Source organism: Gouania willdenowi, chromosome 5 (assembly GCF_900634775.1).
Source record: "Gouania willdenowi chromosome 5, fGouWil2.1, whole genome shotgun sequence".
Classification (NCBI taxonomy): domain Eukaryota; kingdom Metazoa; phylum Chordata; class Actinopteri; order Blenniiformes; family Gobiesocidae; genus Gouania; species Gouania willdenowi.
In genome coordinates this window covers 14,653,038-14,855,307 of record NC_041048.1, presented here as the reverse complement: position 1 = coordinate 14,855,307, position 202,270 = coordinate 14,653,038, and the positions used below count along the sequence as shown (strand labels likewise).

Sequence of the window (202,270 nt, the reverse complement as noted above, 5' to 3'; positions counted from 1 at the left end):
GAGAAGGTGGATAGGATAGAAACTAAGATGGGGACTGAATTTAAAAATACATCATGTTAGAACTACATTAAAAGAAATGTGCCTGTCAATCTAGAGGTAAAATTATGGAATTGTCTTAGAAATTAACAAAACTATTGGCAAGTTAACAACATACAAATATTAGATAAATATAAATATATAGATTAAGAGCAACAGTTTACCTCAGGAAGATAATATAATGGTTAGAAAAATATGAATGTTTTTGTAATGCCCTTTATCTGTTTGAGTTGGAGGTGTATGTATAGAAATTAAATATCATAAATGATAAATGTATTGTATGCATATAACTATCGCTTTTCTTTTCTGTTTGAAATACTAAAATTCAATTCCAAATAAAAAGCGAGTGACTATATTGTAGTTTCTTTCTCAGCAGGTCAATTTACAGCTCTGTCTGCATCAAGGTGTTAAAAATGATGTTATACCCTTTGCGATTGGCCACATCGTCTACACCAAGGAATCCTTTACCTCCAAAAGCTCAGAGAAATCCAAGTTATTTCCACAGTTGCATACCTGGATTCTCCAAGTGTCCACCATGTGCAATCAATCAGCAAAATATTTGAATTTGTTCCAGAAATTTTATTCCATTGTAAATCCATAGAGTTAAATCCAGGCTGATAAAGTGCTGTTTATTTGTCTCAAATACTTTTTACTCAATACATAATCATTCACATCTTATTACCTACCTGTCTCTGTCTCTTCTTGGGCATTTCCATTGACTGCCATACATAACATGATGTGGTGTTACTGTCACAGACAAAAGCAGGTCTGATCACAAAATGAAAAACTTTTTTATTGTGTCAATTACAGCAATGTTGTATTCGAGGTCATTTGGGATTTTTGTTCATCTTTGCAAACATATTCCTGATGCTGAAGAATCATTTAGTGGAAATATATATTACCTTTGAAGCATATCATGTCATTGACATTCCCCATCGCATGCAATGAGTTTAAAAGCATTGCCTGCCATGTATAAAGTTTTCAAAAAAACAGTACAGTTTTATTAGGTGAAAATTATCAGGAAAATGATTGAAATTTGATTTCCAGTAACAGAGCTAGGATGCATTTTTTCTTTTTGTGTTTAACATGTAATGTTTGTCACAGGCTTTGTAATGAAAAACAACTCTCCAAACACCTGTCTTTAAACAGATAATTCTGCTTTAAAATCCCATTAAAGACATGCATACTCATTGTACAATTCAGCACATTGTACAAGTTGTCTAGTGTCATTTTCAGGGTATAAAGTATTAGATTCAAGATGCATCGAGGGATTTACTCCCTCTCAGGGAAAATGATACAAGAATCTCCATGGTGCAAAAGACCAGACTACATTCCAACATCTAGCCTTAAAATAACCCAATCGAACCAATCCAGTTTCATAATTTGGCAGCTTATTTTAAAGTGCTGTACAAACACAGAACTGGATGAGTGGCGGTAAAACCTTTTGGAAGAGACCACATGATAATTCATAATTTTTACAAGTGGAATTACCTGCAACACCAGATAGACAAAGAAGATGAGACATGATTGGAATTCAAACCTAAAAACGGAGTAGCTGTCGGGCTGCACGTCCAACGACAACCACACACATACCACACAGACGTACAGTGTTCCTGAGGACCAATTGATGCATTGTTTCCGAAACAAAAATGTTGCCCATATGATATATTCTACAAAATGACTACAACAACAACAAAAATTAACTCAAAGATACATATTTTGTAAATCAGTTGGGAATCAATGGGAGGCAGATGGGAACTGGCTTCATCTAGTTTTCAACTATTCAGCACATGCATTAAGAGATGCTAGAGAATTAAAAAAAAATAAACAACCAAAGAAAGAAAATTGGGAACAAATGAATAATCCAAGAGTCCCCAACTTTGATACATGATTGCCATGTGCAAGATATTAGCTGTCCAGAATAACGGAGCCCTAACCTTACTGTCTTGGGTCAAGTCATGACATTTATTGTATATATTAATAACTCACTGGTCCTTTAGTTTCTTTTTTTGCAAAGCTGGCCAAAAAAAAAAAAATTAGGCTCAGTTCAGTTTTTAAGATCGATTGAAGATAAAAAGCATCCCTCCTTAAATCCAGCACAAAGCAGCCAAGACGAGCAGACTACACTTGCCGAGTGGATCGAGTCCCATCGAAGGTCATCCTCATTTTAATGAGTCTTGGGTGTAGCCAGTTTGGAGAATATCATATTCACAGAAAAGCTCCATGACCTCGACACAGCTCACTTCACAGGGACTTCCTGAAGGACAACAAGATCCAGTCAGTGCTAACAGAGATGCAATGACTGAAATGAACTGCTGAGAGAATTATTAGATCAAGTTGTACAAAGTATCTACATATACTGTTATCAGAATTCCCTGATCAAATATGTATGCGGTTTGTCTTTGGTCTGCTAGTTTGACTGGTGTTGATCTGTTCTAGCCTTGACATGCTTCTTACATTAAAAAAAACTGACATTTTGCATGCCAATGCTTCAGTTTGTGTGCATTTTTTGTCAATTCCTACAATCCATTTTATCTGTGTACATTTGAACATCCCTTACACTTGTTTTACAAATTTAAGTTCACTCTAGTATTTCTGTTTTATAAACTGCAGCACACTGAGGCTTTCTTGAACTAAAAATTCTTCTAATATGCCATTTGATAATTGTGAAACAGGAAAAATATCAGAACTCTTTCAACACAGCTCAAATTCTTCTCAATCTTTCATCACTTCTTGTGACAAACATAATAAACACAAGTTCATCTAACCTGAGTGTCCTTGGGCTCCTGAACAGTAGAATCCTCGGGCTTCACCTCGGTAGATGGTGCTGTGCTGGACTGCAAGCTCCTGGTGACTGGACCACCCACCCTCTCTCTTGTCCGCAGGGAAACCCGTTCCTCTTTTTTCGGTTGAAGGGAGGATTTCGCCTCTGCCTCTTTCTTTCGTGCTCCTTCTTTAACCATTCGCTGCATCCTCATGGCGGGTCGTGATGGTGTGTCACTGGGAGTGTCCACAACTGAAGGAGTGGGAGGTAGAGACTGGGCTTTGCTCTTTTTTACTCTTTTACCAGGGGTGGCAGCAGCAGTAGTATCTTGTAAGGGGAAGGAAGCAGGCCTCTTAAGTCGTGCTACTGTGGCAGTAGGTTTCCCTTTGCTTGGCAGGGTGGCTTCAGACTCTGCTGCGCCAGATGTGCGAGCTCTGGTTTTTCCCAGAGATTTAGGCTCTGACTCGGTCTGCACTTCACAGGTTTCTGCAAGTTTCTTCCTCAGACTCACGTTTTTCTCTGGCACAAGTGGTGCCTCTTTTTTAATATCTGCTTTAACCTTCTTGCCCTTTTTGGCCATTGGCTTCTTGGGACAGCTGACAGTCATATGTTTGGTGAGACTTGCAGTGTAAGTAAACTCCCGGTTGCAGTGGGGGCAGATATTAGAAACAGGCTCATCTTCAACTTTGACAGTTGTCTTTTTCACTGGCGTGGCAGCTTTAATTTTCTGTGAAATTGCCTTTTGGACCAGCTGATTCTTCTTCTTGCTGAGGGCACTCATTTTAGATTTACCAGGTTCTTGGTTGAAGTTTAGTCTCTTGGGCTGCCCCATCCGGCGGAAAGCATTGTGGCTTGCAGCGGCGGCTGTGGGAGACACTATTCTATTTGGACTTTTCACTATTTGCTTGAGGGGAATGGGGTTCTTCTTGGGAGTGTAGCGCTTCTTATCACTGGCACTAGCACAGGCCAATATGTGTTTGTGCAGCTCAGGCATGTTGTCAAAGCTGTTGCCGCATTTTGTGCAGCGAATGGCAGTAGCAAATGTCTGTGGGATGTTGTGTGTGGTAAAGTTTGTAGCGGAGGCCACAGAACCAGCATGGGAGCGGCTGTGATAGGGAAAGGGAGGTGGTTTGTAACTGGGGTAATGCTGATTAATGCCAATGCGGACATCTGGGCCTTGAGGCTTTCCTCCCTCCGAGGCCATAATTTTTATCATAGTGTAAAGTTCCTCATTGGGGTCCTCCCCTTTATCCTCTGCATGGTTACCATTAACATCAGGCTCCTCTTTTGGTAAAGGATCATTACTGGATGACAGACTTTCATCCATCGTTTCTAGTGCTGGTGTTGAAGGGACACTCTCTTCTTTGGCTCTGGATGGATCTGTGTAGTTCTGGGGTCTCAGTTTGCCACTCTCCACAGTGGTGTGTGAACACATCTCATTAGGGTGCAAATCCTTTTGGTGCTGCTGAAGGTTACAGAGAAAGGCAAATTCTTTGGAGCAAATGGAGCACACGAAGATCTGACCCACTTCGTGTAGCATTGTTCGGTGGTCCAGCAGTGCTTGTGCATCGCTGAACAGCTGTACACAAAACTCACATTTGAAAGGCCAGTCTGTAGCATGTTCTGTGATGTGTCCACTGAGCTCTTTAATAGAGCTGAAGGGATCCTTGCAAACGTTACACACAAAAGATTTGCAGAACGTCAAGTCTCCTTCCTCTGCATCTGAAGTTTTGTTGCAAGAAGGTTCATCAAGAGCTGTAAACTGAGAAGAATCTGCACATACTTGGGGAACATGATTTAATATGGGTAACTCGTCACAGGATGGAGGTTCTTCTTTTAATTTCAACTGCTTTGAAGATAGCAATGGAGGTGAATTATAGGATGGAGGAGCAGGTGATGGTGATTCAGCCTGAGATGAACAACCTCCAGTGTTAAAATTAGCTAATTTATCCATTACTGGGATAGCATCTTGATCTTGGTTGATGGTACCATTTAGTGAACTGTTGCAATTCAATAAATGGCTAGTGTCTGTAGTGGGCGGATCTAGCAGCGTAGGCTGAGGGGGACTTTGTGTCACAAAATGATTGGAGGAATTTGTGAGAGGGGTGTTTGGAGAATCTGGTGTCAATGGGATATGATTCTCCTCATCTTTATTATCCTCCAAATCTGATTGAACCTCGTGTTCAACCGACCTTGGAGATATTTTTGGCGAGAGGACAGGAAGAGTTCTAAGTGCAGATGAGTCCGAAGGCTGTGAGAGTGGAGAGCCTGGCATAAGTGGCGGAGTTGGTATGGTAGGGAGTACAGGAGGAGGCGGTGTTGGGGATGTTTCACTGCAGGGACTGGGTGAAGATAGATTCATCGTGACTGGGGTCAAAGATGGAGGAGAGGGATGGACAGAGTCTGATGCAACAGTGTGATGGCTTAGGTTTACTGAGGCTGAGGGACTCTCCTCTCCTGGGACAGTAGGACCGAGATACTCATTCATCAGCACCTTTTCAAGCATACTAGTGTTGGGCTTTCTCTTTTTTCACAGGCGGCTGCATTACTGGATTTCCTTTTATATCTGGTCGAAAGAGTTTTTTCGATGCAAACTCAAGGTCTAGAGCTGAATCTTCAAGGGCTTTGTCCACACTGTCACTCCTTTTACTCAGAGTGTTTGACAAGTCCAAGGGCAGCTGATTGCAGGAGCTTCCACTGCTGCTAGAGGACAGTAGGTCATGTATCTTATTAGTAGAAGCATCAAGAGAATCTCCATCATCTTTGTGCAGTACGCTGTCTCCAGGTAAAATGGTGTTGCTGTCCGAATTTGGCACCTTGTGTTTGTATGAGCTTTGCCCCTCCGTTTTACAGCTCTCTGGTCTACATACAGGACTGAGCTGGGGTGAGGATGGGGGAGAAGCCCGTTCTCCTTTTGAACTTTCCCGAAACCCCTTGCAAGTGTGTGACTGGCAGCTTTGAGGCCAGTCTATGGCTTTCTGTTATCAAGGTGATGGTGGAGTTCTGAAGGTCTTGTGTCTGAAGAAGCTGTTTAAGCTTTGGTGAGAGATATACTGTTTTCTCTCTTTGAAACACAGATGAATCTGCAGCTTGCTGAAAAAGACCTCCCACTAACATACTGGACGAAGAAGATGTAGAAGATAATGAAGACATTGGTGTTGTTTCCATCTCTGTTTTAAGGCTGGGGATCAAAGGGGGTGTGGAGGTTCTTCTTTTTACCGCTGACTGTGTCGTGTCCAAGAGTTTCTTTGCCGCGCTTGTTTGACTCTCTACCTTCACAGCTTGACTGATCTGATTTGGGCTGATGATAACAGTGTCAAAAAGCGCTGCAGACCTCGAGTCCACTTCTATTACATCACAGCTGCTAACCACGCTGTTGGACACAATCTTTCCATCAATGTAAAAACTCAGATTCTCAGAGATGTTTTTGGATATATCGACCACATAGTCATCCTTGTCCGTCTCATCTTCAGTGTCAGCACTGGGAACATAGACGGGTGGGGGGCTTGTACTGGGGGACTCTCCAGGCCGTTGAGCTGCTGCTTGCTCTAGTAGCATGCCTTTCCTGCGCACTCCTTTTGGCAACAGATGCCGTTCATGTATTCTACGTTGATGTCTGCGCATGTTAGTGTGTGTGCCAAAAGCTTTATTACAATACTTGCAGGGATGGAGTTCCTTTGATTCACCTTTATCTTCCAATCCAAAAGGGCGTTCAGAATGGGACCCCAACTCTTTCTTTGAATCTTGGAGTCATGCAAATGACCTCCTGTAAACTGGGAACCTATGGCTATATAGTGACTGGTTGGGTTGTTGCAGTCAGGACTTGAATCTGTCTGCACAACAGGATTGAGTAAGTTAGTAACTCCAGCCAGTGAGACAGGCCTTTTCTTAGATATACTCTCATGCCTCCTTTCATGACGCCGTCGTCCCACCTGTGAGCCAAATGATTTATTGCAGTAACGGCATTTGAACTGTTGTGCTTGCTGGTTGCTGATTGAATGAATGTGTATATGACGCTCCAGGCCTTGTCTCGTAGAGAAGTGGCGCTCACAGTACTGACAAGGATACCACTTGCCTTGTAGATTGGCCTCATAATCACCATCAGGGTCAAAGTCAAGGTCGCCATCAATATCTTGCTCTTGTCCTGCAAGTGAAGAACTGTCTGACTTTACCTGAGATTCCTTAATGCTTTCCGTAAAGGTTGATGAAGGACTGGACTGTATGTTTGGCATGGTGTCAGCCAAAGCTGTAGACTGCATTTCATGAATGTCCTCCAAATCATCTCCGTCTTCATCTTCTTCATCATCATCTTCTTCTCCTTCCTCCTCCTCCTCATTTCTCCTTCTTTTCATTGCTGCTGGCTTGACCTGCTCACCTTTACGATCGGTGCTTGTGAGTAGATTAAACTCAATCAATTTTTGTACGTTTTCCAGGGACGATGGTCTCTCGCCCTCCTCCCTTAGACCTGGAAACATCAGTTTAACTTAAACTTGTATCAAAAACTACAAAATTAAACAAATAGAATTAATTATCTGCTTCATCACTTGTTTCAAAATAATTTGTTTCTAGCAAAACTGATTTAAAAAAAATATTTCCTGAATGAAAAATGGTTGAGCACTACTATTGATATTGAACCCATTACCAATATTTTGGTAAAGCCACTTGAAATAAGAACTTGATCTTGGATGGTTTGTCTGTTTGGGTAAGGTATTTTTTGTTTCCTGGGCAGGCTATGCTTAAGGTAAAAAAAACATTTAAATTAAAATAACGAAAAGCCAATCACAAATACAAAATCACTCCAAATATCGTCACGAAGACACGTCTTCTGCAAATGAAAAAAAAATCTAAGAAACCTGAACACCGCGACCGACACTCAACTCTTGCATTATCTCAAGTAGGTTGTGTCTCTCTGTATCAAATAATGCATATTGTTTTGATGATTAACACTGAAGTCTGAAAATAAAAAATCATACATTCATAAAGATCGAACTAACCTTCTGTCCCGTCCCACATTTCCTCCACAGCTGGTTTGGTTCCACTTGTTCTCTTGAATCCACCCAAACCAGCCTTTCTGGCTTTCCCCCACAGGTTTCTTTTGGCTGCAAGCAGAGACGCACATTATCAGTACTAGGGCCGATGCAGATACCATTTTTTTTTTCCATCGGCCTGAGCCGATGACTGATACAGAGTGCCGATTTTCTTGAGCCGATACTACTTGTGCTCCCTCAATTTACATCATAAAAATTACATTATGATGATAAATGATACAAGTCTCATTTTTTAAAAAAAAAAAAGGAACATTTATTGAAATTAACAAAGGTTGAGGTAGGTAGAATGACCAAGTAAAAAATATTTAACAAATAATAAAACAGGTGATGTAGAACAAGAGCAAGGAAAAAAATAGAGTGAGACAACTCATGAAATATTATGAAAGATAACTGACCTTGTCCTGAAAATAGCTTTGACAAAAGTTGGCCTGACTGAAGATATATTTTATTAACAGGATTAGAGTATAAATAATATAATTATAGTATTAAACAAAAAAAGAAACCATAAATAATAGTCCATTCCAACACAACCCCAGAACATAAAATAGCAGAGGAAAATAACGTGATGTCAGATGCGCAATAAGCAACAAACTGTTAAAGTCCGTTCTAAATTACATCAACATTAACAAGAATAAATATTCAAACAAGTAATAAACTGCTTCTCAAAGTTAAACTTCTCAGCGCAGCGCTGAAGAAGCAGAAGAGAGGGGGAAAGAAACATGCATGCATGCACACGAGCGCGCGGCAAACCTCCGGCCAGCAGCTCATTAACTATAACTGCGCCGCAACACGTAGACTCACAAACCCACGGAACAGATAAGTTAAACAGTTAAAAGATGCTTTGAAACCTGCCTGGGATTTTAGAGCTTGCTTCACGCTCTGCTAGTGGGGGGAGGGGCTCTGCACTCTGCTCTGTGCAGCCTCTGTCTCCAGCAACACAGGCAGCCGCTCTCTTAATAAACTGAATCGGCGAACGCAGAGCAGCCGCACATCGGCCGATGCCGATTACACGTAAAACACACAAAAATCGCCCGATTGAATCGGCCGATCACTAATTAGTACTAGAGCTGTGGTCAACCAAGGAAATGGTTGGTCCACCAAGACTATGGCACACGTAGCAATTAGTCGAAGAAAAAAAAAAAAAAAAAGACACCTACAGGTTCTGACAGACATTAGGTTATTTATATCCGTGCAAGACCTGAAACCGACAATTAAAACCTATTCTTTTCCTCATACAAATAACATATTACGTTTGTTTTAGTGGTAAACCTGCTTTTGTTAATAAACTATTAATGTCAACATCAAATCACCGCAAGGGGAAACAAATGCAAGTCAAACACAGGCGTGCTGCGTGCCTGAGACTGCACTGGATCTATTTACATAATCCACGTATAAAATATAAGGATAATCCATGTTCTTGTGCAAAAGAAATGAATGATTTAACAGTGGATGCTAGTTTCAAGCCAGTTTTAATTTGTTTCCCTTTCTGCTCTCTTGCTCTGAGGACAGCACACTGCGCAGTAACGGCTCAAGTGCAACACTTTTTTTTTTGCAGCGCAGCACGCACTCACACACAGCTGTTGCTGGACATAGAATCATGTTTTAGGCATTAAATACATTATATTTATATTTAGACCTTATCACCTATTTTTTTTTGCGGTATTGAAACTGATACCATTGCTGGTTGACCAATGAAAATCTTGATCGACCACGACGCCATCGACCAATTAGTCGACTAAACAACCAAAGTTGGCAGCCATAATCAGTAAGACACTTAGATGTTATATAGATTCAAAGATGGACAGGTTGTTTATTTTTTAATCTACAACAAGGTCACATTTTTGATTGTTGACGGGCCACAAGGTCTTTGGATTTCCCACCCTAACGATTGTTTCTGGAGTTCTGGACTAGGGCTGGGCGATATATCGAATATACTCGATATATCGCAGCTTGTAGTCTGTGCGGTGTTGAAAATGACCATACCGTTAAACTCGCGGACTTTTTTTTTTTTTTTTTTTTTTTAAATATCTTAATGACAACATGCACTAAAGGGCACTATTTGTTTTAAAATATTGTAGTGGCATTATGTACAAAAAGTGCACTTTAATTTTGTGTTTTGAAATGCCATGTGAGTTGCATCCTGCACTATAGTCTTGTTTTGAAATGTCTCTGTGACAATTTTGCACAGAACGTGCACTTTCTGTTGACAATTTTATGTTTGAGCCACTCACTGTTTAATAAATACAGTTATGTCAACTTTGACTTAGTTGTGATATCCCCTTTTTTGCATGAAAGTTTAAAATTGGCATATATTAATGCAGTATGATCAAGAATGTTTTAATGTAGACATATAGAATCATCATACTGGTGTGATTTTGTGCATCAAAGTGTTAATTCAAGGGTAATGCAAAATATCGAGATATATATCGTGTATCGTGACATGGCCTAAAAATATTGCGGTATTTATAAAAGGCCATATCGCCCAGCCCTATTCTGGACTATTGAAAAAATGTAAAAGTCTCAATCATACCTTGTGCTGTATCTTAACACAAACACCAAAAAACACTTAAGAGTAACTAAACCCCAAACCCACATTTTTTCTGCAAAATACATGTGTATTTGGGTCTTAAGTAGTGCTGTTTATTAATCCTAGTCCCACTCTTCACATTTTAGTAAAAGTATTTAATTTGTGTATTATTTGTAAATGTCAGAGTTACTGGCCTCTAAGGGTGGAATGCCAGCTATTACAATTGAATTTTGCTATTGGCTGAAATTGATTCTTTAAGATTCCCCTGCATCATCAACTTTCACTGTTGGCCCCGCCCCTCCTATAAAAGCTGAGAGGAAGGAGGAGGATTTATAGGATGTCTGTAAGGCTATGTATGCGCTTCATGTCGTGATTGTGTGTGCCTGTGGTTGTAGGTGACAAATTTCAGCTTATGAACTCACGGTGTGTGTGTTCTACCGTCTGTCTCTGTGCACAGTGGTGTGTGCTGACCAGAGTGGGTGTGTCTTACTACTACAGCAGTAATGCCCATAATCAAGGCATTTTTGAATTTCCCTCCTAGTGGCAGGTCAGCAGAAAGCAGGGGTTTAGTTACTATTTAAAGCAGGCATTCAAACAGTGCTCCACTGGCCAAATGGGGCACAGCATTGATGGTCCAGTAAACAGGTGGACAAAATATTTTAACGAGTATTTATACTTTTTTGAGTCAGAACAAAAAAGCCCTGCAAATTTAAAGATTAAAACACGTCTTCCATAGCTATCATATTTCCAATCTACAAAAAGCATTATTACCTTCTACTGTTGGTAATTGAACTGCAATTTTCAATTTCATCCACATAAAGTGTGCCCACACAAGATAAACAAGCTATCCTCCCGTAGCTTTTGGTAAATGAGATTTAGGTATTTTTCTATACATTGTAAGGTTGAAATAACATGTTTATGTTCTTTATACTGCACTGTTTTGTTTAAAAGAATTAGGAGATCAGAAAAAAGTAGTATTTAAGTTAAAATCTTTAATTTGAACTAGGGCAGCAACTAACGACTATTTTAATAGTCAACCAGTCATCGATTATTGAAACAAATAATCGACTAATCGGATGACAAATTGTACAATTAGTTGCTTGATGTTGCTACAATCTTTTAAATTTGGCTTGGGTCAAATTACGAAAAATAAAAACAATAAATAAACAAAACAATCCCCAACTTAAAGTGTGAACAGGTTCCTTAGTTACAAACACAAAAGAAATTGAGTATATCAACACTAGAATCTGCTTCATAGTAACAGAATTTACACATTAAAAGAAGCTACAAAAGCTGCTGACTCAAAGAGCTCATGGGCTGATACTTTATGAAACATGTTTGTGCATATGGGTCACTCCATTAGTATTATTGTATACATTTTATTTATTTCCTCATTTATGATAAAATAATTTTCTAAAAAAAAATAATAAAAAGCACATGAAAAGCCAAAATAACCACAATAGTGCTTAATATAAACCACTGCTGCTGAATCTACTTTATTTTATATCTGATAATAAGTTACATAAAGTTATGGTTGGTAAATATCTGATTTACTACAAACTTCATGATTTAATCATGAATATACTGAGAGCAGTACTAATGGGATATTCTGGTTTAATAATCACAATATTTACAGTACTGTCAAATGGGACTAGATTTGTCTGTGAACACGTAAAATATGATTAAAAATATTGCATTTCACAAGTTGGGACAGATGAATAGCGATGATAGTTTTATGCCAAACTGTATTTCACATGACGTGTGACATGTTCGCTTTTATCCTTTCATAAAAGTGTTAAATCTGACCATTAATAAATATGTGGCCCTTTGTGGTTTAATGACAGTAAGATGTGGATTTTTTACTCGTCTCTTCCATTCAAGTGGTTAGCGTTAGCTCCTAGCCCAGTCTTTTGTGTCGGTGGGTTAGCTTAGCTTAGTTAGCTTAAGTCCTCTATCCAGTTGATAAGTGTTGCTGCAGGTTCTTCTCTGTCACCGTAATTGTGGGAACTTTGGGTTGATCTGACGAAGGAACTTATCCTGGTTTACTTTGTTGGGTGGTTGTCTGGTCTTAACCAAGTAGCGGTGCAGCTTCAGGTAGACTGTGACAAGCAGAGCTATGTGTGTGAGCTCCCAGTAAGTGCGCTGAGCTCCCGGTAACAGTGACATATTCTTACCAGTGGGAACGTTTTTGACGATATATCTCCCTCTAATCATGTCCGTAACATGTATACAGCCACTCCTCATGAAAAAACAATGTCCAGCTTCATCCGCAGCTTGGTCAATTTTTGTCGACAAATCATTGCCCCTTTAATCTAAATGTGTAGTTACTCAGCTTCTCACCATTAGAGCTTTTTAATAGTATTGAAAATCCTTTTTTGGAACTACATGTTGAATAATTTGCCTGTTTTTCAATGTTTTTACAGAACCACGAGGAGCCCATGTTGGGAAGTAGGAGAGAAGGAGGAAGATACCTAGTGAAGATTCTTAAAATTAATCAGATTCAAGTGGACTAACTTCACATCATCAATAGCGTCGGCAAGGTTGCCATATTTGACCTACAAAGCCTCATTCATATCAACTGGAAGACAGTCATCTGACAGGCATGGCCAAAGGCCGTCAGATTTACAGCAACCTCAAAGCTATCAAAAGCTTAGCTGAGCTTTCCAAGAACTCAACAACAGGGTCAAATTATGTAAAACATCCAAACAAAAACACTGGTTAGATATTATGGAATGAGTTGGAGATTAGGAAAAGGATGAAGCACAACAGTTTACTTCAGATGGGTTCAATTGTAAAGCAATCCAGTAAACAGTACTATTTGTTACAGAGTGAAATGTAGACTTTAGAAGACCAAAAGGTTACTTTGTGCCCCTGCAGTAGTCTCGTGAATGACACCAAAAGGTTTGTTTTACTGCAAAATCACCTAATTAAAGGAATGCTTGTGATAATGTGATGAGTTAAGGTTGGCCTTCAGAAACATAAATCACAATCTTATAAATAACAATTGTCTTTCACCCTATTAATTTGATTACCAATATAATAAAAATAAAACATAGTTCAAAGCTTTTCTTCTCCTATTTATAATCACATACACTATAATAAACTGAGCGCAGTAATACAGGGTTTCTCAACCTGGTCACCAGATGCCTTCAAGAAACTAAATATATTTTTTGAACAACTTCTGCCCTTTTTTACTTATTTTCATCACTTTATCTTGTCATATTTCGCTCCTTTTACAATGCATTTTTGCTACATATTTTTCTACTTTCAAGACATTTTCGGCACTTATAAACCGTTCAACCCTTTCCACCACTTTTCCCACCTAATAATGCATATTTTGACCCATTATTGTCACTTTTAACCTCTTCACCATATTTCATGCTTGTTATTGCCAATTTAAGTTAACCAAATTCACGTTATGTCATGCCTGTTATTTGCCAGTTTAAACTAATTGTTCCAATATCGACATTTTAAGGCCTTTCTGTCACTTTTTCTGTCCGTTTTTGGCCACTTTCATGTGCAATGTTTAACTAATACCTGTGGTTTTTAAAATCCCATTTCACCACCTTTTCCACCATTTTGGTTACTTTTAACCTATTTCATTTCTGACTAAACAAGGATTAACATCTTTGCGATGCATGGCATAAATAATAAACTTCCTGGATAACAGTGAATATTTTCAGATAAATAAATAAATGTGGTTATCACAGATTCATAGAACAATAAAACATCATTTTGCTGACTGGCCCCGTCTCCACATGACTGTTCTTCAATGTTAATGTCTGTGTTCAACCACATTCAGGTACAGTGGAGGTCCCTGGGCACTGGCACCTTTATTTTGGGGGCTACAAGCAGAAAAGGATGAGAAACACAGGTGTAATAAGACCTCCAATTAATCAATTCAAGATGGAAAAAATGCCTCACATGCAGGTTTTGGCACAATGTCACGCATTTACACACTATTTTTCAAGATGGTTGCAGAAGAGAAGTTAAAATCATTAACCCATTTCAAACTAGAGGGGGGAATAAAAACGCCATTGCCAGCATTTGTCACTGACACGTCGACCTCGAGGTTGGAAAAATCACAGATTCAAGCTTTCTTGACATTAAGAAACAATTTCAGTGTTGTTGATTTTTTATTTTTTATTTTGCTGAAATAGTCTTGTTAAAATCAGTTTTAGCAGATTATATCAGCCTGTATGTAAATGATTGATTAAAGCACTTCTATACAAGCAGCCCACTTCAGATGTCGCTCCAGCACATCTAATTAGCATCTGACAGAACTAAATAACTGAAGTGAACTTGAATTGGTATTTTTTCACTGAAGTATAATCTGCTTCTACCATTTTTGATGTTACTTCTCAGGGTCTTCTAATTTATTTTCATTTAATCCATTCAACTGTAGTAAAGATAAAATTGCGTTTATTTTGAACTTTAAAAATGTATTTATTGTTATTATTGGATTCATTGAGGGTTTTTTTCAGTCTTCTAATTTATTTATTTATTTATCTTGTTCAATTGTAGAATATTTTTATGTCTATGGTTAAATGCAATGTAACCCATTGGTTAATAACACGTCAGTTTTTCTCTTGCCTACTGTTGTTGACAATTGATCTCTGATCAAGCCTTTAAAAAAAAAAAGGAATAAAAGTATGTATGATCTGAGCTGATATTGAATCAGATTGATATCTGTATCGTCCCATACTCAGTGCTGACATATCAGTATTGTATCGGAAGTGGAAAAAGTTGGATCGGTACATCCCTAATCGAAGTATCTGATAAATATCTAAAAGCATCAAATGCCAGTGACAGTTGAATGCAGCAATAATATATTATATATATTTTGCCTAGATTTGTATCTTTCTGCTGGGCTCCTGAATAAAAGGGTGTGGTTTCTGAATGAGGTTGGCGGATGTGAGTAACTAAATCACAAACTCAGCTATGCTCCATCTACATTTATGTTTATCATCAACACAAAGTCTAATAAAAAGCCAATATATAACTTTAATGTAGATGTAGATGTTGATGTAGAGTGACAGAAAGACCTTAAGGCTAGTATTTAATTCTTCTTATTCAAATCAGATTATGTAAACACACTTGGGAAAACAAGGAAACAACATGTACTCTGAGGGTATCGATCATTTAAAGTGTCAAACATCGGATATCCCGTTGATCTAACCGTGCTAATAAAGATGTTACTAACATTAAACCGATGGTTATGAATACATGCACACCGAAAGCCATCTGCTCACAACAGTCCGTGCAGTTCAGACCTAGCCATGTTAGCTTTTCAGGCTAGCACGCAAAACCGAGTCTGACAACTCGATGAACAGGTTTTTCTGGGCCCAGACAAAGTCCAGGGTGGCTTCAAGCCATCCTGCTAATTCAAATACGCTGAGTTTTATCGGGTTATTCAAGCTTGTGTTACTCTGAGATCGGGAAAGGTCCGATAAACGAGGTCTGGCTAGTTAGCCGAGCTGCTAGGCCCATCATCAGGTCGAGGCTCACCGATGGATGGCATACAAGGAAGGTCACATCCTCGACCACGTCAGGACCCAGATGAGGAAAGACAGCCCGGATACGAGTGTAACAACAACACCCAACTATCAACCCCCGTAAACATCCAGATATACCGTTACTTGGTGCTAACTAAGCCGGAGAGAGTGCATGTTAGTCGAGACATAAAGGTAGAGAAGCGCCCCACACATCCCAGCCATTAGCCTCCACTAGCTTTCATTTGTAGTCGAGCCGACTTTGAACTTTGGCTGAGCAGCAAAAGTAGACAAGCCCAGACTGGGTCCAAAGCACAGAGAGAGAGCCATAGGAGAGGGACAGGACAAAGCTGGGAGCTGAGGTAGCTTTTATTGGGCCTCACTCACCTCGCCTCGCCTCGCCGCTCCGCTCCGCTGCTCTTTCTTCCTCCGGAGGTGCAGCTGTTATCTCAGCCTGTCTTCACCCAGCAGCTCCTCTCAGGGCCCGATAGGCTGGAACACAGCACCCTGGGGCCTCTCGACCAATCACAGGCCTGCTTGCTCAGAGGCTGCTGGGCTCCTGTACATCTCATGTGTTATCAAGCTCTGAGCCACTATAGTTCTGTCTCCCAAGAACAGGACACACTAGCTAACTAACTACACACATACACATGACTATGGCTGTCTTTTTCTCTCTTTTCACAGCAGATCATCTTCTTCCAATTTTCTCTACCAGAGGTGTAAAGTACTGATATATCCTATTTAACTAGAAGTACTGTTACTTGATTGAAATTGGACTCAAGTATAAGTAAGTTATACATCAAATACTCAAGAACAAGTAAAAAGTAGCTCAATTAAATAGTACTTATAGTAAGATTTACTTGTTTATTTTTGGTAATAAATCTTGCCACAGTTCCCTTGTATACAGTAAACATCTCATGTATAAACTTAAAAAAGGAAGAGACCAAATCTTGCACAATTGGAACTTCATTTATTTTCCACAAATGTATCTGTATAAAATAAAATGTTTGTGAAAATGTACAATTTTTTTTTTTTTTAATAAAATAACACCAATTAATTGAATAATAATAAAAAAAAACATTCTCAGGCTCTTAAGTATAGATACATTTATGAAAATAACCAGCATTCAATACTGTTTTGGTGCAGCTGTGCATTACGTTTAATGTGGTTGGTGGGTTATGATGTGATGTGATGCATTTGATTGTTGTCTGGTCATTTCATTTTTATTTATTTTTTTGTAGTTTCACAATGTCTGTTGGTCAATCTAAAAAAAAAAAGAAAAGAAATAAAAGACACTCAGTAACAGTTGGGTGTAGAAATATAAACAATTACTTTACTTCTTTTAAAACATACTTAAGTAGAAGTAAACTTAGTTATTCAGAAATATACTGTACTTATTCCTCTCAGGCACATCTTACTTCCTGATTAGGGCTGGGCGATATGGACTAAAATTCATGTATCAATATTTTTCCGAAAAATGGCAATATATGATATACATCTTTATATGTTTAACTCAATAAAGTCTTATCAGAAATACAATTGTGGTTTTAATTTGCTAATGCAAAATGCCACACAGGCACACTTTTGGCTTTTTCTCCTATAAGGGACAGTATGTGTGAGTGAGTTCTGTAGTGGGGCGTGTTTAGGTAAAAGTCTGGGTTATGACACACTTAGTAAATCCATCGAACTGGGCTTTTCATGCCATTCTGAGAAGCAGCAAAAGCAGCAACTCCTAAAACAAGCATTTTAATACAAAATAAGCTGTAAAAAATATATATATAAATATCAATATAGGTGATTTTCTATAATGCCAAAATAGAAATTTTGATGCATTTTGAATCAAAATTCTTTGCCCAGGACTATTCCTGATGCAATAACCTCATTCACATACAACTTTGTGAACATTGTAGACACCATTGCGTATAGTATCCATCCCTTTATTATAATACTAATAATTAGTTGTAGTCCTAGTAGGAGTAGCACAGTTATTTACCATTTTTTCATTTATTACCTCCTTTGCAGAGGTAATATTTTCCATGATGTTTATTTGTTTGTCTGTAAACAGGATTATGTTAAAAGTACATGTTGGATTTTGACAAAATGTTTACCAAAGATATGCATTAAGCCATGGAAGATTCCATTAAAGTTTGAAGGGGATCCCGAGCAATATACTGATTCTGGGTCAATTCCAGAAATTGAAGAATCCCTATCCCTCGTCATTTGAGAATTTTTTAAATGTATGCCTCATTTTGGCAGTTAGCACAGGTTTTCCTTGGAATCACCATGCTCTAGAAATAGTTGGAGAAAAAGACAACCTATCAATCAGTGAAACAGGGAGCTTGTTGTTTGACCCTCAAGTTTAAATATATACCAATGATACACTTCTCAAAAATGTAGGCCTCTAAGCTCTTTGCTTTGCTGAAAAGAGTACAAACCTTATAATATCGAGACGTTAGATACTTTGATACACTTCACTTTGTACTTTGACTACATCTGCCTACCTACATCTAATTTCCTCCTAATAATTGTGTTAAATTTCCAACTATGAATCTATGAGATAATATTTTCATAGTGCCTCAAAACAAGTGATTAAAAGGAACTTATGATCTTTGTACAATGAATAATACAACTGCATTAAAGGTCAAAGTCGAGGGCACTCAGTGCACCACCACTTTGGGCAAATCTTGATCAATGTGATAACAGATACTTGGAGCAACCATTAAATGGCACACCTTTTAATGTATTTAATCATTGTAATTGTTTAAGAAACTGTTTTTCCCACCACGTTGGAGCCAAACCTTTCATCTCTGAAACAAAAAAGAATGGGTGGACAAGGCATCACCAACCCACCAATATCTGCTGTAAAGGAAAGCAGAGCAAAGACATTACGAGAGAAAATAGTTCAAATGTAAAACAAAATATAAAAGGTTTTCACTATCACTGAGTTGCCCAAATTGAAGGGAAAATATACAAGGATCAAACAGATTGACACACCTCCTCTGTGTCCAATGACATTAACACATGAAGTAGTTCAGGTTGTCAGTGCGTGTGTGCATTAATATCAGAGTTCAATTAGCAGATCAATTTTTGCTGAAATACAAAGCTTTAAAATGATAGTGTTACTCATAATGACGTGTTTGATCAAATACAGAGATCAGTCAAAGCTGTCGCCTTGTAGAAACATGCATCCTGTTATCATAAAATGAAACAAGTACTTTAATATACAGATAAGAATCCCATCAGTTGTTGCTGTTGCTGCTTCACACAGTAATGTGTGTTCGTTCAACCACTTCTGGCTGTGTCTGTGCAGAATTCGGAAGTTCTCATCATGAGTGGGTTTAGTCTAGTTTCTGCACTATTCTCAGTCCTCGAGGGCTGCAGTTCTGCAAGTACCAGTATAAGATGTCTATAAGAGGAACACAGGGATAGACCGATATGGATTTTTTTTCCCCTCAATTTAGATCATAAAAATTACACAATGATGATAACAAATGGTAAGAGTCTCAATTTTCAAAAAGGATCATTTATTGAAATTAACAAAGGTGAGGTAGAACGACAACAAGTAAAACATATTTAACAAATATTAAAAACAGGTGATGTAGAACAAGAACAAGTAAAAAACATTTCTGCTCTCTGTAAATAATGCGTATCGGCAAACGCAGCAGCCCGCATCGGCCGATGCCGATGCTAATAAGAAACGCAAAAATAGGCTAATAATATCGGCCGGCCGATGTATCGGTCTAACGCTACACCTGATTGCACCGATGAGTTGATGAGGATTAACAGTTCAGGCTCAGGTTAGAAAAATCTGTGAAACTGGGCTCCAGCCTTCTATAGTGTTTATGTTTACAACAGCAGATCAACTTCACAGTCATGTTACCACGAACGATTCTCTTCATCTGATGAATCGTTCCTGGTAACATGACTGTGTTTGATTACTTGTATGGATTTTGGACCTATGTGAGTGAAGTTTGCAATGTTCTCCAGCTTCTCAGGGTTTCTAAGACCGTTCACAAACATTTGTGTGTTGACTGGAATGTCCAAACCGTCACTAAGTGCCAAATCTCCTTTTTTATCTCAAGATATTGGCAGTTACCAGGATCAATGATCACACTTTAAAAGGCTTGTAAGAAATGTATGTCCCCATTAATATTGATACAGTCCAAAGACATTATAAAGTCACCCCGTTTTCATCTCATTGACCTGTTGCCCTCCAGCAGGGACGACAGGAGGAGGAGAAACAGACTTAGGGTCAGCTTCTTTTAAAGAGCTGTCAAAGTATTGAATTTGAATTGGCACCACACACACACAAGTCAAATTTCACAAAAATTGGTCAATCGTGAACCAAAATATTATTCAATTTTAATAGAATCGCACGGTGGCTTAGTGGTTAGCACGTCCGCCCCACGGCAAGAAGGTCCTGGGTTCAAGCCCTGGGGTGGACTTGTGTGGAGTTTGCATGTTCTCCCCGTGCTGCGTGGGTTTCCTCCGGGTACTCCGGCTTCCTCCCACAATCCAAAAACATGACTAAGGTTGATTGGAGTCTCTAAATTGCCCATAGGAGTGAATGATTGTTGCCCTGTGATGGACTGGCGCCCTGTCCAGGGTGTACCCCCGCCCAGCGCCCTATGAGAGCCGGAGATTGGCACCGGCAGACCCCCGCGACCCTGTTAAACGGGAATAAGTGGGTATGAAAATGGATGGATGGAAAAAAGAATCTTCCATGGTGCAAGGTCTACCTTTAGTTTAAATATTTTTTACAAATTCTGTTGCGTACTTTTAATGTAATCCTGCAAACAAACAACTATTATTAATACAAGACAAGTGTAATTAACATCTACGTTTTTTAAACTTATAGATAGAAAATAACTGATGAAAACAAGGTTTTCAGAATACAAAGGAAGTCCAATAGTAGTACAACAAAAACAGTTTGCTTTCAGGCGTATTTAACAGTTTCTCACATGTTAAATAAATGGCCACTAGAGGCCGCTGTGCCTCTGGAAACAACCAATGAAAGCTGCTTCACTGCTTGTGTGTGACTGTGGCAGAAGAGACAGGTGAACTCATTTCTCCTGTTAATGGTTAGTTATGATCTGATCTGTCACAAGGCCGCACGAGGACAGTCAGCAACTCACCTGAGGCACCGCTGGCTCCTCCCACTTCCTGTTTCTCCATCATCTGCACATAATGAGTCAGTCACGTCCTCACCTGTGTTTATGACCTCATCTGCTCCTTTAACGTCAGTCACCATCCCACATGTCTTCTTCATGGTATTTCACTGATATATTTATCACTCAGTACATCCATCCATCTCTGTTTGACACCAGCCATCGGGAATAAATCCACCACAAATCACACAAATGTCACTATGATCACGTATGGAATGTAGCCTCTATGTGAGAAGTCCCTGTAAAAGCTCACATGTGTAGCAAAGTGTATAAAACTAATTTATGCGTAACATGACAGTGGTTATTTGATTTGATTGTGATAGTTTCAGGAGTAATGGCACTGGTTTTTAAAGCAGTCCATGTGGGTGTACTATTGCAATGACACAATGGAGCCACAGTATTTTGACTTCATTCCCCTTATGTCAATAGAAAAATGATTGTGACGTCACAGAACATTTTTACAAAGCGATCCTTTGGTATTTTTAAATGCAGTTTTGGACTGTTTTTAGGGATTAACCCCCATGTGCACTAATGGGTCATTACTTTACCTGAGGACAAAACAAGTTTGGTTAGTGGATGATTGCTTCCACAACTTTGGATACAACTAGAAAAGATCAAAATTGAAAACTTTTCATTAATTCATTCTCTTTTATTGCTTTAACCTGTCTTTTATGCCAAAACCTTGCATACAAACAAAATATTTTACACGTTTTACACACACCCAACGATTTACAACTCAGCGTTGTTTTGCAAATACAAAATATCATTCACCAACTAATGGATTTTGTTTAGCAAATAAGAAACATACCTGTTAGACTAATACACCATATTTTAAACTTACAAAAGAAACATGTCTTTATTTACAGAAAATATCCTCAAGTGAAAACTAAAATCATTCAAATACAAAAAAATACGATTTAACTACAAAAACAGGACATTTCTTTGTAAGTTCACTGGCATTTTGTGTGGGAATCTGCAAGGTGGAAAATTTGTTCCAACAGTCATGTAACAACTTTTCGTTGTTGTCGTCAAATTGTTTTTTGTACTTTTTTGCAATTGAGGAAAAAATGCTATATTTGTTTCATTGGTATGTTTCCTAATTGCAAAACAAAATGCATTTGTTGCGTGTTTTGTGAGGTTTTGGCATGATTTTAACTCCGTAGAGGAACCCAGTGGCTCTCTTCCTCTAAAGTAGATCTGCTAACCTCTACGTTAATGTGCTAACTCACTTATTGACCATTGAACAGTTTTGGATTCTTCCATAAAATCCCTTATAGCCACCATTGACTCGCAGGATCAAGCTTGGGGATTTATTTAATGAGGAAATCCTCAATGAGTACAATTTGAGGTGCGTATTCAGCTTAGATGATTTACTTGCAGACACTTGATTGCCTGTATTTAAACAAGACTCTTGTTCTTATCCACTGCTGAGTGTGACTCATGCATGTTCTCCTGCAGTAGATTTTCAAACACGGCCAATAGATGGTAAAGTAATAACACCTCACTGTGAATACGGCTGCAACAAAGTGTGTAAGAGCGTACACACAGTTGGGCATCACAAGGATGTGCGGTGCAGTTTTAATGCACAGCTTTATGTGGAACAGCGTGTTCTTTGCCATCCTAAAAATATTGACAGGAGGCAGTCTGCGTGGTGTACTAGGGACTGGTGCTGCAGCATGCCACAGTGTGATTGATAGGCCATGTGCGGTGGATCTTAAAGCATGTGCTGCATGAAAAATTATCCAAAGCACAAGACATTATGTGCATATAAGAACCAGGTCGCGAGTAAAGATTGGAAGTGTGTGTGTTTAAAGTCTATAAAGGTTATGGATTTTTCTAAAAATAAAAAAAAGAGAGTTCATTTATGTTGGTCTCCTTCAGGTTATATAGAGGAGAGAGAAACTGAGCCACTGACAGATGAAAATGTATATGTAAGCTGATTATAGAAATGAAGTCTGATCTCCGAGCAGCGCCGCAACCACAGTTTGGAGCTCCAATAAACAGACAGGGCAGTAGTTCTCAGATGGTCTGTTTAAGGGCCAGAATCACACTTTATTAACAAACACAAATCAAGAGAAATACTTAAACTCTCACATTACAAGATTTGTGACCTGGATTTAAAAAAAAAAATGCTTTTATCCTAAAATAATTCAGAATATCACAGCAGGGAAACATTACAAAAGGAATTTATTCATGACACCATTAAGAAGACGTGTTTATCTTTAATTTACTAGTCATTAAAAAGTGGAAAAGAGCACTCTTCAAAAAGCTAAGAAGAAAATTGGCAAAAAATAAAAGCAGAAGATTACCGATCATGCCACAACCATTTAATAACAGGTCCACCACCATATTTTGGGATCAAAACCAACCACACAGATTAGAAAAAAATGCAGCAGATCCACAGCAAGACAAGAAGAGGAGACTTTCTTTTTTTTTTTTAATGAGCCATGAAGTTGGTTTAGATCTTTTGCTTCATAATTTCCTGCAAGAACAAAAAACAGTGTTATTCAAGATTGTATTCTTTGGACATGCAGTTAAGTAGTTAGGTTGCATAAGGATGACAAAAGAGGGAAATGGTCAAACAATTAAGGCTGATATCCAGAGTTTCTGAGAAATCTATTTATGTATGATTTTTTGGAAATGCAAAATAAAAGTATTTTATTATAGTCTACTGCCGGTGGTCATTCATATACATTAATGTATATAAGTCCCTCCTCCATCCTATAGACCTCTATACAAATGGAAACGATCGTCGATTGGCTCCTACCTGACCCATAGATCTATATCAATGTGACCTGATGTGACCTTGTAATGTTCTGTGATACGCGTGCAGAAAAGTAGAGGCGTGGCTTCTGGTAGATTGGGAGAGGCAGTGGGAGGAAGTGGAGCTAATTAGGGCGGAACATCGAGACGTTTCTCAGAAACTAGGGATAGCAGCTTTAAGGAAACATCTTTAAATGTGTTACAAAAGGACAAAAAGCAATTCAAACCTGACTTAAAAAGTAACAAATCCCCAAAATATTTTAGTCAAAGTATTTCAATTTGGCATATTTTGTTGTAAAATGTCAGTAACTGCCCTCTATGGGTTGAAACCCGGCTATTACAGCCCCGCCCTTATTAAAAACTAGCACCTGTGGGCTCTACAATCTGTGGTGAGTAGGTTGGATTGAGAGAAGAGTGAATAGAGAGGTATAATGAGTAATGTGTTGTTAGTTAACATAGCAAAGATTGTTTAATGGCGATTTTATAGTTTAGACTGGGCGTGTCCCAATTCCTCCAGGAGCCCCGCCCATAATCAAGGCATGTTTTGAATTTCCCTCCTAGCGGCAGGTCAGGAGAAAGCAGGGGTTTAGTTACTCTTTAAAAAGAAAGAAAATAGAAAAGTTAAAGCTAGACCTGATCAAGAAAAGTTTGGATCAAGTGGTTTTATGAGCTTATGGCAACTCACGTCATGTCTTCACCTCAGTTTTTTGGATACTGTTGTGCCAACAAACCCAGTGACGATGAAACACACGAGGGTGAAGAATACTACTCCGAGAACTGCTCCCCTTCTCACTGGGACTAAAGGACCAGAAGAAGAGTTAATGCAACACAGCTCATGGCTCCATGAAGGTAAATGATACACACTCCATAAGTGACATTTGTGAAGCTTCAAAGCATGCTTAAGTCACTTCATGATTTTTTTTTTTTTTTAATAAATTACTCAAGGGCAAAGTTGCATAATAAATGTTACACCATCTTAATCCTGCCTTTACTCTTTGTATTATTAGAGCACCAACGGTGAGTAGGGCCCTATTGTAATGCATTTTGTTTTTTATTATTTTTCTTATATAGGACACATTTTTGAAGGCTTAAACACGTTCAAAATCTCATGAAAATTTACAAGTATATTAGGACAACGGAAAACTTTGATATTTTAGGGGAATTGCACATGTCAATGGCAAATTGACACAATAGTGCTACCTTGAAAATTGGCATATAGTGGAGTTAATACAATTAGTTACGGAAAGTTACGGAAAACTACGAAATTTGATAAACATATGCATCACGGCAAGAGAAACAAAATTGCCATATCAACTCTTTACCCAAAATGCAACAGGAAGCCGCCATTTTGAATGAACTGTGATGATTTTGCTCATTTTCAAGAGCTATTTTAACATACAGGGTAACTCCAAAACACCTCAAATTTGGCCAGTATATACAACAGGCTACTGTTATTAAAAAATATCAAAATCTTTGACAAAAGTCCTAGAGTGTTGCCCTGGTGACATTCTGAACTTTGATGTTTTGCCATCAAACATCACGTGCTGTTTATCTAACCTTAGCATGTTCTAATCTGAGTCAGACTTTACATGTTTGATCAGAGTCCTGCCCTGATCACATCCATATACTAATATCCATTCAGTCATAACGCCACCTCCTGGCAACAGGAAATGACATGTTTTACACATTGATGTGCTGTTATTAGCTAGTTGACTATGGTCACCTAAAATGTGCTGACATAAGCCTTAAGGCATTGATGATTCATGCAAAACAAAAACAACTGTGTTCTATTGTTAAATGGCTCGTCTGTGGTGGGCCGAAGAATGTCAATCTTTAGTAGCAGTTACAGTTTTGACAATTTTTTGGGGGGGATGTAATTTATCCAGAGAGTGCGTACAAAAAGAAAAAGCAGTGATCTGATGTTTCGTTTCAGCCGCCATTGAGTGATAACACACATTTTAAAGAATCTCCTGTCTCTGGGTTGGAGCGGCGTGGCTGAGCACAGGACAAAACCAAACTAGGCCCTTGTAGAGAGGGGCAGAGTTTGGGATCATGAAAAAAAACTCTTCAGCAAACATTGCACAAAAACCAACATTGCGACAAAAACCAACAAACACAACATTCAATTAAAGACAACAGCACGTCAGCACAGGGAATGGATCTTTAGGATGGGTAGATCACAGGTCAGCCATCATCCAATATAAACAGTGCTTCAACCAGACGTAGCGCACAAGAAGCTTATAACTCGCAACACCATCCAGTTGAAATGTGTTTGGGCTTAAAGAGGGGGGGGTATCATGTTCTCTTCAGGCACATAGTACCATTCTACAACATACTCAAAAAACTATGCTCCCCAATTTTTTTGGGAAAATGCAGCAAATATAAAAAAAACTTAAAAGAAATTTCCCTCTGTAGCACACTGCTCATGACGCTCTTTAAGAAACTCCAAGCTTGTCTGACACACCCATGAACACGCCCCCTTCAGTACTCATACAAACACACAGATTTTGTTTACTTTTGTTTTTCTGTGCGCTGTATTTGGCTACTTTCTACATTTTTGAATGGTTATGAAAGTGAGGAATGCTAACGTACGATCAGAGAAGTGATCTCTCACCTGGCGCACACACACACACACGCACACGCGCACTTGTCATTGCTTGTTTGGAGATGGTCACCGTGTGTGTATGTGTGTGTGTTTGCCCCTCCCCCATAGCCCATCCATGTCCAACCATCACCACCAGGGCTGAGGTGCACGTTTCAGCTGACTTCAGGGTCGTAGAAGAGGTGACCAGGGCTCACCTCCAAGCCCAAAGCCCCCCCTGTTGTCACCAGACCATACTCAATGGTTACCACGGCCACCATGTCGACGATGACAAAGCCAACAGGGGATTGGTCAATAAAGTTGAATCGTTATAGATAGAAATATTCTTCTTAGCAGCCAGTTCACTTGGAAGATGTGTCACGCTTATGGAAGTCATTATGAGTTTGAAGAGCTAAGTAGATGCTAATTAATTACAGCAGCTTTCATTTGTATGCCAAAAAAATTAGTTTTGGTTTAACTCAACCGTCATTGATCATCATAGTGCCACCTATTGGTAAAAGGAAATCATAGCCATTATATTTGCACAGAACATTGCAGGAAAGTTTGTGATATAATCCTTGAAAAAGGTCAGCTATGTCTCAACACTTTAAAATTTCTGCCGCACCCCGACATGCAACACAATTCAACGTGGGCCACGTCCCGACATGCGTGTGGTTGCGAGGGCCCGTTCAACGGTGCTTGGAGCTGTAATTATTATTGTATCTATTATAACTATCTAAAGCTGCTATGACACCAATATTTTGCCTTTTAGTATCAATAAAGCCTACTTACCAACAGGGTTGTCATTCTTTGGTGCAGCAGCAGCAGCAGCAGCAGCTTTTTGCTTCACAGCTACAGGAACCATCTCTTTATAAGTGATGTGTGGAGCAAAATTGTAAACAGATTCCTCTAGAGCTATGGTTCCTATAGATCTGTCAATCTCCTCAAATAATCCATCCTGAGCATTATGGCCTTTTGGTACGTCGTTCTCTGATTCGTCCACAGGATCGAAAGGAGGCAATTCTTTTGGTGCTTCATTTGTTGCTTCCTCAAAAACATCAAAAGCCATTTCATTTGGTGTGTTTAAAGGTTTTTGAGTATCAAGAACAAGAACAGTAGGTTCTTCAAGAGCAGAGTCCTCATTTGTCAGTTCATCAACAGCACCAGGTTCTTCTGGAGCCGGTTCTTCATCAGTAAATTCTGGAATAATAATAGCACCAGGTTCCTCTGGAGCCGGTTCTTCATCAGTAAGTTCCTCAACAACAACTGGTTCTTCATTTGTCCATTCTTCAATAACAACAGCACCAGGTTCCTCTGGAGATGGTTCTTCATTAGCAATAATAACTGGTTCATCATGTGTAAGTTCATTAATACCAATATCACCAGGTTCACCAGGAGTCAGTTCTTCATTAGTAAGTTCCTCAACAACACCTGGTTCTTCATTTGTACGTTCTTCAATAACAGTACCAGGTTCCTCTGAAACCGGTTCTTCATCAGTAAGTTCTGCAATAACAACAACAGGTTCTTCATGTGTAAGTTCTTCTATGACAACAGTACCAGGTTCCCCAGGACCTGGTTTTTCATCAGAAAGTTCTGTAATAACAATTACACCAGGTTTCTCAAGAATCGGTTCTTCAATAATAAGTTCCTCAAAAACAGCACCAGGTTCCTCTGGATCCAGGTCTTCATCAGTAAGTTTCTCAACAATAACTGGTTCTTCATTTGTAAATTCTTCAATAACAACGGCACCAGGTGCCCCAGGAGCCAGTTCTGCATCAACCGGTTCCTCAACCACAATAACTGGTTCTTTTTGTGTAAGTTCTTCAATAACAATATCACCAGGTTCACCAGGAGTCAGTTCTTCATTAGTAAGTTCCTCAACAACACCTGGTTCTTCATTTGTACGTTCTTCAATAACAGTACCAGGTTCCTCTGAAACCGGTTCTTCATCAGTAAGTTCTGCAATAACAACAGGTTCTTCATGTGAAAGTTCTTCAATGACAACAGTACCAGGTTCCCCAGGACCTGGTTCTTCATCAGAAAGTTCTGCAATAACAATTACACCAGGTTTCTCAAGAACCGGTTCTTCAATAGTAAGTTCCTCAAAAACAGCACCAGGTTCCTCTGGAGCCAGGTCTTCATCAGTAAGTTTCTCAACAATAACTGGTTCTTCATTTGTAAATTCTTCAATAACAACAGCACCAGGTTCCCCAGGAGCCAGTTCTGCATCAACCGGTTCCTCAACCACAATAACTGGTTCTTTATGTGTAAGTTCTTCAATAACAATAGCACCAGGTTCCCCAGGAGACGGTTTTTCATCAGTATGTTCCATAGTAACAACAACAAGTTCTTCATGTGTAAGTTCCTCAATAATAACAGTCCCAGGTTCCTCAGGACCCAGTTCTTCATCAGTAAACCCTTCAATGACAACAACAGGTTCTTCATTTGTAAGTTCCTCAACAACAACAGCACCAGGATCTCCAGGAGCCGGTCCTTCATCAGTAAACCCTTCAATAACAGCACCAACTCCTTCAGGAGCCGACTCTTCATCAGTGAGCCCTTCATTTGCAACAGAACCAGGTTTTTCAGGAGCTGACTCTTCATCTGTAAGCCCTTCAATAACAACATTAGGTTCTCCAGGAGCCAGTTCTTCATCAGCCAGTCCTGCTATAACAGCAGCAGTTGCATGTTCCTTTGATGTTGTCGACTCATTAGCAGTTTCTTTAAGAGAAATCTTATCAGCATCTTTGGGGGCTTGTTCATCTGGATCTAGTTCATCAATAGCAATCAGATCAATAGTTGACTCCGTAAGTATGTGTTCTTCTTCCCCTGTCTTTTTATTTTCAGCATGAGGGTCAATAGGTTTGTCCTCCTCAGTCATCTGAAGAGGAGTATCATAATCGTTACCAGGACCCTTCTCTTCACTAGGATTGAAAATAGGTAGCACTGAAATATCTGCATCTAAAGGTTCCATTTCTTCTTCTGATGCCTCTGAAGAAACAATCTTAAGATCTACAGCTTGAGGTTCTGGGTCATCTTCAGCTGAAATCAAAGGAACAATATGAATCAGATCTTCATCCAAATAAAGCTGTGTTGTTCCCTTCGCAGTAAATTTGATCTGACCTTCTTCACTGACAATGAGCTCTTCTGGAAGAACAAGTAATTCATTTCCGTTGACTTCTTTAGAGGAACTGTCCTCTTTATCGTCTTCTACAACAGGGACAAACACTTCATTATCTTCTGTTTGTTTAGGTAAAGGTTTCTTCTCAGTGTTAGATTTCTGTGAGCTTTCTGGTGAAGATTTTTCTGCTTCCTCAAGTCCTGCAGAGATGACAATAGTTGATGTCTCTTCATTTGTGGCACCAGCAGGTTTGGTCGAGTCATTGGGTTCAACTTTGGGTTTAATCTCAGAAGACAACTGTTCTGGAAGATCTGCAGAATCCTCTGAGAGTTTGTCTTCTGAAACACCTGGAGGATTATCTGGTAGTGAAATCTGTTGAGCTGGATTTTCCGGAGATGTCATTTCTACCTCTGTGAACATTTCTGTTCCGGTTTTTCTCTTTAAAACATGGCCTTCGGCAGCCACCGCAAGAACATCAGCAGCTGGTTCTTCTAGAACTTGGATTTCATCCTGGCTCTCTTCAACACCAACGTCATCTCCATTCTCTGAAACCTCAATAATTCCAATTGAACCTTCTGAAAGGGGATCATGAAGATCATCAAGCTCTGGGAGAACCGTTGGTGCGTCTTCATCTATAGTTTCATCATGAGGCCATTCCTTTAGGGCAGCATCTTCACGTGAGCTCGTCCCAACTATTCCATCAGAAACCAGATCAGTGGCAGGATCTGGATTATTAACTATTTCAGCTGGTTCCTCAGAAGATGTGCTTGCTTCTCTAGCATCATCTGGATTGTGTTTCTCTATTAGAGAATCTGCTTCTACAGCAGGGACAGTGGACTGGCCAACATCAGCAGCTGCATTAGAGAAAAACATCAACAATTTGTCCTTATAGAAGCTACAATTTTACTGTCAACTTAATAAAAGAGACAGAGAAAAATAATTTAACATTTTTATCCTGTAAAAAAACCTTTACCAACCCTTTATTCCTGCTGTATACCTTGACACTTATGCCTATAGGACACAGTAATAGTTCCAGCAAGATTCATTTTGTCCTCTTTTTGAACAGCATGTTAAACTGAGCTTTCGTTTATTCAGACAAGGTTTTTCAGGAATTTGTGTTTAATCTCCCGACATGTTTCGACTGTCAACTGCCTGTCTTTGTCAGAGGAGTTCTGCTGATCACCTTTGATGGTTCCTTTGAAGTTTCACTTGACTTCCATGTAATAGTTCCAGCGAGCACTGCCAATCTTTTCTGACGAAGACTGGCAGTTGACAGTCAAAACATGTCGGGAGATTAAAAAATGAAATAAATGAAATCTCAACATATTCCTTTAACAATTTGCTAGGCCTATTACACACTCTGTAAAACACACAACAGCTAATCTGGTAAAATCTTAGATACACAGCAAAACTTCACCACAGTTTTACCCATTAATACCACGCTGTGAGTTTGATCACATGTGACGGTTGGAAGAGGTTGGTGACTTACGTATCGGTGCTGATGAGAACAGGTGAGCCCTGAGGATCAATGCAAGGAGACACCAACAGGGACTCATGAACATTATGTCCAGCTTCTTTTCTTCCCTGACACGAGTGCTGCAGTCTGTGAATGTAAGTGAATATACCACAGAGCTGCAGCACATGTGTAATATCAGCAGGGCATGTGGTGAAGTGTCACAGCACATGCATGTACTGGTGTCATTGAGTGTGGGGGGAAGATGAGACAAACCTAATGAAATATAATCACCTTAGTATAAAACAGTAGTTCGTTCTCATCTCTGGAGTTTGACACCATATGGATCTCTGCCTACGTTATGGTTTTTTCACCTACAAATACTCTGATATGATTAAAAACAATGATTAAGGGTTCCTGTTTGGTGGAAAAGCAGCATTAAAGTTCATACAGTTTGCTTCTGGGGTGTGACAATACACTAGGTTAACGATAGTTTTTTTGTAAAGGAAAAAAGACAAAAATAAAACCTTGCGATACCACTCATACCCTCGACTATACATCCGGTAATGTTTTAATATCACAACATCTTGTTGCGCGAGATATCGTTGCACCTTTATTTACTACATTGTCTTCTTTCAGGTGTTAAAAGCTTCAGGGATTTTATTTTACTTAGTTTTACCAAAAATGCAACACTCCTGAATGACAAAGTAACTGTTCACTCTGGACACCAGTTTGTGTTTTCAAGCTCAGCCATTAGTAGACGTAGAGTTACGGGACGACCTGAAAATATTTAGCAAAAAAGGCACATTTCAGCTCATGAGTTAAATAACCATATTACTGTACTGTGTCTAATGTATACTGTACATTAAAGAATATTCAAGCCTTTGTTATACATCATTCTCATTACCAATGTTTTGATTAGTGCAAACATTATTGGACAATAAATATTGTGCCTTCTTTTTATACACTCATGAAACGACACGTTTGATTTTTGTAGATGTGAAAATATCCCAAGTTGCTTTTCTCAAGTGTTTACGCAACTTTCCAATCCGTAGTTTATGTTCCTTTCTAATGTTGCCCTATTTGGTTGTTTTGTATTTCAACTTCACAAGAAGAATCATAATCCTATTAAATCAATTTAGCAATTTAAACAATTTTCTTGCTTTTAATCATAGCTTGAGATGAACAAAAACTGACATTACAGAGAAGATAATGTCTGTTGTGTTTTGTGTGTATTCACTGGATGTTGCCTGTTAGACGACATTTGAATCATTTTCATTGTTTAAAAATATTTTTAGATTTTTTTTTTTTTTAAACTACATTTCCCTTTCTTTTTTTTTTTTTTTTTAGACATTTTGAAGATTTGCCCCAATCTGAACCAAACTGCTAACCCCTCCAAAAAAACATGAATCACAAAAAATTGACGGTTAATTCTCAGGCTACAAATAAAGCTGTGCATTGATGACGGATGTTTGTGAAAACAAGCTTAAGGCGCACATTTTTCCACAGTGAAGTTACCATATTTATTTCTTTAAGTGCCATTCATGCATATTTGGGGACGGGAGGGGGGAAGGGGGTGGATTCGACAACTCTAATAACACTTGAATTATTTTTTACAGCACTGAACGAATACAAAGAGTAGCTGTGTCACCTCATTGGACAAAAAAAGTAATAAACCGTGCAAAAACAAACAAACAAACAAAAAAAAAGACAAACAGGAGAAAAGAAACGACGAGAAGACAAAATCAGAAAAAAAAAAACAGGAACGTAAAACACAAACCAAATATATATTATCAACACTGAAACACTGAATGTAGAACAATAGTACAAGTAAAAGGTAGTGTCACACGAAAAGCCAACGCATTTTCATCACATATATACAATATAGATATATACATACTGTCCACCCTCTGATTGGGCGATAACAAAATACTCTATTCTTCTCCCCCTCTCTGGTTCAGGAGGAGGATCCGCCCTTGGCCTTGATACCCCAAACCCCGAGAGGAAACGAGGGATGATTGAAAAGACACGTATGTACAAAGCACAACAACACACCAGCACTGGATAAAACAGGCCTTAATCAGCATGTCGGCAGTTCTCTCCCATTTTGTAACAAGGCTTTTTTTTTTTTCACATCTCCTCGTGTCGTTATAATATAATCTCTCTGGCAGGTAAATGTCTAGCTGTGAAACTTGAAACGGGCGTCAGAAATAAAAGACAAGAAAAAAACAAACAGTCTCTCAAACACACACAATAAACTGAACAGGTCATTGTCATCACTTTTTCCCTTTTAGCAACATGCATTTACTCATTGTGTTTTCTGTGTTTTTGTGTGTGCTCAGAAAGTAGCTTTTTGTGTTCATTCTTCACCTGGAAGAGGTTAAACACTTCACCTTCACACATCCAACGTGCTTTAAAGAGTCAACACGAGCGTACGTCAATCCTTTCTGCCGTTATTTGAACTCCTTTGGTCTACGTTACCATCGCTTCTTTAAAAATGTGAGCTGAAATCATGAGATCCTGGCAGTTGAGTCCATAAAGTCCACAACTCCTACAAAACAATCAGGCAGAACCAACAGAACAGAGCTATGATTGTCATCCAAATACAAAATAAAACCATCATCAAAGGAAGTGCTTGAAATTCTTTGCTTGAGAATACATTTCAATTCAGCGCTAAGTTAACAGAGAAGATTTATGGAGCTGTCATGAAAAAGGAGATGCTTCATTGTTTTGCTGCCTTACTTTAAAGGACACATTGACTAAAATGTACTTTTCCATTCATGGGATTTGAAAGCTAAAATAGATTCTGTTTTTGAACTACAAAAGTACCAAAACATGAGGACAGGTTGTGAATAATGGAGGAATTGATGCTAGTAGTTTGAAATTTAGTAATTAAAAAAAAAAGAAAAAACGTTTTTAATGGGCAATGCTTTGAAAGTATTTATGCAGTTATTCGATCAATCTTATGAAGGCAGTCAACACAGCGCGGGTAAAGCAGTCATTTCAGATGTATGAGCATTAGTTTGGACAAAAGGTGAAAAATATAAATTCAATAACTATCAGGTATAAACAGGTACAAATAAACCTTATTTTTAAATATTAATTTTTGTTTAGACTTGGACCAAACAAGTTAAACTGACAAATTTGAACCAAAAAAACCTGACAGTAGAAATGTGACAACACTTTTAAAATAGTTTTGTTCTTAAAACTAAACTCAGAGCTGATAGAAAGTTTTATTTATCTGTGGTTAAGCCTGTGTTCCAATAAAAATTCAACATTCTGAAGCTGTATGTTTTGTTTAAATGTCTGCATTCGTTTACATATTTAATAACTGCACGTTTCCCAACCTTTCCCAGCTCCATGAATCCCACTTTGAACTTTATGTGAATTGAAACATGAACAATACAAGTAGAGGTTCATCATAAAGACATTTACAGTTTCCAGTCATGAATTGACTGGCACCAGTGACAGCTTTTATCTGAACCAGCGTTGCCAGATGTAGCTGAAGAATTCCTGTCGATCCATCATCACAATATAAACACAGCCACTAGTTACTGTACCTGCCTTGATGATGTTCTTGCTGTCAAAATAAATATCACTTATCTTTAATGAATAAACGAATCAAGTTTGGGAGTGCATTTTTTTTCCTCTCAACATTGAAACTACCGTGTGTTGAGGGCTTTGCTTGTTTACATAATTAAACGCTGCGTCGAAAGCCGATGTGTGTTTGGGAAACTTCTCCAGCACTTATTGTGCTTCTGCTTCTGTGCTTGTTGTTAGGGAAGAGATGGTTTCAACAATCAGTCCCAACCGTAAATCACACACACGCACACACGCTAGGTAAAGAACTGACAGTCACATTTTTTTTTTTTTTCCCATTTTGATTGTATAGTAGCAAACGTAGCTTACACCCTAACGCTCAAAACTAAACTGTGGGCAGCTTTCATTGTTCACTTTGATGTTATCAGGACTACAAAGCACAACGGTTTCAAGTACGTTATTGGATGTTTGACCAATTTTAAAAGAAATATGTTAAGTTTGAGGCGCTGTTGATCATTAAACAAAGACAACATGAACGGGACAACAGATCTACTGTATAGGCTGGACATTGTTTATGGTCAAGTTTGTGAAACTCAAGAGTCACTAAGAAGGAATCCAGTTAATCCAAAGTGTAATTGTTTAAAGCAGGGGTGGGCCGCAGATTATTGACGGGGAAAATGAGCAATTGCAACATTATTGTGCCCTAGTTTGCACTTCCATGTATGAATGATAAATACAGGAACGCAAGGCACCAACAATATCCAAGCAATAAGTCATACATTTTGTGGAAAAACTAGAGAAAAAATGCAGCATTTTGAAAAATTCAGTTCTTTCAACAATTTGCAATTGAAAATGACAGCGATCATGTAATATAAGCACAGAAAAAGTGAAACCTTGCAAATATCGTGGCGTTTCATTGTATTTGGAGGGGCTGACATATGAAACACTGAAGTGGTGATTAATTTACACAATAATGAAGTTTTCTCTGTCAATACCTTTTCCTGCGGGCCAAAATGAATGCTCTAAAAGGGCACACAAGTTTGACACACGATTTAATATAATTTACACTTATTGGAAACTCACAGAAACTCTGAAATCAACTGTGGCAGCGTGATAGCTGGGGCAAAGTCAATTAATGGCTTTTCATCAACACATATTTAGTGAAATAATTTAGAATCCTTATGCACAGAAAGGTGTTTAAAGCGTCAACATTGAAATGAACTAAAGAACAAAGTGAAAAGAGTTTAACAAAGTAGGTTTCCAAAGCAAAACAAAGACATTTCCTCAGAGCGTTTTGTGTTCAAACCAGTGGAACATCATTCATTTGTCCTGGTTTAACAGGACCACAGTACGCAGTACTTTCAAAACGCCCTGGCCAGGGGTGGGATTTACACAGCTGATGTCTGATTGGATTGGCCCGGACCGCTCCATCCAATCAAAAACAGTCCTCTACCAAAGCAGAGCGTAGAATAATCCTTTTAATTATTAATTTGTTAGTAATGGTAGGATGAAGCTAATTTGACACTAATAGTGCACATTTTTACCTCATTACTACCCTATTGTATAAGGTAGGAACCATTTGAGGCCAAAGACCCTCAAAAAGTAACACATTTACAGTCCTTTCCTCCAACCTAATAAGGCTTCACTTTACTTTAGGTGATGAATTTGAAAATAGTATAAAAGCAACAGTGTTAATGTTAAACTATTTTTGAAAAACTTACACAATGTGTAAGACAAACAACAAAGTTGGACTTTTTAAAGCCCATCATCTACTGTATGTAGAAGGAAACCATTTATCCAAACGTTTAATTCGCTGTGAAAGTTCTAGTTGCACATTTCCTCATTCTTAAAACTATTTTTCGGGCTCCGACCTATTTCTTGATGGATTCCAGCGGTCCCTGTCCCCCCAGTTTGAGAACCATTGGTGTAAAGCATGCTACCTGACTTTAGAGTCAACCATGCTGGTTTTAGACAGACTTGGCTACAGATTACTTCACTTTGAGTGATGACACCTCGTTTAATGATGAGCAGGCTAATGATGGGAATATGTTGAGTGAGTCTCTGTAAACATGAGCTAACAATAGAAACAACACTCTGGGTTACTTTAGGTCAAACAGCTGATAATAATAATCCTGACCATAATGCTGCCTCCACTCATTCATCTTGAAGTGTTTAGTAGAAGGAAGTGAAAATGAAAGCTGTCCCACTTTGTTTAGAGCCTGATCACATTATTAGAAATAAATGTTTTGACATCACCCTGTTTAATGAATCGTTTTTCTTTTTGTAAACCTTACATTTACCATCAAGGGCCAGCTACCTCCCAGAGTGACCAGTGAGCACCATCAACGTACTCACAGAGACGGCCTGTGCTTCCAAAAACAAAACAACAACTCACAAAGACAGTCACGGAGCAAAAGGGTCAGAGATGGGTGGGGTCTTTGAAAGGTTCCTGGTCGGGGGGCGGGTAGAAGGCCGACCCGAGGAGCGGGAGGTGTTCATCATGAGTCTGTGGGTGATCGCTGCAGTGAACCACGGAGGGCTGAAAGGATTGTCTTCAAAGGAACATGACCTGGTGATGTTTAGTTTGCTTAAACCTGCCAGGACTCTGAAGTTGGACTTAGTCCCAAAGGTTGGAGGGTCAGTGTTCGTCTGCATCCCACCCGCAGGGCTCCTCCACCTGTGGCTGTTTACACCAGCATCATCATCTTCCTCTCCTCAATCCTATTGATTTGCAGAATAAAAGGAAGAAAAGGAGAGAGGTTGTCTAGGACGCTAGACAATGGAGTCCCAGTCAAAGTCATCCTGGATGTCATCAGCTGGCATGCGATGCATCTGGAAGTTTCTGGTGGGTATCATGTGCTGTTGGCTCATTTGTGCATGGTGTCCTGTAGAGACAAGTACGTTGGTTGTTGGAACATGACAAGAACATTAGCCTACCTATTTTACAGACTTTCCCACTGCGCAGAAAGATGTATTTTCAGAAAAAATCCAACTTTTTATGATTACTGGTGCAAGACAGATTGAATGACATTGAATGATGCAGAAGATTGTAGCAATAAAACCAGACATTGAATGGAATAAAAGACATTAAAGTATTCCAATTAACGCAGACAGTCTAGGAGACGTATTGTCTGTCTAAGGCTACTTTCATATTGCAGATAAACGTGACCCAAATCCAATCTTTTTGCCCAGATACGACCTGTATACGATATTTTAAAGACAGTCTGAACAGTACCATTTTTAAATCTGACTCAGGTCGTTTTCATATGTGGTCTGGACGCTGAGTCGCTTTCTATCCAACTCCTACGTCATCACCATGTGAAGACGTCCCTATCCCACCACTGTTGACTCCGACTCCGCAACTAAACAGTCCTCTGTAAAGATGTAGCAGCACACATTTAATATGTAATATGAACGATCACACAAAAAAAACAAACTTTAAAGGTACCAACGGACAGAGAATTGATTCACGTAAAATCTAACGGTATCATGTTTCGGTATCTGACCACTGTAGCTATACTCACGCCACATCTGCCACTACACCTGACTACTTTAATTAGGTAAGTTTAGTGCAAGTTAGACAGGCAGGTACACGTGCGATGGACTGGTGCAAATTTAGAATGCGTGTGTTCCAATATTACTGCATTTGCAAATTTGAAAAGTGCATCTTGGAATCAGTCTTTTCAATAAAACATTATTTCTTGTCTCTACAGTGTATGAATATTTATTATTGGAGGACATATATATATATATATATATATATATATATATATATATACATATATATACACACACCAAGCATGTGTAATATTCTAACTACATTCATCATCGTGGCTCAGGTGGTAGTGGGTCGTCTTCTGATCGAGAGGTTGGGGGTTCGATCCCAGTACCTGACTATGTGTCGAAGTGTCCTTGGGCAAGACACTGAACCCTAAGTTGCTCCCAGTGGTCGACTAGCGCCTTGCATGGCAGTCCTGTCCCACTGGTGTGTGAATGTGAGAGTGATTGGGTGAATGAGCTGATGTGTAAAGTGCTTTGAGACTGCTTCAGTGTGGTGATAAAGCGCTATATAAAATCAAGTCCATTTACCATTTACCATCATCACCTTCACCAATTCAACAAATAATATCTAGCTTTAAAGTAGGGCTGGAACAGAGATAAAAAAAAAAAAAACAACAAAACTAAACCAAACCCAACTTTAGTTTTACTTCACTAAATTTAGCCTTCAGAGAGTTATACATTTTTAAATTTTCCGCATAAAATGGTTTTGTTTGTGGTGCGTTCACTGCTGAAAATAGCAGTATGTTGTCATGGTGGTTCCGGTGATGTGGTTCAGACTTATCACCTGTCATTGTGGGTCCTGCACTGCTCATGGGGGGCATGTGTGGATATCCTGGAGGACCCATCATGGACATGCTCTGTCTGGAGTCCATGTACAGATTTCCTGGTGAGACAAAAAAAAAAAGGAACCTCATTAAAACCTATTGTTGAGTGAGTGCTCACTGCGTTAAATCAATGACAACAGAAATCTAGCAGATGAGTTTGAGGTGAAGGTGCTTTGGTGTAACCTGTGTTGAGGTGCTGGCTGGGTTTGTTGCTGTGCATGGAACCATGGCAAACAGGAGACTGCACTGCCCCCTGTGGCTGGATCACTCCAGTACGGGCAAAGAACTGGTTGATTGATGAGCACAGGTCGGCGATCTGGGTGGGCTCCAGGGACCAGTTATTCAGCTCCGCTTGTCTCATACTCTCTCTTAGTCCTTGAGAACATAAAACACGCATTATATGACACACACACACACACAAACAACACAGAGTGTGTGACCTTCTGTACTACAATGCTTTGGCGATGAATGAAATGCATGACGTTGCACTACCTGACAGTCTGTAGAATATGAACTTAGTAAATGAGAAACTACTTAGACATCAAGCTGAAGCACACACTCGTGATTATTTCGTTTTCATTATGTCTGTAACCTTCACTGGGTGATATTTAGAAACATCCTACGATGCAGTCCGAGGCTGTAAATGGATAAACTGACCTGCTGAGCACAGTGTTTTGGTAATTAAGCTTTGAACGCTGTGTTATTTAATTGAAGAGATCAGTTTAATTAAACCTGTAATCAACTCCACAGTGTCAACACGTCAGCACTCAATCAACCTTACTGTGCTACTGCATTAGCTTTCTCACTGTGTGTGTATGAGCAGACAGGACACTCATCAACAGGGTTGGGGTCAATCCTAATTGTCATCGCGTAATTGATAATTAATTGCAACAATGGTGAAATTATAATTATAACAGGGTTCCCACATATTTTTCACAATGATTTTTCAAAACGATTCCAAAATATTCGACCATATTTCTGAACCACTAAGATCTATTTAAAACCATTAAAGCACAAACATGAGCGGGCGTTTGCAGTGGACTAGTTTACATCCAGCACGGCCAAGGCTCTCTGCTCTCTTCAGCCATTGTTGGTATTTCACATTTGCCAGCCACGTTGCACTGAATGCACATTTTCCATGCATTTCTAAAAGTGTGATATACCATTCTGACCACTGACGCTCCCAGGCTCCTCTCAGCAGAATGTAAACTAACTTATCTGGAGAGTGAATTTGCATCATTTTGTGAGATCTTGTGATTCCTGCTCATTGATGCTGCAGGTACGCAGCACTTTCACTTTCAGATAACGCTTTGGGGTTTAACATATTTTAAACATTAAAAAAAAATGGCCTATAATTCCAAAACTCTTTAATTATTCCATGACTTTTAAAGACTGGAAAATCGTTTTTTCAAATTCCATAACTTTTCCAGGACCGCGGGAACCCTGTTGAAATCATAATTGAACACATACATTGCTGTTGTAATCGGAATTGAATTATAATTGAGTTCAGATAACTGACTTTGTAATTGTTATTTGGCAACTATGTTACAGTTCTATGACATACACATAAAAAGTTATTTATTAAAATGTAATTCAGAACAATTTTTCCCCACTATCTGTCACTTCCCTCCCCCCTCACCTACTGTAGGTGTAACACTGCCCTCTCTTTTTATATCCTCCCTCCAATAAAGTGTTTATTTAGATTGCAATACATACATAGTGTTGACCTTCGACAGCGTGTGCAGACAAGGCAAGAAAAATAAATAAAATTACAATAAATGAAAACGATATAAATCTAGGCGTTTACTGACCAAAAATAGATTCAGACTCCCACACCAAAAATATTAATACCATTATTTTCATTGATTAGCAGGCCTAACAATGTAACCAAGAGATGAGAAACAAACATGATTATAGATAAGGATTTTTTTAAATGTATTTTAAAGCTGATTTAAGACATCATAAAAGAGATGCTAACAGAAAGCTAACACAAGAGGAAGGACATGTTCTATGGGCTTATTTGTTAAATTCTCTGTAATTGAGATTAATTATAATTTAACTTTTGTCATTCAAAATGTAATTACAATTGACTTTCAGGGGAAAATAATAATTTTAATTTTAATTACCGTAAAAAAGAAAAAAATGCTGGTCGCCATACTTGTAATTGAATTGTAATAGAAAGGGGTAAATTGAAGACGTAATTGTAATTGAAAAATGTAATTGATCCCGACCCTGGTATCAGTATAGACTTTCACTTGGAATTTCTGAATTTTTGGAATTTGTTAGGAATAAAAGGCATTAAAACAAGTGATTGTGTATAGTAGCAATTATAGTATTAATTACAATTGGAAAAAAGTGCCGGTCATCGTAATAGAGTTGAAATCAAACATAGATAATTGAAGATGTATTTAAAAAAAAAAGGAATTGACCCCAACCCTGCGAGGCAACAAAGAAATTGTCTTTATACGAGACAAAAGGTAGACGTATACAATCTCATTATTGGTAGTGTCCAAAGCGCACCTTGGAAAGGTGAAAGGTCGACATCAGCCCAGTTATAGCTGCTAGCAATACGACAGCTTTCTTTCAGTGCATCCAGATTTGGGTACCAGTCAGACAGTAAACCTGCAACACACACACACACACACGCGGCACACTGTCCGTAAGAGAGAAAAGTCAGGTAATTTAGGCTCTAAAGCCAAGTTTACTCCAGAGACAGCTTCAGATTTAGTCCTAATTACATATGTTATGAAAAACTGCACAGTTGTAGCTTTTATTCACTGCAGGGGGAAACAATAGGAGCAGAGGATGTGTTTTTAATGTGTTTATAGCTGTGTAGACACTTTTGAAAGGCAATGAAAGAAAAAGGCAGAACCCAAATAAAGATCAGTAATTTGAATTGATCAGTACTGCCGTGTGGCCACTAGGAGGAGCCAGTGGAGTCTGCAAATAAAAAGCTGCTACAGACGACACTCAGCTTGGCTTTGTTCTCAGCAACACACGCACACACACACAATAGGACTGAGGATTTGAACGTTTAGCTGCTAAAACACTTTCTCATACCTCAGTGGATAGAAATACAGGCCAGATCAGAGTCCCAGTAACATGTATCTGTGTTGTTTTACATGCATTTGTGTGATGAAGAGGATGATGAGAAGATTAAATAAAAACACAAGGCGACATTGCATGGCAGCGGAAGGCAGTGACAGACAGAGGGAGAGGGTCTTACCTGTGTTGCAGGCCATTTGTTGCTGGGTAGGATGGGGCTGGTGGGTGAGGCTCTGGTGCTGCTGTCCGTGGGCAGGGTGCTGGCTGTGCTGCGTGTGCTGGGAGGGGTGCGGCGTGTGCTGCTGGGGGTGCTGGCTGTGGGATGAGTGCTGTGGGTGCTGCGGGTGCTGGGGATGCGCAGCGTGCTGGGGGTGCTGGTTGTGGTGCTGGCTGTGCTGGTTGTGGGGGCCACCGTGGGGTGAGAGGTGCTGTGAATGAGGGGAACCGTGACTGGGGTGGACTTGAGCAGGATGGGAAAGAGGCACCTGGCCACTGTTGGCAGAGTGGTTGTTTGGGTGACTGTTGGGTTGGTTGTTGGACAGACTGTTCTGGGTGCTGATGGTGCCACTGGGGGAGTGCTGATAGGAGCAGGAAGTGTGGGTCTGCTGGGAGGAATCGGACGGTATTCCCATTAGACCTGGGAAACAAAACAGAAGTTACTAAACTGTCCATCGACTAATATGATAAAGAAAAAAAAACAATATCTCAAACAAATATGAATATTTCATTGTTAGCTTGCCAAGTGAAGTTACAACCTACAAAATAAAAATTAAGACTAAATCAAACAGTTCTGTCTTTTTGCCAGAAATGTCCAAAGGAAATGACTTCCAGGGGCTGGAAACACACACAGAGCTACTGAGGAGAGGACACACATGGTCACATAAAACTAACATAATTAGAGCGGCAGTTTGAGAGAAATGGAAATATTCAGGTAACAAAATAACCCATATGTAGAAGAAGATTAGGGCCAATGAAAAAAATAAAAATAAAAGAGTATTATTATTATTAATGTTCTGAGAAATAAAAAGTCGGAAATCTGAGAACATTAATATTTGATTTTTATATTATGTTAAGCTTATGTTAAATATATATATATATATTTTTTTCTTTCAGTGGCCCCTAATCCTCTTTTGTAAAATTCTATCATCAATCACAGAATTCTGAATTTATTCTACGAATTCTGATTATGACCACAGAATTATTCTGACTTGATTCTCAGAATTGTCACTTCAATCTCAGAATTCTGACTTTTTCTCTCAAAATTCTGATTTTAATCACAGAATTCTGTCTTTTTTTCTCAGAACATTAATAACGATAAAAAACTATTGAACCAAGTAGCGGCACAAATCCTCTTCCATACACATGGCTCACAGTTAACACATGTGAATGAATAATAAAACCTTAGCAGAGCAAATGATTGGGTTTATTTTGGGGAGGTAGTCATTTTAATGCATTTATTTACTTGGTTTAATATTTTAATGAACTTGAATGAAATGATAAAAAGCATCATAATGAAATTATGCAATTTTCTGTTAATTCAATGGCTTAGTTTTTAAACAAATCACCTAAAAACAAATACTATTTCAAAAGCATTTTGCATGCGCTGTAAAGCAATATTTGTTTTCGCTGCATGACGTTGACACGTTGACATTAATCACAGCCTCTAATAACATTATTACAGAAGCATTACAGGTTATGGTCTGTGAAGAAAAATAAACAAGGCTTTTGCACCAGGGACTGTTTTGACTGTATGTAGTCAAAGATGTTTGACTTCTGTTATGTCACAAAAGTGTTTCTCAAGCTTTATGTATTTATTTTTTACTGCTCACAGACCAGGAAAGGCTAAACATTCTCCTTCCCAAATAATGGCGTACAAAGGAAAAAGACAGCTTTTATGCTACTATTAATTAGGGATGAACCGATACAACTTTTTCCTTTTTTTTATTTCCAATATGATACCGATATTGCGTATCGGCCGACACCGATAATGATCCAATATCAGCATTAGTCATAGTTTTATTGTTTTTTTTTCTTTAATAAAAAAAATAATAATGACTTATTTTGTCGTGTGGAATGTTAGAAAAGGCTTGATGTTACTCAAACAGAACAATAGTCAGCAACAGTAGGAGAAAAACAGGCACATTAATTATTAACCAATTGGTTACACAAATTCTAACCTTCAACACAATATCTACAGTATTTTACAATTGAATAAAATAAATAAAAAAATTATTTGGGGTAAAAAAAAATAAAAAAATCGGAAATTTGAATCCGTTATTCGTTTTCAGGCGGATATCGGATCGAGACACCCCTACTATTAATGTACATTAATAATTTCTGATGATTATTTAAGTCAAACAAAAATAAAAAATACAAGTTCACTGATGTAGCAAAAACCAAAGTGCTTTAATGATCTGATATTTTTTCTTTTTCCTGGTTTTCGTGTTGTTTGCTAAAACTTGCTAAGCCACAGGAAAGAGGCTGAAAGTAAAAGTGAAAAGCCTGACTGAGCCTTCACCTCATTAATAGGCCACACCTTAGGAATGATGTACTCTGAGGAATGCAGACAATGAATTGGGACACAGGTGCTGTTACTAAAAATAATCTTCAAGTTAATCGTTATTATTAAACACCTTAAACGGTTGCTTGATTGCTGGGAAACATTACATCTATGCATGCCATATGCAGCACAGCGTTAACCAAGAGCATCCAAGCTTGAAGATAGAAAAACACCCTGAATCAGCATTAGTTAGTTTTAATCAGAAATAAATCTAATAAACAAAACACTCCATAAACCAGCTTCATTTGTCATAGCTCAAACATTCAATCTGGTTAGAAAAAAAACAACAACAATAAAACAACTGTATGTTTGTAATACTTTGTGTTTCAATCTTAAAAAGTCAATATTTTTACAACACTTTTACTGTAGTGAAAAGGGTAACAGTAACTGTTTGATGGACTTTAATAATATGTGGTGAGTTAGAGCCTCATACTTGTTTTAAAGATAAGTCGGATCAAAGCAAATATTAATTTATTTGTATTTTATTGTAGTTTTTCTGAGTTGTTGTAGGGGATGTATTGAATGTTGTGCATGTCCAGTATTCGTACATATGTTACAATTAAGTGAAATATGTGCGTTTATCTGTTTAAATCTGGCCTACTGTAACTGAAAATGTGATTGAAAAGCCATCGCACAGAGAAGTGTTACTCAACCAGGGGCATATTGTGGGTGGTACTTGGAAACATTTTTCAATCAATTTCAAAACAAAAGCATCAGGTTCTCCATCCCATTTCAAACAAACTCATCTGCACAAATCTTTCCATGAGCAGAAAATACATTTTTGTCCAACTGTTTGAAGATGTAGAAAAGACTGAACCACAATGAAAAACTGGCCGAAAAGTCATGAATACACAAAACAAATGCCTGACATATATAACAGCATGGAGCAAATATTAAGGGGTACTTATGGTAATAACAGAGCTATGCATGATTTCACAGGAAAGCTAAGGGGCTACACAGGACAGAAAGGCTAGAACACTCCTACACATGCACAAGCTCCTCGTAGAATTGGTGCAACAAACAATGGCATCAGAACAGTGGGCAGTCAAAAATAGTTGCTGAAGGTTGTCTATCATAGCAACAGTGGGCCCCCTGTGTTTGGGGGACCCACACCAAGCTGACTTTTTTTGTTTAATCAGGGAATGACTCGGAATCAGTTTTTTTTTTTCCACTGGCTCGAAAAATGCTGTCATCTCCACTCTCTGGCTTCACAGTCCCTGGATTGTCTTTAACAAATTCATTGAGCTCTTCAACAGACACGTCTGGAACGCGAACATCTGCACACCCAACTGCAATCCTCTAAGCGGGTGGGGCTTAAGTCTTAAGAGGCCCCTTCCTTTACATCTCTGGCACAGCAAACAGATTTTTACTGGAGTGCTTTTAGCAGCGACTCCGAGCCTGCAGCTCCACAATCAGCACATAACACTCACTACAGAGGTGACAGAGGTGCATCTCTTATCTGCACAGAAAAGCCTATTGTACGACGAGGGAAATACAAAAAGCAATTAATGCGGCAGCAGAATAATAATGCTAGCTCATTACCTATTATCAAAGCCAGTGAATTAGCTCACCGTCTACAGCGGCCACTGTGAAATCCTCAAGCTTGATTATTTACACTTTTTAATTGCTAGTGCTTGTCTCACTAAGCAAATTCCACTTTAATGTTCACCAAAAAAAAAAAAAAAAAAAAAAGGTAACAAATTCCAGCTGATGAAAAATAGATGAAAGATTAAAGGAGAACACTTGAACAATGTTGCCGGAAATGCTTTAGATTTGTGTAAGTAGGTTATACACGCAATGCTCTATTGATCTACTACTTTGTCAAGTGCAACATGATTATCAGTTGATGAGATTACAAGCAACCTTCAGCAATGTGGCACTGTCATTGCTATGATATACATCAGACATGGGCTATTGGCGGCTAATTTTGTGAGGCCCCACAAGTAAACACACAAAATGACTGAAAAATACACAAAATCTAGGCCGAAAACACATAAGACGACTACAAAAATACAAAAACACTACAAATAGACTCCAAAACCAAGGTACACATAATGAAAACATACAAAAACATAAAATGACTCCAAAAACACAAATGACATAAAAAAAAGACAAATTGACTGCCAAAACACACAAAACACAAATACAGAAAACAAATAACAGAATGAAATACAACAGAAAAAGAATCCAAAAACACAAAAGATAACAACAAAAGATAACAGAAAAACACGCAATACAACAACAAAAATGCACAAAATGACTCCAAGAACACATTATTACAAATAACAAAAACCCTTTGTTGTTCTAGTATCAATGATCAGATTGGTAATTATTCTAAATACTTGAAAACATGGCCCTCAGATCTGACAGTCACATTTTTTGTGGCCCCGCTGTGATAAAACTTGCCAATCTCTGATCTACAATTACTTCATTTTACAGAACTACTTCAACACCAATCTAATGCAACCTTTGTATCCCTCAGAAAAAAATGAAGTTCTTTAATCCAAAGTGAAATAGAATATTGAGCATAAAATCAGTGAAATACAACAGCAAATTCCACCAACATCCTTAATTGAAATGGTCTAAATTCTCCCACAGCGAGTGTGTAAATAAAATGAGATTATTTTAGTGTTTCACAGATTAAAATAACGCTTCTCTACACAGAAAAGCACTCAGCCGGCTGAATGCCTGCTCACTTCGGTGTGTTGCTCATTAGTGCCCAAAGACTCTTTACAGCCCCAGCTGTTAAGAAAAAAAACCCACATTAGTAAAATCATTCTGTGAATCATCCTGAAGCTTGATAAGTGAAGCTTAGGCCCTCCATTAGGTTTCCACTTGATTCTCCCATGAGGCCACTCACCTTGTTGACTGAAGGACTGCTCGAAAACAGACTTGTAAAGGCTGCGGAAAGAGGCACTGAGATCTTCAAACTCTGAGAACAGGAGCTGCTTGTCCCTGTCTGGCATGTTGTACTGGGACTGCGGGGGCTGCTGGAGGCTCATAGACTGGGTCACGGGTTCTGGGTGACTGGTGACCTGGGGCGAACAGAGAACAGATTTACAATCGCACCAAAGAACGAAGACGACAAAGCATCATTGAAAGATGGTGTTATGGAATAACTCACCCCAAAAAACACTTCTTTCTGCTGAAAACTAATGTATTTGGGTACAAAGTAGTGTTGTTGATTGATTATTAAACAACTCTTGACATTTTAGTCAAAGTGCTTAAATTTGGCATATTTAGTTGTAAAAAAAAAAAAAAATGTAAAATGAGTGACTGCCCTCTATGAGTTGAAACCCAGTTATTACAATTGAATTTTGCTATTGGTTGACAATTGTGGTTTGTGACGGTGTAAAGAGCACTGATATATTCTACTCAAGTAGAAGTACTGTTACTTGATTGAAATTGTAGTCAAGTACGAGTAAGTCATACATATAATAGTCCAGTACAAGTAAAAAGTAGCTCAATTAAAAAGTGCTCAAAGTAAAAGTTAAAAGTTACTTTTAATGTCCACATTTATTTTTGGTAATAAATCTTGCCACGGTTCCCTTGCACACAGTAAACATCTCATGTATAAACTCAAAGAGGAAGAGACTTAATTTATTTTCCACAAAGGCATCTGCATAATAAAAAAGGTTTGTTAAAATGTACATTAAAAAAAAAAAAACAAAAAAAACAATGAATTAATTTCAAATTAAAAAATTAAAAAATTAAAATAAATAACAGGTATTCAATGCTGTTTTGGCACCGTGCATTACGTTTAGTCTGCTTGGTCAGCTATGATGTGATGCATTTGATTGTTGTCTGACGATTTCATTTTTTGTACTTTCACAATGTCCGTGGATGATTTAAAAAATAATAATAATAATAATTTACTCCATGACGGTTGGGTGTAGAAATGTAACAAATGACTTTACTTCTTTTAAAATGTACTTAAGTGCAAGTAAAATGACTGACTTATAAATATACTATAGTACAAGTACCCATAGAAGCAACTCGATTACAGTAACGTGAGTACTTGTAATCCGTAACTTTCACCTCTGCGTTTTCGTGGCTTCTTACATCATGAACTACCACTGTTGACCCCGCCCCTTCTATATAAACTAACACCTGTGGTGAATAGGTTGGATTGAAAGAATTGCAAACAGAGAGCTATAGTGAGTATTGAGTAGGTAGTTTCCACTAATCCAATCAAAACTTCAGAAAGCTTTCATGTAGACTGGACATTGAACACAACTCAAACATTTGAATAGTTTCATTTCTTGTGCTCATTTTTCGTGGAAGTTGTTAGCCATGCAGAATAAATGGCAGAATGTAAAGCAATCGAGGTCTGTGCTTACCTCTGCAGCTCAACCTTCATTAAGAGAGCAACTCTAATGGACATAAAGCCAATAGCAAGGTGGCTCAGCACAATGTATTTAAAACAAAATCAATAGCAATACCTTGTACAAATAAGCAGCCATTTTATCCATGTATTTGTGTGGGCAGTCAATGCTTCACACTACCCCTGGGTGTAAGACTGCATAGTTTTTCAGCGTTACAAAAGCGTCCCTCCTTCACAGGGCTGAACCTGAACTGGGTCCGCTGTAGGATCGCAACACCAAAGAGGTCTCGACCAATTTTCTATCACAACATTTTCCTCTTTGCAGCATGTGGGCAGGCTGCTGAAGTGCACAGCTCACAGACCAGCTCGGCTAAGAGTGAAGAGGTGATAATAAAGCGCAAGTGTTTACTGTGAGTTGCTCTAGCTGAGAGAGAAAGAGAGGGAGCACATCCGTCAGGCAGAGCCGATCGATGCCCAGCGCCTGGAGCTGGGAGCACTCGAGGATGCAGGAGGACCACACTAAAGAGGCGGCATCTCTGGTGGGAGGACATCAGAGGAGGCGCTTCTCTTTGTCTCGCTTAAAGGAGCGTGCACATTTTTCTTTGTTTCCCTTAACCCCTATTTCTGATATAGTCTAGCTCTCATCCACCCTGAACCTCGGTCTATTGGCTTTTTCCAGCAAACTCCTCGGAGAGAACCCTGATCAGATAAAACATGGGATACAATGAGCTTTCCGACACTACTACTGTTTCATCATTTAGTGAATGCATAGGCCTCACTTTGAAAAATGTGAATGAAACAAGTATTTATCATATTGTTGAATTGCTATTCTTAGGGCAGGAAAAATTAAAAAATTAAAAAATGTCGTTAATCGTTTTTTTTTTTGTTTTTTTTGCACTCCAAACAGCGCGGAACCATTCTTATTTCAAGAGTTCCCGATATAACCCAAAATACTGATGCACAGATTATAATACAAGCCGAGAGACTGCCGAGCTGCTCAGCTTCGTTTGAGTTAAGTTTGGCTTATTAAAACATCGAATGGAAAACTAAAGCCTAGTTGTTTGCAAATTGTGCAAGAAAGAGTTTGCCTTACCACTGGAGAATGTAGCCCCCGCTACCACCTTAATGCTAAAAATGTAGCAGCTAGCACAGACACTCGGACAGCGCGAACTACTACATGCTGCAAGCACGCCGTGACTGACAAATGAACAAACTCACTGAATGATTTTCATTATCTGAAGGAGAAAAAAAGCAACAAGTTCGGCGTCAGAAAAGTGTTCTTACTGTTTATGATGTGCTAACTTATAGCACTACATATGACATTTTATTTCACTTGTATTTTCTATTATTTGGAGAAAGTACACATCAATATGACAGGTACCCTTGGAACTCGTCTCAAACACTAAATGGCTATGCCTGCATCTGTTCAAGTCTATTAAAAACAAACAATAAATGACTATGTTTATGTTTTGATCTGCCACAATAATGTAATATATTGAAAATCCATTATATTTTTTCCAAATCATGCAGCCGAGGGTATATCCCGCTGTTATACAGCCATTTCTGTTTCAGAAAGTAAATCCTGTAATTTCAAACCTTTTTTTTTTTGGCAATTGCGGAAAATCAAAGGCACTTTAAATAGCAAACATTATTAAAATTGAAAACATTGAACAAATAAACTGCGTTGTATCCAGATGTCTGAGTAAATACTTGGCTCTTCAGTAATTTCTCTGATGTGTGTGGTAATTCACTTACTATGGCACAATTGTTGAAAGTGCACACATTTTTTCCGTTCTGAAATCTTTTATGTTTAAGGAGGCTTTCTGACAATGCTACACATTAGTGAGGCTCCAGCTGCATCAGCCAGCTATGCTGCTGCTAATCCCATCCCAACAATGTAAAAAGCATTAGAGAAGTTAGGCTCAGCCCTGTCCTTGGCTGGAGTTTATCCTTTCCTCAGTTCATCGCCCTTCAGTAGGTAGAGGGGGATTTATAAGGTCGACGACAGACATTTTGTGAGGTCCTTGGATAAATTATTGGAATTTAATTGGGAGCGAATTGCATGAAGGCTCACAATAATGTTAACTGAAATTAGCAGCTTGAGTTTCTATTTGATCAATTATATCACATAGTGCAATTCACATATGGTTATGGGCACAAATTCCTGAGTGGCAGCAGAATGAACACTTGGCAAATAAAAATGTCTGTTCTTTCTAAAATAATATTGTGATCATTCTGGGTTTTTTAGTGCAAGATATTTTAACGTGTTTTGACAGTGAACAACAAGTGGAAATATACGTTGTTCAGACAACTTTTTTCAAGAAATTTACTTAGAAATGTACTTTACCCTCCATGTTATGACTGTCAACTGTCAGTCTTCCTCAGAGGCATCTACTGGGCGTGGCCACAAAGTCAATTTCCTGAAAAAAGTTGTCTGAATAAAATAAACCTTAACATACTATTTAAAAAAAGAAGACAAAATTAACTTGCTGGAATTATTGCGCAGAAACATGTTGACTAAGGCTGTATAGCCAATAACAGGGTTCCTTTTAGTCAAATTAAATTTAAGACTTTTTAAAACTTTCTATTGCCATTAGAATTTAGATTTAAGACCAACTTCACAATAACACGCCACATTAACTACATAGGGTTTACATTTTTCCATGTAGTTTATAAATTTTTTTTTAAAACAAATGGTACCATTTATTTTGAAATGAGAGACTAATAACAATTACAAAATCATACTTATTATGTGTTTAAAATTAAGACTTTTGAAACATTGATTTAAGACATTTTAATGAGAATTAAAGCCTTATCTTTAGATTCATGAATTTAATGTGATCAACTTTTTATTCATGTGTGTTCAGTGATTACAGTCAAATTTGTAGTTTACAAACTACTATACTATGCACACTTCCCTTCGCCACGTCTTTTTTTTTTATCCCACAAGTCCATTCCCCTTGCAATGGGCATTTTGATACATATAGACAAAATATTTTAATACACATAGAAATCAATCCTTTAAATAATAAATACATAACAATAATAATTGAATTAAAAGAAACTTAAAAAAAAGAAAAGAAAATGAATGTAACGCCTTTTAAGACTTTTCTAAGGATCTGTGGGAACCCCGTCATAACTTGGGCTTTTACTTTGACAAGATGGATTCAGAAATTGGTGTCCTGTTTGTGTGCAGCACATACATTTATTTTCAGCAAAAAATAGTTGAGTCATCTGTTCAACTTAAAGTGTATTTCTTCTGCAGGAAGCTACACTTCTATTCTTTATATTAATGTGTTTTTGTTGAAGACTTTTACTGTGGGAGGAAAAAAGTCCACCACACAATCGGACAAGGGCGCCAAAAAGATACAAGAAAAAATATTTGTAAAGACTAATTATAATCTATCTATAGCACATGAATGCTGCCACATTCCATGTTTGTGTGCAAAAACATCCTGAAAAACGGAGTGGAAGCAGGATGGAGAAACTCTTACCGGTGTGTAGCTGTGCACGCTTCCCACACTGTTGAGATTGACGGAGGCCAGACTCTGATCAGACAGACTGTTGTTAAGGCTGCTTCTTGGACTGTCGCTGCCTTCTTGGTCTGTGTTGTACAACGCCACCTGGAACGCACACGCACAAGTATTAACCTTGGAAACACACGCGCGCACACATCAATTTCATCAGCGTGGGCTTAAGACGACAGTCCAAGTTGACTCTGGAGCATTCAATAGCAATGTAATGTTAGACTGTAAGACTGAACATCTGTGTGCGTGTGTGTGTGTGTGTGGGAAAAAAAGCAGGGTGCCGCTCAACACTGTCCACACTCACTAAGGGGCTTCCGTGTGGATTTGCAGAGGGGTCTGGGGAGAGCTGAGACATTCCCATCACTAAAGGTCACGCTAGTGGCAATGTCAGCCACATCTGCTCGCCAGGCACAAATCCGTTTGGGACAACTAACAAAGGATAACAGTGCAGCTGAGAAAGTGACCTTTCAGCGCAGGAGAAAAACTAGTCCAAGCACTTTAACATGGCAATCTTAATTAATGTCTAACTAGCTTTGGTAAAAACCTATCCTTCCTGAATAAAATGTACCATAGGACAATTAAAAGTAAGGTGAAAAAAATGAATGAACAAAACAGGGTTCCTACAGTCTACAGTTTTACTCAAATTAAATTCAAGACTTTAAGACTTTTTTTTATTGCCATTTGAAATCAAATTTGAAGACTACCTTCACAGTAAACATATTTTAGGAGAAAAAAACACCACATCAATTACATAGGGTTAGGGTACATTTTTTTCCAGCAACTAGTGCAGACATGCAACTGGAGGCCTTTAAAGTAAACACACACAAAAAAGCCCAAACTAAAAAAATCTCAATCACTCCAAAAACACAAGATGACTACAAAAATAGCCAGAAATCTATAAAAAGAAAAGTTTTATCGGACATGCAATTTTCGTTAAATGTATATTTTCCCCATGTTTATAATAATTACTTGATTTAAGACATTTTAATGACAATTAAGGCCATATTTTTAGATTCATGATTTTAATGCATTTTAGGTGGGAACCCTGTAAAATGATACAAACTAAAACTATCCCTAATACCAGGAGAAAGGAATGTGTCGGTGATGCACTAATGGTGTTTCTGTGGAGGTTGATTTGGCTTTGTGTGTGTGTGTGTGTGTGTACTAGAGTCCATGACAGTTACTGCTAATCACTGTCAGCAGAACAGAGTGGGCTCTATGCTGAGCACAAAGACGGAGCCGCTGTAGGAGCCTTCAGGCAGGCTGAATGGCTCAGCCCTGATCAGTGGAGGACTAAAGCTTATTGTGTTTCTGTTGAGACGAGACGAGCCACCACAGATGCTACAAGGAGGTGAAGAGGCTGGAGCAGCCTTGAGTGCTTTTTGTGGAAAGGGTTAAAAGTATTCCACACTTAATATTTCCACATTTCCAATGAGCGTTATCAGCTTTTATCCCATTTAGTATCAAATACTGTTCTAAATTTGTATCAGATCCTTCTAATTGTCTGGTTGTCAATAGCTGTGTTTCCATTACCCTTGGAAATGCACAACAATGCAATAAAAACTGGTAATGAAAACACCTGAATTTCGAGAAGAAAAACACTCAACACTCAAATATCACTAAAAAGTTGTTATGCTTTCATGAGGAGGATTTTCAGATGTTTCAATATTGAAATGTGTCGCAAAAGCGCCATGGAAACACTTTTTCCGCAAATACATGTCACAGAATGTGACGAACCTGGTCACATGACCACTTCTCTCCCAGAAAACATGGCGCACTACATGTAAACAGAAGAGGAGACCGGGACATTTCTAAGCATTATACTTAAAAGTTACTACAGCCACATTAGACGTGAAACAACAAAGGAATACGGAGTGTTATAAGGAGGTTCTCATGGGATGTGATTTCATGGGAGTTACAGGGCTTTTTATTTAGAATTTAGAAATATTGCTTTTATTTTGCAAAAATCTGAAAAAAAAAAAAAAAAATGGAAACCCAGCTAGTTACACATAAACAGCTGATGTGATGAACAAATCAATGGAACACACAAAAGAAAGAGAAAAATAAACTGTGAATAACCTATATTTCCAATCCTTAGCTTTCGACTTTAGACACAATCAACAGCCTCATCAATAATTAATGAAAGTAAATCTCACATCTTCAAAGGAAGTAAAATACCTCAAAATCAGCTTTCAAAGCTAATTGTAAAAACAGTAGATATCAACTAATTTCTAGAGTTTTTTTTTTGTTGCTTCTAATAAAGTATTTCAATATTTCACAGTGAAAACCACCATTAAGGGTGCACTCGCACTGGAAATCCAGGCCAATCCTAGTTTTATCACCTTGTGTGGGTGCCAATTTGCAATATTACAAATTGAAAAGAATTGATAGGAAAACTGAATGCACACAATGCGTAAGAAAGAGGGCTGAGCCAAGGGAGAGGAGGACAGGGTGGTCGTATGAGAAATAAGCTCATTAGGCAATGCTTGTCATTCTCCACTCAGTGTGGGCTTGGCTCCGTTGTTCATTAGCATGAGGGGGATCTCATTGAGCAGGACTGAAGGCTTGAGTAAATCTAGAAAAAAAAAAAAGTCATATCTCCAATGCTAATCAAAAACAATGTGCCTCAGACATAATATAACGTGTCATGAATATTTAAAGCAGAATACTGGTTTTAGGTCTCTCCACCATCCATTTCTGAGAGAGTGATGATTTCAGAACTTCACTGCTTGGTGGTATAACTGGACGCTCACTGCTTACCAGTGTAGGCAGAAACATGTACTTACATATGAATCCCCCACCCACACACACACACGCGCACAACTGTAGGATGTGCATGAGTAGACGAGCACATGGAATACACACTAAAGAAGGTGAGCGTGCATGCACAGGCAGGAGCAGCCTCTCTGTGTATTCAGCTAACAGGCAGCAGAGTCAAACGTCTATTTTTAGCAGTGGGTTCATCAAAAAGCCTGAGGTGTCTCTCACATGGGGGCCTAATCTGGGGCATGAGACATGGATTAGGAACTCATGGGCCCAGGTGTTTCATTGATGGTCCTCCACACAATCCCTGTACGCACGTTTGAACACAATCACAAAAGCAAAGAGAGGTGTAAAGGCCTGACTTTACAAAGAATTACTGAAAAAAAATCCTTGTTTCCTTCTTTAGTTGCTCCACCCTAAGGTCAAGTTTGCATCCCGTTTAGTGTTTGAGACTTCCTCATAGTCAGGAAGAGAAAAGAGAGGGAATATAAGAGAGGGGGTGAAATGTGAAAAGAAATGTCTGAAAGAAACAAAAGAAAGCAGATACTGTAACTGGTTCAGTGGCCATCGTGCCAGTGACTCCCATTGGTCTATCTGAGAAGGCGGGAATGGGGGAGAGACTGGAATAGAACGAGAGGGAGAGAAAAACAGCGAGAGGGAATTCCTGTGGCTTGGCACACTGCACTGAAAGGGGCGTGGCCAGTCATGTGTTTACAGTGGGTTACAGTGAGAAACTCTGCAAAAAGAACTTTGTCTTCCATCAGAAAAACTGTACGACTCATTCTCTTAAGAACGTTAACAAATGGAACCGCACACACCAAAATTACATTGCAAATTACAATTTTTTTTATTTCTTGCTTCTCTGTGTAATTTGCATTTAGAAATAAGAGGGTCATGAGGTCAGGTCCAACTATCAGCCATAAGAATAGGCAATGAGAGAGGAAAATACACTGATCCAGATACTGCACCATTCAAAAACAGCCTCTAGCAATTTATCAATGACTAAAACCACCCAACAATATACTCTGCCATACATGTGCACACATGTTCCAGTACAAAATCACATGTGCATTTTCCACACATACACACTGCGAATAAACACCCAGGTTTGCGATAATCCTCTACTTTTTGTAAAGCTTGCAGCGAATGAATAGCGATTCTTGTAGGCTTTTTAGAAGTACTCCAGAGAGCTGCCCCCAATGGGCATAGAGGATGAGAGCTTAAGGTTAAAAAGCCTATTTAAATCTCAGAGTGAGAGCCTCACTCACAGCAGCAGCAGCTGGCAGTCCCTGTAGCTTTGCTCTATGATGTGCAAGTGTTACCAAGCATTTACACATACACGGGTTAAATTTTTTATTTTTATTTTTTTTTTAAACACAAAGCTATTGAACGCAGACGCTGCCCACAGCAGGGGCGTTCACCTGTAGTGTGGTCACAGAAACACAACTCTAGATGACTCTGAACTAAAGGTGTGAATAAACAAACCCCATGCAGCCTGTGGAGGATTGTGTTGCAAAGGGTGCAGGAGAGTGTCAGGTCTATCAGGCTACTAACAGTGAGTACCCGTGTAAGCATTGTATTTCTTCCCTTCAGATAAGAAGAAGCTGCTGCCTGTATGTCAGAGGGGAGAGGAAGCTGTATTTAGGAGAGACACGCAACAAAAACAGGCTTTAGGAACAAAACTATATGCTTGTGCAAGCTCATGTGTGTGTGTGGCTGCATCTCCCCCCAACACCAATGTGAGTGCTCCACTCTGTGGGGAACGGTGCTGTAGGTGGTTAGAGAAGTGGGTGGGGTCAGGGTGCAGCCGTGTAGCCAGGTGTGTGTTAGCGCTGGAGGCTGGATGGCCTGCTGTAGTACCTTGTTAGTCACAGTGTTGATTGCCAGCGTTGGAGAGGCACTTCCAGAAATCATACACTCCATCCCTAAAGACTCTGACTCCAGGCTGTATGGCGTGGAGGCCTGTGCGAGGTGGGAGTAGGGCGGGAAGGGAGAACCAAAAAAACACAAAAACACAAAACCAAAAAAGATTAGTGTAATGTAATCAAACATAGCTCCCACTTAATGACTACAGGTTGGAAATCTATTGAAATCCTTTCTTTCCGGCCTGTAAAACATGCACATACATCTACAAGCTGCATGTCAAAAACAATGCACAGTGTCGTTTTAGTAGCCCATGTTTGGATGATCTGTATAAATCTACAAATGTCTGCCTTTTTTAGAGCTTTTCACTTATGGAACAAATTGCCAAGGGACCTGCAAGACAACTTTACGCATAATAAAAAATGCTTTAAAATCATATTTTTACAAATCTTAATGTATATATCTCCTATCTTTTAATTATTTGTGGGTGTAATGAAAATGTGTCTTGATTGGGCGACCGTGGCTCAGGTGGTGGAGGGTCGTCTTCTGATCGAGAGGTTGGGGGTTCGATCCCAGTACCTGACTATGTGTCGAAGTGTCTTTGGGCAAGACATTGAACCCTAAGTTGCTCCCAGTGGTCGACTAGGGCCTTGCATGGCAGTCCTGTCCTACTGGTGTGTGAATGTGAGAGTGATTGGGTGAATGAGCTGATATGTAAAGCGCTTTGGGACTGCTTCAGTGTGGTTATAAGGCGCTATATAAATCTAGTCCATTTACCATTTGATGGACCTTTTTATGTAACGTTTTTACTGTCTTAATTTTTTTCTGTTGTTACTAGAATCTCGATTTTTTTTTTTTTTTTTAATGGACCCCAGGAAGATTAGCAAAATTGTATAAATTAATATTAATGCTTCAAATGATAAATCAACTAAACATATGAAAACATTTATTTAGCACTGACATTCGAACAATGCACAATATGAAAAATAAAATGTTTAACTTGACCCCACTCAAGCATTAAATAATAATGTACAGGCCTGTAAGTGACTAAGCTGCTGAAAGAGAGTCAAATAAAATATGTTCTCTCATTAAAACACAAAGTGAATTGAAGTTCTTGATGAAAATCAAAAGTGAATTTTCGGTGCCCGGAATTTCACTGCTTCACTATTTGTAACGAATGCTTTGATGAGAAAGTATATCAAGCGTTTGCGAGCTTTAGGAAATGTGTATAACTTGACTGTCTCTGTCAGCAAAGTCAAAAAATAGCAACATTATAATAAGCCAAAAAAAAGAAAGAAAGAAGGGCTTGTTTATATTCATCAAGAGCGTCAAAATCATAACTTCTAATACTGTACGAGTGAAGCTTTGGGGTCAATTAACTTTTCCTTAGAAGGAAGAAAATTCACAGCACAATCAGCATGAGATGAAGACATCTCTTCTTATTGCAAGCTACTGTAAAAGTGCATCAGGGCAGAGGCCTATAATTTGTATTATGGGCGAGTCACCTTTTGTCATTCAGTCATATATTTCCTAACAGCAGATATCTAAATAAAAAAAACGAGTGATCGGTGATATGCATTTCAAAATGACATGTTAAAAAGTCAATCAAAAGTGTGGGGTGTCTTTTTAATTGGGAGAAAAGAAGTTAACACTCATGGGATGAGTGCTCCTGTTTTTTTTTCAAACACTCCACCCCAGAGAGCTCGGAGAAAAAAAAACAAAACATAAAGAGTCATTGAATTATTCACCGATACACTGCAGTATACAGCAGAAGAGCCAAATAAAGTGTATTCATACAGTCCACATTTTAAATATCATCCTTCTCCATAAAAAATTGGTAGTATGATAATCTCACTCTGTTTTCTAAGTAGACGGTACGGTGTTTGTACACTTTATTCATCGATCATTCAAAGAAAAAGGCAAATTTGGTTAGTAATTACCACTAATTTTGTTCCACACTGAAATAGAAACAGCTACATTTTCCTCCTTTAAAAAATAAATAAAAAACACCCCTTACAGTATTTAGGTCACTTTTAATTCTGCTTTTTGAAAAACATCTCATCCCCACCTTCTTCATTCTCACACTTGTACTGGACTCAGTAATACTGACACTGAAGCAGTAGAGGCGCGCTGTGGTGAGAGATAACTCTGGCATGACTGTCTCCCAAAAGTACTTACTGTAAGAGGATTGGCTGCCAACAATACTATTTTTAATTCATGATAAACATAAATGAGATTTCACAAACCCTCAATTTCAATGTCTGAGGACCTTAATGGAAAGCCCTGCAGGCAGAGTGTGTGAGGAGGGGAGGGGTTTCAGCAGGAGGCAAGTGTCCTGCAGAAAGCAGGCACTTCACTTTGTGGGAGTCTTTGTGTCTCACTGTAAAGAACAGGACGGTAGGAGAAGTAATCTGATTACTGATTACTCATTTTAAAAATTAGTTACTTTATAAAAATGGCAACTGGTTTTATTGGGAGTGCATTTTTAACAGTAATGTCAACAATGCATCTCCTGAAAAACTATTACCTAAATAAAAACACAAGTTTTTGTAAAATATTAACTAAAAACAGTATTTCTTGACTTCAGTTAACATAAAACCTTTTTTTATAGAAATAACAAAATAAAAAGTATTTTTGACCCATCATATTTTGTCTGTATGTACCTGTATCAGACGTATTTTATCTAAGTATGTAAGATGTGATCATTCCAGCATGTTCTTTTTGTTTTCTTTGTGAATAATATGTTATGGTTTCATTTATTCAGACAATTGTTCATCAGAAAATTTACTTTGATCTCCTGACACGTTTCGACTGTCAACTGCCAGTCTTCTTCAGAGGCTTCTGCAGAGGTCTTACATATTATGTAAGACGTGAGTTGTCCTCATGCTGAAAACGTGACTTGTCGCATATGCGAGGAAAATTATAAATAGTAACTCAGTGAAGTAACTTTAATATAATTACTGGTTTAGAAATACTAATGCATTAAATTACTTGCTGCTGAAAAAAGAGGTCATATTAGAGTAATGCGTTAATAACTATGTTACTGGCATCTATGAAATTGGGACACTCTGGTCATTCTCTTATATTTGCTTCATGTAAAACCTCAAACAAGTAACAAAGGAGTGTTAAATAAACAGTATTTTAGCTGCAAAACGACTACACAAACTCATTTTTTTAATCTAATATTTATGCTTGCTCATGTGCATAGTTAAGAGAGCAATTTAAGTATTTGAGATTGTAATACCAGCGTACGAGTCCCTGTTCATTGTAGCCACTGGTCAACCACAGATGAAAGATGTGGGGGGGCCCCCAGTGTAGAGACACCCAAGGGCGCAGTCAATCAGAACAGCTCACTAAAAAAAAACCTGTACAGCTTTATGTAATCCCTGGACTAAATTCATGCATAATTGAAGACAAAGGCTTGCACTCTGAATAGCCAGTGAGCACAGTTCTGCATTAATTGATGTTTGTTTAAAAAAAAAAAAAAAAAAAAAAAAAGCGCAAAATGTATGTAATGGGCTAATGGCTGCCTGGGGCGTAGTTTATTATTAAGAAACCCATTTCATGACAGGCTTGAAAAGTTGCACAAAAAGGCAATTTCATACAATCTGGGTTCAAACTAGCACCGAGTCATTTCGCGCAGTGTGTGTGTGTGTGTGTACAGAGGTTTCAGCAATTATGGCTCATGTGTGTTAAAGTGTTAGTGCATGTAAATAAATGTGTTTTTTTTCCTCACCCGTTCTCCAGACCGAGGCCTCTTCTTCGGCCGTGTTGGCAAGGAGTCCTCCTTTGGATTGGTATCGATGGCCCAGTAAGAGCCCTGCATATAAAGAAAGACAAACAAGCTGACAAACGTTTCTTTCTATGATTATATTACTGAGAAGTCTGAGCATATGGTATAAGAATGCTTGTTGTTGGGGGGAAATTGTGAAAATGTACAAAACACAACCGTAAAGTTGATGCTCATCAACTACCAGGGTTGGGTTAATTACATTTTTCAGTTACAATTACGTTTTCAATTACTCATGTTCAATTACAATTAAAGTGACCAGAATTTTTTCCCAATGACAAATAAATGACCATTACTTTTATCCCTAGAAAGTCAATTACAATTACATTCTCAATTACAATAGTTCAATTACAATTAATCACAATTACTATGCATGAAATAAATAACCTAATAGAAGTTAACCTCCCTCTCGTGTTAGCATCCTGTAATCATCTCTTATGATAACGGGTCTTAAATCAGCTTTAAAATACACTAAACAAATATCTATCATCTAATATCTTTCCTATTTTCTATTGGTAACCTTTTTAGGCTTCCTAATCAATAAAAATATTGGTTTTAATATTTTTAGTGTGGGCATCTGAGCCTATTTTGTGTCAGTATACCCCTCAATTTCATTTATTATTTTTTTTAAATATAGGAAAGCTTGATATGAAACATTTGAATAATTGTTAACTACATACGTGTAGAACTGTACATAGAAATGTAACATGGTTTCCCAGTTTTGCGTTAAATTATAATTGATAACTTTTAATCAAATTTTCTTGGCAACTATCAATTACACAATTACAATTATAATTGACCCCAACCCCGTTGACTACAGAGGCATCATTCAGCCTTTCCTATCAGCAAATCAATGGTTCAGCTTCCTGTGTTGTCAAAAACAGGAAAAATAACACTGTGAATAATTATGCATAAAATTGAGTGTTAATTTATGTGAGATGATGTTAACAAGGCTTCCTCTTAGTAGCACCTCCATCAGAAGTTGGCACAGGGAATGAGTGTTGGTGAAACGCTTAAGCCTTCGCTGAAGCCACACTTCCTCAGCCTCAGGTACTGAAGTCAGTGCAACGCTGCCCGACTCCCTTTCAAGGATGAAAGGGAGCCACACTTCCAGGCCAGGAATCCACAGCTCGGCCACAATGCATTCTTTTAATGTCTGACCAAGGCTAATCTCGGAGAAAACAGTTGGGGCTGGCTCTGGGGCTACATTGAGTAATTCTACTGGGCTGCATTATTTATCTCAGCACTTGGCCCCATTCAATTTATTTTTTTCAATGACTTCCCTTCTCCAACCCAAAAGGAACAGAGCTTACAGTTGTTAAAAATTAGATTATCACCCTTAAGGCTGCGCGAGCTCGGAATTTGTTTTTAGTATTTTATACGACTCCTGATAAAAATCACAATTGTCAAGAGAAAGTGAGATCAGGACCTTTAAAATTACTTCCTGAGTCAGGAGAATAGCTGATATTTTTATTTTTGACACATGAGTTCTTCATGCTATAGCTGGTAATCTCAGCTCTCACAAGGTTTCCCAGCAACTGTAACAAAAAAGGGCCTTAAAAATCACAGCTTATAATATGCGTGAAGCTTTGGGGTCAATTAGGTTTTTCCTTAGAGGGAAAAATAATTCACAGCACCATCAGCATGAGATGAAGAAGCATCTCATGTAGATGTAAGCTACTGTACAAGTGCATCAGAGCAGAGGTCTATGTTTGGCACAGATGTGTAGAGTACTGATATATTCTACTCAAGCAGAAGTACTGTAATTTCATTTGAATTGTACTCAAGTACAAGTAAGTCATACATAAAATACTCAAGTATAAGTAAAAAGTAAATAAATTAAATAGTATTTAAAGTAAAATTTACAGTTAGGTTCATCCCCAACATTTATTGTTGATAATAAATCTTGCCACAGTTCCCTTGCATACAGTAAACATCTCATGTATAAACTTAAAAAGGACGAGACTAAATCTTGCACAATTGGAACCTAATTTATTTTCCACAAAAGCATCTGTATGAAATAAAAGGTTTGTCAAAATGTACAATTCTTTTTTTTAAATAAAACAACACCAAGGAATTAATATGTTAAAGGAGACATATCATGCATTTAAATCCTTCCTTTTTTACATATAAATCATACAGTTGTGGTTTTTATAAAGCGTAACTGCACTGCTTGGGTCTGAATTCCTCATTATTATAGCTCCACAGACCCCTTTTCTACACCTTTTCTGATGTGCTTCTCTTTAAATGCAAATGAGACACTTCATACCCCGCCCCCTCTCCAGGTTGCAGAGGTGACACTCGGTTCAACTTCACCCTGTTCGGCCATTTTTGTAGTTTAATAGAAGAGATACGATTATGTAGAGGTGCAGAAACGTTTTATTCACACGTTATTTACAAAATGTCAACAACGGAATACTTGTCCATCCAGCCTTACATGTTCAAGCCAGAGTCGGACCCGGCAGAGCAAGATGAAAATGAAGATGATGAACCTGCAGAACCCTAACAAGTGAGCTAACACAAGCACCGAGCTAACACAAGCACCGAGCTAACACTAGCACCAAGCTAACGTCACGAAATGCATTTTAATACAGAGACAAAAACGGCAAAATAAAATGACTAATGAAAACTTTAGACTTAAATAAATCACATAGGCCATATCATCAAGGATCTAAAACGAGCACACTGCGCTAACATATGAAGACGGTGCAACTGCTAATGCTAACAAAACAATGATAGGGACGTCTTATCATCACACTTTTTAGCGTTATTTACAGCTTACTGAAGTGCTCTGTTCGTCGTCTCCAAAGATAGAAGGAATTGAACCCTCAATCAGACAAAGTCTTTCGGCAAATCCTTCTTTATACTGGCAGAGGTTGCTGAAGCAGTCATCCTTGAAGTGCTTCGCGCACACAAAAATTACCTTACCCACAGATGTGGGTACATTTCCGTAAAAAATAAAACTCAACCAGGCACTTCTAAAAGGTTCTGATGCTGGGAGACGGTGTAATGAAGCGTGTGGGTTACTACATCCAACAACCGAACATTTTGACTTATCCTTGCGTAACTTCGGCATCCTTGAGCTTGGACTACAAAATAAAAGCGAGAAATAAAAATGGCGGATTGCTCGAAGTGTTGGACCTGGAGTCGATGTCCTAATTTGGCAGTTCCGCTGCAAATACTGTGACGTTATTGTTCAAAAAACGTAATAGAGAATCGAAAAATCGAAACAGATTGAAAAATATGAGCAAAACAGAATATAAAGATATCTACGGAGCACCTGAAGAGACTAATTGGATTTTTTCTGTACTTCTAAACACTCTAAATATACAAAAAAAATGCATTGAAGGGCTAAAAAAAAGTGGATTTAACATGATGTGTCCCCTTTAAGGTTTCACTTATTATTAAATTATTATTCAAAAAAGATAACAAAATGAACTTGCTGGAATTAACAACAAATTCGATTCAAAATGAAAAATTCTTTAATTATAGCTAAATTTATAAACTCTAAAACAGTGCCATGCCAAATGTGCCATGTGGGTAACAACATAATAGGTAGAAGCCCCAACCAACCCAAGAAAGTGGCTTTGATCAAAAATGGTACAACTAAGAAGGTTTGAATTCATTATGTTCAATGTGCCATGAAACTCAGTAATGGTTTGGTGTAGAAATGCAACAAATAATTATACTTATTTTAAAACGTACTTAAGTAGAAAAACTGATTTAGAAATATCATCATCATCATCATCATCATCATCATCGCTGTCCGTAGGTGGGTGGACGATGACTGTCCTATGGTTGAGGTCTTGTTACGATACTTTTCCTCTAGGGAGGCCGGTCCTGTGCCAGCGCTATACTATACCCATAAAACCAACTTTAATACAATAAGGTGAGTACTTGTTATCCATTACTTTTACCTCTGGTTTCGTATTAGGGGCTACACTGAGGAGTGAATGGGTGGCCTCTTGTCATTCTGTAATACATTTCATTGATGCAAAAATCAAATTCAATGTGAGTGATCAGGCAAAGCAAAAGTGTAGGGTGTCTTTTTAATTAGGAGGAAAATAAGTTAACCCTCATGGGATGAGTGCTCCTGTTTTTTCCAAACACTCCACTGCAGAGAGTTGGGAGGAAAAAGATAAACATAAAGAGTCATTGAATTATTCACTGATACACTGCAATATACAGCAGAGGAGGAAAATAAAGTGTATTCTTGCAGTCCGGGGCAAGAAAAAAAATAATATATATATATATATATATATATATATATATATATAAGAGCTCAGCCACACTATTTCTTGAAGTCCATAAACAAAGAAAAATTCATTGATTATAAGTCATAATGATAATGGTTACCTGATCAACTCATCTATGATACCCTAAGTACTGACACATGCAAGAAACTACAACAAAAACTGACATTAGCAGAAGCCTTCACAGGCTACATTTCTCCTCCAAGGTAGAGAGTGCAAGTGCACACAACACTCACTGTCATCTTGTACACCATCTCAGAGAGAGCGGGAGGCAGACGGAGAGCAACACGACTCTCCTATCTCATTCAGCCAGCAGTTCTCATATTCCTGCCACATTACAATATTGATGCAACATATCAAGAGCAGCTAGCGCCTCTTTGAAGTTGTCTTCGGGGGGAAGGGAGTGAGGAAAATTCCAAATTAAACATTAAGGATGCAGGCATGTTGTTGGCCATGCATTTGGAATAGGATCCATACAGCAATAGATTATTTTGTATTTAGTGGAGCAGCTCCCAGGAGTGTCAATATCAGAGGATTATAGCAAAACACAAAATTAGCATTCAGTCCCATCCTCAACACAGCAAGGCACAGCTCTTCATGCGTGTGTACGAGCGCGTGTGTAATTATTTGTGTAGTACCATGTGCACAGGTACCATGCGCTCCATCAGTAGCGGGATATTATCTAGGTTAGGGAACATATGGCTAGACGTATGCAAACCGTGACACAAAGCATAGGTACATAGGTTCCTTTCTTTCTGAACAATATAGTCTGTCCAGGGATGCTACATTGGATTGGGTTTGTTTACAAGGCCATACTGGGCAAACTCCCCCTTTTATCTGCGCTGCCTCATGTCTCCGGCAAGGAGTGGATACAACACCCGTTCATTACATCGGCTCCTCCAAGCATTCCCAGAATCCACAAAGGAAAAAGGCTTTTTTTTCCCAACACTGCACCTTGGTCATTAAAGAACCTCCAAATTCCCTATAGCTTCAGAATTTTGAATTCAAAACCATATTGACAAAATGTTCACTAGAACAGTGGCTCTCAACCTTTTTAGCCCACACCCCCCAAGATTAAGGAACCAGTGGTTGAACACAGACATGAACACTGAAGAACAGTCATGTAGAGGCAGGGCCATCTATAAGGGGGAATAAAGGGGAGAGCTTTTTGGGGCCCATCTGTAAAGTCAGCAAAATGATGGTCCATTGTTCTATAAATCTGTGATAATCACATTTAATTATCTGAATACTATCTACTTTTCTCCAGGAAGTGTATTATTATATAATCCATTAGCATACAGTCATTTTAAAGATAAAATGGGTTAAAAGTGACCAAAAATGGTGGAAAAGGTGATGAAATGGGATTTTAAAAACTACAGAAATCGGTTAAACGTTGCAAATTAGAGTGGCCAAAAACAAATAGAAAAAGTGGTAAAAATGGTTTAAAGTGTCAATATTGGCTTAAAAGTGGCAGAAATTGGGGGATGAGTGGGTTGGGGTAATGTAATTTAAAAAGTATGAACAATTAGTTTAAACTGGCAAATAGTGCTGTGGGTTATGAATGTGGTTAAATTGGCAAAAATAAGCATAAATTATGGTGAGAAGAGGTTAAAAGTGATAACATTTGTATCAACATAAGCAACATTAGGTGGGAAAAACGGTGGAATGAAATTGTTTTTTTTTTGCCGAAAATATCTTGAAAGTGGGAAAAATGTTCAGAAAAGACATTTAAATTTGATAGAGAAGTGGCAGAAATTGGAGTAATGTAGCCAAAATGCATTAAAAGAAGAAAAAGTGGTGAAAAAAGGTTAAAATATAGCAAAAATTGGCTCAAATTGTTAAAAAACAAAAAACAAAAAACATTCTCAGTTTCTTGAAGGCATTTGGCGACCGTCCCTTAGAATCTTGCAACCCCAAAGTTGAGACCCCTGAACTAGAACAATTGTTGTGTACATTTTATTCTGTCTGCTCTTTTATTCTGTGCTAATGTGCCTCTTGGCTAGGTTTCCATAGACAAAAAAGGAGATTTATTTCTAGGGACTACTGGGTATTAAAAAAAGAAGAAGAAAGAAGCTGAATAAAGAAAATAATCTGGTTGATGCCATGTGCGATTGGAGGCAAAGTAAGCAAAAGCAGCAAAAGAAGGTGGTCCCACTGAGATTCAAATGTCAAATTACCATGGACAATATGTTCTCTTACAAAGATTTAAAAAAAAAAAAAAAAAAAAGGGGCTGAAGGGCTATACAATGAGGTTAAACACTACCTACCGTACATATCAGACTCAAAGAAGGGACCACAAGAGGCTAGAAGCCAGGTCACTTTCAACCAGTCATTACAATTTTCTTCTACCTTACCACAACCGTATTCCATACTGATCCAAACATTTGTTTTCTTACAGTTAAAATACTCTCTCGCGGGGGTGGGAGCTTTGCAATAGATTACCAGCATTCCATGCATTTCCAGACTGTCAGTGTCCTGGCAGCCACTCAAAGGTAACATTTTTCTACCAGAGAATAGATAGAATGATACACACCAGAACAAGGTAAGAGCAGTGAGTCCTGCCAACAGAGAGCTCTACCCCCAAAAAAACACATTCCACCAGTCTACAATTATGCATTTTCAGATTCTATAAAATTATTATAATAATAAAAAGTAAGGCTCACCTTTCCAGGGTCATCTTTGGAGCGAGGCACTTTGAGAAAACACTTGTTCAATGACAGATTGTGCCGTATTGAATTCTGTGGACAAGAGAACAAAGAAAGGCAGCGAGGTCAGTAAAATCATCAAAAAAAAAATCACCAAGATAATTTCAGAAACTTTTACCTACATCACAATACATTGATAAATTGTAGCATGTGAACTTACTGATATTATATATCATGTACATTCACATCTTGATAAAATAATGGCTTAAATCACCTTTGAGTTTTAAGAAAAATTTTTACAATAAAAAAATATTCCAATAAATAAAATGTCAAAGAATAAATAAATAAAATAATCATCAAATTCAATTTATATTTTTTTTTCACTACAAGGGGATAATACAAAAATGTTATGAAGTCTGGCAACCTTTTTTGACTTATTTGGAAAATGTGAACGCAGATGACATTTGGTGCTGTGATATAATTGTATTTCTATTATTGTATTGTATTCATTATCATTGTTTTTTTCTGGGGTGTGTGTCTTGTGAACTGTAATTCTTGAGTTATCTGGCCTTCTGTTAAAGGAGGGGATGCGCAGGGGAAAAATAAAATGTATCTGTTGAATGATGCCTTCTATGCTATTCTATGCTATTCAAAAATAGACTATTAAATAAAATATCCAACCGAATAAATCAATATTTGACATTGATAATAAAGCTCTGACTTTGTTTTATTTGATCAAAAAAAAAAAAAAAAAAAAAAAAAATCATGTCTAGGCACATCAGGTCTCTGTGCCTTAGTTGTTTTAGCTTTATTTAAACCTACCATTAAGACATTAACAAAATAAATATTGCCATCTGATCAGCTGGCACTAAAGTGTTAAGGGCATTAAACCATATGTACAACATGCAAACAATGATTATAATTAAATGTACTATTATGAATACTGTGTTTGCCAAGGCTGCTTTGCTTAGTAAAAAAAGAGGTGAGAAACACTGCATCTCTCAGACTAATGTAAACCATGGCAAAGGTAAAATCTATTAGTGCGTGATTGAAAATGGCAGTAAAATATAAAATATTACCGTAATTTTTGTAACAGACTTGTTCCAAGGAAAACAACAAGGTTAGAAAACTTGCTGGCATGTCAGGATTGCGTCTCAGCAGTGGTTTTATGACTAGACTCGGCTTTTCCTTAGTGCACAAGTTTGGGATTTCACCCACAAAGCAATATCTTTCATCAATGTCCAACATGCTGTATTCTGGTACGACAACATATCAAATACCAGCAAAGCCAGAAATAGGAGCCAGAAGGAATCCCACACTGGGTTTGCTGCTGACGGTTGGGCCTGATATTAATTAAAGCTTCAGTGGACTCCTGTGGGAGCAGGAAATAAATTATGTAGATCACTCTGAAAGTTAACTCATTATAGAGTTACAAGATACTTCACAGCGATGAAGGAGAGGCAAGGTGGGCTGAAGTAAACACAAGGGCCAATGTTCCCTTCCTGAGTAAAGCTGCAATGGCAAAATAAATACCGCGGACCAGCTGAAACTGAACCAGCCAAAGGCTCAAAAGCACACACACCTCCACTCCACTTTATCAAGTACTACGAACAGATGCTTGCAATAAGGTGGAGGATTTAGATTGAGCAGTAGATATGCGACAACAGACAACAGAAGATCTCTGAGAGCAAATGCTTAGAGCGCTGTCAACATTCAGACTAGTACCACCACAGCAGCGATGATAATCATAGTCTGGAAGTCGCCATTTTAAAGCCACCTGCAGAAATAGAGAAAATCTAAATATTCCAACAACAGGTAACAAACAGGAGGAAACAGATAGGTTTTATCGGCTCAAATCAAACCCGACTAAAGCTTTAGGCAGCAATTTATGTAATTCTTTAGGAAAGGCTGCTTTTTCCTTCCTTTATGAATTGACCAATTGGCTGTTCTTTTAACTCCCAGAATCAATCGTTAATTACTGCCCCAACGGCCTCATTTAATGATCAACATTCATGATGAAAACTAGACACTTCATGTTACTACTTTTATTTTTTTAAAGTATTAAGCTGTTGTAAGAACAGTGACGATGTTGGCGTTGAAAGCATTCTAGTCGACTGCCGAAGAACTAGTTGTTTATTGGTTCGTTTTTAAGTGAAGTAATAATGTATCAGCAGCATGTTTCAGACTATAATTCAATCGGTCGAAGTGTAACTTGATTTAACAGCAGCTGGATGTTAGCACACAGGCTAATCACAATTAGCAGAGACCGAGCAAATAAAAAAAACGTTAAACGCCTTGTTTTTTCAAATTCAAGCTCTTTTGCTTCGGTACTGGAAACAAAAAACGTTTTTTTTTTTTTTTGTTTTTCATGTTTTTGTTACATTATGAAAAACAAATTAACGAATGATACACGGATCATCCTCCAGCCAGTGCATTTGTGCGTGCGAGAATGTACAAGAGACAATAAAAGTTAGTATTTTATTGGTGGTGTTTGTATATCTAACATGATGGTATCTGCTGATGATTACATGACTGCTCCGTTTGTATAAATAATAAGTAAGAGCTTCACTTTGTATTTAGTAACAGGAGGATTTCTCCTCTCCCTGTTGATCATAAATGTGAAGCCTGAAAATGTTATTAAGCACTGAACAGTAATTCTGATGACAGACTTTTGATTTGATTGTTCATTGTGTTCCTTTTTGTATGAGTAGTTACTAAAGATCAATGTGACTGTTGGTCACATTGATCCTAATGTTAAAACTACTGTTTGTTGGACTGCAGGACTGTTACTGTCCAAATGTTTGTTGTTTAGTGCTTTGAGCTATTGGGTATATATTTACAAATATTGATTCTAGTGCACATTGGTTCAGCTGCTCATCTGTCTCACTAGTATTTCTACTAATAACTTGATACGCAGAGGATGTTTTCAGATCATTATTAAATGCTGCATACAATAGTTTGAAAGACAAGGTTTTGTCTTTGTCATAGACTAGTCAACTAGTCGAAGGAAACATCAGTGTAGATGACAATGAAAGTAGTCGGTAAGCAACATCCCCAAAGGACAGCCACTGGGTTTTAATTGGTTTGGTTTGATTACATTATATTTAATTCAATCAAGTTCATACATGCCTAATAAACACAATGGGGGAAAAAAAGCCCCTCCTTAAACTGGCTATTCTGTCAGCAGAGCCTTTGGATGCTTGGAATATTCTCTAAACGCCTTGAAATGACTTTCAGTATTTTTTGAAAATACCAAAAGTGAGCCACAGGATCAAACAAAATGAAAAAGAATATTTTCCTTTTAAAATCAATTACTTATAATACAAATCTCTTAGGTTGACTGACAGGCACAGACACACACAACTTCTGTACAACGACACAGAAATATTTCATGCCAAAAGTTGCTGGGATGTGACACACGTGCTATTTATGCTGAGCACTGGTCTGACCGATTGACCCCTGTGGTCCACACTAAGAGAGTTGCTCTTCTGCCAAGCAAATAGTCGCTCAGCCAGTGACTTCTATACACAAGTGACGGCACAATTACGCAGGCTTCGTCCTTTTCTCTGCATTTTGTTCCACAGACTCGTCACTGGAGCTCGACATTAGATGAATAAAACAATGCACACATGGAGTGTGATCATGCATAGTGGATTGCAACAAATGGATAGGATGCTCTCCGATTTAGCTGGCCGGTGCGACTGTAAAACCTTAAGACAAGTCAGACAATGGAATAATTACTGAGCGAGAAAGACACAGACAGAAAGTAAGAGAGACTACATCTATGTGTGTGTCCTGATGCTAAGCAGACAGAGGTAGTTGAACTTCCACATAGAGGTAGCTGCCTCCATTAAGACTCTTTGCTCGGCCTAAATGATTGATATAGTCAGGCATTCAGGGCCTGCTGCTTTATTTAAAGTTTTTTTTAATGAATTCTCCTGCTTGGTGTTCCTATGTTATGTCTGCAACTACCGGTATGTCAAGATAAACAAGATGCAAAGGGAGAAGACATCACAGCATTTGTTCAAGTTGCCGATGGTGTCCACATTTAAAAAAATAATTATTTAGTGCTTTTGAATTAATACACCAATTAGTAATAGTTTTACTGATAGTTAGTCTAACTACATCCTATTCAAACACACTCTCTACACATAGCTCTAACGGGCTGCAATGGGTGACGTCCAGTCAGACACAGTTGTGCCGGGTTGTAGCAAACCCCCCACTTCTGACCCTCGATGTATACCCATCACACTGCTCACACACCTATTACACTGATTCCAATCATACATAGTCTAGCACCAAGTGTTTCCATGCAGGCAGACATGCTAATACTGTATCCAGAGATTTTCAGAAAAAAAAAAGCAGTAAGCCTAAAAAAAAGTATAAGGCTAAAACTCGCGGCGAGTTGCCGCCGATGGCGCGTGGCACCTAGGGGGTCTGTTTAAGCAATTTAGCAATATGGTGGCTTTTGGAGCATTATATTAGTGTAATTGCGGCTTTTCTTCTGATTATTTTGTAGCACTTTTCTCGCCTAGTTTTTGTTTGCATAATGCATTTACAAGTTAAAATCTGGTATCCATGTTAATGATGACAAAGAATTGAGCTAATAGAAAAACCTGACTTTTACACATATTGATCATGATATTAATCATTTATGAATGTGTTTAAAGCTTTAAATCTTTGAGCATATTGTAATAAAAATGTTCAAAGTGTCCAATAACACAAGATAAAGTCCATACATCTGTCATATTGAGAAAAAATGGCATGCTAAAAGCGTTCAGAAAATATACCGGTAAGGGAGGTTCAGTTTCGGTTTTGGTTTCAAAATGGAGCTGAGAGAGGATTCTACAAACTGCAGCTTTAAGAGTAGAAAGCGGCCAGAAAGAGAGTAGTAGGCGATTCTGCCCGCCGCCTACGGATCTGGCAGTTCCTGATCTGTGGTTCACGGCTCAACTACTCTGGGACACTCTGATGTTCTATCTCTCTATCCAGTTCTGTTCCTCCTTATGTCCACTAACCCCAACCAGTCGAAGCAGATGGCTGCCACCGCTGAACCTGGTTCTGCTGGAGATTTCTTCCTGTTAAAAGGCAGTTGTTTCTTCCCACTGTCACTAAAGCTTGTTCATGTGGATATTATTGGGTTTTTTCCTTCTGATCAAGAATTTTATATTTTGAAAGCGCTCTGAGATGACTTTGGTTGTAATTTGTGCTATATAAATAAAGTAGAATTGAATCGTCTTCAATCTATTCCAAGCATCAACCAATTTTAGAATATATGTATTTCCCAGGACTGAAAGAGTACAAAACAAGAGCTCTCAAAATGTCCTAAACATCGTTTTGCATCAGAAACAAATTGAAACCCTCATGCTGACCCTAACAAACAATCCATTTAAATGATTCTTGCTGTCCAGCTTTCCTTGTTCTTGAAATTCTCCCACCGAACATTGCCAATTTTTTCCTGCAGCCAATAGCCATCACCAAGATGGACAATAAAAGAAATTCAACTTAAAAAAATAATATCAAACCTTGAGTTTCAAATAGTTCCAATTTTAAATAAATTAGTTTTTCCAATGACAATTTGGATGAATCGGCATACAACAATTCAGTTGCTGAAATCAGCAATAGCGAGCAGCAATGCATTAAAGTGTGCTCGAGTCATGGCGCCACTCTCCACATCACTCACAGCACAATGCAACCTATTGACAGTATTTCGGACGTCATCACTGGTGAGATATAGTCAAGCTTTTGTTGAGTTTTTAAAGAGAAAAACTAGCTTTAAGAATGAGATTAATTTCTATTTTAGGATAGACTACGCTGACAGTTTGAAAAGTATAAGACATTAGGGGTCACAACCAGCTTAATAAGAGGAAAAGTTTTGTTTGAAGGTTTGATCTCTCAAAAGTCTTAAATATGTATTTATTATGACAATAACATAATTTTTCTAGGCTGGATAGTTTGGGGAAAAAAATCAGAATGTGCAATAATGTGAAATATTCCTGATGACTAAATCTACCAGTAAGTTGGATTTAAAGCGATTATCAGGAGGATGAAAAGAGAGCGAAAATTCAAAAGCGAACATCTCAATGTGCCTCCCTAAACAGCTCCACTTCCTACCCCTGCCTCTGCCTATCTACCAGAAGCCAGTTTTTAGGGGAAGCTTTAAAGTTTCGGAGCGCTCCTCCATGATGCTACGCTGCTCAGAGTGATGTCTGTTTGCTGTTGTGACGCGCAGCCTTGCATTCACTTTGATTGACAGTCTCCGCTACAGGAAGTCGAAGCCTATTGGCTGGGCGATCGCGGCGCGATTTTCTATTTGTATAGGGGTCTATAGGAAGAAGGCGGGACTTATATACTGTACATTGACGTATATGAATGACCACCGGCAGTAGACCATAGTAAAAGACTAGTTAGGCATTTTTTTCGCATTTCAAAAGAATGATACATAAACATAGATTTCTCAGAAACTCCGGATATCAGCTTTAAGTCAAAAGACTGATTAAAACAATCAAAATTTGCTGTCAAAATTGAGGCGGGTGAGAGCGTCTTTATTTAAAAGTTTCTTGAATAACCCTTTATATTTATTTGTGACTTAGGATGTTTGCATGTTACTTTGCACCTGAAGGCATTTTAATGCAAGACATACAGATTTTGTAGTGGCGTTATGGTTGTAGAACACAACATGAATGAGTTCATGGGTGAATCAGGGTTCTCACCAGGACATTGTCACAGCATAGGGGGTGTGGAGTGAGAGCGAGCACTGCTGCCGCAGAAAATTTAGAAATTTAGAAGTCTTTGGGGGCCAAAATTAGTGAAGTAAAGCTAAAGTTGTTTTTTCAAATCTTTGTTACTGCCTTACTTTTAGGGGTGTGTTATGTAAGGGACCTTACGATTAGATTAATCAACGATTATTACGATATTAATGATTATCACAATTTTTTTGCATCTTTTTCTCACTTTGTGGCTATTTCATACTTTTAAACTATTTAATCTATTCATTAAAGTAACCAAACAAATGTATCACTATTATCTTTATTTATATTAAATCACAAAATCCAACAGTAATCATATTACAAAATAAATAAATATGTATAAAAATAACTACAATATTAGCTTGTTCAGCTAATTCAATCTGATCTAACACAAAAGCTTATTCAGTAAAAATAAAGACTTCCAAACAAAACTTAAATGAGCAGCATAAATCCCACAAGAAACTAAACATTTTGCTGTGCACAATCAAATCAGCTTTAATAAAACCTACAATATCAGCTCTCAGAACACTTTTTTGGGGGGTTTTTAAATAAAATGTGGATGGATAATAGAACACAGTGAATTATTAATGGCAGGGACTGTAAGTGCAGAGGGAAATGTGCAGCTGTAAGAAAAGGAGCTGGTGGTCAACATGCTTCCAATTCAGTGTTCTGCTGTGCAGTTACACAGCGGTCTGTGTTTCTAGACGAGTCGGGTGGGTGGTAGACAACGCCAACGACCCCTGGCACCAACTGTCGTGGTCCGGTCCCCGTGTTGGGGAACTGAGGACAGTCCGTGCCTGGGGTGAGGGGGCTCCGTCCCCGCTAGAGAGCAAAGAGGGCTCAGAAAGGTAACCATGTCCACGGCCTTGGGAAGCGGGAAATTAGGAGCAGGGCGGTGCCATCGCCGCCGGGCCCTTCCAGACCACGGTATGTTTGAACCACCGCGCACACGGACTGTCCCCACTCCTCGGAGCTTAAATACGTGTACGCTTTTATGGTTATGCAAGCAGAGGATGCATTGCACACAGGCAGCACCAGGGGCAGCTAAAAGGTTGCAGGGGTCCTTAGGTTAAGACGGAAGCCTCCGAGCCAATCGCCTGTATTAAATAGGTGCTGCTGATGTATGTGTTTCTGGGTTATTCAGATTAAAAATAAAGTTAAAATAACCGGTGCACACCTGGGAGTCCCTTTGGTGCCCATGTGTGCAATAATTACGACGGTACCAATTAAAAAAAGAAAAAACAACAGAAACTTTGCTGAAAACAGAACGTAGGAAGCGCCATTGCTCCGTAGGGGAGAAAATTTACAATGTCGGGGGCCCCTATGCTCAACATTGCGGACCCTGAGTGAATGATCAAAATTGATTAAATGATTTCAGCACTTTTTGCATTCTTAAAAACATTTGTTGCAATTGCAGTTAGGTAAAATGTATATAGTTGGAATTATTAGATATAATCCATGATAGATGATGCTTTTTAGGGGTACACAGGTACATAAATACACAGGTATGATTAACGGGGGAGACATGTAGTGAGAGAAAGAGGTCTGAGGGTGTAATCACTTGTACACAAAGTGAGTCAGACAGAGATCACTGCAGGGGTCCTACCCAAGTGCTCCTCAACATCCACCTGCAACCCCCACAGAACACTTCATATTCAGTCTTAGCACAGGCCATGTGTGTGTTCTCAGGAGGTTGGATGCCTCCTACACACGTTCAAAAAAACTCACACTCCCGGAATCGTGTCTCCTAACAAATGGTGGTGATTTAACACAGCCGGACAGCAGTAAAGGCATAAGCTGCTCCAACCTTGCTGGCCCCTCCTGCTGAGGAACTCAGCAGCTTGGCAGAAGGGCCACCAGGGGAAAGTAGGTCAGCCTGACCTCTATGTGCAGCATCTCAAATGTTCAGAGTGAGTTAAAGGGACAGGCCATGTCAGTGCACAGCTCCTCGCAGCAGGGAAGAGGTAGCATCCTGTGCACATGGTCGGGGAGTCCAAGGGATTCAACTCAACTTGCTGGGATGAGCACGCGTATACCAATAATGACAAAAAATAAAAAAATAAACACTAAATAGTAATGTAGGAAAAGGACTCACATAATGGTGAATAAAACATCACAAGTGAGGGTTCTTGGCTTTCACATGTTACAAATTTGTTTGATTCCTGTTGACAAATCTTACAAAAAAGTAAAAGTAACCAGCAACTATTTGTTGTATTTCCCACAACCAAGGAAAGCCAACAAAGAACTTTCCATCCAAGTTCAAGGGCCTGAAAGGCATTTTTAAAAGTTTTTAAAACAACCTCCAATGGAAGTTAAATTCAGCACTGCTGGATTTTCTGCCTCCGTGATCAAAGTGTTCACTCTGGCACATCGGTGTGTGAAAAAAAAGCAGGGGGTAAACAGTGTCAGGAACTGATGGTTAAACATTAGTGACCTTTACTACAGGAGCTGTTCATAAAAGGGAAATATTCATTGTTAAAATGTCAAAATCAATTTACATCCAACAAGGGGGAAAAAATGATCAAAGTCAAACCTCCACATTCTAAATGCTATGCTTTTATTAATCAAACCTAATAGCCTCATGTGATTTCTTAATTTAATGGCGTAAATGGCTGTGTACCTTTTCCTATCATCTCTCACATGCACGGACAGAAGAAAAAAAAGTGGGATTAGAAAATTGAATGTAGAAAGTGGGAGTTGGAAAAAACTAAACGGGAATGCGCACAGGTGTGCATACGCACAATAACCTGCATGCACACAAAGTTTGAGATCTGTATTTTTAGGGTCTTTGTTATTTTGTTTGGACCCTTTGACAGTGCGTACTTCTCAGCCTCCAGGATCTGAACAGAGGCCATGGAATGTAGCATCCTCGCTGTCTATTTGTAGTGGATGTGGGAAGGCATGTAGGGTGCCGAAAGATTTGCGAGGCACTGCTTGCGTATAAAAAGCATGCATAGACGCACACACAGGTGGAAAGGAGGTGAGTTTTTTTTTCCAGGTGTGATCAGTAGAAATGTAGGAAAGCTTTGAAAACTATATAGATTGCATAAGAACCTCGAGTACAACGATAATAAAAGGTAGTTAATTTAGTTAATTACTTATTAGGACTTCTACCTTCAGAACATGCAATGAATCCCTTTAGGTTTACATTATTTGTGACTGGGGGGAAGGGCTACTTTGTAATAGAGCTAAAATTACTTCATCATACAACAACTACATTGCAATTTTTACCTGTATGATAAATGCAAAATTGTAAATTGCATTAATACTATTTATAGTTCAAATACTAACTCTTCTTTTCTCAGTCATGCTAGTTTTATTAGATTAACATTAACCATTGAACATTTTATCCTGAAGTAGCCACATTTGCTCATGTACAGTATTTTCTGTGGTAGAGAGCGCACCACTGTTAAGGCCACCTTCCAAGAAATTTACATTATTCCTGGAAAAATCCACAAACAAGTCGCTACGTCTCATAGGCTGCACTTCACTGGCTGATGAGGGCGCCCTTGAATTGACTCAGCCAATCAGAACGGGCTGACTGCTACTTAGGTTTGGATTAACAGAGATTCTCGAGTATTCTGATGAGTTTCAACTGATAAGTTTCCGTCTACATATGAACTCACCTCCTCACTCCCGCACGACAGCATATCAGCCCATTCACAGCTTTTTATGGTCAGTTTTTAGTGTAACCAGGCTGCTGCTGCTCTCTCTGCGTTTGTCAGCTCTAATTATGTGAGCTTCTTTATCAGCCTGAGGGTCCAGTCCTTTATGTCATTTATAATTTCTTACTATTACAAACTGGCTGAGATTTCTTATTTTAAACCTTAATGTATCTTTTATTTACCCCCTTCCTGCTCTAAGCAAACACCTTATTTTAGGCATAGAGAATAAAAACAAATGTATTACTTTTGCAGTCAGTCACTCCTATGATATTATGCCCCACTCGGACACTGACCTGGGCATACGAGGCACGTTGCAAATGTGTGCCTGCAACAGGAATGTGCGATGAATTATACTGAACCAGAAAGCATCTCCTTATACCATGTTAACTGTGGATTGCAGCGTGTTGCTTGTTCTCTGTGTAAAGATTGATACGTGTTATTAAAAAGCTATTGTTACCTTTTATTAATTACCCACCTAAGTGTGACACCCCCTGTGTGCACATAGAAGTCAATAAGTGTAGCTGTAGTGTGCTCTACCATAAAATAAAGATAAAGGAAACGCTACCGTGTTCTGAATAGTCATCATTCATCACACCAAATGATGGAATTGTAATACATAAAGCAGCTATCAAAAGACACCCTAAACTAAATCCTAAAAAGTTAACACCAAAGCTGACAAAAACAGCGAAACCAGCCAAAGTAGGACTGACAACATACAGTGCTTTCTCACATTCAACTCTACCAAGAGATTAATTGCCCACACACGTACCAACGAAGTCAAGAACAACTGTTAAACTTCTTAGTCAGAACTCAACATTAACGCTTGCCACTGGCAAGTGAAAGTTACAGTGTGCTAAGCCAGGGGTTCTCAACTGGTCTCACCCTGGGACCCACATTTTACCACGGTCATTAAATCGTGACCCAGTTTTTTTTTTAGAATTCAACCAAGCAAATTTATTTTTTCTATAATCGCTGTTGAAAACACACAGAATCTTTTTAAAAACATAAATTTATATATTTTCCTGTGTAACATGCATTTCACAGCAAAAGTTTCTTTCAAAATAAAAGACAAGTCCAACATGAGAGATATTAAGGAATAATTTATTTTTGATCAACTGTCCGCGACCCACTTTTGGGTCCCGACCCACCAGTTGAGAATCACTGTGCTAAGCTATCATTGGCCAACAACTTGTCCAAAATGGCAAGTCCAAAAATTTTTTTTTTTTTTACTTTATTCATTAAGTTCAGTGATATTTTGTGTACTATGAATAAAATAGACAACAATTCAACACATTTTTTAGAGTTCATTGTTCATAGATATAAACATTTTCATTTCTTATGAAGAAAACTTAGTATTGATTTTTTATTTTTGAAATTGGTGTCACATTTATCTATTTTTAGAATTAGACATTTGTTGATCATATAACATTGGAATACATCCGTGTCAGCTTTGGGTTACCCTCTCATCGCCAGCCAATACATTTTCTCTACATCATAAGCCAAAATGTCAGGAAAACATTAATTATTAGTTATTTTGATTTCTAATGATCAATATACCTTTCCTAGTCATTTTATAATCTTTTTCACATAGGGTCCTTCTGGACATCAGATTATTCAAAACGCACAAAAACTATTTTCTTTTAGGTCAGAAAAACACTAAAAGGGAATACATTCTTAGCTGTTGCAGGCACAGAGTTTGGCTGAGTGTGCCTAAACATATGAACCGAATAAAACTAAAAAGAACTTTATACTTTGGTAGTTTTTTGGTGGTAAAACAAACTACTTCTTCGAGCGATCAAGGAAAAATGACCAGTAACACATACACATGTTATACACTTGCTGAAAACTGAATGTTTAACCATTTTCATTAGTGATATATAGTTGTTTTTTTTTGTTTTTTTTAAACAAAATCTAGTAAATTAGATTGGATGGCCGACATGACAAGTGACCTTCGAAAGTTAAAGTAGAGCCCTGCTAGTAGTACCATGTTGGCATGCTGGCTTTAAAGCCCCCATAGTCTCTGATCTTTCCTCATTATGCTGTTTTAATAAAACATGAAGTGCTTGCTTGCTCGTAGCAAAAAAGTACACTGTCTAGGTGGTATCTGTCATACATTACCTGTTACTCTGAGTAGGAAATTGCATACATCTGCATTTAAAATTCAGCAAACAGCAATTTAACAAAAATGCTAACTCAAATAACATTAGCTCTCTACACACAGGTCCTTTAATACAGCACACTGAGGTATTAACGTAATTAAAACTCAAACAGCCACTTCTACAGGAGAAGATGACACTATGGGGAAATTGTTTTTTTTCCCCTCCTCTCTCTCCTTCACAACAGTGAGCATTTGGCTAAATTAAACTCATTATTCATCGGCAGACTCAAATAATAAGGGTAATACATGCAAAAAAATTAATTCATCTTATAAGGTATTGTATGTGTAAACTGCAAAAGTAGGCTTGTTATCAGCAGAATGTAGAGCACCAACAGCAGAACAAAAACTTTAAGAATGGTTCAGAGTGAAAGAATTCTGTTACTATCAGTTATTTGTTGTTTTTTATATAAAAATAATATCATGCAATGAGGGTAAAAAAAAGGATATTAAAAGTGATCAAAGTTGTCCAGTCGAAAACAGCCACAGGTTTACGTTCAAAGGAAGAGCTGCAGAAGTAGAACTAACATAATACAGTCCTAGAACTACATTCAGATTTAAATAAATGTGCACATATTTAGTTTATTGGTAATACATAAAGCACTCTATCCTGTTCTGCTCTCATCTCGAGGCAGATGGCTACAGTAACCCTTAAATCTATCAGACTTTTCTAGATTAGGAACCCTCTATAATTCATTAAATCTCGAAAAATATTTTGTTCAAGGTTAACCGTTTCCTGGGTATTAACAAAAGACTGACCCAACACAAAACACTGATAGCTCACTGGTGGTTTATAAGAGCTCAGAAAAGCCGGGTCTTTTCAGCAAAGTGAAGAGGTGAGAGACCAAAGGCTCAAAAATAAAAAATACACACAAAAATCCAAATTCATTTCCTCATATTGCCTTTTGTAAGTGTGCGTTTCCCCCACTTTTCCCGGAGGCCTGCTTCAGACAGGACAAAATAATCTAACACTAGTTTACTTGGTGCACATCAGTTTGCAGACTTGGACTGAATGTCATGTTTAAGATTCAAGGGTTTCTCCTTTCAATTGGAAGGCAGTCGCTGCAAATTTGAAAATACATTAAAAGATTCACTGCAAAACTGGATGGCAGGTCACGCTACAAAAAAAAAATCAGGCTTATTTGATTACAGTCTGAAAGTCATATGCCAGTTTAAATATGTCCAATTCGTAAACTCAGGCAACCTCGCTCAAAACCATGAAGCACAAAGTATACATGCTCTGTGCATGTTGTGTTTCTACTCATCTCTCTTAGGACATCTGAAAGATTGAGTTATAGCAAAGACCATTCAGTAATAGGATAGACGAGATCAAATGGTGTGACATAATTCACAAATGTAAATCAGTAAAGATAAAATATATAACATCCAACGATGCTACGATAAGTATTAGGCAAGACAGCTAGGAGCCAAAACTATACAATTACAAAGCAGAAAAGACCAAAGAAAAAATGTACTCAAAGGATAGGACGATATATTGTGTGGTATCATGACATTGACAATAAAATGCTCCAAGATATATTGTTGATGGAATGAGTGGTATCGCAATATTGCAAGGTCAGTTGAAGCATACCTTTCCATCTCTGCTATATCTCTCTAAAGCAAGCCTGCTAATATGCTAATATTCTTGAAAAAGAACGTGTCCATATCTTAAATCTGAGCTGAGTAGACTGTTTCAGTTTGTTTTAAAAACTAAAAAACTATAAATGTATTCTATTAGTCATCATGGTAAAATCATCCAATCAAACATGGCTCAGTTAGGCTTTAGAAAAAATATTTTGTCAGTATGCGTGCTTTGAAAAAAACATTTAAACATTAGGAATGGATTAATGAATGCCAAAAAGCCATGTAACTGTTCTTATCATAAAGAAATTAGCTGTAATTCTGGTGTATAAAAATAAAAAGCATCTCTGAACTGGTGAATAAATTAGGCTGAGTAACTGATTAACCTATTTTAAGTGAGGCAAACCATTTTTATATTTTGCAAAATTAGACAGTATTGAGGTCGTTTGGGGTCATCAGACCCCTCCTTTGGACATTTGATGACTCTCTGGTAGCCTCTACTATCCACTATGCTGTGGTCTGCTGGGGAGTGGGCAGCACTGACAGGTACAGGAAGAGACTATCCTCAATGCTGTACAACAAAACAGTTTAGGGCATTTTACTGTCTGTAAATATGCAAATATATCACCTTGCCTCCACCTGTTAATATTTATTAATCCGTATACTTTATTCTTTTTAGATTATTTTTTTTTATTTCTATTTATGCATAGCTTCTATTATTGTATTGTTTATTTCTTCATTGCACTCATTTTTGGGTGTCTTTCGTGTTATCTGTGCGTTGCCTTTTTTTATTGCACTTTATTTTGAGCTGTCATGTCGGTAAATTTCCCCACTAATGGATGAATAAAGAATTCTCTACTCTAAGCCAAATTAAAAAAATAGTGAAGGGTTTGGCTTTTCAGTTATGATGGGTTATGTCCACGCCACAGACAAATTAGGGTTTTTTTGTTTTTTGTTTTTTAGCCAAAATGAAACAATTCCACGCGGTCGCTGACCGCATCTATGAAAACTGGTCCAAGGAAGGAAAATCATTGAATCAGTGATTGTGGTTCAACAAAAGCTAACCTGATTTAGATGAAAATGTAATGCCTTCTCACGCCATTGATTAGTGTATGTTTTATTTTAGGAGAGGCAGACCCCCTTCATCTCTAGGGCTACACAGGGTGCCTTCACTCCCGATCTCCTCCTCCGCTGCAGAGACTGTACAAGGCCATGAAAGATTGGAGGCAAAGTGACATCCCCCACTTTATCCTCTCCGAAAGCCTTCGCATGCTCTCAGTTCCACATGAGGGATCTGATGAAAGCCGTTTGTCAGTACGCCACTTAATTATCGGCCAGAGGAAGAGCCTCCGATGCTATCCTTTGACGATGGCTCACAGCAGCCTGCTGACTACAGTGCCCACTTACAATAAAGAAATGGTGAAGGGGCAGTGGCAACTGTCCACTTAAGAGTTAGATAAATGAACTACGAGCTTGCGATGCTTTTTTTTCCACTCACTACTTTTGTTGCCTGCTGTTCTTTATTCAGAAAGAAGCAAACTTTCCACTTGCAAATAAAACTTTTTCTGTAAGAGCCAAATGAAAAATCCAATCAGCCCTAATTAGGAAATATCAAGCACGAGGAGGGAAAAAAGTGTCTTTTGACCTTTAATTCCAGAACTAATGTAATCATGATGATTTAGCTACTTAGTATGCATGTTAATGCACCAAATAAAATGATAAAAACAGCTACATGAATATCTGGGTTTCTGTTCCAGTATAGACACATTGTTAAAATTAATATTCAAAGGTAACCTCAACCATAGGGCACATGATTTACAAATAAGACTACAATACTTATGTTAAGTTATGACGATGTTGGAACATATACCAGAAATGTTGACAAATACTATATGAGCTTTGCTTTTACAGCAGAAGTAGGGAACTTTTATCACAGTGGGGCCACAAAAATGTGTTTGATCGGAGGGTCACATGATCAACATTCATGTCAGCATTTAATATGAGTGATCTGAGCATTAATACAGGAAAAACAAAGAGTTTTTAAGGTAATTGTGTGTTTTTCTGTTATTCTGTGTTGTTCGTTGTGAGGCATATTGTGCATTTCTGTAGTCCTTTTGTGTATTTTTTCCTGTAAAATATATATTTTTTGGAGTCATATTGTGTATTTGTGTTGTCATTTTGTGTTTTTTTGGAGTAATTTTGTTGTCATTTTACTTGTTAGTACTGTGGGTTTGCAGTCATTTTTCATGTTTTTTTATGTGTACTTTTGTAATTTTGTATATTTTTCTGAGTAATTTTGTGCATTACTGTTGTTGTTTTGTTCATTTTTGTAATAGTTTTGTTTGTTTTTGGAGTATTTTGTGTGTTTTTCTCTTGTCATTTATTGTATTTTCCAGCAATGTTTTATTTCTTTGTATTTTTTAATGTATTTGTACTTTTGTTTTGTGTATTTTTCTGTTATGTTGTACGTTTTCTTTGGGGGCTGCATGAAATTAGACCGAGGGCCGCATTTGGCCCCCAAGCTGCCAGTTGCCTATCTCCGTTTTACAGGGTCCTTTCATACTCTATATTATACTCTAAAGTCCCAAACATTTACGCTGTTGTAAAATAGGATGATGATCGAGTTCTTTATTTTCTGCTTTACATTACTCTAGCCACACAGCTGAAGCTTACAGTGAAACAGCCTTTGGGTTATGGGTACACTGGCCTGAAGGCCGCTGCACATGCTGAGAGAATAATAAACGCACATATGAACCTGATTTAATTCAGAGGTTTTTATTAGCACAGATCATCATTGGACATGGCAGGCAAGCACTGATGAATCAAAGTAACCCTGGACTTCCAGCAAAAACCAATCAGCATGGCGCAAATCCACAAAGGGGAAGGAAAAGACATCTCCTCACTTCTAATTGCATACAAGAAACTCCAGGATAACAAAAGTCAAAAGAAAACTTTCCTATAATGTGCATTTGATTCAATTTCTTTCCAAAAGGGAATCACAGACCCACCCTAACGTGCATTAGCCAAGTTAATGCAGAGCTGCCAGACTAACTGACCCATTAATAATGCATTGCAGTGGTCAAAGGAGGCCAGACACCTCCGTGCAGCCCTTCATCCCTCTACACGGCCACGTTAATGGACTAATTCAGATACAATTAACTGGTGGGTAAGAGGCTGTGGCCTTGTGGCTGGTAAAGCAAGGGCTAAGAGCCAGGTTTGGATTATAATCACTGTGAGCACACACAAACACACATATACAAATTGAACAAGAAAAATGCCATCACGCAACATTGGTACCAATAAATCCTAAAAGAAAGAAAGAAAGTATGGTTGTGTAAAAACATTATGACTCTTTTACACATTAGTAATGCTTTTATGATTGTGAGAACCTCTTTCATGTCTAATTTGCATGTGATGAATAAAAGCTAAATGCTTCTTCTGCTCTGTGCAGCACTTTCATTTCTTATTTTAAATGTAAGTCCATTTGCAGTGAGCCTCTCTCCATAATGTGCCTGCGGAAATCTGCTCTTTTGAGATGCGACGTTGACAAATGACCAATTAGAGGAGCTATATTCATGCGTCACATCTGAGACCAACATGACCCGTGATTAGAGCTGCTGATGCTGAGTGTGAGATGTGAGAGCAGCGCCTGTCAAAACAGGCGTCTGGAAAGGCAACGTGGCCCACTCTGGCATTGCCATCCATTACTGGTTCCACTTGGCTGCTACAGGTGTGTCACTGACCAACCCACCCTCCTTCCCTCCTCTGCTCTCCCTCAGAGAGCATTGACCTCACTGAGGACGCAGCAGCAGGATAATCAAATATCGTACTAGGATGAGAGACTGCCATCCTGTTCAGCCATCACGTAGCTGGAGGGAGGGAGAAAATCCGGTGCGAATTTTCCTGCACATACTCTGCCACTGTGACACATTAATCAATAGGCTGTGACTGCTCATGCAAATCAGCAGGGTCGTGTAAAAGCACATGGCTGCTCACCTCTCATGCATAGACGAATGACAAACTGCCGACAGACACAGAGGGTGACAAGGGTTTTAAAAAAAAACCCTCGAAGATGATTTAAAACACTGGGCAGACATTCTAACTATAATAACCTACCATTGAGATTCCACTGATATGCTAATCTATATATTTTAAGTTTCCCATTAGGTAAAATTAATGATGACTGGCTGTTGATCCAGTCAAAGGTTGGTGTGCTGTATCCAAAGTTGCAATAGACTTTTCTAAAGGTAGTTCTTCAACCTCGGTTAATTAGTCTTGCAGCCTCTTTTCACTTTCATTTTCAAAAAAGGAAATGTTGTGTGCTGGCAGATAAATTAGCTGCAAGCTTCACAAGAGGCAACCTCTCCTTGGGGAATGCTGACTGCCTTAATTATGAATATTAATAACATTTTGAAACAAAAAAAGAGGAAGAAGAAAATAATCAAGTGTGCAACATAAAAAAGTTATGTATAGAATAGTGATAGCTGTAATTGTACATACATGTCACATTTTTCTTTTTATTTTAAGTTAGTGTTTTTTATTTCATATTCTTTAACTGGGCATATTTAATTGTAAAGCTTTCTGTCTTTCCACTCCTCCTTGCCAGGGCAAAGATTTGTGTGCATACACGAGGCAATGTTAAAAAGCACCATCTGTGATCCTTGTGTAAACACAAAGTAGCTTTATACTCACAATGAGCAATCGTTATGATGCAGGGCCATTATTCAGCCTGACATTACCTTCACACCAGGAAACATGTTCAGGTAAGGGATAATAAAAGGTGCACAGCGGCTATTATTGTTAAAAAAGACGGTTTTTAAACAGAGGCTTTATTACCTTAGCTGAAGCAGTTTGTTCATCAAAGGACTATCAAAACATTTAAAACATAGATTAAACTGTTAACAAGGATTATGTTTAGATAGCTAAGTTTAGTTAAGGCGTCAATGTCTTACAATACATTCCTGTGCTCTTTCACCAACAAGGGGAGCTTTTCCAGACATCTTACTATTTAAAAAAAAAAGAATGAGAGAAACACCAGCATTTAGCAATTCTAATTAGTATTAATGAGTATAGAAGATGTATAAAACTGGAGTTAGAGAAATGCAAGACTAAGAATCAGGGCTTTACACAAACTTTTCCAGTGGTGGCACTGGTGCGACTAACTTTCTCAGTTGGACACACCAGCACAGAATTTGGTCGCACCTTTTTTGTTTTTGTTTTTTTTTTTGCCGGGGGGCGGTACAGCGTAGCCATGCATGCTGATGAATAGTTGAATTAACTGTTGAAGGAAAGATTGACAAGGACTCGAGATATATTTGCTAAATGTTTTAATGTTTTAGTGTCAATTTTAAGTTTTTCAACAACAAGCAGATATAATGCGGTTCACCTTTCGAGGCCTCTGTGTTTCACAGATTTTTTTTACAGTGCAATTTTGCATGCAATTTTTTTTTTTACAGCGCATGAACGCACATTGTGTTCTGCGTCCTGATTGGCTAATGCTGCGCTCACCCACCAGCGACACATCCAACACGGTGAGTTTAACTGCCTGCTGAAGCAAGGAGCTGCGCTCCTTTTTCTCCTCTCACAAACATAAACCACCAGTGAAAAAGGCCGGTGTGATTAGCGGCTAATGCTATCCTAGCTCAGCGCCGACTTTCAAAGATGAAAACTACAGAGAGAACTTTTACCTGCTACTACCACCTCCTCCTTCCTAGTCCGGTCCCCGTCATAAAGGCCATGTCATACAGCTCCAGGTGGTCACACAGCTTCTACTCCATGGTTGAATGGGTGAACAGACCGGTGTCCATGTTGACGGCCTGATGTCATCGTCAACAAAGACATCAATGTCTGATCACTAGCAGTGTGACTCTGAAGTGCTGTATGTTTGAAAATGGGTATATGTTTTAAAATCTACGAAGGTTTGAACTTTGAGAGTGTTTAAACAAGAGAGAGATGTGAGAAAATGTTAATACCTGTCTGAGAAAAGTGTATAAAGTGTGCGGTGAGGGGTTTTACAGCCTTAACATGTATAATAATTGTAAAAAATAAAGCTGACTAACTTCGCGAATTTCGCTTATTGCTGGTTATTTTTAGAATGTAACCCCCGCGATAAACGAGGGACTACTGCATTTGAATATCTTAACAGTAGCATAACCAACTAAGCATCTGCAATGCTTCACCCCATGGAATTCAATTCAGAGCGGCCAGCTCTTATAGTGGGGTCTCCTAACCCTCTTCCTCTGGTCAGGGGTCTGCAACCTTTACTCTCAAAGGAACCATTTAGCCTCATCTCACCTGGATTAAAGTCCTCTTGGAGCCAAAATACAGTGTATTGCATTCTATACAGTTAAAATTATGTTGAACAATGTTCAATTTAATTTGATTTGATTTATATTGATCATGTAAATGGCAACTTAAAAACAGTTTAAAATAAAATTAAATAAATTTACATCAAGAAATAAAACAGTATCTTGCATCTTCAAATTCTTACACATCTCAGTTTACATGAATACAATGTTATATAAAGAGTTTTTTTTTAGTTAATGTATTTGAAAGGCTACAAAAAGTAACATGAATTTGATAATGCAAGATCATGTGGTCAACACATGCTAATTGCTCATTTCTTGCCACACATAAAGCATACATATTTAACTGGCACATTGGCTGTTAAATGAATCTGTTCCCACACAATAAAAATCTCTATTTTCTTCCAGAATAGTGTTTTAGTTGGTTTAATTATCTTACCAGGGATTTAAAACTTATTGATCAGGTTAGCCACAGGTACAGGGAAAGTTGATGGTCGGTAGATGTTGCAGGAGGTGAAGTAGGAAGGTGGCCAAGTCATTGCACAATGTGATTTTTTTTTTCGGTTAACAAATTGTAAAATCTTGATTTTTATTTGTCATTAATCATTAATAGCTTCTGTTAAAAAAACTGTTTCTTTCAATAGTTTTTTTTTTTTTTTAAAGCTATTGCAAAATAGTCAAAGAGCCACATTAGGCTCCAGAGTCACAGGTTGCAGACCCCTTCCCTGGGACAACCACAGCTGAACATTTGGCCTGGCATCATAGTCCATCAGTTGAGGCCCCTCAATGCTGATTCAGATGAGGTCCTCCTCTTGGTGTGGAATTGTGTATGTGCTGCGCGTGTACACTCTCTCACTCCGCTTGGTGCGCTTTTGGATTTTCACTCGCACAAATGCGACCAGATGAAATTTTCACTCGCACACACTGAAAAAATTGTCGCATATTCGACCAATTTGGTCGCAGTTTCAAAACCTGCAGAATAAATTTTAATTATTTGATGATATTCTGATATTAAACTGTTGTCAGCACATTAGACAGAGGCTGTGGCCAGACAGGATGTACCACAAAAAAAGAAACTTATTAAGAGGAGGCGAAGCACCACCAATCCAGAAACCCTAAAAAAGGATGTTATCAATTATAGGCCTGCATTCAAAAGCATCTCTATGACTTTCCCAATTAGGTTAGCAGCATTGTGCACATGGAGACTTCCTCACAAAAGGGGAAAGTAAAAACTATTGGGAGAGCATAGAGCTGGGCGATACATCAATATTCAAGATATATCGAGTTTTCTATTTTGGTGATATAGAAAATTACAATATGGTCTGTACCGATATTAGAGCTGCACGATTATGGCCAAAATGCTTAATCACAATTATTATTCACAAGTATTCATCATGTTAGGTCAGTGGGTGGCAGGGGCTGTGTTCATGTGGCTGGTGGCAGAGGGAATGAAGATGTTTTTGTGTCTGGAGGGTCGCGTCCTGATGAACCAAAACCTTAAGCCTTAAACATGTGTTCGCCCCCTGGTGGTTGGCTGACTCGTGGGGTTTAGAAAGTGCCTGGTTTAATTTGCAGCATATTCTTTATAGCTTATTTTGTAACAAAATACTTGTTGTAGAGTCAATGTATCAGATCAGCATGAAAAGCACAGTTAGAGGGATTTATGAGTGCCTAACAAGTCACACTACAGATCCCACTCCTATACGCTGTGAGGTATTTTGCGTCAGCAAATCTAACCCAGAATCTTCTTTCCGATCAGACTTAATTAAAATTATCGAGATGTATATCGTATATAACCATTTTGAGAAAAAATGTCGAGATATGAGTTTTGGTTCATATCACCCAGCCCTAGGAGAGCACTCCCTCAGCAATAGTTTTTTGAATTTGCCAAAAATGAGCAAAAGTGGAGGAGAATGAAACCGTTTTCATAACAAAAACCTGAGGCTCTAAATATGAATGTCTCCCAAATTTGCCTTGAGTTACCGTAAGCGCGAGAATGGTTTTTAATAAGACAAAAGGGACAAGGGCAAGATCCTGCTTTTGTTTCATGTATCAAGTCCGACAGATCTCATTATCACAAAGGAAGGAGTTGACTGGATCAATCGATGACAGCGGCAAACAGTTTTTACAAGCTTTACAGAGGGGCTATTGCTGCTCAGGGTTAATGACTGACAACATGGTACATATATAGTTGATGAACTGTGAGAGTGTTAGCTGTGACTGGTAAAAATGAAAATCTAGAGCGTCAAATGAAAGCGAAGTCAACAGCTTTACACGGGCCCGTGGGCCACAAGAGGAAGACAGAGCTGCCTCGGGCCTTTTATGTTCTGCACTGCAGTCAGCACTTCACTCAGCCCAGTGTGGGGACAGCAGCTCCTGCCAACATGTGCAAATGCCAAGTCGTGCCAGCTTGCTCTTCCCACCCACTCTGAAAGGCCAGAGAGTGAGCGGTGGGGTGCCAGTAGGCGAGTGCAAGGTGAGGCTGGTGGGCGGGTGGCTAGGCTGGAGCTTCCTGACTCTGGAACCCGCATCACAGCAAGATCAAACTGGCTGCTGAGTGAATCACTACCCCTCCCACACCATGAAAACGTCAGCGCTGAGCCACTTCTGCTGTCTCCACAATTAACAGGGAGTTGGGGATAAGACAAAAGTGCTAAAAATACCAGTGTATATGCTCATCACTCATTAGACTGAAGCTCATCCAAGGTTAATGTGGGACGAGGCGAATCTGTGAAAAGTGAAGGGTATTTTGAGAATCATGGGGTAAGCAAAAAGTGAATGTCAACTTTAATGTGTTTTGGAGCTGAAATACCAGGGTTCTTAAAATGTTAATGTTTGTTTTGTGGTGTAATGATGATATAGGCTAAGAAAGCAGATGAAAGTATCAGTGAGTCGGGTATCGAAGCAATTTTACACTTCAGGCTTCAGGCCCTGCAATCCTGTGCTTGAGTTCAGAGATAGGAGCCACTGACGCTTCTACCTGACCAATTCTATTTACATTTGCAAAGAGAGCAGGGATTTTCTAAGCTGTGACTATAGTCCAAGTTAGTCAGAAGCAACAACATTATCTCCAGAGTAAATAATGTCCTGGAGGACAAATGGCTACCCAAATTGCTTTTTTTTTTTCACGAAAAAGCAACGTGCTGCAGGCTACTATTATTAAGCTTCTGATCTAATGGAAGGTTGAACCTTTGATCTGTTTAGGGTACTGTGTATTTGCATTTTATAATGAGATCAAAGCTAAGTCCATGGCTCTGGCAGAAGGTAGCTCTGTGCCACATCGATGCAATCACAACTGGTTACAGACCTAAGCTACATTTCCCCATTTACAAGATCATGTAAGAGCTGTAGACGTAAATGCAGATGAGACTTTGTGCTAGGGATGTCCCGATACAACTCTTTAACTTCCGATACAATACCGATATTACAGCCTTGCATATCGGCCGATAAAGATTTTGATCTGGTACGATATCAGCAAGAATCATGCATACTTTTATTACTTATTTTGTAGTGTGGAAAGTTAGAAAAGGCTTGACCAAGTGATGTTGCTCAGAGAACAATAGTAAGCAACAGTAGGTTACTTTGTAGTGTGAACCACAGTCACCTATGGATAGAAGTGCTGGAAAGGAAAATTTTTATCAGAGAGCTTATATTGGTGATTTTAGATGCGGTCCGAAAAAATCTGATATTCGTTTTCTGGCTGATATCGGACCGATATTGAATATCAATATCGAATCGGGACACCTCTACTTTGTGCAATCACCAGCCGTCCGGTTTTCCCCCCATTCAATGTTTGTTTCCTGAACACAGGTGTGCAGAGAAAGGAAAACAAATTCATGCCAGTAAAAACAATATTTTCAACAGTTAAAAGTTCATCAAGACCAAACAATTACAGCATTTTTGAACTGGTTGAGAATTGCTTCTGCATTTTTCACTAGATAAAGTTCCCCAAAGAAAATTCAGAAGGGAATTAACACATTTTGTCTGATGTCAGCACGTAGACAGCCACAGAGGGTTTGACAGGAAAGTCAAGGTTGACATTCTAAAAAAAAAAAAAAAAAAAGTAAAGGACAGTGAAAAAAATCACCAGAGATGGAAACAGGCACACCTGTACTTGTCTTCTTCTAATACGCTTTCAATGGCTAAGGTGTGGGTTACGTGTGACTTCAAAAATTAAACCACTTAGAAAATTGTTTGGGCTAAAATTTAGGACTGCTCAAGATTATTTGTCAATTATTTGTGTTAAAATATATTATTTAAGCCATAATAAAATCCTTCAAATACTAAAGTCAAGCACAGTATGTTCATCATCTAACCCCAAGTGTTCCCATATAAGAAAATCTGACTTGCCTTGTGTGTTAACCAAGTGTTTTTCTTGGGTTTCTCCTGCCATGTTTCCAGATCGCTAGCGACAACTTTCCTCATGTTAGGTTAGCTTTAGCTTTGAGAGGGGCGGGGCGGAGGAGCTTGCATGCGCGTGGATCGTTAAACAACTCAAAGTTAATAATGATAATTGCTTTTCTCGTGTGTTCCAAGCTCTATTCTTTGTAGGTATCGTGGAAGTTCGATTTATTTAGTAAAATAAACATATGTATAATATTTGTTTTTCTTCAATAGTTATTTTTGTAATCACTGAGTGCAATAATCAAAATCTTAATCGAATTTCAATTAATTGCATAGCCTTACTGGAATGTACGTTAATACCAAAAGACTGTTATGGAAGAAAGGGTCGACTAAAGGTATGACAAGAAAAATTCTTAAAGCACATTAATTTGCGATGTAAAGAGTTATCCGGGGTGGGTGGTGATGTCATGACAGTATTCCAAGCCACATCTCTGCAATCCGAAGGGAGACTATTTCACTTTTAATCTCAGAGACAACATTTGGGCAGCTATACATTGCCTGTAATGATCTGGAATTGAAAGAACTGCACAACAGATGTGTTTTGTAAGATTGGGCCTAATGCCTTATAGAAAAAAAAAGAAGCTCTCATCAGAAGTAGTCTGTTCTTCTTGGAAATATAAATTTAGGGATCCTGGTATGTGAAATATCTTTAAGCAATCTGGCAGAGCTTCAAAAACATTTGCTTTACATGCAGGGAACAGAAGGACACAGTAGCTACAACGGCAAGCTGAATCATGCACAAGACTGCTTGAACAAGGCTGTAATCCATGAATCCAAAGCATCTCTGAAAGCTAAATAAGATGTTAAAGAAACACACCGACTAATTGACAACTCATAGATTCCTCCCTGCCATTCTGAACCCTCAAATGCAGCATTCACAAATGTTGACCTCGATGAGTTATTTTTTTTACTGAATGTATTTCTTTTTAAAAGCTTTTGCTTTACTATTAAGCAGCTGCTGGTACGCTAAAACGGCACCAAAAAAAAACCTCAACATTTTGATAAAAAGCCCACGCAGAGCGTTGTACAACGCTTTTTATTAAATGATTATTTTTCAAAACAGGCAAAATTGCTATCTATTATTATTATTATCATTATGTGGCAGTACTTTATGAAAGAACTATCACATAATGTAATTAATCAGCCACACACACAAAATTAACTTTTAAACCACTCGTACATTTACTCACTCAAAATGTTCTCTCCTATTAAAAGGTCGACAAGTGTCTCTATTGTGGTAATAATAAAGTCAACAAAAAAGGAGGAGGGGGCAATATTGTACCAGTTTAAAGACAAAGGTTAGGCATTATATCTAACAATTGATTGTGCACGCCATACAGAACAGAGGTGACATATTTTGGATTAGATTTGATGTAACATAGCTGGATTTCCCATAGACCGACCCTCCTGCTGACATCCAAATCAAGGACAATGAAAGAAAAAGCCCAAACAAAGGCTTCAAAATAAGACACTTCATTTCCTCACTAATGGCCTAACCACAAACACCAGAATCAATTCATTTATAACAACACATGCTCTTTTTATATCCACCTAAACTGCGCACACACACATAAACACACACTTTAGCATGCAGCCCATACACACGGCAGATCTCGTCGCCCTAGGAAATGGGCTTCATATATCTTGTCTGACTGCAATAAAGTACTGTCTAAGATTCTATTTCCAATAAACGCCAACTGATTGGAAAACTCATTCTAATATCAATTTCCATCTGGGCCCTTTAAAAGGCAATCAGCATAGCTTCATCTCAGTATATCATGTGCTCCTTGAGATGATGACACAGCACTGGCTCTCCTGCATAATGGCCTTCTCCTATCAAGGCATCTGCAATGAATAATACCACCCATGAATGGGCTATTTAGTCTGTGTTTGCACAGATAGTGGCCACTTCGCTGAATATTAATCCTGGGTTTTACATTTCATACGGTTCTCTCAGAGCTGCACCATTTCTCACTCGAAGGAGGAAGGCACTTAGTGTGATTTGGCATACTCATAGTTTTCCCTTTAAGCTTGTTCAGAAGTGACAATGGTGATTACCAATGGCATTTCTCTTTGTTTAAGATGCCAAGTGCACAGAAAGCCATGATTCTGAACAGAGCATTTTGTTTTCCATCATGTCTAGTAAAAATCCCCAGCAATCAAATCTCGGTTATCAAATCGTTCAATATTTATACACATCGGTTCAAAAGCAAGAGTTACAGTTGTTTGCAACCACTGCTGTATAATACACAACGGATTGCAGTAGCAACCAGCATCGTTGTGTTCAGCAGATGACAGCTATTACAGTACCAGTAGTACATTTATCAACAAATCATGTTTTAGTTTTTCTTAATTTTACTTTCTATATCATCACTGAAAGCAACAAAAAGCAAGGCGACCAAAATATGATTTGACTGAATAAATCTATGATTAAGAAAAAGAAAGCTTAGCTTTTAAGATTTGATTTAATCAAAACTATTTTTTTCCAGTTAGACTAATTTTAAGGTGGGGTAAGCTAGTGCTAAGGGGCAGGACAGGATGTTAAATAAGCCAATCGGAGGTAATCTGTGTAGAAAGTTAAGACTTAGTTAAACCAGTTCAACAGTATAGTAATTTTATTTGACTAAATCATCTACAGATTTAGCCAGCCAAAATATTTTTGCGTTTAGTCTACTGAAATTGAACTATACCGACCTCTGCATATCTCTACCCTAATATGAACTATAATTTAACCTGGTTTGACTCCTTCCCTGCTTGGTCACCACACCTTTCCTTTAACAGCTGTTTGTCAATATCAAGTAGAAATATTTCTCAACTGAGTTGAATCGGGCTCCAATGAACAAAGTACACGTTTAAAAGCAATTTTTTTATGTCGGAAGTAATCTGCTCTGTTTTGCTCCTTCTAAGCTTGCTGCTCTCGCACTACGTCCCAGAAAGTAAGTTTCAAACGATTTTATTCCATTACATTTTTAATTGAAACACACCTCCAGATGGCTTTTATATTGAAACCAATAATCAATTATTATCTTCTAAGTTATGGATGATGGCTATAATATGGACTTTTTAAATGAAGCTCATAAAATGTTAATGTTAATTAATAGGAAAGTGGATTTGTCCAGTTCAAATTGCTTCTCATGACATTTTTGTTAGTTTAGGAACAGTTTTGGCATGTATTTTACCTAAAAAATGTGTATGAAAGAATAGAATTACAGAAAAGAAATTTGAGTCTCGTATCCAATTCCTGCAATTGTATCTACCTTAGTAATGGGATGATATCCTCCAATATAACAGGCAACAACAACAAGATTAAAAAAAAAATTTGAAAACTGAAAAAAAAATAAAAAAAATGTGAGTTTAAAAGAAGTGGCTTGTCAATATTTGCTTGACAGTCAAAGAGAAAATAACAAATCATAAAAGTTTGGTACAAACATAAATGTCATGTCACTTGTCCAGCTCAGCTCCAACCGGCATCATTTCCATCACAAACGAATGAAGCATAAAGCCTTTCTTGCTCCTTACCTTCCAGCCACTGCCTGCTTCCCTGTAGTAAGGAAAGTTATCACAGATCCACTGGTAGATTTCGCTCAGGGTCATCTTCTTCTTTGGCGAGCTGTTGATAGCAAACGTGATAAGGCTGGCATAGCTGTAGGGCGGCTTGCCGTCCTTGTGCTGCTGCACCTCCTCCTGGTCTAACGTTGTGTTAGGATCCAGCATTGCGCTCTTCTTGCCCATGCTGGGTCCATGAGTGTTCTGGGCATCAGCCTTGCGGATCGCCGCCTGCATGGTCAGCTGGGGAAGCCAGTCCATGGAGGTCAGGCTACTCTCCAGCTCCGACGTCATTGCGACGACAAGCTGGGCAGGAGGGGAAAAGGGGGACGCTGGGGCTCGCTGCTGGCACTTGGTGGCTCACCAGAAGTAGTCCAGGTGTAGAAAAAGAAGCAAAAACCAAGTGTGGTTGACAACGGGCTGCCCTCAGCTCAGGACATCAGCTTAGCATTTTTCGTTGTTCAACCCTAAGAAAGGAGAATAGAGACATGCTTGTGTAAGTCAACTGGGTATAGAATATGCCAAGTAACACCACAAGCGCTACAGAACAGGTGTAGGGATTAGATAAAAACCAAATGCATGGATTTTACTCAACATCAAACACTAGGCACCTCTGTAAACATGCATATGTTTGCAGCGCAGGAAATCCTTAGCCCGCCACTTTCTCTACCACTTGCTGCTCTCAAAGCTGACTCATAGCTGGGACTCCGTCTGTAGAGAGAGTAAATGCCAGGCCAAACAGTAGAAGAGGTAAGAAGGCATTGAGACTCTTGTTGATAACCAACTCTTTCTTTCTTTCCTTCTGTTATACTTTCACCCAAAAGACATCACATATTATTGGTTAACTTAACTTAGTGAGAGAACAACAATGCGTGGGCCTCTGCTGTTATACCTTTCAACAGGAACAATAATAAACTTTGAAATTGAGAAATTAAGCAGACTTTTGTCAAATCAATACAAATTCTTTCAAATGATCACATGCAGTGGTAATGGACAATTGATATTCACTATGACTGTAGGATTCGTGAGTAGATGATGAAAGCATTAAATCAGGTTACCTTGGTTAATGAACACGTTTTTCTTAATCGTGTAAAATGTTTATTTTTGCATCACTTGAAAACAGTTATGAAGTTAGTAACTTTTGAATCACATTTTTCTTCGAGGCCCAGTACCAAATGGTCCATGGACTGATACCAGTCGGAAACGCAGTGGTTGGGGAACACTCTGCTAACCTTTGCCAAATGTGACACTGTTTAGCAGCTGAATAGACATAGCTCGAGTTCATAGATTCCAGTTGTGCTGAGCCGTATGCAATAACCTGCCATACGCTGACAATGACAGGAGCATAATCCTGTTTTAGATAAGACCACTACGTCAAGGACTCATCCCTCACCCACATACGCCCTCTGAGCCTAAACCATCCATTATCAGTTTTACAGGTTGCTCGCTTAACTTTCATGGACCACAAAAAAACAAGAGCAACCAAAAGCTGCTATAATAGATATTGGTATTCAATATCCCATTGACCAAGATACAAACTCATTAGGTAGATAAAGAATGTCACCTCACATTTTTGATATCCTTATGTTATGACATGTTAGTGCATGTGGAATGAAATATAAAAATATGTTAAACAAAAATTTTGCCCAAAAACCTAAATGACCTTATTTAATTAAAATGGAAATTTCAAGTATCTCTAGTACAGCAGAGCAGGTATGGGTTGTTATTAGGTTATTAAAGTCGCTAATATTTACCTACATTTAGTATAAATGACTAGTTAGTACGTGATAACTTCTCATTTGGTAAGCACACAAAACTGTACTTTGAAGCAGACACAAAAAGTCAGTCACAGTGTTCTTCTGTTAAAAAAAAGCACAGAAATTGCACCTCATGTCCTGTTAGAGCTAGAGCATTTAAATTAGCACCGGCATCCTGACGAGACAGCTGCCTCTCATTAATGCTAACTGCAGTAACAAATACCGGTAGTTGTAATACAAATGCCTAATTGAGGAAGCAAAATCTGATTTAGATTTATGAGCATCCAGATAACTTCACTACACTCTACAATTGATGTGCAGAATTTGGCACATTTTTACAACACATTACCATGTGTTTCAGTAGAAGACTTTAAGCTGGGTTTGGAGATTCTAGAACAAGTTGCAGAAGCAAGCAAGCTTTCTCAAATGACTCAGCTTTTAGTGAGTTTTTGCTTACTTGGATTAATAAATGTCTTAGGTCTAGACAGCTCAGCACATATTTGTTTTGTCACCAAGTAAGGAATCTTGACAATTTTCCTTTCGAGGTCATAACACTACAGCTAATGTGTAAATGGAAATCAAACAATGTATGATGTTCTTTTAATAAAGAAGGAAGAGTTTGAAAATTTCCCAAAACGCTCACATATTAACTATGTAATTTGGTAGTAGCTGTCCCACAAAAGGTTGCTTTTGTACACCATTAATACATACTATCAATCAATTTCAGAAACACTGAAAGGAAAAATCAGGTTTAACAAATTTTGGCCAAATGTAAATGAAACCAGCAGCGAAAAAGACGCAACAAGATATCAACCATCCTTGGGGAAAAATATGCAATGGGTACATAATGCAACATATGCATTAGGATTGTTCAAAGGATGGGGGTCTTCATAAAAGCACTGACAGCTTAAATGTCTCTGCAAACCTTTGCAGTCATGAGTAGACTGATAAATTGGTGTGGACTGACTACTGACAGGTGAGTCAGACTAATGGTGAAGAGCTTCTCATTACAGAAAAGAATAGTCACACAGGAGGATTCTCCACCCTGAGAGTAAAAGAGAGGTGACTCAAAGCCTGCTAATGACTAATCTCCATCTGTGCAAGGATGCCTACAAAAACATAATACAAGTTTTGTTTCAAATATTAATCCACATACTGTTACCTACCTGGATTTCTACACTATCAATCAAAAGTTTCATCAGCCTCAGGGGGACTTGCAAGCTATTTCATACTACCATCCATATATATAAAACCACAGCGTGAACTCAATAAATGTAAAGATGAGCTCAGTTGAATGTGGACTACCATTAAACATACAGTATGTCTTCCTCATAACCAGGTAAAGGCTCATCAGACTAAAAAACAATGCAAGTCTTGGGGTATTTTCACTCACACCACACACAGACACAATGCTCTTAACCTAGCCAGTCATGGTCTACGACCTTAAAGTTGGGTGTAGGCCTGGGCCGATAATCGATAAATCAATTAACCGGACAGTAAATAAAAAGGAACTTGGTAAGTTTGCCAGCCTCGATATATCGCCATATGCATGCGTATTTGGCAGCACGGCTGTTGGCTGCAGAGGCTTGTGTTAGCAACGGATATTAAACAGCAGATAACTCAAGTTAGTTCTAATAATTTCTCAGTGAACCTGCAGCGTAATTACTCTAAAATAGTATACCACCGCCAGGCAATCTTAGATTTAGGTCAATCAAATAGTTATAGTGCGGTAGATGCGGCTACTCTGGACCTACTACGTAGCTTTGGACTGCTACACCGGCTACACCCAGCCTGTGAAGGAGCGGAGCCTCATACCAGTGGTGTCCACCAGCGGAGGAGACGTAAGCAGTGTGATCGGAAGCAGAAGCGGGGATGCTGAGTGGGGCTAGCAACCAAGCTAAGTTTAAGTGTTTTGTTGTCTCATCTTTTGCCTCCAAACAGGCTGGATGACAAGGGGGTTCACTCTAAGTACCTGAGCATGTTTGTTACATAGCGGAATGAACGGAGTAAACTAGAAACAAATTCGTCCATTCTGTATGATTTAAAGGGGACATATTATGCTAAATCCACTATTTTAGCCCTTAAATGCATTTTGATGTATATTTAGATTGTTTAGAAGCACAGAAAAGTTCAAATTAATCTCTTCAGGTGCTCCGTTGATATCTTTGTATTCTGTTTTGGTCATTTTTCAATCTTTTTCGATTTTTCGATTCTCTACTAAGTTTTTTGAACAATAACGTCAGTGGAACTGCCAAATTAGGACATCGACTCCAGGTCCAACACTTCGAGCAATCCGCCATTTTTATTTCTCGCTTTTATTTTGTAGTCCAAGCACCAGGATGCAGAAGTTACGAGAGGAGAAATCAAAATGTTTGGTTGTTGGATGTAGTAACCCACACGCTTCATTACGTCTCCCAGCATCAGAACCTTTTCAAAGTGCCTGTTTGAGTTTTATTTTTGACGGAAATATACCCACATCTGTGGGTAAGGTCATTTCTGTGAGCGCGCAGCACTTCAAGGATGACTGCTTCAGCAACCTCCGCCAGTATACAGTAAAGAAGGATTTGCCGAAAGACTTTGTCTGATTGAGGGTTCAATTCCTTCTATCTTTGGAGACGACGAACAGAGCACTTCAGTAAGCTGTAAATAACGCTTAAAAGTGTGATGATAAGACGTCCCTGTCATTGTTTTGTTAGCATTACCAGTTGCACCGTCTTCATATGTTAGCGCTGTGTGCTCGTTTTAGATCCTTGATGATATGGCCTATGTGATTTATTTAAGTCTAAAGTTTTCATTAGTCATTTCATTTTGCTGTTTTTGTCTCCGAAAAGACTGTATTAAAATGCATTTCTAGCTTGGCGCTAGCGTTAGCTCGGTGCTTGTGTTAGCTCGGTGCTTGTGTTAGCTCACTTGTTAGGGTTCTGCAGGTTCATCATCTTCATTTTCATCTCGCTCTGCCGGGTCAGACTCTGGCTCAAACATGCAAAGCTGGATGGACAAGTATTCCGTTGTTGACATTGTGTAAATAACGTGTGAATAAACTTTTTCTGCGCCGCTACATAGCCATAAATCTTCTATCAAACTACAAAAATGGCCGAGCAGGGTGGAGTTGAACCTGGAGAGGGGGCGGGGTATGAAGTGTCTCATTTGCATTTAAAGAGACCGCACCAAAACGAGTTGCTCTTAGAAGCACATCAGAAAAGGGGTCTGGGGAGCTATAATAATGAGGAATTCAGACCCAAGCAGTGCAGTTCCGCTTTATATAAACCACAACTGTATGGTTTATATCTAAAAAGGAAGGATTTAAAACCATGATATGTCCCCTTTAAGACTGAATAAAAACAGGACAGAATGAAACAGAGGGAGGCGGTGCTGCATTTCTTTTACAAAAGTTTTAACTTGATTGGAAGTGTTACCTGTTGAGGAATGTACAACTATATACCTTTGTGCCTCAATGTTTAATAGTTATTGCAAGTACAATTTTGTTTTTTGAGAGAGACTTTGCATTTGAGGTGGTTTAACAGAGACAGGATCTATTTTATTGTTTTTGTTAGCGATATTTCTTAAAAGTGCAATTTTTTTCAAACAGAGACAGAGTCCATTTTATTTTAATTGTTTGTTTTATTTGTTTAAAATATTGAAAATACAATGTTGATTGTATTTGAAAGGGTATACTTGCATTATTATGGGCAATAATTTGTGGAACAATATATAATATATAATCTGTTATTGATCCAGGCCGGGTGTTTCTGATTTTATAGATGGTGAATTACATCAAAGAATTAGTATGTGACTTTTAATCAAGGTTCTTTATTCAGTACAGCTCGATATTCAGGACAGCCAAAAAAGATGACATTAATGGGCTCATTACTTCACAAGGACATAAAGCGGTAATGAAGGAAAATTGAAAAAACTATTAAAGAAGACAAAGAAAAGTCCATCAAAATATTCAACAGACTGCTCAGTAGACCTGGAGGTTAACTGTGGTGCCTTTTAGCTGAAAGTCTCTAGGTCACAATTTTTCTTGTTATTGCTAAATTAAACATGCACTCGAAATAGTGCTTCCACAAACTATGTTGCCTTTTGTGTGTTGCCAGTCTACATCTCAAAGACTAACCGTATATAGATTGTAATTCAATAAAAGTTTCCTGCATAGTATCCTTCACCTTCACCGTTATTAGCTGGCACGGATGTACAAAGTTAGCATATTTGACACTAATCTGTCAATGCTAGCTTCCATAGAGGATAGCTACCAACTGTATGAAGACTTTACTGGAAAGAGTTTGTTCAGGGCCCCAAACTTGATGCTGCAATCTGGACTATTTTCATTCGCCAGGACAAGCCTGTCCTGAGAAAGTCAGCTGCTGTCACTAAGGCTGATTGATGAATTGCATCTGCGATAATATCACAATATGATAAAAAAAAAGATTTTTTGATTGAATGCTGCAATTTTATTGGTCACATGACTTGCAAGTCGCTATGCTTTAACCTGTTGCGCAATCACCTCATGCTTGATAGTAGCCGACATTGCAGTAAAAAAAACCTACTAAAAATGAACAGTGGTAGGACTGGTTCCCCAGAGGCCAAGGAAGGTGCTTCATGGGGCTGCTGGAATGACGCTCATGGCTCAGAGCCTAAGGCCAAACTAATGGGAGAAACTGCATTGAGGAAAAAGACCGTCCTTGCTTCAACGCTGTTTCATGAAGTCCAAATCCCACAGGGAAATGGGCCAGCAGGACAGTGAGAAGACGAACAAGCCCCAGTTTGATGTTTCTACGTCAAGCACAATTCACTGTCTGCACAGTGACGGATCGGAGAGTGGGCAAAATAATTGACAGAAGGCAGGGAACATGAATATAAAAGCCAGAAGTGAGGAAGCAGTAGGGCACAATTTGCTGGCATCACAACAGGCAGGGATAACAGAGTAGCAACACTCAGCATCCTTGGGGTGTGTAAGTTCAGCTTCTATGATTTCAAGCCAGCGGGAGCAGACAGTGATGCCACACACAATGAGAAGCTTTGATCCTGCAGGAGGAAAACGGGCTACTGTCATTGCCACAAAGGACAACTTCTTACTCCCTCTTGAGTTTAATTTCTTTTTAGAATGAAGCACCAACAATATTTCATGGGCTGAGTAAGAAAATGGATGGTCAAAATCATTCTTTATTCAAAGCTTATTTCTTTATCCTTTGGGGATTAATGGCAGATTAGGTTCTGAAGGACAACTGAAATAGTTGTTTAAAACATCTTCAAGTGCCAAGTTCTTGACAAAAGTGATCAGATGGAGCACGAACAGCAAATCAGTGATTGTGCTCAATGTCTCAACTCCTAAGACTGAAGTAGCTCAATCAAACAGTTATTGTTAATGTGCCAAAACCACTTATTCAAAAATCCGAGATGAGGCAACAAACTGAGTAACAACCACATTATTACACCACACAACCTTTTAGATCATGGAATTTCACTTTGGAAAAAGGGCCAATTTATGAAGGAGAGGTAAGTGCGGGGCCAATGAGTAACTGATGGCGTTACTACATACCTCTGTTGCAATGGCTTAAACTCTCCTGGGGCTTCTGATTTTCACTGATCGCTGAAAGTGGACAAAAATTACAGAATTTACTTCCTGAAACAGAAATGGCGATGTTTCTTATTAAAAATATTATTTTTCAATATTCTTTCAAACAAAATCAAACTGAAATTGCAAAATGACTGAGTTTAAAAACATTAATACCATCCTATATCAGGTCAATCAATGTTAATTGACCTTTCGCAAAAGCCCCGCCCCCCTTTTTTACTTTTGCCAAGTACGTCATTTTCCTGAGTTTACTCATCTGCAATGGTTGGGAGTAGTCTACCTGTGCTTATTAACGAGTCTTTTTGGAGCAATACCTGTGCGATATCCACCAGATCCAGGCAAAAGAGGGTACAATATGCCGTGATGGGATATATTCAACATATCAAAAAAAAAAAAAAGAAGGGGGCATTACTGTACAACTATCGAAGCAAAAGCATACCGAACCCGTCGTGTTCCTGCACTGCTGGACTTCTGTGAATATCTTTCTAATTTTACCGAAGTCACTGCTGGGTAAGTTTTCTTATAATATATTGTTTGTATCCTCCTTAAGCTATAAGAGCGTTACCACAGGTAATGGGGATCATAATAAAACAAACTGTTACATCACCTAGCAAGCTGAACCTACAGGTGACCCAAGACTAATAAGATAGCAGCTATTAATGCTGCTAAGTAGGGATGTCGACAGTTAAAAATCGATTCATGGGTATCACGGTTCACATCGAGGCTCGAAAGGATATCTGTAATTTTACATGAATATCTGTAAAAGTCACGTTTTTCTATTAGCTCTGTCTGCTAGCGCATAGCATCTCTTCTTCACTGCAAGAATATCTGCATGCCAACTGACCACTGGGTTACCAGTGCCCTCTGCTGGTCCAAACAAATATCTGACGTAAATACAGTGCAGTGACTGTTTTTTTTTTTTTTAAAGTCCAATTGTTAAGGCACAAAATACATCTTCAGTTGCACTTTTAAAAAGAAAATGAACTATTATGTAGTTTTGCATTGTTTACTATAGAACCAGAATTTAAATTAATAGGCTTCTTCTTCATTTGTATTATTCCTTTATTTATTTCATTCAAGATTTATTTTCAGTTAAATTGCATTGTTTTGAATAGTTTATCAAGGGATTATTTTGACAATGAAATATAAAAGAAATAGTACAGTATTTTCTACAGTTTTTTCCCCCCAAAAAATAAAGGAATATTTTTCAGTCATCATGTGTGTACAGTCCCATTTTGTAAAATAAATCGTGAGAGAATCGTATCGTGAACCCAGTATTGTGAATCGAATCGTAACGGGAGTTGAGTGAACAAATACTCAAATGACACAGTAATCATGGACACCACAAACACAGTCAGACCACTGCAAATAGAACTGGACTCATTTTCGCTGTGGTGCAGGGACAACTGTCTAGATCTAAATGTAATTAAGACCAAAAAAAATGGTCATTCATTTCCACCATGGCCACACCAACACACCCCCACTCACAGTCAACAATGAAATAATCAAAAAGGTCACCTCATATAAATATCTCGGCTCCATAATTGACCATAAACTTACATTTCAACTCAACACTGAACACGTTTTTTCAACATGTCAACAGCGCCTTTTTTTTCTCCGTAAGCTCCACAAACTTCAGGTTCACCAATCCATTCTCGCTGTTTTCTATAAATGTTTCATTGAATCCATCCTCACATTCAATATCACTGCCTGGTTTGGTTCACTCACTCACAGCAACACGCGTAATAATATCAGCAGCAAATTAATTGGTCAGGAACAGCAGTAACTCACTAGCATCTACAACACCAGAGTCCTGGGGAAAGGCACCCAGATCTCCACTGATCCCTCACACACCCTGTACCCTCACTACACTCGGTTGCCTTCAGGGTGCAGGTACAAGTCACTCTCACCGAGGACAAAAACGGCCAGCTCCAGCATCCTCCCCACCTCCATCCACCTGTTAAACAACTGATTGCATCGCAAAATCTGTAGTTTAACTTTTGGCCTATTTGTCTTTTATTGTTTTTTAATCTAGTTATTAGGAAACTCATGAACATCAGAATTTTAATGTGTGAATAGATATGTGCTGTGTTTTATTGTTTCTGCAATGGCGCTTTCACTGTAAATGAAGTTTCTAATGGATGAATAAAGTTTATTTGATTTGATATTACGAATTATATATTTTTATAGGGCTTTGAGATGACTTTTGTTGTAATTAGCGCTATATAAAATAAAGTTGAATTGAATTGAACTATAGACTATAATTATATAAACTTTAAATTAGTTCTCATGACTCATTTTTGAGAAAACAAAGTTGGATTATGGTCAAAAGACTACGACTAAAACTAATTCAAAATTTGATGTAAAAAATGAACACAGTTTTTAATTAACTCTACTAATAGTATTTCTTATGTTGATTACGCGATAAAAAGGTTAATAGTGTCGTCAAGTAGAAGGAAGGAGGTACTGTCAGCTTCATGTTTGGAGATTGTCTTAGGTGGCTTTAAAAGGCCATTACATGATGTTTCAGGGGCCAGACCTGGACCAGAGGCCTCCAATTGAAGAGCCCTGTTGTAGACAATGTAAATTTCACCATTCTGGGCCTTCACATTTGGAAATGAAAGTCAGCAACTGTGTCATAAAATCTGGGTTGTTCTCCATTCACTTTATTGCAAAATACACTTAGGGAACATGTTAAACGGTATTGCCACAAACACCACATGACCTGAGGCAAAAATAGTCATTCATGAATTATGATGTTTCAACAATGAATGAAATTCAAATGCTTCCTCCCAGAATATATCAGCAGAACAATTTAACCGAGATGGTTTTGTAACACCTCAATCAGTTTGCCAGCAAAGGCGCTCCTAGATGTTTTTCACACTGGTGGCTGGAGTATTGGGCTGGAACATGAAAACCAAATTTGGTCATATTGTATCATTACAACAGAGAGAGATCATTTCACCTTTAACCGAATATTTCGTTAACAATTTTATGTTCATTACAGGATAAAATTAGTGACTGGATTTTTTTTTTTTCTTCTTAAATACACTGAAGCTAACAATTGTAATAAGCCAAATGACTGTTTTAAAAGAGAGGGGAAAGTGAACATTTTCTTGATTTTCCATGACAATGCATTATAGCAAAGACCTTACCTTACCTTTAATTTCCTCTTTTATGTGTTTTAGTCAGAGACCAATCTACCATATTTTCTGGGCTATTGAACACACCGCTGCATTAGCCGCATTCCAATCATTTAGGATTTTTCCAAGAAAAATCCACGTAATGGCCGCAGCGTGACATAGGCCACACCCTATTGGCTGATTAGGGTGCCCTTCAAACTAGGGGTGCACCGACTGCAATTTTCCGGCCGATTGCCATTCTTTTTTTTTTTTAATGGCTGACCTGCCGATACTGATTTTTGCAGATCCCGATTTCTTTTAAACAGACTTACAATAAAATTGGATGATTCAAAGTGTATAAACATTGAACAAGACCTGTTAAACAATACAAACATGTTGTTTTAACTGCATATGAGGTTGTTATCTCAAATATAATTTAAAAATTTAGAACATTGCTGTCCAAAATACTAAATTTCAGTTTCTTTAGTCTTTCATTTTCCACATTTTAAAAAGAAAATAAGTGTGTCCAACGGGTTACACTGCAGTCCCTGTTTAGAGCCATTTGCCAAAAGTACACAACAGTACATTGGTTTTACAAATAAAGAAAAATACAGAGTTTGGGGTAGATGATGTAATGATAATCTACAGGACAAACTAACAAAAAAACTTAAGCATCAATAAAGTGTCCTGAGTTTTAGGTTTCCTTGTAGAGCAAAAACAAAAAATGTCCAAATGCAGCAGCTTTGTCGATATTTAAATGTAAAAATATTAATCTATTATTTCTGTAGAATGTTTGACTTTTAGGAGCTTTTATCCTGTAAGCTGTTATTTTTAAAGTGCATCATGTGCAACATTTTCATCAGTCAACAGGTAATGACAGAATGAACATGGCACAGGTTAGTTGTTTTCCTTTTACAGTCACTTGTACATTAGTAGCAGCTTTTTCTTGATATCCAAAGCCATGAACTCCATTATTTTCCTCGTAGTTGCTTTGCTCTTTTCACAGATGAGCATACTCAGCGGACCGCTAGCTTTAGCATTAGCTTGATTGCTAGCGTCAAATGCTGCATACTCAGCAGTGTGGTGGTTTATTAAATAGTGAACGAGGTAGCATTTTGTTTGCAACCTCACCAAGACTTATTTCCGCGTTACAGGAGTTACAAATTACGATCAGCTGCTCTCTTTTTTGTGTAAGACTGCCAAACTGCAGACATTCTAAATTGACCGTGCTCCAGTTGTTGTTGACCTGTGTAGCAGACACATGCGCAGCACGCACATGCACATGGGTCTGTCAGTTATCTCACAGCAGAAGGGGACAGTGGCTGACGTTATGACCGACTTTAAGGCCTTTGCGGAGGAAGAAAAGATCGGCGGAAAAGATCTGTTTAATATTCAAGGATCGGCCGATTGCCGATCCCCCAAAATCAGGGAAATCGGCCGGCCGATCGATCGGTGCATCCTTACTTCAAATGACTCGGCCAATAAGAACGAGCAGGTAGGCGGGCTGCTGTACTCCTGTTAACGGAGGTTCCCGTATATTCTGATCAATTTTGATGGATGGAGTTTCAATCTCCACATGAAGTCTCATCCTCGCTGCCCCTCATAGTACTTTTTAAACGCTCTTTTGAACGTAAATGGACACAAGTCAGCACCTCTTCCCCTTCCACAAACTTCAATTTATTACCAGTATTTGATTTGTATTTAAACAATCAGCAATCTTATTTCATGTATAAATACAGTATATAGATAAAAACAAATATTCAGCAGACTTCTGCTGTCACTCACTACCACGCAATTTCCCTCCACGATCAGACACTGTCCTGTGGACCATGACGCCTCCGTCCTGTTATTAAAGCTATGAGAGCTTTACCTTTCAGTGGCTGTTACAGTTAATTATTTCCTCTGTAAGGGTGACTGTCAGTAATATTCCTCCTGACACCTGCTTTTACTGGACACGTGTGCAACTGACTGAAAAATCCACACATAGAGCGCAAAGCCACATTAGCCGTACCCTCAAATTTAAACGACAAAAATAGCATCCTATATGCCGCAAAATACGGTAACAAAGTATTTGAAAAATGCCTGACAAAGAGCATCTTGGAAGTAAGGTTGAAGCCCATTAAACAGACAGCAAAAAAAAACATAAAAACCAACTCCAAAACACACATAAAGCTGCATTTGAAAGTGTATGATGTGTGATTCACTCAGTCCAAACCTGCTCAATTTGGAGTGAGTGAATCACCAGCATGACGTGCAAGTGACCAAAAACAGCAACAACAAAAAAAATACCATACCAAAAAGAAGAAAAAACAAACTGGCTCTGCATTTTGCATTTTTCTGTTTTTTTTTTTTTTTACAGACCAGATAAAAAAAAACATGTAAATAAATTAAACACACATTTGTAGTTACCATTATTCATCCCTCAAAACAACCATGTTTGACAATTAAAAATATGAAAACTTGAAAGACTAAACATAGAAATACTCAACTTCACTGTAGTTTTATAAACTTTCATAACTCACATGTGTCTAAAATAAAATTCAACACTTCTTGTCCTTTTTTAGATGCAGTACTGTTGATAGCAGACCAGTCTCATCCCCACACAGTGTTCTGCATTTTCCACAATGAATCCCCATTTTTCTGCTATCATGCATCTGTTACAGTAACATTACAACAGCATGTGTCTTTCCAGCAGCAGACAACTAGCATTAGACCTTACTGGTGAATCTCTAGCAGACGTATCTTTAGACTTGCTGCATAGTGCCCAAACTTTACTTCATTATGAGATAGAGAGAATAAGAAAGTGGGAAATTTAGCAGCAAACAGAAAGTGAGGCACAGCTAACCATAACAAAAATCCTCCTGTAGTGAGATGCAAACTTGGCAAAAGGGAAGGGAATCACTAAGACTTCTCCCTCTGTTATGCTTTAAGATTTGGCACAAGCTATCACAACAACAACAGATATGTAACCTGGTAACAAGCATTTGGCATCGCACTCCATCGAAACCCTGCATGGTCATACCTTCCATATCTACGGCTCTAATCCAGTGTGGGAGAAACCCTTGTTTTCCTGGTGATTGCAAAAGGGGGGGTAAACAGGGAAGGGTGGGAACTCCACTCACCTGCCTTTTAGTCAAAGAGAGACTGCTCACTTTTTCCAAACCTGGAGGCAGAGGACTTTAGGAGTCGTTCTGAAGATCTCCAAATAGAATTAGCAGTAAGCCTGAGAATCGTACGTGCACGTGAGCTGCCTTAAGTCTCATCTTCATAAAAAAAATGTAAAAAAAATCAGGTAGCAGCAGCAGCTTTTAATGTCAGTCTTCCTTCTCAATTAAAAGCTTAATGGCTCCGCTGAAACCCACCCTCGGAAGCACACATTAATAACTCAGTCCTTACTTGCATTTTTAGGATGTGTCAATTATCGTTTCACTGCTCATGCAGCTGAGAACATTACTTATTGTTGCACACACTAGGGCTCGCCACCAACTGAGCCTTCTTACTACATACTAAATGTGCAGTACTTTAAATGTTTTACGGTGCAATTTGAGTGTCAGTATTATTAGTGGAGTACATTCTGTTAAAGCCGTTTTTTGAGGGTAGCAGGCAGACAGGCAGAACTGTGCAATGCTCTTAAAAAAGAAAAACAGCATACATGCTCTCTCTCTGATTTCTAACTCCTTCAGTCCCATGTCGCCTGTGGTTGAACAACTCAAGTCTATAATTATTCTGCCAATTGGTAGGGAGCACAACTCTGCCTGTGGGGCAGTTAAACGCTGAGCAGAGAGAGTTGTCAACAAATAATTGCTAAGACCCCTACCCTAAAAATTGAGATCTTTTAAATCTGTCACATCCTGAAAAGACACCTCTGCCTCATTAGTTGGTGCTAAATAAAAGGGAATCATATAAATATGCAAAGTGAAACACAATATGCTGGTACAGACAGGCGGAAAGCTGGCTTGGCTCTAACGGAATCAGAGTGTAAAGATTCTGTGGGACCAACGGAGCTGCTCAGTGATGGTAAACCAAAAAGAAAATTGTAGGAGTAAAGGTTTCCGGCGAACTGTTTGCTATGTCAGAAACTAAAGCTATTAGGAAGGCATTCACGTTGACGTGGGATAGTCGTTTGGCTGAATACACATAGCGGGAAACCCATTCACTGTCATAGAAATGAAACTGGATGAAAAAAAGAGAAGACAGGCAAAAGGCCCTTACTTTAATTGTTTAACCTGCATGTCAACCCCACAGATACGTTTCAAATTAACGAAAAGCCTTTTAAGTGGTGACCAGGTGGGGATTGAATCTCCATCCTAAACAGCTTGCCTGGGAGGTGGCTTTTTGTTTAGGAGGTGCTGGGGTGCACTGACATTGACCATGTGAACCCAATTACCCCAGTTTTATTGCCTGGGGGCGCGTATCAACACACCACGCCTCCCTTCCCCACGAGGTTGAATTCATGCCAGGCTGGGAAGCCAGAAAGATTGTGCTGCTGAATCACAAATAGACTACTTAAGGCACTGGTAGCTTGATGTGGTAATCTTGAGGCACTATGCACATGTGCACTGTGTTGAATATAGACATGGGTATTTAAAAAATAAAAATGTAAATAAATCCACATTCTTAAGTGTATGACGAGGGGTCCAGTCAGAATTAATTATTTAAACTACCTGTCCTCAATTATTAAAAAAACTATATACTTTTCAGGAGAGGTGTAAAGAGTACTGATATATCTTATTCAAGTAGAAGTACTGTTACGTGATTGAAATTGGACTCCAGTACATGTACAAGTAAGTCATACATAAAATACTCAAGTACAAGTAAAAAGTAGCTCAATGAAATAGTAGTAAAAGTAAAAGTTACTTTCACCACCAAGTTAATTTTTGGTCATAAATCTTACCACAGTTCCCTTGCATACAGTAAACATCTCATGTATAAACTTAAAAAGGTTTATTTTGGTTGGTCGTTAGGGATGTGATGCATTTGATTGTTTGTCTGGTCATTTCATTTTTTGTAGTTTCACAATGTCCGTTGATCATTCTAAAACAAAACATAATCTATTTAGTAATAGTTGGGTGTAGAAATGTAACAAATTACTTCTTTTAAAACATACTTAAGTACAAGTAAAATTACCAAATTAGAAATATACTCAAAAAAGTAAAAGTACCAATAAAAGCAACTTAATTACATTAACGTGAGTACTTGTAATCAATTACTTTCACCTCTGCTTTTCAGACAATGTTGATTCAATCAAATAATTCTATTATTACAGCCCTTTAAACCTCAGAGGCTCACGGAAGTGCTTCAATGTAAAGAAATAAAACTGTTGACAAAATCATTCAGAACACTCTTGTTTATCAGAAACTGAGATCATCACCTATCTTCCAAGCAATTTTTACAATCACAATGTATTTTCCACCACTATTTATTTCATTTAAATTTAAGGATGAGGTCAAAATGACGGAGCGCTCTGTGTGTGGATTTTTCAGTAAGTCAGCACTCAGCACACATTGGTCCAGTGAGAGCAGACCAACAAAGAGCATTCTTTAAAGCTAAAAATGTGAGTTGATTTACCTTGTGAGTGAATCCAGCCTTGTATTTGTGCTTCTGCCTTACATTCATTCTTCTTATGTAATGCCCAAAATTGTAATAATTTAGGAATTCACTGGAGTTGAATTTCTACTTCAAACTATTTTGCTTTTTAACCTATATGCAATCTCCCAAAATTGATTAGCGACATATTAAAAAGTGTACTGCCTGACAGCTAGAGTCCTTGACATCAATAAACTGTACAAGGTATTCTCTAATTGCAGTGGTTCTCTGTACTCTGTGTAGTGGCTTTCTCATCTGTTAGTGCTTCCTAAGCTACGGGCTGATAATCACACAGGCCAGTAATAGAATGCAACATGTTCACTCAACCACTCTCTAAAGATGAGGCTTTTAACATCCAACACCTACTGTATATAAATGTAAAGATGTTGCCAATTGAAAACCAGAAAAAAGCTTCACAGGCAATAAATGCAAGCAATGAATGAGAGTTAAAGGCACATTCCTTAGAGGCCCTCATCTGTGCCCTGGTTGCATAATAAATGTTATAAAGCAGTGGTGTCCAATCTATGGTCCGCAGACCAATTGTGGCCCGCTATTCATTTTTAATTGGCCCGCAGGAAGTTCCAATAATATACTGGACTATGGCCCAAGCATGAAACTTGGCTGCAGCAGTGAGCCGCCCAGCCGTATTTTGACAGTCTATGTTTGAAAAACATGGGCCAAAAAAATAGTCTACGGCGAGCTCATTTTTTTCCTCATGACATGTATCAATTACGCAAATAATTAAGGATGATAAAATATTTTAGTTTTTTGTTTGATTTGTATTCAAGACACTAAGATAAGAATTACTGGAATTTTTAAAAAAAATAAATTAAAATGAAAATAAATGTTGAAATTTACAACACATTTTAGTTTGTTCATTTGATTCCTATTAAAAAATACTTCCAAGAATGACTGCAGATTGTTAATTGCACTTTTTATTAGAAAGACAAAATATGAAAGATCATAAAAACATTGTATCTATTGGATTCCTTTTCAGGAGACTGTGTATATTGTTAATATAGGCTACAAATTTTCATTTTTAACATTTTCAGTTGGTATCAATTTTATGTTGATAGTATTTTTAAAACAAATATTAGTTGATCTGTTAACATTCCAAACTTATTTGCATAACAAACCTGAAATATATATGATAAAATGTATTTTCTATCTCCACCCCTTCCTCATACAGGTCTATTAAAGGGGACCACCATCCAGAAGTAATCAGAGGCAGCTGTTTTGAGAATGAACTGCCAAAAAAAATTTGTTCTAAAAATAATAGAAATCCCATTCCTGAAAGCAGTGTTGTAGCTTATTGATTTTGTTTACTTAAATAAACCAGGCACTATATGCCTTACCTTGAGTAAGTGGCCCTGCTGTTGGTGTATTTTTCATATGCGGCCCTTGGTGAAAAAAGACTGGACACCCCTGCTATAAAGCATCCTGTATTAATATTACACAACACCACAGTAAATGTAGCGGTAGTAGTGGGTTTAAAAGTCTTGGATCAGTCATTTTCTATATGTTAGGGTTCTTTTTAAAGCATTATTACATAAAATGTATATATAACAGAATAAAGTCAACGGAAGTTGTAAAGGTGTCGTCTTTTAATTAAGTGGTTGGAAGTAAGCCTGATTTAAAGACTATATGTACATCTCTGTGTCAAAGTATTATTGGGCAAGACAATGATTTCTAAATGCTGTCAGTGGTAGATAAGTGCCTCGTATGGTAGTTCTGTCACTGTTCGTGTCTCAATGGGTGAATGTGGCTAATATTGTAAAGTACTTTGAAACTTACTAATAAATAGACAGTATAAATCAAGTCAATATGCCATTTTCCAAGGGTCATTGAGCAGTTTAGAAATGTAATTTACAGTAGCCTGCTATTTTACTTGATTGACCAAATTACAGTATGGGTCAGTGATGAAAGATCTAATTTTTCTGCCATATTGTAAACATGTTATAAAATAGAATACATGATTATTTCCATAGTTTGTGTTGTTAAAATTTGTATAAATGTGAAATTGTGTTCTTTACTTTAAGTACAAAGAATTTGCGGTCATATTTCTAAAGCAATATATACAAAGGAGGGGTGAATTGCCAGGAATCTGACGATACGTTTGACAATTTATTTGTTACAATACAATATTCCAATACTAAACAATGATATACAACGCAATATCAATAATTATAAATTGTACCTTTAACCTTTAAGGATAAAATGGTATGAAATATAATTTATTTATTTTTTTAATAAATGGTAATTAACTAGTACTCAAGTACCAATATCAAAACCAAGCGGTATGTTTATCAAACTTTTGCTTCTCGATCATATTCTGATTGTGATGTTGTTAAATTCTGTAATAAAATAAAATAAAATAAAAAGTAACCACATATGTAAATATTGAAAAGTGCCCAGTATGTTTTATGAAAATAAAGTGCAATCAACTTCCAAGCTAAAATGCATTGAGGAGAGAGGTAGTTTAACAAGGTTTTATATGGTTCACTAACACCTAGTGACCGTGCGCTTACGTGCTATGCATGTTAGTGCAATAAAATGTCTTTTAGTTAAAAAACATTATTTGGACATTTTTTGTATCAACACGATAATCATGCGGTGAAATATTGCGATAAATCACTGAACTGATTTCCTTCTTACACCCCAATACAAAGTCTTGATTGTGTTAAGGAAATATAAAGACAAGAAATTATAGTCCAAACAAATGTTATTTACTCCATGCTGATTAGATAGGCAAAGCAATTCTTTTTTATATATAAAGGCATGATGCATAATATTTTAACTGCCAAAACAAATGCAGACTTATCTTATTGTAATTTTGGTGAGATAGAGAAAAACAGAGCAAGAGAAAGATTTAAATGTGCAATGCATCTCTACACAAAGCATTTGTCTTCCAACAGCCAATCAGCAGGAATAAAAAATATAGAGGTGTGTACCATATCTTGTTCATTGAATTAACTGCGTTAGGCTGCAGCCACATGTACTAACACCTTAAGAAGTGAGTTTTCTTTTTCTATTTATTCATTCATCTTAGTCATTTCTTTATCATCTAAAACATGTTTAAAATCTACAGTTACATAAGATTTCAATGTAACAACAGTTCAGTATGGTTAAACAAACGTGACAGCATGGTCCAATACCCATTAATGGGTGATCATTTGTGATTTGATTGTATCCAATGACAACATTTCACAGCTTTGATTAGACCGTTAGCTATTTCAACACGTTACCTTAATGATGCACAAAATAGTGTGCAACTTGCTAGTTGATAGTTTAAAGTAAACTTGAAATAACTGTTTTTATAAACACTTGACAGCGATTAAGACGCCAGTGGTGGAATTAAAACATAAAACCAAAGCTGTCTGCGGCCTCAGTAGAAATAATAGCTGTCCAGGAATTTGTTTAAACAGACAGCTGCTGGTGTCTGTACCTGTCCTTAGGTCCCTGCTTCGTTCCACATAATTTCAATTAATTTGGTTTCCTGGAGACAATGTTACTATTTATTTATTTGGGTGTGATTTAAGTGTCGATAGCAGCAGTTATTGTGTGTTTAAGCTCTGCAGTGAAGAAGGAAAAAAAAAAGAACTCAAAGCTAAGACATGGATTTATCATCACTGGAAGGTTACTGCTTTACAAGAACCACAATATGTCATCACAAAACCAGAGGATCTACCACATAAGAAAAACATACGAGTTGAGCAGTAAGTCAACTGGTTTCTGGCTTTCAACGCTTTGCTGATGAGACAAGAAATGAAGATAAATGAAAGAAAGTAAGACATTGCTTTTGATGGCAGAGATTAAGAGCTTTTGAATAAACACTAATTCTGTTACTAGTGTTGAATAACAAGAAGTCAGAAATATCAGAAAACATTTCTATACGATGCGGAGAAACCACAATAAAGTCAAGAAAATCAAAAACAATGCAGTGCCATGCAATTCTTCTAAATTCCCACAATTTCTCACTATTCAGTAGCAGACATTGTGAATAAAAACACATGATGCGGCTAAATGCTTATGTGTGACCTAGAAATTACATTACTTGTACAAATAGTAACAATTTTCCAAAACTCTGCATTTCTCACAAAAAGTCTTTGCATTTCCATTGAACACAATATTTAAAAAGTTTGTGTTTTTTTTCCCTCACAATGACTAAAAAAAGCAAAGATTCTAGAAGGACTGGATAAGAAATCCAACTTGTGGTCCAAGATTGAGCAGTTTCAATGGTGTAAATAATTCTCCAGTACAGTAAAGTCCCATGTTGCACGCAGACAAAATTTCCACAGTGATCTAGTAGTGTTTCGACGTCATTGTCGACAAAAACAATGTATAGGGTGCATAATGAATAAATAGAGCCCTGACTAGGAAACTTTGACCTTTGCCTCTAAGCAGGAAACATGTGATGTTGAAATAACCTTTAGTCATTGTGGACTGATTTCAACCTACACACTTAGAACTAGAAAGAGCAACCCCGACCAATCAGAACGTCATTATAAAAAGGCCATTTATTTTCAAAGACACCAGAAGGAAATTTGAGAAATTTCCCTGCCCACTCTAACAGCTCAACTGGTCAGAAATACAGCAAGTCCCCTCAGTGTGAAGAAGCATCAATCTGACAGCATGCAGCAGATGATGCTGGGCTGTTGTGAAATTATATGTGCAATTTTTTAGAAGGTGAAGCTGTGTGTCGAAAGAGCGATAGGGGAAACGTTTCATATTAGAATTATTTTTTTTTTTGGTTGGAGGTGAATAGATGTGTGATTTGGATTGGCTGTCTCTCTGTGTTAGTCTAACAGTCTGGTACAAACTCCAAGCCATGTACTTTATGTGAGCTAGGATGCTACAACATATACAGCCGACAAATAGAATAATAAATTGTTAAAATAATCATTTGGGGTTTTTTATAGCCTTGTTCCTACCCCAAGTCCCCAACTTTTCAATTAGCAAAAAAAACAACAACTGATTAACACAGAAAAATATCTGTTTTCCCATCGCCTCTCATCAGTTTTTAAACAAATATTACCCAATCCAGTACCACGTATAACAATGTTATAGAAACCTACCAAGTGTCTAATCATATGGCAATAAAGAGTCCACCTATCTTGTTTCAGTCTTTGAATACTTACTTTTTGTGGAAAACAGCCCAACAATTGTGATAATGTAGTTAAAGCCTACCATAATTAAAATGAAAAGGTATAAAAGGTTATGTTAATATCTAACTGATCAGCTGAGCTCATTAAAAGTTAAGATTCTAACATTATTTGACAAAGAATGGTTAACCACCCTATATTTGATATATATTTCTCTACAAATAAGTGAATTCAATGTTAAGACACCCTTTAACAACTATAAGTATCCCTCATGCACTTCAATCAATGCTAACATACTTGCATAACATTAGGGTGCAGACATAGGAAAGCTATCATCTCAATTTAAAACATCATATGTAATGAACACATTTGTATACTCACAAAAATTTACTATTATACAAATCTCTGCAAAAAGATTTTAAGTCTGGTTTTTAAAAAAATCTCATGCCAACTGAGGTGTAGCAGGTTTTTTACGTCTATGTTTTGGTTGTAAATAGTATAAACCTAAAAATTTTCGTGCATTTTCTCTCATGTCTTTTAACAGTACGGTAAGTTAAAGTTTATAATAATAGCAATAACAGCAAGCTAATGAAGGTTTGATCTAAGGGAGAAGGTTTTGGCCCACTTAAATAACGAGACCCTGCCATAACCCCATCCTAACGGCACTATGAAAGGTTTCTGCATTTTACCAGATTCCTCCACGTTCCCTTTCTCGAGCTTAAATTCCTGAGTTCATACCCTTTCTCTTCTCTCCTAAAGCCCCTCACCACTGCCTCCACCACACAGGCTGCGCTCATTACAGCGGATTTGCATGTCTGCTCCAGAGCAACAAGAAAGGAGATGAAACAGAACTCCCAGCGGCTGCTTCTGTAGAGCTTCACTCATCTGACAGAACAAGCTTCTCTTTAGGCCCCAGACACAGCCAGCAAACAAGCACTGGCTTCTTAAAGGGGTCATACACGTGCACATACAGACACATGCAAAGCCCCTCACCTGAAAGAGCTCAAAACACAGCACTCAATTTAAATATATATTTATCAACCACATTTATATGCAGGAAAGAGATTTCTTTGAGAAAAAAGAAGAAGCAAAAATCCACATTTTACCCCCATGACAAAGATGTATCAAAATTAAGGAAGAGGCATGATTTGTGAAAACAAAAGGCTACTTTGATGTGGATTTTTCTTTTTTTGTTTTGTTTTAAAATGACATTTCTACAATTTAGCATTCATTTCTGCAGATCATCACTTTATAATTACTTGGCAAAGAAACTATTTTCTAAAAAATGTTCAGATGCATAGATTAATTGATTAAACATTTCACATTACAAAATAAAAATTAAATGGGAAAACAAACGCAATTCTTGAAATGGCTAGGCTCAGTCAAGTCATTTTGAAGCTTTATGCAGAAGGCCCTTTAAAATAGGTTTGAAATAAATAAGGAAGAAGAAAATGATCTTATTTAGACTTACAGCTGCATGGCTGAACCAAACAACTAAACAAAAATTGGGTAATAAAGCATTATACCTTCTGAGTAATTTAAAGAAGTTTCACAACAAAACCAACCATATTAGCAAATGATTGTAATGTTGCTTCCAAAATTGGGAGCAAAGCTTCATGGATAAAAAAAATTTAAGTGAGTGATTTGTTTTCTTCTTGTCCGATCAGGTGCTTTTGTTTTAAATGACTCATGATGAAAGTGGTGCATCATGTGTGCTGCAACATGAGTCACTACAAGAGAAAAAGGCAGGGAGCAAAAATACTATGAGCTCCTGACCTGAACGACAATGTTGACCAATAGAGATCAAACATGTACAAGCATGAGAGTACATCTTTTGTTTTGCATGGAATCAGAAAGGCATTTCCTATCAGAATTCAATTGTTGCACAATGAAACAAGAAAATGAAATTAGGACTAATTTCAGGACTTTTAGATCCAGAATTTCAAAACCCACCTAAGGTTGGACAACAGAAATAAACCAAAAGAAGAAAATAAAGAATAAAAGGAGTTTGACTGCACCGTTTTGACTGCAGCTTGTGAGAGACAAAAGCAAAACTACTTTTTCCAATATTTGCCATTCCATGTTGTCTTATTATACATTCCTGCCACATGTGACTTCATTATCTCTCATCTATCTACCATCCCCAAGGTGTTTCTAAACCACATCCTATACACAAAATCATTATACTTTTGCACACTGTATACTAATGCTGGCATTATTACATTTTAAAATAAACTAATATTTGAGTCCTATTCCATTCTATCCAAACAGAGAAAAATGAAAAAATCAATTATCTGAACTAAACATTTGATATTTTGCCCGACATCAAAATGAAGAGGCTCATTAAAATAAAAGAAAGTCTCAGTTGCTTACAGGGGGCAGGTAAAAACTTATCAATTGTTTTTGTCAAATACAAAATGACATCCAATGCTGCTCAGTGATTTCATTCTGCAGCAGTAAATGCACTCTGTGGAATGTATTCATGGTAATTTAAAAGTATTGTTGTAGCTTATTTTAGAAATAATTACATTTTTTGGATATTCTGAAATGCATGATTTCCCTTGCTTCCTGCCAATCCGAATGGAATTACCTTTCAGCACGTCACAATCCCAATCATGATTGGTAAGTGTATATACGAGACTTATGAAGGAATAACTGTGGCAAACAGACAAGGATGATAAATCTATAGTTAAAGTGTTCGCAATGATTTTGCAAAGATTTAAATAAATACATTAAAAAAATGCTCAGCTTCACCACTGCTTTTAAAGGTAAGCAATTACATGTAGGGATGTAACGATTAATTGTAAGGCAGTTAAAAATTGATTCATAGGTATCACGGTTGATATCGATTTTCTGAAAATTGAATCGCAGTACTTTTTTTAACCAGCAGAGGTATCCACAAGTGTAGGCGGCGGGCGGAGTCTGCTAATACTTTCTTTCTGGCTGCGTTCTACTCTTAAATATGTTAATAAATGATTCATTGCCCCTTTAGCACCGAAAGAATATATGTAATATTACTTGTATATCTGTAAAAGTCACGTTTTTCTATTAGCTCTGTCTGCTAGCATAGCATCTCTTCTTCACTGCAAGATATCTGCATGCCAACCGACCACTGTGTTACCAGCGCCCTCTGCTGGTCCAAACAAATATGACGTAAATCAGTGCAATCGTTTTTTTTTTTTTTTTTTTTAAAGTCCAATTGTTAAGGCACAAAATACATTTTCAGTTGCACTTTTAAAAGAAAAAGAACTATTATGCAGTTTTGCATTGTTTATTATAGAACCAGAATTTAAATTAATAGGCTTCATTTTCATTTGTATTATTCCTTTATTTATTTCATTCAAAATTTATTTTTAGTTAAATTGCATTGTTTTGAATAGTTTATCAAGGAATTATTTTGACAATGAAAAATAAAAGGAAAATAGTACAGCATTTTCTAGTTTTTTTTCCCAAAAAAAAAATTTGTCTACAGTCCCATTTTGTAAAATAAATCGTGAGAGAATCGTATCGTGAACCCAGTATCGTGAATCGAATCGTATCGGGAGTTGAGTGAATCATTACATCCCTAATTACATGGCAAAAATTATTGGGAAACCGACAATATAAATGCAGAGGTTTAAACAGACACTTATTCCTGATGACTAAATAACAAAAATCAGACATGATTAATATTTATTTTCCTTTCAACTATATTTATTTTGGTCAGAGATGAATTTTCTCATTCAAAGAGCACACAAACAGTCTATTAGATAAAGATGAAAACATATCCACCCTGAACTTTAAATAACTTCACACTATGCTGACCTAGAATGACTTAGAGGGGTCATCAGCATTATAAAAACAAACCGTTCTAGTGCCCTCACTTCCATGTGTAAGCAATGACATCATAGCATAAATAAATCTAGCACACCCAAGTGCTGCAACACGGACCTTCACATAAATGGATTAACTGTTACTTCCTAGTTTGTTTCTTCTTCCACCTGACAAGTGTTCTCTGTTGCCTTATTGTTAATTATCCTTGAAAACCTCAACCTACCTATGTGATGGTAGTAGAGGCACGTGCTTACTGACATCAGTGAGGTATGCATAAACCTGGGGTTAACCTGGCATGCTTTTACATTAGAGTGGTAGAAGGATCTGGCTTTGTAGGCCACTAACATGGTCCTGGTAAATTGTTGAATTGGCAAACCTTGCAACATTCTCGTCTTCTGTACTTTCTTATCCTTAGAGAGTCCAGGGGTTTCTGAAGCATAACCTACTTGACCTTGGGAGGAAGGCAGAAAATATTACCCTGAATAGGCACCAGTAAACCACACTACTGGTGTAGGTTTAGTGTGTTAAATTACAAATCAAGCCAATAAAGTTAAAACACTGTCTCTCTCAAAGCCCTTGTAGTACATACCAGAAGCTTTCAAGTGCTGAGGTTTTGATGCCAAATGTGGCTTTCCCTTTTGCATCTCATTAAGAAAATGTAAACTAAAAGCTCACAGGCATGGCAGCCTTTTTGAGGAAGCTTAATAAATGACTGAACAAACACCCTGGGCCAGACATGCCGTGGGGGTTTTCCAGGAGGTTGCGAGACCAGGGGCCTATCCTGTCAAGGCGAAGGCGGCACTCGGAAACAAAACTGACATATCAAAGACGCCAAGCTTTGCAGAAAAGAAAAGAGCAGCAGAGACAACACATTCAACTGCACGACTCATTTCTGCATCACTGAAAAACAACACAACTAAAAACACAGCAATTAACGATTAAAGTGGAAATTCCATTTGCTGAAGAGCAGTGTCTTTTTTCCAAGCTAAACCCAGCTCAACATTCTCAGCGATCCTTGCCTGGGCCTTTGATCAGACCATGTTTTCTTTTTTGAGGTATGCAATCTGTAAGCTAGGCATCACACCTTGCTCCTGTACTCAGTTTCTTATGTAGACACTGGAGTAGAAAGTCCAAACACAACAAAAACAGTTGATATTTTTGCAAACAACTAAAGTAATCCTAAAAGTAGTTCTGATACTCATTAGATGAAAATGTGCATTAAAAAATTATACTGACAAGGAGGTACAGTATGTCTTGGTCAGATCAGCAGTGTTAGAACAAACTATAATTGGTACCCGTGATGGATCTTAACTGTAAGCTCTATCAAAAGGTCATATATAACAGTAGAGGTTTAAGTTGGATAACTTTCTTTAAAAGTCCTTTTCGAGCAGCCAGGAGTAGAAAGTTTTTTTTTTTTTTTTTGTCTTAAAAAATTAACATTTTTTTATACTTCAAGGGGGGCATAACAGAAAAGGTTTGAGAAGCACTTGTACAATCAAATGCAGCCAAGTGGAAAAGATAAGAGCAACAGCAGAAGTGACAATTTTTCAAAATAATATTACTAGAATATCCATAAAAACAAAATGAAAAACGTTTTTTTTGAAACTTAATATGTACTTTAACACTTAATAAAATATAGTCCACGGACCGGTACCATGACTAGTACAGGTAGCCTTTAAATAAGAAATTGGTTATTTGAAACGTTCAGTTGGCCATACCAGCCTGTTGGCCATACCAGCCTGTCATTGCCCGATCCCGTTAGATCTCGGAAGCTAAGCAGGTCTGGGCCTGGTTAGTAGTTGGATGGGAGACCACTGAGAATTCCAGGTGCCACAGTGGGGTGGCAGTCACCCAGTGGTATCTGTCATTGTGCCCTTGGGCAAGGCACTTCACCTACATTGCCTAGTATGAATGTAGTGTGTGAGTGAGTGTTGGTGGTGGTCGGAGGGGCCGATGGCACACTATGGCAGCCTCGCTTCCGTCAGTCTGCCCCAGGGCAGCTGTGGCTACAATAGTAGTTTACCACCACTAAGTGTGGAGTGTAAGAATAATGCCTTAATTCTGTAAAGCGACTTTGAGTGTCTATGATAAAGCGCTATATAAAACTGATGCATTATTATTATTAGTTGGCAACATGCTGGAAATGGGGAGATGACAATCTGTCACTCAACCACTGTGATGCATGTAGCAGACAATAACAGAAATTACTTTGAAGATTTACAGTGTCTCAGTCTGCCAGGTCTAATAATGCCTTCATTCAACACTGGGGATGCCCATTGGGATTCCGTCTTTTGCCAAATCAGCTAAGGGAAGAGCATAAACAAAAAGAGTGCAGCTAGTTTCTCACAGTGTGTTCATGCAAAAACAGTGTGCATGCAGTTAAGATAAATTGTTATGGACACTTTCAAACCCACCGTTCTGTCCTATTTTTTCCATTACTTGTATAGATACAGTATATCAAACAACTTTTATTGTAAACTGCACTATTTCTTAAATCATGTCAGATTATAGTTATTTGCAATCCTCCAGGATTTCGGCCAATTTGTGTGATCGTTGCAGCGTAAAATGCTTGATTTTGTGGCAGATTTTTCAAAAAAAAAAATGCTGCAAAACTTTCAATATTTGAAGGCTTTATTTTTTCCACAACTTTGCATAATCAGTTCAATTTGAGCAGCAGAGTCACACTGGCTGTTGTGACAAAGTCTGTGACCTGACTAAATGGTGATTAAGATCGCTCTGGTGGAGTCACCATCAGCTGCCGTCTTTGGTTGCTGACACAAGGCAGACTTCGTCCACGTTGTGCCACCAACTCGACCGGATACAACATGTAGTTTGGTCACAGAATTTGTCACAACACCTGTCCGTGGAGTTGTAATGGCTGTTGTGATACACTTTCGTAGTTAGATTTGTCAAAATTGTGAAAATGTTGAAGTGATTGAACATAATTATGGCTGCGCAGAATTTGCAAGGATTGGCTGAATTTGCATTAATAGTTGCGATCGGAAAATCGCTAATTCCTGGAGGGACGAATCATGATATTGCAATATAATATCGGGGTTATGTGTCCTATCGAAATATGTATGGTAAAATCTTTGGAAATACCCACCCCTCGTGTGTGTATGTGTAAAAGAGAATGAGAGCCAGAGAGAGAACCAAGGGAAACTAGTGGAGGAAACGGAGTTGACAGATTCAAAGCAATTCTTACAGAGGGGGTGGGGGAGTTTGTAAACTATTTTTAGCCAGAAGCTTCTGACATATTGTACTTACACTACCATAAGTCCAAAATTTTGCCTTCTCATTTAAATTGAATGAGTCAAGAATATAAATGAAAGTAATTGGCAAACATTGAAAACCTAAAAATCTGATTCATGACCAAATATTGTAATCAGGAGGATATCCGGAGAAAAATGTTAAACTGAGGAAACAGAGAAGGAATTCCCAGTAGACTGCAAAAGAACCTAAAACGAGTTATATTTTCAGATCATTTGGGTGAGGGCCAGTGCTGCTTCAAACATGGTTTGTTTTTAATGAGATCCCAAATCTGAATAGTTCACTTTATATATTTTCAGCTTGTGATAATAAAAGGATCCCTCTACGGTGCCTACAATGCTGACACAGGCTTTAGGCAGTCCAAAAATGTGTACTTTACGCACATTTTAATTGACTTATATTTACCCACTGTATTGTCTTGAAAAAAAAAATATATTCTGGCACTCCATGAAGACACTAAAAGTAGGTCACTCAGTCTCCTGTGAGTCATAGGTTTTGGCAGGGAACCAAGAAGAGCAGGTATCTGGAAGATAAAGGCAATGCTTAAAGAGGCCTACAGGTGTACTAAAGCTATGGCATTAGCTTTAATAGAACAATTAGTGTTTTGTAAAATGTGTTATAAAACACTTACATATGCAAGTGATTAATAAATGTAAAGGTCCAGTGTTGTGCTATTTTTCACCCATCTCCATTTGTTAGAAGAACCCCAACAATATAGTATTAGAGGTTTATTTTCCCAAACTCACCTGCTTTAGCCATCTGAAAAGTCACTTTCATGAGGCTTCTAAAAACAGGCCGTTTTGGGGCCTTCGTGCATATTCATGAGTGGGTGCGTCTGTTGACGATGACTCTACACCACAGCTGATCACATAGCGATTGTCTTTTGCTATCCACACACTCTTGTTATTGTTTTCAGCCAAAACTGCTCCCCTGCTGCTACATTGTGGCTGCCCACTGCTCCTCAGGGAGGGGTTAAATGCAGATAACACATTTTGTGTATGTACTGTAGCTTTACTTATGACAATAAAGTATAATGTATATTCTATATTAAACCAGTGTTTGTTTTACCTGTGAGGTAATTTGAGAGGGAGGAGCTCACATTATTATAAGGGAGGAGGAGAGAGGATTGTCAGGAGGAGGCATTTCCACTTTATGACGTATTATTGGGGGAAAAATCCAACTTACCCATCTGGAGCTGAGCTTTTACAAAATGTAAAATAGCAAGGAAGGGAGGAAACAGAACTTTGTCAACTTTGGCCCTCTGAATGAGGCTAAAAAAATGTATATCACTATAGCAAAAAAAATTATAAAGTTAATATTTTTATAATACTGCCCCTATAAATGAATAACTACAAATTTCAAATGTAATGTATTCAAAGTTCTCATCTTTGAACTAGTCAAGTAGCTGCATGCACACTTGTCCACAGTCTTGCCATTACTGTTCTTAAATTTCGCAGGGTTGGACAGATTTCACAGATTGCAGGTGCAGTATCAACTTTCTCCAAAGCAGGGGCTGCCGGCTCGTTCAGGCTCTTCTCCCTGAGCCACAGCAGCTTGGCAGCAAAGGCAATGTATGGGGTCAGAGCAGAGCTTGAGATTTCCAGACAGTTCTTTTATTGAAGGCAGTGACTCAGTCTGGTCTATGTCTTCCATCACCTAGTCACCTGGGGATAACCACTTTTTCTTTTTTAAAACTGGCCCTGATGTACACGTCCTGCTGTGTGACCAGGACATTGACGTGTTCTTAATTACATTGAGCAACTAGTAGAGATCAGATCACATTGGCTGCTTTGCCGTGCCTCTCCTGTAGCTAACCTCTCTCCACCCTCTCATTCATCCACCCTTAGGGAGAGGCATGCAGGCCAGAGGAAGTATGACTCATCTCAGCAACAAGATGCATTCTTTTGAATTCTCGAAAGACGTAGTCTCTGCTAAGTGAAGAGCTCAGGAGAGTAAGCTGCAAGGAGTGATAATGAAAAATAAAACATGACACAATTCAAGAATATTCCAATGACAAGCTAAGTGTGGGAACAAGAAAACACATGTGGTGAGGAAGATGGGTCAAGAGAGTGTCATCACTTGTGTTGGATTTCTGGTCGGTGCACATCAGCATTTCCTCTTAATTTAATGAAATTTTGAGCTTCTGTTTGGAAGTTATCAAAGTAAATACTATATTTCAGTTCAATTGATAAGATCTCTCGCAAAAAAACAAAACCAACTGATGACACAAGCTAAAAAGATGTGTTTGAAGCCAAATTCTGCTGAACCTAAAAAAGCAAAATGAAGCTAATGTAGGTGTGGAATAGGGGTGGGAATTTGATTACAATTATAGGGACTGTGATTCGGTTACGAGACAATTATCGATGCATCGCAATGCACATTTTCACAGACTGGATGGGTCAGTGCTCCAAAAACTGCTTTCAGTAACTCAGATCTGCTATGATGAAGCCACACTACAGGATTTACTAACATTTTGTCCAAAGCCAAAAATGGCTCAACATGTTCACATTGTGCTGCTGGTGTTTAATTGTTTAATTTAATATAATGTATTCCTGCAAACAGGTCAAAAGGAAAAAAAAATAGAAATATAAATCTAAAACAAAAAGTGCTTAGGCAAAAAAATTAAGGATACAACCCAATAACATAGCTAATCATAACTTGTTTGAAAAGGGTGCAGGATTAAATTAATAAAACAAAAACTGATCTTTGTGGCCTATTTCTCCAGTGACTTTGACCCAGTATTGTTTTTCTTCTAAAAAAAAAAAATGTCGACTTTATATATACGTATATATTGCCTATTTTTATTTTTAAAAATGCTGAGAAATGAATTTTGGTCCACATTGTTTAGCCCTACTTGTACAATATTCCATCTAACTTGCCCTTTGAAAAATGTATTAATGGAAAAATATGTAATTATGTCAGAATGATAATACACAGATTACTGCTATGCCCCGGATTCCCTCACCTACGGTACATGTTTTGGGAGAATATTAAACATTTACCCTATTTTCAATGTGAAACGTGGTTTAATGTGTAGCAAGTGTTTGGAAGACAAACACACCTATCATATATAGAGCAAACTCTCACACTGCGAGGTGTCATGAGGCTGCTCAGACCCACTTCATCTTGTGAGATTTGGTGTGATTTAAGCAAACTGTTTTGACTTCTGAAGCAATGCCCAATAAGCATTTTCGGCATTATTTTGTGACATTTAATAATTCAGTAGTCACATCAAATTAGGGAAAGCTGATTAAACAGAAATCGGTATACCCGGAAATGGGATTTGAGAAAATTTTAAAGGAAAAAGCGGATGCACATGTATCAACTTCCTTTTGCACAGAGCAGAACTTTGACTGTGTTCAATCATCTGTTTATCCAGATATGAGGCTTCAAATGACATTAACGTGTTCTCACCTATAAATAGCTCAGTTTTTAAGGTAACATCTAAGGATACCATGTATTTAAATTCATATTTCGTAGGGAAGTTTACATTTATTCAAACACTATCGCCACCGCTGAAATCCACTATAAAATCTGCTTTAAAAAAACCCTGTATCTTTGAAGCAGTAATATTCCACATTAAATTGAAAATGTTGATAGCACTGAGTTGTGCTTGGAAAAACAACAAATTGAAATATACCGTAAAAACCATAACATTTTTTAAAAATACTGTGATATATTATATATAGTCATAACATTCAAAACCCATCTCTATCAATCTGCACATTCTCATTCCGTAAATTCCCCTGCATTGTTCTTTTTTTATCATTCTGTTTTATAATGTATAGCACTGTTTTTTTATTCTGATTTTATTGTAAAGTGTCCTTGGGTGGCCTTAAAAGGCGCTTTTAAATAAAATGTAGTTTTCATTATTATTAGTATACCACTCCTCAATAGGCTGATTGTGCACCCAAAAGCTTTAAAGAAAATTAATATTTTTTTTTATTAGACATAATGTTTAATATAGGTTTTTTCTTTGAATATCATGAAATTTGTTAATTTAATAAGTTGATCAGCAGTTCTTAAATCAGCTGGTATGTGTTTTAGACTAAACACTAAACATCTGCTGGAATTCTATGAAAAAAAACATTTGCTAATGTAATTTAACCAATTTAATCCACACCTTACTGCTAAGACTAGATAGGTAGAACAACAATAACAAACCTTAAATTAAGTTAAGCATGTTTAATGCCACAGGTCTATGTAAGTCACAAAACAATGAAGCACATCAGCAGCAGTCAACAGTCCATCCACCTGAGTGATTATTTTCTCTTTCGCCTACAAACTTTACCCATAAAGCCTGTGCAAGTACTTAAAGTAGCTCTGCTGTAGAAAGACAGATCCTGATCCATCTGGACAGAATGGAAACCAGTTTGAATGCATAGTATTGGTTGAAAATGAAGTAATCAGACTCTGCCCGGCTCCTCACAGATGAAGACCCACATCCAACTCACGACTAATTCAACTTAATTTAAAGAGGCAACACACGGGAAACCAGGCAGAGTATTTCATGATGAACCAGAAAAAATAAATAAAAGAGTGCAGTGCTTCAGTAAATTTGCTCTCTCTATCCCGAGAGGATAGTTGGTGGTGAAATCCAGCCGTGCTTGTGCATGTGTAAACTGTTTGAAAACCAAACTAGTGCTGCGTTCTCACATCCACTCGCATCCAGCAAGGGGCTCTTTAAAAATTCATTAATTTACAACAAAAATAGATTAAAGGACCCAGTTGAGCAAAACTCAAAATTTGGCTCCTGAATAACATGAATGGTAAAACATCCCCCTAAAACCCACGGGGAGGAGTTAGCCTGGAGAAGCATCATTGCTGGCTTTATTCACCTTACAGTACCTTGAGAATAGCTTATTTTCAATCATTGCAAAAATAATGCATTCCTAATTGTCATTTTTAATTATGCTTTTCTCCAGATTTTGCCCGGCAAAAAATAAATAAACTGCAGTAGCTAATTACAATCTGTCCAAGGATATGCCATTCCCATGATGCTTTGCCAATGCCATTCTATTCAGCATTTGATATCTCAGCTACAAAGACTCAATGACAGCTGCTCCAGGCCCCCGAAAAACACTAAGAACTGCCGTTACAGTAATTGCTCTAGCCAGCAGTAAATGAGGTTCACTTAAGTACAATTATCCCTCTCTGATCTCACACATAAAGAGACCTTTTTAGCATGGAGAAGTGGGCTTACACAATGTGACTGCAAACAAGATTCAAATTGGAATCAGGGAGGCATTTCCACTAGATGAATAGCTTCATAGCTCATCTGCATTCTAGTAATGCCCTACTGTGATAATAAAGACTGAGCCAGTCTTTTTACCAACAACACCAAGACAGCAAAACTTCACACTGGATACGAGCAACAGAAATCCTCCATGTATTGTTCCCAGTAAGTCAAATATGGAATTATTGTTCTCTTACAATAAATGTATGTTTGTGTAGAACAACAAGGTATGATTAAAAAAAAACAACAACCTTCTACTCCACAGTAGAAACCAAATTAAGCCACTTTAGATTCAGACCAAATATGAATAATTTTGAGCAATCCTAAACAGAGGCTTTTGACCTGCCGCATTAGAGGCGCTTATGAATACAAAGCCATCTGCCAATTGCATAATACAAAAGGGTTTTCTGCCTCAGGGCTGAGATGTGACCCACTAATAGAGGTTGGAGCAGAGGGTACCTGTTGGGTTTTGTCCAACTACATGGGGTTGTAATGGAGGGCAGTGATGTGACTGCAGGCTCAAATATCACCAAGTGTCTGATAACTGCAACACATGGATAGTCATTTGAATAATCACTTCAACAAGGGGTAAAAACAGAAAAGGTTCTCTGTAAAATCGGGTACGCAACAACTTAGCAACGGAAGTAAAAAATTAGGAGGTATTCAAAAAAAAATAACAAAAAAAACTGTCTTAAATATAGCTAAATTTGGTTAAGATATGACATTATTTTAAATGTAATTGGTTCATATTGTAAACCTATTGAGTCTACTTATACGGACAAATATTTTGCTCTTAGAAAGTTATTAACATGCGTACACATACACATTCAAAGCTTATGATCTTAAATAAATTGGTGATCCATTAGGCAGGAAACATTCAAAAAGAAGTCTGAAATTCCACTCCACTACTCCATCCTTTCATCCATGAATTGCAGCCATTAAAAAAAAAACTTTAATGTGCTAAAACTCATTGGCTTCTTATTTAAGTGTTGTGCTATCATTATACCGAAACAAATCATGAATGCAGGAGGCTTCATCCTGCTTTAACAGGGATCACATCTTTTACTTTTGCCATACTATATTTTCATGTTTACAGCTTCGTCACACGACTGACACAAAATTAAAAATTGTTCCGCGTGTTTTTACAAACAACATTTAATTGAAAGATTACCACAAGCTAAGCCAAGCATCAATGTCATATTACGAAACAATTCAGTAGTGTAATGAAGACGGAGGGCCACTACCCTAGTTTTGCTTACCTTCACAAACCTAAGAGCATCATGTGTCTTGCCATTGCATGCACAGATAGCCTGAATTCAGACAGCTCTGTGGGCCTGCTATTTAAAGGATGGGTGATTAAGAAGCAAACCAGGTCTGACCTTTGATTGTGGCTGCTGACTAATGCTGGGGGCATTTTGTTAGTTGAAGCATGAGGTTTGAGCTAGGTCAAAATGTTTAAAGCGATACACAACCCATTACTTATGAATACACTTTAGATGATAGGTCTAACGCTGTAATAATAAAACTAACCAATTTGTGTCGGAAATGTCTTGACATTTATATCAACTTTTAGCCTCAAATACAAGAAATGTGGGCATAGCCATTTTGGAGATTTCAGCCAATCAGCAATCACTAAGTATATTTTAATATACCTCACACAAACCCGACTATAGTTCCGGCACTTTCTGTTACCACCATGTTAGGCTGGCTGGGTGGCTTAAGGGCTAGACTCGAGGATTTTTCCTTCCGCTGATATGGGGCTCGAATCCCAGATCTGACTTTATTTTATTTTTTTAACATATTTAACACGGCAAATTCCACCTTTAAACATACATATAAGGGGGAAGACAAGAAACATTTTAGGGTATTTTCTGAGTTTGGGTTAGGGATAGGTTTAGGGCTAAAATAAAACTGACGGAACTATAGCTAGAAGTAAGTGCTGGAACTATAGTCAGGATTGTCTGAGGTCTGGACCAATAGCGACAGCCTTTAATAGATCCAGTCACACAGAAAGTCTATAGACGGAGAGCATTTCAATTTGACGTTTTAGCGCTTAAATTACGCGTCATCCAGTTCCTTGGACGTTATTCCTCAATAGAACAAGAAAATTTATTTTGACAGTGCACTTAGCGCAGGAAATTAATGTGGGCAAGGAAGTGAGAATACAGCACTTCCTTAGGTAATCCCTTTGTCAACGTCCACAAGCGTGTGATTAAAGTGATTTTTATTGCATATGTAGCTTGAGTACGACATGTTTTTTTTTTTAGTCATAAAATCAATCTGTTTACTTTTTGGAGAAGGCAAGAACATGGTGTGATTGAACCCCGTTGTCAGGAAATCATACAAATCGCAAAAAACATAAATCATACCCACAGTAGCAGCAGAGCTCAGTCATTCATTGTGTAGTTATCGTGTCTCCGTTCCTCCGTGTATGTATGTATGTGCCATGTGAAAGGATTGCCTTGATGGCATCGATAGTCAATTTTAAGTACAACTGCACAGGCAAAGCTACAACAGCTACATGGTTGAAAGTCGCCAACCTTTTGCAGCATCATTGCAGAAGCAAACCTGCACAGGCTGGAAACCTGACCTGCAACCACCGACTGTGCAATCTCAGGGCATTCCACGACAGCAGCGTGGAAATTCGCCAGAAAGCGTGTCTTTGCACTTGTTGATTGTGCAGACATGCTGTCTTGCATATGCAGGGATCATCGTTTGTGGTGCGGGAATGTGTTGGCCAGACGAGAAAACACGCTGCAACAGCTGAAAGTCAAATGCCTTTAGAGCCAAGTGACACAAGACTCAAACACACACAGACAGTCACACTGAGCTGGAAACATGCTCACATACCAAACAGCTAGCTAGCGATAGCTGTTAGAGCGGCTTTGGGAAAGATAGGTCATTAAATCCTGCCACAGCGTAGAAAACACATACTCTCTCACACACACACACGCACTGCTAAAGTTAGCTTTTGACTAGCTAGCTGTCAAAGTTGCCCTGTCAGTTGTCACCGGCTGCACGTCGCTGCTAGCAGGCTAACACAGCGACTGTCAACTTGGAGAGTTGCAGCAACGCGGCCGCTGGAAAGACTTCTCGCTAAAGGAGCTGACATTTAATATTAAAAAACACACACAATGTGTCCCCGGCAGACACAGCTCTTTTGACGGCCTGTGCACCGTGCCACAACCCAGACAACTTCAGAGGGTCTCACTTCCCCGTTAAAGCCGTCCATTTCGTGGGCCCGAGTTGAACTTCCATGCCCGCGTAGCTCACTTACTCTGGGTGAAAGCTGCGGTGTGACGGCGGCGCTCCGGTAATCCTCTCGGTACTTTCACAGAAACTCTTCCCGTTACGTTCTCTGTCTTACTCTTCAAATAGCCAGTCCAATGGCGCATGAATGTCCTATGTGCTTGTCAAAATCGCTCCCGTACCAAAAAAAAAACCGTGGTCGTGGAGCTCCGCCGGCGTGTCTACGGTACCGTGGTGTCCCTCTGCCTTTCTCCGCCCTCTACCGTTCGTCTTCCCCAACATCCGGGACTCGTAGTCCGCCCTCCCTGCGCGACTCAGTGTCCGGAACTACTTTCAAAGAGACACACATGTAGGGTCTCTGTCTGTGTCTCGAAGTTCTGCTCTCCGCCGCAGAAAGTAGAGCTTTGTCAAACGCCAGGAGGTGAATCACCGCCCACACTAAAAGAAAGCAGATTCAACAGAAGTGCATCATTGAAAGGGAATTCCAATAAAAGTTTCACAAATTACCTCCTAATGGTTATACACGTTTAATTAGATTTTATTTATTTATTTAAATATGCACAATACTTGTATCTTCAGTGTCTGACATTTTCTACTAGATCACCATCCAATGAAAAGGACGTTTGTTGCCCTAAATTCAAATAATTACAAAATCACTTTTTATATTTTTGTAGTAGTAATTATATTCGTACCATAATCTTCATTTAAAGATTATTTTCATTCAAAAGGAAAAATGTTGCTTTTAACCTTTTCCTGTGTCTGAGGGAGAGAGAGAGAGAGAGAGAGAGAGAGAGAGAGAGAGAGAGAGAGAGAGAGAGAACACCAAGCACATTATCAATAATATAATAGTGTTAAAGTTGAATATTGTGTAATGAAAACATACATTCTAACACTTGTTTTGGTTTCTCAAAGTCAAATAAATTTACTGTTTTAGTGCTAATATGTGTCCTTGATGGAATAATAAAGTATATTTCTAACTGAATTGTGTTAAATATTAATGTAGATTGACATCTCTTGCCACTGTGCAGAGAAGTATGAAAAAGTGTTGCAGGACAGTGTGACAGCAGTAGTGAAGTGTGCTGTGTGAGGGACAGACTGTCAAGCAGGAGTCCCCATGGATAATTGTGTTTGCAGATGATACTGTCAGCTATGGTGGATGAGAACCTAAAGGGGCAGTGGAGGAATCTTAGTAGGCAGGAATTTATACATTAAAGAGTGAATAGTGCACAAAAGTAAAGACAAAGAAAGTGCTGGGAGATGAAAAATGATGAATGGATGACTCATTTACAAGATGATTTTGCTGTATGGTGGTTATTGTCACCTCAAAGGGAAAAAAAAACATTCAGTTTAATGTAATATTAGGATTTGTATCGAGATCAAATGCAAACATACAGTTTATATTTAGTATCACCAACAAGATGCTGTTAATTCGGCTAGTTACTGTGTTTACTAAGAATATACTAGTTAAATACATTAAAATCATTTTCCTTTACTCATGCCCATGAGAAGTAACTTTGACAATGCAACATTGCCTCTTGTTGGTCAATCCTGACAACTGCAGCTCCAGGTCTGTAAAATGTAAGGAAAATTATTCTAATTAGTTCATTAATTAAATATTTAAGCAGTGAGTGATCGTCCCACCCTAAATCTACTTGCCTGCAATCACAGTTTAAAATCACCAGAAAATTAGGGAAGCAATCTTCATACAGTATATATAAAAAAACTAACTAAAATATTAAGGATATTCTCCACATTTTCACCTAAACAACTAAAAAGGTTGTGTAGCCAGAGTTTTTAACTCCATACAGCAGACACATTGGTATTTTTTTTTTTAAATGAATTTTTGTTTGCATGTTTTAGGTGGATAATGATACACGTATGTATAAAAATAATGTAAGAAAGTAGTTTTGACAGAAAATCTAATTGTGTCCTGAAGGTTTTTAATATTTCTCCGACATCAAAATGTAACCGTCCCCTGCTTCAAAAACGCCTTGATGTGACTATTATTTTCCTTTTTCTTTCAATTCTGTTTGTCAAAGCATGGAGACATTAACATGAATTGCAGTCATTTAGGACTAGAAATAGTTTTTTTTTTTTTTGTTTTTTTTTAATCAAGCAGAAGCGATAAAGATCCTGAGCTCCCATTATATGCAGGTTGTTCTGTAAGTCTGGGGACCAGTCTATATAAAATAACCTACAAATATAACAATGAATCAGATACTGTTGGTTTTTCTGATAAAAGAGTGTTTTCTTGATGCCTGTCATACCACCTACTGCCACTGGTGGCGCTGAAGTCTCTGGTGTTCACAAAAAACCACAGAGAGATTCCAGGAAGTGAAGCATTCGTTTGTTTCTCTTTGGGATTTTCAACCTTTTGGACGCGCCAAACAAGGCTGACGTGACACGTTAGTGTGAGTAAAACATGTGTTTTTTGTTGACATTCATGTTTAGTATTGTTTCACATTCAGCAGGGAGAGCAGGACACGCCAACAATCTCGTTTTCTTGAGGAAAGTGTAGAAGTCAGCTCCTCTGCCCTGTTTTAGGTGGTCTGTGTACAGCTGAGTTTGTCTCACAAACTCTGACCTCATTTCAAAGTCTCTTCCTCTGAAGTTTATTGACACTATTGTTGTTTTTCAGCCTCACAGTTCAACGTCAAATCATTGATGGAATAAGACTGTCATGAGAAGAATATTGTTTTACTTTTCATTTAAAAAAAGAAAGTGAAAGCTTGTTTAAACGGAGCTGCCTTTTTTTTAGAGTACTTACCATATATAGAAGTACAGAAACAATAGAGGATTGTCAGTTATCTGATGAGTTCATGTTATTGATCAAATAGTGTTGTGTAGTCTATGTATTTCAATCAGAAGGTTTAGGAATGTGTTTTTCAACCTCGAGGTCGCCTAAAATGTCTAGTAATTGTAAAAAAAAAACAAAAAAAACAATCATTTTATATTGAATTATTATTTACCACACACAATCTCACACTTTTTTAAAATATGAATTATAGTTCAAATGCAATTTTGTAAAAATAAATAAATATCTGAGCTAACTGTAAAGAAAAAATGTCACTGGGTCGCCAGAAATTTGAGAATGTAAAAATGGGGTTACGACCCAAAAAGTTGTTGGAAACAACTGGTTTAGGACCTGCTAAAGATTCTCAGATCAATGATTCTTTAAGTGAATGAATAGGAAAAAAGTTTTTTTTTTTTTTTTTAAAACATTTTATCGCAACAAAAACAAAAATCCAGCAACAAACATCAGCGTGGGGCAACAACTTTGAATGTAATGCAAACTAGGTAATTTATAAAAAATAAGCTCCTAATTTAAAGTCCGTGTAAAGCAGAAATACATTTGTTGTTTGTCTCATCACATAACCTTGTATAATTGACCACTGAGCCAAATTTGAAAGATGAAAAAAATCATTAAGTATATAAAATTAGGTCTCAAAATCATGGAAAAACAAGCACTTCTCTCTGCTCTGAGATGCTGGGGGCGTGTCAGTTAGAGGCCCTGGAACCACGCCCACAGACACGTTTGATTCTCAGGAGTCCGAATATGGAGTTTGTTTTCGGGGAGGGGCCAAATAGCTCTCGCTGGAGTTTGTTTGCTTCAGCAGCAGAGTCAGGTTTATGCTAATGAGGGCTCCGTTACGTAACGCGGCCCTAATTTCTGACCCAGCCATTAAATCCTGAACAAAGAAATTGGAAACAGTTTTTGAAGCCCAGCTCTACAATTGAATTATAAATGGTTGAATGGCTTAATACATGTTTTAAGGAATACGTTGATAATCTATTTAATGTTTAGACGAAAATGTCAGAATTTGCTTTACACGGTCTTTTATAATGTTTTATCTTCATATCAATTTTTCATATCCAAGAAAATATTATATTATTTACCTCTCCTTTACCATCCAGTGGATGTTTGTGGATTTCCTGCTCAGAGAGTTTTTTTGAGTCTTCTGTGTTAAAGTTTTTCTTTTCTCTGGCTCCAGGTGATGGCTGACCCTACAGTGTCCTCTATTGATGGGAAGTTGGCTGAGGAATTCTCCATTCCCACTCATGTTGAAGAGGTGAAACAGAAGATGGCTGCATTTGCTACCCAGCATGCATCAGCAGGTCGCAGAGTCGTCCTCATCACATCTGGAGGCACCAAGGTACCCCTGGAGTCAAGAACCGTCCGGTTTCTGGACAACTTCAGCAGCGGCAGACGAGGATCCACCTCTGCAGAGTATTTTATAGACTCTGGTTATGCAGTTATTTTCCTGCACAGGCATCGCTCCCTCTACCCCTACACTAGAATGTTCTCTACCATCAACATGTTGGATGCACTGCAGCTCAAAGGTGGAGAAGAAGTGGTGGTTGACCAGCAGGTGCTCCCCGATATTGCAAAAGTGCTGAAGAAATACAGCGAGGTGAAAGAAAGTGGGCTTCTCCTTCCTGTTGAGTTCAACACTCTGTCTGAATATCTGCATATGTTGAAGGTGGCAGCACAGGCGCTCAGCACAATAGGTACCGTTTAACTACACAATGACATTTACAGGTAGAATATGTGGCTACAAACAGATGTTAAAATAATGATTTCTCCCTCAGGATCAAAGGCCATGTTTTATTTAGCTGCAGCTGTGTCTGATTTTTATATCCCAGCATCTGATATGCCTGAACATAAAATTCAGTCGTCCGATGGGCCGCTCCAGGTAAGTAGATTTCAGATTTTTGTAAATACTAATGAGCCCATTCAAACTATTTTGTTTCTAAATCTAACTTTTGTATTAATGTGAATCTTTAGAGCAGGGGTTTTCAACCTTAGGGTCAGGACCCCCTAGGGTTGCAATAACTGGGAGGGGGTTGCGAAATGCCTGAAAGAAGTTAGTCCAGTTTTATTTATTTTCCCCCTTTTTCTTCCAAAATAATTGCCATATTTTAACCTATTTTGCTCATTTTAATGCATTTTTGCTATTCCATCAAATTTCAATGTTTTTTCTGCACATTTCTTCCATTTACCATCAAGAAATGTTTGGAACTTATAACCCCTTTCCCCCCTATGTCGCATGTTGACCCATTATTGTCACCTTTAACCTCTTCACCAAATTTCATGCTTATTTTTTGCCAATGTAACCACATTCACGATTTGTCATGCCCATTATTTGCCAGTTTAAACTAAATGTTTCAATATTGACACTTTGAACCCTTGTTAATATACGTTTTTAAAATCCCATTTCACCACCTTTTCCACAAATTTTGGTCAGTTTTAACCCATTTTATTTCTGATTAAAACAAAGATTTACATCTTTTAAATGACGATATACTATGGCGCAAATAATGAACTTTCTGGATATCAGTGGATATTATTCAGATAAATACTGTAAATAAATGTGATAATCACAGATTCATAGAACATTTGATCATTTATGATGACTTTATGGATGGGCCCCAAAAAGCTCTCCCCTTTATAGATGGCCCTGTCTTCACCTGACTGTTATTGAATGTTAATGTTTGGGTTCAACCACCTTCAGGTACAGTGGCACATTTATTTTGGGGGTCACGGGCTGAAACGGTTGAGAACCCCTGCTTTAGAGTATCAAGAGACACTAATTTATAATAAATTATCAACTATAATATGGTCTGTAACTGTTGGCCATATTTACTGGTAAAATGAAATAGATATTAAAGTAAAGACATGCCTCTGTTTCAGCTTAGTATGAAGATGGTTCCTAAGATCCTGTCCCCGCTGGTCAAAGAGTGGGCCCCTCAGGCGTTTGTCGTGTCCTTTAAGCTGGAGACCGATGCATCCATCCTCCTGGAAAAGGCTCGCAGAGCTCTGGACACCTACAGGCACCAAGCAGTGGTGGCCAATCTACTAGAGACACGACAGACATCCGTACTGGTGGTGACTCTGAACACTCAGGCTGAGCTGCTTCTCACCGAGGACGAAGTGAAGAAACAAGTGGAGATTGAGGAGAAGATTGTCAGCAACCTGACTGCAGCACACCATGTATTCATCACCCAACAAGCTGGTTGATGGACGTGGGAAGCAGCATCAAGAGATATATTTGCCATTTATGTGTGGATCCTAGACCCAAGTTATATTATACCTGCCTTCTGGTGACTGGATGATCACTGTTGAGTCTACATAACATCTCTTTATAAACATTTATTGGGTTACAAGATTGATGTCTGTTATATTTTACTCATTAGCCTATTGTAAGTGGTTGTGTTGTCCAACTTTTGCATTGGCTTAAGAATAAACAAATATATATATAAAAATCACTTGACTGATGGTCTCAGTAAAGTCTGAAAATATCTTTCGAAATTAACTGAAACAGTAGGAGCTTCAGGTATCAACTGGAAAAAAATGCATGGGTAATGGAAAACCCAACAGCTGAGCTGATTCTCACCTAGGCAGGTGTGGAGAATGTGTTGTGGATTAAGATTGTTCAACACATCCCAATAACCTGCTTGATGAGATATATAGAGTGTTTTAAGATGCTGTTGTGTTCTTTTTGCCCTTCTAGAATCCTGGAGTTCTGAGTCTATATAACCTTTTAACACTTGCTTGTCTGTATTCTTCTTAAAAAGGCCCACAACACATTTTCAGGCTTTCTGTGATATGTTTATTTACCATCCTAAGCTTAAAATAAACCATTGGGGGAAAAGTTGCACTACTGCACTCTGGATTATTTAAGTTTGACACTTTTCTTCACACCAGCACGAATACCAGACAGCTCTCCACTGTAACGCGTCTCCTCTCTTCGGACCTCACGGACCTGTTGAGGAACATTAACAGGTTTAATACTGACTGATTAACTTAGCTGGGTTCAAAGACATTTCTAAAAAGCTTTCAGACAGTAAGTCTTTAACCATGTGCATTTCTACATTGATTACAAACCTGTCCCTTTCTGCGGATAACGGCCCGTTTGAACTTGTGTCGGTGCTTGACTCGAGGATTACGATCAATCTTCTTCCTCTTTGGTGTGAGCCCCTTGTTCTTTGCCATCTGTAGAAATGTATCACAAGGGAAAAATAATTTTTATAACATCACATGGTAAAAATCCTAAAAACTGGCAAGGAGGGGTGAATGCACATGGATTAATGCATCATGTCCCACAGACCATTCAGACCTCTAAGCTCATCTGTATTTGCTTTATCCTGTGTCTTCTTTACAGTCCACATCTCTAAGCATAATCTTTCCAAATGTTTAAAAACCAGATACATTTTAAGACTATTATTCTTTGATCCACAACCTCTAGTTTCAAGCTTCCAATGGGACCAAACCTCCCTTATGCTTTTTAAACCATTACTTTTCTTTGTTACTCATTATTACTAGGTTAAAAACAAGGCAGCTCTAAAATCTGCAGAACAGCATCCCTCCAGAATCAGAGGCGACACTTTGTTGTAATGTTGCACCAATGGTCCATTTTCTTTCATTGACAAACTAAATAGTGATAAATATCAATATAACGAGAAGAAACAGTCAAATAACTCTGAAAAGGGATTTTAAAAATAACCTCAAAAGATTCAAACAAAGTTTTTCCAGGTATTACCTTTTTTCTTTTTGGCATTGTTAAAGATCTTTCTCTTTTGCTTTAATTATGGAAACTTGTTTGTCACTTCGAGTTATTTCACACTTTATTTATTTGATTCTGTAAACTGTTTTGTTTGGGTGGTGTCCTCAAATGATCTGATTAAAAAATGTGACCATGTTTCACTTATTGGGGATCCTGGTACGGTTCAATAACAGTGACTGCAAACAGAACCAATGTCAGCACCTGGTAAGTGATTCCTCTCTTGCCATCTGGATCCAGCTCTTCCTCATCTTCTTTTTCCTCAAACCTGTAACAGTTTAGGGATTTATTACAAACTCTGCCTGATTCTCAACTAGTATTATTAGGAAGACACAGATCATTACATACTCTTCATTGCCGGTGTCGTTACTCTTCCTCTTTAGTTTGATCCTTTCTTCCACCTTTCTGTAGTAACGCAGAGCTGCTTCCTCGTCCAGATCAGAGTCTGAGTCGTTCTCCACTTCAGCTGTAACTTCTTTGTCATCCTGCATGATTGTAAACGTCAGTTACAAAGTCAAACAATAATTCTTGTTTTTCCATTTCATCCAAGTACCTCATTGTTTTCCCGAGAGACTTTAGTCTTCTTGCCCTTTACAGGTTTACTGGTGGTTTCTTCTCCGGCTAAAAGTAAACGATACTGGGAAGCAAGCCGAGCATCGACTGCACCAAGTTCATTGATGAGCTGCAGAATATTTGATTTAAAAACAGGTGATAATTACATCCCCTTGTCTCATCACTGGTACTGTGATAGTGCTGGTCTAATACAATATATACAACTGGTTGGATGTATGGACTTACGTTTCTGTAGGTGAGCAGCCTCTCGATCACAGGGTGATTGTGAACTGGGATCCGTTTTGCTTTCAGGACCAAATAAAAACTGATGTTTGTGCAGTAACTGTGGCAGGAAAAAGACATTTTTCAACCCACGCTCCAACACCAGAGTTCCCACACTTTTTTCACAATGATTTTTCAAAACTTTTCATAGATATTTTCCCACAATTCCATGACTTAGTTCTGAAGCGCTTAAGATCTTTTTTTGCGTATGCATTCCCTGGTTTTTAGCTGAGGTGACCTTACCTACGCACAGTTTTATAAATGAGGCGGAGAGTACATTTGTGTGAATTTGTAAAATCTTGTGATTCCCGCTAAATGATGCTGCTAGTATGCAGCACTTTCACTTTGAGATAACACTTTGCATCTTTGGGGTTTAACATATTTTGAAAATTCAAATAAAATAGGCTATATTTCCAATACTTTTTCAAAACAGTTAAAATATTCCATGAATTTTCAAGACTAGAAAATTGTTTTTTCAAATTCCATAACTTTTCCAGATATTTCATGACCATGGGGACCCTGTGACACATGTATGCAAAAAACACATTCTACTTCAATACTCACTTGAGATATAATTGCTGTTTGGTCCTGAGGTAGTCAGCCCCCTTTGGAAAAATAAAATGAGTCACAGTTGGATTAAACATCAGATACATTGAAACATTTAATACGAGCAGTAACAGTTATTAGTCAGCCAATTATCATCAATGAAATCAGAATCAGAAATGTTTTTAATGGCCATGTACAGTTTTAAGGACAGTACAAGCAATTTGTCTTGGTAGTTGGTGCACAAAATAAACAAAAAAACAAAGAACAACCCAGCAACAATAATAATAATAATAATAATAATGATAAATATAAAGGATGAGGGATAAATAAATAAAGGATAGATAAAAAATATATAAATGCTGCGGATACGCAAACCTTCTTACATTATTAGCAGGTCTCAGTCATCTAAACATGCATTGGCAGTTCTGCATTAAGTTCACCTGATCACTTGATTGCATTTAACAATTAGCTTTATAAAAAAAAAAAAAAAAAATCAACATTATAAGCCTGCAGCTCCTAAATGTGATTGAGGTATTACAGAATGTATCAGATGAAGTGGGAGAAAGCTGCTGAAAAGCCTGAAAACTTAAGTTGCAACAAGTTTTAGACATAGTAAATATTTACTTATGGGATAAAATGATGAGCCTGTCGTTGCTTACCTTTCCTGCTGGAATCTTTCCATCTTTAACCATTTGTACGAGGGGCTGCACCTCATCTTTTAGCTCAGTGAGCTGCAGACACACATTCAATAGTAAAAACATTGATCTACAATGATGAAAATTAATCAATTATCATATATTTTAATACTTATTAAGTACTGTTTTTTTCAATGTCATCATTGTTAAAAAAAATAAATAAAAATAAATAAATAAAATGAGGATCAACCAGTATAGCTTGTTGTCGGAGATCATTACCTGTACTGGGTAAAGCTGACCAAAAACAATCTTAACTCAGTAAGGCAAGGGTTTTATACTGTAGTTATTTTACAATTGATTAGTTCTCTGTATCAAAAGGTACTTAAAGGGGCCATATGTAGAATTTGCAAGCAATTTCTGCCACCACTAGGTGGCATATTAGTTGTGACAGATTTTTGGTTTTGTTTTTTAAATAGGATAAAAACCTATTTTTTGTTATTGCAAGTTTGCATTTATTGTGATTATCATTAAAAATATAAAAAAACAATAGTGTTTGTGTGTGATCTTTATTCTATTGATGTAAATCTAAACAGCAAAAACAGTCGAAAAGAAAAGGACATCAATTTGTTTAGCGCGTATGCTTGAAATGATCTACCTACCGGCGTATATTTCACCAAAAAGACTACTACAAGCTAAAAATATGGACTTGTACACAGCGGTGATGCTAGTGAACATCACATCAAACTGTATAAAGAAACTGAGCACAGAAAAAGGCTTTGACGCCCGAGATGGCCTAGTTCAGGTACAGCTTTGCTGTAAATAGGCTTATGCTCACCCAACAGGTGGAGAAAAGGTACTACAGGTTGGCTGGGATGGCAATATTTATTAATGTATAAACAACTATATAATATTAAAAAAAACAAATCACATATGGCATGACAGCTCATGTTTCCTAACACTTGAATTTTGACTTTGGGTATTTCAGACATATTTAAAAGTTGAAAATTTAAAGCACAGATTTAAAGAGGCTGATCTAAATCGATTGAGGAAAGTCAGTAGCGTTCACGTCAAACGTGGCTCCTCCCAGCAGCTGAGCAGATATTGATACAATAAAACTTTACTTGTATTTCCCTAATATTTACTACTTCAGTAATTATGGAGAATGCTCATATTTTTCTCTGCGACTAAAGGTGTTTTCAACCCTTTGATAGTAAATCTATATAATTTGTCCTTATGCTTTCATTGGGGCTCTTTTTATTTTTGTTTTACTCATATTTAATTTAGACTAGTGTCAATGTCAAGTATCACATTGGCCTGAACAATTGTTCATTTGTAATATTGATCCAATAGACTAAATGATTTTTTTCCTTAGGTGCTAAAAAGCATGTAATTAAACACACGTCTGCTCTAAAGTATAAACAACAGAATGTCTCACTTTGGCTTTGAAGTCCTGAATGAGGTCGAGCAGCTCTGGTGACTCCTTTCTTAAAAGCTTCATTTTCTCTTTTCGGGACATTTGCTTCAGGTCTTTAACGATATGGTCCTTTTCTTCTGTGGTTTTACTCTCATCCTCCACAGCAAATTCCTGCATCCGGTCAAACAACAAAGCAGAAAAACCTTTTATTATTTAAAAATACATCACCAAACATTACCAGCAGACCAACTGGAGAGCTCAGCACTGATAAAGTACCTCAAATAAGTTTAGGTCATAGTCTTCCTCGCTGAGATTTGCTGCCAAACGTTTCTGGATTTTGATGGCTTCTTCCTCTTCCTCTTGTTCCTCAGTCTCCAAGTCTTCCTGTGATTTCCCTTCTATGATCATTCAGACACAGTAAATCCACATCCATCCCCTCAGTGCCACAGATGGAAATGAACATCACTTACTGGCGAGTCCATAATCTGAGTCGTAAAACATTTTCTTCCTTGTGCCCCACGCCATTTCATTAGGAAGCTCTAAATAAAAATAAATAAATAAATAAATAAAACAAAAATCAACATTTTGGTGGCCCAACAACAAAATAAAAACCAAAGCGCGTTATCTTTACCATCCATGTTTTTCCCTTCTAGGTCACTCTCCATGTCGGTCCCTTCTTCTTCTTCCTCATCATCATCATCATCGTCGTCCTCCTCCGATGACTCTGAATCATCAAGGGCCATCACCTCCTCCTGGAAGATTTATGAATGTTCTGATTTGTTCTTTGATTTCGCTCCTAATTCAAATTAATAAAAACACTGTATGAACCTCATCATCTATTTCCTCCTGATCGCTTTCCATCTGTACTCCGTGGGCCAGGAGCTTCTGCAACAGCCGAGCAACATCAACATTAAACATAAAGCATTAACAAACACACAGCAGAACTCTTTAAGTTGAAAAAAGCCATTTGTTGTATTCTACATTTACAGTGCATCCGGAAAGTATTCACTGAGCTTCACTTTTTCCACATTTTGCTGTTCAGAGGCAACTTTTAGTTGAGTTTAATACAGGGCTGGGCACCTTTTCCCACCACAGTTTTTTCGCGTTCCATCCTTGTGGGTTATTGTAGCACGATGTGAGCCAGCCCCCTCTTTGTTTACATTTGTTTACTCTTTGACTAGGCTATGTGTGTGCCACAGGCATGTTTAATTTTTTTATTTACATTATGCTGAGATGCTAAGTAAAAAGGTAATTATTTTTTTATTTTGTAATGTTATAGAATATATAGTTATCTGATTTATTAATCAGAAAATTTAAGCTACTGTGAAGTTGCTGTTCCACTTTTTCTTAAACCTGGGTTAAAGTTTGAAACTGTTGAATGACAGAACCTCATTTACTTTTTATTTAGGAATTTTTCTATGCATTTTAACTCTTGAGGACAATCACAGCAATAAAGTTGCACTTTTGACAATATATCTGATGTCGGCAGTCATTTTTAAGTGCATTGAAAAAAAAAAATCAAAAATTTAATCGAAACTCGAGTTTTTTTGTAGGGAAAATCGCCCAGCTCTAGTTTAATATAAAGTGCGCCAAAGGATATTTACCAAAGCAACTTTTGTACATGAAATAAATTACATTTGAACTATATTCTACCCAAAACAAATATTAGAGACAGTTGCATTAGAAATAAATTGGCTGTAATTTTTTCCCAGATTTATGCAAATTCATGCCAGGAGTCAGAATGGATGATATGACGGCTCGTGCTTCACTTTTCCCACATTTTGTTATTTTACAGCCTTCTTCCAGATCGTATTAATTTAATCTCTTTCCTCAAAACTCTACACAAAATATCCCATGTCAATGTGAAAGTCTATTTTGTTAGATTTCAAAATGTGGAAGAATTGAAGTGCTGTGAATACTTTCCAGATGCACTGTATATACACATCATCCAAAGCATGTGTCCAAATCAAGGCCCGTGGACCAAATATGAGCCGTCATAGCGTCCAATCTGACTCCTGGCAGATGCAACTGTCTATTATTTGATTAGGGCAGAATATTATTAGTTTTTTGTTTGTTTCTCATACAAGAATTGCTTGGATAATTGCTTGGTTAACTGTAACTGAACTAAAAGTGGCCTCTGAACAGAAATGAGTTTAAACCCTGTGATCAGAAAGTTTCCGAACATAAGACAATATTTAAAAACAATAACAGTTGAACTTACTGCGATCTTCTCGTCGTGAAACTCATCAATGTTGTCCTTTGTGTACTGAGATGATTTCTGAAAATAATAATAATAATTGAACATCTTGAAGAAAATCCAAAACCTAGACATTGATACAGAAATTCAAAGATGCAGAACTCACTTTGTCAGGAACAGGCATGTTCTTGTAGGCCTCAGGGTCATTTTCATCATACTGTGTGGTCTTCTTTAGCTTCGGCAATGGTTTCATCCTTGATAGTGTAAGAAAAAGACAACATTTATACACAGTAATAATAATCACATAATCACATTAGAAGGCCTGGACAATATATTGAGATTCAAGATGTATCAAACTTTCTATTTAGGAAGTGTCTCCTAGTACGTAATACATATCCATATACCGGCATTCTATCCGTACAAAAGATGATGTTACCGGAAGTCACGTGACCATTCCGTACGGTTAGGGTTAGTACGTCTGTAACGTAGTTAAGGTTAGGGTTAGTTAGTCTGTAATGTAGTTAAGGTTAGGGTCAGTTAGTCCTGTAATGTAGTTAAGGTTAGGGTCAGTTAGTCTGTAACGTAGTTAAGGTTAGGGGTTAGTTAGTCTGTAATGGAGTTAAGGTTAGGGTTAGTTAGTCTGTAACGTAGTTAAGGTTAGGGTTAGTTAGTCTGTAACGTAGTTAAGGTAGGGTTAGTTAGTCTGTAATGGGAGTTAAGGTTAGGGTTAGTTAGTCTGTAATGGAGTTAAGGTTAGGGTTAGTTAGTCTGTAATGTAGTTAAGGTTAGGGTTAGTTAGTCTGTAATGTAGTTAAGGTTAGGGTTAGTTAGTCTGTAATGGAGTTAAGGTTAGGGTTAGTTAGTCTGTAACGTAGTTAAGGTTAGGGTTAGTTAGTCTGTAATGTAGTTAAGGTTAGGGTTAGTTAGTCTGTAATGGAGTTAATGTTAGGGTTAGTTAGTCTGTAATGGAGTTAAGGTTAGGGGTTAGTTAGTCCTGTAATGTGGTTAGGGTTAGTTAGTCTGTAATGTAGTTAAGGTTAGGGTTAGTTAGTCTGTAATGGAGTTAAGGTTAGGGTTAGTTAGTCTGTAATGTAGTTAAGGTTAGGGTTAGTTAGTCTGTAATGTAGTTAAGGTTAGGGTTAGTTAGTCTGTAATGGAGTTAAGGTTAGGGTTAGTTAGTCTGTAATGTAGTTAAGGTTAGGGTTAGTTAGTCTGTAACGTGGTTAGGGTTAGTTAGTCTGTAATGTAGTTAAGGTTAGGGTTAGTTAGTCTGTAATGTAGTTAATGTTAGGGTTAGTTAGTCTGTAATGTAGTTAAGGTTAGGGTTAGTTAGTCTGTAACGTGGTTAGGGTTAGTTAATCCGTACGTAGGGTTAGGGTTAGTTAATCCGTAACGTAGGTTAGGGTTAGTTAGTCCGTAAAGTTAGGGGTTAGGTTAGTCCATAACGTAGGTTAGGGTTAGTTAGTCTGTAACGTAGGACAAAGTTAGGGTTCGTTAGTCCGTAACGTAGGTTAGGGTTAGTTAGTCCGTAATGTGGGTTAGGGTTAGTTAGTCTGCAACGTAGATAAGGTTAGGGTTAGTTAGTCCGCAACGTAGTTAAGGTTAGAGTTAGTTAGTCCGTAACGTGGTTAGGGTTAGTTAGTCCATAACGTACTAAAGGTTCGGGTTAATTAGTCCGTAACGTGGTTAGGGTTAGTTAGTCCATAACGTAGGTTAGGGTTAGTTAGTCCGTAAAGTAGTTGAAGTACTAATACAAACGTACACCTATAACAAGACCTAAACTGCCCAATGAGGGGTGTTGTGTACAGGTAGAATGCAGGTAGATCGATACGTGTTACGTATTGACAGCCACTGCCTTCTATTAGGTGATATAGAAATTACAATACTAATACAAAACCAAGCCACATTACAGAACTCACTCACACATGCTGTCCCTTGAAGAAAAGCCAAAATTGGCACATATTGTGCAGCTGTTTGTTAATAAATGTGTCTGTGTTGCAATTTTGTATCAGCAAATTTAACCCAGAATAGCTGTTCTGGTAAAAACTTTAGCGAGTTAAAAAATATTGAGATTCATATCGTTACTCGCCATTTGGGGAAAAAATATCGAAATATGAATTTTGGTCCAAATCAACCAGCCCTTACTCCACAGATAACACTACTGTTGTATTTATGTAGTGGACAGCTTTCTTACCAATAGTTTGAGTCTAGATGATGACAATGAATATAAATATGTTTTTTTTCCCACACAATGGTAATACACAATGTTGTACAAGTATTGTATAAGTATATATTGTAATGTAATCTTGTCCAACATAAGATACACTTCTCTGTTTTCATTTAAAATCCAAGCAAGGAGTTGTGAGAAATGTAAAGAGTAAACACACGTTTACTGAAGACAAATGACTTGAATATAGAATAAGAACACAGCGCGTCTTTGTACAGGCAAAACATAAACGTTATACAAACTCACCGTTTGGCTCTGACCATGACAGCAACGACTCAGACTGCTACACACAACAATAATAATGTGTGTAACACGTTTCACAGCAGCAGTACAAACACACACAAACTAAAACACAAACAGTCAACACTTCCGCTACCGACACAGTCGAGCACGTGTTTCCGCCTTCAGCCTCGTTTTACTAAAAGGAAGCACGAGCTGCAGAACAGCGCCTCCTGCTTGAGCGGAGGCGTTTGCCTCTGTCTGTCGACATAGACATTATAATACGTATTTAATGTCTATGTCCTGTCAATAGCAGGGGTGTCAAACTAATTTTAGTTTAGGGGCCAATACAGACCAGTTTGGATTCAACTGGGCCACATATTTTAGCAGGAAAAAAAGCAAATTCAACAAAAATGTGGCCTAGTTTTGCACTTCCTATACCCCAGGTATAGGAAACTGACAATATCTGAGCATTAAGTGAAGTTGCACTTATACTCACTAACAATTCCTCGATATTATGAACAATTGTTGTTTAATTTAGTAGAATAATTTGAAGAAATTTGCAGGATTTTGAAAAATATAGAGTTTTTTTTTTTTTTTTTTAATAAATTTGAGATTAAAAATGAATGCCATCATGTGTAAAAGAATGGGAAATTGGTCACATTTATGCAATAAAATAAATGTATTCATTTAATTGTAATGATACAAAAAAAAAAAAAAAAAAAAAAAAATAATAATAATAATAATAATAATAATAATAATAATAATAATATTTGTAAAGTTGTATTAATGTGTATTTAGAAGGGCTGATATACACTACTGGTCAAAAGTTTTAAAACACCCTAATTTTTCCAGTTATATATTGCAATTCAAGTTGTGCAAGTCCAATGAATAGCTTAAAATGGTACAAAGGTAAGTACTGAACAGCCAGAGGTTTTTAAAAAAAAAATGGTTTGGTTACACAAAACTGAAAAATAATGTACATTTCAGAATAATACAAATAGGCCTTTTTCAGGGAACACAAAGTGTGTTAACAATTTAAAGCTGTTCTGCAGCAATGAAGGTTGAATCAGCCTTGAAAGCTGGTGCTAATAATTCCTAAAGGTGTTCCAACTTCTCTTGGTTACTCCAACCCCCTCTGTCTGCATAAAAGCAGAGTGTTGGAACACACTGTGGTACCAGACCTCATGAGCATCAGGTGAACAGTGTTTGTTTCATTGATTCTATCATTTCTTTTTCAACTCAAATTGCTCATTTGTTTCTGTGCTTTCATGTCAGAGTGCAATGACACAATAAACTGAATAATTTGAAGGGAAAAAGTGTGGTGTTTCTAAAACTTTTGATTATTTTGTAATTTAGATAATGATGCAATGTTTTTTCTCTCATTTTTACTTTCTCCTACAGGACCAATTGGATGCTCTACATTTGGCCCCCGGGCCTTGACTTTGACATGTGATCTAAAGCATATTTTTATAGGTATGTTTAATATATATTCACAATTATTGTGTTTACCTTTAATCTAGTATGGTTTTATTTAAGAAAAAACATAACACTACTGCGTTGTAACATACATGGTAAAATAAACTGACCTTTTCTTACATAGAAAAACACGAAATGACAAGATTTTTAATTTTTACTTAAAACTTTTGCCTTTTTGGTGGTTGTTTTTCAAATTTCTATTAATTGTGCATTAATTGGGAACACTTTAGTTTAGGGAACATCTATTAACCATTAATTAGTTGCTTATAAGCATTAGTAACATATTGGCTCTAAATTTGTAATTATTAACTTATTAATGCCTTATTATACATTAATGGCAATCTCGCAGTCCAAAGAGGGTTAGGATTAGGATTAGGATTAGGGTTAGGGTTTGGGTTAACCTTAATCCTAACCCTAATCCTAACCCTATGTTAAGATTGTAATTCACATACAACAACTTCCTCACTTAATGCCAATAAGTAATAATTCTGAGGTTATTGAGGGAAAACTCTTAGTTAATGGCTTACTGGTTGTATATGTATATGTTACAAATATGCATGCTAATAAGCAACTAGTTAATGGTTAATAGGTGTTCCATAAACTAAAGTGCTAATTGGTTATATGTTGTATGATCTAAAGAAATACACTTCAACTCGAATTAAAGCTAAGCAATAGCACCCATGCCTCATGTGTTGCTACATAAAGGCTATAGAAAACCTTCATTTTTACTATTATTATTTATTCAAAGAATTTTTGAAAAACATTTTTGTTTTCTCTGCATCATTAATTCAAAACCATCTCTATTCTAACCCAAATACCAATATCACATGCATCTTTTTAAAGAAGCCAAATATAATGAATCTCTTGTGTTCTCTTTTTATTTCACTTTTCATTGAATGTCCTTCTGAACTGTTTTTTTTTTTTTTTTTTTTTTGAGGAAGTTTTATGATGAAAAAAACCCCACGTTCATCATTTATGACAGGTGGCTTTGACAAAAAAATGTTTATGTACAAAATATAAGATCCAGGTACATGTCAAGACGACGTGTGAAAACAACATCCATGTGGTCAATGTGTTTGTGAATAGTTTTCAACCTGCAGATGTCACAGCTACTGACGCGTTCTCATTCCTGCTCTTCGTCCCGCTCGGCCAATGATCTTCTCCAGTCCATGGGGTGGTAGCTGGAACTTCGCGGTCTCTCTCTGGGCGAGAAGGTTTTGGGGACTTTGTATAAAGCAGACTTCAGTTCATCGTTCCTTTTCTTCATTAGCGCTAATGCAGGAGTCAACGGCTCAGAGTCAAACTGCCAAAGAGAGTAATACAGCATGGTTATCGGACTGGCCACAATTGAACACAAACAGGAATTTGTTGCTGCAAGCTCCTGTCACAGGTCAATAACTTATAACACAGCATGTACGCACTTCAGAAACCTTCACACGATCATTTTGAATGTAATCCTTAAACTTAGCCAGATATCTAGCCATAATGTACACTCAGACAGTCACATTACAGCTTTGTATAACCTAGGGGTCGGCAACCTTCAGCATCAATGAGGCACTACTCCATAAAGCCAAATGTCATGCAACTCTAAATCAGTCAATTGTCATTGTCTTTCATTTCATGCATTTTATATATCATCAAGCAACATAAAGTCTTTTCTATAAGTAAACGAAATAAATGCTTGAATTGCATAATTTGGTAACCAACATTGGAAACAGACAGAGATGTAAACACTGTGCAGCCCACTTTGCATATGTGTACTGTGAGAAATGCATCTCTATCTGAACAAGGACAGGAACAGTTTTCAGGCCGACCACTATGCAAATGTAGTCAATTATGAACCACAAAATGAGAAAAAATAAGTAAAATGTGATATATTATAGACTTCACCGCACCAGTTTCATTGGTGCATATGTCATTGTTGCATGAAAGTAGCACCATTTTGTTGACATGTTGGTTATTTATGATGTTTTTGTTGGTTTAAAAAACAACAGTTGAGCATTGAGACACGGATGTATCAAATATGATACAAATTAAAACTCACAATGGAATTCATATTTGAATTTTTGGTTGTTCATAGGGACCAATAAAGGTCAATTATATAGGGATTCAGGCTTACAGGGTTAAGCCCCACCCACTAAACAAACTCAAGACAAGAATAGCAATAGCTATTAACTCTTTGTACAACACATTAGTTGCATTCACAGTATTGGAATAATGTAAAATGGAATCGTCCCTATTAAATAAAATTCTATTTTGTTCTATGTAGTGCCTTCTAGAATGACCAACAATGCAGGTCAGGTCCACAGAAGCCAACCGAATGAGTTGGTGAATATTTTCAGGAATGAAATCACTTCCTGTCCTTTCAATAAAGCACATACATTCAGTGAAAGTCTGCAGACTTACATTTCCCCTAAATCTGGGCACAGGAGCTCTTCCCGCATTGTTGTGTAGGTCTGTGGTCTGTATGCTCAGATCCATCATGGACTTGGTCTTCTCTGAGTGTGGTGCTTTCCGTGACACCCCTGAACTGCTCTGCTGAAGCCTTTTCATGATGTCGCTCAGAGAGCTGAAACTCCCTGACTGGTGCAGCCTCAGGATCACAGGTTTCTAAGAGAAGATAGCTTGAGTCTCAATTTCTTCCAGGAAGCTCACTGGAATATTTGTTTATTGCAAAAGGTGTGTTACTCACTCGAGACGACGTGTGGTTCTCTACTTTTAAGCTGTTTTCACTGGAACTCTCTCTATCAGAAGCTCTTCGTCTCGTTCTCCTCTTGGTTGGAGACAACACACGTGTTTGCTCCTTGTCGTCAAACCTTGCCGGATGTGCTTCGTGGGAATTTTGCTGTTTTTCATTGGAAAGTTGCCTCATGATGGCCTGCTCGATATTACGCTCTATCCTGTAAGACAACAAATGTGTTCTGAGGATGAATACATTTCATTATAAATATGTTTTTGTGTCTTCTTTTTTGCTGTCAGTCCTACTTTTTTCATCCTTCTGGACTTGATGGTTTAGCTTCCACTGGCTCCATTTTCTATGAAAAGATTTAATGTTACTAAAATCACAACGTATTCTTGGTATTTTTTCTTTTAAACGATGAAAACAACCACTGTGTCGGGACTCACTTGAAAGATATTAGTTTATCAGGGACAATGGGGCGTCACTGGAGATGTGTTTTCATAATTCTGTGAATGAATAACATACACAAACTGTAAATGAAGAAGCACCTCAGCTTCAGCGTGCATGAAGGATTACTGCAGCCGAGAGGAATGTTAAAGACGTAAGATTATGGGAAACAAAAGAAGCCAAAGAATGCGTTTAAGGTGGCTAATTTACAACATATATGTCAATCAGATTAATTCGAATAACTTAATAGCTAAAGATGGCCACTTAAGCCTTTCCTCCTCACATGTTGCTGAAGGGAACAAACAGCTGCTGACACCATTAAAATAAATCTTTAAAGGCTATTTGAGTTTTTCCTTTAGCAAAGATGATACAAATAAAGTACCTTTTTCTTTCAAATGGTGCATTTCCATTGTTGGTCAAGCCATCTTTAATGTTTGTGTTTCTATCAAACGGCTTGTTGCTTGGCAACTGAGTTTCTTGAAACAAGATTTCCTCATGTTGATTGAGAGGACTTTTAGGTGAGTTGCAGTCGTTGTGAACGACACCCATTGCTTCCCAGTCCAGGAGGAAATCAGCAGGTGGAGAAGGAGGGCTGGTGATCTCAGGTTCCAGGGAGAGTGTTTTTGGAAGCCTCGAGTCTGAATTGTCCTTTAGCTGACGGGATGCGTTCCCATCGCTGCCTGCAGCCCTCCATGTGTCTGGGACGTGAATAGAGGCAGCATAAAGGATCCTGAACTCTCGATCAAACGAGTCAACCACTGGTCCAGTGAGGACGGTGATGAGCTGCCGGTGCAGATGGGCGTCTGTCCACGTCAGACTGCAGAGCAAAGCACTGGGTCATTCACTCCTTTACTTGAAGATTATATACAAGGTTAAAGTCACTGGCTTTTACCTGTAGCTGCCATGAATCACTGTCTCCAAATCCACCAGGAGGAACTGGTCTTTCATTTCCCCGACCACCATTTGTCCTGTTCTGGTACAAAAGGTTTTACCTCCAAGAACTCGAACTCGCATGTTCTGTCAAAGGACAAGCACAAGACTGAATGCTTTGAAGACTTAACCTGCATTAAAATACTGATGTGCTTCAGTTTTCTCTATTTGTTCTCTCAGCTCAAACATGTATAGTATATTTGGTTAAAAACATGTGTTTGTGATTTCATTGTCTGTCCAGGTATGATGGTTCTGCAGTGGACTGCCGACCCATCCATAGACTGCCCTTGACACAAATGAATAAAAAAGGTTGGCGAGGCAGCGTCCCAATGTGCAGATTATATTTCCATTTTTCTATCCTGAGTAGTGTCATAACTTGTGCCACGTGAAAGGCAGTTTGCACTGTGGACAGACAGGTCACCACTATTCATTTATTCTTTTTTTGGTCAGTGTGAAAAACACCTTGGACGGAGTTGCATTGCATGCAGATCTTAGTGGTTGGAGGTGTCATAGCCAATTCACGAGGGTTAGTGTTAGGGTTAGCCAAAGGCAGGGCCTCAATATCCTGATAAATCACGTAAACATTTTTGTCTTTCTATTTAGAGCATCAGCACAGTACAGATGTACTCTAAGATATATTATCATATCTCCGCATTTAGCTGCTAGACCAATGTTGCTGCTTTCTATCAAATTGGTGTCACTTGTTCCCTTGCTTTGTTTTTTGGGTTGAAGTGTTTTTCTATCATCTCCTGTTTTATTTAAAGTACACATGTGCAGACTCCTGCTCAGGATAGACATTTGTGTTCTCTCTTGGGTTTGGTTGCCTCCCATATCAACCATTTTTCATCAACCAATGTTTAAACTATCTAACTATAACTAACTATATCTAAAATATCTGATTATAAATTAACTCTTTGTTTTCAGAAAATCTACAATGAAATCTCATTGAGCCTCATGCTCTCATATTGACAGTGGACTGTCAAGATCCTTAAACTTAGACCTACAATTGTGCCTTTTTAAAAACTAACTGTTTGCATGTTAACTGTTGAGTCCACAGACCTTCAACCATTGTTGTCCTTACATTAACAATTAAATGGTTAGCTTAGATTTTTCAGTTTGAAACCAGCCATAAGAACAGTATTTTTGTTTTAGTTGGGTTATAGAAATTCATAGAGACACAGGCAACCCTGAATGCGGTGTAACCTGTTTAACTGTGCAGCTAGCTCCACATGTTGCATTCCTAACATAAGTCTGTCAAGAAGGCACACATACAATTTATGACTTGTGCTCTCTGAAAATCCAGTGCTTCAAGTTTCCTGTGTCTCTAACGTACGCTGACTTTCGGTGTGTTAAATGGGTGTTTGTTTCATAATGTACTGAGGCGTCTAACTACAGTTGTGTGCGAAAGTCAGGGCACCCCTTTAAAAACAGCATATTTTATATATTTAAAAAGTTATATTCATATTTACTGTCTCTCTGGTATATGGGAAAAAAAGACAATATTGTCAGGAAACATTATTGCATAGTTACATTTTATTTTATAAATTGAACAAAATTACAAAAATGAAAAACATAATTTTGGCATGTGCAAAAGTCGGGGCACCCTGAGAGTTTCAAAGTGTCAGATTCTTTTTGCAAGCTCAGACCTCTACCAGCTCATTGGTCCTGAAGCATGTGTCAACAATTGTCATTAGGGAGTGCCAGATGGTGCCAATTTGAGGGTTTCTTAAATACGGCGACTCCACAAACCTTGTACAAACACTCAGCAACCATGGGTTCCTCTAAGAAGCTGTGTAAGACAGAAAAAATGAAAGTAATTGATGCCCACAATGCCGGGGAGGGCTACAAGAAGATAGCAAAGCGTTTTCAGCTTGCAGTTTCCACAGTGCGAGGCATAATTAAGAGATGGCAGGTGAGGGGAACTGTGGAGGTCAAGAAGAGATCTGGAAGACCAAGGAAACTCTCGGAGAGAACAGCTCGTAGTCTGGTCAGAAAGGTAAACCAAAACCCACATTTGACTTCAAAAGACCTCCAGGAAGATTTAGCAGACTCAGGAGTGGTGGTGCACCCTTCCACTGTGCGCCGATACTTGCACAAACAAGACCTTCATGGAAGAGTCTGTAGAAAAAAAACCTTATCTACGACCTCATCATAAAATACAATGTCAAAAATATGCAACAGAACATCTACAGAAGCCTGATGACTTTTGGAAACAAGTGCTGTGGACTGATGAAGTTAAAATAGAACTCTTTGGCCACAATAAGCAAAGGTATGTTTGGAGAAAAAAAGGAGAAGCATTTCATGAAAAGAACACCTTGCCAACTGTTAAATATGGGGGTGGATCCATCATGCTTTGGGGTTGTGTTGCAGCCAGTGGGACAGGAAACATTGCTCGGGTGGAGGGAAGAATGGATTCAATTAAATACCAGCAAATTCTGGAGGCAAATATCACAGCATCTGTAAAAAAGCTAAAGCTGAAAAGAGGATGGCTTCTACAACAGGATAATGATCCTAAACATACCTCCAAATCCACCATGGACTACTTCAAGAAACGCAAGCTGAAGATTTTGGTATGGCCTTCACAGTCTCCCGACTTAAACATTATCGAAAATCTGTGGGTAGATCTTAAAAGAGCTGTGCATGCAAGACGTCCTAGGAATATTGCAGAACTGGAAGCCTTTTGCAAGGAAGAATGGGGAAAAATCCCAAATAATAGAATCCAGAGACTTGTTGTTGGCTATAAGAAGCGTTTACAAGCTGTGATATCTGCCAGAGGGGGTGTTACTAAGTACTGAAGGTACTGATGCTGTAGGGTGCCCCGACTTTTGCACATGCCAAAATTATGTTTTTCATTTTTGTAATTTTGTTCAATTTATAAAATAAAATGTAACTATGCATTAATGTTTCCTGACAATATTGTCTTTTTTTCCCATATACCAGAGAGACAGTAAATATGAATATAACTTTTTAAATATATAAAATATGCTGTTTATAAAGGGGTGCCCTGACTTTCGCACACAACTGTAATTTCCCTGTTTTATTGAATACTAGGTCAACCTGAGGATGTGTGTAGGTTTGTAGGCGTAGACTCACTGGATGCCTTAGCCTGTTGAGTGTGAAATTCTCCTGAATGGACCTTTGGTTTAGGATGATGTAGATTGGGATACCCCGGGAGGCAGCTGTGTGCAAATCTCCAATAATGGCTCCATCTGTCAGTCTGTCCGTCACAATAGCAATCACCTGCCAGGTACACAAGACAACATCTGGGCTTTAGTTTAAATTGAATAGTAAAGACAAAAAGTAAAGAAAGTGTTTATTTGTACGGTTGCCGTACGAACAACCCCCGTTACTATTGGTACGGTTACCAAAGTACAAGTACGTAGCGTCTTAGGGCTAGGTTTAGGTTATAACCCAATATCGCAACAATTTTTAGGGTTAAGGTTAGGTTTAGGTTATAAACCAATATTGCAACAATTTTTAGGGTTAGGGTAAAGGTAAGGTTTAGTCTTAGTCACGCAACCTAAACTGGCCAATAATTGACCTATCACGGGACCTAAACTGTCCAAATAGGGGCGCTGCGTACGGGTAGAATGTCGGTATATTGATACGGCAATCGTACGGATTGCCACTGCCAACAGTAAACCATTTTATAGTACAAAGAGTGTACGTATTTAGATGTATGTTCTTTGATTCATAATGCATTGGCTTACAGTTAGAACTATAATGTTTTCATTGTTGAAGTTTTGTCAAGCATTACAATGTTAAACACATACAAGAACATATGAATGGTCATTCCTGTCAAGTTTAGGACACTTTCACAAATGTTAAGTATAGTTTAAGCTAATAAACCTAAAATAATCCATTAAAATGTTATATTCCCAGATGTATTAACATTTAATTTTTCACTCAAAGTTTTTTGTACATTTGTTTAACTCTGATGTGTTTATATGAAGACAGTTTGAATCAATTCAAAACTTGCGTACTTGGCTGGCCTTTTGCAAATGTTGTCTTATGACCTCTCTGACCGGAGGTTCTCCTTCAGCAGGGGGGCTGGTGTAGACCATCGCCTTGCCCTTTAGCACCCAGGGGCCCCTTTCAGGCCAGCCCAGCTCCAAGGCAGGCGTGGGCATGTCGCTTTGTTGAGGAAAATACGTCGAACAGAAGTCCTCCATCTCTGAGGAGCTCTCCACTCCATTCTCAGCCTGTCCCTGTTGATGGTTGAAGTGATAGCTCTGAGCCCAGCTGCTGATCTGGCTGACCTCCCCTGGTGAAAGGAAGCAGCCAGAGCGCTTGTTGCCAACGTAGCTGTAGAAGGCCTCAGGTCCAGCGATCAAGAGCCTCTCCACTGCCTCACGCTCCCGCTCGCAGTAGAGGAACACTGGGGAAGACTCGTCCACCGGCAAGAAAACTGCGTTCTCATCCAAACTCTGATCCTGGGAGTTTGACATGATAGCAGTCGAATGGGTGTCTTGGATTGAGTGAGCTCTCAGCACAGAGCGAAGCAGTGTCACAACAGGTCTGTCCAAGGCCAAGTCATGTTGCCCCTCAGGCTAGTCTTACTGGTATCTGTTTTCATCCCTCTGGCAAAGAAATAAGGCTCCCCTCAGAAAATGTCCCAATGATTTCTCTTTGGTCAGGTACAGATGAAAAACCACTGAGATAATTTCATGTTCAGCAGCTGCTCCAAAAAAAAAAAGAAAAAAATGAATCTGTTTTGCTGCGATTTGAATGTAGAGTAAGTCAAATACAAAACTTGACACAGGTGAAACTCACCTTTAGGGTGGATCCGTCTCTCAGGCTACAGCTGAACTTCATGGCAGCTCTGGTTTCCCCTCCCCTACTTGTCATTAGCCTCCTCGTAACTTGTCCACTCCTTGTTTTCGTCATTGTTCTTAGATTCCTGACATTCTGTGCAGCTGACAGATTGCAGCACTGCTATCAGTTCGTCATAGCGTCAACTTTAAAACCACTCTAATTAAAACTATACCAACCCCCCCTACAATACTGTCAACATCTGGGCACATGTGATAGTGTAGTGAGTAATCTGGTTTGGGATTGTTAATCGAACAGGTTGTAAAAAAGGCCATTTCCTTTTTTGACTGGTCTAGCCTGAAGAGTAGGTTTATGGGTTTGATTTATTAGACACTTTTATATGGAAAACCATTGATAGTCACTGTACTGTTTTTTTTTTTTTTACATTATAAAAGGATTTGTTTTGGAGAACCCTGGTAATTCAGAAAGACCGCATGGTCTATTAATTTCTTATTCCACTTAACCGCTTCTCCGTAAAGAATGTTGTGCACACATCTTCACAAAGTGAACAATGAATGTCGCACTTTATTGACTGATGATATGACAAAGGCAGAGTGTTCCTTTCACAACCACATGCTATGTGTGTGCGGTTGCACCTGCTCCACGTAAAACACACACATCTTTGTATAAAAGAAATAAAGGCTTACACAGATTTTACCCTGTAAACATTAGAACGCTCATAAAGCTCAGACTTCACCTTTCCTTATTCAATCATAACAAAGCTTTAATTACACACATGCTTATTGTTGTACAAAGTCGAATGCAGTGCAGTGATTACAAAAACTACACCAAGTCATAAATGAATTTAAAGTAAAAGTCAGAGATGACATAAGTTGTGTCTGAAATACAGTGTTTAGGAGGTTTGGCTTCATTCCAGACACTTTTCCTCAGACTGGGATTCCAGCATGATGAGTGGGTGCTGAACCAGAAAGAAAACAGAAGAAATTTAAGTAAATAGCAACATATTGTGTTTTAGTGCATTGACTGTGGGGTAAAGTAAGTTCACCACGGATACCTAGAATGCTTCTATTCATTGCTTCTTGCGCAAGTGGACGTACAGGACTCCGCTCACGAGCAGGAGAGGGACGCACAGCCAGGCCAAGATGAAACAGTAACCAAAACGTCCCCTGCTCAGGTCTCTGGTGTCATTCAAGATCTCTTTTCTGTGAAAGGTGAAAATGAGGCACGCAGCAAAGTCTGTGAGACCTGCAAGAAATGAAACGAAAGTTTTGATTATTGGGTTTGGACTGAAAAGTCAACAAAACTTTATTTCTAGTAAGAATGATGTAAACATTCGCCTACAGGACTCCACATCCCACAATGCAATGCACTGAACTTCTTGAACAATGTCAATAAACAGTGTTTACAGTGGAGATCAAAACAAACTTTATAAATAGCAATTTTAACCTTTTACATCTATTAATTTATGAGGCCAACACTATGTATATCTGATAAAAAAAAAGTTTTTTTTGCCTCCAGCAGCTTTAAACTTCACTACAAGTTTTTTTTAGTTTATTGGTTGACCAGCATATTCATTTTTGAACAATTAGATTTGTTTATCTTACAGTGTAATTTTTTAATCACTTGGGGGGAAAAAAAAAAAGAAAAAAGATTGTTGTTAAAGACTATGACAAGCATTGTTAAGGGAAGAATTTGATGATTAAGATTATCACAGTTCAAGTTGTCAAAACTATTTTCAAACATCACACTTTTGGATAGATTCCACTTAAAAATCAACCTGCAAATCCCTGGCAGAGGCCTGTGAAGTAGAACAGGCTTCCTTTGGTTATGGTGAAGAGCTGGCCCAGAAAAATCAAGAAGGAGATGGAGGAGAAGACCACAGAAAGGATCATCAGAGCCTGGACAGACTGCAGCCAGTCTGAAAGTGGAGGGTCAGAAACACTAGCAGTTAATGTGAAATTTAACAAAAACTGATCAAACGAGCTTCTAAATGTCAAACAGTATGTACCGCTGTCACTGGTTGCAGCACAAAGCCACGTTTCAGAGGAGTTGTCGTGGAAACAGTTGTACCAGAGGTCAGTGATTTGCGAGTCCTTCCAGATCCACCAGGACTGGACGAGAGTAAAAGGAGTCAATCCAAAAACTTTGATAGCAATAAGCTCCTCAAAGACACTCGTCTAAGTCTTCAGTCTGGTTTTAATGAGTCAAAATTTTGGCATGCATTATTCTCACCTTCTCCAGGGTGGCAATGAGGAGCATGGCCAAGGTTCCCAGGTGCAGCACAGTTAGAGACACGAGAAGACAAGCCATGGTGGCATAAATAGCTGTTACTTTGTTATCCTGAAATGTTGACATCATAACAAAGTACAAGATTAGCATAATTTAACAACTGTTATCACGGAGACCAAACCGTGTTGCACACATGTTTAAGAGATTCCCCTTTCCAATGTGACATTTTAACCGGATACACATTGAAAACCAGTAACAGTAGCTCCTCTGTGTGGCTGAAGAAGAAAACTGAATGCATTTACCACATCACTGACAATCTGTGGCTACGATTTAAGTCGCATTTACAATCAGTCATGGTCCATTCTGACACTTACTTCTGTATTTTCACACAACACTTTTTCCAAATTTGCAACAAAAGATAAGATTTTTGTCTTAGAAAATTCAGCTCCAAACTGTCCAATCCCCACGCATTTCTCTTTCCTCTCAAGTACAGGATGTTCACTTGCTGCCTAAAGTATCCCACCCAACAGGTGCCACGATGAGTGACCATAGGCTTAAAACATCGTTACCCGTCAATGTTAGTGATTTTCTTGCTGATCTGTGAGATAGATTATAGAAATACACAATACACGTCTTTTCAACCATTCTGTGTGATGGTTTATGCACTAAAGTAAGGCTACAGTGGAAAAACATTGAGAGAAGTGAAACTGATGCCAACTATCAGTGACCAAAATGACAAAAAAAAAAAGAAAAAAAAAGGGTTTTAATGACTCATGTGCAGTATAGCATTTCAAAACCATGGGCGTGATGGCATTGTATTTTAAAGATGGTTAGGTTTCTGTGCTCATATGTAATGTAGATAACTTTCCATTAAGGTTTTAACATTTTTTTTTATACACAATTGTGTAGTGCGGTCCTGCATTGTGCATATTTACTAGATAAATGACCCTGCTGCTATTAAATTGTGAGGCATTTCTGCAGGCATGCGTTTGATTGCATTGGGCAGCTTCTGTTTTACATAAAGCACCTCACGTATCTGGAACAGACATACACGGTGACCTCAGTTAATGATATGTGCAGATAAGTAAATAAAACTTCTGTCTTTCTCATTAGGTTGACCATAACTGGGTGTGTCATGCATCTAGTTCATTTCATCACATTCATCTCACGGGACTTACCCAAAAAAAAAGTCAGGCTTGAACTTTTTTGTTCAGGACGTACGTTACAGCTCGTCACTTCAGTAATCTTCCACAAAACCAACAATGGCTTCTTTTTTCTCTCGTTTCTTTCACAACGGACAGTTTTAGCTCCAAATCTCAGTGAGTGCAGAGGAAGAATGTAGAGTTAGAAAAAGGAGGAGTTCTTGCGAAACACATTTCCTTCCAACTTTCCCCTGCCCTCCCTTCACATCTGTGGTCAGACCAAGTCACCACCAAGAACTGCCTCCCTTGGGATGCACAGGCGTCTGCACGTATTCTTCAAAGCTTACATTAAACCAGTTGAGATCAAGGACAAAACACAACAAAGCCGTGTTTGCTAAGGGGAAGAAAATAAACCATTTTTAGTTTAGAGATGTAACCTCATAACAGTATGTGTTTGAAGTCGTTTGTACTGATAAAAGTAGACAATCCTCATCCAGTGCTGCACACAATTCTGCTTTCCTTCAAGGAATATTTTAAAATACCATTCACTGCATTTTTCTTTTTTTTTTTTTTAGAACAAAACAACTTACTGAAAGAAAATAGAAAACATATGGCAGATTGAGAGTTTCTCACAGGGCAAGATCTAAATCTGCAAAAGGGGTGGCAAAATGTATTACATAACATCACATGACTTAGCTGATTAATCAATTCATACAAGCAATTTCAGATGCAAAAATTAAATATACCTCGTTTTAAACTCATTCCCTCACATTCACATGACTTGCTGGTAAACTCACTAACAAGTCCCTAAATCAAAGGACTAAATACTATTGTATGCACATTCATGTATCAAGTTCAGGTTAAACAACTTAAAAAAAAAAAAAAAAAAAAAAAAAAAAATCCACTTTGGTGATGCAGTGAAGATTAATTCACTAATCATCTATACGTAAACGATTGAAAGGGTTGCCTGGTTTTTCTCCAGCTTGGCAAGTATTGATCTGGTGACCTGACAAAATGTCTAGCTCAACATATACAGAACTCAACACATCCTCTTTGCCAGATATTTGTTATCTGGATCAATGATGCTGTACCATGATTACTCACACTGTAAAGGCTTATAAGAAATTTCTATCCCCATAATGATACAGTAAGTAATGTATAGGCACCCCCATTTTTTTCTTGAAAGAAATCGCAACGAAATGCACAATCCAGATCCTATCAAGATGCAACTCACTGGGGTAACTGAGCAACCACCACCCAGCATAACCAAGTCAAATTTTCGTTTACGTTCAGTCCATTACGAACAATTTTTTTTTTTTTAATTTCTCTAATGACGAGAGATGGGGATTTCTGGATTATTCAAACTGATCAGAAATCAGTACATTAATGCAGATCCACTCCAAATATTAATAAAATCTTACGTGGCGTAAAGTCAATCTTCGGTTCACATTTTGTTAGAATCTGTACGGTGCTTCTGACGTAATCCTGCGAATAGAAAAATGTATAAACACCAGTGACCTCCTTGGTGGTGATAGGCCTACAAAGTGGCTCCACATTTACCAGGAGGCAACTTTCAGTATGACAGACTTTTACAACAAAAACCCCAAGTTTAAACTTGACTATTCTTTAATGTATACCTATTGTTTACTATTTACCTGCATTTTCATATATACAGTATACATTACGTATATAAACTCTTGTCACACAGAATGTTGTCAGCATCATTTGCAGTAGCGCCTCTAGGATTATGCTGAATAAAAGATGCATACGACTGAAAAGCAAAAAGTAAAATATAAAAAATCTAATTATGACTCAGTATTTCATAATAATGACTTTCCCGAGTTTTTTTTTTTTTTTTTTTTTTAACTGGCGGAATGGGCTTCCATATATTTGAGACGAAAAGAGGTTTGGAGGTTTTACAGCAGCCTAGAGCTACACCATGAGACATTCACAGACCCTGGGAAAACATACAATTCTGCTGGTAAGTAGGTTTGTACATTAAAGAAGCGTCTCTTCACAGCTTATCAGAGTCAAATACTTTTATTTTTTTACTTAAAAGACCTTCATCTTAAGCCTGTGGTGTATTTTAGCTGTCGTTGTCTGTGTGTTTGGTCTTTTGTCTGCAGCACAGTGAACGCATTCCACAGCTGTCCGTTACGTACTATGATAAAAAGCTAGTCCTTAATGTTGACGGTTCTCTTGTTTGGGGGAGACTTCTACAATGGGTGTTAAAAGGTGATTAGCGGTGTTTTTTCCGTCTACGTGGCTACTAATGGATCAAATTGAGGTAAATTCACACGCCATGTAACGTTTGTTCACAGCAGTTTATAGACGGGCGGGTGAAAAGCAGAGATTTAACACTTTGTTGAGCGTGTTTCAGAGCTCAGCACCAGAACTCCTCATCTACATACTTTATCACTTCTTTGTACAAGCTCAACCTTTTCTAAATACTGTTTATTATCCAACTCTTCTTTAATGTGGCGCATTTTTGTTTTAGTGCTTGACTGTCTCATTTGTTAAAAGAGTTTATTTTCTTTCTACACTTAACAAGTTCCTAATGTTCTGATTTTATAAGTTGTTAGTGTGTCATAAGGTTTAGATACTGTATGTAATTGGTTGAAATAATCTAATATATTTATGAGTATTGTTTGGTCTTTAATTTTTCCTTTCATTGTAAACCTTTAAGATCCTTTTAAACTATTTCATTACTTTGTTGCATTTTTCCCCCTTTTTTTTTATTTTGTACATTTGGTGTTTTATAACATTCCCTTATGATAATTTGGATTATTTTAGAATTTAGTTTTGTTTTACTGTATTAAATACTCATTTATTGTATGTCCCCTGGTTTGCCCTGTGTTGAGTTGCCTTGTGCATGAAATCCTCTGGTATAGAAATACATTTGAGTTTTATTGTCTGCTCACTATCTGAAAATACTTCTTCAAAGTAAATTATTGCAACCATTTCTCCAAAGGCGTTGGTAATACAAAGCTTTTTTCCCCTCTCGTATTTATTTCTTTTTCTAAGCCCATATCCTATCAGTAATTAGATTTATGGATGGATAAACTAATATGAATAAGCAAAGTATGGCTTCAACAAGTATGAGAAGTTTACTTACAGCGGTGGCCCAGTGGTTAAGGAAGCAGGCTTGTATTCGTGGGTCACTGGTTAGAATCCCACTGTGAGATGTTGAGCCCCCGGGTGCTACACTGCTCCTCAGGGATGGGTTAAATGCAGAAAACTATTGCGTATGTAGCTTTACATACAACTTATTCTTCAAGTGTCTTCTCTAAGGTGACTCGTTTCATCCCTAACAGGAGCTGAGGCTGATAGCAGCGTGGTTGACTGAGGAGGGCTGTGTCACTGGCTCTAAAGAAGCTCAGCTGTGTGCACTATGGCGCGCTCTCCAGCACACAAAGGATCATCTGATCAAAGTGACAAATAACCTGGAAACGCAGAGATCACAGCACTGTGGAGAAATGGCAGAGGTAGTTGAACTCATTTACCAAATAGACGTTTTAACATTGTGACCACACAAATGAGTGTTTGGGTATGTGAGCGAGCTTGTGGCCTTACCTTGGGCACCCCTGCAATAGCATATCTTCTTGGATCCCAATGGGGTCCACTGCTCAACTAATCAGCAACTACACAAATTCAGAGATGTCATTTGAATGATTCAGGATGAAAGCAAAAAAAACAAAAAAAAAACAGATGTGTGTGTCTGCGTTTCTGGTAAAAAGGTTCGTAAGTCGCTGGAGCAGATCCGGATCTTCACTCAGCACAAAGATGTTTTGGCTCAAGAGATACAGGATGAAAACGATCAGCTCAAAAATCAGCTTAAGCGCCTCATATCTCTTCAAGGTTAGTAAGTCATCTATAGAACAAATTAGAGAAGTAGCCAGAGTAGTTTTGACAGGGCATTACAGTTAAAGAAATGTGCACACTTGTTTTATTTCTGTTGTTTGCACATCTACATCCTCAACATCCCTCCACAGTGTATAAAGATCGGGTAGTTTTCAGGTCACTTCTAATGATGTGCTTGTATTTATACTGGTTTGATAGATCTTAATGACCAGCACAGCAGGTTTTGAAAAACATAACAAAACTTTGCACAGACAGTGGCCACATGGGATTGATGCTAGAACCATTTGGCAATAAGTGAGGCAACAATGTGACCCAGTACAATGTTAAGTAGGTAGGAAATGGTAAGGTTTCAACATGCAAAGCTTTATTTCACATTTCACAGAATCACGTTCCTATTTTACTAGTCACCAACATTTAACATGTTTGTACAATTTAACAATTAATATAAAAAAAAAAAACACATATCTTAAAGTTAGATTTTTCTTACATTCCCACACGCAGTTAGGGGCCAATGAAATAGGAAGTTTCTCCTAGTTCATAATACATATCCATATACCGGCATTTTATCCGTACAAAAGATGACACTAGGGTTACGGTTTGGGTTAGTTAGTCTGTACTGTAGTTAACGTATTAATACAAACTGAAGTACAAGTGCATAGCGTCTCATTGGCCAGTTTGGGTCACTTGGTGCACCTATCACGTGACCTAAACTGGCCAATGAGGGGTGTTGCGTACAGATAGAATGCCGGTATATTTATACGTGTTACATTTTGATCGCCACTGCCAATGAAATATAGAAAAGCATTTTTTTCCCAGATTTCAAGAGATGGTCACCCAAGAACTGATGCATACATGTGACTATTAGTGATTTGAACAGTTTATATACATAGCTCAAAGCTGATGAAATTACAGGGCGCTGAGGCATATGCTGGCACGTTCACCAGATAGGATGTATATCAAATGTTTTTTTTATATTCTAAGGGAGTATGTGGAGCTTTATTACTATGCAAATCTTCAGTTGCCTATGTGGTGTAGTTCCTGAGATACTGGAAGAAAAATAAGGACACACGAAAAACACATACCCCACTCACTCACTCACTTGGCCGCATCTAAATGGATTCATCCAATTTTTTTAGACCAAGGTGCGTGGGACAATTATTTAAATTGTTATTCTACTTAATTTACAGACAGCTGTAGTTTTAGGACGTACCTGTCAGGAAGGGTGGGGGGTGGTGGAGGACCCAAGTGCAGATTAAGATGGTGGTAGCGGGCAGGCATTGTGTGTTTATAAAACCAGTCCATGTTTGTTATTAACTAACAAAAACTTGGGAGCAGGGGACAAAAACACCACAGCACATGAGGAGGGTTACGAGCAATCATTCTGTATCCAGACTCTGATAAATAGTGAGGGAGGCTTGATTGGGAATGGGTCACACCTGGGTGCAAACCATGAGGCAGCTAATCACTACCAACCCAAACCAATGACATCACTGGGAGGAGGAGACACGAGCAGGAAGACCTGGGAACACAAAGACACGAGAGTTAAAAACAAAACAAAACATAAAACAACAACTAAAACTACACAAAACAATGACTTACAGAACACAAACAAACCCCAACATACCAGTATAAATTAGTATGTTTTTGTATGTGGCCTAAATTATCAGACATTATCTCGTTTTTTTACATCTGATTTAAAAAAAAATGCCAGATATGATCTGTAATCTAAACTTAAAATGGAAGCATGTCTCTATTGTTTAAATGTATTAATGTAGTTGTAAGGATTATTTTTTTCACACTTTAGATTAATATATTTCATACAAAGCAAAAAGTTTAATTATTAGATTATTTTATCTTTTGTAAATAATTTCTGATTTATTAATTCTGATTTATTAACAGCGTTTCTTTTTTTCCTCATGTCTCCATGGTAACAGATGCTCAGATAAGTGAGGTGGCCAAAATGCTGCACCAGCAGGGCCTGACTGAGCTAATGCACAGTAGCCCCAGTGAGCAGGTAGCCTATCTGCTGGTGGAGAGGGCATCCCTACTGGAAACCAGTGAGAATCCCACCAAACCAAAGCTTGATGAAAGCTCCTCCCACCTGCAGGTCACTGAAGCACTGATGTTGAACACTAGTGGGCGCCAGGTCAGAGCAGAAAACAGAGTTATAACCTTGTTTTCTGAGCAGTTTTATGTGTGTGAGCAGGTTAAGTTCAGGGGCCAAACATGGACTAATTTGATCTGAAGTGGGCCACAAGTTACGGTCTGGGAAAACCAGCTGCTTCATCATTAATGAGGCCTAGTTTGCACTTCCACCATTAACCACTGAAGTATGTAAGACACCGACAGACATCATTCTCTGCAGAATCTTCAGCTAAATTTCTTTCAACAATTTGCTATTAAAAATGTTAGTCGGTGATTTATTAATAATATTTCCATTCATGTCTTCTCTGTCATTTTCACTCTGTCTGCAAATAGCTGGTGCGGTGTGGTTTCCTTTCAATTCAATCTCATGACTTTTTTATCATTTTGCTTTTTTCTCCTATTTGTCTGCATATGTTTTCAAAGGTTAATCCTACTTTATAGAGCTGTCTTTTTACGATATGCATGTTTTACTCTTCGGTAGGTATAAACTTTATCATTTAGATGTGCAGTGGGAACTAAGACATACTTTTTATCATCGCATAACTTGTGGGATAATTAAACATCAAATGCTCTTTAATAAACTCCTACTCTCAAACTATACTGACAACATGTACACACACTCCCATTTCTTCAATCAAGTCTTGTCTCCTAATGAAGTTTTTTTTTTTTTTGTGACTCTTCATCAAATGTTATTTCACAGACAGGTCACAAGGTGGTGCTACGTCATGCACAAAGCTCCTGGAGAAGACTGTTTGGACTTCATAAAGCTTCACAGAGCAAGCATACCTTTATCCCTGTATGTATGAGCACTTCTTTGTGTTTGTGAGTTACTACTAAATGACTGAAAGTAATTTGACAGAGATTAGTTTAACCTTAGTAAGTTGATGTTAAGGTCTTTTTGCACATTTTTTTTTTTTTTATAGTGTAAACTGTTTTTCAGTCTGAATCTTAATGACCTGCAGCATCTGTTTTTGTTCCAATGTTCTGTCAACACATGCTCAAAACTTTACATGACAGAAATACAAGAATCTACACGTCCCTTCTTTTCATGCATGAACTTCTGGCTGGTTTTTCTGCTTCTTTCCTTACATGTCATGTGTAAAATATGCATCTGCTCATCTGTGTAGTGCTTATACTCTCTGTAGACACAGGTCAGACATGCAGCTGATCAGTCAAGTTTGGAGAAGCAGTGCTCCCGCCTGGAGCGGGACCTGGAGGAGGGCTCCCGCCGGCTGGCAATGGCTCACAATGAGATCCGGCATTTGACTGATGAGCTGGAGTCAGCCCATATGACCCAACGAACATATGGTGAGAGATAATCAGCTGGTTTTAGGAGACTGTCATTCTCAAAATGACACATGTCATAATTAGACAGTAGTCTGTCTGTACTAACTGTCACAGCTCATACCTCATCTGATTCAAGGTTTTTATGATCATTTTCCATGTCAGAACATGTAAAACAAAATTTGTGCCTCAGGGCCAGCAGAATACTATAAATCCGTGCTTCCCATCAAGGGGTACAGGAGTAGATTGCAGGATACTCAGAAACATGAATCAATTAATTTAAAATGAGGAAAACATAGAATAGAATAGAATAGAATACACCATTATTGATCCCCAGAGGGGAAATTCAAATTTGCAGCAACGCAATATAAGAGCAGACAGTAAGAACACAACTAAATACTAATAGTGCAAATTGTAAGACTGTGGGACATATATAAATACATGTTATGTCTACTGCATTATTAATGCACATGGTCAATTAAAATTGCTTTGGAAAAGTCAGGAAAACATTCCAAGTTCCTTTTAAGGCTTTTTTTTTTTTAAAAGACAAATTTACCACAAACTAACAGTAGTGCTGCTCAATAAAATACTATTCTCCTTTAATTTATTGAAACAGTAATAATGTATGCTGTATAGGCCATTTAAGCACACTTCTGACACGAGGAGACATTAATTAGCTTTATTTAACAAAGGAGACAGTATTTACTTACTATTGAAGTAATCACATGAAAGTTGCGTTTTTCTGGAGAGCCCGCTGATACACAGCATATTATATTATTGAGGGGGTCCTTATAATGTGAAGTAGGGGTACACATGATTTGACAAAAATGCAAAGGGAACCACTGCTATAAATAATGAATAAATAAATAATAAAGAGAAAAGTAGATGCATGGAAAATACAAAATAGGTGGAAGACACACACAGGATAATGACGTCGTAGGGATGTGTAGCAGCATCAGTCATTTTCCTGAGAGAATGAGGTTTTAAACAACTACAAGCAAGATCAACACTGAACACAATTCGATGGCAAAGTTTTAACTGATAGAAAAAACTTGTGTGGTTATAATTTTTCTTAGAGCCTGAGCTTCAATCAGCACAGCAGGAGGTTGAGCAACTCAGACACCAAGTGGAAAAACTGAAGACGTATGGTGAGACTTTACTTATTTTTTTTCTCTTTTTAATCTATGATTGTTTGCTATACCTTCTTATCAGCATCATTGAGCAATCAAACCTACCACCTCCAATCAGAGACAATCTCTAGGATCACTCACACACAATCCCGCTACACTGCACACAGTGTGTGCAGTGTAGCGGGATTGATAAATGTCTATCTCAGTTAAATATATGTTCACTGCAAATTATTTCATATTATAGTTAAGGATCAGGAGTACGTCTTCATTACATTGGTAAACATCTAACCTATCTGGTAAAAAAATGTTTGAAAACAATAATAACAAAAAAAATGCCTCATTATCTGGAAAGTAAATTAAGGGATAGGTTCTTCTTGGATTAGTAAACAGTCTTGATTTTTTTTTAATTTTTTTTCAAGAAATGGTTGAGCTGCGAAAGGTGAAGGGGGCGAATGATCATCTTGACCTGGAGATACGAGCGTTAAGAAGCCGTGTGCGCTGCCTGGATGCTGAGAAAACCTCCCTGCAGGAAAAGGTGGAAATGTAGACGAGACAGAACGTAGAAAATATGTCAAAGAAGAAGAATACTGCAGCTACTTTGGAAATCACTGTGAAAGAATCAAATAACATTGTTTTTACTCACTGATACTGTTCATTGATACATTTAAGAGCTGTTATTATTCATAGTCCTTTGTTTTTGATATTTGTTATATTGTACCAGGCTCTCTGAACCAGTCCTTTTTATTTTTGTAGATTTCATTTTAAATTGTTTTACAAATGTTTTCTTGGCATTTTAGTTAATTCAGTGATTTGAATTAGCTCAGCCATCCAGTAGCTACTGTACTTCTTACCTTTGTGTGCATCAGGTGGCGTCCCTGCAGGAGAAGGTCAAGGAGTTACAGTCTGCTCTGCAGGAGCAGCAGATTCCCACTGTCCAGGTTGGAGTCCAGACCACAGAGAAGACTCGGGTACGTCTGTTTAATACATTATTAAGTATAAAAAGGTAGAAGTTCAGAATGTGGAAGAGAAGATACATTCAGTCAGTTAGGAGCATGCATAATGGGCTCTTATCTTATGTTGACTTGTATCAAGGAAGATAATATTTAAGAGTGGAAAATTAGTAATCAGCCTTATCTTATTAAAACTTGCAATGCATTGTGGGTTTAGCTCTAAAATGAGAGTAATTTAAGATTTTATGAGACATTCATTGTAACATGTCCTGTCATATTCATCCAAGTGATAGTTACAGAAATAATGCAGATTTTTTTTTTTTGTTAATCGCCATATATTTCCACAATGATTTTAATTTGAAAGACGCCTGCTAGTTGTTACAAAGGATACTGATGTGTGTGTTACTGTCTCTGCAAGAGCAGGTGGAGCGGCTCAAATCCTTCCTGCAGGAGCATGGACAGCAGCTCCTCGTCACACAGGCTCAGGCCCAGCGAGAAGATGAATTAGCTAAAGTGAGTTCTGCTGATCAAGAGTGTGTAACTACAAGCTCACATGTACCTTTGAATCCACTACTAATCTGCTGTAGTGAAAGAGTCAGCTGAAACTTAAGTTGAAAGTTTTCTTTGTAAACGAAAACTGCACTACCATAAAATGACGTGTTTTTGAAACTTTTGGTCATTGTCTTATTAACAGACCCAGCAAAGCCACTTCTTGTACATATCCTGATGTTATTTTAGTTTAGAGGAGCTGTGCTGATTTTCAAAATAAGGCTGTTTTTATGTTTGTATAATACTTGATTGTTGTTTGACGTACATTTAAAAACCACTAATATGTTAGCGATGTATCAACTGGTCCAAAACCAGATGTACAGTATATGTGACATTCTACCAATGCACTACAGCTGGTACAGTCAGAATATTGTTAAATAGAGAACTTGTGACAGTTTCATTCACTATAGTATTGAGGAAAAAACTTGTTTGCATGTTTATATGAGAGAGTGTGGCTGTGTTTTATTTTTCTGTTCAGATGCATTCTCTCCAACAGCTGTGGGATGATTCTCATCCTGGAACGATAACTAACCTTAGTGCTAACATGTGCATCAAAGACAGCAGCTTCCAGAACCATATGTAGGTTTATCCTTAATATAGCACTCTGTTAATAAGAAACCACATGGTAAACATATGCTAAGATTCATGCGTGCGCGTGTGTTTGGAGTTTGTGCACAGAGCCTTGTGAAGACACTCCCTCTCATTTAGAAGATGCCGTAATGACGGAGCTGCACAAAGGAAACTCTCTAGAGGAGCAGGTAATCTATTACATCAGGTCAGAGAACCCTGGGCTGCAGAAAGGCTCACTATTGATGTCCAAATTAAAAGCAGACATGATGATAAAGAAGAGGTGATGTTTTGGAGAAGCTGTATCTATTTAGTGAAGCTGCTGGGTTTTTCCTCTAATGGTTTTCTTGTGTTTGGGCTGCAGGAGGGCGCTGGTTACAAGGAAGCTGTATCCACTCTTAAGAAAGAGATCTGTGAAACCTTACGATGTCTCAACAAAGAACAAAGGTAAAATGCAAAACACTTATTGCTCATTAAAAAAAACTGACAGTAGTTATTGCAAAACTGTGATTAGTGTTTAAATAACTTGTAACTACTTTGTTCATGTCAATAATCTCTCCTCAGCACATGCCAGAGTTAATCATGGAGTTCCACATGGTTCAGTTTTAGGACCTATAGTCTTTACATTCTATATGTTTCCACTAGGTAACATTATCAGAGAACATAATGTACATTTCCATTGATACACAGCTTTATTTGTCAATGAAATCTGACAAATAAAGCTAACTTTTTTTAGGGTATTTCCCACTTTGAACAAAGGTGAACTTTCAAGCCCCACCTGTGCCCATTACCTCCCAAATAAACCTGACAAATAACACATTTTCAAATGTATTGAACTAACAGAACAAGTAACATATTTTGTAATAAATCAAAAACTAAATAAACGAATCACCTGCATTAAAACAAATGTAAAAGTAAAGCAGTAAAAAAATTAAGGAAATAACCAAACATTGTTTTTGCACTCCATATCTAATGCAGTCTAATAATTTAATGTTCTTTAAATTTCCGCTACATTTTTAGGATTCTCATTATTACTTTATTTGTGTGTTTAGCGTTAATGATCTCTATTATCAATGAAGAAAGGCATTTTTATTTTAATTTTTCTCTTATACTACAAACATTTAACCATACACCCCCCCCCCCTTATCAGGGGGTCACGCCACACACTTTGAGAAGCACTGCCTTATTGGCAAATAGGCCTATTTTGAGATGTAACTGTGAGATTTTTCAATGATTTGATTTCAATCAATTAGCTTTACACTGGCTATTTTTAGCTGATTTATTGTGTGTCTGTTCATCTCTTCACAGTAAATACTTTGAGATGAGAGAAAGACACAGAGTGAAGCTGTGCCGAGCCAAACAGAAGTTTGCAGACATGACTGACTGCTATAACAAGAAGATTAAACACCTAGAGAGGGAGCTATCCCTCTGCTCTCACTCATTGTTGAAGGTAAAACCAACGTTTTTTTCTCTAACACATTCAGGAACTTTCAGGTGTGGCGGTAGGGCGATGCCCTTTTGGGGGTGGGTCCAGACCCTGTGTACCTTGGACACAAAAACTCACATATGTCCACCAGCAGGTGGCGCTATGGCCTATAACTCCCACACCGTTTTCATAGCCACAGATTCCTTGAATAGCACTGAATCGCCTGGGCTAGGCCACGCCCATTTCCGCCTAAACTTTTGTTGGAGCAAAATTGCAAAAACTGGAAAATCTACTTTTTCGAACTCCTCCTTCGGATTTTGTCCAATCAGCGTGAAACTTGGCACGCAGAGTCTTCATTTGGACTTGATCTAAAGTTATCAATATAATTTTGTTCGGATAAAATATGCGTTAATTTTTAACGAGTAAAGTTTTCTAGCTAGCTATAAAAACGCAAACTGGCGCATATCTCGGTCAAAATAAATGCTAACAACACCAAATCTGAGATCCTTAGTTGGCATGTGACTGTGAGGGTACGCGCCAAATTTGAATAATGTAGGCCACTAGGGGGCGCTACAAATATGGAATATTTATATCTCTTAAATGGCAAGACCAATTTTTTACCAAATTTGGTGGGTATGATCTTGGGTCCCTCCTGAGGCGATTTTTTTTACCAAAGTGGGCGTGGCTTATTACATCATAACATATAAATAAACAAACATTTATTTCAGCTGAATTATTATGTTGAGGGCTGTGAAATTTACAGGGTACATATATAAGAGCACACAGATCACCCTTACCAAAATGTGCGCCGGTAAGTGGCGCTATAATGGGTGCAAACGCATTTTGGCCTGTAACTTTCACATTTTAAATCACATCTCCCAAAACTTCATATCCACCTGTTCACAGCAAATGGCACGTTGGCCTGTGTCCTGACGCTCGCCCCAAGCTCGTCATCCTTCGTGACGAACTTCCATGGGCTCCGCAAAACCTGGGGGCCGAGTCGTGTGGGAAGGCTTGGCCCCCTTTCATAACTGCTTGCAGTTCTAGTTAATTCTGTATTTGCAAAGCGGTGATCCTTTAATCAGTGACAGACAGGTGCAGGTGTGTGTTCAAAGCTTGACTCTTTTGTGTGGTAATTTTGGTGTTTCCAGAAGAAAGAGCTCATGCAGAACATGAATGAGGAAAACGAGAAGCTCCTTTTTGAGAGAAGCAGGCTGCTACTAAAGCTGGACGAGGAGGAGCACAACAAGAAAGCCACGCAACTGTCATCCCTGCTGTCCAAACACAGGTGCTGAAGAGAAACTTTGTCAGGATACGGTGTAGTTTCACCTTACCGAGCATTGTTGTTAATCCATAGGCTGCAGTTTTTGGAGGAGGAGAACATGAAACTGGGAAACCAGGTGTCTCACCAATCCAATCAGCTCGCAGTGCTGCAGCGTTGCCTAAAGAAGGTCCAGTTGCTTCCCTTTGCAGAAGTACGACTGCTGCGGGAAAACACTCACCAGTCATCTTCTCAACACAAACTGATTGTATTCACAAAACAGTAGCTAAAATAGATTCCTGGTGCAGAAACTGCAAGTGTGAAATCCATAATTGTAATTCATTATCAATTACAATTATGGCATCATTTGACTTGGAACTGTAATTGAAAATATCTGTTGCTGTTGTAATCATAATTTAATTGTAATTGAGTTCAGGTAATTCACTGTGTAATAGTAATTGGCAGGGAAATTATATAAAATCTGCAATTTAATTAAAACGCAAAATTGGGGAACCGTGTTAGAGTTCTATGGCTCACATATTTAGTTAACAGTTAAAATCTGTTTCACATTAAGTTTTTCCATTACATTTCAATTCTCTTGAGTATCATTTTATCTTTTTTTTTATAGATAAAAATTGAGGGGTATACTGACAGATAAAAGGCTAAGGTGCCCTCACCAAAGACATTAATACCAATATTTTTATGGATTAGGAAGCCTAACAAGGTAACCAAAAGATAACAAACAATTTGAATGATAGATAGATAATATATTTTAGTATATTTTTCAGCTGATTTAAGACATGGGTCAAAGCAGACCTGTTGTCATAAGAGATGCTAACAGAAAGCTAAGACAAGGTTACGTTTTATGGGGTTATTTATTAAAGGCTCAGTAATTGTGATGAATTGAATTTGAACTTTAGTAATTGAGAACATAATTGTAATTAACTTACAGGGGGAAAATAATCATTGTAATTTTAATTGTAAATGGAAAAAATGCTGGTCACCATAATAATAATTTAGTTGTAATTGAACATAGAAAAATGAAGACGGAATTGTGATTGAAAAATGTAACTGACCCCAACCCTGGTGTCATCTCTAACCCGTGTATGACAAAATGTCCTTTCAATGAGAACGACATTTGATCCTGTCTGGCCTTTCTATGAGGATTATCTGCTTTCTAATTTGTGATCTGAGTTTAGATGAAGCAGTAGGGTAGCAAAAAAACAAACACTTTTTAAAGGAAAACACCTTTATCTCTGTGAAATAATATTCCTTTAGGGGGTCACGGCAAATTTGCGGTTGACCTCATTTGGAGACATGATTTATTGCTCAACCCTTCAAATCTGACGATTTTTCATTAAATATGTACAGTATATGCATGTGGACAACGTTCATTTATTTCATTTGAAATAACATTTCAACCATGAAAAATGTAAGAAATAGGTGGAATTCAAACATGTGGAACATATTTTACAACTTTTATTCAGTTTTATCACTACCATTGTGTTCTTTAACAGCTGTAGTTTTTACACAAAAATTATGAAATATGACGTGGCTTTAACCCAAATAACTGTTTGCTGGTGCATCTATCCCACTGTCTGTACTGGTTCATAACATCAGGTGAAAATTTAACAAATTTCCCACCCTTTTCACAGTTGTCTGAAAGAGACGAGCAACTGAGGCCAGTGTAATTCCACTCAAGTATTCATAGGGTAAAAAATGTTTTTATCCCAAAAGGAACATTATTTCACCCAGGCAGGGCGATTTCTTTTTTTTTTTTAAAAAGTTTTTTTGAGCCACCATAAGGCAGGGTTTCATTGACAGAAATTTCATAGCAGCCAATGAGATGAGTTACACTGCTATGTAAATTAGTTAGTTTCAGAAGTAGTGCTTTGAAAGTGAGCATTTGTCAATCCGGTCGAATGACTTTCTATATCTTAAATCAGAATGGCTGACAGAGACAAAGGATAGAATGGTAACTTAAAATTCAAACCCGAACCACCTTCAGTGATATAATATTAATGAGTGGTCTTATTTATGTTACAAACGTGCTTGTCGTAGTTCCAGTGACGTTCATTTTCTCTTCTTTTCTAACAATACGTTAAGTTGGGGTTTTGTTTATTCGGACAAGGTTTTTCAGGAACTTTGTCTGAATGAAGTTCCACGTAATAGTTCTCGCATGAAGTATTACACGGAAGTCAAGTGAAACCTCATTTGAATAAACGAAAACTCAACATGTGCTTGTCGTGTTTCCTCAGGAAGTGAAAAAAAGTTTAAACCAGCAGCTGTTCTTCACTCCACCTCCTGAGCAGACTTTAAGGTACGTCTGCTCCAGCTCTGGGTGAATGCTTTTCTGTGTGAGATAGCAGATGCTCATCTGTGTGTGTGTGTGTGTGTGTGTGTGTTTGTCCAGTGGGATGCAGCTCACTCAGCGCTCATCATTGGACGGTGATCGCAACGGTGATGACACACTCACAGGTGGGACCTCCTCCTCTGGCAGCTGTTCTTTGGGGCCTTTGTGTCGATCAGCAGAGATGGGCTACCTGAACGTGACCACACAGAGTCACACAGACTCCTCCTCTCACCAAGTCGCCCACAGCTTCGATGATAGTTTGCCCACCTGAAGGCTAAATATATTTTAACACCGTACAGTCCACAAAAGCTTTATTTTTTTATATACAGTATGAAATTATGGTAATAATTTTAGTGCAAAACTTTAGTTACAAAGAACTTAAACCACACACACGATCACATACATACAAATAATGACAAGATTTCAAACATATGCAAAAATCACAATTTAAAAATCAGACAAAAAATAAAACAATATTTAATAAAATCCAAAGTCAATCAATCTGTCTATCAGATCTGAAACACAGATTATTAGTTTATGTCTATGAAGCTTAATTTGTTCCACTGATAAGTGACCATATTTATAGAAATTTAACATTTTTTTGTTTATAAAAAGGAATAAAAAACTTACATTGAACATGAACATGAATGCGCGGCCATATTGGAGGCACTCAGAGGTAAAACACTGCAATGGATAAATGTCAGAGACCACAGAAAAGCTCCTCAAAATGCGTTATAGATGCAAAGGGCACAATATTTGGAAAAGTTGTGATTTATTGGTGGTGCTGATCCATAGGAGTATCATCAATGACAACCCGGAGAATCTTCCATCTATTGCTTATCCTGATATCGTCAACTACCTGGTTTTAACCTTACCCAATCTGGGTCATCCTTTTGGTAAAGGTCAGACCTTTTAGCTGGAATTCAATGAGAAATGCAGCACATTTTAGCTCTACATTTTAAGAACTGTGTTGCTACTATGGCAGTAGTTTGATATTAATTGTATTCTTATCATCACACTAGAAATTTAGTTAAGAGCCAATGCTATCAACAATTCACTTACCTGACAAGAAATGGGCCTAACAAATTTGGATGTTGTCCAGATTTTTGCTCGTAGTTCCTGGTTTAGCTTTGCTGACATTGTTCTCCCTGATTTGTTTGAACTTTTGTCAATAAAACTCCAAATGTTATTCACTGTCTGACCGATTGGTACAGCTGAAAACACGGCAATAATTCACCAATTCCTTTTGTTCGCCATTGTGATCTGCTTTGTTTACCTGCTGAGTACCTCCAATATGGCGACTTCCGGTTTGATGACGCGCCGTGAAAACTCTCCATATTCTGCTCAGAAAGGTTTGTGCAGATTTAAACTTGTCACCTGTTGCTAATCTCTAGAGTTTAATGCATCTCACGGACATGCTTGTTTTTGTCTGAAACAGTCACCAGTGTATAGTAGTTTGAGGTCGTAACAGCAGACATCCCTTTATTTCAAATGTGTGTGTTTTATTTATACATTTTCTATAAATTGATTGATTACTAACAAAATAAAATGGCAAAAACAAATTAAAAATATAAAGAAAATGCTTGCACTCACCAACATGGATCTCCTTCACATCGTCTGTTTATTTCAAAATAAAATCCATCCTTCTTTTTTTTCTCAAGAAGAGCTCAATGGCTGTGTTGTACAGTTGATGTGTGCGCTTCAGGTTCATGAGTAAGTCCTTTTCTATGGACATGGAGGCTAATGCTGAAAGCTGCGTCTGTCCACTCGTGTTTCTGGTGGAAGTTATAAGACGCTTCAATGCTGAGAATGAGCGCTCATCAGAGGCTGCACTCGTGAGAACCCGGAAGTGCTTATCCAATCAAAGGGGTAGTTGCGTAGATGTCAACTTCAGCGTAAGACCTTCGAGGTGGCCTCGGCGTCGCAGACTCAAGAGCTGATTGGCTGGTTGATTGTGTCCGTTCACTTACAGTGCGCAGGAGTCCGCTCTGTTGATTCTGAAGGCCTGAGGCAGATTTCATTGAACCTGGCAAGCTAGCTGAAATATGATTGGATAAAAACTCCACCATAATATATACCACTGGAAGCATCGCAACCAAGAAGATATAATATGATATAAAAAGAACAGACCAGGTAGAATAATTTTATTTAAAAATATTTATGAAAAAAAAAAATACTTCAAATGACTGTACTGTTCAAATGACATCAACATTTAGATGTTGATGTCATTTTAAGTGCAAATTGAAGGGTTAGAGGTGAGTAACAAAATATTCTCTGTTGTTTGCCTTTCTGATGGAAAACCATTGTTATGTAGGCAGGACTTAAAGGGCAGAAAGGGCCGGGTCTCCGGCGGCGGGGAGAGGAAGGCGGCAACTGCTGCTCCTCCAGCTGCGGCGCGAGCCCAGCTCCGCTTCGCACTCGAGCTCAACCGATCCAGCCCTAAGAGCCAATCCTTATCCCGAAATTACGGATCTGACTTGCCGACTTCCCTTACTAAAGAATCCACGTTTAACTGAACTATTGTGGTGATTGGTGCACCATTAACCCAGTACGAAACTACCATATTGTGCTCTTTTGGCTGTGAACAGAGGCTAACTTATCCGAGCCTGTGGTCACGTGACTGCTGTAAAGTGAAACGTTGTTCAGGCATTTTCCAGGTCACATGACCTGGCCAAAGACAGTCCGTCTCTACAAACTTATAAATAAAATAAAATAAAATAAATATATTACAGGAATATCACAAAACGACACATTGTAAAATCTGTCTCAAGGATAAAAAATAGTGCAGAGTTTCTCAGTTTATTTACCGCAAATTAGTGTCAATTTCACAGAATTTAACACAGACTGAGATTGAATGCTGAACAAAAAATGCAAAGTCAAAGTTCAGTGCCTTTCAAAAGTCAGACAAATCAGCAGGGCCTTCTGTTTTGTATAGTTAAATTCATTTTCTTGTCTTCTCATATGCCTTTTACCTTTTTATTTACCCTTTACACAAAGAGGACAATAATAGTCACTTTCTTTTTTAATGTCTCACACCTCCTACAACTCATGTTCGTGCGTCTAAACACAAATTGCAGCTGTTGTTTCTTGTGGTGTGGAAGTGATGACAAAAAGGTGGTGTGGAAAAAGTCTTCGGACCCATGACTTGTAAATAATAAGCAGTTTATTAATACAATCAAAAGTCATAACAGGTTACAAGAAATGAAGAGAGCTGCTGGCCAATTGATGCAAAACTCTGAGCTACTCAGAGTCTGTGTTCGCATATATGTTTCAAAATAAGTCCTCCCACCTTTTGACATTGGCTCATCACCCTATAAGAAAACCACCCAGTTCTAGGCTGTGAAAGTACAAAGAAACAGTTTATCATCATGTGGAGACATAGGAAAGGAAATTTGAGCCTGGGGCCTCATCAGCTCAGTATCACAGATTTGGTAAATCATGTCTTAGATCTGGAACAGATAATCAGTTCCCAATTTTCTGATAACGACCCACACCGGTGTCAATGTTCTCATTGGCTCAAAACCTACTACTCCCCTCAATTGTCAAAATAGGTGCCCCTCGATTTATCACTCCAGAGAGTTCAGGTCGGACACAGAGTCTAAAGGCCTGTTTTTACCATCTAACCATAGCACCCCCAAATTCTTGTGAGATTACTCAAAGAAGTTTAGGGCCTCTGTTTAACCAATAGTTTTACAGATACATCTTTTCTGGAAGAATTCTTTATTGAAAAGGACTATAAACCTTTAATATCACACGTTAAATGCTTTAATACACTTCAGCAGCAAAAATATCTGAAAGCATGTTTCAAGTGTTTTGAAAGATTTCCTCCTAAATTATTGATTCAGATTACTAAGCAAAATTTCACAAATTTCAATTGTTTCCAGAAAGAGCTCGCAGTGTATTGTATTGTTTCGGTGCCCACAGCAGGCGAGTAATCTTAATGTCCCACCCGTGGTTGACCCTGCTGTCCCAGCAGTACTCAGGAGAAAGTACCCGACTGGGTTTGTGCAGCCAGAAGTATTTGTTTAAATGACTCTCGTCGTGCCACCGAGCCTCCACTTTGTTCTCTTTGTCACGCATGATGCTGTGGTAGCAGGAGTCAGTCAAAGCTTTCACATTCCACCACGATCCACCGAAGATGGCCGCATGGTAGTAGAAGTCCCCGGCGCTCATGTGTGCTTCAGACTTTGGGTTTCGGTCGTAGGGGAACCTATTGTTGGGACGGTGGTAGGAGTGAGAATGGAGCAGGGCCACAGAGTCCCCGAGAGCCTCGGAGCCAAATCTTCCGGTAAACACCTGATCCACGTCGAAGCAGAACACGTGTGTGCAACAGTGACGAATTTCCTTCCTGATGATTTCTGATATCGTCTTCATTCGCATCATGGATATATCCTGCCACCTGGGGAGCTTTTCCACTTTAACCACAGTCAGGCTTCGGTTTGGACCAAGCTCCAAGTGGGGCACCTTTTCTGGAGTGTCCGTAAAAACGTAGTAAGAAACTGGCAAACCGGACATGAAATGACGCTCTGATGACCTCAAAAAGGAGTCCAGGTAAGCATCCAGGTACCTACAATAATGAAAATAATGATAACTCCTTTATCTTCTATACCTATTTACCACATCAATCAGGTCGCTGTTGGTGCCCATGTCGAGCTTACAATGGACGTAAGGTAGGAACACCTTGCACAGGATGCCAGTCTGTCACAGGCAGGGGCATAGCACCACATTTTGGGCCATGGGTACAAACCCTACTGTAAGTTATGTAAACTTTTTTTTTTGCCCGGAAACTATACTTGCATTATTATATAAGCTTTTTTTTTTCTTCACAGTAAGCTAATGACTTCATATCCATCAACTAAATATTGTATTTGTGACGCACTTTTGCTACAATTTAGTGGTGGCTGGTAGATGTAATTTTTTGGGGGGTATAACTAAATAAAATGAGTAAGCAGTTGTGTTTCCTCATTTGTCTTTCTCCTTTCTGTCCCTGCATTTTTGGCAATCTAGTTTTCCTTTCTTGAGAAAAGACATGGTTTCCTGCTGCTGTCTATCTCCCGCTCCTTGTCACATCCGCAGTTCAAGCCTACCTGCCACAGTGCGCAGCAGAAACACATGCGAGTCCTACAATTTGCACTGTTTTAAAGGGGGTGGTAGCTTGGGCCCTGATGCAGCATGAATATTTGTTTTTAGTACAAAACTGTGCTTAACAACCAGTTTATTTTCACACAGGGCCTGTTTCATTCCAGTATAAAGCATCTAAAAATGTTTAAAATGTGTTTTCGTACATATATAACAGACTTCTGAGGGCCCCTCTCTGCTTTGGGGTTTGGGTACTCAGTGCACCCAGTCTGATGCCCATGGTCACAGAGCCAAACCATGGAGACAAACATGTATTCACAAACTCATTCATAGATACGCGCTATTTAAAAACTCAAATTAACCTAGCATTGTGAGAGGAAATCAGAGTACCTAGAGAGATGCCACACATGCAAACTCAAGAGAGGTCCAAGAAAAGTTAATCCCAGTATTATTTGTATTTTCAGTAGCAGTAGGACCAGGTTGCAGGTATAAGGATTTCTTTAAAGACTTGGATAATAAAAAGGTAAGTGGTGATTTCCTTTCTTCCTAAGTATCTGCATAGCCAGGAGGGACTGCAGTACACTAGAATCAGCAGAAAACCGTACCTGCCCACAGCAAACACAGTTAAAGCGACTGAAGAGTCTTTCTTCTTATGTGTCTGGTCGTACAGGTCAGGGTCAAACATTCCCTCCCAGATAATTGGAGCGTTCCAAGATGTGCATGTCTGCACATCATGTCTCGACCTGAAGAGCACAAAGTAGTTCAATGACATTTCATCAGACTCAGCAAAGCATGTCCTGGATTCTGAGCTAGTCTCTTGTGGACTGGGAGAGTTTGAGTTTGCAGATTATTTGAGGACAAAGTTGATGGACATACGTCAGAGCATTGTGTGCATTTGCATTATCATTTTGTAAGATTTTTGCCGGATCCAGCCTTGGTACACAAATTATGCATTTGAGTCTTAATGACCTTTAACATATTCTTAAACAATTACTTTATAGGCTTACATGCATTTAAAGCTGGGGTTTGTAAGTTTTTTTTTGTTTTTATGAAAAATCCATAATCATCTTTGAGCATGTTGTAATCAAAGAGTTCTGAGTGGACAGTGAATCTCATATCCTTCTCCTGGCTCTGTAAGGTTAACTTTATATATCAAGGAGCGTGACGCTCCTAGAATCTGGATGTCAGCCAATCAGAGATCTTTCTACAAACACGTGGGCTGTTTTTGGCGTTACTATTGGCTGCTCATCTGAAGTCATATTCAGGTTCAGGTACCCTCTGTGAAACGACCGAGGTGGAGAAGCAACTGTTTAAAAGCACTATTGTAGTCTGGATGCAGAGTGTTGGTTATCAGTCCACTCAGAACGGCAGGCAGCTGAGATCACAGCCCCCTCTGTGTGTGTTTGTGGCGGGGTCGAGCCGACGGCAGCAGCCGCTGCTCAGAGCAGTAACAATCGAATGATACGTACATTCATGTTAGTCTCTATAACACCAGAAAAAAAGTCCATACACTAGTCTATATTGAGAAAAAAGTCACTAAGAGCGTTCACAAAAGACACCAGTAAGGGAGGTTGAGTTTCGGTTTCAAAACAGAGTGGAGTGAGGATTCACGTACTGCAGCCAAAGGGGACACATTATACCCATTTTTTACCTTTTAAAACAGTTCCCTGTGGTCCAAATAACATATTCATGCTGGGGTTTGGTCAAAACATAACAGAAATCAAGCAAGAGGAGAGGTTTTAGACCAGGGATAAAACAGCTCTTTCAGATCGCTCCGTTTTCCTTCTCTCTTCCGCTGGGTGTCCCGAAACATGTTTTGAGGTGTTGGAAACAGTCGGGGGTGAAGTGATTGGCACACACTAACAAGTACTTCCCAACTACGGTTGCCATTGAAAATGAAATCTAGCCACTTCCTCTTGTGGCTTCAGCAGCTTCAGTTCGAAGCAAAACCCGATTTAACTTGTGATGATTAGCGAGCGGGAGTTTGTTTCCGCACTAGATAGCAGACATCAACCGATATCATGTATCAATATTTCACTGTGGATTGTAGTACAGAGCTTGGATCTTTTCCCTTCATCAGCAAGAATATCAATTTTTTGGGGGAATTTTTCTGGATTTGTGATGGACAGATGAAGATTTAGTCATCGTGTGCTGCGCAAATTCAGTAGGAGATGAGTTACTTTATGTTGCCATCTTGTGTGTTTTTTTAAGTGAATTTGTCATTTTAATGGTCCTTTAGTGTTTTTTTGTCATGGTTTTGTATATTTTATTGTTCTTTTGTGTATTTTTCTATCTTTATTGTCATTTTTGTGTATATATGTTGCCGTCTTGGGTGTGTTTTGAGTATATTTGTGTTTTTAATGGTCCTTTAGCGTGTTGTTGTTGTTGTGTACTTTCATATTTTTCTGTAATTTGTGTGTATTTTTTTCAGATTATGATGATTAAACACTTGTTATCAATGGATCTAATAGTGGATATAAAATCAATGTAGGACTACAACATAGGGTGAAAATCACAATATGTGGGAAATGAGCAGCTTGGCGAAGGTCTGCGCTCTCTGAGTGCTTTTCTAGTGTTTGTCATGTAACCACTACATCTTTGTTAAATAGTGGTGCTTTGTTTTTGATCTGTGTAATGTTTCTGGAGTAGGATTGGTTGAACGTTGACTGTAAAGCTATGATATGAGAACAATGACACTCGCACTTTGTGCAACCAATATAGGTTCTGTATCTTCTTACCAAAGATCCAGGCTGGCATCTGCACTGTTGTCCTGAATCAACATCTTTGCACATTTGTCCACGGTCAGGAAATGTATAGTAAATCTGCCATCAAAAACACAATAAAGTAAAAAAAAAAATAATAATAAAAAAACCTGCATCTGAAAACTATTGCTTAATGAAGGGATCAATAACATCATTTTGATTATAGAAGAGATGTAGATTTGGCCAATATTTGTAACTATAAAATAAAAGATAATTTTACAAAAATTTTGCTTAACCTAAATTTGAATGACAAAAGTTTACCATTAAAAAACCTTTAAATACAGTGGGAGAAAAAATCTGATAGGTTGCTGATACATCAAAGATCTAACACAGGGAAACCATTACACACATACACTTCTTTATTGAATGGAAAGACTCACCTGAACAAGAACACAAGTTTTTGGAGTGTGGGAGGAAATCGAGGCATACAGTACTTGACGCTTTAACACTGCGACTCAAAGCCACCACCCAGCCCAGAAACAAGTAAATGTATTAGCCGTTTGGTTTTAATCTTTCATATCTTTGATCCTCTAAAATGTAAACCCTGGTGACACAAAGCCACAAAAGGCTGATAAGCGCGAGTTCAGTTTGCACTGGGATTAGCAGATGTATAAAACAGATGTGAATACATGGCAAAAAGCCAATGTATGTCTCCTGTTTATTTGGCAGAGCCAAATATACCCTTTTATTAATAAAATTGATTGACTCCCAACTGTAAATTTTGTGAATTGAAAAGATTATTATTTTTTTTTAAAACAAGACTATGCTTTTATTTTACATTTATTTTAAAGTACAAAGTGGTGACATCAAATTCACCCAAAATCTAATTGCCAATGAATTTGGGTGAAAGAAATCCCAATGTTTTCTAATATTTACCAACTTGATCGACGACTGATGCAAAACTATACAGTATGTGTTGCATGGAAAGGTGTTTCAGTCTCAAAGCTTTGTTATTAACACAATCCAGTAGCTGTTGGCCTCGTGTGCAACTACATCATACTGGTTTTTACTGGAGGACTGATGTGCGACACTGTGATGTCTGTCAGTTTCTGACATTATCATTCAATTAAAAACATAGATGTGTTAGGTAATTACCTTACAGTCAGAGCGGTGAAGAAGAATAGACCCAGTGGCAGTGAAAAACAAAGAGCCACCTTTAAAATCATCCTCACCCTCTGAACATATCTGCAGGAATAAAGATGGTTTTTATCAGAAAACCCTAAAGTGTGCTTGTGTTGTAGGTGAAATTCAAAGAGTAGCTTTTATTTTCTCATATTTGTTTTGAGTACATACCCCATGTTAGGAAGTGCTGAGCCTCAGGGGACAATGCTCCTTCTTATGTCAAAGGTGAAAGAGGCAACTGTGTGTAGAGAAAGAGACTATGCTCAATAACATGCATCTGTTAAGTAATAGTCACAGTCATATATAGGAAACAGGCAAACAACTCAAAAACAGCCATGGAAGTGTTATGGCAAAATTATTAGTTATGCTTAATAATATATTTACTCATATATTTACTCATATATCTTAATCCTTAAGCCTTGGGTTGTAACTTTCCATTGTGTTATTCTCATGTCTTCAACTTTGCTTCTAGGTCTGGGTCAGGCCACCTCTTCCAAAGCACATGATGTCTTCCCAAAACAATACTGAAATCTCACAAGGTCAGACGCATAGGCACCCTCTGTGTACACACTCACATGCCTACACACACTCACATAGTCACACATACACTACAGAAGGTCAAGAAAACTTAGTTTATGATACAAATACTTGGACAACAAACTGTCATCATAACATTTTTTTGTAATCGAACAAATCAAATAAAACACAACAAAGAAAAAAAAAAACACAATTTCCATCATTTTGGACTCAGCAAGGAAACCAAAACACGTTCAGAAATTATTTCTCTAAATGATGCAAATCAGATATCAATCCACAAATGGATTTTCTTCAATCACCAATGACCTTACAGGAACTCACATTTGCCCTTAATCTTCTGCCCAATAATAAAGCTCCTGGTCCAAATGGTTTCCCTGCTGAGTTCTACAAACACTTTTGGTTCATTCTATCACAATTCTTTAACAAAATGATCACAGAATTAAAACATAAATCAAATCTTCCTTCAACTATGAACATAGCAACGATCTCACTCATACTGTATTACAGCCAAACAAAGACCCAACCCTTCCATACAGTTATGGCTCAATCTCTCTCTTCAAAATAGATATTAAAATGATCACCAAAGCACTAGCGGCGCCAGGATTTTGATTGTGGGTGGGCCCCCAGAAAACTGGATGGGCTAGTTAAGATAGTCCAAAAACATGCCCAGCGGGCCCTGGACACCCCCGGGTCCTGCTCCCACTGTGCGGCCTTCACCATGAAGAACATCCGCAGGCGGCTGGCACGACAGGTCCTCCTTGACGTCGACTCTGTCCCTGTGGAAAGGATAGAGACGAGCACCTGTGTGGGGCCGAGCTGGGGTTCCCAGTCTGACATTGCCTTTTTCCCTCCGCTCAGGAAGAACACTCTTGATTTGCACTGCAGGTTCGGCAATAACGTGACCTCGGACTTCCTCATCTCAGAAGACGAGGAGGACGACGATATTTTCGTGACCCTGGCGCGGGCTGAAAAGCCCATGACCTCTGCCGCTTCCACTGAGGGAGTGGAAGGAAGCACCCCGGCTTCTCCCCTCCTCTCCCCTCCTCACCCTCCTCGCCACAGGTAGGACTGGCCGTTCACCAACAGGGGCGCTGTGTCGGGCGTTCCTTCCCTGGATTGCTGGGACATGGAGGGCCTGGGCCTGCTTCGCATGCTTCCAGTGGAGCCTGCTCCCTCAGGCTCCTGTTCTTTCACCCCGGAAACCAAGCCTGCCTGGGAAGTCCGACTGTCTGCAGTCAGCCCTGTCGGAGCGCGCCTACAAAGCTTCGGCGCTTTCAACCAGGGCTCTGAACATCCTCTCGCTGCTCACAGCGTACCAGGCCACGAGGAGCGCGATGGGGGCCTTGGTCCTCCAGGAACAGGCCCGATGGCTCGACCTGGCGAGCCTTTCCGAGGCGGAGAAGGGGAACATCCTGCACATGCCTGTTGTCCCGGAAGGCTCAGCGCTACTCAATGTAGCGGTGCTGCGAGGCAAAGGAAGCCCTTGGTCCTGTCTCCACCTGCTCGCCGCAAGGTGTTCCCGGCTCCTCAGGGGACACAGTTCAAAAGCCCAAAAATGTTTACACCTTGGCCTCCACAACCGATGGGTCAGGGTTGACACAGACCACCTCTTCGGTGATGCGGCTGGATGTTCCCCGTTCTCCAGCCCCACTTGTTCTGCCATTCAGCGTGCTCCCGGGGGTCCCCCACGCCCCCGCCTTCCTTCAGCCACGACTCGTTAAATCCTCTTTAAACTGACCTTGTAAACACTTAATTCCTAATGCAAATTTCATTCTGAATTACACACACACACACACCCTTTTATACTGTACATAGATAAATTATATATATGGTAAGAGCAATAAATGACATGTATTAGTCCATGCTAAATCTTTACCCTTAAAAGTCCTTGATTTTGTGACAAATCAGAGAACTGTGAATCACATGTTTAGCACACTTGTTCTAGCCGAAAGTTGAGACAAGCAGAAAATTCATGTGTGTGAATAGGATAATTGTTTACACACTCAGAGAAACCAGAACCCATGTGACCAGGCTACAGCAATGAATAACTGTGTGCATGTTAAAGACAAACAGAGAAATAACCAAAAACAGGTGACTCAGTCAGTAGTTTAGTCAAAGCTGATGATTAATGTTTTATTGAATTTAAACTGTTGAGTGTTTTTATTATTCCTATTTTTAATTTTTCTAAATGCTGCACCTTTAACACTAGAAGTCCAATTGAGGGGTCATTTGATCTTTATACCTATAAAGCCCACAGAAGGGTTATTTGACCTGAAGATTTTTACCTAGCACCTTCTCCTAAGCTGCAAACAGACGCTTTTGTTATGTAAACAAGGCACCACAGGAGGCGGAGCCACTTTTTTTCAGTTCTTGCTGAGGTTTATTGATGAGGAGTGTGTGACATGAGAAATATACAAAAGAACAACTGAGATTTGTTTTTTGTTTGCTTTTATCATAGTTTAGGAAAACAGGAAAATAGTACAAAATACAAGTAATAAAACAAATTTTTACAATTTGAAAAAAGTATGCATTATTAGGTGTCTGCGTGTGTGTGTGTGTGTGTGTGTGTCTGTGCATCATTTCAGCTCTCACTCCCTCACTCAGCATTGGTCGGAACATATCTGGCACTGCCATATATGTTCTTTCTACATTTGCCACATGTGTATTTGTAGCAGTCAACACATCGTACAGAGGCACAATTTTTCATGCATCGATGGTTGACCTGACACTTGGCCCTTTTCCCAGGACCAGGTGTGGGAGGTTGTTGAAGAAGAAGTTGCTCCTTGCATTCCTTCTTCGCACCCACATGAGAGTTAGACAACTCTGTTGCAAGCTCCAACAGGAAGTCTATCCGTCTCTCCTGCCTCCCGGTGCATGTTTGATAAAGCACATATGCATTCAGTGCTGCCATGTCAATCATGTTGTAGAACACTGCGACTGGCCATCGCCGTGTTCCAGTCCGCACACTGTACTCCTGGTCCATCACATCTATGCCGCACTTTGTGGTGTTGTATCGGGTGATGGTGTTTGGCTTCCTTTTGGTGGTATCCTCAGTCTCAACCATGCTGTGCATGCTGCTGAGAACGTAGATGGTCTTCTTCATGTGGAGTGCCCCCGTGGCACTCCATATGTGCCACGGGGGCTCCAGGGGGGCTATTTTTCTAATGACTATTCCTCCGGTAATGCTCGTTGAATCGGGCTGTAATTCGACATGGATATTCTATGAGCGGATGTCAAGAGCCGCGGGGGTGGGGGGTCGGGGCCCACCCACTTTTCTGGTCATTTCTAAATGTATCGGAACATAGTTGTGTGATATCATTTCAAAGGCAATTCAACGTAGATTGCATTTTTACGTCGCACAATTTCATTTGTTTTACTCAGTGGAACCGAGTCATTTCACTGAATTCTCAGGAACGTGGAACGTGCTATTCGGCGCTGAGAAGTTCCGCGGGCCCGGCCGTAGTTCATCAGAACTTGTTTTTTACAACTGCAGCATACACCTTAAATGTTCCAATCTTTTTTCATTGTAAAACATTGAACAATTGTGAAACAATACAAATGTGTTGTTTTAAATGCACATGAGGTAGTTATCTCAAATATAAATGAAAAGTTTAGAGCATTGCTGTACAAAATTCTAAATTATACCACTTCCTTTAATCTTTCCTTTTTTCAGATTTTAAAAACAAACAACACTTGTGCAACAGGTTGCATTGCAGAACTGTTTGAAGCTCTTTTCCAAAAATAAAGTACACCGCAGTGTTTTGGTTTTGCAAATAAAGAAAATCACAAGGTTTGAGGTAGATGATAAAATAATAATCTACAGGACAAACTAACAAAGCATCTTAAACCACCACTAAAGTGTTTTAAGTTTTAGATTTCTTTGTAGTGCAAAAAATATATAATAATATTAATGTCCAAATGCAGAAGCTTTGTGGATATTTAAATGTAAAAATATCAATCTAAATATAAATTGCAACACCTTACAGGAAAAAAGCTGCTAAAAGTCAAATGTTCTACAAAAAAGCGTTTTGTTTGCAGTGCATCCTTTGTTCATTGTCATTATTTTCCCTCTTCATCTTCCCTTTTTTAAAAATATTAATATAATAATAAGTCAGGTTTTGTTTCCCTGGATTAATCTGTATTTGCCTTTTGTTGTTTTTAGTTGTATGGAATGTTTCATAATCCTGAACCATTTAAACAGATTTGCTTCATATTAATTCAGTGGTTCAGAAAGCTATGATGGGCTCCATTTGATTAAGTTCAATGTGACAAAATACAACACAATAAACTTAAATGCCATCTCAAACTTTATCGTCAACCACTTTGAAACTAAATAAGATACATTGTTATTTTCACAGCACACACAATGACACACAGGTGTTGATGAAAACAAGACCTTTAACATACCTGAGTGGTGAATTCAATGCGGTTTGTCTAGTTTACAGAGGAATTTCCCTGCGAATCGTGTTAACTGTGCCAAGGATAGTGGTTTTCAATCTAAGCAGTCATTGTGCAAGTGAGAGCGATGTGAAGAAATTGTCGGTGGTGACAGTTCGGCCCTTGTTCATGAATGGTTACATCAGCCTCATCACTACACTTTCTGACAGTCTCTCCCCACTAGGACGACTGGGGTCCTTGCCAAGATATGGGAGGACATTGCAGATGTACTTGGATTTCAAGTCACAAGCCACCCAAAATTTGATCCCCAACTTGTCAGGTTTTGTTGCAATGTACTGCAGGAAACAGCAGCGAGTCTTTGACGGGAAAAGCTGTTCATCAATAGTGATGTGTCGACCAGGGTTGTAGGATGTGATGCAGTTGGTGACAAACAATCCCCACACATCGGAAATTGCAGCAAACTTATCGATCTCCGCTCGCTCACTGCGCGTGAACATGTCATCAAAGCGTATGTGTCGCATGATGTCTTGGGGCCGGTTTCGGGACATAGTTGCCATGATCCGTGGGTTTCCCAGGTTTGCTGACTAGCTGAAATGAAGTCTCATTTGAGAGCAAGCTATAAGCTATTTCTATGAATATGCAAATTTGGACCATTTCACACCTGACCGGTGACCCTACATGACAATGTGAGAAATGATCAATGAACGATCCTCTCAAAACTCCCCTGTTTGTACGCCTCTTTTTGTGCCACAGTCAGACAATTGAGCAACAAACAAGTGAAATCTGCATTACAGTTGATGATACTCATATCCAATGTGAGAAGCAGTATTATAGTTAGAGCTCCTCTGCTTCCTACTCTTGTATTTTCTCTATTTACTTTTATTGTTGATAGTTTTTTATTTTATTTACTTTTTTTAACACCTGTAAAATGTTTTTGAAATGTGCTTATAGATAAAATGTATTGTTATTATTGATAGTAAAGCTAGATTTTCGAGTGTGAAAAGCACAGTATGCGTTCTCACTTTGAAAAGGTAAATTTACGAGGTATACCATTCTCTAACCAGGTCCATGATTATTTTCATTAAGATATTATTTTACAAATTTGAAGCGCACAAGATGGACAGGCCGATAAGTGAAACAGCACTGTTTAGCTGATTGATCACTGTTGAAAAGCCAGGAAAAACCTGATTTTTTTTTAACTTGTGTGCAGCTTTAGCTTTAGCAGCTAACTCATCATTTCTACTTTGGAGGCCTAATTCGGAAGTACTGAACCAGAGCGAGAGTGTGAAAAGGCTTGTAAGGTGTGAAAAATTCCTCTCCCCCTCCCCTGCTGAGTCCTCCAGCAATGGTCACATTGCTTCATTTACAAATGAAAGGATGGTGATTGTCGGTGTCAGGTTGAGCTGAGGGTCTTTTGACCCATTACCGGGACTTAGAGGGTGTCTGGAAAATCCTGGGACTTCTAGTGTTAATCATGTAAAGCATTGAATTGCTTTATATGATTGATTGCCTTGTCTTGCCTTGTGATTTAGTAGAATTTTGTTGGAAATTGCAAGATTTCAGAAAAATTGAGAGTTCTTTCAATCACTGTGACCAACGTGGACAAAAGTCTACGTCTGTCAGAGTTTTAATTAATCGTGCAGCAGCAGCTGAGTGATCACAGCTGCGACGCACGAGTCTGTGTGGCTTTAAATGTAACTAAGTCCATATTTCTAGTGCAATATAATGCTTCACCTTATTCCAGGGTTAGAAGAGCATAAGAGGAAAAGGACTTAATGCACACCGGAGAATGCGCGTAAAGCCAGATTTGAATGGGAACATCCACATTTCAGGGCTGCTCCACCCACAGTGCGTAACTGGGATGAAGGCGCACAGAAACTGACTTACTGTAAGTAGTGGGGGAGAATAGCACACAGCCAAAAACAGCACCGCTGCGCTGCTTTTTGGACTTACACACATAGAAGAATAGAGCCCATAGTTGGAGCTTAAGTAGAGTTGTCAATTATGGCCAAATGAGTATGTGTTTGAAGGTTGGATGTACAAAGAGGTGTACATACTCTGTACTCTGTAGTGTTATAAAGGGGTATATTTGTGGGTGCAAAATAAAATAGTGTGTGCGATTTCCCTGGTTTAATTCTATGCGACATGCACATGATAAATGTGTTTGTTTTTTTGACTCATTTGTATATATTTTTTGTTTGGTGTATTTTTCTGTATTTAAACTGGTTAAAATTGCTACACCTCTGTTATTCGTGAATGGATCGGGCTGAAATTTGGTAGGTATATTTATTTATTTATTTATTTATTTATTTTTTTTTTTTTTTTTTTTTTTTTTTTAGAAGTGCAATCTTTTGACAGCAATGCATATTTTATTATTGCAATTAAATAAATTTATTTATTTCATTGCATAATTGTGACCGTCACCAGCCCTCCCTAGGGAAGGGTAAGAAATACTTTATTAAAGGGAGGATGTAAAAAAGAGAGGGCAGTGTTACACCAAGGTGAGGGGTTGGAGGGGGGTGGGGAAGTTAGCAGGGAAGAGGGATACAAGATAGGATATGGAATGGGTGAGGAATAGTTTTAAGTGATGCGATGTGAAATTGTGGTTGTGTATATTGTGTTTATTGTTGTGTTGTCAAGCCAGTTTGGTGACCAGTGTGTGGTTTAGGAATAATGGTGGTGGCTGTGAACAGAGGAAGAGGTGAGTGGAAATTCCATAAAACAGGTATTTGGGAACAACGTGTCTAAGGTTGAGCCCAGTATGAGTGTTATCCCACAGCCCAAGGCCAGTGCATCCATGACAAATGTATTTCCAAGTACCGCCACTGCAAAACCCAAGAGCCGCCCCCGGGCCCGAAGAAGCAGTCAGGCCAGCAGCAAGAGCAGGCAGCCTAAGGGCCCCCGGCGACCACCCCACGGCCAAGCAGTCCCCCGAACGCCCCCAAGATCCCAAGCCGAGAGGCAGCCATCGCCCCCCATACACACCCGAGAAAGCCCCAAGGAGCCAAGGACCCAGCGCACCACGCCACCGATCCCACCCCCCAACCCCCAGACCCCCCACCCCATCGACCCCCCCACCCCCCCCCCCCCACCCCCGCGCCCAACCCCCCGAGGGGAGGGCCCCGAGAACTCCCTGCCCGAGGCCCAGCGGAGGAGCCGAAGCCCACACCCAGCAGACGACCAGAACCGCGCCGAACAGGCAGCCAGTGGGCACCCGCCGGCGAGCCCAGAGCCAGCAGGGGCCCGACCCCAGGCCAGAAGGACCCGGAACGGATGCAGCACCAGGAGCAGCCCGCCCAGGGAGGACGACCACACCCCAAGCCGCATAAGGCACCAGGGGGTAGGTATATTTATGCATGTGTACGCAGGACAAGATTTTTGATTTGGGGCCAAGGGCCAAATTGAAAAAAAAATGAAAGTCGATTTCTCATTTATTTGCGAGTCAAATATTACAACGGTTGGTGGTACCAAATCATTGGCACATACCAATAAATAAATGGGGCCCATTACCCCGTACGTGTCACAGGGGTGCAAGGGGTACCCCGGGGGCCCCATTTTTTAAATGACTACTCCTTGGTTAGTTATCGTGAGATCGGAATGCAGTTTGGTATGAACACTCTTTGAATGAATATGATGAGACGCTCGGAGCCCAATTTCCAAATTTATGGGAACATAGTTGTGTGATATATCGTTTTAAAGGTAATTCATCGTAGATTACGATTATGCCTCACACAATTTGATCAGGGGCCCACCCCCTTTTTTTAAAGGCAATTTCCATTAAAGTTGTTTTCTCATTTATTTGTGAGTCAAATATTGCGACAGTTTGTGCTACCAAATTACTGACACATACCAATATATGAATGGGGCCCATTACTCCATATGTGCCACTGGGGGCTCCAGGGGAACCATTTTTCAAATGACTACTCCTGCTCGTTGAATCAGGCTGTAATTTGACATGGATATTCTATGAGCGGATGTCAAGAGCCTCTTGGAGACCTTTTTGAAGGGGGGTTCCACTGTTTTACTCAGTAAAACTGAGTCATTTCACTGAATTCTCAGGAACGTGGAACGTGCTATTCGGCGCTGAGAAGTTTCGCGGGCCCGGCCGTAGTTCATCAGAACTTGTTTTTTTACATCTGCAGCATACACCTTAAATGTTCCAATCTTATTTCATTGTAAAACATTGAACAATTGTGAAACAATACAAATGTGTTGTTTTAAATGCACGAGGTAGTTATCTCAAATATAAATGAAAAGTTTAGAGGATTGCTGTACAAAATACTAAATTATACCACTTCCTTTAATCTTTCCTTTTTTCAGATTTTAACTGTTTCCATCTTATCACTTTTTTCTATGACATCCTTCTGCTGTTAACATAGCTTACGGTTCCTGATTTGTGGATACTAGTCAGTTTTTTTTTTTTTGTTGAACAGCTCGACGACACATAACAAAAGTTGTTCTATTTTCAATGTGGTTAATTCTAGTTATAGTCACAAGTAAAGTTTTAGCAGGCCTGCGTGTTCCTGAAACCAGGTCCACATTTGTGGAGTTAGTAAAATCAGAAAGGACAGTACAGATATCCTCTGGGCTGGGATTTGCCCCGTACACAGTGAAGCTAGCGCAAAACGTGATTGGCCGACTTATCACAAGGCAGTCGAGCCTCTACTCTGTGAATTTAAGGATCATGTAAAAGCAGTGTGTGTATTGTGCGAGTGTTGAACCGGGCATGTTTCTAAAGCAACAGAATCCTTTGTAAAGACAGAGTAATACAATCTAACAAAGGAACAAAGACCGATAAATAGAATATAACAAAGAAACAAAGACCGATAAATAGAATATAACAAAGGAACAAAGACCGATAAATAGAATATAACAAAGGAACAAAGACCGATAAATAGAATATAACAAAGGAACAAAGACCGATAAATAGAATATAACAAAGGAACAAAGACCGATAAATAGAATATAACAAAGGAACAAAAAGACTGAGAAATAGAATCTAACAAAGGAACAAATATCGATAACTAGTATCGAACAAAGGATTAAAGACAGATAGATAGAGTCTAACAAAGGAAAAAAAGCCGATAGATAGAATCTAACAAAGGAACAAAATACTGATAAACAGAATCTACCAAAAGGAACAAAGGCCGATAAATTGAATCTAACAAAGGATCAAAGGCCGATAAAATAGAATCTAACAAAGGGACAAAGGCCGATAAAATAGAATCTAACAAAGGGACAGAGGCCGATAAAATAGAATCTAACAAAGGGACAAAGGCCGATAAAATAGAATCTAACAAAGGATCAAAGGCCGATAAAATAGAATCTAACAAAGGATCAAAGGCCGATAAAATAGAATCTAAAAAAGGGGCAAAGGCCGATAAAATAGAATCTAACAAAGGGACAAAGGCCGATAAAATAGAATCTAACAAAGGATCAAAGGCCGATAAAATAGAATTTAACAAAGGGACAAAGGCCAATAAAATAGAATCTAACAAAGGGACAAAGGCCGATAAAATTGAATCTAACAAAGGGACAAAGGCCGATAAAATAGAATCTAACAAAGGGACAAAGGCCGATAAAATTGAATCTAACAAAGGGACAAAGGCCGATAAAATAGAATCTAACAAAGGATCAAAGGCCGATAAAATAGAATCTAACAAAGGGACAAAGGCCGATAAAATAGAATCTAACAAAGGATCAAAGGCCGATAAAATAGAATCTAACAAAGGGACAAAGGCCAATAAAATAGAATCTAACAAAGGGACAAAGGCCGATAAAATAGAATCTAACAAAGGGACAAAGGCCGATAAAATAGAATCTAACATAGGATCAAAGGCCGATAAAATAGAATCTAACAAAGGATAAAAGGCCGATAAATAGAATCTAACAAAAGATCAAAGACCAAAGTATGGAAATGTGTGCTTTACTATTTAAAAAGTAAAACTAACCTTTTTCTTTTCTTGTCTTAAGAGTTCTCAACTCATCTTAGGACTCAAACACGTAGGACTCATATGGTAGATTTCCAGTCATTCAAACTGCATCCACCACCACCACCACACTACAAGTGTACTGTACACTAACTCAAATGGACTGGACACACACTCACACACAAACTGTAATTACTTACGAGACCAACTTTGCACATTAATAACGTCTCCTCCTCAGAGTCCACGTTTCTGCAAATTCATAGCATAAAGTCCATCCAGTAGAGCAGCCCAGTGTGCATATGAAGTCAGCAGCAGCAAAGCAGAAGAGTATTCTACCTGTTGAGATGAAGACACTCCCAATCTTACACTGATAAGAAACCTGTTAGTGCGGTGTTTCTTCAGGGGAGATAACGTTTTATTGAATGGAAATCTTGTTTAAAATAACTGCAGCACTACCGAGAACCCAAAATAATACTGAAAAACCTAAAAAAAAGAATAACCACACACACACGTGACACTCCTGCCCTTCAGTAGTGTTTTTTGTCTGTTTCTCTGATTGTGATCTGTGTAACCACAATTTGCACTGCACACGATTAGCAGCTCAGTGGTTAAATCTCTGTTTTGATGCGTTTTTTCTCTCTCTCGTGTCGGCAACAAAAATCAAACAACCTTTATTTATTCTTTTCGCAAGAGGAGTGTCACAGAATACCATAATCCACTAATACCTGTACGACCGTTGGTTCGTTGGACACTCCTGTTTGGGATTTCTATACAGTAATAAATGTAAAGATTAAAAAGCAAACTGAGTGTCTGTGGCTACAAAGGTTTTACTACCTTTATTTATCGATGTTTTTCCCTCCGTGTGGACATAGCATGTCCTTCCTGCGCTTTTGCAGGTTATCTTCTGACTTTCCTTCACATTTAAAAGTGAACGCTCACAGTCCTCTGGCTGTGTAGTTACTGTTGCGTAGCCAGTCTTTTGACTAACATTTATACAACCCAACCCTCAGGTTACTTTAAAGCTGTTCGGGATAATTTTTTTTATTTTTTTTCTCTAATACATCCATAGTGTATGCCTCATAGGTAGCAGAGGTGAAAAAGTACATTTTGACAAACCTTTTATTTTATACAGATGCCTTTGTGGAAAATAAACTTAGTTCCAATTGTAAAAGATTTAATCTTTTCCTTTTTAAGTTTATACATGAGATATTTACTGTATGCAAGGGAACTGTGGCAAGATTTATTACTAAAATTAAACGTGGGGGTGAAAGTAACTAGTAACTTTAACTTTAAGTACTATTTAATTGAGCTACTTTTTACTTGTACTTCAGTATTTTATGTATGACTTATCTGTGCTTATACTTGAGTACAATTTCAATCAAGTAGTACTTCTACTTGAGTAGGATGTACAGTATTCTTTACACCTTTGGTTGTTAGACTGGTTTCAGAGTCTGTCAGCCCACGTCTCGACGTTATCACTACTTCACTTAGTCCACGTTATAAAGATCATTACTTGAATGCTCAATTACACAAGAAATGCTCCACATCGCAATCATAGCACAATTAGCACACAGAGCTGTGTGTGCGTCCTTAGGAACATGCTTGGATAATAAATAAAGCTAAGAAGCTGATTTTCATCAATAACTTTATTGCACTTTGTGTTTTAATGAGAGAACATATTTAATGTGACTCTCTTCCAGCAGCTCAGTCACTTATAGGCCTGTACAATAGTATTTTATGTAATGAGTGGGGTCAGCTTAAACATTTTATTTTTGTATTTTATAATGTGCATTGTTGGAATGTCATTGCTAAATAAATTTTTTCATATTTTTAATTGATTTTTTCATTTCGGTGCATTCCTAGTAAACATTGTGCTAAACTGACTTTGACTTGAAAAGCAATGCCTTTGAATCAGCTGCAGGTTTCAGTATAAATGTAACCTTTCTGTTTATTTTTTAACCCGTTTAACCAAAACAAGAACAAGGGACAAAGCAAAGCCATGAACATCTTCACAAATCCTCATAACCAAATAAGACGCAGCAAACTGTTGTCTCTAAATATTTTTTTTATTACAAAATGTGTTACAACATCAAACTGACTTAATTCTAGAGATTTAAAGTTATAGCTCGGATGCATTTCATTTATTGGCAAAATCAACAGAAAAGGTTTAAGGTATAAACCCTTAAACTCAAGATAATCAGACAGAATCCGTCCCATACTCAAGTGACCTTCCATTTAATAGTGAGGCACACATTTATGTAACTCTGCTGAAGGGGTTTATGTAACAACTTTTATATGTCTAAATCTATAAAAATAATTAATCTTGACCCTTTTACAACTTCACTGTTTTCGTTGTCTGTTTGTTTGTAGCAAAATCTTATATATAAAAAACACGTAAGAAGATAAGTAGTTAAAATTGTATTTTTTTTTTAAAATTACTTTGCAAAATGTAAAAAATTGCAAAGAAAACAAATCCATACTATAGGTGTTTTTACCAGTTATTGTCTAAACATGATTGTCTAAACCGAGGGCTACATTATCAACATTCATATCAGCATTTAGAATAGTGACAAATCTGCGCAATAATAAAAAACAAAAAACAAAGGGTATTTCTGTTGTCATTTTGTATAATTTTCTTTCATTGAATGTATTTTTGTTATCATTTTGGTATACAATTCTGTCATTTTATGTATTTTGTTATAATTTTGCTACAATTTCTTGTCATTTTATGTGTTTTTGTTATTATTTTGTATATTTTTATCGTCATCTTGGGTGTTTTTGGAATTATGTGTATTTTTGTCATCGTTTTAAAGTTATTTTAGTAGTCCTCTTGTGTATTTTTGGAATAATTTCTTTGTGTTTTTGTCCTCAGATTGTGGTTTTGGAGTCATTTTGTGTATTTTTGTTGTCATTTTATTCTTTTTCCTATTATTTTGTGTATTTTTGTTGTCGTTTTAGTAATTTTTCAGTTATTTTGTGCATTTTGGAGTCATTTTGTTGTCCGTTTGTGTAGTTGTGTTGTTGTTTTGTGTACTTCTTTTCATTTTGTGTGTTTTTAGAGTCACTTTCTGCATTGTCTTTGGGAACCACAGAAAATTAGACCGCATGTGGCCCCTGGGCCTTTGTCTGCTTTACACTATTTACAAGTCAGAGATGTTACACAACTATTCGTTTCTTTGTGTAATATTTACAATTTATGTTATCACTGCGTTTAATGGGGCATATTTATTGACCGGGTGAGGGCACCCGTTAAACACAATGGCAAGACCGAGTCAACAAGACACATGGTAGTTAAACTGCATCAGAATAGGATTGAATGCTCCTGACTGATGTGTATAAATGTGATTTATTTGATCGCAGCAATTTGTTTTCTGAGAAGAACATAATGAAAATGTGTATTTGGGGCTGAATTTAAGCAAAAAAACCCCCCCAAAAAACAGCAAGAAGTGATGGAACGGTCATCATCGAACCCTTGCATTGCAGATTCTGGAATTTATGGGGTGCCAATTGTAAAGTTGTGCATGCTAAAATCAACAGCAACATTTAGCAACATTTAGCAACAAACCACATTTAAAAATCGTATGGGTATTTTGTTATGTTACTCTTGACCAGATTTACAGGAATATTTGTGATAGTTTTAATTTAAAAATATAATGTCAACATTAAATCGATATCTAAATGGTTGAATATTAAATATAAATGGTAAATCTAAATCTAAATGTTACATATAAATATAAACATTACATTTAAATATAAATGTGTAATATAAATATAAATGCTAAAAGTTAAACATAAATGTTAAATGTTAGTTTTGGTAGTTTCGGTGAATTTGTATATTAGCTAAATAATTAGTTTCAACCGTGACATTTATATTTATATTTAACATTAATATTTAACATTTAGATTTGATATTTAACATTTAGATTTAACATTGACTATATTTTTATGAGAAAAAAATTACAAATTTAACAAATATTCCTGTAAATCTGATCAAAAGATCAAAAGTAATTCACGTTTTTTTAATTGTGGTTTGTTGCTAAATGTTGCTATAAGTTGCTGTTGATTTTAGCATGCGCAAAAATACAATTGGCGCCCCATAGGAATTACATGAAGAAAGAGAAACTGATGCTGCTGAAGTTAAAAAGTGCACACACTTACCATGGATTAGGAAGTCTATTCTGATTGGTCAGCATTTTGCCGTTAGAAATAAACTTCACATAGATTTTTTTTAGAGCAGTTTTCATCAGCAGTGTTTTGGCAAATTGTCTAAAATATGCAATTATACAGTATATTTTAAAAGAACACAATACAATGTCAGAGTTACTCATTGGGGTCAGGAAAGCAGATGGAAAACTGTACTGCTTATTAAAAAGACAACTTTTAGATATAAGGTGCAGGATACATACAGCATCATGATAATTCTGCTAACCAATGTAATAACGACTGTTACTGATACAAATAAGAGTTTTTACACACCCTTTACTAAATTTAATGCATTGTGAATTTGTAAATTTCTGTTTTGTAGCTGCCTGAAGGATTTGCCTTATCAAAAAAACACATTCTTATCCCTTCCTGTTTAGGCCAAAAAGTGCTGAGAAGTCATCTTTGCATGTCCTCTGTTAATGCCATCTGCTCAAGAAAAGCAGGACTTGATCAAAAATAGATTTTCTTCACAAAATACTTGGAATTATAGCAGACTTTAGCAACACAATGATTTATCGGTTACCGTATTTTTCAGACTATAAGGCGCACTTAAAATCCTTTAATTTTCTCAAAAATCGACAGTGCGCCTTATAATCAGGTGCCTTATGTATGGAATTAATATGTCAAAATGTTTTA

The 202,270-nt window shown here is 38.2% G+C and overlaps 8 protein-coding genes and 1 pseudogene across 18 annotated transcripts; 3 read left to right on the top strand and 6 right to left on the bottom strand.

Annotated features, from left to right (window-relative positions):
• Positions 1-805: 805 nt before the first annotated feature.
• Positions 806-16,411, bottom strand: prdm2b (PR domain containing 2, with ZNF domain b). Its single transcript, XM_028446630.1, is given in 7 exon segments — positions 806-2,293; positions 2,805-5,330; positions 5,332-5,703; positions 5,705-6,543; positions 6,546-7,265; positions 7,795-7,899; positions 16,260-16,411. Coding segments are annotated over 6 exon segments (4,494 nt in total). The 5' UTR covers positions 7,814-7,899; positions 16,260-16,411; the 3' UTR covers positions 806-2,275.
• Positions 16,412-32,564: 16,153 nt separating this feature from the next.
• On the bottom strand, positions 32,565-133,010 carry foxj3 (forkhead box J3). 2 transcript variants are annotated; one of them, XM_028447314.1, is made up of 12 exons: positions 132,792-133,010; positions 96,027-96,520; positions 67,667-67,741; positions 60,697-60,780; positions 56,958-57,059; positions 52,302-52,430; positions 47,344-47,518; positions 42,105-42,560; positions 41,399-41,500; positions 39,062-39,253; positions 38,839-38,937; positions 32,565-37,378 (listed from the first exon to the last, which is right to left on the bottom strand). In XM_028447314.1, exons 2-12 carry the CDS (start codon positions 96,345-96,347, stop codon positions 37,266-37,268), a joined length of 1,848 nt encoding a protein of 615 aa, XP_028303115.1. In that variant the 5' UTR covers positions 96,348-96,520; positions 132,792-133,010; the 3' UTR covers positions 32,565-37,265. The 2 variants fall into 2 exon arrangements, with proteins under 2 accessions (XP_028303115.1, XP_028303116.1); XM_028447315.1 differs by lacking the exon at positions 41,399-41,500.
• LOC114464121 (uncharacterized) lies at positions 122,729-122,847 on the top strand (annotated as a pseudogene).
• A 2,060-nt stretch (positions 133,011-135,070) lies between the features above and the next one.
• Positions 135,071-139,407, top strand: ppcs (phosphopantothenoylcysteine synthetase). The gene is made up of 4 exons (XM_028447820.1): positions 135,071-135,174; positions 136,756-137,272; positions 137,354-137,457; positions 138,456-139,407. The coding sequence occupies exons 2-4, from the start codon at positions 136,759-136,761 to the stop codon at positions 138,780-138,782; spliced, it is 945 nt and encodes a 314-aa protein (XP_028303621.1). The 5' UTR covers positions 135,071-135,174; positions 136,756-136,758; the 3' UTR covers positions 138,783-139,407.
• On the bottom strand, positions 139,352-148,607 carry utp3 (UTP3 small subunit processome component). The gene is made up of 16 exons (XM_028447819.1): positions 148,425-148,607; positions 146,118-146,205; positions 145,976-146,032; positions 144,583-144,639; positions 144,386-144,506; positions 144,225-144,293; positions 144,031-144,152; positions 143,776-143,925; positions 142,365-142,436; positions 141,724-141,764; positions 141,124-141,220; positions 140,879-141,007; positions 140,674-140,810; positions 140,530-140,593; positions 139,650-139,757; positions 139,352-139,527 (listed from the first exon to the last, which is right to left on the bottom strand). Exons 1-16 carry the CDS (start codon positions 148,439-148,441, stop codon positions 139,438-139,440), a joined length of 1,419 nt encoding a protein of 472 aa, XP_028303620.1. The 5' UTR covers positions 148,442-148,607; the 3' UTR covers positions 139,352-139,437.
• Positions 148,608-150,863: 2,256 nt separating this feature from the next.
• fam83e (family with sequence similarity 83 member E) lies at positions 150,864-158,864 on the bottom strand. Its single transcript, XM_028446089.1, has 8 exons — positions 158,707-158,864; positions 157,917-158,611; positions 157,027-157,173; positions 153,896-154,020; positions 153,386-153,820; positions 152,569-152,776; positions 152,283-152,486; positions 150,864-151,179 (listed from the first exon to the last, which is right to left on the bottom strand). The coding sequence occupies exons 2-8, from the start codon at positions 158,379-158,381 to the stop codon at positions 151,000-151,002; spliced, it is 1,764 nt and encodes a 587-aa protein (XP_028301890.1). The 5' UTR covers positions 158,382-158,611; positions 158,707-158,864; the 3' UTR covers positions 150,864-150,999.
• A 587-nt stretch (positions 158,865-159,451) lies between these two features.
• Positions 159,452-162,268, bottom strand: emp3a (epithelial membrane protein 3a (MAM blood group)). The gene is made up of 6 exons (XM_028447385.1): positions 162,114-162,268; positions 160,939-161,046; positions 160,715-160,817; positions 160,484-160,624; positions 159,761-159,951; positions 159,452-159,664 (listed from the first exon to the last, which is right to left on the bottom strand). Exons 2-5 carry the CDS (start codon positions 161,014-161,016, stop codon positions 159,776-159,778), a joined length of 498 nt encoding a protein of 165 aa, XP_028303186.1. The 5' UTR covers positions 161,017-161,046; positions 162,114-162,268; the 3' UTR covers positions 159,452-159,664; positions 159,761-159,775.
• A 1,968-nt stretch (positions 162,269-164,236) lies between these two features.
• Positions 164,237-178,720, top strand: LOC114463367 (coiled-coil domain-containing protein 30). 9 transcript variants are annotated; one of them, XR_003674087.1, is made up of 18 exons: positions 164,237-164,364; positions 165,392-165,562; positions 165,815-165,935; positions 167,873-168,084; positions 168,784-168,879; positions 169,229-169,391; positions 170,444-170,515; positions 170,917-171,032; positions 171,364-171,465; positions 171,865-171,960; positions 172,475-172,575; positions 172,664-172,754; positions 172,928-173,010; positions 173,872-174,013; positions 175,141-175,277; positions 175,354-175,440; positions 177,509-177,570; positions 177,664-177,735. XR_003674087.1 is itself a non-coding variant. In XM_028446889.1 (18 exons), the coding sequence occupies exons 1-18, from the start codon at positions 164,350-164,352 to the stop codon at positions 177,872-177,874; spliced, it is 2,070 nt and encodes a 689-aa protein (XP_028302690.1). In that variant the 5' UTR covers positions 164,237-164,349; the 3' UTR covers positions 177,875-178,720. The 9 variants fall into 9 exon arrangements, 6 of the variants coding, with proteins under 6 accessions (XP_028302690.1, XP_028302687.1, XP_028302685.1 ...); XM_028446889.1 differs by having other exon boundaries at positions 167,873-168,045; positions 175,347-175,464; positions 177,664-178,720; XM_028446886.1 differs by having other exon boundaries at positions 171,871-171,960; positions 172,493-172,575; positions 175,347-175,464; positions 177,664-178,720.
• Positions 178,721-180,797: 2,077 nt separating this feature from the next.
• Positions 180,798-197,745, bottom strand: LOC114463531 (alpha-1,3-galactosyltransferase 2-like). 2 transcript variants are annotated; one of them, XM_028447143.1, is made up of 7 exons: positions 197,632-197,745; positions 195,636-195,637; positions 186,738-186,804; positions 186,540-186,629; positions 185,421-185,504; positions 183,288-183,425; positions 180,798-182,170 (listed from the first exon to the last, which is right to left on the bottom strand). In XM_028447143.1, the coding sequence occupies exons 3-7, from the start codon at positions 186,740-186,742 to the stop codon at positions 181,474-181,476; spliced, it is 1,014 nt and encodes a 337-aa protein (XP_028302944.1). In that variant the 5' UTR covers positions 186,743-186,804; positions 195,636-195,637; positions 197,632-197,745; the 3' UTR covers positions 180,798-181,473. The 2 variants fall into 2 exon arrangements, with proteins under 2 accessions (XP_028302944.1, XP_028302945.1); XM_028447144.1 differs by lacking the exons at positions 186,540-186,629; positions 186,738-186,804; positions 195,636-195,637; positions 197,632-197,745 and adding an exon at positions 185,825-186,523.
• Between the last annotated feature and the right edge of the window lie 4,525 nt (positions 197,746-202,270).

What these genes read in the sequence shown, in the direction of transcription:
- LOC114463531 (XM_028447143.1), bottom strand. An exon ending in TTCACCGCTCTGACTGTAAG is followed by an intron (nt 185,505 to 186,539) that starts GTAATTACCTAA and finishes TTTTGATGGCAG; the next exon opens with ATTTACTATACATTTCCTGA. An exon ending in GATGCCAGCCTGGATCTTTG is followed by an intron (nt 183,426 to 185,420) that starts GTAAGAAGATAC and finishes TGTGCTCTTCAG; the next exon opens with GTCGAGACATGATGTGCAGA.
- utp3 (XM_028447819.1), bottom strand. An exon ending in AAACAGCAATTATATCTCAA is followed by an intron (nt 141,221 to 141,723) that starts GTGAGTATTGAA and finishes TTCCTGCCACAG; the next exon opens with TTACTGCACAAACATCAGTT. An exon ending in AGAGAGGAATCACTTACCAG is followed by an intron (nt 139,758 to 140,529) that starts GTGCTGACATTG and finishes ACATTTCTACAG; the next exon opens with ATGGCAAAGAACAAGGGGCT.
- emp3a (XM_028447385.1), bottom strand. Translation starts at nt 161,016, where the DNA reads ATGGCTTGTCTTCTCGTGTCTCTAACTGTGCTGCACCTGGGAACCTTG. An exon ending in TGCTGCAACCAGTGACAGCG is followed by an intron (nt 160,625 to 160,714) that starts GTACATACTGTT and finishes CTCCACTTTCAG; the next exon opens with ACTGGCTGCAGTCTGTCCAG. An exon ending in CCTCTGCCAGGGATTTGCAG is followed by an intron (nt 159,952 to 160,483) that starts GTTGATTTTTAA and finishes CATTTCTTGCAG; the next exon opens with GTCTCACAGACTTTGCTGCG.
- foxj3 (XM_028447314.1), bottom strand. Translation starts at nt 96,347, where the DNA reads ATGACGTCGGAGCTGGAGAGTAGCCTGACCTCCATGGACTGGCTTCCC. An exon ending in CCAAAGATGACCCTGGAAAG is followed by an intron (nt 60,781 to 67,666) that starts GTGAGCCTTACT and finishes CTTTATATGCAG; the next exon opens with GGCTCTTACTGGGCCATCGA. An exon ending in CGACCTTTCACCTTTCCAAG is followed by an intron (nt 39,254 to 41,398) that starts GTGCGCTTTGGA and finishes TATGTTCTCAAG; the next exon opens with GACTAAGAGAGAGTATGAGA.
- ppcs (XM_028447820.1), top strand. Translation starts at nt 136,759, where the DNA reads ATGGCTGACCCTACAGTGTCCTCTATTGATGGGAAGTTGGCTGAGGAA. An exon ending in ACAGGCGCTCAGCACAATAG is followed by an intron (nt 137,273 to 137,353) that starts GTACCGTTTAAC and finishes TTTCTCCCTCAG; the next exon opens with GATCAAAGGCCATGTTTTAT. An exon ending in CGTCCGATGGGCCGCTCCAG is followed by an intron (nt 137,458 to 138,455) that starts GTAAGTAGATTT and finishes CCTCTGTTTCAG; the next exon opens with CTTAGTATGAAGATGGTTCC.
- fam83e (XM_028446089.1), bottom strand. Translation starts at nt 158,381, where the DNA reads ATGTCAAACTCCCAGGATCAGAGTTTGGATGAGAACGCAGTTTTCTTG. An exon ending in ATTTGCAAAAGGCCAGCCAA is followed by an intron (nt 157,174 to 157,916) that starts GTACGCAAGTTT and finishes TGTACCTGGCAG; the next exon opens with GTGATTGCTATTGTGACGGA. An exon ending in AGAACCACACGTCGTCTCGA is followed by an intron (nt 152,487 to 152,568) that starts GTGAGTAACACA and finishes ATCTTCTCTTAG; the next exon opens with AAACCTGTGATCCTGAGGCT.
- LOC114463367 (XM_028446883.1), top strand. An exon ending in GAGAAGATGAATTAGCTAAA is followed by an intron (nt 171,961 to 172,474) that starts GTGAGTTCTGCT and finishes TTTTCTGTTCAG; the next exon opens with ATGCATTCTCTCCAACAGCT. An exon ending in GAAACTCTCTAGAGGAGCAG is followed by an intron (nt 172,755 to 172,927) that starts GTAATCTATTAC and finishes TTTGGGCTGCAG; the next exon opens with GAGGGCGCTGGTTACAAGGA.